The following is a 279,282-nucleotide window of genomic DNA, read 5'->3' as shown; positions in this document are numbered from 1 at the left end:
TTGCAGACAAGCCTGGCCAGGGCTCATCTGCTCCCCTCTCTCCAAGGATGGGCGTGGGGAAGGGGGGACGGGTGGCTGGCCTGGCCACCTCCCTGCCGCTCCTCTGGGGTTTCTGGTTCTCGGGGCAAGGGAAAGCTTTTGGGTCCCTTCAGAGCTTCTCTTTCTCCTGTCCTCCCAGTTCTGCTATTGCTACCTGCATCCTGCCCTGTCTCTGATCTTTGCCGGCTTGTGTGCATTTTTTGCTTGCTTTTCACTTTCCATTGTTACAAATGTTAACACCGTCCTGAATATCCGACGAACCTTTAAGTTGGAATTCTTATTCTTTTCCATATTATATAATTTCAGTCCAATGGAATCCCAGAATTCTGGATTGAGTTTCTGAGGCATATCTGAGTTTGGGAACTCTGTTAAAACCCATTTTACAAGCTTTTTAAGCTGTTTCTTCCCAAACTGAGTATCTTGAATTTCTGACTTATAATTGAAATAAGAATAAAAATCCCGCTCAGCTAAAGACAACCGATTTCCCATGGTGGCACTCACTGAAGTGGTTTTCAAAGTTGTCATCGTTGGTATGAAACTCCCCTGGTCCTGGTTGCAACAATATTTCAGCTTAGCTGAACGGCAGAATCCTCTGAGGCTTGTGATGCGTGCATGCTCCAGTCACAGCCTCTCTCACCTGTGTGAGGCTTTGATTCAAGACTCCCTCTCAATCTCAAATCCCTTCTTCTGAGTTTTCTTTTTTAAAACAACAGAAAACTCAGGTGCAGGTCTGCTCTCCCAAAAACGCAAATACTAAGGAAACAATGTCCTATTTTTGATTGAGGTAATCAAAAAATCCCTAGACTATCTTCCTCAATATGAAAAATACTGTCCAGGTGCCACGTGTTAGGTTTCTTTTTCTCGGGCCAGTTCTCATAAGCCCTCAAAAGGGATCCTAACACACCCAAGGATAGCTCAGCTATTACCTTTTGGGGGCATATAATAAGCAGGATGGCTTCTGCTACAGTGTTCAAAACAGAAAAGGTTTAATAAAAGGCAAAATAACAAACAGAAAAACTCGAGCCAGGTACAGAGGTCTGCTCCTGGTATAAACACCGCACAAAAGCAGTTTAGTTCTTTTGTTCTCTTCTTTTCTACCTTTCCTATGCCCAAAAGCAGGACTTTTTGGTTTCTATCCAATTAGATGACCTCGAGATTTGGTGAAATCTCTGAGGTCTTATGAGGTGGCTTTTCACCTAATCGTTGAAAGAATCTTCTGGGCTTCTCTCCTTTTTTGGGGGACAAAGGCTAGTTTTGCCACTCTGTCATTAGGGGGCCCATTCCTACACACAACCAACCTTTTCCCCCTTTCAGGGCCTCAGGACACCTCAGCCTGCTGTGCTGCTGAGCACAAGCACCCTTTTCACCCTTTCGTGCCTCTTGCCCTGCAGACCCTGGGCAGCAAAGAAAAGCTCCTGGGAGTCTGTGTATTAGAACACATCCTATATTTACAATACAGATAAAAAACGGGAAAAAAGAAAATAAAAATATTAAAGAAATGGAAAATTCCCCCCGGCTCAGGTTGCCCCAGCAATGAGGGCCTCCTGGATCAGCTCTCCTCAGAGCTCCGGCAGTGCAGCCAGCCGAGCCCCGACAGACGAGGCCGAGCCTTCCAAGCCCTGCGCAGCTGATCTTGCAGCCTCTGGAAGATGGAATAGTGCCCACGCTGTCTTGCCCGGAGGACATGCAGTGTTTGATGTGCCAGCTGCGACAGGGCACTGCTCATGTCCTCCGTCAGGTGTTCAAGGGCTGCAAGAGAGAGGAACAGAGCCACGGTCAGAAGCTGGATCTGCGGGGAGCCGAGCAGAGCCCCCTGCCAGGGCCATCCCAGCCGGCTCTTGCCATGGCCAGGAGGGAGCAGGAACCAGGGGGATGAGCCTGAAGCTGCTGGCCACGAATGCCCCACGTGGCCCTGAAATCCCAGTGTGCTCTGCCCACGGGAGCAGAGCCCTCTGCAGCTGGGGTAGAGCTTGCAGCTGCCCCCGCTGTCAGGCCCCTCTGTCAGCCGGCTGCCCTCACTCACCACTGCAGATCAGCTGGAGCTCTTCCTGCTGCCCCCTCAGGTGCCGCCCAGCCACCCCTGTGAACACAGAGCCTGTCAGGGCGGCAGCGGCACAGCTCCCTGCCAGCGGCGCTGCCAGCGCTGCGGCCACACGCCCTGCTGGCCCGGCAGGGCTCAGCCCGGGCCCTTGCCGCACGCTGCTGCCCAAGGGCACAGCTGCCAGAGGGCGGCAGCAGCGCCCAGGCCAGGCGGGGCTCCACGGCGCCGGGCCCGGATGGCGCTGCCGGGGCAGCGGGCGGGGCTGGGGCCGAGCTGCGGCGGGCCGGGGAGGGAGCCCGGCCTCCGGGCTCACCCATGAAGCTGATGGCCGCCTCTCGCAGGGGCTCCTGGGGGCTCTCCAGGTAGCGCAGGGCCCGGCGCAGCTGCTCGGCCGCTCGGCTCGTGTCCTCTGCCAGCTGCAGAGAGCGGCAGCAGGGAAGGCTTGGCGCGGGCTCAGCCCTTGTGGCGGGCGCTCCCTGCGCCCAGCCCTGGCCTCCCCTGCCCGCACAGCCCTGCACACTGAGCACCGTGCTCTGGGGGCCTCTCCAGGCTGAGACTAGGGCTTGCAGGTCGTCCTTACCAGGACCTCAGCGAACTTCCATAGTTTCTCTTTCTTGACATGTTTTTCAAGATCTTGCTTCTTCAGGAACTTGACGGCACAAAGCAGCGTTTCCCGAGAAGCCTGGAGAGTAGCAGAGAGGCAGAGATGGCCCCACAGCACAGGGCACAGGAGCTGCATCCCTGTGCCATGGCCTGGAGGAGGCTGCAGCCTGCCAGGCGCCAGGGAAGGAGGCAGCCGAGTCCCCTCCCAGGGGGACAGCAGCAGCCCACGAGTCCTCACCTCTGCCACCTGCTGATTCTCATCATGGCAGTGGAAGAGGAGTGGGAGCAGGCTCTGACACACTTGTGTCATCAGAGGCTTTTTTGCTTCTTCTGCTACAGCAGATGTCAAGTTTTGAAAGACAATCATGGACAGCTTCTGCACCTGGCTATCACCCTATATAACAGGAAGGAAACAAGACCTCAGCATCAGCTGCTTCTGGCCCACATTGGCGCAGGCCTGCATCTCCACAGGGCACCAAGTGCCCGGGCAGCAGCCAGTGGCCGTGGCTGTGGGCACAGAGCCTTACGTTGTCAAAGAGCGGCAGGAGCGCCTCAGCCAGCTGCAGGGCGACGGGGCTGGGTATCTGGGCACCATTATCTGGGAACAGATAGCTCAGAAGAATGGTGGTCATCCTGAGCCGCAGGAGCTCCACGAGCCTTTCGGTCAGGCTCCACATTCTTTCAGCCTGTGCGGAACGCAAGTTTGTGAAAGGCCACCCTGCTGCAGCAGGGCCTAGAGGCCAAAGCCTGTCCTGAAGCACTCGGGCAGCTGAAGCGGGAGGCAGGAGAGCTGGGAGCAGCTGCCCCAGCGCCCCAAGCCCAGCCAAGGCCAAGCGACTGCGTTGCCCGGCCCCACACTGCCTACAGGGCTTCAGCCACTGCCCCCTTCTCACCAGCGGGGAATCGTCCCTGAGCGGGAGGAGGGCCCTGAGAAGCTGGCTGCCAATGTCTGCACGCTCCCTCCTCAGGTGCCTTGACAAGACCTCCATGACACTGTCCCTGCATTCCCTCAAGTCCAGGCACTCGAGGACCTGAAAGGCACAGGGCAGTGACAGGGCACCCGGCCAGCAGCAGCCCGGAACCGCACAGCGCTGGGCCCAGGCAGCAGCACAGGGCACGGGCACTGTCCCAGGCGGCCGCGGCTACGAGAGGGCAGAGAGCTGGGAGGCAGCTTGGCAAGGTGGTGCTGGTCTTCAGGCTCACCTCCACAAGGAATGCCAAGGCAGGGAAATCCCAGTATGGCATCTCTTTGCTGAGCATGTCAAGGAGGCAGCATAAGATGCTTTTACACAAGTGGCTGGATGCATGGCGCATCTGCCTGGAAGGTGGAAAATGGCACTAAGACCCTGAGCCACGGGGGAAAGTCTGTCCCAGGACTGACTCCCACTGTTCATGTTTCCCCACCACCCTGCGAGCGGACCTGGGCCCTTTGAGACGTGGCTGCTCCTGGGCATCCTCCTCTCCCAGCCTTTTCCAGTCTCCTTGGCTGTCCCTCGTCCCTTTGGCCCACAGCCACGGGGACTATGTGGGACAGCCTGGGCACAGAGCACAAATGCCATGAGCAAAGGGGAGAAGGGGGTCTCACCCAGCCAGCAGACCCACGGCATAGTGGTGGGTGTCAACACAGAGCAGCGTGTCCCAGGCACCCCTGCGTTCCATTGCCACCACCACATCCTCACACTGGAGAAGGCAGAGCAGGGACTTGAGGGTCTGCACTGCAAACCTGTGTGCAGAGCAAAGCCCAGGTCACACTGGGAGCACTGATTCCTTCCCAGGCCACGTGGCAGGGACAGGAGCTCTAGGATGGAGCACCTGTTGGGGCTGGTGGCAAGGCCGTGTTCTTCCTGGCATCCATTCCAGAAGGCATCGACCTCCTCTGGCATCTCTTCTGTGCTGAAGAACACTTGGAAGAGCAGATGCACAAATAGGTGGGGGAAATACGCCGTCACTACACGTGGGACATGGGGTTCCTGGAGGATCTTCCACATCACCACAGTTGCCTGCAAAGGACAAAGCCCCAGAGAGAGCGCTCAGTGCCGAGGTGTCCGTGTGGCAGGGCCCGAGCGTGGCAGGGAGAGGCCCGGAGAGACGCAGGGGGAGCAGGGGGCCTGGTGGCCCTGAAGCTGCCCCTGGGCCAGGTTTCAGGCCAGCGCCTGAGGCAGGGAGATGCAGTGGGGGAAGGAGGATGGAGAGCTGCTGGAGAGGCAGCCTTGGAGCCCACAAAGGCCACTTGCGGAAACTCACAACCAGGGCAAAGACACCCGTTTTGTCCCCATCGGAGGTGCAGGTGCTGTGCTCTGGCCAGCTCCCCAGCACGTCCAGGAGTATCAGCTGCACTGGTTCTGCAGTCCTGAGTGAGCCCATGATGGTCATCCACATGGTGATGGCAGCTCTGAGGGGTTAGAGCTCTTTCTCAGGGGGGTGTCTCAGACACAGCACCATGGCCCAGGCATCCCTGGGGGTCCAGGTTGAGCGCCGGCTCTGCCCCTGCCCACTGCCCCTGGCCAGCAGCAGCCAGGCAGCCCAGCCCTGTGGGGACAGAGCCCTGAGGGGCAGGGAGGGAGCACGGCAGCAGGCTCAGGGGCTGACATGCCAGGGCTGGGAAAGGGAGCAGCCAGAGGGCCCTGGAAGTCTCTGCTGCTCAGACACCTGGGCCAGGCTGTGCAGGGTGATGGGCTGGGGAGCCCTGAGCCCTCTGGGCAGCTGGGCCCTTACCTGTCACAGGACGGGGCCACACGCAAGAGCGTCATGACTGCATCATCCGGGTGTGCTTTGGTGAGATTCAGCAGGGTCTTGTCCAGCCTGTGCTGGGCAGAATCACTGGCCATGAGCCACTGGTGGATGTACCTCACCATAGCAGGCACCTGGAGAAGGCACAGGGAGACTTGGAAAGCTGCCAGAGGGAGCAATGTCCCCAGCGTCCCCAGAGAAGTGCTTCCATTCCCACCGCAATGCCATGGCCTCAAAGGCTCACAGGGACCAGCAGGCGTGGCTTGGGAAGCCACATGATTCATGGGGGAATTGAAGCCTGGCCACAGGCTGCTTACTTGTTCTGGCCTGGAAACACCCTTCTCCAGGAGCAAATCCAGCAGGGCGGCACCGGTCTCATGTTTGAGGACCTCTGAGTATGCTCTGAGTCCAGTGCCCATGGTGCTGGTCTCTTCCTGCCGAATGCTCTTGATGAAGTTGCAAATGAGCTGTAGGAGAAGGGCAAGAAGCCAGGGATGTTCCATGGAGTGCTCCACACATGGTGCTCGGCTGAGCAGGGACAGCAGGCCCAGCCCAGGTGGGCATGGCTGCAGGTACCTGCGCTGTTCTGCGGAAGCGGCCACGGCTGGATTGCTGCTCCTGTGTGCGCTCCACGGCTGCATCTGGCAAAGAGCGAGCGCAGCCAGAGCTGAGGGGCTGCGGGAGAGGCCGGAGAACACAGCCCAGCCCTGCGCTCCCCAGGCAGGGAGAGCCCCGAGATGCCCCAGGGGGATGGAGCACAGCCACTGCGGGGTGTCTGCCTGGGCCCTCTTCCGTCCTGTCCATGGGCATGTCCCCAGGGGATGGGATGGGATAAGAGTGGATGGCATGGCATGGGTTCAAGCTGGCCACAGGCTCCAGCCCTGTGGTTCAGCTCTGCCACTCACCCTCCTGCCGTGGATGGAATGGCAGCACCTCTCCCGTCTCCTGTGCTGGGGCAGCTCCAGGGCCTTCTTCCTCCTCCCCCACCCAGGCCAGCTTGCGCTCTCTTTGGGGTCTCTGCTCCATGTCAGTGACTGGAGTTACTTGCAGGAGTGATGCTTTGGAAAAGGTCCGGGACACCAAGTCCCACGCTCTGCCCTTGAGGGCAGCTGCAGAAGAAAAGCCTCGGAAGGCCACAGGTCACAGAGTCCTGTGCTCTGGCCTGCAGGTCAGCTGCAGGAACAAGGCTGCAGAGAAGCTGCGGGTCAGACGTGAACGAGTGCACTGTGTGAGGGCTCCTCACGGTACCGCTCTGGCCCGTTGTGCCCCGTTGCATGCTCTGAGCATGGAAGCCTGGGCCACATGTCACAAAGGGCCCTTGGACACCGGGTTCCGTTCCATGCCACCATGGTGACCGTGCTGCAGCGTATCACCAACGGCCCTTGCACACACTGCCACCGGCCCTGGGACCTAGGTGGCCCAGGTTGGCAGGAATCCCTGGCCCCAAGTGTCTAAGACAGCCTGACAGGATCTTTAGGAAGGGCTCAGCCCATCAGCAAACGCTGCCCTGCTCTGCGGGCTCAGGGCAGCAGCAGGAGCCCCCAGGGCTGCCGAGGCAGCCGTGCTGGCAAGGGCGCGGGGCCTTCCACGGAAGCTGGCACGGCCTCCTTCGGACACGTCCCGGCTGCTGGCCATCCTAAACCCGCGGCTGTGACAGGCACAGGGAACGTGTGGGCCAGGGCACCAATGCTGCTCTGAGCCCTGGGGCCCGGGCAGCGCTGCCATCAGCAGGTGTGGCAGAGTCCCCGCCCAAGCAGAGCTGCCATCCCCCGAGCCCTGGCAGCGCTGCTGTCCCTCTCCTGCCCCAGAGACCTGCTGGAGGAGACATGGCCCCCCTCGCCATGGTGGCAGCAGCTCTGCGGGCCCAGAGCTCTGTGTCAGGGGGGCCTCGGTCACGGCACCATGACCTGGGCAGCTGCGAGGGCCCAGGCTGGCTGCCAGCTCAGCCTCTGCCCCCTGCCCCTTATTGGCAGCACCCAGTGGCTGTGCTCTGGCAGGGGCCCCCTGCCCTCCCTGTCCCCAGCCAGCCCAGCCTGGGCACCTCAGGGCTGTCCCCACCCTCCTGCTGAGGCCTGGCCTCGAGGGCTTCTGCCGCAGGCCTGGCCGACACTTAGGGGAAGCACCAGAGCAGCCGGGTGCCAGGAGCAAGGCAGGTGCTTTTACTGAAGAGCTCTGGGTGTCAGGGGCCTAGACCCAAATCTGACTCCGACATGCGTTTGGGATGAACGCGTTTTCATACCCTCATTGTTATATAACTACATATGAATTATTAATCTTATATTGTTCTATCCTATACATTGATTTCATCCGAGCATGGATTTTTGTCATTTCCATCAAACCCCCCAAACATCGTTTCTCATGATTCTTGTTACGATTAAACAATAATTCTATCCAATTACCAAACAATCATCGCATTTAACAATCATATCATTTATCATAGTTGTTCAATGATTATACAGGTGCAGTTTGGCATGATCCAGTCAAGCCTAACATTTTCCCAGGGCCTACCAGGCCCAACCTTTCTTTCCAAGCGTTCTGAATATCCCATGCTTCTAGAAACATTTTCTGCCTGTACTATCACCACCGCCCTGGCTCCTCAGGGGCCTCCTGTCCCCTTGTAGCCCCCTGCCACCCACTGCCACACATTGCCCTTGTTCCTTCCCACTGCCTCCTCCCGTCAGGGCATCCGCAGCACCTCATCCCTTCATGGCTCCGTCTCCTCAGGCTCTCCCCCAGCGCGGCCAAGCTGCCCGGCAGCAGCGCCGCAGCCCCACAGGAGCTCCAGAGGAGCCCCAGCCAGAGGCACCTGGGAGCCCTCAGCAATGCAGCCAGCAGCACACGGCCAGGAGGACACAGATGGCGCTTCCTGCCTGCCACAGGCCTTGTAGCCATCTCCAGGCACCGCTCCAGCAGGGATCCGCGCAGCTCCGGCCCTGCCCACCCGGTCTGTCGGCAACACAAAGGCTTCAGAAGAACCACCACAGGCCAAGGGGCTTCTGGCCATTGTCCCTGCAGCACTGCATGCCTGGGCAGCTGGCTGAGTGCAAGCACCATTTTCCCCCTTTCAGGGCCTCAGGACACCTCAGCCTGCTGTGCTGCTGAGCACAAGCTCTCTTTTCACCCTTTCGTCCCTCTTGCCCTGCAGACCCTGGGCAGCAAAGAAAAGCTCCTGGGAGTCTGTGTATTAGAACACATCCTATATTTACAATACAGATAAAAAACGGGAAAAAAGAAAATAAAAATATTAAAGAAATGGAAAATTCCCCCCGGCTCAGGTTGCCCCAGCAATGAGGGCCTCCTGGATCAGCTCTCCTCAGAGCTCCGGCAGTGCAGCCAGCCGAGCCCCGACAGACGAGGCCGAGCCTTCCAAGCCCTGCGCAGCTGATCTTGCAGCCTCTGGAAGATGGAATAGTGCCCACGCTGTCTTGCCCGGAGGACATGCAGTGTTTGATGTGCCAGCTGCGACAGGGCACTGCTCATGTCCTCCGTCAGGTGTTCAAGGGCTTCAAGAGAGAGGAACAGAGCCACGGTCAGAAGCTGGATCTGCGGGGAGCCGAGCAGAGCCCCCTGCCAGGGCCATCCCAGCCGGCTCTTGCCATGGCCAGGAGGGAGCAGGAACCAGGGGGATGAGCCTGAAGCTGCTGGCCACGAATGCCCCATGTGGCCCTGAAATTCCAGTGTGCTCTGCCCACGGGAGCAGAGCCCTCTGCAGCCGGGGTAGAGCTTGCAGCTGCCCCCGCTGTCAGGCCCCTCTGTCAGCCGGCTGCCCTCACTCACCACTGCAGATCAGCTGGAGCTCTTCCTGCTGCCCCCTCAGGTGCCGCCCAGCCACCCCTGTGAACACAGAGCCTGTCAGGGCGGCAGCGGCACAGCTCCCTGCCAGCGGCGCTGCCAGCGCTGCGGCCACACGCCCTGCTGGCCCGGCAGGGCTCAGCCCGGGCCCTTGCCGCACGCTGCCGCCCAAGGGCACGGCTTCCAGAGGGCGGCAGCAGCGCCCGGGCCAGGCGGGGCTCCACGGCGCCGGGCCCGGATGGCGCTGCCGGGGCAGCGGGCGGGGCTGGGGCCGAGCTGCGGCGGGCCGGGGAGGGAGCCCGGCCTCCGGGCTCACCCATGAAGCTGATGGCCGCCTCTCGCAGGGGCTCCTGGGGGCTCTCCAGGTAGCGCAGGGCCCGGCGCAGCTGCTCGGCCGCTCGGCTCGTGTCCTCTGCCAGCTGCAGAGAGCGGCAGCAGGGAAGGCTCAGCGCGGGCTCAGCCCCCAGAATTATTAATCTTATATTGTTCTATCCTATATGTTGATTTCATCCGAGCATGGATTTTTGTCGTTTTTGACACCGGCCATTTATATACAGACACCAACAGAACGGGACTACACCTGCATAGCATCGTTTGCTATTTATTTAAGAAGCATCAGTCTCATTACATGGCTATGGCAATGGATAGATGTGAGCAGCTCGCTATCCAGACAGAAGGCCAAGGAAACTTAATGTTGCAACATATTTTAAGATAGTTTCAGACCTAGTTTCAGCCAATTACATAGAGCAAAACCATATTGACAGTAGTTCTATCCAACCATATGATCCACATGTAGCTTTGGTTAAAACAATAGCAGCTTTTTCTCTCATACAATTGTTAGTTTATAAAAGACAAAGCATAGAGCCCTTTTCACATTTAACGTTCTAAATATTTACTAAAATATACCTTTTTGCAACTTTGAAAGCCAAACTATATAGCTTTATTGTTCTATTTCTCATGTCTTCGCTACTGCCGATATATCTTTTCTGCTGCTTTAGCATTTCACTATCCTTACTGTCACTGAGGCCTTTCTTTTTCCCAGCTTTCCTAAAATCCTCTAATCCCATGGATTCCCACAATTCCCCCTCTCTGTTGACTCAAAAAGAAATCTTCAAAACCGTGTCGTCCACTACTTGTTTTTCATAGCCCTACTATAAACACTTTTGCTTACTATTTGCTTGAGGCCTATTCTTGCGGACACTAATCATTGCTATGTTACAGCACAGCAATTTAATGCCGTGAAAGCCCAGTCAGTGCAAAGATATGAATCACTTCTGACAATAGTTATAAGTCACTGTTCAAAAAACTCTTGTCATTTCCAGGGTCTTAACTCAAAACCCTCCTCCATTTCTATACCTTCATCAGTCATTTCCATCAGATTTTGAACACTCTCTGTGCTTCCACTTCCTTCTTCTCTCTCTTGTATGACAAAAACTTCTCTGACTGTTTTGTTCATCATCCGTCACACACACTGAAGTATGCAGGGGATTACTATCAACATCATTATCAAAACACCCAATATATAAAGACCTATCTTGCAAAGTTGCCGTAGCCAAGGTGCAAAGCTCCATTCTTGGAACAGCTCATCCAACCAGGATTCACCATCCTCTTTAATTTGGGCTGTCAAATCTTTCAGTTTTTGTATGCTTTTTTGAATGGATTCTGAATGATCGGACAGGCTCATACAAGACAGTCCTTCAAATTCCTCACAACCATGCCCTTGTGCCAGTAAAAGAAAGTCAATTGCTGCTCTATTTTGAAGGGTAGCATGTCTAACACTATCAACATCAGTTAACCTATCACTAATGGCAGAGGATGTGGCATTAGTTTGCTTGCTTAGCCAACACCCAACTCGATCTAATTGTTTCAAAGGCACTGCTGAAGCCAATTGGGGTAAAACTATACCCGCTGAAACCCTTCTTGCAGCTTTCCAAGGCATGAAATCATTCTGACAGTTCCATCATAATGATGAGCAGATCTTGTTTTCCTTTGTTTCCATTTCATGACCACTTTAGCAGAGGGCGCGATTACAGTGAGCATCCCAATGCTACAAGGGCCACCTTCAAGGTGTGCTGGAATGCCTTGCCAAGCCCTGTCTCCACAAATGAACCAATATCCCTTAGGCAATTGCCATGGATAAAGCTCAGCCTCAGGAAGCACATCCCAACTGTTTGAAAAATTACACCAAAACCTCAAATTTTTGTATGCAAAATAATGGGGAGTAACATTAAACTTTGGAGAATCACCTTTTCACCAAGCACTAGCTATGAAGGTAAAGCAAAAATCCATTGTTAAAGAACCAAGGATTTCCAATTCTTGGGGTTCAGAAGCTGCCTTAGGAAGTTTTTTTGCTCAAATGTTCCAATTCAATGTGGGGTTGTTTCCATTGTCAATTTCACCTAGCTTACCATTGGATTGTTTTTTGAACAAAGGCAACTCTTTTACTGGCACACCAACCAGACAAGTTGAGAAAGGTTTTTCTGGTTCCAAATTAGACAAACATATGGTATCTGAGCTAGCTGCCTTGGCTGAGGTCACCCAAACATTTGTTTTTGGTTGTTCCACAGGCAAATCTGCACAACAAAAAAGAATTAAAACCCACCAATACCAACATACAACTTGCATTTGCTTCATCTTATCCATGAGCTCAGTTTTGGCAGAATCCTTACATATATATCAATTTTTAAAATTTTCCTTTTAACAAAAACAAAAGCCCAAACTTTTGCCAAAAGTCAGCTCTACAAAACAACATTTGACATACAATTGACACACTTATAAATAACATTAACACAAAATCAGAGTTTGCAGGTTCCACCGATGCACAAGGAACGTCAGACGTGACCTGGGATCTCTCTGCTCAGCTCACGTCTGCGTACTTGCTTCCTCGGTTCTGGACTCGTCAACACGTTCTGGGGTGCCATATGGTTTGACGTTTTTGGCTGGGACCCACCTAATTCCTGCACCTGTAGAGACAGAAGCATACCCTTTGCCCCAGGTAATGAATCAGAAAGGACCTTCAATTTGTCCAGACTCAGGGTTTCTAATTAAAACAGGTGGATTTTCTTTCAGTTTCGCCTGAGTGTTATTTGAAAAATGCTTAAAAATTGGTGGATTAGATTTTGCAAACGAACTGTTTAGGAAATTAAAAACATATAAAACTTTGTTCAGCCTCATCTGACATGTGACCTCCACTCTTTCTCTCTGTTGGTCTAAAATGCGTTTCAATGTTTGATGTGCCCTTTCAATAATTGTTTGGCTGTGGGAGAGTGAGGAATACCAAAGATGTGACGAACACCCCATTCTTTTAGGAATGTGGCCAATTTTTGAGATATGTATATAGGACTATTGTCAGTTTTTACTTTTTGGGGTACACTTAATGAAGCAAAAGCTTGCAGAAAATGATGACAGGCATGATTGCCTGTTTCACCTGTGTGAAGAGAAGCAAACATTGCACCAGAGAACGTGTCTACTGAAACATGAATGTTTTTAACTTTACTAAAGGAAGTGTATTTAGTGATATCTGTTTGCCATAACTGCAGGCTTTGCAAACCTCGTGGACTGACCACTCTTGTGGAAACAGGAGGCTGCATAAGCTGACAGTCAGGGCAAGTATTGATGATAGTTTTAGCTTGACTTTTAGTAATTCGAAACATTCGCACAAGTGCCTGTGTGTTTGGGTGAAAAAAGGCATGACTCAGTTTTGTTTGTTCAAAAATGTTTGGCAAAGTGTTTGAAATGACTATTGTTAGTTTGTCTGCTCTCGCGTTTCTTTCTACTAAAAATCTAGGAAGCAAAGAATGAGCTCTGATATGAGAAACAAAATATGGATTAGTTCTATATTGTAAAGTTATATAAAGACATGAAAGCTAACAATATAAAGTATTATTACTAACATCTTTTAAAATTGACTCTTCTAATCTCTTAACTACATTAGCAACATAAGCAGAATTTGTTGTCAAGTTAAGAGGTTGAGGAAAAAGCTGAAAAGCTCGAACCACAGCAGCAAGCTCAACAATCTGAGGAGACCCTTCTACTATTTGAATGTCTGACTCCCAAGCATTAGTTTTTTGGTTCAACCAAATTATGACCGATTTGTGACTTTTGCTAGAGCCATCAGTGAAGAGAGTGACTGCATTTAAAGGTTCTTCACTTAATTTAGGTTTTTCTCTAAAACTCAATTTTACTTGCAATAGTTTGTGAGATGGGTAGTGAACAGAACAAGCACCTGGGAAGCCCAAGAAAGCATACTGTAAATCATCAGAATTTTGCATTGCCCAATTAAGATAGTCTTTTTTTAATGGCAAATAGATAACTGCAAGTTCTTGGCTTGCTAAAGTTAACAATTTGGTTCTGGCCTTTATTACATTTTGTGCAATCATTTCTAAGACTGTGAAAATTGTCTTTGGAGACTTGTAGGGAAGAAAAATCCATTCTATTATCAACAAAGGATTTGGCTCAGAAGGGTCCCACTGAAAAATGAGACCACAAAGTTGCATTTTTTCTCCTAAAACTGTAAAAAGGAAAGGTTTTTTAGGAATGCAGCAATGAGCTTGTCTTCTTTGGAGAGCTTCTGTGATATTGTTGAGTGCAACACGAGCTTTAGGGGTTAAGGTTCTTGGAGAAGTGATGTCGCAGCTTCCTCTCAGCAAATGGAGAAGTGGATTTAGTTCATCATTGGTGATTCCTAAAACAGGACTGACTTAATTGGTTTCTCCTAAGAGTTGTTGTAAGTGTTGCAGGTTGTTGACACTGATCTGGATCTGTATCTTCTGTGGTGTTATTGTCGCTTCGGTCATCTTCCATCCCAGATACTTCTAGGGTGGAACTTCCTGGATTTTTGTTGTAGAGATTTCAAATCTAGCTTTTTGGATTTCAGCAACAACACAAGCACAGGTTTGCTCCATCTCTTCCTGCACTGAAGCTGTGATGAGCAAATCATCCATGTAGTGTAGAATCATGGATCTTGGAAACTTCTGTCGAGCAGGAGACAAAGCTTGGGCGACGAAATATTGACAAATTATAGGCGAGTTCTTCATCTCTTGTGGCAGTGATTTTTAGTGATATCTTTGCACGGGTTTTGTTAGATTGATGACAGGAACTGAAAAAGCAAATCTTGGAGCATCATCAGGATGAAGTGGAATGTGGAAAAAATAGTCTTTTAAATCAATGACGACGAGAGGCCAGTGTCTTGGGATCATTGGTAAAGAAGGCAGTCCAGGTTGAAGGGGTCCCATGTCTTCGATCACCTCATTGATCTTCCTCAGGTCATGAAGCAACCTCGAGGAGTCTGATGTCTTTTTGTGGATGACGAAGATTGGCAAATTCTAGGGACTGTTTGTTGGGACGATGTCACCCTGCTGTAATTGTTCTTTTACCAATTTATTAAGGATATTTAATTTTTTCTCTGTCAGAGGTTATTGATCAATCCATATAGGATGATCAGTTTTTTAGGTAATTTTTAAAGTGGCAGGTTTCGATGTGGTTGTCATCACAGGCCCACTTCCAGTTTTGCTCCCCATTGGGATAGGACATCTCTCTCCCATACGATGAGAGGCTTCTGAACAACAAAAGGACGCACCGCTGCAGTCTTTCCTTCAGGACCTGTAATGTTAATCATGGATGTACTTTGCAGACACACAGTAGCACCTCCAATCTCGGTGAGGGAACCTGAAGGAGCTACTAAATTCTAATTATTCGGTTAGAACATGGGAGAAATTACAGTGACATTTGCGCCAGTATCTGGCATGCTTGTAACATAAATTGTTTTACTACAGTGAGTTAGGCTACAAGTTAATTGAGGTCGATAACGATCCAAACATTGCACCCAAAAGACCTCTGGACCTGAGGTACTAGAAGGTACAGACACAATTGAATTCTTTGGAAAGTTGTTTTGCTTGTGGGTATTCATAGGAAACAGAAATGCAATAGCAATAGGTGTTTTTGGAGGAATTACCCTAGGAACTTCAAGTGCAAGAGCTAAAATCATTAGTTCTTCATTAGAGTTTACTGAGACAACAGTAGGAAGAACTGAGAGTCTAAGAAATTTGTTATTGATTTTGCCTACAATTAAAAAAATCTTGTCTTTGCTGAAAAAGATTGACAACTCTAGTAGGAATGTTTATTCAGCATAAATTACTTAATAGAGCAATTAGTTTTGAAGAGGCCAATTTAATTCTTGTGCTTGAGGATACTGAGCTGGAACCATTTGAGGATTGGTTGATTGAGGCACAAATGACTGAGGTACCACTACCATTTGAGTGGTACCTGGTTGCCAGGTGGTACCACTACTTGTGTCAGCACGGTGGTAATGCGCACTGTTTTTGAAGTTTAACGACAGAGGCTTGCCATCGATATCAAAAAGAGAGTGACAGTGCTTAGCAAGATGCCTCCCTTTTTGGCATTGAGGGCAGATAAAAAGTTGTTTTGGTGGAAATGTTTTCGCAGGACAATCCTTTTTAACATGACCTGGTTTACCACAAGCAAAGCAAGAAGGCTTTTTATCAGAGTCTAACTGCGCAGTGTTAACAGAATTTTCTTAAAGTTTTTCTTGTTTTTCTAAAAGCTTTTTAAATTTATCTATTTGTTTTGTCAAATTATTTTTTAATGTTTTTTTCAACGCATTGATTTGTAAATTAGTAAGGTGTTGTGGTCTACCTATTTTGCTGTATGCTGTTAACATCTGCACAACAGTTGGAGGCTGATTAGGCAAAGTTAAAATAATTTTTCTACATTCATTATTAGCATTTACAAAAACAAGGTTTTGAACAATATAAGAACGAGCTTGTTCATCTGGACATTGCCTTTCAACTGCTTGGGTTAGTCTATCCAAAAAAGAACCATAGGATTCTGTTTCACCTTGTTTAATCAAGGTATAAGAATTTACATGTGTGCAAGGTGGCTCTACTGAAAATAAGGCTTTCCTAGCAGCATCTTTAATATTAGCTAATACAGACCGAGGCAAATCTACTGCTTGATTTTCTGCTCTGTGGTAAGGTGGATCGCTTGCTAATTGAACAGCATCTAAATCTGCATGATCAGTATTTACATATTTTTCAACCAACTTATTAAGAAGTTTTTTCCATTGTAATTCCCATAGAAGGTATTGTGAATTGGTTAAAATTAAGGAAGCTGTATGTCCTAGGGTGAGGTTATGATGCTTGTATCCCCAGTCGTGTGTTCTGTTAGTGCTGGATATTATGTACTGTGCCTTCAAGACTGGCTCTGAAGAGCAAGGTTTGTTCTGGTTTGTTATCAGCCTGCTCCCCCACGGCTGGCGGGACAGAGAGACGGGGCAGTACATAGTGTAGCTTTTGCTTTTTGCTTTGCTTTTTGCTGCTTGCTTTGCTCTTGCTCCTGCTTTGCTCCTGCTCTGCTTTTGCTTTTTTTGCTTCTGTTAGTTAGTTTATCTAAGCGGTCCAGATTTTTTTTCCCTGGACTGTTTTTTCCCTTCCCTTTTTGGAACCATTAGAACCTGCTCCGGAGTGGGACCAGGGAAACACCAAGAGTTTACATCTGGTGGCTACAGCAGCTATCCCCAGCACCAGAGGGAGCAACAACAGAGCGACCACTCCCAGGACAGACTTTCTGAATTTGTCATCCTTTTCAGATCGGTGAAAGTGTTGTCATCCGGTATTGTTCATTTTGTGTGCTGGGGGTGTTTTGCTTGTTAAATAAACAGGTTCTTTCCACTTCTCTCCGAGGAATCCTTCCTGAACTGGAGTTGGGGAAGGGGCTGTGTGGGTTTGCTTTCTGGGGGGGGCCCTTTTGGAAGTTTTCTCCCAGATTTGCCCTAATCCAGCACAAATTTGGCGCCCAACGTGCGGCTTGAGAGAGAGTGGAAAAACCCTGTTTTGAGTACATTTTGGTTACCATTACTCTGTGTTGTTATAAGCAGTTAATAGCCATGATTTTTGAATTTGTAATGTCTCTTGGGGTGAAGCCTTGCATGCATTTCTGGTCCCTAGGGTTTTTTGAGATCTTAATACCTCTATGGTCCCTAGGTTTATTTTCTTATCCAGAAATAGCTCTAGTATTTTCCCTAATACGTAGTTTCTACAGTAGAGGGGCAGTGACCAGAATAGCTATTTTGCTAGGCTTGGTGGTTATGATTTGTAAGAAGTTGATGAACATGCTGGGGTCTGTTCCAGGTATGAATGGTTCATGGCTATGGTTATGCACCCAGTTTGTTAGAGGAGGAGTGGGGGATGAGGTTTTTCAGCCTTTGCTTTCCTTCTTCTCCTCTGAATCTGTTACCTCCCTATTGGAGAATGTTCAGTTTCCTCTAAATGTTAAAGAGACCAGCTTTCTGATATTTAATCTAGTAAGCTTCTTTTATACAGTCTGCAGTTTCTCTAGAATGAGGGCTGAGATTTCTAGACAGACTGATGAGACCCCTGACCCAGGAGTAGACCCAGGCATGGAAAATCCTGAGTGGTGTGGGAAATGGGAGCGAATGGGCCAAATCCTGAAAGAGTTGTCTGACCCTGTAGTCTGGGACTTTCCCCATGAACAAATTCAGAACCCAGCTGAGGTGGGAAAATACCTGAGAGAGAAGTATCATGATGGCCCTAAGGAGAAAAGGATCATTGCAGTGAGCTGGGCCCTGGCATATGCTTATCGCACACTGCTAGATACTCTAGGGCAGCAGACAGAGGAACGGGGCCAGGGAGATAAATCAAAAGCTATCCTGGTCACTCACGCTGCAGCCAACACCCGAGGCTCGAAGCCAGCAGCTAAACCAGATAGCTCTTCTGGAGCCTTGCTAAGAGGGGTAGAGGTGGGCTCAGCTAAGGACTACGCTCCCTCTGGAGCCCTACTAAGAGGGGTTGGGGAGGAGGCGTGTTCTCTGGATCGGGGAATAAATCCAAAATTTGTCTCAGCTTGGTTACTTGTCTTTGAATTTATATTTCTGATAATTTTTGAAGCTTTACTGCATGTTTTACGCTGTCTTCTTGCCAGTGAGGATTCATCTGGAGTGTTGCTAACATTAGACTGCAAGTTTAAAATGCTATTTTTTCTTTCAGTGACAAATGAGACATTTCAAATTTTTTAAAATCCCAGTCTGTGTTTTTACAGAGACTTTTCGAAAATCTCGTTTTCTTTTTAAGCCTTGCTTTGTTCTCTGAAGGTAGCACCACAGCTACAGCTATTTCATCTTCTGTATCAAAATCTTGGTGAGTCATAGAAAAACTTGGCAGAGATTTAGCAGAACAATTTACTAGAAAAGGATTTTTCGAATGGTAACACACACTGCCTGCTTGAACCGAACTTAAGGGGGTGTCTGCTCGAGAAGAGGAACTAGTGGCAGGAGTGACTGTCACAGCTCTTTGACTAGGCAAAGCAGATTCTAAGTTCATCTCGGCTAACCTTGTTTGTACAGTTTCAGAACACACAATTCTTTTATTACAAAACTTCTGTAAATTATCATCTACTACTTTTGCGCGGCTCACACCCACCCCGAACAGAACTCGCGCACGTTCTCATTCCCGGAACGCAATGAAAATTTTGAACATATTTCCCAACACAGCAAGAGTTGGTTTTTTTCCTAGAGGGAGGGGCAAAGGACTGCTCTCAACTGCAGAAACGCTGACAAGCCCAGAAGAAACAGGGGACGCGACCCGAGATGGAAGCTGTTTTGGTTTGTAGTTTACGGAAGACATGACACCGGATGCTTTGGAAGGGAAGGAACTCTGAGTGAAACCCGAAACTTCCACAGAAAAGGACGGTGACTTGGTATTACTTGGATTTAAAGGATTTGAGCAAGATATTTTGTTCTGTTGTTTGGAAATGTCTGTATTACTGTAAGTTTGTTTAAAACACTCTAACAAAGCCTTGGAAACAGGCACAAGTTTGCTTACAGTCTCGTCCTTTTTGAGAGAGAACAGATTATAGATTTTCTAGATTATTTGATCCCAAAAAACAAAGGTAAAAGCAGACTGCAAGTCTGTATTTTGAGTGTTTGCTTTCACCCAGACTAATAAGTCTTTCAGTTCATTTTTTGTGATATCTGAACGTCTTTTATCCTGTAATATTTTCTTAAGCCGGTAAAAAATATCCCATTCTGTTTTAGATAAATGATTTCCCATTTTCCTCACCCAGGAAGCCCCTAGAAAAAGATTACTTACAAAGACATCAGATGTAGATGACGAGGGGATGATGTATTCCTCCTGTTTAACAACCTGGGTCTCCAGCGCCCAAATTCTTCCCAAGATTTTCTTTTTTATCCTAGTCCGAAGTTATCCTCACAGAGGGGCACCATTTGACGCCGGCAGTTTATATACAGACACAAACGGAATGGGACCACACCTGAATAGCGTTGTGATCTGTTTATTTAAGAAGCATCAGACTCATTACGTGGCTATGGCAATGGATCGATGTGAGCAGCTCGCTATCCAGACAGAAGGCCAAGGAAACTTAATGTTGCAACATATTATAAGACAGTTTCAGACCCAGTTTCAGCCAATTACATAGAGCAAAAGCATATTGACAGTAGTTCTATCCAACCATATGATCCACATGTAGCTTTGGTTAAAACAATAGCAGCTTTTTCTCTCATACAATGGTTCGTTTATAAAAGACAAAGCACAGAGCCCTGTTCATATTTAACGTTCTAAATATTTACTAAAATATACCTTTTTGCAACTTAGAAAGCCAAACTACATAGCTTTATTGTTCTATTTCTCATGTCTTCGCTACTGCTGATATATATTTTCTGCTGCTTAAGCATTTCACTATCCTTACTGTCTCTGAGGCCTTTCTTTTTCCCAGCTTTCCTAAAATCCTCTAATCCCATGGATTCCCACAGTGATCTTGTTGATTCCCTCTGTCCGGATCTGACAACGTCCATCTTGCCACTTGACTCCAATTTCTTGAGCTGGTCCCTTAGCCTTATTTTGCTTCATGGCAAAACCAGCTTTCAGCAGAATCTTGATCATCTTCTTTTCTGAAGACTCCCCCTGCTATGCTCCCCCATACAATGATGTCATCGATATACTGTAGGTGTTTGGCAGCTTTGCCCTTTTCCAGTGCGGCCTGGCTCAATCCATGGCAGATTGTGGGACTGTGCTTCCACCTCCGGGGCAGTTGGTTCCAGGTGTACTGTACTCCCCTCCAGGTGAAGGCAAGCTGAGGCCTGCATTCTGCTGCCAAAGGAATGGAGAAGAAGGTGTTGGTAATATCAGTGGTCGCGTACCATTTTGCTGCCTTGGACTCCAGCTCTAACATGTCTGGCACAGCAGTGCTCAGTGGTGGTCAGGCCAGGGTAATCCACCATCAGTCTCCATTCTCCACTGGACTTAGGCACTGGCCATATAGGGCTGTTGAAAGGTGAACAAGCCTTGCTGAATACCCCTTGGCTCTCCAGTTTAGAAATCATCTCATGGATGGGAATCACAGAGTCTCTGTTGGTACGATATTGCCGACGGTATACTGTTGCTGTGGCAATTGGCACCTATTATTCTTCAACTCTCAGCAGTCCCACAGCTAGAGGGTTTGTCTGAGAGACCAGGCACGGTATTCAGTTTTCCAATGTGTCTACAACAGCTATCCCGAAAGCCCAACGATGTCCTCTTGGGTCATTGAAATATCCATTTCTGAGATGGTCTATGCTGAGGATGTATGTGGCCTCTGGGCTAGTCACAATGGGGTGCTTCTGCCACTCATTCTCTGTTAAACTCCCTTTGGTCTCCAATACAGTCAGCTGCTGGGATCCTCCTTTACCCCAGAAATAGAAATGGATTCTGCTTCTACGTACCTTGATGCCATCAGTGTAGATTGGGCACTGGTGTCAACCAAAGCTGTATATTTTTGTGGGTCAGATGTGCCAGGCCACCGGATCCACACAGTCCAACAGATCAGATTGTCCCCCTCCTCTACCTGGCTAGAGGCAGGGCCCCTCTATTCCTGGTCGTGGCACACGTTGCTCTCTTCCTGTAAATAGGTTTCTGAGGTTCTTTCAAGAGGATCAGTCATATCATCATTCTTATATTGTCTGGAATTCTGTGTGCAAGAGACTAGAGCAGCGTTGACTCTAGGTGAGCTTCTTGTGCTAGGTGTTCCTCTTTTCAGTTTGTGTACCCGGGCTGCTACGGAGGTGGTGGGTTTTCCATCCCCCTTCCTCATGTCTTCTCCATGCTCCTGAAGGAAAAAGCAGAGGTTACCCCATGGAGTGTATCCTCTCTCCTTGGCTGGGGGACACCGGCTCCTAATGGCAGAGACTCTTGTTGGTTCTGGTGAGATGTGGTGGACTTCTTCCTTAAGTTCCTTTTAGTTTCTGATGGCCCTCTTCAATCAAGCTCCAGATGTGCTCAGCCAGCCTTGTTTCCATGGAGGAGACATGGGTACGAAATGGGGTGGTGACAGTGTCCTCATAAATTCTTAGTTTAGTGGCCAAGACGCCCACCCTGTCCTCACCTTTCCTCCATTGCAGTGGTGCCAGGTAATGGGAGTACATCTCAGGTCCAAGGCGTGCAAATCTCAGCCACATTTGCGATCTGCACTGGACACAATCTGGGCTTTTAGGAAATCTCTCGTCTTCTGAGAAAATTATCTGCAGCATAGCCAGTTCCCTCAGGCATCGGATACCTTGTTCCATTGTGCTCCATTTTCCTTGGTGCACCTGGAGGTTTGCTTTACAAAGGTATCTGTCCTTCACACTTGTCAGCAGTTGCTGCCAGAGGCTGAGAATTTCTTGGGCTCTCCCAATCCCCTGGTCAATGACCACATCCCAGGACAGCAATCCCTGTTGCCTGGCCTCACTTCCATCCAGAATGGTGTCATTGGCTGCAGTGTCCAGATGCAGAGCAGCCAGGCAGGGATGTACTCATTCATCTGGCGGGTGAATTCCCTCCGCAGGTCACGCAGCTCACCCAGGGATAGAGAGCGAGTGATGATTTCTGGCTCTGTCTCTTCTCCTGGGTGCAAGGGTCCTGCCGCATCCTTGTCAGTCACTATGAAGACTGATTTGCTCTTTGATTTCTGCTTCTGAACGGGGGCAACTGCTACTTGTTGAGACTGTTCTGGTTTGGTGATGGTCTGTGTAGAGATGCTGACACCCTTTTGGTTCCTTTCTCCTCTGTGACAGTCTGTGTAGACACAGACGCTGTTGCCTTACTTTTGGTTTCTTCCTCCTCTGTGACAGTCAGCGCAGACATGGATGCTGTTGTTTTGTGTTTGGTTCGTTTCTCCTCTGTGGCATTCTGTGTGGACATGGATGCTGTTGCTTTGATTCTCTTCTCTTCCTCAAGAAGATGCTGCTGCATGTAGTGCTTTGTTTCTAAGCATGTTGCAGGCTATGCAGGGAAGAAAAAACAGAACTAACAACAACACTGTGCTGTCCTTGGCATCCAGGGACAAGTCAACATTTTCAAAAACTGCTGTGTCAAGCCTGAAAGCCTGGAAAAAGTAATTATTTATGCCTCCCCCCAGGGGCTGGCTGGGATTGTTGAGGCCTAGACGTAGCAACCTAGATTAGGACAAGCAAACAAAATTGAGTACATATTCTGAATTATGTTCATTCCCCAAAGGTTATTATGCCATAGACATAACAGACCAATTAAGCAATTTTTATACTATATCCTGGTCTACACAAGAGCATAACCGTCAGCAGATAATTCCCCATGTGTGGAAAAATATAGAGAACTAGGTGTAATACCCATATAAGCATGTTGAGCATCATAGCAAATAGGTGGCTTCTATAATATAAAACCGTAATTCTGATTTTTCTCATTACCTCGAATCCCACACTGGACACCAAAATTTATATCCTGGTTTGAAAGCAAAACCAGTGAGAGACTCCAAGTCAGAAATACAATTTATTAGGAAAAGGATAAAAACCAAAATACATGCAATAATACAAAAAAAAACCCCCACTCATAGAGTCAGAACACAACCCTTCACCCTGCTAGTTTGGGTGGTGGTAGCAGTCCAGATGAAATAGTCTTGTTGAAGTGGTGATCCCATAGAAAAGATCTGGTATTCTTGTCCTCTGGAAACCAGTGGGTAAGGGCAGCTTGTTCTGTCCCAAAACCCAGATTATATCTAGGTGGGATACTTAGCTTCTTCTCCCCGGGGGAAGCATCTCACAATGGGCTGATATCATTCTATGAGTCGTGTGGTGGGTCCTTGATTACCCATTAAACAGAAATGGCTCCCAGAGGGAGTTATCTCTGAGCCCATTAACAGGAGATAAGGAAAAATAATGCCCCTCCTGGTTTCAACAGCTCTTGAAGATGGGGATAGAATACATCTTTATATTGTAACCTAGGACAATTCCATTTGTGAATTTAGGAGAAAGAAATAAGTAAGGAACTTAACATAACCAACTGTTGGGTTTGTGGGGGAGCTTTGATGTCCAAAGAATGGCCATGGAAAGGCAGTAGCTTAGGCCCCGTTGAACTCCTTAAGTGGAACCAGGCAAATACAAGGGGGGAAAACCAACTAAAAGGATGGATTTTAAGCTCAGCAGTGATAGGAGAGGAATGTCTCTGGTGCAAAATTTTTCTCTGGGAAAAATTTTCACCATGAAGTAGGAAAAATGCCCTGTAAGAGGTCTAAAGTCAGCAATGGAACTTTTACATGGTGGATCCCAGAGGAATCAACTCAGTATTGGACTCAAGGAGAAATGAAAAAGAGGAATCGTAAATATAATAATGAAATTGGACTCCTTCAATGAAATTATACAGGCAAAAATCCTCATTCTGGGATCGCAGAAATATCCAAATTTTGGGAAAAAATAAACCAACAGAAAAATGATTATTGGAAGGCACCAGGTGGCTTATTTTGGATATATGGAAAAAGAGCATAGCCAAGACGCTTAACAAGACATGTTCTGTTCCTTTTAACTTTAAATGGCTAAAGCTTATCTTGTTTCTTAGGTTTCCACTTAATATTTGTTGACCTTTAATACTTAACTCATATTTACCTGAGTTACCTATTCATCAACTCCTTTCACCGCAAGCTCTGTCCAGGCTCCTGTGGTGCTGAGTTGGGTGCCCGTGGATCCCTGGCTTGGCAGGGCTGTGGGATGGGGCGGCCCCGCGGCTCCCCGGGCAGCAGCCAGCCCTCTGCCTCCTGCGGAGCCCCGCGCCAGCGGCTGCTGGCCGCGCCTCAGGGCTGTGCGGGCAGGGGAGGCCGGGGCTGGGCGCAGGGAGCGCCCGCCACAGGGGCTGAGCCCGCGCCAAGCCTTCCCTGCTGCCGCTCTCTGCAGCTGGCAGAGGACACGAGCCGAGCGGCCGAGCAGCTGCGCCGGGCCCTGCGCTACCTGGAGAGCCCCCAGGAGCCCCTGCGAGAGGCGGCCATCAGGTTCATGGGTGAGCCACGAGGCCGGGCTCCCTGGCCAGCCCCACCCTGCCCGCCCCACCCACCTGCACTTTTCCCTGCCCTACCCAACCTCCTTTTGCCCTGCCCTGCCCAACCCCATCATGCTCCGCCCTGTTCTGCTCCACCCAACCCAGCCCCACCCCACCCCATCCTGCCCCACCCTACCTTGCGCTATCCCACCCTGCCCCACCCTGCTCCACCCCCCTCGGCCCTATCGCTGGCTGGGCCTCTGTGTACAAATCACCAACGGGACGGGACTCCTGGGGAATGCGTCTCGAGCTGTTCATTTTCCAGCATTAGTCTCATTACATGGTTATGACAATGGGAAGATGCCAGCAGCTCACATCCCTGGCAGCAGACAAAGAACTTAATGTTACAACTTACTTTAAAAGTTTTTTGAACAATCACACCAAGCAAAAGCATATTGACAGTAGTTCTGTCCAACCACTAGAAGCACACGCACCTTCGGTTAAACAATACTTGCTTATTTTGGACACAATATCTGCTTGTAAGCTTCAAAATACAATGCACGGAGCTCCATTACTAAGCTTACAACTTCCTAATATCTCAGTAGGTATACTTTTCTGTAGCTTAGGGAGTTATTCTAGCCAAGCCCTAATACACAGACCATTGTTCTATTTGTCCTTACTTTTCTTACACAATTATTCCAGTGACAAATCTTATGGCTACTGCTTAACTCTGATCGCAGTTCTGCTGTTTCTGAGACCTGCCTGAGATTTTTGTGGCACATGGGGCAATAGTGTCCATTAGCTTTGGGCTGATCCCCTGCTCCCTTCTGGCCATGGTCTGAGCCAGCTAGGGTGGCCCTGGCACGGCAGTCTCCTTGGGTCCCTGCAGATCTGGCATCTGACCGTGGCTCTGTTCCTCTCTCTTGCAGCCCTTGAAGATAAGGCAGAGGACATCAGCCCTTCCACCAGAAGACTGGCTCCTGCTCTACCGCCTCACATGCTGCAGCCTCCTCCTGGCCATGATACAGATACATGGGTCCTGTGCCCTTGGCTGTGGTGCCGTCTCCGGGAATCTGCTGCTCTCTGGGCCTCCCGGGAAATGCTGCATTGTTCAGCCAGATTCCTCAACAGGAAGGACCTCCAACAGATGCTGCAGGTGGATCAGACCTGGAGGTTTGGCGCGGTCTGGTAAGGACAGCCTGGAAGCCCCAGCTTCAGCTGGAGAAGCCCACTGACTGCACTGCTCAGAGTGTGCAGCTGGCAGTTGTGGCCCTGCACAGTGCTGCAGCCATGGGCACCAGTGTGGAATCCTCTGACTCCTTCCCCGTCAGGGAAATCCCCACAGCCCTGCCTTGGAGAGAATTACCATAGAGTTCCCCCCACCTGGGCCAACAGAAAGGACTTCCTCCTGGCATTTTGCTTAACAGTGATCCATCCCAGTTCCTTTCCCCATAAATCCCAACTTCCCTGGTTTCTCCTTTTCCTCATTGGTTGTGGTTCCCCTGGTGGCTGGCCCCATCTTCCCTGAAAGACAATCCCCTTTGCCCTGCCCTTTGTACCACCCCCATACCCTCCCCTCCTTAAACCTTGTGCAGAGTACATGGTCTGTCTTTTGTCTCTGGTTCCCCTTTGGCATGTTGAAATAAGCCATGCTGGAACTGACCATATCAAAGGTCCTTCTGCCTCTCTTGGCTGACCTAGCCATGGTGAGTGTGGTGTGTGTGGACTTGACTGTCTTGCCTGAATGCTTACCCAAGAGGCTTTTCCACAGGAGATGCTTATTGGGAAATAGGTAGTAGCAACCACCATCTAAATCCCATGCTACTGCAGGCATTGCTCCCCCTGTGCTCCTGTCCCCTCGGGACAGGTCTAGATGTAGAAAACACTTAAGAGTGGTGCAGAAGTACTACCTGCCTCCTGCCACCTCCAGCCTTCCCCTGTCCCCTTCTCAAGCTCGTACTGGCCATGCCAGCCTGGGCGGTAACCAAATCCCTTTTCCTATACTCCTTTATCCTGAACTTCCATTAACTTCTATGGCACAAGATGGCGCTGGCCATATGGACAGATCTCCTGTTTTGATTGCTGTGGCATGAGATATTCCCACCTTGGCCTCTCAAAAAGGCATCTGGGATGGTCCTCCTCCATTCCCTTCTCCACCCTGACCTCCTAGCCCTGCCCCTGCAGCGGGTGCCGCCTCCGCACTCTCCAGGCCTTCCAGGAATCGCTGCATTATTCAGCCTGACTCCTGCAAAGGAAGGATCTCCAAAAGAAGATGCGGAACCTGGAGGTTTGGCGTGGACCTGGTAAAAATGGCCTGCAAGCCCCAGCCTCAGCCTGGAGAAGGCCCCTGACCATGCGGCTCAGTGTGTGCAGTTGACAGCAGTGCCCCTGCCCAGAACTGCAGCTAGGGGCACTGGCCTGCGCCCCACACGCAGCTCCCTTCCCTGGACTGCACAGGCTCTTCTCCAGGCTGCTGTGGGCCCGAGCCGGGTGCCCATGGAGCCCCGGCGCGGCGGGGCTGCGGGGCGGCCTCGCGGCTCCCCGGGCAGCAGCTGGCCCTCTGCCCCTGCGGAGCCCGGCGCCAGCGGCTGCTGGCCGCACCTCAGGGCTGTGCGGGCAGGGGAGGCCGGGGCTGGGCGCAGGGAGCGCCCGCCACAGGGGCTGAGCCCGCGCCAAGCCTTCCCTGCTGCCGCTCTCTGCAGCTGGCAGAGGACACGAGCCGAGCGGCCGAGCAGCTGCGCCGGGCCCTGCGCTACCTGGAGAGCCCCCAGGAGTCCCTGCGAGAGGCGGCCATCAGCTTCATGGGTGAGCCCGGAGGCCGGGCTCCCTCCCCGGCCCGCCGCAGCTCGGCCCCAGCCCCGCCCGCTGCCCCGGCAGCGCCATCCGGGCCCGGCGCCGTGGAGCCCCGCCTGGCCCGGGCGCTGCTGCCGCCCTCTGGCAGCCGTGCCCTTGGGCGGCAGCGTGCGGCAAGGGCCCGGGCTGAGCCCTGCCGGGCCAGCAGGGCGTGTGGCCGCAGCGCTGGCAGCGCCGCTGGCAGGGAGCTGTGCTGCTGCCACCGTGACAGGCTCTGTGTTCACAGGGGTGGCCGGGCGGCACCTGAAGCCAACAGAGCTTCACGTTCTCAGTCAGAGTGAGTGAGGGCACTGGGCTGACAAAGGGAGCTGGCAGGGAGAGTTGCAATGCCTGGGCAAGGAGCTGCAATCCTTATCCCGGATTAGGTGGACTTTTCTCCCTATGTGGATGAGGGGTGGTATGGGTAGAGCACAGAGAGATTTCAGGGACAGTGGGGAGTTTATGGCCAGCACATTCTGGTTGATCCTGATGGCAACTCCTCCCTGCTGGCCATGGGAAGAGTTGGCTGGGGTGGCCCTGACACGGTGGTTTCCTCAGGTCACAGCACATCCAGGCTCTGATAATGGCTCTCTTGCTCTCTCTTCCAGGCCTTGAAGCCTCAAGGAATAATTCCATCCCATCCTACTCTAACATTGAAATTCAGGCTAAGGTAGCCCTAAGAACTGAAGGGTCACCTTCTGGATCCAGGAAATCAGTGTCCCAAGAACAGCACCAGGAGACATTGAAGAAGACATCACATCTCAGTGCCACTGGAGCTCCAGGCACAGCTGCCACTGACCACAATTCTTGTGGCTTCAGTCCTCTCCCTGCCTGTAGATAGCTCCCTTCCTCCAGCCTTCAGACACTGCCCAACCCCATTTTTTCTCCCCACTATCCCTCTCTTTTAATAGCTCTGTCTCACCAGCCCTCGGACATGAAATAGGGCATGATATACCCTAACAGGATGATTGTGCTCCTGGTTACCCTTCCAACTTGATTGGTTACTATTTCTGATGGCCTGGAATATGCCAAGAATGAAATTCAATTCTCAAAAGCGTATCCTCTATGAGACCTGTTCAATGTACTAAGCGTACAAGAAGGACAAGTTATTACTCTAGTCACACAAGAGCTGCCTGCTGGAAACAATATTTGTTTGGGTTGGATTCCTGGTGGGCTCAATTCCTGTATCTCTGTGTGATGATGGTCCTCCCACCCCACCTGTGCCCCGCAGAAGAAGGGAACTATCTTGTGTTAGCTTGTGGTCTCCCACTGTAATTTGCATAGCACAAAAATCCTGATAGGAATCACAGGAAAATGGATTCACATGCTGCTTGTTAGCAAGGTCACAGATGCGCATGGTCACTATAGAAATCTTATCTAAAAGAGGCTGTGAGTTTCAAATTTACAAGCCATAAAGATCAGGTGGGACAAGAAAGAAAGGCATGGAGTCAGGTTTTCCTCAATCTTCAACTGCTCAGTCATCAATCCTTGATATGGCGTAAAGTGTTTTCACCTTATTAATCCCTTTTAGGCAATTAGGTCCTGAATATTTTTGAGTGTTCCATCTACCAGGATCTCACAGGCCAAGGAGATCATGATGGTAGTGACAGTCACCTACTGTGGCTTGGATTCTGATCAGAAATATTGGGAAGACAATGATGGTGTGAAACACATCTTGGTTTCTTCTGTCCTTTCTGAGGTCCAGTTGTGGACTCCATTTGCTTTTTGCAGAAGTCTTTTAATTCTCGAATAATGTATCCAAGAGGTTAACGCTTTAAGCTTTAAAGGCTGTATAAGTTATTAAAAGTACCAAATAGAGTCCTTTCCATTTTGGGATAAGAGGCTTTCCCTCAGGGGATTTGACGTATACCTGGTCCCCAGGCTGGATTTGTGGAGAGGAGCATCCTCTGGCTCATGTGGTCAAAATGTGTTGATTTATTTGCTGCAGCTGTTGTGTCAGTTGCACAGCATGGTTCTGCAGATACCCCTCCCCAACTTGTACAGTATCTTCCCCTTGATTCTTATGCTTATATGGTCTTCTGTACAGTATTTCAAAGGGATTCAGATTTTATTTTGTTCTTGGTCTTATCAAATCTGTAATAAAACCAAAGGTAGGGCCTGGGGCCAAGGTATGTTGGCCTCTTGTCCAGTTTTGACTATTTGTTGTTTTAGCAGATAATTCATCTTTTCCACTTGGCTGCTGGCCAGGGGCCGATACAGCATGTGTAGGTGCCAGTTGATTTGGAGATTACTGCAAAGTTGCTGTGCAATATTTGCTAGGAAACGTGGTCCTCAATCAGAGGAGATGTCTAAAGACACGCTGAACCAGGGCATTAGACTGTTTAACAAAATCTTGACAACTTCTTTGGCTTTATTTGTTTGGGTTGGGAATTGTAGTAGGCACAAGGCCTGCAAAGCCTTGGCGATCAGAAGCCTGAGCTAGGAAATGCCAAAGTCAGCATGACTAAGGCTTTAGAAGCCCCTCTCTTCCGCCTTTCGGACCCTGTTTATCTCCCTGTATATGCATAGGTCACTTTCCCCTGACCCTTACTATTGGACAGTTTTCAATACCCCTGTAGGGTATAAAACCCCCTAAACTCTGCCCGGTTCGGGAGAGAAGAGCTGTCACTGGACCCTTCGCGGAGACCCCAATAAAAGAACCCTGCGGAACCCATACAGCGCTTCTCCCTCTCTCTCTGCGTCTGCTGCGGCGGCGGTACCTAGGGCACCTGGCAAGCTGAAAGAGCTGAAATCATTAAAGAGCTGAGCTGCAAATCACTATAGCTTGCCTGGGTTGCCTGAGCCCCCCCGCTGAGCTATCCCGGCCCGCCAGCATTCCCCGCTGGGCTTCTGCCCTGAGGGTAATAGCCACCATAGGGAATGCCTTAGGTCAGGCTGAGAAGGTATCAGTAAAAGGTAAAAGGTATTCATAGCCCCCTTTCTTGGCAATTCAGAAAGGTCAGCTTCCCAGTGCTGTCCAGGATATTGTCCCTTGTCTACTGTGCCAAGCTCAACTCTAGTCCTAGTTTGTGGATTGGTTCTAAGACATTATTTCACACCCTTGGGTTCCCTGCTTTCCACTAGAGTACAGGTTGCATCTTACTATTGTCCTTATCAAATAATTATGTAAGGCATCGCCTTCCCTGTGTATACAATTATGTTCATCTTGATTTAATTTTCATAATGCTCTTTCAGACAGAACTGTCTATTCCTGAGGCGTAGCAAAAACAATATGTTTTCATTTTGCTTAAAAATTCCTTGCTAATTCCAGATCTTTCTGATTATACGACATGCATCATTGTCATATTGTTCCTTACCTTTGGAAATTAGTGCCTGAACCTCAGCATGGCTTGTTCTGCTGCTCTTGTTGCAACCTGTTAACCCTTTTGGGATCTGTTTCTCCATTCTGATGTCCTTTGCAGTGTATAACTGCAACCTCTTGAGGTAGTAGTACCTCCTGTGCAATTTTAAGATGTCTTCTGAATGCTTGATCTGCTTTCCTTGAGCTGTCAATATCCTTTTTCTTTCCAAACTGCTTCATGGCACCTATTACTCTGAAGGCATACTTGGAATCTGTTCATATATTGAACCTTTTTCCTCAGGCTGGTCAGAAGGTACGGGTTCAAGTGATTATCTCTGCCTTCTGAGCTGACTTGTCAAGGGCTTCAATCCCCTATTGCTCCGTGCTAATTGTATATGCTGATTTTCACTGATCTGCCCTTACAAAACCACTCCCATCTGTGTACTGAGATTCTGCTCCTGGAATTGGAGTTTCTTTAAGATCTGGGCAGCTGGAATAAAGTGGACTTCATGGTTTTGATACAGTCATGCTACAGAGGTTCCTTGTCTGTCTGGTGAGTGGCCAGGAATACTGCTGGATTAACTATAGAAGAGATTAGTTTGGTAATACCACATTGTTCCACCAAAATTGCCTGATGCTTAAGCAATCTGGAGGGTGAAAGCCAACACCCACCCTTTTGCTCAAGAAGTGCTGCTACCGAATGTGAGATAAATACAATTATTTGTTGTGCTAGAGTGAATTCCCAGGCTTCTGGGATGTTTGAAACAAGAGCAGCAACTGCTCACAGTTGTAGCAGGCACAGGGCCTGCACGGCCTCCCTGGAGATCAGAAGCCTGAACTAGGAAATACCAAAGTCATCATGACTAAGGTTTTAGAAGCCCCTCTCTTCCGCCTTTTGGACACTGTTATCTCCCTGTATATCCATAGGTCACTTTTCCCTTGACCCTTACTATTGGACAGTTTTCAATACCCCTGTAAGGTATAAAAACCCCTAACTCTGCCCGGTTTGGCAGAGGAGAGCTGTCACTGGACCCTTCGCGGAGACCCCAATAAAAGAACCCTGCGGAACCCACACAGCGCTGCTCCCTCTCTCTCCGCGTCTGCTGGGACGGCGGTACCGACGGCACCAGGCGAGCTAAAAGAGCTGAAATCACTAAAGAGCTGAGCTGCAAATCACTATAGCTTGCCTGGGTTGCCTGAGCACCCCCCGCTGAGCTATCCTGGCCCTCCGTTGAGCTATCCTGGCCGGCCGGCATTCCCCGCTGGGCTTCTGCCCTGAGGGTAATAGCCCAGCCATAGCTGGCGCACCGAACATAGCGGACACCCGAACAGCGAGGGACCCCTGGGCCGACATCTGAACCGCTGTGATACCCTGGCCGCGGAACTGAATGCCGGACCTGGCATTTCAGAGGAGCAGCATTTCTTCGTGAAATTGTCACTGCCTCCGCTCGCCAGAAATCCTGGAAGGAGAAGCTCTTCGTTTTAGCAGGACTCTTCTGGACAGGAGGTCAGCCGACCCCCACCCCGACACCTGGGCACGCGAGTGTCCGTGGAGGCTGACGAGCAGACGACCCCCAGCAGAACTTCGACCCACAACTGGCTGAAGAATTGTAAGTTTAACAGCCTCTCTTGCACGCAAAATATTTTTTCCTTGGGTCCTTTTTTTTTTGTTTTTTTCTTTTTTTTCTCTTTTTTCTGCTGGCGGGAACTGAAAAATGGGATCAAAGCTTAGTACGTTTAAGCAATCCCAGAATGAGAGAGATTTATATTCACTAATCCTAGAAATCCTATCTTCTAACAACTTTTCTTTTTCTAAAGGTAACCTTTCAAAAACTAACCTGAAAAAATTTATAAAGTGGATTCTCTGCCACTTCCCACATACTAATACACAGACTATTACCTTAGACTCCTTTTGGGATACAATTGGGACCACGATATATAAGTTTCAAACTAACCAAGACTTTTCTGTAACCCGGTTTTTACCTATGTTTCACGCTATCACTAAAGCTGTAGAAAAAACTAACAAAAAGATAGTAACTTCAGGGCTAACTTCTGTTGGACACAGGAAGCTCTTATCTGACTTAACAGAAGCGCCCATTTCAAATGCTAATCGAGCAGATAACACTCCCTCCACCCTGGATTCCAGTACTCCTCTGGGTCCTAGCGTCCTGCTGCCTGCGCCGCACCCCCCCGACCCCGCCGTGCCCACAGCCCCTGCCCACCCCCTCCTCCCCCCCGCCTGCCCCTCGGGAGCCACACCCTGCGCGCCTCCTTGCTCTGTGTTATCTCCGAGAGCATCTGCGCCAGTTCCCGCCAGGACCGACCCAACCCCACCCCTCCCCCTGCTCCCCCCGACCTTGCTGGGGCCCCCCTCACCCCCTTTGCCGTCCCTCCTGTCCCTGCCGCGCCCGCCCCCACTCCCTCCCCCACCCTCGCCCCCCCCACCACCATCGCGTCTTTCCCTGCCCCCAGCATCATCCCTGCTGCGGCACCGGATCAGCCCGCCTGGGTACCCGTGCCCCCCCCCACCACCGCGCCTCTGCCTGCCGCCAGAATCGTGCCCGCTCGCGTATCGGCCCCAGACCCAAGCCTCCCTGTATCCCCGGCACCCTCCTCCAGTCCCGCCACCTCCTCCATCCCGCACCTCCCCTGCCCCCATGCCCACGCTCCGCAACCACACACCCACCCTCAGGGACCCCCGGTCAGGACCCCCCAGACTTCCTTCAGTTCTGCCCCCCCTCCCCACGCCCCCCAGTCCTGTGCCTGCTGTGCCACGCATTGTACCGCCACTCCAGCCCTGCTGCCTCCCTGTAGCCACGTTCTGCCATGTGCTGCCTTATACCCTGTCCAGTCACATGCACCTCTGCCAAGTGTTGCTCCAACACGCCATAAGAAACATAAGGCAAGGCCTGATAGCTCTCACTTCTCGTCATCTGATGACAGCAGTGACAGCGATTCTGATTTGGAAATAGAGTATGTAGATCCTTGGGCAATAATAAAAATGGAAGCCACACAGGCAGGGGACTGGCAATTAGCTCAGAGAATTACTGCCTTTCCAGTAGATTATAAGAAGGGCAAAAGAGGAGGTGCTACTACTAGAAAGACATGGGAACCTATTACAAATAAAGAACTTGTGCAGTTAAGAAATACAGACAAAGAACATGGTAGAAGTTCACATATTTTTAGAAATTTCCTAGAAGCTACGTTCTCAGCACATGTTCTGGTACCCCACGATATTACAAATATTGCCCAGTGCATCCTTTCTCCCGCCGAGTACATGCTTTGGGAAAGGCATTGGAAAAAGCAATTAAAAACATTATCAGATAACTATGCTGCAGATGCTGATAAGTCAAATTTTACACTTGAACAGCTGGCTGGTGAAGGGGATTTGCAAAAACCCTCTGACCAAGCTGATACTTTACCTAAGGCAACATTACAAGACGTGGCTATAGCAGCAAAAAACTCCTTACTCCTTACCCCTGATGACTCCACCCCTACCCAATACTTCTCTACTATCAAACAAGGAATAGATGAAAGCTTTATCAAATTTGTGGATAGAATTAAGGATGCTCTGGAAAAACAGATAGAGAGCACAGAGGCAAGAAAAGAACTGTTGTGTAAACTTGCCATGAGTAATGCGAATGAAAAATGTAAAGCAATTCTGAGAGCCTTACCCTTAGACACAGAACCTACGATAGAGTCAATGCTGGAAAGCTGCACACGCCACCTGTCCACTGAAGATACAGTGGCCCAAGCAGTAACTAAGGGTATTGCAGAAGGAGTTTCTAGTGCATATGCAGTAATAGCTTCTAAAGATGAGGTCCGCTGCTACCACTGCAGAGATTTTGGACATTTTATAAAGGACTGTCCAGAGAGGTCACCTCCCAGGTACCCTCGCAATTTTCACAAAAGGCCCCAGAATCAGCAGCACTATCAGCCACGTCCAGGAAACTTCCATCAGAGCGTGGTGGGGCCCCACGCAAAGACACCAAATCAAAGGCCAGCCAGACCCAGTCACGCACCATCCCAGGAGATTCCAGACCACATGAGGAGGATCCAACACACGGAGCGATACCAAGGGGAACGCGCCGTCAGCTGGTAACTGCACTGTCTATTGACTTTAAAAATGACAATGTTTATCGTGTTCCCATAGGCAAACGTGGGCCAAAAGGTGGTCCTTCTAACATCCTAATTATAGGTGATTCTCTCCATAGCCCAAAGGAAATATTTGTTGTTCCAGAAGTACAAACAGTGCACCCGGGACAAGAAATCTTTGTCCAGGTGTACTGCACAGACTTACCATATTTTCTTCCAAAGGGTACCCCATTCGCACAGGCCTTTCTACTCCCTAAGAATCACAGGGAACAGCTTCCTCTCAACCCCACAGCAATGTGGGCACAAGTTGTGGGACCGAGTAAGCCTATCATCGAGTGCAGTCTTACCTGCAGAAGAGAGAAGGTCCACCTACCAGGGATGCTGGACACCGGTGCAGACGTGACCATCATCGCCCGCTCTGAATGGCCAGCACACTGGGATGTACAACCTGTGGCAGGCATGATTACAGGGATCGGTGGAGCTACAGTTTCCATGCGGAGCAAGAACAACATCCTCGTCGAAGGGCCTGAAGGCAAGTTGGCAACCATCCGCCCATTTGTGGTAAGGGCCCCCATTACCTTGTATGGACGGGACATTTTATGTCAGTGGGGTGCCTCCCTATGTATTCCCAGTCCGGATTTCTAATTGGGGCCACTGAGGAACGCGCACTGCCAGACACTCCTCGTCTCACCTGGAAATGCCATAACCCGATCTGGATCGAGCAGTGGCCCCTCTCTAAAGTCAAACTGCGCGCACTACATGCCCTTGTGGACGAACAGCTTGCCAAAGGCCACATCGTAGAGACCACCAGCCCTTGGAATCCTCCAGTCTTCGTACTACAAAAGCCTGGAACGGACAGGTGGAGGCTCCTCCACGATCTTCGCAAAATCAACGAGGTCATCGAGGACATGGGTCCCCTCCAGCCTGGCCTGCCCTCACCATCGATACTGCCTAGAGACTGGACACTTGCTATCATTGATATTAAAGACTGTTTCTTCAGCATCCCGCTGCATCCCCAGGACGCTCCACGGTTTGCCTTCTCCGTCCCCTCTCTTAACAGAGAGGCTCCACTCAAAACGTATCACTGGCGTTTCCTTCCTCAAGGACTTAGATGCAATCCCAGTCTATGCCAGTGGTATGTTGCTCACATCCTGTCTCCTGTTCGGAACCTATTCCCAGATGCGATCATCCATCACTATATGGACGATATCCTGGTCTGTGCACCAGAAAAAACGTACTTGGACAAAGCGGTTAAAAGGACTATTGAAACCATAGAAAAGGCAGGATTCGAGATCCGTGAGGACAAAATACAGTACACCAACCCATGGACTTACCTTGGACTCCAGATCCGGGAAAGGACCATCATACCCCAGCAGCTCGCCATCCGAGACGACCCAAAAACCCTGAGAGACTTACACAGTCTGTGTGGATCCATCAACTGGGTACGTCCACTGCTAGGAATTACAACAGAGGACCTCGCTCCATTGTTCAACCTTCTTCGGGGCAAGGAGAATCTGGACTCTCCATGCACTCTAACACCAGAGGCCCAAGATGCCATCACCAAGGTCCAGGAAGCCCTGTCTTCACACAAAGCCCATCGCTTCGAGCCCAGCCTGCCTTTCCAGTTTGTCATTCTCGGAAAAGCACCTAGGTTCCATGGACTGATTTTCCAATGGGACACTCAACTTCGAGACCCTTTACTAATCCTGGAGTGGATCTTTACAAATGACCAACCCACAAAAACAATTACCACCTTCCAAGAAATTATGGCACATTTAATAAAAAAGGCTAGAACTCGCCTCCGCTCTCTTGCAGGGTGTGAGTTCACATGCATATATTTGCCAATGACCACTGGGGACCTGGAACATTTGCTCCAGACCAATGAGAGTCTCCAGTATGCCTTAGATAGCTATACAGGCCAAATTTCAGTACATATCCCAAAACATAAGCTTTTTAATCGTGATGTAACATTTCATCTGACCCCAAAATTAGTCCAAAGTAGGACACCTCTCAAAGCTCTAACCATCTTTACAGATGGCTCAGGGTCATCCCACAAGTCGGTAATGACATGGAGGGACCCTAAAACCCAAAATTGGGAATCTGACATAAAAATAGTGGAGGGATCTCCACAGATTGTGGAGTTAGCAGCTGTTGTCAGAGCCTTTGAGAAATTCAAAGATGAACCTTTTAATCTGATCACAGATTCAGCTTATGTTGCTGGCATAGCTATGAGAGCAGAACATGCTCTTCTCAAAGACGTTGCCAATCCAAAGTTATACCAATTGATTTCTACACTAACACGCTTAATTTCCCACAGAAAACAACCTTACTATATAATGCATGTGAGGTCACACACTGACCTCCCAGGTTTCATTACAGAAGGGAACAGGAAAGCAGACACTTTAGCCATGGCAATAGAGACTGCTAATGTCCCAAACATCTTTGCCCAGGCAAAGTTGTCACACTCATTTTTTCATCAAAATGTGCCTGCCCTTATCAGAATGTTCAAGCTTTCAAAAGATCAGGCAAAAGCTATTGTTGCCACATGCCCAAACTGTCAAAACTACCAGATACCATCTATGGGGACGGGAGTCAATCCCCGAGGTTTAAACAGCTGCCAGCTGTGGCAGACAGATGTAACCCACCTTGCACCTTTTGGAAGGTCAAAGTACGTGCATGTATCGGTTGATACATTCTCAGGAGCAGTATTTGCATCAACACATACCGGAGAAACTGCGCAGCACACCATAAAACATTTTCTCCTCGCCTTTGCAACCCTGGGAGTACCAAAGGAGATCAAAACAGACAATGGACCTGCCTATACCTCTTGTAAGTTAAAAGAGTTCTTCAGTGAGTGGGGAATACAACACAAGACAGGTATACCTGCAAACCCCACAGGACAATCCATCGTGGAAAGGACACATCAAACTCTCAAAAGAGTCCTCAATCAGCAACAGAGAGGAACAAAAATCATTTCTCCAGTTGAAAGACTTTGCAAGGCTCTCTATGTCATCAACTTCCTGAACTGTACAACCTCAGAGCCTGATCCACCAATACTTCGCCACTTTGCAAATACCACCCAGGCAAAGCTCACGGAGAAACCACCTGTGCTGGTGAAGGACCCAGAAACACATAAAGTCTCTGGACCTTTCGAACTCATTACCTGGGGAAGAGGATACACGTGTGTTCTGCTACCATCTGGTCCAAGATGGTACCCAGGGAAAAACATAAAACCATACCTAGGCACTGCAAATACCACTTCCACAAGCAGTGACAAGAATCCTCCTGAGTCAAACACAAGACCTCCTCAAAACCAGACCAGCTCGGCCTGGAGACGAAGACGTCGCCAAACATCCACAAGTGGAGGAGACGACTGTGCCATCACACAGCAGCAGACAAACCAGAAAGCTGAACAACATTCTGTGGCATCAAGCCCTAGGCCAGGCACAGCCTGAAAACAAACTGTTCTCTGAATTAGATGTTATTACCCTTTTTACCCTAAAAACCCTATTATCCCTTTTATAACCCCTTACCAAAAGCCTCTAACCTTTTACCCACTCCCCCACCCTTAGCACCATAGAAAAAAATAAAATAAAATAAAAAAAAACAGTAAAAAACTAAAAATAAAAGGGGGGGTGGAAGGAACAGAGGAAAGGAACAAGAAAGGAACCCTAACCCTCCCCTCCTACCATAAAAATAACAAATTTTGCTTATATTCCCTATCAGAAGCCCCATTCCTGCCCAAAGATGAAAAATATCTCCGTTGGCGCTGTCCTCACTGCTGCCTGGATGTTCCTCACCGTGCCGTGTGCCGTCGGTTGGATTGGCCCACAGCCAAGCCATAATGTCTGGGTAACTTTAGCAAGGACATTAAAACAGGATAACATGTGCTTATCCATGGGGAGCGTTGATAACCCACTTTCCACATGTCTAGTAGGAATTCCTTTTGTAGCCGATGACTGGCCCGCCTATAATTCAGAGCTTCTCCGCACCACAGGTAAGCGACCCCACCAGGTAGAAACTTGGGACGAGTGGACAAAAATACTGGCCAATGCTCTTGAGGAACCTCAAGAATTGGATCTATTGGGGTCCTCTAAGGCCACATTCTGTGTCAAATTTTACTTTAGACGTCCAAAGAATAATTTGCCTGAAATTGACCTGAACAAAAACACATACCGAAAAGACATATCGCCAATTAACAAAGCCTACAACCCTCATGACTGGTGTAATTACACTGCTCGTGTGATCTCTGTGTCCTCTCTCCATCCCAAAGTTCTACCCAAGGGAACGTTTCTCATCTGTGGTGACAGAGTATGGGCTGGGATCCCCTCACGACTCCAGGGAGGTCCCTGTACCCTAGGAAAAATTTCCACCCTTACTCCAAATATCACCTTGTTGCACAATTGGAAAAAAGAGAGCGAATTAAAACGCCACAAAAGGTCCTACACAGCATTTGATGAAAATTGCGATCCCAAATTATACGATTGGAACAAACCTAAAAATATAGCGGACTCTATATTCCTACCATGGGTAGCTGCAGCTAAGGCCCTGGGTGACATAAATCACCTTGGGTGCTGGCTCAGTAAGCAAGCTAATGCTACTTCTGCTGCCCTGAGCGATCTCTTAAAGGAAGAAGAAACCACAAGACGTGCCTCCCTCCAAAATCGAGCAGCGATTGACTTCCTGCTGCTCGCCCACGGACATGGCTGCGAGGACTTCGAAGGGATGTGCTGCTTCAATCTCTCTTCATGCTCGGAATCCATCCACGCCAACATCCAGAAACTGAAGGGACTTGTGAAGGACTTAAAAGTAGAACAGACCCCAGACTGGGTCAATGACCTCTTCGGTCAATGGGGATTAACGGGAGGGGTAGCATCTTTGGTTAGGGGAATCTTGTGGATTTTTCTTGTAATTGTCATCGTGTTACTTATGTTCTCATGCCTTGTCCATTGTTTTAAAAGAACCATAGGGAGCGCCTTTTTTCTAAATACAGAAGGTGGAGTTGTAGCAGGCACAGGGCCTGCACGGCCTCCCTGGAGATCAGAAGCCTGAACTAGGAAATACCAAAGTCATCATGACTAAAGTTTTAGAAGCCCCTCTCTTCCGCCTTTTGGACACTGTTATCTCCCTGTATATCCATAGGTCACTTTTCCCTTGACCCTTACTATTGGACAGTTTTCAATACCCCTGTAAGGTATAAAAAACCCTAACTCTGCCCGGTTCGGCAGAGAGCTGTCACTGGACCCTTCGCAGAGACCCCAATAAAGGAACCCTGCGGAACCCACACAGCGCTGCTCCCTCTCTCTCCGCGTCTGCTGGGACGGCGGTACCGACGGCACCAGGCGAGCTAAAAGAGCTGAAATCACTAAAGAGCTGAGCTGCAAATCACTATAGCTTGCCTGGGTTGCCTGAGCCCCCCCCGCTGAGCTATCCTGGCCCTCCGTTGAGCTATCCTGGCCGGCCGGCATTCCCCGCTGGGCTTCTGCCCTGAGGGTAATAGCCCAGCCATACACAGTCAGGCTGTCCCCTACTCACTTCATCCAGTTGTTTTGAGAAGTAGGCTATTGCTCTCTTCTATGGGCCAATTGTTTGAGCCACTACAAGGACTACAATCTCTACGCCCCCTACACAACAAACAAGGGATCAGAGGGTTAAAGGAGCATAGGGCATCAGTCACTTTGCTTTCCCTGCCACTCCTGTCATCGGAAAGTGGAAATGCAGGTAGAGCTACTGCACTTGGTCCGTGTCAGACTGTAAATCTCATTTGTGTCAGAGTCACTCTGGCCTTTCTCACCATCTACTTCTTCCTTGTCCTTCACCTGCCAAGCCCCTCAGGGTGACAATGCAAATGCAGTTCCACACATTCACACTCTTTCATACAACACAAAAGGGTACTTAGGGGCTTTCCACAAACTGTCTCAGTACTCAAGGTTTTTGGAGCATCCAAAATATATCATCCTATTGTTGGAAAAAATCCCAGCTGGGCTGCCAGTGACCTATGTCCTCCAGAACTTCCTCACAATGTTTTAAGTTTTCTAGACACTTAATTCCAATTTCCAATCTGCAAGATCATACAATGCTGTTTCTCACTGAGACACTGTTTCCACTTCATGCGTTCCTAGAGACGAACCTTTGAACACACACTCAGTTTTCTGACTACTTCTATTCCAATTAACAGCATTCCATACCCAAAGGAAAAGGTAACAGTGTTGAGCACATTCCCTTCCTCACCGTAACATGGCAAAGAATAAACGATGTTGCAGTGACAGACTTAACACATGCACACACACACAATATAATATCAGACTTAATAAAATCTCTAAACCAGCTCCCAATCCAAATTCCAGCAACATTTAATCAATGCCAGTTAGCATACCACTCCCGAACTCTGGGACTCTAACCCACCAAGGGGATGCTAGCCCCTGACCCGGGACCGTGTAGGTGGGACTCCCTGTGCCACCTGTGCAAGGCACCCATCAGACTTGAACCCACTTGGTGTGAATGAGCTGTGTAGGCGGGGGTCTCTGTGTATGACAAACAAGTGAGTATTGCTATATACCACGGGTAACAAAGGAACAGACAGAACAAATGCGAGCGGTTAGTGATAAAGAGTTTTTCCATATGACATACTTCACGTCCATGTCTGTCCCAGCATGGATCCAGGGTCTGTGGAGGCACCAGTTTCTTGCCTGTGGAATGTCCTACTTCCCCCAAGAGAAAAGAGGCAGCTGGAGAAAGAGCTTGCCAGGCTGCTCTCGATCCTTTAGCAGCAGCCCTGGGTGAGTGGAGAAGTCCCAGCCGAGCGCAAATGTGCCAAGGGAACAGCCGTGCACAGGAAGGCTCGGTGGGAAGGATGATCCAGGAACCATGGGCCTGGCAGCCTGAGCTTGCTAATGGGGAAGGCCTTGGAGCAGATCCTCCTGAGGGCCATCCCATTGCATGTGCAGGGAACCAGAGGGTCTGCTGGAGGCTGGGAAAGCTCGGCGGAGGGACAGGGACTGCTGGGAGTGCTGGCGGGGTGTTGAGGGCTCCTGTGTGGGTGTTTGGGGGGGTTGGTGTTGGGGGGCATGTTGGGGAAGGAGTTGTCTGGAAGGTGAGAGGTCTAGGCTGGAATTGGAGTCAGTTTGAAGGCAGCATTTGTGGTTTGGCACACCTTTGTTTATGGAGGGAAGAACGAATACCTGTGACTATTTTTGTTCATGGTCCTGATTCTCCTGCAGGGAAGAAGAGGGGAGAGCTGCACTTTCTTGGCCACTTAGATATCTCTACCAGGGGGAGTTTTGGCCCTTTTGCCATCTCTACCAGGGGGAGGATTGGCACTTTTTCTCTCTACTAGTTTGTTTGGGCTACTTTTGTAACAGTGAGAAGACTTTCATTCCTTGAGAGCTTTTATTCCTTAAGAGAATGAGAGTATTATCCCTTCATTAAAAACCATTAGAAATCAAAGAATGACATTCTGTTGGCCTCTGTGTAGTGTTACATTTTGTAAAGTGACTCCCAATGGTTTACGTTAAGGCAAATGAGTTGCTGCTGTGAGAAGAGAAGCCAATTTCCAACTCTTTCATGTTCTCAGGCCATCACAATTAATTTGGAGACTTTGCAACTTTTTGGTACTACTTGAGTTGAACAATGGGCGATTTTTTAATGCCAGACTCTTCTGTGCCTACACAGTAAAGATGCTTTTGTGCTGAAGGAAATTATTTCAATGAGAAAATTATTTCAGCATGTAGCAAGAACTTCAGACAGAGACCTGTTGCAGCAGTGCTCCAGGTGCTGCTGCCAACAGCCCCTGCAGGGAGAAGCACAGCCCCCAGTGCACGTGGGCTTTGGCTCCCTGTGGCACAGAAGCCCCCCGGGGCACAGGTCTCTGGGGCAGGAGAGGGGCAGCAGCGCTGCCAGGGCTCGGGGGGTGGCAGCTCTGCTTGGGCGGGGACTCTGCCACACCTGCTGATGGCAGCGCTGCCCGGGCCCCAGGGCTCAGAGCAGCATTGGTGCCCTGGCCCACACGTTCCCTGTGCCTGTCACAGCCGCGGGTTTAGGATGGCCAGCAGCTGGGATGTGTCCCAAGGCGGCTGTGCCAGCTTCCGTGGAAGGCCCCGTGCCCTTGCCAGCGCGGCTGCCTCGGCAGCCCTGGGGGCTCCTTCTGCTGCCCTGAGCCCGCAGAGCAGGGCAGCGCTTGCTGATGGGCTGAGCCCTTCCTAAAGATCCTGTCGGGCTGCCTTAGACACTTGGGGCCAGGGATTCCTGCCAACCGGGGCCACTTTGGGTGGGCTGGGCACGGTCCCAGGGCAGGTGGCAGGGTGTGCAAGGGCTGTTGGGGACACGCTGCAGCCTAGTCTCCATGGCATGGAACGGAACCCGGTGTCCAAGGGCCCTTTGTGACATGTGGTGACATAGGAGCTGGCAGTGAAAAGAACACAGCACAGTGCTCGGAGCACGTGACCCAGGACAGAGTGGTGCTGTGAGGAGCCCCCACACAGTGCACTCATTTGTGTCTGATCCGGCACTTTTCCAAGGTGTTGTTCCTGCAGCTGACCTCGAGGCCAGAATACAGGACCTGGTGACCTGTGGCCTTCCCGAGGCTTCTGTTCTGCAGGTGTCCTTGAGGGCAGAGCCCGGGACTTGGTGCCACCCAGTTCTTCTGAGTCATCTGTCAACCCTGCTGCCAGTGCCCTCAAGGCCAGAACAAAATCCTTGGGAGCAGTCCTGGAGATCTGAGTGCCAGACTTGCTGTCCTGCGGCTTCTCTATTGAAGGTGCCTTCCAGGCATGAATGTAGGACTTGATAACTCAGAACGTTTCTGAGGCATATCTCCGGCAAGTAGCCACAAATACAGTCACAGACATGGTGCAGAGACGCTCAAGAGTGCCCAAGCTGACCTGGGTGGGGGAGGAGGAAGAAGGCCCTGGAGCTGCCCCAGCACAGGAGACTGGAGAGGTGGTGCCGTTCCATCCACCACAGGAGGGTGAGTGGCAGAGCTGGGCCTCAGGGCTGGAGCCTGCGGCCTGCATCATCCCATCCAATCACATCCAATAACATCCCATTGCATCCTACTGCACCACATTCCACCACATCCCATTATAGCCCATGCCATCATGTACGCTCACATCCTATGCATGCCATGCCGTGCCATGCCATGCCATGCCATGCCATGCCATGCCATGCCATGCCATGCCATGCCATGCCATCCTGTACCGTCCCATCCCATCCCATCCCATCCCCTGGGGACATGCCCATGGACAGGACGGAAGAGGGCCCCGGCAGACACCCCGCAGTGGCCGTGCTCCATCCCCCTGGGGCATCCCGGGGCTCTCCCTGCCTGGGGAGCGCAGGGCTGGGCTGTGTTCTCCGGCCTCTCCCGCAGCCCCTCAGCTCTGGCTGCGCTCGCTCTTTGCCAGATGCAGCTGTGGAGCGCACACAGGAGCAGCAATCCAGCCGTGGCCGCTTCCGCAGAACAGCGCAGGTACCTGCAGCCATGCCCACCTGGGCTGGGCCTGCTGTCCCTGCTCAGCCGAGCACCGTGTGTGCAGCACTCCATGGAACATCCCTGGCTTCTCGCCCTTCTCCTCCAGCTCGTTTGCAACTTCATCAAGAGCATTCGGCAGGAAGAGACCATCACCAGGGGCGCTGGGTTCAGACCATACTCGCCCATCTTCCACAGCAAGACCAGTGCTGCCCTGCTGCACATGCTTGTAGACGAAGATTGTTACCATTCAAAGCAAGTAAGCAGCTTGTGGCCAGGGCTTGATCCTCCCAGGAACTTCTTGGCCTTCCAAGCCACGCCTGCTGGTCCCTGTGAGCCTTTGAGGCCATGGCATTGCGGTGGGAATGGAAGCACTTCTCTGGGGACGCTGGGGACATTACTTCCTCTGGCAGCTTTCCAAGTCTCTCTGTGCCTTCTCCAGGTGCCTGCCATGGTGAGGTACATCCACCAGTGGCTCACGGCCAGTGATTCTGCCCAGCACAGGCTGGACAAGACCCTGCTGAATCTCACCAAAGCACACCCGGATGATGCAGTCATGACGCTCTTGCGTGTGGCCCCGTCCTGTGACAGGTAAGGGCCCAGCTGCCCAGAGGGCTCAGGGCTCCCCAGCCCATCACCCTGCACAGCCTGGCCCAGGTGTCTGAGCAGCAGAGACTTCCAGGGCCCTCTGGCTGCTCCCTTTCCCAGCCCTGGCATGTCAGCCCCTGAGCCTGCTGCCGTGCTCCCTCCCTGCCCCTCAGGGCTCTGTCCCCACAGGGCTGGGCTGCCTGGCTGCTGCTGGCCAGGGGCAGAGGGCAGAGGCAGAACTGGCAGCCAGCTCAGCTCCCAGCGGTGCTGTGTCTGAGACCCCCCTGAGACAGAGCTCTAACCCTGCAGAGCTGCCGTGGCCATGTGGAAAACCATCATGGGCTCAAGCAGGACTGCAGAGCAGGCACAGCTGGTACTCCTGGATGTGCTGGGGAGCTGGCCCGAGCACAGCACGTGCACCTCCGATGGGGACAAAACGGGTGTCTTTGCCCTGGCTGTGAGTTTCTGCAAGTGGCCTTTGCTGGCCCCAAGGCTGCCTCTCCAGCAGCTCTCCATCCTCCTTCCCCCACTGCATCTCCCTGCCTCAGGCGCTGGCATGAAACCTGGCCCAGGGGCAGCTTCAGGGCCACCAGGCCCCCTGCTCCCCCTGCGTCTCTCCGGGCCTCTCCCTGCCACGCTCGGGCCCTGCCACACGGACACCTCGGCACTGAGCGCTCTCTGGGGCTTTGTCCTTTGCAGGCAACTGTGGTGATGTGGAAGATCCTCCAGGTGCCCTGTGTCCCATGTGTAGTGACAGCGTATTTCCCCCGCCTGTTTGTGCATCTGCTCTTCCAAGTGTTCTTCAGCACAGAAGAGATGCCAGAGGAGGTGGATACCTTCTGGAAGGAATGCCAGGAAGAGCACGGCCTTGCCACCAGCCCCAACAGGTGCTCCATCCCAGTCCTCCTGTCCCTGCCAAGTGGCCTGGGAAGGAGCCAGTGCTCCCAGTGTGACCTGGCCCTTGCTCTGCACACAGGTTTGCAGTGCAGACCCTCAAGTCCCTGCTCTGCCTTCTCCAGTGTGAGGATGTGGTGGTGGCAATGGAATGCAGGTGTGGCTGGGACACGCTGCTCTGTGTTGACACCTGCCACTATGCCGTGGGTCTGCTGGCCAGGTGAGACCCCCTTCTCACTACTGCCTCTGACATTTGTGCTGTGTGCCTATGGTCATGGGCCTGCGGGCTCTGTCTCTGAGAGACAGCCAAGGAGAATGGAAAAGGCTGGGAGAGGAGGGTGCCCAGGAGGAACCTCCCAAATGGCCAGGGGCACTTTCAGGATGCTGAAGAAAGACCAGACCTCTGTGAGTTATTCCTGGGAACCATTTGTCTCCCTGGCTCACAGTCTTGCTGACTTTTTTCTCCTGCCAGGGAGATATCCTCTGTCTCCATACCCTCCTGTTCCCGGATCCTTCGCTACCTGCTCTGGCTGCTGAGCACACAGGAGCCACACTGGGATCTGCCTGCCCTGGCGTTCTTTGTGGAGGTGAGCCTGAAGGCCAGTGCTGCCTCACTGAGCTGCCTCCCAGCTCTCTGCCCTCTCGTAGCCGCAGCTGCCTGGGACGGTGCCTGTGCCCTGTGCTGCTGCCTGGGCCCAGCCCTGTGCAGTTCCGGGCTGCTGCTGGCCGGGTGCCCTGTCACTGCCCTGTGCCTTTCAGGTCCTCGAGTGCCTGGACTTGAGTGAACACGATGCTGAGAGAGTCCTGCAAATCTTCTCAAGGTACCTGCAGAACGAGTGCAAGGAGAGGCGTCGCCTGGTTTTGAAGGCCCTTCTGAAGCTCACTGATGATCCTTTGATGGTGAGAAGGGGACAGTGGCTGAAGTCATGCAGGCAGCATGGGTCTGGAGAACGCAGTCACTTGGGGTTGGCTGGGGAATGCAGTCGCTTGGCCTAGCTAGGCTTGAGGAGCTGGGGCAGCTGCTCCCAGCTCTCCTGCCTCCCGCTTCAGCTGCCTGAGTGCTTCGGGACAGGCCTTTGGCCTCTAGGCCCTGCGGCGCGGCAGGGTGGCATTTCATAGACTTGTGTTCCCCACAGACCAAAAAAATGTGGAGCCTGACTGAAAGTCTTGTGGAGCTCCTGCAGGATGCAGATGGAGAGACAGTTAAGATAACAGTCATGGTACTTAGCTTTATAGTCATGGACAAGGACACACCAATACCCAGCCTGATCTCCCTGCAGCTGGCTGAGGCGCTTGTGCTACTCTTTGACCACGTAAGGCTCTGTGCCCCCAGCCATGGACACTGGGTGCTGCCCAGGCACTTTGTGCTCTGTGAATTTGCAGGCCTGCGCCCAGCTGAGCCCCTCACAGCCCATGCTCAGGTCTTCTTTTCTTCTCTTCATACAGGATAATTGGCAGGTACAGCTGCTGTCCATATGGCTTTTCCGAACATTGATGACTCTTCCACTGGAAAAGAAAAGAAAGGCCCTGAAGACACCAGTGTGCCACAGCCTACTCGCACTTTTCTTCCACTGCCGTGATGGAAATCGGCGTGTGGCAGAGGTGAGGACTTGAGGGCTGCTGCTGTCCCCCTGGGAGGGGGCTCGGCTGCCTCCTGCCCTGGTGCCTGGCCGGCTGCAGCCTCCTCCAGGCCACAGCACAGGGATGCGGCTCCTGTGCCCTGTGCTGTGGGGCCATCTCTGCCTCTCTGCTGCTCTCCAGGCTTCTCAGGAAACGCTGCTTTGTGCCATCAAGTTCCTGAAGAAGCGAGATCTTGAAAAACTGGTGAAGAAGGAGAAACTCTGGATTTTTGCCAACTGCCTGGTAAGGCCAGCCTGCAAGCCCCAGCCTCAGCCTGGAGAGGCCCCCTGAGCGCGGTGCTCAGTGTGCGGGGCTGGCAGCTGTGCCCCTGCCCGCTGCTGCACCCAGAGGCGGCGCGGGCTCTTCTCCAGGCTGCTGTGGGCCCGAGCCGGGTGCCCATGGAGCCCCGGCGCAGCGGGGCTGCGGGGCGGCCCCGCGGCTCCCCGGGCAGCAGCCGGCCCTCTGCCCCCTGCGGAGCCCGGCGCCAGCGGCTGCTGGCCGCGCCTCAGGGCTGTGCGGGCAGGGGAGGCGGGGGCTGGGCGCAGGGAGCGCCCGCCACAGGGGCTGAGCCCGCGCCAAGCCTGCCCTGCTGCCGCTCTCTGCAGCTGAAAAAGGACAAGAGCCGAGTGGCCAAGCACCTGCGCTGGGCCCTGCGCTACCTGGAGAGCCCCCAGGAGTCCCTGCGAGAGGCAGCCATCAGGTTCATGGGTGAGCCACGAGGCCGGGCTCCCTCCCCGGCCCGCCGCAGCTCGGCCCCAGCCCCGCCCGCTGCCCCGGCAGCGCCATCCGGGCCCGGCGCCGTGGAGCCCCGCCTGGCCCGGGCGCTGCTGCCGCCCTCTGGCAGCCGTGCCCTTGGGCGGCAGCGTGCGGCAAGGGCCCGGGCTGAGCCCTGCCGGGCCAGCAGGGCGTGTGGCCGCAGCGCTGGCAGCGCCGCTGGCAGGGAGCTGTGCCGCTGCCGCCATGACAGGCTCTGTGTTCACAGGGATCGCTGGAAAGCACCTGAAGGGGCAGCAGCAAGAGCTCCAGCTTATCTGCCGTGGTGAGTGAGGGCAGCGGGCTGACAGCGAGGCCTGACAGCGGGGGCAGCTGCAAGCCCTGCCCCGGCCGCAGAGGGCTCTGCTCCCGTGGGCAGAGCACACTGGGATTTCAGGGCCACGTGGGGCATTCGTGGCCAGCAGCTTCGGCCTGATCCCCCTGGTCCCTGCTCCCTCCTGACCATTGGTGGTATGGGTTGGGATGGCTCTGGCAGGGGGCTGTTGTCCACTCCCCTCAGGTCCATGATCTGACCATGGCTCTGTTCCTTTCTCTTGCAGCCCTTAAAGAAATGGCATATGACATGAGCCTCTCTGTCAGTTGCCTGGCAAGTCAGACTTTGCATGTTCTCAGTGGAGGAGACAGAGCACGACATTCCACCTTAGAGAACCTGCAAGATCGTCTTCACAGGGTGTGGAAGAGATGGCCTCGTCTCTCGGGGCTCGGCTGGCTGCTCTGCTGGAGCTCTGCAAAGAGCTGATGCCAAAGACTCTGTCTGCAAGGGCCACCTGTGCCAGCAGTGATTTTCAGTTTGTTGAACATTGTTCTTTTCTTCTTTTTGTTTTTCTTTAGTATATAAAGAGTGGATGTGTTATAATCGACAGACTCAGGATCTTTCTTTTGCTGCCCAGCGTCCGCAGGGCATAGGAGAAGAGGAGGAAAATGGTGCTTGTGCTCAGCCAGCTGCCCAGGCATGCAGTGCTGCAGGGACAATGGCCAGAAGCCCCTTGGCCTGTGGTGGTTCTGCTGAAGCCTTTGTGCTGCCGACAGAGCGGGTGGGCAGGGCCGGAGCTGCGGGGATCCCTGCTGGAGCGGTGCCTGGAGATGGCCACAAGGCCTGTGGCAGGCAGGAAGCGCCATCCGTGTCCTCCTGGCCGTGTGCTGCTGGCTGCATTGCTGAGGGCTCCCAGGTGCCTCTGGCTGGGGCTCCTCTGGAGCTCCTGTGGGGCTGCGGCGCTGCTGCCGGGCAGCTTGGCCGGGCTGGGGGAGAGCCTGAGGGGCTGGGGCACTGGGAAGCCCTGAGCAATTGGGTGTCAGAGGCCATGAGCAGCCCCCTGAGAGCCACCTTGTTCCTGACACCCGGCTGCTCTGGTGCTTCTCCACAGCATCTGCCAGGCCTGCGGCAGAAGCCCTTGAGGCCGGGCCTCAGCAGGACGGTGGGGACAGCCCTGAGGTGCCCAGGCTGGGCTGGCTGTGGGCAGGGAGGCCAAAGCTCCCTTGGAATGAGGTAGTGGGAAGTCAGATAACCTCACATTTTACCCCCCAAATGTTCTTTCTTTCCCCTAACATTTCTCTCAGGTTTTGTTACATAATATCTGTATGTGCCCTCTAGACATTACTCAGACTTTTCCTTCAGAAGTAATTTTGTCCCCTAGAAATCACCTCAAATTTTCCTGCTCAAATATCCACTACATGTACTCAAGAGATTACCTCCGATTTCATTATTCTCACAGTCCAGGGATTACCTCAACTTTAACCCCCAAATGTTCATTCCGTGCCCCACAGGGTACATGAGGTAATTCCAGAATTCCTCTGCCATGAAGTTCTCTCTCTCTAAGCCTCTCCAGCGCTACCCCTCACACAGTGAAACGCTCCCTAGTCCTGAGACAGCGCTGCCCCATCCTGCCCCGTGTGTAGCAGCGCAGGGCAGCCCCAGGGCAGCTCCCACACGGCTTCTGCAAGGCCGCCTGGGCCTCGCCCCGAGGCTTGGACACAGCGGGTTCGAGTTCCCGCCCGGGCTGAGGGGAGCGGCGGGGCGGGGCCGCCCGCGCCTGGCCGGGAAATGCTCCCTGCGGCGGGGACCGGGCGGCGGCGGCGCAGCGGGGACCCGCCCGGCCCTGCCGTGTCCCTGAGGGCGCGCCCGCGTCCCCTCAGCGGCCCTGGCTGCCTTCAGCGAGCGGCATGTCCGCTCAGCGACACGCGCCGTGCCTGTGTCCCTCTCCAGCGACGCTCACACTCCCCCAGTGACACCGAGGTACCCTGAGGGACACGACTGACACCCTCAGGTGTGAGAAATTAAACCCTGGAGATGGGAGCTCTTTTTCAGAGTGGTAATTGCTAGCTGATGTTCAGGAAGTTGATGGGGCCTTATTTTCAAGTGGTGGTCTATTGTTGAATATTGAATATTAGAGTTCTGGGACTTGCCTTTGGTTGCCACTATTAAATGTTCCTATCTTACCCTGTATTTGTATCCCTTTCCTTCGGGAACCACTTCCCCTACTCCCAGAAGGACTTGCACCCCGACTGAATTTAATGACGGGCTGTTGGTACTATATGGACCCTCTCAAAAACAACAATCCAGCACACAAACTATGATTTTAACTGGCAGAACCATAGGACATTGTGATGGGAATATGACCTTTTTGTTCACTGAAAACAGGAGAAAACATAAGGTTGTGATGGGAATGTGACCTTCTTGTTCACTAAAAACAGGAGGAAACATAATGTAAATAAGTAACTGCCAACTGCCATGCGATAACATATGAGACTAAACATTGCTGAGCTAATCAAAATACAAGTTGTTCCCAGCCCAGGTTCCCAGAGAGGGGGGCGCCGAGGAAAAGTACCAGAGGCCCTATTCGACGACCACCAGGAGGCAGAAGGAGACCTTCTAACAACCTGGTGGACATGCGCAGAGAAGCACCGGAAATGCGACGGGGCTAGGAGCGCGGGAGGGTACAAAAAGGGGAACGGAACAGTCTTCGGCGCGGTAGTTGGTGGAGCAAGGACTCCCCCGCCGCCCAGCGCTGCGATTTTGCTTTCTCTTTTCTGTATTATTAAATTGGCTATATAATTGACCCGACTGGCCCATTGTGCTCATTTATAACAACTTGGTGCCGTGACTCGGATCGGTGGCCGTCGGAGAGGTCTCTCAATACCGGAGGGGGCGCCCCTCCGATTCGGAGGCCCCGGGACCTGAGGGACCCGCTCCCGGCCCCGACCGACAAACCCCGAAAAGAGGAAAGGAGAAAGCAAACAGAGGTTGCGGGCCCAAGGAGACCCCTTAAAAGATTTGTGCACAAAGTCCGGACGAAGACGCGGGACGCGTAAGTATTACGGGATCCGTCCGGGCGGGGTTGGGATCCCGGAGTCCGGCGAGTGTGTGGTGTGTGAGAGGAAAGCTGGCAGCCAGACTTTCCAAGTGAGTGCGGACCCTCAGTAGTGCGTTTCCCACAGACCCGCGAGGGCTTGGGCCACGAACCAGGGGAAGCGAAAGTTGACTGTGTGAAAGAAGGCACTCCGGAAGAATGGGACAGGGGAAGAGTAAGCCCCCTGCCGAGGTGAAACTCCCTCCAATACCTAGGGAAAGCCCTTTAGGATTTATGATAGAAAACTGGCGACATTTTCCAGGCACACGGGACAAGGATAAGGCTAAAATGATTCACTATTGCATGGAAGTATGGGGAGGGAAAGAAATCTCCAAGAGGGTGTTTTGGCCTGTATTTGGCTCTTCAGAAGATTGGGTAAGGCAAACCTTAAATATCTGGGTAAATAGTAGAGAACCCCCCTGTTCTCAGGAGGAGAGTAATTATGCTAAAGTTTGGGTAGAGAGACCCGAGGTGTTTCTCTTCAAACTTTCTGAAACACCGAAAGGGAATAAGAGTAAGAAAAAGGGGAATAAACCAGAAGACACTTTGGTGCCACCCCCTCCTTATGTACTCCCACCCCAAGCACAGGAAGCGGAGGCTCCTCCGAATGCACCAGCAGGGACAGACTCGGATTCGGATGGGCCTGAATATACAGGGCCAATGACTCGAAGTCGAACCAAGAAAGGTTTATACCCCTTAAGGGAAATGCCCATGGGGGGACCCCAGGCCGGTATAGGGTTTGTGTCGGTGCCCTTAAGCTCAGGAGATGTTAGGGAATTTAAGAAGGAAATGGGACACCTCTTGGAGGACCCGCTTGGAGTGGCCGAGCGGGTAGATCAATTCTTAGGACCCAATATGTACACCTGGGAGGAATTACAATCCATACTGAATATCCTATTCACGGCAGAGGAAAAAAATATGATTAGAAGAGAGGGAATGCGCATCTGGGATGCGCAGCACGCGCAGGGGCCGGCAGCAGATATAAAATGGCCATTACAAAATCCTAATTGGGATCATCAGGACCCGGCCCATAGAGTGCACATGCAAGACCTCAGAACAATAATTGTGCAGGGAATCAGGGAGTCTGTCCCAAGAGGACAGAATATTAATAAAGCCTTTAACGAAAGACAGAAAAAGGATGAGACCCCCACTGAATGGCTAGAAAGATTAAGGAAGAATTTTCAGTTGTATTCAGGAATGGATCCAGATGGACAGATGGGACAGGCAGTGCTAAAGGTACACTTCGTTTCCAAATCCTGGGAGAACATCAGAAGGAAAATACAGAAATTAGAAGATTGGCAAGATAGAGGGTTAGACGAGTTGCTGAGAGAAGCTCAGAGAGTGTATGTGAGGAGAGAGGAAGAGCGAGATAAGAAACAAGCACGACTAATGATGGCGGCAGTACGTGAAAGCCAGGGAACGGATAGGAGACCCGAACAGGACAGAAGGGAATTGAGGCGAAGTGGGCAGAGAAGCCCACGGGATAAACAGGAACTGAAGGTGTGCTTTTACTGCGGACGGAGAGGACACTTTAAGAGGGAATGTCGGACGTGGATTCGGGACGAGAAGGAGTTTAAGGAGGACTAGGGGGGTCAGGGGCTCTATCTCTTGGGGACCCAGAAACATCAAAGGGAGCCCTTGGTAAAATTGAAGGTAGGTCCCCAGGGCCAGGATATTATCTTCCTGGTTGATACTGGAGCTGAAAGGTCCACACTCCAGTCATTACCTAGAGGGTGCAAGTTATCTAGGGAAACTATCACAGTAGTGGGAGCAAAAGGGGAACCGTTCGAAGTTAAAGTTATAAAAGAGGTAGTAGTAGAATCGGACTCCAAGATGGGTATTGGGAATTTTTTATTAGTACCAGAATCAGATTATAACCTATTAGGTAGAGATATGATTGTAGAATTAGGTATTCAAATCAAGGTGGTAGAACAGGAGATTCAGATTAAGTTGTGTCCCCTAAGATTAGAAAATGAGAGAATAATCAACCCTGAAGTATGGTATAATCCGGATAGTGCTGGCAGATTAGAAATTACCCCCTTCAAGGTAACCATTAGAAATCCAGAGATTCCAGTAAGAATAAAACCGATGTCTTTGGAAGGGAGTAAAGGGTTGAAACCGGAAATCGATAGACTAATCAAACAAGGATTATTAGAACCCTGTATGTCCCCTTATAATACCCCAATTTTACCAGTGAAGAAATCAAACGGGTCTTATCGCTTAGTACATGACCTGAGAGAAATAAACAAGAGGACGATAGCTAGGTTCCCCGTGGTGGCTAACCCTTACACATTATTGAGCAAACTAAGCCCGGATAACCACTGGTACAGTGTAATCGACCTGAAGGATGCCTTTTGGGCTTGCCCCTTAGATGAAGCAAGCAGGGATTATTTCGCCTTCGAATGGGAAGACCCAGAGACAGGGAGAAAACAACAGCTTAGATGGACGGTGTTACCCCAGGGCTTTACAGAATCCCCTAATTTATTTGGACAAGCTTTGGAACAAATTTTGGAGGACTACCAAACTGAACCGGGGATAACCCTGATACAATATGTAGACGATCTATTGTTAGCAGGGAAAGATGAGGAGGGAGTACGAAGAGAAAGTATAAAACTTTTGAATTTCCTGGGGCTTAAAGGACTAAAGGTTTCGAAGGCTAAGCTGCAGTTTGTAGAGGAAGAGGTAAAGTACTTAGGACACTATCTAAGACGAGGTGAGAAAAGAATAGATCCGGAAAGGGTGCAGGCTATCCTATCATTGCCAACCCCCAGGAACAAGAGACAAATCAGACAAATCTTAGGTTTAACAGGATACTGTAGACAGTGGATAGAGAATTACAGTAGTAAGGCCAGGTTTTTATACCAAAAATTGACTCAGGATGGGTGGATGAAATGGACTCAGGAAGATACAGAAAACCTGAAAGAATTAAAGGAGAGCTTGGTGCATGCTCCAGTTCTAAGTCTCCCTGACTTAAAAAGACCCTTTTATTTATTCGTTAATATAGAAGGGGGAATTGCCTTTGGAGTACTAACCCAAGAATGGGCAGACAAAAGGAAACCTGTAGCGTACTTATCGAAACTTTTGGACCCCGTGAGCAGGGGATGGCCTACGTGTTTACAAATGTTAGCCGGATGTGCCTTATTAGTTGAAGAAGCTAGGAAAATTACCTTTAACAGTAGTCTTAAGGTTTTCTCCCCCCATAATATCAGGAGCGTAATGCAGCAAAAAGCAGATAAATGGATATCAGATGCTAGGCTCCTGAAATATGAGGGGATTTTACTAGAAGCACCAAATTTTACCTTAGAAACAACTGCTATTCAAAATCCGGCTACCTTTTTGTTCGGGAATGTAGAAGAAGCACCTTTAATACATGATTGCTTAATAACTATCGAAGAACAAACCAAGATTAGGCCTGACCTGGAAGAAGAAGAGCTAGACGAGGGAGAAAAGTTGTTCATAGATGGGTCCTCCCGGGTGGTAGATGGGAAACGCCAATCAGGATATGCTATTATTGGGGGCACAGACTTACAAGTAGTGGAATCAGGGGCTTTAGATAAATCTTGGTCAGCACAAGCCTGTGAACTATACGCTATTCTAAGAGCTTTGAAGCTCTTAAAAGGGAAAGAAGGAACGATATATACCGATTCTAGATATGGGTTTGGGGTGGTACATACCTTTGGAAAATTATGGGAAGAAAGGGGATTAGTAAACTCACAAGGGAAGGGATTAGTTCATCAACAATTGATAACTGAGGTACTGCAAGCCCTGAGGGGACCAAAAAGAATAGCGGTAGTACATTTGAAAGGCCACCAAGTAGGAACAGACCTCAAGACTAGGGGTAATAATGCAGCAGATCAAGAGGCTAAACGAGCAGCGGCTAGAGAAATGCTCTTGAGAGAAAAACCAAGGGAGCAGGATAGTCAGGAAGATCCAGCATTGGTCTTCACCCCCGAAGAGGAGGACAAATTGAAGAAAATGGGACTGTCTAAACTTAATGGGGAATGGGTAACTCGGGATAAGCGGAAAATATTGCCAAAAGCCGTAGCCCAAAGAGTCCTATATAAACTACACCAAGGTACACATTGGGGAGCACAAGGGTTAGCAGACCACTTCGCAACCCAATATATGACTATAGGGCTACATGATATCGCCAAACACATTACCAAGAGTTGCCCAACATGCTTACGGATTAATCGAAGTAACCTGAGGAAGTTGCCCCCAGGGGGTCGGCCGTTGGCAAAAAGACCATTTTCACATATACAAATTGACTTTACTGAACTTCCAAAGGTAGGGCGGACGCAATACCTCTTGGTAGTGGTGGACCACCTTACCCATTATGTAGAAGCATTCCCAACTACTAGAGAAACCGCCCATACTGTAGTAAGAATCCTATTAGAGGAAATAGTGCCAAGATATGGAGTACCTGAAACCATAGACTCAGACAAAGGGCCGCATTTCACCTCAAAGGTAACCCAAGATCTAGCCGACTCCCTAGGAATAAGGTGGGAGCAACATACCCCTTATCATCCCCAGAGTTTGGGAAGGGTGGAAAGAATGAACGGGGAAATAAAGAAACAGCTAACCAAATTAGTATTAGAAACTAAGTTGTCCTGGGTAAAGTGTATACCCCTGGCATTACTAAACATCAGGACACAACCCCGGGCGGACACAGGGCTATCCCCCTTTGAGATGCTATATGGAATGCCCTACCACTTGGAAAAAGTACAGATAAACCCCAATATCAGTAATAAGAGTCTGAACAGTTATTTGGTTACCTTGGAAAAATACAGAAAGAAACTGTGGGAAAAGGGAATGTGGGTTCAACGACCTCCTTTGAATCTTGTATTACACCAAGTTCAGCCAGGAGACTGGGTGTTAATCAAGAGTTGGAAGGAAAATCCTTTAACCCCGAGGTGGGAAGGCCCATATCTTACCCTGCTCACCACAGACACTGCTGTGAGAACTGCCGAAAAAGGGTGGACTCACGCCAGTCGAGTAAAAGGACCAGTGAACCCTTCCGACTTTCCTGAGCATTCACAGAACTGTCAGTGGAGAATAAAAGGACCCCCAGACGGCCTAAGACTGACATTCACCAAAACACCAGAAATGGGCCGTCATCCCGATGACTGAGCAGTGGGAAAGGCTAGGACCAGCGGACCAAAGGAGGGTCCAACAGAAGCTGTCATTAACTTTGCAGCCGTATCTACTAAGTTTAGCACGCTTCAACTCAGCAGCTCGAGAAGCCTTAACGAATCCTCCAGACAATTGGGTCTGGTGGATTGAGACTTTTGGACCCCAAGAGGAACCCTCGTTCCGACCTCTTAAACGCAGTCCCTGCTGTAGCTGTGGAAAAGAACTTTGTGAGGCATGGGTAGCCTTTAAATGCGGTGGTTGTAATAAGGTTTATTGGAAAGAACAAAGGTTAATATATCACTTGTGGTGCGGGAGGTGTGCAGGCGAGGACATTAGGAGGGGAGATTGGGCTCTAGCATTAGAGAAAGAGAACGGAATACCTTATACTCAATTTCGGAGTGTGTATGAGACCCCAGAACAGCTCTTGTTAGCATGGGCAAGGTGGCAAATTAAATGTTGGTTGAAAAAGTGCCGACAGATCGCCAATTCCCGTATTCTAACTGCAAGGTGCCGACATACGGTGCCACACTTAAGGACCTCAATAGTTGGACCCCTAGGAAAAGACACAGACCCAGACACAGCTTTAAATAATTTGATTGCTAAATTTGAACGTCTACATATCAAGAAAAGCCGGGCCAATCCGTCCCTGTCATAAATTTTGTAAAAGGTTGTGGTGAGTCCACTGCCAGAGAGGGAGGGCTCCCAGAAAATACTTACCAACCTCGTCGGGAGGGATAACTAGGGAAAGGAAAGGACTCTAGAGTGTCCTAACCAGTCTCTTGGTCCTTACAAGGGTAAAACTCTCAAGCAAAATAACAGCTATAGGTGCGACTCCCTGTTAACCCTCTTAAGAGGCGAAGGAGGTGCAAACCCCATCCCTCAGAAGATCCTTGCCGCCGAGAAGATAACAGCCCTCGTAGCTAGTCGCAAACTAGTTGACGAGCGAGGCGGAGGGATACTTAGCGGAAGGATGGAATTTTACAAAATGGGAGCACCAATAGAGCTTACAGGCAGGGATCAAAGGGGCCAAGGGACTCAAGTTGAAGAAAGGGTGAAACTGGACAGGCTGATTATTCATACCCATACTGGCAGTGGATGTTACTCAACTTTAATGCGAATATTGATGATATGGTTATTGATTAGGGAAACATTAGGGGACAGCGTAAGCCATGAACCCTTCAAATGGTCACTTATCAGGTGGGAAGATCAACGAGTCATAGCAGCAACTACAACTTCAGGAGTCCCCTCCTTTAGGTGTCAGCTATGTGACATTATCCAGGCTAAACCCTGTTTAAACAGGATAGGGTTTTATATGTGCCCAGCATCGAATCCAGGGAAACCATACTGCAACTATCCTGGACACTTTTATTGTGGATATTGGGGATGTGAAACTATAGCTCATGGCTTTACCCCAGGAGGAGGGAGGGACTCATATATAAGAGTCGGATGGTACCCATGGGGCTGTACCCCTCCCCGATTTGATTTTGCCGGTGGAGTGACAACGGGGGGGAACTGCCAGTCCATTCAGATAAACGTGACCAATGACAAAATTAATGATCCAGTTTGGGTCACAGGAAAAACCTGGGGGGCAAGATTATGGGAACCAGGAAAGGATCGGGGGGGGCATTTTCTAATAAGAAAAGAGCCAGTTCCTCATGACCCGGAACCTGTGGGGCCGAACCCCGTACTTACTGAAGAAGGGAGTAAGAGAGAAAGAGGCAATGATTCATTAGTAGAAAATCTTACAAGGAAGCCGACTCAGTCGGGAGATTGGCCACTAACAGCTCCACCTGCTCGGGAGTATAGTATGCTGTGGAAAGTGATGCAAGCTACATTCAGAGTTCTCAATACTACGAACCCAAATTTAACCAATGAATGCTGGTTGTGCTATACTGTTAACCCGCCTTTTTATGAAGCTTTAGGAACTACAGCAAAACCTAGGAGGATTAACGGAACCAATCCACGGGAGTGCCTTTGGAAGAGAGGCCAGGACAGAACCCCAGGGATATCAATAGTTCAGGTAACAGGGAAAGGGAGATGTGTAGGAAAAATCCCATCAGATAAAAAACATCTGTGTGAAATAGATATGACAACCGTCAAGTCTGAAAAATCGGCTAAGTGGCTTCTCCCTGCAGTAAATGCCAAATGGGTATGCAATACACTGGAAGTCACTCCATGTATATCTATACCTCATTTCAATGAGACATTCGAATATTGCATACAGGTTGTGATAGTTCCCCGAATTATATACCATCCAAAGGAATATATATATGAACATCAGATCACTCCTGAACATCATTTAGTGAAACGAGAACCCTTTACGGCCACAGCTCTCACAGTAGCCGTCCTATTGGGTTTAGGAGGAGCAGGAGTAGGAACAGGGGCAACTGCCCTAATAAATCAGCAAAGGGGTATGAAAGACTTGAGAGCCTCAGTAGATGAAGATCTAAGTAGAATCGAAAAGGCAATAGATGGACTAGTCAAATCAGTAAGATCTTTATCGGAAGTAGTACTCCAGAACAGACGGGGATTGGATATACTGTTTCTACAACAAGGAGGGTTGTGCGTAGCATTACGAGAGGAATGTTGCACATATGCAGACCACACTGGAATAGTGATAGATACCATGGCCGAGCTCAGAAAACAATTGGAGAAGCGAAAAAGGGAAAGGGAAGCACAACAAAACTGGTACGAATCATGGTTCAACCGCTCCCCTTGGCTCACCACACTCCTGTCCACTATAGCGGGACCTCTCATATTGTTCATCCTAACAATCACTTTCGGGCCTTGCATATTTAATAAATTGATTAATGTGGTAAAGGGGAGATTGGAAGCCGCCCACCTCATGCTCATTAAGGCGAGGTATGAACCTCTAAGCGATGGGAACACAGAGGACTACTTAGAGCTCAGCAGAAAGGAGCTTGCCAGATTCAGTGAACAAAAATAGTGACATAGAAAAAAAGGGGGGTTTGTGATGGGAATATGACCTTTTTGTTCACTGAAAACAGGAGAAAACATAAGGTTGTGATGGGAATGTGACCTTCTTGTTCACTAAAAACAGGAGGAAACATAATGTAAATAAGTAACTGCCAACTGCCATGCGATAACATATGAGACTAAACATTGCTGAGCTAATCAAAATACAAGTTGTTCCCAGCCCAGGTTCCCAGAGAGGGGGGCGCCGAGGAAAAGTACCAGAGGCCCTATTCGACGACCACCAGGAGGCAGAAGGAGACCTTCTAACAACCTGGTGGACATGCGCAGAGAAGCACCGGAAATGCGACGGGGCTAGGAGCGCGGGAGGGTACAAAAAGGGGAACGGAACAGTCTTCGGCGCGGTAGTTGGTGGAGCAAGGACTCCCCCGCCGCCCAGCGCTGCGATTTTGCTTTCTCTTTTCTGTATTATTAAATTGGCTATATAATTGACCCGACTGGCCCATTGCGCTCATTTATAACAGACATCACCCACCATTGACCAGAGCCAGATTCTGTCCTGTCACCATAACTTTAATAGTACTCAGTTGCCGAGCTGCTGCCCGAGTTTTTCTCTACTCCCCCGGGCTGGGGAGGAGTCTGCACCGGCTGAGCTGTGGCACAGCAGCTGACAGCCGGGGGGGCACTGCCCAGTTGCGCCGGGGGCGTCCGGGGAGCGCCTAAGCAGGACGCAGCGGCGGGCAGCAGGAAGATGAAGTAGAAAAGAGGGACTCTTCTCGGCGACAAAGTCCAGAGTTTAATGTCTCCAGGGGAAGCCAGCCAAGTCGGGACCACGAGGTGGGGGTTCAGCCGATTATAAAGGGGGCGGAACATACAACACATCAACCAATGAGGGAGAACTTGGGAGGGAACAAACTCGTGAGAAACATGCCGGCTAGCCAATAGGGAATGTGACAGGGAGGGACTCTTGTTCCCGATCCAATCACCCACCGAGGAGGGGAGAACTTTCTGGAAAGAGGGAAGGGGACAGTGTGTGATGGACAGGAACTCAGGGAGGGATTGACAGAGGGTAACCAGGGGAACAGGGGTGGAGACAATAAACTGACACTGTCAAAAGGAGGGGTTGCCAGGGGAGGAGGGGAGGGGAACCCCAGGACCGAACCATTATAACTTTAGGGGGAAACAGAACAAACCAAATGAACCCTGCACCACAACATCTCCCTGTTTTTTGTTTAAAATAAAAATAAAACTGAAATTGTTCTTAAACTGGCGTAGTAACTGAAAACCATAGGGAGGATTGAGGGGCCTGCTCCCAATGCATTTTCTCACAGGAAGGTTCTTCAGGGATGGGAGCAGGGTCAGCAGGAGCCTCAACATGGTTGTTTTGGGGGGTTGCGGCAAACAAAATTCTGGTCAGTAACTTATAGATAATGCAAAAACCAAAAACTAAGCAGAGCAAAATGAAGATAACAACTAAAACGGTGCGAATGATGGAGCCCACCCAGCCTGCCACTCCCATTTTGGATAGCAAGTCCCCCAACCAGTCCGAGGTCTGTTGTCGGATGTTGTCAACGTCCTCGGACATGTGGCGGATGGTGCGTCTGACGTCCTCGGCTCATGACAACAGGTTCATGCAGCAGAGCCCCTCGAACTCCTCACAGTGATGGTTGTGGAGTAACAAAAGGAAATCGATTGCTGCCCTATTTTGGAGGGTTGCTTTCCTTGTTGTTTCTTCATCAGCTAGAAGGTCCGCTAGGGCAGTTGAGGTCAAATTGGCTTGCTTCGCCACCCAGCACTCGAGGTGTCCCAATTCCCCTAGTGCCTTTGCTGCGGCCACCCACAGCAAAAACACCGAAACCACAATGTTTTTGGGTTTAGACCAATGTATAATTTCGGCGTCACACTCCGAGACAAATTTGCGGGTGTCTCTTCTAATTCGGGCCGAATTCTGTGTGACATTTTTATTTTTCCAATCTAAAATTTGGGTGTAGTTGGGGGTAAGCAGCGTCAACCGCCCGAAAGTGCAGGGCCCTCCGGACAGACGAGAGGGAATGCCAGGCCACGCTCGGTCTCCGCACATCAGGAACACGCTCTTAGGGAGGATTCAGGGTTGCCCATAGAATGTGGATGGAGTTCTGATTGCTGCAACGCGGTCACACCAGTTGGCGGCAATATACTTCTTGTTTCCCTGGCGGACCTCTTGAAATGGGCTCTCCCCAGGGTAGGGAACGAACTGAAAGCATAGGGAGGCGCGGGCGGAGCCGAGCAGATCGAATTGTGTGGGTTCTTCGGGGGCGTGTTGGAGTACTGTAAGGACCGCACTCCACAAGATTCTAGGTTCGGGACAGGCATCAGGGGCATACTGGGGGAGTAAGGATTTTAGGGTGGGGAAAAAGGGAGAGGGAAAATCATCAACCCCAAATGGGATCCCCACATGGCAAGTTGAGAGGGGGTCTGCTGTAGAGGTCGTGGACAGGCACAGGTGGTCTTGTCCCATTGCCTGAGCCAAGGTCCGCCAGACGTTCGCCTTCGGCTGGGGAACAATCCACGTGTCAGCTGGGTGGGTCATCAACAGAAGTTGCATTAGGATGAGGGAGAATCCAACTGAAATAAACAGAGAAAATAAGTTAATAAAGAAGGTTCTGGTGAGAGAGGTTCTGTCGGGGGGGGGGGGGGGCGGACAGCGGGACTTTTTTCTTTTCCGTTGCCACGCTGCCTCTTCCACCTGCGTAGTAGTGCCGATGTTATGGGCTTTTCCCGGAAGGTAGGGCTTCACCCATTTTGAAGGTACCCACTTTAACCCTGTGGGGGTGGACACGCAAGCATATCCACGACCCCATGTTACTAGGTCAAAGGGGCCTTCTACCTTCCAGGTTTCCGGATCTTTTACTAACACAGGGGGTTTCACCCTCAGGTGCATGTCCTTGTAGGTGTTAAAGTGCCTTGTGATGGGCGAGTTCAGGCACTCAAAACTGCAATTGAGAAAGTTGATGGTAAACAGAGCCCTGGTTAACCGGATCTGAGGGGACTCCACCTTCATAGCCCCTTTTTGATGTTCTAAAGTCCTTTTGAGGCTCTGGTGGGCCCGCTCTACCACTGCTTGTCCTGTGGGAGAGTAAGGGATGCCTGTTTTGCGGCTTACCCCCCACTCCTGCAGGAAGCTCCGGAATTCCCTGGAAGTATACCCTGGCCCGTTGTCAATTTTGATCACCTTGGGGATGCCCAGCACGGAGAAGGCATGCAACAGATGCCTTCTGACATCTGCAGTCTTCTCCCCTGTGTGGGTGGAGGCGTAGACAGCCCCAGAAAAGGTGTCCACAGAAACATGCACAAACCTGAACTTGCCAAACTCTGGAATATGTGTGATGTCTGATATGTGTGAAATCTGCCAGATTTCACAACTTTTAAGTCCCCGTGGGTTGGTGCCAGCGGTTATGGCTGGTAATTGAAAAGCCTGGCACTGCGGGCACGTGGCCACAATCGCTCTCGCTTGGTCCCTTGTCAGTTGGAATTGACGGACCAGGCCAGGAGCATTCTGATGGAATCATTGGTGGCTGAGCTTTGCCTGTTGAAAGGCATCTGGGAGTGGGGCCATCTCAACTGGGGCGGCTAGGGCATCGGCACGCCGGTTGCCCTCCGCAATGAACCCCGGTAGGTCAGTGTGTGACCTTACATGCATCACATAAAAGGGTTGCTCTCGGTGGGAGACTAGATCTATTAGTCTCGAGAGCAAATTGAACAGAACCACGTTGGAGACGTCTTGAAGAATTGCACTCTCTGCTCTAGAAACGACACCGGCAACATACGCAGAGTCGGTCACTAAATTGAATGGTTGAGAAAACCTTTCAAAAACTCTGACAACCGCGGCCAACTCGGCAATTTGAGGTGAGCCCTCAACCTTTACAATACCTGTCTCCCACTGCCGAGTTTGAGGATCCTGCCAAGTCACCACGGACTTGTGGGATGCTCTGGACGCATCTGTGAAAACAGTCAGAGCTTTCAAAGGCTTCCGACTCTGAATGGTTTTAAGTGAAAGTTTAAATGACATTTCTGAATTAAATAATTTGTGGGCCAGTTTGTGAATAGAAATTTGTCCGGTGAACAAATCTAACGCAAATTGAAGAGCCTCATTCTCCAAGAGTAAATGCTCCAACATGGCCTCTGTTAGTTGGCCCGAGTTCAAATTGATAGGAATGTGAATGCCTGTAAAATCAACTCTAGCCAGTTCCCAGATCCGGAGGCAAGCCTTCCGGATCAACTCAGCTACCAACTCTTGTGGCCGTGTCATCCTCTTGGACCTATGATGGCTGAGGAAAACCCACTCTATAATTAAGAGCGGGTCCCTCGAACCTTGGTCCTTAGATGTTTTTGTGGATGACTCCCACTGGAAAATCAACCCATGCGGGTGTGGCAGCTTTCCCAGGATGATATAACTGAATGTGTCCTGGGTTGACTATATGATGCTTTTATCCCCAATCGTCTTGTTCTGTTTATACTGAATAATAAGTTTTACACCTTTAAGACTCTCTTCCAGACAGTGAGGAGGGGAGGGAAGAAGCGCGCAGTTTGTTTTCAGACTGCTCTCACTCCTCCACATTCCTGCTCCTGGACTGTGTTGTCTGCGGATGGACAGACAGCCGGACAGAGCTCCTTTTTTCCCTTTTTCTTGCTTTTAGTTAGTTTTAGCTAGCTGAGGCAAAGAAGTTCTCTGCATTGTGACTTTTTTCCTTTTTTCTTGGACCTGTTCAAGCCTGCTCTGGACTGAACACCCAGAAGAGCACCGGCAGCTCCACCTGTGGCCCCTGGCCGGGCCTGGGCCACGGCGTTTCCAGCACCAGAGAGACTGATCAGAGACTGAGTGAGCCGAGCTGCAACCTGGGGAGGGGACTGTTCTGAGTTTGCTTTCTTTGGAGCAGTGAGAAGTTTTATTGTTAATATTGTTTGGTTTCTATTGTTTAATAAACAGGTTTCTTTCCACTTTTCTCCAAGGAGATATTTTCTCCCGAACCGGTTGGAGGGGGGAGGGGGGAGGGGCAATTGAATCTGCTTTTGTAGAGAAGCCCCTTTGGGGGTTATCTCCCAAACTTGCCCTAAACCAGGACAAATACAGTTAGTGGCGCCCAACGCGTGGCTTGAGAAAGTGGAAAAAAACCCTTTATTGATTGCAGATTGGTTGTGCTTGCTGTGCAGTAGGTTAAAGTACCCAGTAACCATGTTATTTGAATTTGTAATGTCTCTTGGGGAGGCTTTTATGTGGCTCTGGTCTCTAGACCTTTTTGAGGTTTCAATACCTTTCTGGTCACTAGGATTATTGTCCCTATCACGTAGTTTTTGCGGTAAAGGGGCACGGATTGGATTAGCTATTGTGCTGGCCTTGGTGATAATGATTTATAGGGCGTTTACAAAGATACTGGCCTCTGCTTACGATATGTATGGTTTATGGCTTCTTCGTCCTACCCTGCATCCCAGTTCTAGCAGTATGTTTTGGGAATTTATTAGTAATTACACCCAGCTAGTTAGAGGAGGAGCAGGGAATGAGGCTTTCCAGCCTTTCCTTTCCTTCTTCTCCTTTGAGTCTGTTATGTCACTTTTGGAGAATGTTCAGTTTCCCCTGAATGTTAAAGAGACCATCTTTCTGGTATTTAATCTCGTAAGCTTCCTCTATATGGTCTGCAGCTTCTCTAGAATGAGGGCCGAGATGTCTAGAAGAGCTGATGAGACCCCTGACCCAGAAGTAGACCCACGTGTGGAGAATCCTGAGTGGGGTGGAAAATGGGAAAATATGGGCCAAATCCTGAAAGAATTCTCTGACCCTATAGTCTGGGACTTTCCCCATGAACAAATTCAGAACCCAGCTGAGGTGGGGAAATATCTGAAAGAGAAATATCATGATGACCCTAAGGAGAAAAGGATCATTGCAGTGAGCTGGGCCCTGGCATATGCTTATCGCACACTGCTAGATACTGTAGGGCAGCAGACAGAGGAAGGGGGGCAGGGAGATACATCATCAGCTATCCCAGTCGCTCAGGTTGCAGCCAACACCCCAGGCTCAAAGCCAGCAGCTAAACCACATAGTGAGCCTAAGCCAGCAGTTAAACCAGACAATAAGCCTCAACCAATGGCTGTTGCTACTAGCACTAGAAGTGGGAAGTGCACAGACAAGACCGATCGACCAGTGGATGATGATGATGATGATGATGCAGGAGAAGGACCCTCAACATTTCCTGACATAAAATCAGGAGTCAAGGCAACTGGCACAAGATCAGAAGCCAATATTGAGTCCTTCTCCCTGAAGGACCTGCGTGGCCTAAGGAAGGATTACACCCGACGATCTGATGAATCCATAATTAGCTGGTTAGTTCGTCTTTGGGATGCTGCAGGCGAGGCTACAATTCTGGACGGCACAGAAGCGAGGCATTTGGGATCCCTGTCACATGATCCTGTCATCGACCAAGGCATGATGAGGGGGGCTAACCCTCACAGCCTCTGGGCACGGGTCTTGGACAGTGTAGCACAAAGATACCTGTGTGCCGATGATCTCTACATGCAGCAAACACAGTGGAAAACCATAGAACAAGGGATTCAACGCTTGAGGGAAATGGCAGTGGCGGAGATTATATTCTCAGATGACATAACAACTAGGAACCCAGACTTGGTACCATGCACATCTGTGATGTGGCGAAAACTGGTACGACTTGGGCCACATGAATATGCATCTGCTCTAGCTATTATGAAGCGGGATGACACAGATGAGACCGTGCTTGACATGGCAAGGAAGCTCCGAGCTTATGCAGATGCTGTACATGGCCCAACACATGCCAGAATCGCAGCGGTGGAAACACGTCTGCAGAGATTAGAAGATAAGATAGAGGAGAATCATAAGAAGCTCAGAGAGGAGATTAAAGAAAACCTCCAAATCTCGGCAGTACAGATCAGAGGTTCTGGTACCCAATGCAGACGTTCCCCAGATGGAGAGAGAAGGTACACCCCACGAGCTGAGCTGTGGTTCTTCCTCCGTGATTGTGGAGAAAACATGAGGCTATGGGATGGAAAATCCACCGCTGCTCTGGCCCGAAGGGTGCGTGAATTGAAGGAAGACAGGGCTCAGAGAGGAAGTTCCACCACAAGGAAAGCAGCTCCAGTTGCCCATAGCCGAACTGCCAGGTATGATGATGATGATGACATGTCTAATCCCCTTGAAGGAACCTCTAAGACATATGCCCACGGAAAGAAGGATAACCAGGCTTAGAGGGGCCCTGCCTCTAGCCAGGTAGAGGCTAGGGAAAATCGTGTTTTCTGGACGGTGTGGATTCGTTGGCCTGGCACATCGGAACCACAAGAGTATAAAGCTTTGGTCGACACTGGTGCACAGTGTACCATAATTCCATCAAGACACGTGGGGACAGAATCCGTTTCTATCGCTGGTGTGACAGGGGGATCACAAGACTTCACTTTGGTGGAAGCTGATGTGAGCTTGACTGGGAATGAGTGGAAGAAACATCCTATTGTGACTGGCCCAGAGGCCCCATGTATCCTGGGCATAGATTATCTGCGAAGTGGGTATTTCAAAGACCCAAAAGGACTGAGGTGGGCATTTGGGATAGCAGCTGTAGTGACAGAGGGCATCCAGCAATTGAATACCTTGCCTGGACTGTCTGAGAATCCATCTACAGTAGGGCTTCTGAAGGGAGAAGAGCAACAGGTACCAATTGCCACTTCCACAGTGCATCATCGACAGTATAGAACCACTCGAGATGCTGTGATTCCCATCCATAAGATGATCCGAGAGCTAGAGAGCCAAGGGGTGGTCAGCAAGACCCACTCACCCTTCAACAGCCCCATCTGGCCTGTGCGTAAATCTGAAGGAGAATGGAGACTGACGGTGGACTATCGTGCCTTGAATGAAGTGACTCCACCACTGAGCGCTGCTGTGCCAGACATATTAGAGCTCCAGTATGAGCTTGAGTCCAAGGCAGCGAAGTGGTATGCCACTATCGATATTGCCAATGCATTTTTCTCCATTCCGCTGGCAGCAGAATGCAGGCCTCAGTTTGCCTTCACCTGGAGAGGTGTGCAGTACACTTGGAACCGGCTGCCCCAGGGGTGGAAGCACAGTCCTACCATCTGCCATGGACTGATCCAGAGTACACTAGAAAAGGGTGAAGCTCCAGAACATCTACAATATATTGATGACATCATTGTATGGGGGAAGACAGCAGCAGAAGTGTTTGAGAAAGGAGAGAAAATTATCCAGATTCTCCTGAAAGCCGGCTTTGCCATCAAGAAGAGCAAAGTCAAGGGACCTGCTCAAGAGATCCAGTTTCTGGGAGTGAAGTGGCAAGACGGACGGCATCAGATTCCCACTGATGTCATCAACAAGATAACAGCAATGTCTCCACCATCCAACAAGAAGGAAACACAAGCTTTCCTGGGTGCCATAGGTTTTTGGAGAATGCATATTCCTGAGTACAGCCAGATCGTGAGCCCTCTCTATCTAGTCACCCGTAAGAAGAACACTTTCCACTGGGGCCCTGAACAGCAACAAGCCTTCGTCCAGATTAAGCAGGAGATCGCTCATGCGGTAGCCCTTGGCCCAGTCAGGACAGGACCAGATGTGAAGAACGTGCTCTACTCTGCAGCCGGGAACCATGGTTTGTCCTGGAGCCTGTGGCAGAAGGTGCCTGGGGAGACTCGAGGCCGACCACTGGGATTTTGGAGTCGAAGCTACAGAGGGTCTGAAGCCAACTATACTCCAACAGAGAAGGAAATTTTAGCAGCCTATGAAGGAGTCCAAGCTGCCTCAGAGGTAATAGGCACCGAAGCACAACTCCTCCTGGCACCCCGACTACCAGTACTGGGGTGGATGTTCAAAGCAAAGATTCCCTCTACCCACCATGCCACCAGTGCTACATGGAGTAAGTGGATTGCTCTCATAACACAGCGCGCCCGTATTGGAAAGCTGAATCGCCCTGGGATTCTGGAAATAATTACAAACTGGCCAGAAGGTGAAAACTTCAGTCTCACTGATGAAGAGGAACAAGAAGTGACACGTGCTGAAGAAGCTCCTCCATATAACCAACTGCCAGCGGAAGAAACACAATATGCTCTTTTTACTGATGGTTCCTGTCGCATGGTAGGAATGAATCGGAAGTGGAAAGCAGCCGTATGGAGCCCCACACGACAGGTTGCAGAGGCCACTGAAGGAGAAGGTGGATCAAGCCAACTTGCCGAACTCAAAGCTGTTCAACTGGCCTTGGACATTGCTGAAAGAGAGAGGTGGCCAAAGCTCTACCTCTATACTGATTCATGGATGGTAGCCAATGCTCTGTGGGGATGGCTGGAGAGGTGGAAAGAGGCTAATTGGCAGCGTAGAGGAAAACCAATTTGGGCTGTTGAAGAGTGGAAAGACATCGCTACCAGGGTAGGGAGGCTACCTGTGAAGGTCCGCCATGTAGATGCCCATGTGCCCAAGAGTAGAGCCAATGAGGAGCACCAAAACAATGAGCAGGTAGACCAGGCTGCAAAGATAGGGGTGTCCAAGATAGACCTAGATTGGGAGCACAAGGGAGAGTTATTCCTAGCTCGATGGGCCCATGATGCCTCAGGTCATCAGGGTAGAGATGCCACCTATAAGTGGGCACGAGACCGAGGGGTGGATTTAACCATGGACAGTATTTCTCAGGTTATCCACGACTGTGAGACGTGTGCTGCCATCAAACAGGCCAAGAGGGTGAAGCCCCTATGGTATGGTGGGCGGTGGTCCAAGTACAAGTATGGGGAGGCCTGGCAGATTGACTACATCACACTGCCCCAGACACGCCAAGGCAAGCGCTACGTGCTCACAATGGTAGAAGCCACCACAGGGTGGTTGGAGACCTACCCTGTCCCTCATGCTACTGCCCGTAACACCATCCTGGGCCTTGAAAAGCAAGTCCTGTGGAGACATGGTACCCCGGAGAGGATTGAGTCAGACAACGGGACTCATTTCAAGAACAGCCTTATCAGCACCTGGGCCAGAGAACATGGCATTGAGTGGGTGTACCATATCCCCTACCATGCACCAGCTGCGGGAAAAGTAGAAAGGTACAATGGGCTGCTAAAAAGCACCTTAAAAGCCTTAGGTGGGGGATCTTTCAAAAATTGGGAGCAGCATCTGGCAAAGGCCACCTGGTTAGTTAATACCCGAGGCTCTACTAACCGAGTGGGCCCTGCCCAATCAGAGCCTTTGCATAGAGTAGATGGAGACAAAGTCCCAGTGGTACATGTCAGGGGTTTGTTAGGGAAGACAGTTTGGATCAATCCTGCCTCAAGTACAGACAAACCCATTCGCGGGGTTGTTTTTGCTCAGGGACCAGGTTGCACATGGTGGATAATGCAAAAAGATGGAAGAACACGATGTGTACCTCAGGGAGATCTGATTGTTGGGTGAGAACCATGTATAAATATCACTGTTTGCTGAATGTTGCCACCATTGTCTGTGTATAGCTGTATATTAGATGTATAATGTATGTGTTTGTAGAGTTAGAATATATATATTAGTTTTAGTAGTAAGGTGACGATATGGGGATAAGGGGTGGAATGTCCTGGGTTGACTATATGATGCTTTTATCCCCAATCGTCTTGTTCTGTTTATACTGAATAATAAGTTTTACACCTTTAAGACTCTCTTCCAGACAGTGAGGAGGGGAGGGAAGAAGCGCGCAGTTTGTTTTCAGACTGCTCTCACTCCTCCACATTCCTGCTCCTGGACTGTGTTGTCTGCGGATGGACAGACAGCCGGACAGAGCTCCTTTTTTCCCTTTTTCTTGCTTTTAGTTAGTTTTAGCTAGCTGAGGCAAAGAAGTTCTCTGCATTGTGACTTTTTTCCTTTTTTCTTGGACCTGTTCAAGCCTGCTCTGGACTGAACACCCAGAAGAGCACCGGCAGCTCCACCTGTGGCCCCTGGCCGGGCCTGGGCCACGGCGTTTCCAGCACCAGAGAGACTGATCAGAGACTGAGTGAGCCGAGCTGCAACCTGGGGAGGGGACTGTTCTGAGTTTGCTTTCTTTGGAGCAGTGAGAAGTTTTATTGTTAATATTGTTTGGTTTCTATTGTTTAATAAACAGGTTTCTTTCCACTTTTCTCCAAGGAGATATTTTCTCCCGAACCGGTTGGAGGGGGGAGGGGGGAGGGGCAATTGAATCTGCTTTTGTAGAGAAGCCCCTTTGGGGGTTATCTTCCAAACTTGCCCTAAACCAGGACAGAATGGCAAGTCCGGATTGTAATGGTGTGCCTGCCTCTGTGACAAGATGTTTTGCACCTTTTCCAAGGCTGTGGTGGCCTCCTGGGTAAGGGTCCTGGGAGAACTAAGCTCCTCTCCCCCTTTCAAAAGATTGAAAAGGGGGGCTAGGTCTTCCATAGGAATACCCGGCCAAGGTCTCACCCAATTCAAAGACCCACACAGCTGGTGGACATCGGCCAAGGTTTTAATTTGGGTGTTAAAAGCCAATTTTTGCGGAACAATGGTCCGCTTAGTGATTTCTAGGCCAAGGTACTTCCAGGGTGGCATCCTTTGAATCTTTTCTTCCTGGAGCTCAAGTCCTGCAGAAGTCAATGCTTCAATTGTCAGGACAAGCGAGTGGGTAAGTGCGCTGTCGTCAGGTGCACACACCAAGATGTCATCGATGTAATGTAATATGATAGAATCTTTTGCTGCCTCTCGAACAGGGGACAGCAAGGAAGAGACATACCACTGGCAGATCACAGGGCTGTTTTTCATACCCTGAGGAAGGACCCACCAATGATACCTCTTCCTTGGGGCTTCTCGGTTGATGGTGGGAACTGAGAAGGCAAAGCGCGGGGCATCATCAGGGTGTAAGGGAATTTGAAAAAAGCAATCTTTTATGTCTAGTACGGCCAATTTCCAGTTTTGGGGGAGCATGGTTGGGGACGGCATCCCTGGTTGGAGAGTGCCCATGTCTTCGATAATATTGTTAATTTGGCGAAGGTCGTGCAAGAGCCACCATTTGTCTTTGTTGGGTTTCCTAATGACAAAGACAGGGGACTTCCACGGTGACGTGGACTCTATGATGTTACCCTTATCTAGCTGCTCCTGTACGAGCTCCATGAGTGCCTTTAACTTCTGTTTGTTGAGCGGCCACTGCTCCACCCAGATAGGTGAATTTGATTTCCAAGTCAATTTTTGGGTAGGGCACTCCTCAGTGGCCACTACTGAAAAAGCTGAGGAACCTTAGGCAAGTTAATTGTGGCACCCCATTGGACCATCTCCACCCCACAGGGGTTCCGTATAATACAAAACAAATGGGCGAACAGAAGCCAATTGCCCATCCGGCCCCGTAATTTGTACCACGCTCTTTGATTGTCGGGTCAATTGAATGCCCCCTATACCCTGAACTCGTCCGGCCGCGTTTTGCAATTCCCATTGTGACGGTCATTCCCTGGCGGGAATGATTGTCACATCTGCCCCTGTGTCCAGCATTCCGTTCACCCTAGTGGTTTGGCCATCCCTGCTCATGGTGCATGTCAAACGTGGCTTTTCGTGCCCTACCATCTGCGACCAATTAATGTTGTAAGTTGGTAAACTGCCATGAGGAGGTAGGGGTCTCTCACATTCATAAAATTCAGAGAGACACAGGAATGGCCTGGGTGATCACCTGGCCTTTGGCCAGGGAGACCGGTGGGTGAACGCAGAAAAGCCCAATGGCGAAGTTGTGAATGCTGGACAGCAGCAACCCCGGAATGATAGTAATTTCTGGAAGTGTGAATTTGGTGTCTCCTACGACAACACACTTACTTTGGATCCAGTACCAAGTACCTGGTGCCTGAAGTGCTACCATTACGAGGTGGCACTGGGAGATTGTGATGTTAAGGTCCTCAACCAGGTGCAACCTGAAGGGCGAAACCAAAGAAGAGGTTGTTAGCGATGGAAAAGTTAAGGTTGATTGTGAAGTCAAGTCCGGTTTAGATAGTCGTGAAATCGGGTGGGCAAACTAGGATCCCCTCCCCAAATCCCCCTTTTTTGGTGGTATGTCACCCGCCCTATTTTTGTCATCATGCAGGGAGGGGCTGCGCTCATGTTTTAGTTTTTTGGATTTTGATGGAGTCCCTCCTGGGATGCCGTCTGCTTTCTTCAGAACTCATAGAACTGAGCTCGAAGTGGACAGTCTGGCATCCAATGGTCCAAGTTTCCGCACAGGTGGCATTGTCCGTGAGGTGGAGGTCTTCCCTGGGTGGGAGTACGCTGGGGCTGTGCAGGCATCACATCTGCGAAGGCAAGTGAGTCTGCGAAAGACACTCGGCGGGACGGTAGTTTACTTCTGGCGTCTTCCTTGGTGATAATCGGAACCTTCCTCTGACATACTTCAATCATAGATTGAATTGTCGGAGGAGGGTCCAACAGGAGGCTGAGAATGGCTGCTTTGCAGGCAGTATTTGCATTCGCAGCAGCCATCTCTAGCAGCACCTCGGGTCGAGCGCTCTCACTTTGGACCTGTTGATCGATGGCCCTGCGAAGACGCTCAACAAATATTATGAAAGGTTCCTCACCACCCTGGATAATCTTAGAAAATGTTATAGTGGATGTTACTGTTTTTAGAGAAAGGAAAGCCCTCTCTGCTACCTTAGCACTTTCTCGAAGCGCAGCGCGGGGGATGTCCCTGGCTTGAATCGCCCCATCCTCCCAATTCCCAGTTCCGATTAGGTGTTCCGTGCAGACTGCTTCACCACCAACTATTGTGCTGGTCTTGGCATCTGCCCATCAATCTGGGAGGATGTCCCTGACCCCCTTTTTCCATGCTTCCTCCCACACCAGGAACTCGGTTGGGTTGAGGAGGCATGAAAAAAGCGTCCGCAAATCAGAGGGAACAACATTAGTTTCTAATAAAGATGCCTGAAGGAGTCCCCGGAAATATTCACTCTCCCGGGAGAACTCCTTTTGAGCCTTGCACAGCTCCTTGATGGTGGAGTGGGGGAATGGGGACCACTGTGCTTTAACAGGTCTCTCTCCCTCCCGTTGGTATGTGACAGGGGCTGCAGTGATCACTGGTGCAGGCCCTGTGTTCTGGTTCTCCAACCCTGCCCCCACCCCGGGAACCGGGTCGTGGGAACCAGGAGGTGGGGCGTGGGAACCAGAAGAGGGGAGGGAGGGGCATTGCATGGGAACCTGAGTGGGACTGGGAGCCTGGGCGGAGTTGAGAGCTGGGACATGCTCCGCCTGTGGGCGGTAACTTGGGGGCGAGGAGGGAAGGGTGGGGAAGGGGGTGGAGGAACGAAGGGTGGAGTGAAGCAGGGGTGGGCGGGGTTTTGCAGGGGAGGGGAGGGGACAACAGGCTTGGAGGGAAAAAGATAAGGATTGTGGGAAGAAGACAGGGTTTGGCGGGAAAAGCCATGTGGCCACCTCCATCTTGAGCTCCATGGGAGCCATTTTGGGACAGGGTCTGAGAGTTGTCATCCTCTGGGACTAAGAACTCAACTTTGGGTTTGACAACCGGGGACTTCAGGGTAGGAGAAACAGGGTTCGGGGAAGAATCCCCTGAAGTCTGGCCAGGACTTCGGAGGTGGGGGGTTGGAGGACCCTGAGGAAAACCCAGGGGATGGCAAGAACCTGGCACTGTGCCTGTGTGAACTGTTCCCCTCAGGATACCCTTATTCTGAGGTACAGAGGAGGTGGAACAAGGGTCTAGGGCTTGGGGACAGGGTGAACATGAACCAGGGGGTGATTGTTTCCTCAGTTTCCCTTGTTCTTTTAAAGCTGTAATAATTTGGAAGCTCCAATAAACTAATTTTTTACTCTTTGATTCCCCCTCAGAATCTAATTGAGATAATTTTGTTCCAACCAAATTCCAAAAATCTATCCTATGAACCATTTCGGGGGTAATCTGAGGAAACTGAGTAAACAACCACATTATCAACTGCTTTAACTCCCTCTTAATTAACTTAATATTCCTTCCACCTAAAATAGCCACAACTTGGAGACAAACTCTTTTCTGCTGTGTCGACAGTTTAGCACCCATGCCGACACAGCAAACCCACCCCTTGGAGTGAAAATAAATATAACACAAACAAAAAAAAAACCCCTCAGGCACCAGCCCTAACTCCACTGGGTCTGGGACAAAACCACTGACCCGACCAGACAAAACCGGGGTGGGGGGTGTTAGGGGAAGGGGACCACCCGAAGATGGGGAGCTGGGGGTACTCACCCTCTGACCAGCGCCGACTGGGATAAAACTCCAAGGGAAAAGACTTCGCCGGGGACCGACTCCGGGGTGCAGGAGATGCCGGTCCCGTCCCGATCCGGAGTGCCGCCTCTAAAACGAGGTTTGCTCACAGACAGGGTAGTCTGACGTCCACGGAGCAACCGATGAACCAAGCAAGAAGGGCAAAACCTGCCCGCTGGCCACTGACCTCCTGCCGCGGGGTCCGGGGGTGTCCACTGCCCCCACGGTGGAGCGCCAAGACTGCCGAGTTGCTGTCCGAGTTTTTCTCTACTCCCCCGGGCTGGGGAGGAGTCTGCACCGGCTGAGCTGTGGCACAGCAGCTGACAGCCGGGGGGGCACTGCCCAGTTGCGCCGGGGGCGTCCGGGGAGCGCCTAAGCAGGACGCAGCGGCGGGCAGCAGGAAGATGAAGTAGAAAAGAGGGACTCTTCTCGGCGACAAAGTCCAGAGTTTAATGTCTCCAGGGGAAGCCAGCCGAGTCGGGACCACGAGGTGGGGGTTCAGCCGATTATAAAGGGGGCGGAACATACAACACATCAACCAATGAGGGAGAACTTGGGAGGGAACAAACTCGTGAGAAACATGCCGGCTAGCCAATAGGGAATGTGACAGGGAGGGACTCTTGTTCCCGATCCAATCACCCACCGAGGAGGGGAGAACTTTCTGGAAAGAGGGAAGGGGACAGTGTGTGATGGACAGGAACTCAGGGAGGGATTGACAGAGGGTATAACCAGGGGAACAGGGGTGGAGACAATAAACTGACACTGTCAAAAGGAGGGGTTGCCAGGGGAGGAGGGGAGGGGAACCCCAGGACCGAACCATTGTAACTTTAGGGGGAAACAGAACAAACCAAATGACCCATGGACCACAACACTCAGTCTGGATGACACCCCTAAACTACAAGCCAACATTGTCTTCCTAAGGACTCACCTCAGGACGGAAGCCCCATCTCTGCCGAGGGACAAAGCTGCACTCCTCCTCCTCAGCATCATCCTGTGGGAGCAGCTGTGGTGTGCACGACCCCTTGGTTCCCCACCCAGAGCTAGTTTTAATAAAGGCCTTTTTAAAGGAGCTGGTCTTCTGGCCCTGTCTATTACATCAGAGACTCTTGCATCCCCTCAGTGGCATACAGGGCATCTGCACGCCTTTCAGAGTCAGTCATGACACCTCAGTGACACCTCAGCGACACACGGGACATCTGCCTTCCCTTCAGTGACACATAAGGCACCTGCAGGCAGCTGGGGAAGCCTCAGGTCTGCTCAGTGTCCCACCTGTGTCCTCAGCATTCGGATACCCACCTTTCCTTCAGTGACTCTCACATCCCGGCAGCAAATCAAGAGGCACCAGCCATCCTGTATGGGACTCAGAGTGGGTGTAGTGGGTCATGGTGGTCAGGGGCCAGCAGCAGGCAGAAAGCCACTGGGGCTGGGGAAAAGGCTCTGCTCTGCTGACAGGGTGGGCTGAGGGCCAGGAGAGCTCCAATTCCCCACTAAGATGTCACAGACAGCGCCTTTCACCCTCCTTAACGGGCTGCCCCTCTCTGTAGGCAGCCAAAGAAGCTGCATGGTGGAGCACAATGGCAAAAGTACAATGACAGCAAAGCAAAGACCCAGTCTGGCACACAGGGAGGTGGCCCAGCACAAAGCCAGCATGGCACCCTGAAGGTGACCACCACACTCTTATATGTCCCTGCCCTGGGAATGCCAGGAATGCTCTTTGTCTAGAGGGCCTTTCTGTGGCCCCTCTGGGCTCAAAGCTGAGCAGCTCTTCTGGCTCAGTCCTGCCTAAAGCCAGAGAGCTCAGCCTCCCCCACGGCAACAGGAACAAGACTCGGCAAGCAGGCACTGGGGCTCAATGCCTAAGGCTGAGGGGCTGGAGGCTCCAATCACGAGCACAGGGAGGGCACACGCCCAGCCCCACAACTCCTGGCCTCACAGCTCTGAAAGGAGGGACCAGAGTTCCACTGCTGATGCCAGAGGGTCCCTCCAATCACCCAATGAGGAAGTGCCAGAGCAGCCGGCTGTCAAGAACAAGGCGGCTGCCAGGGGGCTGCTCATGGCCTCTGACACCCAATTGCTCAGGGCTTCCCAGTGCCCCAGCCCCTCAGGCTCTCCCCCAGCCCGGCCAAGCTGCCCAGCAGCAGCGCCGCAGCCCCACAGGAGCTCCAGAGGAGCCCCAGCCAGAGGCACCTGGGAGCCCTCAGCAATGCAGCCAGCAGCACACGGCCAGGAGGACACGGATGGCGCTTCCTGCCTGCCACAGGCCTTGTGGCCATCTCCAGGCACCGCTCCAGCAGGGATCCCTGCAGCGCCGGCCCTGCCCACCCGCTCTGCCGGCAGCACAAAGGCTTCAGCAGAACCACCACAGGCCAAGGGGCTTCTGGCCATTGTCCCTGCAGCACTGCACACCTGGGCAGCTGGCTGAGCACAAGCACCATTTTCCCCCTCTTCCCCTATGCTCGGTGAACGCTGGGCAGCAAAGGAACGATCCTGGAATCTGTGTATTATTGAGTATTCTATATTTATATAGGAAAAGAAAACAAAAAGAAGAACATTGTTGAAGAAAGTTTCCGATGACTCAGGTGGTCCTAGAGAAAAGAGCGTCTGGGATCAGTTGTCCACAGAGTTCCAGCAGCTTAGCCAGCCAATATGTGACAGACAAGGCCATGCTTTCCATGCCCTGTGCAGGTGATTTCGGGGCCACTGGAACATAGTGATCAGAGACTGCTCTACTGACTGGAGGATGCACAATGTTTGAATTGCCAGGCTTCCAATGGTGAGGCTGACAAAATTTGCCCGGTCTTCAAGGGCTACAAGGGAGAAAAAGAGAGCCACTGTCAGATCCCAGATCTGCGGGGATCCGAGGAGAGCCCCCTGCCAGGGCCATCACAGCTGGCTCTTGCCACGGCTGCAGGTACCTGCGCTGTTCTGCGGAAGCGGCCACGGCTGGATTGCTGCTCCTGTGTGCGCTCCACGGCTGCATCTGGCAAAGAGCGAGCACAGCCAGAACTGAGGGGCTGTGGGAGAGGCCGGAGAACACAGCCCAGCCCTGCGCTCCCCAGGCAGGGACAGCCCCGGGATGCCCCAGGGGGATGGAGCACGGCCACTGCGGGGTGTCTGCCTGTCCCCTCTTCTGTCCTGTCCATGGGCATGTCCCCAGGGGATGGGATGGGATGGGATGGGATGGGATGGGATGGGATGGGATGGGATGGGATGGGATGGGATGGGATGGGATGGGATGGGATGGGATGGGATGGGATGGGATGGGACGGGACGGGACGGGATAAGAGTGGATGGCATGGCATGGCATGGGGTCAAGCTGGCCGCAGGCTCCAGCCCTGTGGCCCAGCTCTGCCACTCACCCTCCTGCGGTGGATGGAATGGCAGCACCTCTCCAGTCTCCTGTGCTGGGGCAGCTCCAGGGCCTTCTTCCTCCTCCTCCACCCAGGCCAGCCTGGGCACTCTTGGGGATCTCTGCCCAATGTTGATGACTGTATCTGTGGCTACTTGCAGGAGTGATGCCTTGGAAAAGGTCCGAGTCAGCAAGTCCTGCACTCCTGCCTGGAAGGCATCTTCAATAGAGAAGCCTCAGGACAGCAAGTCCTGCACTTTGGTCTCAAAGGCTCCTGCCCTTGAGGGCACTGGCAGCAGGGATGGGAGATGCCTCAGAAAAACTCCGTGGCACCAAGTCCCACGCTCTGCCCTCGAGGGCACCTGCAGAACAGAAGCCTCGGAAGGCCACAGGTCACCAGCTCCTGTTCTCTGGCCTCGATGTCAGCTGCAGGAGCAACGCCTTGGAAAAGCTCCGGATCGGACACAAATGAGTGCGCTGTGCAGGGGCTCCCCACGGCACTGCTCTGTCCCATTGTGTCCCGTTGTGTGCTCTGCGCACTGTGGTGTACTCTTTTCATCGCCAGCTCCTATGTCACCACGTCAAGACTCATCAAGTTTGTCAGCAAGATTGAGGAAGTGATAAAAAAAAGAAGCAAAGGGTGGCCCAGACGACCACACCAAAGCACATGAAAATCAGATGATCCAATCAGCATTCTATTTTAGACGCGTGAACAGCTAGGATTAACCAAACATGTATTAGCTAGAGATGTGTGAACAGTAGAAACTTATTATAAATGTAGCCTTTTTGGCGGTAAAAAACTTGGCTTCCCTTGATCATATTGATCGTGATGTGATGTCCCATTCCTGATCTTCCGCAGATATTTATCAAAGGGTGTCTACTTAATTAGCCAATGGTGACGGGATGTTGATTAAATGACCAGTCAGGTCCACCTGTGTCAGAACAGTGTATAAAAAGGAATGGCTTTCTAATAAACTCAGCATTAACCTGCTGAAGAGAGTTAATGTGTCACTTCACTTCCGTTCCTGACCCAACGGTGACAGGCTTTGGTCCACATTTTCTTCAGACAGTGAGTGCTAATAGTTGGCATATCTGTAGCAGGTGTCCTCATCACATGTTCATGGGATGGTATCCCATCCAAGCAGGCATTTTAACACAAGCATATTATATCAGCTGTTTCTAAGTTTTAGTTAACAACAGAAATAAAAACAATATCTTTATAGCAAAGTTACTTTAACACTGTAGGAGTATGCCCCCTAATGACAAGAGTGACAAAGCTAGCCTTTGTCCCCAAAAAAAGGAAAGAAGCCCAGAAGTTTCTCTCAATGACTAGGTGAAAAGCCACCTCATAGGACCTCAGAGACTTCACCAAAAACTCAAGGTTATCTAATTGGATAGAAGCCAAAAAGTCCCGCCTGGCCCATCAGGTAGAAAAGAAAAGAACAGAAGAACTAAACTGCTTTTGTGAGGTGTTTATACCAGGAGCAGACCTCTGTACCTGGCTCGAGTTTTTCTGTTTGTTATTTTGCCTTTTATTAAACCTTTTTTGTTTCTAACACTGCAGCAGAAGCCATCCTGCTTATTATATGGCCCCAAAAGGTAACAGATAAGCTATCCTTGGGTGTGTTAGGTTCCTTTTTGAGGGTTTATAAGACCTGGCCCAAGAAAAAGAAACCTAACAATTGTGCTCAGCCAGCTGCCCAGGCGTGCAGTGCTGCAGGGACAATGGCCAGAAGCCCCTTGGCCTGTGGGGGTTCTGCTGAAGCCTTTGTGCTGCCGACAGAGCGGGGGGGCAGGGCCGGAGCTGCGGGGGTCCCTGCTGGAGCGGTGCCTGGAGATGGCCACAAGGCCTGTGGCAGGCAGGAAGCGCCATCCGTGTCCTCCTGGCCGTGTGCTGCTGGCTGCATTGCTGAGGGCTCCCAGGTGCCTCTGGCTGGGGCTCCTCTGGAGCTCCTGTGGGGCTGCGGCGCTGCTGCCGGGCAGCTTGGCCGGGCTGGGGGAGAGCCTGAGGGGCTGGGGCACTGGGAAGCCCTGAGCAATTGGGTGTCAGAGGCCATGAGCAGCCCCCTGGCAGCCGCCTTGTTCCTGACAGCCGGCTGCTCTGGCGCTTCCTCAGTGAGCGCTTGGAGGGAACCCCTGGAATCAGCAGTGGAACTCTGGTCCCGGCCTTTCAGAGCTGTGAGGCCAGGAGTTGTGGGGCTGGGCGTGTGCCCTCCCTGTGTTCGCGACTGGAACCCCTGGCCGATCAGCCTTAGGCACTGAGCTCCAGTGCCTGCTTGCCGAGTCTTGTTCCTGTTGCCGTGGGGGAGGCTGAGCTCTCTGGCTTTAGGCAGCATTGATGCAGAAGAGCAGAAGCTCTGAGCACAGAGGGGCCACAGAACAGTACTCCAACAACGATCCTGAATCCATCCTGGTATGGAGAAGGCCAGGATGAATGTGTTTGAGAACTGCCTGTGACAAGAGTAGATAACATATCCAGTTTTCCAAGCACTCAAAAGTAGGTATTTGTGATTTTACTAACAGAGCAGGATGTAATTTCAACTATTACCTGCCAGAAGCCATGTTACAGAGCCTACACGTCAACTTTTCTCCAACACCAATTGAAAGGAACATTACCATGGTCCAAAACTGCTGCACAAACTCCTACAACAGTGGAAGAAGAAGCGTCAGAAGACACTGATCAGTGTCCACCATAGTACAGAAAACACACATGATGTCCTGCAACAAATGAAGAGGGATGGAGAAAATGACAGGTGGGAAAACTTGCTTTGTTGGTCCCGAACTGCCACAGGCTTTTCCAGTCTAAGCTACATCCTGCAGTTGTGATATTGGCACTAACTGGGATTGGGTCTGCGTCAGTAATTGCAGTGTATGTAAGGGTGTGGTACCTAATCCAGCAATCAAGAAAACAAACTTGTCCAGAAATACAAAGGTTGAAGGCAGGAAAAGCAATGTGTTTGTTTTGCCAGAACCAGATGCTGTGTTTTCGTTCAGAGATACCACTTAGTTTTAACATTTTCAGAAAATACCTGATTGGCTCCAACACTGAGCCAAGAGCCACCACAGAGACTGACTCAGTGACGTGGGTATTTGCTTGATTCGGTGCTGGGTGTGTGGGGGATTGCTCCTCTGTGAGAAAGGGATCTCGCACGCTGCGGTCGCTCGGAGCAAAGGGATGCCGGCTAGCTGCCCCCTGTATGGCCCCAGAGGGCGCTACAAGACTGGCCACTCCCGGGCTCTCGCTGAGACTGCCCAGGTAGCGGTGACAGCTGCGGCGTGGGTGTCGCAGGCTGGTGTGAGGTACGAGGTCCCGAGATAAAGGAGCGAAAGAAGGAACACTTGCATAGGTTCCAAGGAAACTTTATTCCAAGGAGGGTCCAGGAACAAGTGTCAGGGGAGAAGGGTCTGGCTAGCCCTTATAAAGAGAGTGGGCGTGGGGTGTGGAGGCATGAGGGAACCAATAGGTGAAGGCAAAGGAAGGCTTACGTAACACAAAAGGCCCAATAAGAAACACATGGGGGAGGGAGGAAGCCTTGAGGACAAATCAGGAGCTAGACTGGGGAAGAGTGACATGGAAGTCTCTCGAAAAAAAGAGGGGGCATTAGCATGACAGACAGGGACAGGAGGCAGAACCATGGGGATTGACGTAACCATATAAGGGCTTAAGGGGAGGAACAAGGGACTCCTCACTTTGATGGGCAGGCCAGTGGCGGGAAAAATGGGGGAAAAACAACTTTGGAACAAAGCATCATAAGGGGTTTACACGGGGGGGGGAGGAAGGAACAAACCATTTCTTAAACTAACAAAGAATAATTAATTTTCATAACAACTTCAACTTATACTTTTAAAAACACACAACGCCACAGTGTTTTCGTTCAGAGATACCACTTAGTTTTAACATTTTGAGAAAATACCTGATTGGCTCCAACACTGAGCCAAAAGCCACCACAGAGACTGACTCAGTGAGGTGGGTATTTGCTTGATTTGGTGCTGGGTGTGTGGGGGATTGCTCCTCTGTGAGAAAGGGATTGGTAAAGGATTCTCAAAACCTGACTGAAGGATCACACAGCCTTGTACATCTGTTTGCAGCCTCTGAGATAAGGTGTGCAGACTTAGGAAGGCCATGGAATAGAGATAACATTGTTGAGTGAGAGACTGAACTAGAAGCAAGTTTCAAAAGACGGCATTGCAAAAAGACCAGATATTTTGGAGAACTGGAACTATGAAGGATGCATTGTAGCAAGACCATGTGGGGTAAAATAATAGGTCATTGGTGTTAGGAGTATTAGCAGCATTGTGTGGCAAAAGCTAATAGGCTGGAAAACATTAATAAGGTATTGTAACCAGGAAATAGGGTGGCTTCTGATAGAATGGCGTTAAGTTATACATCTCTTATGTCTCACCCTCCTATGAGACTAAGAATAGAATCAAATGTTTTAAAAAGCCTCTCAGTTGCCCCATCTCTGTAGAGCTGGGATTTTCCAACACTCCTCCTAACACACACACTCAGCACTTTGCACAGCACAAAATATGGTTATATTTCATGCATATTTATTACATTCCTTGGTTAGGAGTGCTTATACAAATTCCTTCTTGGAAGTCATTAATATCATTAGCATACATGACGGCAAGTTCAGTGTACTCTGGTGGTCCCACTAAGGAAGGATCCAGGTCTTCCTCAGGGGTCATTCTGATGAAGGCTGACAGTGTTATGCAGGCTGCACTGATCACCTTTCTTTCTGAAGCATGTGCAGACCTTCACTGGCTGGTGCAATGGTATCAACACCTTCTGTTCCTCTTATCTTAAAAGGCACGTTCTGTTCCTCTTAACTTAAAATGGCTGAAGCGCTTCTCATTTCTCAAGCTTCTGCTTAATATTTGCTGACCCTTAATACTTAACTCATGCTAACATGTGTTACCTATTTACCAACTCCTTTCACCGCAGGCTCTTCTCCAGGCTCCTGTGGCTCCTGGAGCCCTGGCCTCGCGGGGCTGTGGGATGGGGCAGCACCGCTGATCCTTGGGCAGCAGCTGGCCCTCTGCCCCCTCCAGAGCCCAGTGCCAGTGGCTGCTGGCTGCCTCGCAGGGCTGTGCAGGCAGGGGAGGCCAGTGATGGTGCAGGGAGAGGTACCTGCCAGAGGGGCTGAGCCTGCACCAACTGCACCCTCCTGCTGCTCTCTGCAGCTGGCAGAGCACAGGACCCAAGCAGCCGAGTGCCTGGACCATGCCCTGCTGTGCCAGGACAGCCCACAGGAATCCATGCCAGAGGTAGCAACCAGGTTCATGGGTGACACATGAGCCCGGGCTCCCCTGCCTGCCCTGCCCTGCTCCGCCCCACCCCTCTCTGCCCCACCCTGCCCTGCCCAACCCTGTCCTGCTCCATCCTGTTCTGCGCCACCCAACCCAGCCTCGCCCTGCCCAGCCCTGCCCTACCTTGCCGAGCTCTGCCCTATACTGCTCCACACAACCTGCCACACCCTGCCCCACCCCACCTTGCCCCGCCCTGCCGCAGCTCGCTGGCTGGGCCTCTGTACAAATCATCAACGGGACGGGACTGCTGGGGAGCGCATCTCGAGCTGTTCATTTCCCAGCATCAGGCTCATTACATGGTTATGACAATGGGAAGATGCCAGCAGCTCACATCCCCGGCAGCAGACAAAGAACTTAATGTTACAACTTACTTTAAAAGTTTTTTGAGCAACAACACAAAGCAAAAGTATTGGTTTTTACCAATATTACTGAACGCGATGTACCTTGGCTTGTCTGGTCCCTGCTGCTCAACCAAATAGCAGCACCTGTGGTCTTTTCTCACCAGAGACACTATCCATGGGTCGCAGCTGGGCACATGGGGACAAGCCCAGGCATGCCTGAACTCCAATGCTAATGGGCTGGAGTTTGTTGGTAAAAGAGGGTCACTCCTCAGGCCTCCCTGTGCTGGAGAAACCTTTTAAGGCGGTGGAGAAGAAGGAGTCGGTCTTCATGGAGGGTTTAATCCAGAGGGTTTTTTTCTCGGGCGCAGTAACAGCTCCATGAGGCCTCCCCCAGGGCGTGGTGTGCCCATCCTTTTACCCAGGGGAGGGGGGGGGGGGGGGAACACAGGGAGCACCAACCAGGCACAGGGGGAGGGGGTCTCAGGTGAGAGGGAGACCTGGATGGGCCAATGGCCCCACAGGGGGTGGAGAGCATCCTTTGAACCTACCAATCACTCGATGCTCCCCTGGAATCTCTGGGTTAATAGACAGGGCCCAGCAGGAGTCAGGGTGGGGGAAAGGAGAAATGATTGATGTTATGAATAAAAAGTTATCTATTTTTTTTAGGTTGCAGAGTTAAAACAAGTCAGACCAGTTGCTGTAAGTTAGTTTCACTGTTAGAGTTCTTCTTCAATTACCTGTTAATAGTTGGTGATTAACCATTGTCCCTCTGATGCTTGCCGCTTGCTAGGGAGGGACACCGGCACTCTCCCAAGTACCAGGAGGATAGGAGTGGCATCAGAGCTAGTATGCAGATGAGAAATGCATTGTGCCCCAAATTTTTACAGTTCTCCCAGGAAAACCCCTAAAATTACGAGCCAACAAGTGACCTAAGTGACGTCTAAGGATGGGAGCGTAGTCCTGTACCTGCTTGGATCCTTTTTGCTTCTCACCCTCACCTGAAAAGATGTTGATTAAAGAGAGGCCCTGGGGTGTTAGACAAAAAAGTCGGAATCTGCTACTCTCCCATGAGGACGGAATCCCCAGCTCTGCCTGCAGACCAGCGGATAAAGCTGCATCATCCTCCTTCTTCGTGCCACGCCTGGGAGCAATGGCAGTGTGGGCACAACCCGTCGATTTCTCCCCACCTGAGCTGATTCTTCTTAATAAAGGCATTAAAAAAGGAGAAAGATCTCCTGCCCATTTATTTCAGCTTGGGGGACTCGTCTGGGATAGCCACGCCTGAAGAGGACACCAGGACTGGGACGGCCGCCCACCCTGGACCTGCAGGACAGCTGGCTATCGGGACCAGAGAAGATCGGCTTGGGACAGTGACACGGAGCAGCGCCAGATTGGTAACAATATCCGGTGGTGGGAGAGGGAGGCGAGCGAATGTGTGTGAGTGAGACGAGGGCCCTCAAAGTGAGGCCCCTCGAAGCGAGTGAGGACCCCTCAGTACCGCGGTTCCGCACCCCCGCGAGGGGGCTGGCCAGGAACAGGGGGAAGCGAGTGGAACTGGTGATTGAGGCGCCTCCAAAGGGGTAAAGAGGACCCCCCTCCGGACGTGCGGAGGAAATACTGTGTGAGTGGCATGCACCCCAAAGGCCCTGATACAGGTCCTAACGAAGGAAGTTAGGCGATTTAGAATATCAGGCAGTTTTGAAGTCCTGACGAAGGAGGTCAGGCACACCTCAGAGGCCAGGTCTCGAGGTTTGGCTGGTTGAGCCTTGGCAAAGGAGGCCAAGGTCTCTCTAAGTCCTGACAAAGTAGGTCAGGCAAACCTCAGAGGCCAGGACCTCGAGGATTTTTTTTGTTTTGTTTGTTTGTTGAGTCTTGGCAAGAGAAGGCCAAGGTCTCAACAAAGTCCTGACGAAATGGGTCAGAGAAATTGGAGTTTTGGCAGGAGGTCAAAGCTTCTTAAATAAGATATATTTCCTTTAGAGAAAAAGGCATCTTTGTGATTTGTTTTGAGGCAGAAAAAATGGGAGGGTGCAATAGTAAGAAAAGTGGCCAAAGACTGAGGAATATACCTCCCCACAGTCCCCTAGGTGAACTATTAGAGAAATGGGACTCTATAGAAGCCACAGAAGGATTAGATAAAGTTAAGATGATTCACTACTGTTCAGAAGTGTGGCCAGAATTAGAGGTGCAAGGAGGATGGCCGTGGTGTGGGACAAAAGACAAGTGGATGTGTCAACAGCTGAGTAACTATCTGACGGCTCGAGAAGATACTGATCCCGAGCAATTATTATATGTAGCTTGTTGGTTGAATGCCAATGAGAATGAAGGAGTGCAAATTTGTAAAGTACAGAGCAAGAAAGAGGGGAATGAAAGAGGGGATGCTGGAATTAAAGAAATTGGTAAAAGGTGGAACCCCCTAGACTACTTGCCTCCTGATGCCCCTCCACCTTATAACCCTCTCCTTCGAGCACCTCAAATAGCAGATCCAGTTCTTCTCCCGGCTGCAATGGGGGCCATTCCCTCACCACCCCCTTCGACTCCTTCAGCTGCTTCTGCACCTCCACTAATATCTACTCCACCTGCTGCATGCTCCACCCCTTCACCAGCTCCACCTAACATGCACCCAAGCTCTTCCCCCCCTCCTACTGCTGTCCCTCCACCTCCTCCTAACTGGGACACAAATGCTTCCTTACTCAGTAACCTCTTATCACCAGGTACAGCCGTTGATCTACAGCAGGTCCAAGGTAATGCTACTACCCCTCAAATGAATAATCTTGTGTCTGAAGATGGGCCATACTGTGGTACCCGATCCAAGACCTCCAAGGTAGAGAGACTTTTTCCACTTAGAGAAGTTCCTATGGGAGGAGTAGCAGGAGGTGTTGGTTTTGTAAATGCTCCTCTAACTATGTCTGAGGTGAGAGGATTCAAGAAGGAGTTAGGGAATCTAGTTGAAGACCCCGTGGGCATTGCTAACCAAGTGGATCAGTTTTTAGGTCCAAATTTCTACACTTGGGGGGAGATGAATTCCATTCTAAATATATTATTTTCCCCAGAAGAGTCCCGGATGATTAGGGCTGCTAGCATAAGAATTTGGGGAAAAGATAACCGTCCAGGGCCCCAAGTGCCATCAGGTGAAGAAAAATGGCCACTAGTGGATCCCAATTGGAACCCTAACCAGGAGGAAGGGAGGAAAGCCATGATGGAGTACAGGTCTTTGATAATTCAGGGGATCAGAGAATCAGTTCCCAAAGGAACTAATACAAAATTGGCATTTGAGGGTGTACAAGAGAGGGATGAAACTCCTGCTACTTGGCTTAATCGCCTAAAGCGGAACTTTCAATTGTATTCTAGAATAGACCCAGACACCAAAGAGGGTGAAGTGCTATTAAAGATCCAGTTTGGTACAAAATCTTGGCCTGATATACGGAGAAAACTAGAAAAGATTGAGGATTGGCCAGAAAAAGACATTAATGAGTTATTGAGAGAAGCATTGAAGGTGTATTTAAGGAGAGAAGAAGAAAAAGCAAAGGCCAAAGCTAGGATCATGGTTGCTATAGCCAGAGAAAGTGTGGGAGCAAACAACTCTTTCCTGCAGTACAAGGCCACAAAAGAGTGGGGGGGTACACCACCAGGAGCAGGCAAGGATACGGCAGTACTGTCAGGGACAGGAGGCATGGAGAGGCCTCGAGTCCCTTTGAGTGAAAGCTGCTGCTATTACTGTGGAGAAACTGGACCCCCCCCGAGACTGTTCAGCCTAAAGTTGTGAAACCTTTGCTAGCTGATCAAGATAGGAAAAGGAAGCAGCTGTAGGACCAGGGGATCTGGTAAAAGTTTTTTTTAAGCAGAAACCACACCCGAGTAGGGAAAAAGAAGAGAAGAACCCATATTTTGTGAAATTTAAAGTTACATCAAGGGCAATGGGGGAGTGGTTAACATCAGACGGATGGGTGTTTCTAAACAAAGCACTTGCTGGGATGGTGCTAACAGAATTACAGAAATTAACCCATTGGGGAGTCCAAGGACTATGTGATTATTTCCTAAGAAATAACCTGTGCATAAGCGTATATGACCTAGCAAAAACAATTATAAAAGAGTGTTTAACTTGCCAAAAAGTAAACCAGAACGGAATGGTGAATACCGTAGACTCCGACCGAGGTCCACATTTTGTGGCCCAAACATTGCAAATTATAATTAAAGCTTTAACAATAAAATGGAGATTGCATGCTCTGTAGCATTAATTGAAGAAACAAAAATGAATTGGCTAAAGTGTTGACCCCTAGCGCTTTTGCGCATTAGAACAAGACCCCGGTCTGATATAGGGATTTCACCCTATGAAAGGATGTTTGGACTGCTATTCTTGTTAGCACCCTATAGCACAGGAGACTATCTGGAAGAAGAAGAAGCTACCAGAAAATATTTAGAACTAATTGGAAGAACCCTAGAAGGACTTAGAAAAAGAAGATACCTCCCCCAAACCTCCCCTCTTGATACAAAAGCTCATGACATCAACTCAGGAGACTGGGTTTTAATAAAATCCTGGAATTATAGACCATTAATGCCTAAATTTGAAGGCCCCTTTCAGGTACTCCTCGTAGCTTATTCTGCTGTGTGAACCAGAGAAAAGGCTTGGACCCACATCACGAGAATTAAAGGACCAGTCCCACCCGCGAGCATTGGACAAGATTCGTCAGTGTCTCCCTTTGGTATTGGACCAGATTCTACACCACCCTCACACTCTAACTCAGGACAGGATTCAACCGCATCAGGAGTTAATTCAGCTGAGTATACTATTATAAAAGGACCAAATGACTTAAAGTTGACATTCAAAAAGACTGATGAACTGCATAAGAAAAAGTTTAGAATCATAACATGTCTTGAAGTGTTTTAAGAAATTTGTAAAAGTTAAAAATAAGTAATTCTGGTTAAGTCCTCCCAACTTAGTACCAAAGACCCCAGGTTAATCTTTTGCAGAGTGCTCCCCTAGGAGAGACCAAATTAGCAGACACAGATCAAGAGAGGTTTAACCAGAGGAGCAAGAGACTCTAAGGAGCTTGGAAACTTCATCTCAGTAAAATCCTCAAGAGGCAAGACCGGGTGGGCAGGCTGTGCAAGATGACCCATACCAGACTCTTGGGAAGGGTAGTAGTGCTGGCTCTGATTGCTGGTGGTGCTCTGGAGAGCCCAGGAGAGCTGTGCAATGAGTACTACCAACCTCTCTATGAGAAAGAAGTAAGCTCCTTGCTGAGAGTCCACACCAATTTAAACTACAATTCTGTTAACCTCTCCCAATTGATCCTTTATCAAGAGAATAAGAAAATATATTGGATGGCCCGGAACACCGCCACCTTTAGGCAGCCACTCCTGGGAGAGCACCCTGTAGGAGAAACCTGGTGGTGCTTTGAACATGATACTACTAAAGCAAACCTGGTAAATCTGGTCAAAGGAAAAGGTATTTCTAAATTTTGGGAGGGTACGACAAAAACGAATATATTTCAGGAAACCCCTAAACACCTGTTTTGGGTCAATGGTACCACAGCATCCACTGAATTGCCAAGAGACTGGTCTAGTGGTGGCATCATTAGAATTATAAAACAAACTGTCTTTATAATACACAAAGAATCTGGATCAAGTTTAAGAGTTCCTATATATGATGATTTAAGAAACACAAAACTGAAGAAGCAATATATGTTAAACAAAATTTTGAAACTACAATCAGAATTAGAAGTAATATCTAATCAGACCGCATTAGCTCTTAATTATATTAATGACCAACTCAACCAAACCAAAACAGTAATTTATCAAATCAAATTAATTGTAACAGTCATTAGAAACACCTTAAACGAAATAAGAAAACTGGCATATGTAAGAAATCAAAGGACTCCTACACTTGATTCCAGTTGGTGGGATAATCTATGGACTTTCAAAAAAAGTTGGAAAACTATAACCTTCACTGTGTGTACACTTGTTAGTTTGTTCTTATTTCCCTGTTTAACTAAAATAGTGACATCTGCTGTACAGAATAACTTAAGGATCTCTAAAGAGATTAACCTGAAAAAACAAAAAAAAGTAATGAAGTTTGGTAAATATGATCAACAGAGTGCTCAGGAAATTTATAATCAATAAAAAAATATAGGAAATTCTATGTCAATGAGCCAAAAATTATAAGTTGATGCAAGCTTAAGCTTAAGCCTGATCAAAGAAAAAGAGGGGGGACTGTTATGAGTAAAAAGTTATCTATTTTTTTTAGGTTGCAGAGTTAAAACAAGTCAGACCAGTTGCTGTAAGTTAGTTTCACTGTTAAAGAGTTCTTCTTCAATTACCTGTTAATGGCTGGTGATTAACCATTGTCCCCCTGTTGCTTGCCGCTTGCCAGGGAGGGACACCGGCACCCTCCTAAGTACCAGGAGGATAGGAGTGGCATCAGAGCTAGTATGCAGATGAGAAATGCATTGTGCCCCAAATTTTTACAGTTCTCCCAGGAAAACCCCTAAAATTACGAGCCAACAAGTGACCTAAGTGACATCTAAGGATGGGAGTGTAGTCCAGTACCTGCTTGGATCCTTTTTGCTTCTCACCGTCACCTGAAAAGATGTTGATTAAAGAGACGGCCCTATGCGTTAGACAAAATATCAGGAACCTTTCCTACGTGGAAAAACTGCAGAGGAGGAGATGTCAGGCCTGGTTCTGGTGTGGAGGGATGAAAAGGACAAAATGCACGCCCTTTTGATGCAGGGAATGCCCTGAAGGTGGGTGGTCTGCCTGCCCCTCCCACTGGAGCACCATGCTGAGATCCCCTGAGAGGAGCCCAGTGCTCCTTGCTCCTCTCTGCTGACACGTGAGCCTTTGTCTGGTTTTGGGGTGGCCCTGGCTGTGTGAGGGGGGCTCCGTGGGCACGAGACAGCCGGTCCTGTCCCGCTGGGTCCCAGCAGTGCCTTGCAGCTGTCCTGCATCCACGTCAGGATGCTGGCCAAGAGCGGTCCTGGAAGCTGAGGCACAGGTCAGGGCCTATGGTGTTCCCTCAGGATACGGCAGTCCCGAGGGGTCTCCCTAATTCAAAGAAATCTGCAGACAAATTAATTGTCCACCAAAAGCCCTTTTATTGAGCTGACGGGAGGGCAGGGGTCTGCACCCCACCAAAATGCTTCTCTGCCATGTATAAATTTCATTTGGTTTATGTAGGAATTGTATCAAAAGCACCATCCATCTTCAGCTTGCTGAGGTGATTTGATAGGCAGGGGTTTAGAAATACATTCTGTCAGATTCCTGTACTTGAAGCTGATGTCCAGGCACTGGCCAGGAAAGATCTTGATACCCTAAAGCAGCACTTCTTCCTCATGGCTTCCCTGCACAGGGCTGATTCCATACTTACCCTTAGTTCTTCTGGTAGAATGTGTCTAAAGCTTTTTGTCAAGTCCCTCTCCTGTCAAGTTAGGCCTGCCAGTTTTTTCTCATGCTAACTGACTCTACTTATGTGTGTCTGTGCTGAGTACTTGTTTACTTACGTGAATTGCTTGTGCTTGTGTCAAACAAAGGCCTTCTTTCATTCTCCCCTTCTCTTTATCCTGATGCAAATTCTTTTTGTGGTATATAGGTAATTTGTGCTGTTATAGAATTTGAAATGTTATAATGTTTAAAAGGGGTCTACAAAAGGGGGTCTGAGGGTTGCCACATACGGTGGGAGAACTGCGTACCATTGAAAAACTGCTGCGGATGGCAGACAGAGATCTAATTTACAACCGAAAAAATCTAGCCTGGGTGGAGACCAACTGCACCTGAAGGATCATGGCTGGTCAAGTGTCTCCGTCTCTCTGGGAGCCTCTCAGGAACCCCAGCCAGCCCCGGGTTGGCAGACAATGTGGCCCAAACCCCAGCCCCAAAGTGGCCGACAGTGGGGGGACACTCTCTGATGCCCCAAGGGTAGTGATGGCAGCTAGGCTAGTTGCCTTTGCATCAGAGGAGACACTGGAGCCATCGGTAGAGGATAAAAGGCCAACTCTCTGCAGGAGTCCAGTCCAAGGTTTATTCAGAGCTCCTCAGGAGGGCCCACACCTCAGTGGTGCCTCTTGTTCACAGTACCTGGGAGCAATGCCAAGGTTACATTTAAAGCGGGGGAGAAAACAGTAGGTAGATACATTTGCTGACCAACAAACACCCTCCAGGGATGCAACCTTAGGGAATAGACATTTGGGATAGTGTATAGAATAATACTTGGGGGTCTGCCCCCCAGGCCTCGGACTAATCACTTGACGACTTAGACCGAAAGTTCTAGATAGAGGGGGTGGGATGCTGAGTGACTGACAGAGAGCCAGAATGATCTCAACAAAGAATGATTACACAGGTAGAGGGAGGGGGTACAATCAGAGGTACACCATTTGGGGAAAATAAGGGGATACAAAAACAAAACGAATAGAAATATTACAAAGCATAAAAGCACGTTACAACAGTCAGGGGCTGAGATCAAGGTAGCAGGAGCTATTGGGGAACTTGCATTTGAATAACGAGTTCCCATAACTTCACTGGCAGCCATCATTGCTTGTCAGGAATTACACTGTCAAATCCAGCTCGGAGGAAGAGGTCAACATGAACATGTTTGACCAGCACTCATCGCTGGCCAGGAACTGTATTCTCCAGTCCAACTCGAAGAAAAGAAACAACATGAATATGATTGACAATGAAAAGAACAAGAGAGACTCTGCCTTGGGCTAGTAAAACAGTATAAAAACAGACTGTACTAGGCCGGATTTGTGAACAGACAGGGGTCCAATGTGATAGAGGTCAGATCACGGTTCACCCAGTGTCAAATCCCGGGGTCGACACTGTCCTTTTTTTTCTAGCTTTTGAGACTGTGTATTGGTCACAAAATAAATTCTCTTTTTGATTTTTATTAAATTGGTTTTATTGATTTTTACCTATAACATTTTGCAAGATCCTCTCCCTAGTCCACAGTACATATGTGTAGGAATATAAAAAGGTGGAAGACATTAGAAAGTGCAAAAAAGGCCTCAGAAAGTAGACACAAAGCTGAGAAAGGCTGGCACATTTCTCAACATGTTCATGGGAAACTAGGAAGTTAAAAACCAAGTGAATACATTTATATTTATCATAAGGAAAAAGAAAGAACAAGAATGTATTGATAGTCAAGATGTGAGAAGTTTTAAATATATGCTTTGCAAAGATAGAAGAAGTTTCAATCTTAAATAATGAATTATTGTGTATTGTTTGAGGTTTATAGAAGTCCTTTTGTTAATGTTAAACCCACGTGGTTCTCTTTCTTATTGGTTAGAGTATAATGACTTTGCACCTTTACTTTTATGCTGTTGGTTCAAAGAATATGTAGAAAAAGGCTTTGCATAAGCTGCCATCTTGTCTCTGATCTGGTTTTGCATGGATATTGTTATTTTCCTGTGTCTCTTGCTTTTTGCTTGTATGATACAGACAGATAATAAATCCTAAGTCTGCAGCCAGTCAGGGTCCCATCCCATTTGTGAGACATGGGCCAATCCAGCAGACACATGTACTGTTATGCTGCTCTTTTAATTTTCTGCCACATCCATAGGTTCATGATGGTTAAGAAGAGGGTTAATTTTTTTAACATTAGAACTGGTTTGCTGAGGAAGCTAAAAATCTGAGGAGCTGTTGGTGATTGCAGATTTGTCCATCACAAGAAGACATCTGACTCATGATGTTCTCTTTATTTCTCTATTTTGGTGATGATTTTGGTAACTTCTTTGATACCAGATTTGAGTGTCCATAAGGCTCTGTGGGATGCATTTTTGACTTCTGCCACTAGCCATTCTATATTAGGCTGGTACAGCATTTGCTTTAGAACATTAATGTTCCTTCCAGTTTGGAATTTGGGTGCTTCATGATACACATCGTACGCATTCTGCATAAGCTCAAGAGAAGTTTTTATGTGGTGCAGCTGAAGTCGCATCCACTTTTGGTTGTGAAATTACAAATAGAGAAGTTGGTATCATTAGTAGTTTCATTAAAAGAATCTGTTGTAATAGTTGTGCAAGCAGATCTCACACAGGCACATCCCCTTCCCACGTAACATACCTGTGATTTTGCATGGATTACTGGGCTCCTTTCAAAAATACAAGGGCTGCCCTCAGTGTGCAGACACTGATCCTCTCTTTCAAGCACTGCATTTTTGCACACAAAATTCAGTGCATCCCTTGGTACACATGCTTTGATACTAAGAGTTTGCCAGTTTCCAGTTTTCTTGTTGAAAATGGTCCAGACATTATGCTGAATGGGACTGAGAGCTACCTGAGTTCTTATAACTCCAAGGGCCAAAACTGGAATTACATGGTATTTTGTTGCATTCTTAATGGTTAATACAAAAGACTGCAGGATTCTGTTCATGCTATGTGAAATTGACCAATTGCCACCAAGTGTGGAAGTCTTTTTCAAATTCCTTTGTGGTTTCATTTTTAGGCATGATTTAGTTAATTCTCATGGCAATTTCCCCAGCTCTCCTTTTTTTAAGTTTTCCTGAGATTACAGACCGTAGCCACAGCTGAGCTTGTCTACATTGAAATGCTAAAGAAATGTTACCCTGTAGTTTTCCCATAAAGCCAACGACTACTGGAAACAATCCTGCTGTGTATTGTTGGCCAGGGTGGTTAATAGGTTAGCTGCCAGGCTTTGGGTCTGGGCAAGTGTTAGCAGGGCTGATCTGAGAGGAGTTTGTGTCTGTCCAATATAAAAACTCACAGTGCTTCATTTATTGACTAAGACTTCTTGATCAACAGATTTTGATATTCCCAGTTCAGACCCAAACCATCCCCTTAAGTTTTTTTTATACCTATGATTTGTGTCTGGGAATGTATCTATGACTCCCATCCTTTTAAGCTTTGCTGTATGAATGAGTAGTATTGCTGTTTAATTTTGGATCTATTAGCCTGTATCTTTACCTCCAGCATTTTCAGAGAGTACTGTGGATTTAGAAGCAACAATTGTTCATATGTTTGTCTTACCACAGAGTGAAAGACTATGTTATTTCACATATGGGTCCCGTGCTATGCAGTTGTTTGCTAATGTAAAGCTGTTTGTTTTGATTTTAATTTTAAATGTCTGTTGTGTGACCCATTCCGTTTCACTCCTTGTCGAGTACCCAAGGCATGGTAACTGGTTTCTTCAGATACATTGCCTGCCTTTAGGCAAGCATTTCAGAAACCTTCAGAAACCTTACACTGGTCCCATGTACTATTACAAAGGATACTTTACTAAAGTTCCCAGTACAAATGGCAGAGTATTCTGAGCACCTCAGCCCATAAGAGGATGTAGTTGTGCTGTCAGGATTCCATGCATATCTGGGTTGCCATCACGCGGTCATGACATTGGGCATGATATACCCTAACAGGATGATTGTGCTCCGAGCTTCCCCTCCAACTTGATTGGTGACTATTTCTGATGGCCTGGAATATGCCAAGAATGAAATTCAATTCTCAAAAGCAGATCCTCTATGAGACCTGTTCCATGTACTAAGCGTACAAGCAGGACGATTTATTACTCTAGACACACAAGAGCTGCCTCCTGGAAACAATATGTGTTGGGCCGCATTCCTGGCGGGCTCAATTCCTGTATCTCTGTGTGATGATGGTCCTCCCACCCCACCTGTGCCCCGCAGAAGAAGGGAACTATCTTGTGCTGGGTTATAGTCTCCCATTTTAATTTGCATAGCACAAAAATCCTGATAGGAATCACAGGAAAATGGATTTGCGCACTGCTTGTTAGAAAGGTCACGGATGCACATGGTCACTGTAGTAATCTTATCTAAAAGAGGTTGTGAGTTTCAAATTTACAAGCCATAAAGATCAGGTGGGACAAGAAAGAAAGGCATGGAGTCAGGTTTTCCTCAATCTTCAACTGCTCAGTCATTATTCCTTGAAATGGTGTAAAGTATTTTTACCTTATTAATCCCTTTTAGCCAATTAGGTCCTGAATATTTTTGAGTGTTCCATCTACCAGGATCTTACAGGCCAAGGAGATCATGATGGTAGTGACAGTCACCTACTGAGGCTTGGATTCTGATCAGAAATATTGGGAAGACAATGATGGTGTGAAACACATCTTGGTTTCTTCTGTCCTTTCTGAGGTCCAGTTGTTCACTCAACTTGCCTTTTGCAGAAGTCTTTTAATTCTGGAATAGTGTAGCCAAGAGGTTAACGCTTTAAGCTTTAAAGGCTGTATAAGTGATTAAAAGTACTAAATAGAGTCCTTTCCATTTTGGGATAAGAGGCTTTCCTTCAGGGGATTTGATATATACCTGGTCCCCAGGCTGGATTTGTGGAGAGGAGCATCCTCTGGCTCATGTGATCAAAATGTGTTGATTTATTTGCTGCAGCTGTTGTGTCAGTTGTACAACATGGTTCTGCAGATACCCCTCCCCAACTTGTACAGTATCTTCCCCTTGATTCTTATGCTTATATGGTCTTCTGTACAGTATTTCAAAGGGATTCAGATTTTCTTTTCTTTTTGGTCTTATTGAATCTGTAATAAAACCAAAGGTAGGGCCTGGGGCCAAGGTATGTTGGCCTCTTGTCCAGTTTTGACTATTTGTTGTTTTAGCAGATAATTCATCTTTTCCTCTTGGCTGCTGGCCAAGGGCCAATACAGCATGTGTAGGTGCCAGTAGATTTGTAGATTATTGCAAGGTTGCTGTGCAATATTTGCTAGGAAACGTGGTCCTCGATCAGAGATGTCTAAAGACACGCTGAACCAGGGCATTAGGCTGTTTAACAAAATCCTGAAAATTTCTTTGGATGGATTTGTTTGGGTTGGGAATGCCTTAGGTCATGCTGAGAAGGTATCAGTGAAAGCTAAAAGGTATTTATAGCCCCCTTTCTTGACAATTCAGAAAGGTCAACTTCCCAGTGCTGTCCAGGATATCGTCCCTTGTCTACTTTGCAAGCTCAACTCTAGTCCTAGTTTGTGGATTGGTTCTAAGACATTATTTCACACCCTTGGGTTCCCTGCTTTCCACTAGAGTACAGGTTGCATCTTACTATTGTCCTTATCAAATAATTATGTAAGGCATCGCCTTCCCAGTGTATACAATTATGTTCATCTTGATTTAATTTTCATAATGCTCTTTCAGACAGAACTGTCTATTCCTGAGGCGTAGCAAAAACAATATGTTTTCATTTTGAGTAAAAATTCCTTGCTAATTCCAGATATTTATGATTATATGACATACATCATTGTCATATTGTTCCTTACCTTTGGAAATTAGTGCCTGAACCTCAGCATGGCTTTCTTCTGCTGCTCTTGTTGCAACCTGTTACCCCTTTTGGGGTCTGTTTCTCCTTTCTGATGTCCTTTGCAGTGTATAACTGCAACCTCTTGAGGTAGTAGTACCTCCTGCAGCAATTTTAAGATTTCTTCTGAATGCTTGATCTGTTTTCCTTGAGCTGTCAATATTCTTTTTCTTTCCAAACTGCTTCATGGCATCTATTACTCTGAAGGCACACTTGGAATCTGTTCATATATTGATCCTTTTTCCTCAGGCTGATCAGAAGGTACAGCTTAAAGTGATTATCTCTGCCTTCTGAGCTGACTTGTCAAGGGCTTCAATCCCCTATTGCTCCGTGCTAATTGTATATGCTGATTTTCACTGATCTGCACTTACAAAACCACTCCCATCTGTGTACTGAGATTCTGCTCCTGGAATTGGAGTTTCTTTAAGATCTGGGCAGCTGGAATAAAGTGGACTTCATGGTTTTGATACAGTCATGCTACAGAGGTTCCTTGTCTGTCTGGTGAGTGGCCAGGAATGCTGCTGGATTAACTACAGAAGAGATTAGTTTGGTAATACCACATTGTTCCACCAAAATTGCCTGATGTTTAAGCAATCTGGAGGGTGAAAGCCAATGCCTACCCTTTTGCTCAAGAAGTGCTGCTACTGAATGTGAGATAAATACAATTATTTGTTGACTCAGCGTGAATTCCCAGGCTTCTTGGATGTTTGAAACAAGAGCAGCAACTGCTCACAGTCAGGCTGTCCCCTACTCACTTCATCCAGTTGTTTTGAGTTGTCTTCTATGGGCCAATTGTTTGAGCCACTACAAGGACTACAATCTCTACACCCCCTACACAACAAACAAGGGATCAGAGGGTTACAAGGAGCATAGGGCATCAGTCACTTTGCTTTCCCTGCCACTCCTGTCATCGGAAAGTGGAAATGCAGGTAGAGCTACTGCACTTGGTCCGTGTCAGACTGTAAGTGTCAGAGTCACTCTGGCCTTTCTCACCATCTACTTCTTCCTTGTCCTTCACCTGCCAAGCCCCTCAGGGTGACAATGCAAATGCAGTTCCACACATTCACACTCTTTCATACAACACAAAAGGGTACTTAGGGGCTTTCCCACAAACTAGAAAATTGTCTTAGCAATCAAGGTTTTTGGAGCATCCAAAATATATCATCCTATTGTTGGAAAAAATCCCAGCTGGGCTGCCAGTGACCTATGTCCTCCAGAACTTCCTCACAATGTTTTAAGTTTTCTAGACACTTAATTCCAATTTCCAATCTGCAAGATCATACAATGCTGTTTCTCACTGAGACACCGTTTCCACTTCATGCGTTCCTAGAGACGAACTTTGGAACACACACTCAAGTTTTCTGACTACTTCTATTCCAATTAACAGCATTCCATACCCAAAGGAAAAGGTAACAGTGTTGAGCACATTCCCTTCCTTACCTTAACATAGGCAAAGAATAAACGATGTTGCAGTGACAGACTTAACACATGCACACACACACAATATAATATCAGACTTAATAAAATCTCTAAACCAGCTCCCAATCCAAATTCCAGCAACATTTAATCAATGCCAGTTAGCATACCACTCCTGAACTCTGGGACTCTAACCCACCAAGGGGACGCTCGCCCCTGACCCGGGACCGTGTAGGTGGGACTCCCTGTGCCACCTGTGCAAGGCACCCATCAGACTTGAACCCACATGGTGTGAATGAGCTGTGTAGGCGGGGGCCTCTGTACATGACAAACGAGTGAGTATTGCTTTATACCACGGGTAACAAAGGAACAGACAGAACAAATGCGAGCGGTTAGTGATAAAGAGTTTTTCCATATGACATACTTCACGTCCATGTCTGTCCCAGCATGGATCCAGGGTCTGTGGAGGCACCAGTTTCTTGCCTGTGGAATGTCCTACTTCCCCCAAGAGAAAAGAGGCAGCTGGAGAAAGAGCTTGCCAGGCTGCTCTCGATCCTTTAGCAGCAGCCCTGGGTGAGTGGAGAAGTCCCAGCCGAGCGCAAATGTGCCAAGGGAACAGCCGTGCACAGGAAGGCTTGGTGGGAAGGATGATCCAGGAACCATGGGCCTGGCAGCCTGAGCTTGCTAATGGGGAAGGCCTTGGAGCAGATCCTCCTGAGTGCCATCCCATTGCATGTGCAGGGAACCAGGGGGTCTGCTGGAGGCTGGGAAAGCTCTGGAGAGGGACAGGGACTGCTGGGAGTGCTGGCGGGGTGTTGAGGGCTCCTGTGCAGGTGTTTGGAGGGGTTGGTGTTGGGGAAGGAGTTGTCTGGAAGGTGAGAGGTCTAGGCTGGAATTGGAGTCAGTTTGAAGGCAGCATTTGTGGTTTGGCACACCTTTGGTTATGGAGGGAAGAAAGAATACCTGTGACTATTTTTGTTCATGGTCCTGATTCTCCTGCAGGGAAGAAGAGGGGAGAGCTGCACTTTCTTGGCCACTTAGATATCTCTACCAGGGGGAGTTTTGGCCCTTTTGCCATATCTACCAGGGGGAGGATTGACCCTTTTGCCAGCTACTCATTTGTTTGGCTGCTTTTGTAACACTGAGTGGACTTTCATTCCTTGAGAGCTTTTATTCCTTAAGAGAATTGGGATACTATCACCCCTTCATCAAAAACCATTAGAAACCAAATGGCCTTCTGTTTGCCTCTGTGTAGTGTTACATTTTGTAAAATTAATCCCAATGGATGGCGTTAAGGCAAATGAGTTGCTGCTGTGAGAAGGGAAGCCAATTTCCAACTCTTTCATGTTCTCAGGCCATCAAAATTAATTTGGAGACTTTGCAACTTTTTGGAACTACTTGACTTGAACAATGGGTGGTAAAGCTTTACTGAATTGATGATTCTTTAATGCCAGCCTCTTCTGTGCCTACACAGTAAAGATGTATTTTGTGCTGCAGGAAATGACTTCAATGAGAAAATAATTTCAGCATGCAGTAAGAGCTCCTGATACCAAGTGTTGCAGCAGTGCTCCAGGTGCTGCTGCCAACAGCCCCTGCAGGGAGGAGCACAGCCCCCAGTGCACGTGGGCTTTGGCTCCCTGTGGCACAGAAGCCCCCCGGGGCACAGGTCTCTGGGGCAGGAGAGGGGCAGCAGCGCTGCCAGGGCTCGGGGGGTGGCAGCTCTGCTTGGGCGGGGACTCTGCCACACCTGCTGATGGCAGCGCTGCCTGGGCCCCAGGGCTCAGAGCAGCATTGGTGCCCTGGCCCACACGTTCCCTGTGCCTGTCACAGCCGCGGGTTTAGGATGGCCAGCAGCCGGGACGTGTCCCAAGGAGGCCATGCCAGCTTCCGTGGAAGGCCCCGTGTCCTTGCCAGCGCGGCTGCCTCGGCAGCCCTGGGGGCTCCTTCTGCTGCCCTGAGCCCGCAGAGCAGGGCAGCGCTTGCTGATGGGCTGAGCCCTTCCTAAAGATCCTGTCAGGCTGCCTTAGACACTTGGGGCCAGGGATTCCTGCCAACCGGGGCCACTTTGGGTGGGCTGGGTGCGGCCCCAGGGCAGGTGGCAGTGTGTGCAAGGTTCCTTTGTGACACGCTGCAGCATGGCATGGAAGGGAACCGGGTGTCCAAGGGCCCTTTGTGACACGTGGTGACATTGAGCTGGTGGTGACAAGAGCAGGGCACAGTGCTCGGAGCACGCGACAGGACAGGACGGGACAAAGCGGTGCCGTGAGGAGCGCTCGTTCGTGTCTGACCTGGAGCTTTCCCGAGGCGTTATTCCTACAGGTGTCCTCGTGGCAAGACTGCGGGTCTTGGTGGCCTGTGGCCTTCCCGAGGCTTCTCTTTTGCAGGTGCCTCCGAGGCCAGACTGAGGGACTTGGTGACTCAGAGCTTTTCTGAGGCATCTCCCATCCTTCTGGTCTGTGCACTCGAGGCAAGACCCTGGCACTTTGTGACCAAAACCATTTACAAGGCGTCTCCTGTCCTTGTGGCAGGAGCCCTCGAGACCAAAGCACAGGACTTGCTATCCTGCAGTCTTCCTGAGGCTCCTCTGCCTCAGGTGTCTTCAAGGCACAACTGAAGACCTGCTGATTCATAACTTTCACAAGGCATCTGTCTTTAAGGTGACCTCAAGGCCAAACTCTGGCATGGCGGGCAGATTTCTCAGCCTATTTAAAGTCTTCAGGGGGAAAAAGAAGAAAGGCCCTGGAGCTGCCCCAGGAAAACGGCTGGAGGAGCCAAATCACTTCCAGCCATTACAGGATGGTGAGTGGCAGAGCTGAGCCACAGAGCTGATGGTGGCAGCCAGCTTGGCCCCGCCCCATCCAATGCCATGCCATGCCATGCCATGCCATGCCATCCCGCCCCATCCCATCCCATCCCATCCCATCCCATCCCCTGGGGACATGCCCATGGACAGGTTGGAAGAGGGCCCAGGCAGACACCCCGCAGTGGCCGTGCTCCATCCCCCTGGGGCATCCCGGGGCTGTCCCTGCCTGGGGAGTGCAGGGCTGGGCTGTGTTCCCCGGCCTCTCCCACAGCCCCTCAGCTCTGGCTGTGCTCGCTCTTTGCCAGATGCATCCCTGGACCGGACACAAGAGAAGGAAGCCGCCCACGGCTGCTTCGGCAGAACCCTGAAGGTACCTGCAGCCATCCCAGCCATGGGCTGGGCCTGCTGTCCCTGCTCAGCCGAGCACTATGCTTGGAGCATGCCATGGAACACCCCTGACTTCCCTGTCCTTGGTTCTGCAGATATTCCCGAAATTTCTGCGCATTCGACGCAGGAAGCCCAGCACCCCAGCAGCTGAGGGCCCAGCTGAGCCTGACTCGGGGCTGACCCAGCTCCAGGCAGAGCCTGATGTCAGCCTGGATTTGGCTGAGTTCTCAGATGACTCTGAGACCTCAGTGACTGAAACCTGGGTGAAGGCTCTTTTGATGTCAATGATCGAGGACATGATAATCACAGCCGCCAACACTGGAGAGACTCAGGGCATCACAAACTCTGACACTAGCACAGATTCAGCAGAGTGCTCTGAAGACTCTGAGGCTGTGATGAATCTCCGGGATCATAGGGCAAAGTCTGACGAGGCAGTGACTGAGGTTGTGGCCATCACACCTGCCAACACTGGAGAGACTCAGAGCATTGCAAATTCTGACACCAGCACAGATTTGGCTGAGTGCCCAGAAGACTCTGAGGCTGTGATGAATCCCAGTGATCCCGAGGGAAAGGCTGATTTGGCAGTGACTCAGGATGTGGCCATCACCACTGCCAACACCGGAGAGACTCAAGAAATACCAAATAGTGACATGATGTCCACTCCCACTCTGATGTGTGCTCCCACTAAGGATTTTTTCGAGGAGAGTGCTGTTCCATCTCAGCAACAGGTAAGCAGCCTGGGGCCAGGGCTGGAGGCCTCCCAGGGCCGTGTGTCCCCTCAAGCCTCAGTCACTGGAACCCCTCAGCCTTTGAGGCCAGCACAGTGAAACGGGAAGGGAGGCACTTCTTGGGAGGAAACTGGGGAAGTTGCTCCCCTGGACAGGGCTCCAGGTCTTCCCCATGCCTCCTCCAGGTGCCAGCCATGGTGAAGAACATCCACCAGAGTCTTGTGTCACGTGTCACTGTGAATGCCAGGCTGCAAAGTGACATTGTGAGGCTGGCTGAGGAACACCCTGCTGACGTGGCGCTGACCCTCCTGCACTGTGCCCCAACGTGTGACAGGTACGGGGCCCACGTGCCGTGAGAGCTCAGGGCTCACCAGCCTTTAGGGCCCGTGGCCCATCACAGCCTGTCCAATGGGCTCTGCCAGACAGGCAGAGAGCTCCAGGACCCTCAGGCCCCTCTGTTTGCTCAGCCTGCTGCCAATGCTCCCTCCCTGCCCCTCAGGGCACCGGGGCTCTGTCACCGTGCCCCCACAGCTGCACAGGGCATGGTACTGTGACTGAGACACCCCTGACACAGAGCTCTGATCCCACAGAGCTGCTGCAATGATGTGGAGAGCTATAGGCTCATCAAGACCAACAATGGAGAAGGTGCTGGCAACACTGCTCTGTGTGATGGAGGATTGGCCTCTGCACAGCACATGCACCTCCGATGGGGACAACAAGGACGTTTTTGCCCTGGCTGTGAGTTTCTGGAACTGGCCTTTGCTTGCCACCCGGTTGCCTTTCCAGCAGTTCTCCATCCTCTCCCTGCCTCAGTCGCTGGGCTGAAACTTGAGCTAGGGCCAGGCTCAGGGGGTACCAAGCCTGCTGCTCCTCCGGCGTCTGCCCTTGGGCCCTGCCCCATGGACACCAGGGCACTGAGCGCTGTCTTGGGCTGCTTCTTTTGCAGGCAACTCTGGTGATCTGGGTCATTGTGCCTAAATGCCGCAAGGCAATGATCCGTTATTCAGCCCGCCTGTTTGCGGCTCTGCTCTTCCACGTTGTCATCACCACGCAGCAGATGCCACCAAAGGAAGTTGAAAGCTTCTGGAGAGCGTGCCAGGAGGAACACCACCTTCCCAGCAAGCCCAGCAGGTCCCAGTCCTCCTGTCCTTCCCCTGCCCTTGTGGCCAGTGCCAGTGCTCTCAGTGTGACCTGGGCTTTGCTCTGCACACAGGTTTGCAGTGCAGGCCATGAAGGCTCTGCTCTGCCGACTGAAGTATGACAAAGAAGTGATGGCTATGGAGCGTAAGTGTGGCTGGGACATGCTGCTGTGTGCTCACACCCAGCACTATGCCGTGGGTCTGCTGGCCAGGTGAGACCCCCTTCTCCTCCACACTGCCCCCAGCATTTGTGCCCTGTGCCCGGGTGCCCCACACAGTCCCTGTGGTCATGGGCCAGAGGGCCTTGTCACCGAGGGACGGCCAAGGAGACTGGAAAAGGCTGGGAGAGGAGGGTGTCCAGAAGGGGCCACCTCCCACAGCGCTCACATCCTCTCCAGGGATGCTGGGCAAAGACCAGACCTCTGTGAGTCAGTCCTGGGCGAGGTTTGGTCCCCCCACCTCAGGCTCTTGGTGTCTTTTTTCCCCTTCCAGAGAAATGCGTCGTGTCTCCCCCTCCTTGTGTTCTGGGATTGCTCTCCGCCTGCTTGGGCTGCTCAGCAGGGAGGAGCCACACTGGGATCTGCCTGCCCTGGCGTTCCTTGTGGAGGTGAGCCTGAAGGCCAGCGCTGCCTTGCTGAGCTGCCTCCCAGCTCTCTGCCCTCTCGTAGCTGCAGCTGCCTGGGACGGTGCCCGTGCCCTGTGCTGCTGCCTGGGCCCAGCCCTGTGCGGTTCCGGGCTGCTGCTGGCCAGGTGCCCTGTCACTGCCCTGTGCCTTTCAGGTCCTCGAGTGCCTGGACTTGAGGGAATGTGCTGACAGCATCCTGGAGATCATGTCAAGGCACCTGAGGAACGAGTGCAGGGAGAGGCGTCGCCTGGCGCTCAGAGGCCTCGTGGTGCTCAGCAAGGATCCCTCGATGGTGAGAAGGGGCAGCGGCTGAAGCTGCGCTGGGGAAAGTAGCCCCATGGGCTGGCAGGGCTGAGGCAGCTGAGGCAGCTGCTCCCAGCTCTCCTGCCTCACCTGCCCCAGTGCTTTGGGGCAGGCCTTTGGCCTGTGGGCCCTGCAGCAGCAGGCTGGGGTTGCAGTGCCAGGCTGGTGCTGGCGCTGCAGCCGTCCATGGCCTCCCAGCACAGCCTTGTGTTCCACACAGGCCAGGAGAATGGGCACTCTGTCTCCAAGCCTTCTGGAGCTGCTGGGTGATGCAGATGGAGAGCTGGTCGGCATGACACTCTCGGTGTTCACAAATGTGCTCCTGCACAAAGACATGCTGGTATCCAGCATCACTGCCCCGAAGCTGGCTGAGGCTCTCCTGCTGCTCTTCGACCACGTAAGGCTTTGTATCCCCAGCCTCGGGCACTGGGTGCTGCCCAGAAACTTTGTGCACTGTGGATTTTTGTACCGTTCAGCTGGGCCTGGAGCAGTTGGTGCTGAGGTTTTTTTCCTTTCATTCAGGACAACAGCCATGTGCAGCTGCTCTCCCTTGACCTCTTCTTCAAGGTGATGGATTTGGTAGTAGAAGAGGGAAAAAAGCCCCTTAAGTCAATTGTGTGCCAGAGCCTTCCTGCACTCTTCTTCCACTGCCACGATGAGAATCAGCACGTGGCAGAGGTGAGGACTCGTGGGCTGCTGCTGTCCCCCTGCGAGGGGGCTGGGCTGCCGGCTGCCCTGGTCACATCCCGAGCTGCAGCCTCCTCCAGGCTGTGGCACAGGGATGTGAGTCCTGTGCACTGGGCTGTGGGGCTATCTCTGGGTGTCTGCTGCTCTCCAGGCCTCCCGGAAAATGCTGCATTGTGCAGCCAGATTCCTGAAGAGGAAGGAACTCAAGCAGCTGGTGGAGACAGGGAAGCTGTTGGCGTTTGCCGAAGTCCTGGTAAGGACGGCCTGGAATCCCCAGCCTCAGCCTGGAGAAGACCCCTGAGCACGGTGCTCAGTGTGCGGGGCTGGCAGCTGTGCCCCTGCCCGCTGCTGCACCCAGAGGCGGCGCGGGCTCTTCTCCAGGCTGCTGTGGGCCCGAGCCGGGTGCCCATGGAGCCCCGGCGCGGCGGGGCTGCGGGGCGGCCCCGCGGCTCTCCGGGCAGCAGCCGGCCCTCTGCCCCCTGCGGAGCCCGGCGCCAGCGGCTGCTGGCCGCGCCTCAGGGCTGTGCGGGCAGGGGAGGCCGGGGCTGGGCGCAGGGAGCGCCCGCCACAGGGGCTGAGCCCGCGCCGAGCCTTCCCTGCTGCCGCTCTCTGCAGCTGGCAGAGGACAGGAGCCGAGCGGCCGAGCACCTGCGCCGGGCCCTGCGCTACCTGGAGAGCCCCCAGGAGCCCCTGCGAGAGGCGGCCATCAGCTTCATGGGTGAGCCCGGAGGCCGGGCTCCCTCCCCGGCCCGCCGCAGCTCGGCCCCAGCCCCGCCCGCTGCCCCGGCAGCGCCATCCGGGCCCGGCGCCGTGGAGCCCCGCCTGGCCCGGGCGCTGCTGCCGCCCTCTGGCAGCCGTGCCCTTGGGCGGCAGCGTGCGGCAAGGGCCCGGGCTGAGCCCTGCCGGGCCAGCAGGGCGTGTGGCCGCAGCGCTGGCAGCGCCGCTGGCAGGGAACTGTGCCGCTGCCGCCGTGACAGGCTCTGTGTTAACAGGGATCGCCGGGGTGCTCCTGAGTGGGCAGCCAGGAGAGCTCCAGCTCCTCACTGAGGGTGAGTGAGGGCAGCCGGCTGACAGCGGGTGCTGGCTGGCAGGGGGAGCTGCCATCCCTGTCCTGGCTGCAGAGGGCTTCGCTCCTTGTGTGGATGATGGGTGGCGTGGGCAGAGCACAGAAAGATTTCAGGGACGCAGCGGGCGGATTCGTGGCCTGCTGATCCAGTTGACACCCCCTCTCTTGTGGCCATGGCCAGAGCTGGGTGGGATGGCCCTGGCAGGACGGTCTCCTAGGATTCCCACAGATCCAGCTTCTGACCATGGCTCTGTTCCTCTCTCTTCCAGCCCTTCAAGCCCTGAAGAGAGATGACAGCCCTTCCCAGACATGCCTAGTTGTTCAACAGATATTCAGTGAAAGAGCTGCAGAACTGGCTCAGAAGGTCCAGTGTTTGTTTACAACCTCCAAATGCCATGGAAGATGAGACTGCCTTGATAACAGAAGAGACCAGCTGGAGCTCCAGCCACAGCTGATGATTGGCACAGCTGAGCCTGTGGGAAATTGCATGCCTTCAGCCCTCTCCCTGCTTATAGATAGCTCCCTCCCTCCAGCCCTCAGACTCTGCCCATCGCCTTTTTTTCCCTCCACTCTCCCTCCCTTTTGACAGCTCTTTCCCTCTAGCCCTCAGATCCTGCCCATCCCCTTTTTCCCCACCCAGCTCATCCCTTTGCTTCACCTTCCACTAATAAACAGTTTGGCTTCTTCACTTTGCCTGCATCCCTGTGGAGCTGCAGCAGAACAAATCCAGGGCCCTGGGACACACAGGCCCCTGCTGCCGTTCTCTGCCACGCCGTGTTTTGTGCACAGACCCAGAGGAATGAGGGCAGCTCAGGCTGGCACGGTCCCTGTGCTGAAGGTGCAGTTCCACAACCCTGTGCAGGTACAGATCTTGCTGAGCATCCTGGAGGCCCTGGATTTTGGAAGAGACAGCCTGAGGATGCTCTGAACCCAGCTGTCAGGGATTCCATGGCAAGCATCCATGGAGGGCAAAGGAGCTTGGAATGCTGGAAGTTTCCAAGAACAGCTTCCTGAAAGCACAGCAGTGCTCCATCCCTTCACAGGATGAGGAGGAGGGCAGAACCAGAGATCATCCTGGCTCAACAGGGAGCTTTGGGTGTGCCTAAGGGCAAATGAAGCAGCAGGACGGTGCCCGAGACTCAGACACGCGACCGTGCCGGTGCCCGGAGCGCTGCCAGGCAGTGCCGGGATCCCGGCTGTGGTTCTGGTCCCCACAAGTGAGGAATGGCAGCTCCAGGCTCAGCCCCAGGCAGAAAGCCAAGCAGGTGAGAGCAGAGGGAGGGCACCCTCCCAGTCTCTCTTGGCCATGGCCGCAAAACAGCCCCTGCTGCTTCTTCCTCCGCCGGTGTTTGGGGTGTGCTGGTGGCAGAGCCAGCCAGCTTGTGCTCTGCGTTCCAAAGCCCCTTGGGAGCGGGCATGAAAAGCGCAGTGTGCACAGCAGAGAGTCCTGGAAGGTGCTGGCAAGAGCATCCTGTGGGAATAGGGCTCTGGTTCCTGGCCGGGAACAGCCTGGTTTTGCTGCCATCTCCAGAGGCAGGAGTTGAGGCAGGTGAAGAGGCAGCGGACAGCTTGTGTTTCTAGAGGATCTGGGGCTGCATGTCTGAACCTCCACCTGGAAACTGACTTGGGGGAATATGAGCTAGAGCTGGAGTGCCTGTCCTGAAAGGACCTGAAGTAATTCAGCCTTGCCAACGTTTCTTGAGGGTGTGTTGGTGTTCCCCAGGAGAGCTGCACATGTAGGGAAACACTTTTGGAGGAAAGGGCTTGCTTCTTAAGGAAGGTGCTTCCCAGGGAGCTCCCAGTGAGGTAGGTGCAAGTGTCCCCCATTGGCTCTCTGTGCTCCTTTCAGTCTTTGAGACCCATTACACTTGGCAGAGGGGCAGGGAGAAGGCTGTGAAGAGCAGGTTTGGCATCTGCCTGGACCTACAGAGACCAACCCAAGCACCTGCAGCAGGGTGTGTTACCCACTTTGGACAGAGGCGTGAGCAGGAGCATCTCTGTCCAGCTGTGAGCCCCAAAGCTCTCTGCGAGAACTGTGAATTAAAAGGTCTTTACACACACACTTTTCACATCTTCCCTGTCTGCTGCGTTTCAACTCTTGGCAGTATGCATTTGCCTCCTGCTTGGTGGGCGCTGCTGTGGCCCAGGGCCAGCACAGAGCTGGGATGTATAGGCCAGGCAGTGTGGAGAGTCTTGGCTGATCTTGGTGTGTTCCTGGCCTCAGAAAGGCTTGGAACGTTTGCCTCCCAAGGCGTCCTGCTTATTGGCTCTCCCTGTGCATCTAGGAGAGGACAAGGTAGGCATTTCTGGCAGCTGGGCATCAGCAGGCCTTAAAATGGGGGCATGTTGTGGAGCAAGCCCAGCTGAGATCCCCTGAGAGGAGCCCAGTGCTCCTTGCTCCTCTCTGCTGACACATGAGTGTTTGTCTGGTTTTGGGGCGGCCCTGGCTGTGTGAGGGGTGCTACATGGACACGAGACAGCCAGTCCTGTCCTGCTGGGTCCCAGCAGTGCCTCGCAGCTGTCCTGAATCCACATCAGGATGCTGGCCAAGAGAGGCCCTAGAACCTGAGGCAGCTGTCATTAAATTTTGCAGGTGCTTACAGGTCAAAGGCACTGGTGTTCCCTCAGGATACAGCAGTCCCAAGGTCTCCCTAATTCAAAGAAACCTGCAGACAAATGCATTATCCACCAAAAGCCCTTTTATTGAGCTGGCAGGAAGACAGGGGCCTGCACCCCACTAAAATGCTTCTCTGCCACGTGTAAATTTCAGTGGGTTTGAATTGTGTAGGAATTGTATGAAAAATAACATCCATCTTTACCCTGCTGAGGTAAATACAGAAATACATGTATGAGAAATACATTCTGTCAGATTCCTGTACTTGAAGCTGATGTCCAGGCGCTGGCCAGAGTGGTCTCCATGCCCTAAAGCAGCACTTCTTCCTCGTGGCTTCCCTGCACAGGGCTGGTTCCATACTTGCCCTTAGTTCTTCTGGTAGAATGTGTCTAAAGCTTTTAGTCAAGTCACTCTCCTGTCAAGTTAGGCCCACCAGGTTTTTCTTATGCTAACTGATGCAAAATGCTTATGTATGTCAGTGCTAAATACTTGTTTACTTATGTGAATTGCTTGTGCTTATGCCAAACAAAGGCCTTGTAGCATTACCAAATGTGCCCAAGGCTGCCCACTCCTTGTGGCACCAGTTGCTTTCCTGTGGAATGTTCTACCTCCCCCAAGAGGAAAGAGGCAGATGGAGAAAGAGCTTGCCAGGCTGCTCTCGATCCTTTAGCAGCAGCCCTGGGTGAGTGGAGAAGTCCGAGTGCAAATGTGCCAAGGGAACAGCCGTGCTCAGGAAGGCTCAGTGGGAAGGATGATCCAGGAACCATGGGCCTGGCAGCCTGAGCTTGCTACCGGGAAAGGCCTTGGAGCAGATCCTCCTGAGTGCCATCCCACAGCACGTGCAGGGAACCAGGGGGTCTGCTGGAGGCTGGGAAAGCTCAGTGAAGGGACAGGGACAGCTGGGGGTGCTGGCGGGGTGTTGAGTGAAAATAAAATGGGCAGGAGATCGTTCTCCTTTTTTAATGCCTTTATTAAGAAGAATGAGCTCAGGTGGGGAGAAGTCGACGGGTTGCGCCCACACTGCTGTTGCTCCCAGGCGTGGCACGAAGAAGGAGGATGATGCAGCTTTGTCCGCTGGTCTGCAGACAGAGCTGGGGACTCTGTCCTCACGGGAGAGTCGTAGAGTCCTGGCTTGTTTGTTTAAAAACCTGGGGTGTCTCTTTAATCAGTATCTTTTGCGGTTAGGGTGAGAAACAAAAAGGTCCAAGCAGGTACGGGACTATGCTCCCATGCTTAGACGTCACTTAAGTCACTTGTTGGCTCGTGATTTTAGGGGTTTTTCTTGTAAAAACTGTAAAACTTTAAAAACCCAGGGTGCAATGCATTTCTCATTTGCATGGTGGCTCTTGTGTCACTCTTATTTTCTTTACCTTGGAGGGTCTTGTCCTGGTGTCTTCTTGGCAAGCGGCCAGCATCAGGGAAACTATAGTTAATCACCGGCCATTAATGGGTAATTAAGGACTTTTTCTTTGGCAGCAAAACCAAAGAAGTCCGACCGGTCTGACTTGTTTTTTTTAACTCTGAAACTTAAAAAAAATACAACTTTCTATTCATAACATTGAGGGCTCCTGTGCGGGTGTTTGGAGGGGTTGGTGTTGGTGGGGTGTTGGGGAAGGAGTTGTCTGGAAGGTGAGAGGTCTAGGGTGGAATTGGAGTCAGTTTGAAGGCAGCATTTGTGGTTTGGCACAGCTTTGGTTGGAGAGGGCAGTTGTGGGGCTGGGCATGTGCCCTCCCTGTGCTTGAGACTGGAGACCCCGGCCCCTCAGCCTAAGGCACTGAGCTCCAGTGCCTGCTTGCTGAGTCTTGTTCCTATTGCTGTGGGGGAGGCTGAGCTCTCTGGCTTTAGGCACCATTGATCCAGAAGAGCTGCTCAGCTTTGAGCCCAGAGGGGCCACAGAAAGACCCTCTGGACAAAGGGCATTCCTGGCATTCCCAGGGCAGGGACACATGAGAGTATGGGGGGCACCTTCAGGATGCCATGCTGGCTTTGTGCTGTGCCACCTCCCTGTGTGCAGAGCTGGCTCTTTGCTGTCCTTGGCCTTTTGCTGTGGTGCTCCTTTGGCTGCTTGCAGAGAGGGGCAGCCCTGTAAGGAGGGTGAAAGGCCCTGTCTCCAAAACCTCAATGGGGAATTGGAGCTCTCCTGGCCCTCGGCCCACCCTGTCAGCAGAGCAGAGCCTTTTCCCCAGCCCCAGCGGCTTTCTGCCTGCTGCTGGCCCCTGGCCACCATGACCCACTGCACTCACTCTGAGTCCCATACAGGATGGCTGGTGCCTCTTGATTTGCTGCCGGGATGTGAGAGTCACTGAGGCAAAGGTGGGTATCTGAATGATGAGGACACAGATGGGACACTGAGCAGACCTGAGGCTTCCCCAGCAGCCTGCAGGTGCCTTATGTGTCACTGAAGGAATGGTAGATGTCCCGTGTGTCGCTGAGGTGTCACTGAGGTGTCATGACTGACTCTGAAAGGCGTGCAGATGCCCTGTATGCCACTGAGGGGACGCGAGAGTCCCTGAGGGGAGCCGGGTGTCAGTCGTGTCCCTCAGGGTACCTCGGTGTCACTGAGGGAGTGTGAGCGTCACTGGAGGGGTACACGGGCACGGCGCTCGCTGAAGGCAGCCAGGGCCGCTGAGGGGACGCGGGCGCGCCCTCAGGGACACGGCAGGGCCGGGCGGGTCCCCGCTGCGCCGCCGCCGCCCGCTCCCCGCCGCAGGGAGCGTTTCCCGGCCAGGCGCGGGCGGCCCCGCCCCGCCGCTCCCCTCAGCCCGGGCGGGAACTCGAACCCGCTGTGTCCAAGCCTCCGGGCGAGGCCCAGGCGGCCTTGCAGAAGCCGTGTGGGAGCTGCCCTGGGGCTGCCCTGCGCTGCTACACACGGGGCAGGATGGGGCAGCGCTGTCTCAGGACTAGGGAGCGTTTCACTGTGTGAGGGGTAACGCTGGAGAGGCTTAGAGAGAGAGAACTTCATAGCATCGCACAGAATGAACATTTGGGGCTTTAAAGTTGAGGTAATCTCTGGACTGTGAGAATAATAAAATCGGAGGTAATCTGTTGAGTACATGTTGCGGATATTTGAGCGGGAAAATTTGAGGTGATCTCTAGGGGGCAAAATTATTTTTGAGGAAGAGTCTGAGTAATGTCATAGAGCCATAATACATAGAGATAATTTTGTGACAAAACCTGAGGTAAATGTTAGGGCAAAGAAAGAATATTTGGGGGTAAAATCTCAGTTTATGTGACTTCCGACTACTTTGTCCTCTTGGATTTGCAAGGTGCTCCTGAGTGGGAAGAATGATGCGCAGAACTCCATGATACCAGAAGGCTACTGAATTACTTTATTATACGATATTATACTATCCTACAAAGAATACTAAAGAATACTAAAAAAACTTTGTGACTGTTGACACGATCCGTCCTAAGGACGTGATTCGTGAAGGTTCTTTTCACTGATCTCCGGGTGCAAAAACTGACACGACAAGTGGGTTTTGCAGTAAAAATCAAAACAAATGTATTTTTATTGAATGACCACAGCAAAATGCATTAGGGAGAAGGGGAATGAAGAGAAGGGAAAGACTAAGGGAAAAAAAAAAGAGACGAAAAGAAAGGAGGTGTATAGCTACCAGTCGTGGGATCCTTCGAAGTCCAGTCGACAGAGCCTGCTGTCTTCATGTCAGGGGAGATCTCAAAAGTCCATGGCTAACCCAGGTGTTTTTATTATTGGAAATTGCAAAGGGGGGGAGAGCAGGTACAATAGTCCATTATCTCAGCAGTGGGCGAGAGCCATTGTCTTCTTGGTCCAGTGGTCACTTGCAAAACTTGCTCTGCTCACCTGGCCTTTCCCCACACACGCCTCCCCCCGCTCTGTGGTAGGGATTTCAGTCTTTTTTAGGGAAGAAGAGGGGGCTTTTTCATATAGGGGTCGCATGTCTCAGTCCTTGATGGGAGAACCTTCTCCCATCTCAGTCCATCTGTCACGGTGGTAGGATGAAGGGGAAGGGTCTTTTTGCGGTGATCACTGAGAAGGTCATTCCAGAGAGAAAGTCCAGCCAAGTCAGGAGGTTGGGGAAATTCCAGGATCATCGTTGCTAAGTGATGCAGGTGTAAAAGGGCACAGTGTCTCTCAGGGTTTTCTCTCTGGTTGAGATGATCCTGAGGTGTGTTAAAAGTGTGTTAAAAGTCTTTTTTCCCCAACCCAGCTGTCCAAGAAAAAATCAGACCTCTTCAGCTGTTGTTCTCAAAGCATTTTTTATTATTTTATTAAATATTATTTCTTTCATTTATTATTTCTTATCTAAAACATTTTCTGTCTGGCCTGCCAAGGTCTGTTCTGCAGGTCGGTCTGAGGCACACCTCCCACCCATGGGGCTGGTGTTGTCTTTTATACTACAAACTACGTATTTGATATTTACAGTTATGTTCCAATACCTATCACCTATGTTAGACAGAGACTTTCTATTCTAAACCAATCCCAAAGTGCTAGCATCACCAAGAAGATGGAGGCTAGGAAGAAGGACAGGACAACGCCCAGATTCCTCCATCTTGTCCCCCTAGACCCCCATAGAAAAATTCTTTAAAATTTCACCTTTCATTATTCATCCCATGGGGTAGCAAACACACCTGTGAAAACACTGGCTTGGCCTGGTGGATGACAATTCAAACAGGACCAGGATCCTAGAACAGGATCTTTTTCCTTGGTGGTCTAGGCTTTCATGATGGTCGTGAGGCAAAAAATTAGGGGAATTTTGGACAGACACTCACAACTGTCTCCTGACAATTAATTAACATATACAATTCCACCAGAATCCAATAAATCAATCACCTTGGGTACACAATCTCCAGAACAAATTCCACATGAGCACAAACACAGGGGCAGCAAATGAGATAAGAATTGTTTTGATCATTCTTTTCTCTGCTTCTTTCACAGCTTCTCTCTGTTCAGAGGACATGTGAATACCACATCGTCCCATGCCCCAACAGGAGAGCTTTGCCCTCCCTGTCCCCAGCCAGCCCAGCCTGGGTGCTCTCCCTCCTGCTGGGCTGGTGTCCTGGCCTCGAGGGCTTCTGCCGCAGGCCTGGCCGATGCTTTGGGGAAGTGCCAGAGCAGCCGAGTGCAAAGTGCCAGAGCAGCCGGGTGCCACGAACAAGGCGGCTGCCTGGGGGCTGCTTGTGGCTTCTGACACCAAATTCCTCACAGCTTCCAACCACCCCAGCTCCTCAGGGGCCTCCTATTGTTCTGCCAATTGACAGAGGCAATTTAAAGGACACACCACTGGAAATAATGTTCTTATTTTACTGTGAACATTAAGGAACCACAATGTAAGATGATACATTCAATAAAAATATGTGCTTGGTTTTAGTGACAAGCAAAAACAAGCAAGGTAGTGCACCTCAATCAGTACTGTAAGAGAGAAAGAAGAGCAATTTAGAAAGATGCACCATCAGTTGCTTGAGCTGTTTATCATCTTGCAGATCCACAGTTGCTGGGGAGCCCTGTTTTGCACCAGGGACCTGGGGAACCATTCCCAGCAATTGGGAAAATCCACCCATAGAGGAGGTCTCCAAATTTGCCCTGAAAGTAGGTCCAGCTTTTATAGACCAAAAAGTCCAAGTCCAAGTGACTTGATTATATTTTTAGCCCAGAAACACCTGGAGCTGATGGCACACTTCACAACCAGCAGGGGACACAGCTCTGCCAAAGGCCAGACCTCTGCTGCGAGGGCTTCCCCTGAACTGCCCTTCAAACAAACCTCTATTTAAGTCAGTTGGGAAAGTTTCTTAAAACGATACATTTCTGGCACACAGGGTTATGTGAAAGTTTCTAAAGCAGCTGGTTTGGAGTCAAATAGCGAGAATTAAGAGTCCTTGTCATCTATTTGTAGCTAAATCACACTTAGGGGGATTTAAAGGAGTTTGGAACGAGTTAGAGACCAGACCTCTGAGTTTTTTATATGATGCCATTTCTTTTTCTTATCTGCTACATAGACAGGAAGGGTGAGTTTGGCTCACATTTCCACCGCATGGCTAACAAGGTCGCAAGACTTCTAGTTACAAGACCTTTGAAGGATTTATTGGCCAATAAAACACTGCCAACAAGGATATTTATGTTTTGGACCCAATCCTTCAATCTTTCATCTTATGGACTCATGCTACAGTGTAATCTTCCTTAGCCATTCATGTTATGACACACAAACCTATAGTTCTGCATTCTAATCTACTTGGTTTATCTTTGTAACTACTTTTTATTTTTTCTATATCTTAAACTCTAAAACTCTAACTTTCCTCCACTTAGCTTAAGGTGTCTCTGCTTCAAACTATAAATCCACATTCTTGCTTTTAGCAACTAAGTTTGGAAGCCCTTTCCAAGGTTGCAGATCAAACCCTGTGTTTAATTCTAACCTTTGCTTAGAAGACCAAAGGTCTGAGAATTCCCTGCATTTCAGTTTCTGACACCACTGATGCTGTTAGTTACAGAGTGCCCAGGATCCGTCTTGTAAGTCAATTCTGTCAAGAAAAAGGCGGCTGCCAGGGGGCTGCTCATGGCCTCCGACACCCAATTGCTCAGGGCTTCCCAGTGCCCCAGCCCCTCAGGCTCTCCCCCAGCCCGGCCAAGCTGCCCGGCAGCAGCGCCGCAGCCCCACAGGAGCTCCAGAGGAGCCCCAGCCAGAGGCACCTGGGAGCCCTCAGCAATGCAGCCAGCAGCACACGGCCAGGAGGACACGGATGGCGCTTCCTGCCTGCCACAGGCCTTGTGGCCATCTCCAGGCACCGCTCCAGCAGGGACCCCCGCAGCTCCGGCCCTGCCCCCCCGCTCTGTCGGCAGCACAAAGGCTTCAGCAGAACCCCCACAGGCCAAGGGGCTTCTGGCCATTGTCCCTGCAGCACTGCACGCCTGGGCAGCTGGCTCAGCGCAAACATCTTTTCCCCCCTTCCCTGATGCCCTGTGGACGCTGGGCAGCAAAAGAAAGATCCTGGACCTCTGTGTATGACAACAGCAATTTCATATTTCCATGCTGAGATGAGGTCTTCTCTGCAGATCAGGTGCACTGAGCAGATGGAGCTCCTGAGATTATTAGTTGCTCATAGGCTTCCACATGCTTCCCCACAGAGGAGGCTTCCTACCCCCCACCCTTCTGCAAGTGGTCTTGCACCTTCTGAAACCTGGAGAACGTGAAGCTCTCTGTGCAGCTTGTTATGAATAGAAAGTTGTAATTTTTTTTAAGTTTCAGAGTTAAAAAAAAAAAAAAACCAACCAAAAAAACCAAGTCAGACTGGTCAGACTCATTTGGTTTTGGTGATTTAACTATTGTTCCCCTGATGCTGGCCGTTTGCCAAGAAGACACCAAGAGAAACCCTCCAGGGTAAAGAGAATGGGCAGTGACACCAGAGCCAACATGCAAATGAGAAATGCATTGCACCCTGGGTTTTTTTACAGTTTTACAGTTTTTACAAGAAAAACCCCTAAAATCATGAGCAAACAAGTGACTTCAGTGACGTCTAAGGATGGGAGCATAGTCCCGTACCTGCTTGGACCTTTTTGTTTCTCACCCTAACCTGAAAAGATACTGATTGAAGAGACCCCCTGGGTTTTTAAACAAACAAGCAAAGGACTCCACAACTCTCCCGTGAGGACAGAGTCCCCAGCTCTGTCTGCAGACCAGCGGACAAAGCTGCATCATCCTCCTTCTTCGTGCCACGCCTGGGAGCAACGGCGGTGTGGGTGCAACCCATCGATTTCTCCCCACCTGAGCTGATTCTTCTTAATAAAGGCATTAAAAAGGAGAACGATCTCCTGCCAATTTATTTCACAGCTCTTAAGAGTTGCAGGGTTTGAGTTGCCAAGCTGGAGACGGCAGGGCTGATGTCACCAGTCAGGTCCTGAAGGGCTGAAACAGAAAGAACAGAGACATCTGCCACCAGGTGTCAGAGCCCAGGTCTGCAGGGACCTGAGGAGACTTCTGCAAGGGCCATCCCAGCCGGATCTTGCCATGGCCAGGAGGGAGCAGGGACCAAGGGGATCAGGCCGAAGCTGCTGGCTACTAAGTCCCCACGTGCCCCTGAAATCCCGGTGTGCTCTGCAGGGAGCAGAGCCCTCTGCAGCTGGGGCAGAGCTTGCAGCTCCCCCTGCCAGCCCCCGCTAACAGCCCTCACCGTTGTAGATGAGTCGGGTCTCTTCCGGCTGCCTCCTCAAGTACCGCCCAGCGATTCCTGTGAACACAGAGCATATTATGGACCCTCCCCCAGATCTTGCTCTGGCCGGAAAGGGAGGGAGCCCGGCCTCGTGGCTCACCCATGAAGCTGATGGCCGCCTCTCGCAGGGGCTCCTGGGGGCTCTCCAGGTAGCGCAGGGCCCGGCGCAGGTGCTCGGCCGCTCGGCTCCTGTCCTCTGCCAGCTGCAGAGAGCGGCAGCAGGGAAGGCTCGGCGCGGGCTCAGCCCCTGTGGCGGGCGCTCCCTGCGCCCAGCCCCGGCCTCCCCTGCCCGCACAGCCCTGAGGCGCGGCCAGCAGCCGCTGGCGCCGGGCTCCGCAGGGGGCAGAGGGCCGGCTGCTGCCCGGGGAGCCGCGGGGCCGCCCCGCAGCCCCGCCGCGCCGGGGCTCCATGGGCACCCGGCTCGGGCCCACAGCAGCCTGGAGAAGAGCCCGCACGGCCTCTGGGTGCAGCAGCGGGCAGGGGCACAGCTGCCAGCCCCGCACACTGAGCACAGCGCTCAGGGGCCTTCTCCAGGCTGGGGCTGGGGTTTGCAAGCCATCCTTACCAAGACCTCGCCAAACCTCCATGGCTGCTCCTTCTTCACCAGCTGCTTCAGACGCCTCCTCTTCAGGAACTTGACGGCACAAAGCAGCGTTTCCCGAGAAGCCTGGAGAGCAGCAGAGAGGCGCAGATGGCCCCACAGCACAGGGCACAGGAGCCGCATCCCTGTGCCGTGGCCTGGAGGAGGCTGCAGCCTGCCAGGCACCAGGGCAGGAGGCAGCCGAGCCCCCTCCCAGGGGGACAGCAGCAGCCCACAAGTCCTCACCTCTGCCACGTGCTGATTCTCATCCTGGCAGTGGAAGAGGAGTGGGAGAAGGCTCATGTTCACATGTTTCTTCAGGGGCTTACTTCCCTTGTCCATTACTAGCTCCATCACCTCTCGGAAGAGGTGAGTGGAGAGCAGCTGCACATGGCTGTTGTCCTATTGGAAAGGAAAAGAACCAGCAATGGTTTCTCTGGGCCCACCTGGGCACAGGCCTGAAAATCCTATGGGCACAAAATTTCAAGGCAGCACCCAGTGGCCATGGCTGGGGGCACAGAGCCTTACATTGTCAATGAGTGGCTGTAGCACCTCAGCCAGTTGCAGGGCAGTGGGATTGGATATTAGGGTAGCTCTATCCTGGAGCTCATTCAGGAATACAGAGAGGATCAATGCAACCACCTCTCCATCTGCATCCTGCAGTAGGTCCATGAGGCTCTGTGTCAGACTCCGCATGGCTTCGGCCTGTGCGGGACACAATGCTGCACTGTGAACCATGAACTGTAGAATCATAGCATATCCTGAGTTGGAAGGGACCCACAAAGATCATCCAGTCCAACCCCTGGCCCTGCACAGACAATCCTAGCCTGTGCCCGAGAGCACTGTCCAAACATTCCGGGAGCTCTGGCAGCCTTGGGGCTGTGCCCATTCCCTGGGGAGCCTGTTTAGTGCCCCACCACCCTCTGGGGGAAGAACCTTTGTCTAATATCCAGCCTCAACCTCTCCTGACACAGCTCCAGCTGTTCCCTTTAGTGCTGTGACTGGTCACCAGAGAGCAGAGATTGGTGCTGCCCTTTCACTTCCCTTGTAGGGAAGCTGCAGACTATAATGAGGTCTCCCCTCAGTCTCCTCCAGGCAGAACAGGTCAAGTGCGCTCAGCCACACTACCTATGGCTTCCCCTGTAGACTCTTCACTATTTTCATATCCTCCTTTGGACAATCTCTAGTAGTTTCATGGGTTTTTTACATTATGGTGCCCAAAATTGCACACACCACTTGAGGAGAGGCCACGCCAGCCCAGAGCAGATCAGGACATTCCTATCTGTTGCTCATCTGGTGATACTGTTCCTGATGCATCCCAGATATCCCTCCTGGCTGCCAGGGCACTGCTGACTCCTACTCAGCATCACAGGATCCCCACAGGTCTCTTTCCACAGCACAGCTCTCTGGTCTCTCATTCCCTGCTCTATCCACACAGCCAGGCTGCCCACACCAGGTGCATCCAGCATCCAGCACCTGCCCTTGTTCAATTTCATATGGTTGGTGATTCTCCAGCCTGCAAATCTGTCTCTACAGGGCCTCCACCCTCAAGGAAGTCAACAGCTCCTCCCAATGTAGTATCGTCAGCAAAATTATTTAGTATTTCTTCAAATGCTGTGTCCAAGTCCCTTATTAATGGCTGAACCACCAATGCCACTCTGATGCTGCAACCCCACCCTGCTGCAGGGCCTAGAGGCCAAAGCCTGTCCTGAAGCACTCGGGCAGCTGAAGCGGGAGGCAGGAGAGCTGGGAGCAGCTGTCCCAGCGCCCCAAGCCCAGCCAAGGCCAAGCGACTGCGTTGCCCAGCCCCACGCTGCCTGCACAGCTTCAGCCACTGCCCCCTTCTCACCACCAAGGGATTCTTGCTGAGAACCACAAGGCCTCTGAGAGCCAAGCAACGCTTTTCCCTGGATTTGCTCTGCAGGCGGCTTGAAATGATCTCCAGGGCACTGTCACTCCATTCCTTCATGTCAGGGCACTCGAGGACCTGAAAGGCACAGGGCAGTGACAGGGCACCCAGCCAGCAGGAGCCCGGAACTGCACAGGGCTGGGCCCAGGGAGCAGCACAGGGCACGGGCACCGTCCCAGGCAGCTGCGGCTACGAGAGGGCAGAGAGCTGGGAGGCAGCTCAGCGAGGCAGCGCTGGCCTTCAGGCTCACCTCCACAAGGAATGCCAAGGCAGGCAGATCCCAGCATGGCTCCCGCCTGCTGAGCAGCCCAAGCAAGCGGAGTGCAATGCAGGAACACAAGGGGTTTGCAGTACGGTGCATCTCCCTGGAAGGCAGAAAAATCCACCAAGACCCTGAGCCAGCAGGAGCAAATGTCTCCCAGGACTGACTCCCACTGTTATTGTCTTTCCCCACCACCCTGCAAGGAGACCTGGGCCCTTTGGGAGGCAGCTGCTCTTGGGCACCCTCCTCTCCCAGCCTTTTCCAGTCTTCTTGGCTGTCTCTGAGTGACAAGGCCTGTGCCCTACGACTACAGGGACTGTGTGGGGCACCCCAGGCACAGGGCACAAATGTCAGAGGCAGCAGGGAGAAGGGAGTCTCACCTGGCCAGCAGACCCATGGCATAGTGGTGGGTGTCAGCACAGAGCAGCGTGTCCCAGGCACGCTTGCGTTCCATTGACACCAGTAAATCCAGATACCGCAGATGGCGGAACAGTGCCCTCACAGTCTGCACTGCAAACCTGTGTGCAGAGCAAATCCTAGGTCACCCTTGGAGTGCTGGTGCCTGCCCTGGGGACATGGGAGAAATGGAATGGAGCACCTGTTGGGGCTGGTGGGAAGTCTGAGTTGCTCCTGGCATTCCTTCCAGAAGGTGTTGACCTCATCTGGCATCTCTTCTGTGCTGACAAAAACTTGGAAGAGCAGAGCCACAAGGAGGCGGGGAGAATATTCCATAAATGGTGCTGGGCACCAGGGCAGGCGAAGAATCTCCCAAACCACCCTGGTTGCCTGCAAAGGACAAATCCCCAGAGAGAGCGCTCAGTGCCGAGGTGTCCGTGTGGCAGGGCCCGAGCGTGGCAGGGAGAGGCCCGGAGAGACGCAGGGGGAGCAGGGGGCCTGGTGGCCCTGAAGCTGCCCCTGGGCCAGGTTTCAGGCCAGCACCTGAGGCGGGGAGATGCAGTGGGGGAAGGAGGATGGAGAGCTGCTGGAGAGGCAGCCTTGGGGCCAGCAAAGGCCAGTAGCAGAAACTCACAGCCAGGGCAAAGACACCCGTTTTGTCCCCATCGGAGGTGGACACTCTGTGCAGTGGCCAGTCCTCCAGCACACAGAGCAGTGTTGGCAGCACCTTGTCCACTGCTATTCCTGATGAGGCTATGTTCCTCCACATGATTTTAGCAGCTCTGTGGGACCAGAGCTGTGTGTCAGGAGGACCTCAGCCACAGCATCATGGACTGGGCAGCTGTGGGGGCCCAGGTGACAGAGCCCTGATGCCCTGAGAGGCAGGGAGGGAGTACGGCAGCAGACTGGGTGGCTGACATGCTACGGTTGGGAAACGGAGAGCCTGGTGAGTTGTGGAACTCTCTACCTGTGTATCAGACCTCACTGGACTGGCTGTACAGGGTGATGGGCCCTAAGGCCCAGTGAGCCCTGAGACCACAAGGAAGGTGGCTTCCATACCTGTCACATGATGGGGCACAGCGCAGGAGGGTGACCGCGACATCAGTGGGGTGTGCCTCAGTCAGCCTCAGGATGTCCATGAACAACTTGTTATCTGGAGATGCACTGGACACAAGTCTCTGGTGCATGTTCCTCACAAAGTCTGGCACCTGCAGGAGGCACAGGGAGTTCTGGAGAGCTGCCAGAAGAACAACTTCCCCAGCTTCCTCTGAGAAGCGCTTCCCTTTCCACCACACTCTGATGGCTTCAAAGGCTGAGGGGGGCCCAGCAGACCCAGCTTGAGGAGCCTCCAGTTCCTGGGGGGATCCAGCCATGGCCACAGGCTCTTACTTCATTTGGGTGGGAAACAACTCTTTCCCCAAAAATATCCAGGTTGGGAGCAGAAGCCTTCATGTTTGCCATGCTCCGAGTGGGTGTGATATCAGTGTTGGACATGTGGTCAGTGTAATGTCAGGATTTGCAACCTCCTGCTTCTTCTGGCCACGCTGGAAAGTCTCTCCCTTGTCCCACCGAGATCTGTCCCTAAGGGCACATGAAAAAAAAAAATTGTAAACCCTGGGGACAACAAGGAACAAGGTGACTGCACAGAGCCTTCCTGCAGCACCACCATTGCCTTCTCTGGACACTGTGGCCACCGGCAGCTGTATTGTGATGTGTTACAAAGGGCCCTGTGACACGCAGCCATGTTCCTTCCCACAGTGCCCACCGTCATAAAGGGCCCTTGTACACAGTGCCATGTGCCCTGGGGCCACGCCCAGCCCAGCCAGCCTGCTGCTGTGGGGCAGCTCTGAAGGAGCTCTACAGGAATAAAAAACACGCTGATGTCTCCTGAGCCCACTGGGACACACGACTGGTGCAGACAGTTTTCTTCCCCTCTATAAGCTGGAGGGACATAAGGGAACGCCAAAGTCAGAGTGTTCTGCCCTAACAGATTCCAAAGGGTGATGATCCTGTACCAAGCAATGAAAAGGATCCACTGCCACTGAGGTTGCCCACAGGCCAATCCATCTTGGTGTTGTGCCTATGACCTAGGCAGATGTAGTGTTGGTTATTACTGCCTGCTTGTTTGTCTAGTTGTTGATTGATATATCTCTTTGTTTCTTTCTTGTGTAGGATGAGAGGCCTGTGTGGAGGTTGCAGTCTGACCCTTTGGGACAAAAATAAAACCCTGAAGAGTAGACTGAGGGGAGACCTCGTCGGGGTCTGCATTCTCTCCTCATGAGGAGCAGTGAAGGGACAGCTCCAATCTCTGCTCTTTGTGACCAGTGACAGCACCCAAGTGAATGCCTGGCGGTGTGCCAGGGGAGGTTTAGGTTGGATATCAAGAAAAGGTTGTTCCCTCAGAGGGTGGTGGGGCACTGAACAGGCTCCCCAGGGAATTTGGCACAGCCCCAAGGCTGCCAGAGCTCCGGGAGTGCTTGGACAGCACTCTCAGACATAGGGTGGGATGGTTGGTGTGTCTGTACAGGGCCATCCTCAAAACAATGCATCCCTACAATCCACATTCCTTTGGATGAACATGATATCTCCATCAATAAACTCATGCTCATGGCCATTGCCTCTCCAGGAGCAGACTCTGGCTTTTCAGTCTTATTAAAATTCACAGAAAGTTTTGCTATGAATATTTTCTCCCCTCCTTTTAAATCAGGAATGGACACTCCTCAGTTCTGGCTCCAGGTGAGCACCGACACTACAGATGCTGCTTGTTAGAGCACGGGCAGCAGGGTGATGATCCCGCTGTGTATTCCGCTGGGGAAAACTCTATTTTACAGTTTAGAGTGGCTTTCAAACAAGCAGGGCATGCTCCGGATCCAGTCCTGACTCCAGACTGTGCTAACGTGGTTGTCTGTGTGAGGATCCCTGGGAAACTCGTCCTTGGAGATGGCCACAAACATTCTCCCAGCCAGGGACTGTCGTCTCTGTCCTGTCTATGTGTTGGAAGATCGGCAGAGGGCAGAGCAATCCCACAGAAGGAGGGATGAGGACAATTCCCAGGAGTCGGTATCCTACTGCAATGCCGTGGGTGGCACATATGATGAACAGGAGGCCAGGGTGCCCAGTTGACCTCCCTCCTGCCCAGGGAGGGTGCAGCCAGTTGGGCAGGGCCCTGGCAGAAGATAGACAGGGTGCCAGTGAAAGTGCTCTTGGAGGTGCCAGAGTTCCTTCTCTTGGCATCTTTTGGGAGACAGGGAGCAAGCTGTCTACCACAGCAGTGTGAGGTCCACACAGGAAGCAGCAGCTGAGATAAGCTACCTGTTGCACAGGTGCAAGGTCCACCTGGAGACAGAGGCATCAATAAACACACCCTCCCAGAGCTCAGCTGGGACTAAGCTCAGGTTCCTGGGGCTGTGACTGAAGGATGTGTGGGTGGTGACCTCAGGTGAGGCCTTAGTGCCCTCAGGGGTCCAGCACTTGGGGCAGCCCAAGGTTTGAGAGGGGAGCAATGAGTGTCTTGAGGGCACAGCTCTGCTTGGGGCTGCTCCTCGGGCTGGGGGCTGAGGGGAACTGCGTGGTGGTGCCCATCCTCATGGCTGGTCGTGACCGGCTCCCTGTAACCTTTTCCTGTGTGGACAGGAGTGTATGGATTGTTTTGGGGGTGACCTGCTGGTTCAGGAAAGGGGAAAGAGCTGGGCACCATGTTTGTAAAGACGTTCTGCCAGAGCCCAGAGTAGCCTCAACACTTGGTACCTTTACTTTTGTGAAATCCCAGGAGCACCTGGGTCATTGAACTTTGGAAAGAATCACTGACTGCCCAAGGCTGACTTGCTCCTGTTCTCCTGGGCACTTGGCTTTCAGGAGTCCTTGGCACTTGGAATGTGAATGTGCACAGAGCGGTCTCATCCCCTGGAGATGCTCTTTGCCCTTCCCAGCAGATGGGCAGCAGAGAAAAGCCCCAACTTTCCTATCCAAGAATTGTAGGCAGAGAAATGAAGCAGATGAGCATCCAGCTGTGCTGCTGCGGTGATGTGCCTGAAGGTCAATTTCTGCCAGGGGCTGGAAGCCAGGCAGGGGTGGAGGAGCTGCCCCTTCTCCAGAGGCCTTGGGGAGGGGGAGTGGAAGACAGAAATATTGTGAACCCACAGCCCAGATCAGCAGCCTCCTTCCTGCAGCAACAGCCATGCTCGTAAATAGCAGGAAGTATGGAGAAGCAATGAAAAAATAAATAAATCACAGGAGGCAACTGCCCAAGAGTCCCCAGCCCTGTGGAGCACATCAACAGCAGAGAGGTGTGCGCTGCCCAACAGGCACTGTGAGGGGAGCACAGGGAGCTGCAAACCCACACCCATGTCTCCTACCTGCGGCATTTGGGGAGAGCTCTGACACCTTGAGTTCTGTCTGGGACAGAACCAGTCCTTTCCCTTCTACATTCAACCCCAGCATGGGAGGGGAGTGGAGAGTGCTCCTTCCTCCCCACCTCCAACAGACAGCAAGGGCAGAAGTGGAAGAGAACAGAAAGCCTCCAGGGGCCAAATTTGCACCTTGTTTCGCTGCGGGGGGCTGGGGGGTGGGAATTTGGCAGCTCTCCTTCTTGGGAAAGGGTCCAGCTGCCTTAGGAGAGAAATTCCTTGCATAGCTTTGCTGTGAAGAAAGTGCTGACCTGCTCGGGGGCGTTTGCTGAGCAAGTGAAGACGAGCCAAAGGAAGCTTGTAAGTGCTGGAAGAAAATGGCCCAATCACCGGGGTTAGGCAGCAGATCAGGCGCTCTGGGGGAAGAGGTGCCTGGGACAGTGGCTTTGTGTGCCATAAGGGAGCCCACAAGTGTGTCCCAATGCTCCCTGGCTTCACACACCTCCAGAGAGATGATTTGACCGCAGCACAGCAGCTGCTGGTGCCACGCCATGTGAGCATCTGAGGTGACCTGGCAGCTACATCCAGACACTGGGGCCCAGGGAAACACCACCATTCCCAAGGGTGAGACTCAGGGGACACCTGGAGAGCTGGAATCTCAGGGTGGGGATGAGACACTGGGTCAGGGAGGGGGTGTTTAGCTATGGTTTGACTCAGAGCACATCTTGGGATGCAAGGGACTCACACAGGACACTGATCACTGCAGTGTCAAAGGGGATTTAAAGCAGCAGCAGGTAGCTGGTGGAGAGGGCATGGAGGGACTGGGGTGGGAAATGCACCTCACATTCACTTCTGAAAATGTCAGCAGGAAAACAGTGTAACTGCAATAAATAGGGGAGGCAAATCCGACCTCTTGCAGTGCCAGGAGAGCAGCCAGTACGTAACTAAAAGAGCACTGATTTGGTTTAGATGTAAGGCAGCATTTTTTTTTAGGATGAGGGTGGTGGAACACTGGCACAACTTGCCCAGGGAGGTGGTGGATGCTCTGTCCCTGGGAACATTTAAGGTCAGGATGGACGGGGCTCTGAGCAACCTGGTCTAGTGAAAGGTGCCCCTGCCCATGAGATGGTGTTTAAATGTCCCTTCCAACACAAACCATTCTGGAATTCTATGATTCCATGACTCCATGTTCCTTTGCCTGGACAACAGAGCAAGGGCAAACCTAAATGTGCTTCCACATCAACACCAGACACCTAAACCAGCTACTCACAGATTTTAGGGGAGGCTGTAATAAGGGGACACTTCAACTTGCAGACTGGATTGAAGTGTTGGGGAATAAGACATAAGGATAAAACTTTTGAATGCAGTACATGGTGCCATTCCCCCAGAAACAGTCTGAGAACCGCCAGGAAAATGTGCTACTCTGGATCTGTTCTGAAAATGAGGAAATATGTTCAAAAATAAACCCCAAAAATCAACAAACCAGGCAAATCCCAGAAAAAAAAATAAAAATTAAGAGTACAAGGAAAAGTGATGCTGAGGAGTAGAAGGTCTCCCAGAAGAACAGGAAAGCTGAAAAAACACATCAAGTCAGATATAAATAGGAAAGCAAGAAAACTAGGAGCAAACTAGAGGCTTGTCCTACTAAATGTGTTCAAACCAGTGATGACCAGCTCAGCCAGTCTTCTGCAGGGACTGAGAGGTGGGAAAGGTGCACAGGGATGGGATGGACACAGTGACAGGGCTTTCCCCTGGGGGTATTCACACTCCCACCCATTTTTTTCTTGCAAGGTGGGAAAGGCTCTTAAATTGGAACAGAAATCCTGGTGGGGTTATCCTGGAGAGACAAGCTAAATATCCGGGACAGTTTGGAAGTGGCCTACACCAGGATGGGCACACTTATGGTCAGCAGGAGCATGGTCAGGTCCTGTCCTAGGAGAGTATGAGGATTCTTCGGCCTGGGGATCCTCACAGGAGCAGTCCTTCCTTGGGGTCACTCCCCCTCCCCAGAAGGGAGCCTGTGCATCCTGGCACAGGGAACTGGGGCAGAACCTCAGGAATCCAGCTGCTGAGGAGCCTGGAGCAATCCAGTCCTCAGTGGGCAGCTGGGAATTTCCTTTTCCCAGGGAGGAAACAGCTCTTATTTTGAGTCTTACTGGAACAAATGGCATTGATTTGATTTCTTTTTCTCTCTCTTTCTCTCTTTCTCTCTCTCTCTCTCTCTTTTTTTTTTTTCCTTTTTGTTTTTTTTTTTCCCCAGATGAGTCAAAATTGACCATTCTTCTGCAGAGGAGATGGCGAGTGCAGCCTGGGAGAGAAGAGGTGACAGCCTCGAGACTGCTGGGACAATCCCCAAGGAAGCAGAGGGAACATGCCAAGATCTTCCATTTTGGGGCTGTTTCCTCTGTATTATCTGCACACAGGAAAAGCCCAGGTGTGTTCCGCTACCCACAGCATCCCTAGGGCACTGTTGCTCCCTTGTGCAGCCACCACCCTCCACTGCAGACTGTATCTTGTCCACATCCAGCTACCTGTAAGGCCAGAGACAGCCACATCAGTGCTGTGCCTGCCAAGGTGACAGGGATGCTTTCAGGGCTGTCCCCCAAGTGATAGCCTGGGCTCAGCCCCGTTACTCTCTCCTGGAGATCCTTGTCTTGCCAGGCTGGATTTCAAAGCTCTCCCTTGTGCAAGCACTTGTGTGGCAAAGTAGGAAGGAGGAGGAACACGTTCTTTTTCTCCATTAAAAATGAACTGCTTTTCAAGTGGTCCCTCTGGAAGGGCTGGTGAGGGGAAGCAGGAATCCAGATGAATTTCCTTGCTTTGTGGCTGCTGGCCTTGGCTCACACCCGGCAGGGAAGGCAGTTGGTGATGATTTGAATTTAATTGAATTGAATCGAATTGAACTGCACTTTGTGGGGAAAACAGGAAGGGGCACAGTACGTGGAAAGGAGGGAGATCCTGGGAAACCTATCCTAGCCAGGTCTGGGAGGCTGTGAATGAGGGGCGGTGGAACACTGACACAACTTGCCCAGGGAGGTGGTGGATGCTCTATCCCTGAGAACATTTAAGGTCAGGGTGGACTGGCCAGCTCCCACTGGCCATAGATAGGATGTGGAGGGGCTGGAGATGGCAGCTGGGGTGTTCTAGTGTGGGAGAAGGACTCCTCCCTTGAATGAGCAATTCAGGCATCACAGAAGGTTTTGGGAGCTCACCCAAACTTCCCGAGTTTGGCAGAGGGGAGGAACAGCTCTTGTTACCAGTGAGCCCCAGCCCTGCAGAGGAATGGGAGTTTTGGGCAGGATGTGCAGTGGGATGGGGGAAAGGAGTGGTCTGTCCATCCTCTCCAATGGATCCCTCAGAAGCTTTGGGGGGACTAAACCTAGACCCTGCACCTGGGGCATGGATGCTCCGAGGTCTGAGGTGGCTGCAGAGATCTGCCCTCCTCCTCTTGCAGTGCTGGCCCACGACTGCAGAACGGGAAGGGAAAGAAGTGTCATTTCCCACAGCCAGCCGAGAGGCAGGGACCCGAGGGCGAGCTGCTGGGATGAGGCATGCGAGAAGCATCCGCCGCGTCCCCTTTCTCATGGAATGCTTCTCCCGGTCCTTTCTCTGATGTGTGCTGAAGTATTGGTTTTCCTCTGGAGTGGATGAGTCACGGAGAAAGTCGGGAGGGAGCGGGGGCTGCACGGACATCCCAGGTGCCCTATTCTCTGGGAAGGCTGTGTGGGAAGGAGTAGGCGCTGCCCAGGGGTGTGGGCAGAGGGCATGAAACATGCGTGTGAACCGGGAAGCTGGGGCTGGCTCTGTCCCTGCAGGCACCACATGGGGCTCCCCAGTTCTGGGAAAGAAAGGGGGGGGGGGTCCCTTCTTTGGTCCCACTCACCCTTCCCCGGGGAGAAGGTCACTGTGCGTAGGGGTGAACTCCCAGCTGTCCCTCTGCTGAGTGAGTGGCTGTGTCTCTGTTGGCTCCGCAGAGCTCTCACTTGCCCTTCTCTCGCAGCAATTTCATTGACAATGTCCAGCTTGGGAACGTGCCAGGCCAGCTCTGTCACGTCAGGATTCCGCCAGATGGGAGCTCTCCACAGCGGCTGCAGGATGTGGCCAGGCCTGGGGTCCTCTGCCCAGCAGCTCTGTGTGCAGGGCTCAGGGCTGTGGACGGTGCCACCTGGAACCTGTCCTGCCTCTGCTCTGCCAGGAGGTGATGGTGCAGGTTCCCCGGCCCCACTCACCTCCCTGCTGAGCCTCAGCAATCTGTGCTGTCCCATCCCATCCTCTTCCCATCTGCGGGTGGGGTGCAGGTGTGCTCCAGATCCTGCAGCATTTCTGCTGCCAGCCAGGTCTGCAGCCGCCCCTAGAACACCTTGTGCCCTCTGCAGCCCCTCGCTAACACACGCACCAGCTCTGGATGCCGGGACCAGATGTGCTGCTGCTGCACTCCCAGCCCCGGCAACCCGGCCTGGCTTAGCTCGTCCCTCGCCTACATGGGCAGGTAACTGTGCTCCTGACTCAGCCAAACCCTTGTGCCTGCCAACTTTCCTCATTGAGGGATTTCCAGTTGTTTCCACTCCCTGCCTGTGCTGCCTGGGTCCTTTCCAAACGCCCACCTTTGATGCCGTGCATGCTTCACCTCTGGAAAGGAGGGATGGTTTTCACACCATCCCTCGCCACATCCTTTCCAGAGGTCTCAGCTGAAGGCAGGGCATGATGCTGCCCTTTCCTGAGGACATCCTGACAAGTCCTCGGCCATCAGCAGACACAGAGTTCTGAGCCAGAGCAACAGATGTGGCAGCAAGACACAAAACCAGCTGCTCCCAGTGGTCCTGAGCACTGACATCCCGAGGCTGCCTGGGGAGGAAGTGGCTTTAACACGGACAAATGGCACATCAAAGTGGCAGCACCAGCCACAGCCTCCCCATGGGGATTGGCCCAGATGGGACAGTCCTGTCTGGCGATGGTTTTCTGCTCTGTCTGTCTGCTTCAGCCTTTGTTTTTCTGCAGGGACACTCGCCAAATGTTGTCCTCTGCGTTCTTGTCCTTTATTGCCCCCCTGACCCAATTCCTTTGTCCCCCACTGCTCCCCAGCCTCCTCACTTGGCGTGGTGGCAGCGGGACTAAGCAGGTCAAAGGAACCTCCGAAGGCAGCCGTGCACAAGCCAAGCACAAGCACCAGGGCCCTGGTGACAGCTCACGGTGCCCGCTGGCAGCCCCGCCGCTCCCACGGCTCCTCGGGCCGCCGGCGCCTGGCGACACGCCGCCCCTCCCAGGGCCGGGCCAGCCGTCCCAGCGAGCCGGGAGGGGGACATGGGCCCTGGTAATGCATGCCAGCCCCAGAGCCACTGCCGGGGGCACGTCTGGGCCACAGCAGACGAGCTTCCAACCCCTCCTTTCTGCCCGAAGGAGGGAAAACAGGCCAGTGTCCTGCAAGGTTGCCAGGGTGACATTTTTTGGCAGTTGTGCTGTCGTGGCCGCTGAGCTGGCAGGGGCTGTGTGCTGGGAGCTGGAGCAGCCCCTCTGTCCCCGCACAGGGGTGCCCCTGCCCAGGGCCACCCAGCAGCGTGGGACCACCGGCCGCAGGATGCAGGTGGGAGCCAGGCGCAGGGGTGGGGGGACAGCGGGACACTGTAGGATCCACACAGAGATGAAAAAATGCCAAAGCTTTGCTGGAGCTGGAAGCCTGCGGGGTAGGAGAGCCTTTTTGGCTGGGGCTTGGGAAGTCTGGGCTGCAAGCTGCAAGAGCCACCATCAGAGCACCGCTGGTTTCCATTTGGTCGGCTTTCGAAAGAGCTGCCTCCACTGGCAGCGTGGGTGTCCCTCCTCCTGCGGCGGGCAGTGTTTGTTTGCTTGGGAAAAGATGAGCCTCATTATCTGTCCTCCGTGGCTCTCGGACTTTAAAGCTCAGCAGGAGGACATTTTGCCATGGGAAACTGCCCTGATGTCAGGCAGGCTTTGCATGGAGGTCTGCTGGGGGGGATCACGACCCCGCTGTGGCATTGGGGACAGCACCAGGGCTGAGGCACAGGCAAGACAGGAGGGTGGCAGAAGGTGATGTGCTCGAACAAACGCAGCTGGGTCAGGTGGAGTACGGGACGTGCAGCGAGGAGGAAGTGTGGGATATAATCCAGCTCCACATTCACCTGCAGCAGTGATAACATCGTTGTGCTCCCTGTGTGGGAAGGTCCGGGCAGGCGGTCAGTGTAGTGTTTGCATCTCCTGGCCCCAGCAGTGCTGACGACATTGGAAGGGCCAGAATTCCCCCATGGACCCAAAGCAGCCTTCCCAGAGCTGCCCACACACTCTTCCACCCCACCCAAGCACTTATCCACCCCCTCTGATCCAGCCCACATACAGCCAGGTCATTCCAAACAGGTCTCTGCTACCAGGCAGGATTTTTCTCCATTTTCAAGGAGACTTTTTTCCAAGCACCATCCTTGTCCCAGGACTCTCCTCCCCCTTGCTCCAGGCCCTGCAGCCCATCCGCCCCTCCAAAATCCCTTAGTGGAAGTGCAGCCCGATGACTCAGGGCTGTCAACATGCTGCCTTTTGTGCAGCTCAGGTACTCCAACCTCTACCTGGAGGGAAGGAATCCAGCTGCGGGAGAAGAAAGGGCTGGTAAATCACTCAGCATCCAGCTGGCAAAGCATAAATTCAAGAGTCCTGACCACGTGAAAACATTCTGCAGCCAAACAAGAGGAAGCTTTGGTGTGTATTCATGGCCCCCAGACCGGGTTGTGCTGAGGGGCTGCCTGTCTTTAGTGCAGCCAAAAGATTTACTGACAAACTTCGGAGAGTGCTAGTGTGCCTCTGTGTGAGCGAAGAGCTGAGCAGCTGGATGTCATGGTTTATCCTGCTAGATCCAAACCCTGCCTCAGACTAAACACGCCTCTGCCATCATTAGTGAATCACTTCTATATCCCCTCGAACCTTCCAGGGCTTGGATTTCAGAAGCTTTTTGCTGCCGCGGGGCACTAAAATGCTGCGGAAGACAAAGCAAGGTGTGGCAGCAGGTTTTGTGGGGATTATCCCACTGGGATAATCCTGGGGCTGGAGGAAGATGAAAGCTGGGGTATGGGGAGGAGTGAAAGTGGCAGCAGCCCCAGGTTTAACTCCTTTCCCGCCACGGGCAGGGTGAGGTGCGGGGCGCTGCTGCCTTGGCTCTGGCATTGCAGCCCGCAGCCAGAGCTGCCCCGGGAGGGCGTCCAGGAACCCCCCGGCTCCACACCCTGCCGAGCTGGGCTGGGCTGGGCTCGCGGCCCGTGAAGGAGGCAGGATCGTGGAGTTCCCGAGCCCCGTGCGCACAGTGAGGGCGGGCGAAGGGCCCGGAAAGGAGAACTGCGGTGCCATGCTGAGAGCGCCCAGCCCTGCTCCGTGCCCCGGGGCTCGGATAAGTGCTGGGAAAGGGAATGAGCTCAGCTCGCTGATTCACTCCCTCCTTCAAGACCAGACCTGGCCTGCGAGCCGAAGCCCAGGGCTTGGTGGAGTAGGAGGTGCCCGGGCAGGTCCTGCGGGCAGTGGGTGCCCTTTGGGGGCGAGGGTACTCTCCGGCGCCCCAGGCAGAGGTGGGATGCTCCTCAGGGAGGGATGTTTCTCGGGAGGGATGCTCCTCAGCGAGAAGAGCTGTGCCTCTCCCACTCACCCATCCCCAGGGAGTGTCCCTGGCCCCGGCAGGAGACCGCCGGCTGTGAGAGTCCCTGTCCCGGGGGCTGGGGGCGGGCTGAGCCCCGGCCCCGGCTCACCCGCCCGGGGCGGGCCGGCCCTGCCGCCCCTCCCCTTCCCGCCCCCCAGGCCGTGCGGATCCCGCCGCTCCGAGCCGAGCTGATCTGAGCCGAGCCGAGCCGAGCCGGCACCATGCGCACGGGGTGAGCGCCGGGGCTGCGGGGGGGCACCGGGCCCTGGAACCGTCGGGGATGGGGGGGCACAGGTAGTGCGGGAAGCACGAAGCCGCCGTGCAGAGGCGGCGCCGGGAATCTGGAGCCGCCGGGGAGGGAGGCACCGGGACCCTGGGGGGCAGCGGGTCGTCGGTGTAACCGTGGCGGGACCCCAGGGGCGCCGGTACCGCGGGGACACCGGGGAAGGCTGGCACTAGGACAGGGAAGCCGCCGGGCTGGGCGCACGGGTAGCGCGGGAAGCCGGTGCCCCGGCACACGAGGGGCTGGGGGGTACCGGGACCCTGAAGCCGCCGGGGCTGGGGGTCCCGGCTGTGACCGTGGGAGGACCTCGGGGCGGGGCTGGGGGCCAGGGAGCGCCCCGCGATCGGCAGGAGGGTGTGTGACCTCTCTCTCCCCTTCCCTTCCCGCAGGTGCCCCCCGCCGCGGCTGCTGCTCGGGCTCTTTGTCCTGCTGGTCCCCGCTGCTTCCCAGGAGCCGGGTAACGTGCACGGGATGCTGCGGGATGCTGGGGAGGGGAGTGCCTGCCGCCGTACTCAGGGTCCCATACCTCCTCCCTGTCCTGAAGTTCCCCATTGCCTGGGAGGCTCTCCCCAGCAGGAATGGGGGCCGGAGTCTACCCTCGAGACAAATGCTGTGCCCAGTCGTGATTCCCGAAGCTGGGGGTGATTTCTTCAATGGCCACATCCCTTGTGGCTCCCGAGCCCGGGGGGTCCTGTGTTCTCCATGCCATCAGCGGCCAGGGATGCTGGGGAAATCCTTGACTGCCGCTCCCTGTGAGGAGAGTGGTTTGTCAAGTCCGTGCTGGCTGTGGGACAGGCGGAATGGCTTTGCCCCAAAGTGGCCGTGCTCCATGTGTTGGCGTTTTCTCCACAAATCCTCCCTGGGGCTGCATGTCCTTGGAAGTGTTGAGAGTGGTTGGGAGCCTCGAGCCTATGCCTTGGGGATGCAACACCTCCCACACCCTTCTGGGCTTTTCCCTGCCTTGGGGACTCCCTGTAACATGCCACTTCTCAAGCTTCTGGTGCGCCGGGAGAGGGGAATTCAGTGCTGACTCAGCTCTCCAGCACTTCTTTCCCCACGAGGCACACGGGCCGGTTCTCCCGCTGCCTGTGTTTCTGGTGAACTTTACCTCCCTGACAGGGAAGCTTCCTGCCGGCTGCCAGGCAGGATGAAAGCCCTCCTCCCCTTGCAGCCCGTCTCTGGATGCGTGCCCAGTGCCCGGAGGCGGGAACAGCCACGGCTGACACGGGGAGCCCCTACTTGGATCCCAGGAACCACAACTGCCAAAGCAGCTGAGCTGCAAGTGACAATCCAAAAACAAGGATACAGTGGATTTTCTCTGGGGTAGTGATCTGGTCTTCGGCTTGTGCCGGCATGGTGTGAAGCATCACTCGTGTCTCTCTCTGCTGTCCCAGGCTGGGCACGATGTTTCTGTTAGTGGCATCCCCAGGTACAGGTGAACTGGAAGTCGGCCGTGAAATTGGTGGATTATTTACTGCAGCAAGGATTTGTGTCATCTAGGAACAGCTCTGGCACTGCTGTGTGGGCAGCGGGGTCAGCTGTGGAGGGAAGGAGGCTGGCTAGGGCAGTGGGGATGCCCAGCACTCCCAGAGCACGTCTGGGAACACTGGGAGAAGCTCTCCAAGTGCCCTGGGCTACATTTATGATGCTGCTTTCAGTGGCGTGGGTGCCTCCGCAGGGACCATGGGAACAAAGCTCCCCTTGGAGATCTGCAGAGATGGGAACATCATTCCCATGTGAAATCCTGAATTGGCTATTTTAGGTCCCTGGAGACTGTCCAGTGCAGCCAAGCTGAGCTGGAGGGCCAGGCACTGCTTTAATAGTGAGTACTCAGAGTTATCCATGCCCTTCCCATCCTCTCCATCAGCGTCCTTGGGCACTCCGGGCTGGCCAGGACCCTCTGCTGAGCTGCAGGTGCATCCTCCAGCTTTGGGCAGCCACGCTGGGGGCCCCCAGGAGGTTCCCCAGGGCATGCAGAGGGGATGAGTGCCGGGGGGAACCGGTCACCACTGGCAGGGAGGTGCCCGTCTCACCCAGCTGACTTGGCCGTCTCCCAAAGACAGGCTGCAGATCGGGTTTTAAAGGAATTCAGTGGGTTGGTGTGGCTTTTTTTCCTTCTTTTCTTTTTTTTCTTCCCCCCCTTCCCTTGGTTCAATGTCCAAGGACTGCAGGGCCTGTTCTGCCAGCCCGCCTTTGTGATGGCTTCTGGGGAATGTTTGCTCCAAAGGCTGTCCTGGCATGGAGATAACCTTTCTGTTTATCTGCCTGCCTTGCAAATTTGGGGGCTTAGCTGCTCCGAGCTGGGCTGGCCTCTTATCATTGGATCTCTGGGATTCCTCAGGAAGGGCATGTAGCCATGAGGAATAGTGTGGGGATGCTGACACAGGTTTGGTCTGGGGAGTGTGGGGGGAATCACAAATAGGGCTATGAGTGACCCCAAGCATGGGCTGGGTCAGATGCTGGGAAAATCCCCATTCCCTGGGGGGCAATTCTGTGCCAGGTCCCTGGTTTGGGGCAATCTGCTGGCCAGGTCACCCCAGTCTGGTGGTAGATGCAACCATGCATTGGAACAGGCTGCCCAGGGAAGTGATGGAATCACCATCCCTGGAAGTGTTTGAAAAATGTGTAGATGTGGCTCTTGGGGACATGGTTTAATGATGGAACTGTCTGTGCTGGGTTAGTGGTTGAATCTGATGATCTTGGAGGTCTTTTCCAACTGTAATACTTCCATGATTCTGTTATCTTCTCTCACACTGGATTTCTGTGCTTCAGTTTGCGGCTGGGAGGAGCCTCAAAAGCAGCCCCAGCTGTTTGCTGTGCTGCTGCTGAGGGTGCAGGCAGCACCTGGGAATTCAAGCTGCCTCCTCCCACTGTTATGGACAACAGGTGCTGGAGCTACAGGTTGAGAGGCTCATTCCTGATAATTTCTATCCCTAGGGGGCTGTGGGTCCTTCTGGTTGGGATTCCTCACAAGGAGTTGCTGTGCAAAGTGATTTACAGCCTGTGACACAACTGCTCTGACATCAGCACCTGGGGGGGTTTGACAGGGGCATCACAGCTTTCCTAGCATTATTTTAGGAATTTCTTAAAAAGACATGGGGTAATTGGCTGTGGGCAGCAGCCAGCATTGTGGGCTTGGCTTGAGCAGGGTTGGCACCTCTCAGCTCTGACAGCATCGTTTGACCACTGAGGTTCCAGCAGGGGCTGGGGAGGATGCTGTGCTCCAGAAGCTCCTCAGGCTCTTCACCTTCTTATCAGCTGGCAGGACTGCTGTTTGCAAAACCTTATCTGTGCAGTGGGAGCTGCTGGGGAGGGGGAGCTGCCCAGGCTGCTGGCAGCTGGAAGGAGACAGTGCTGTAGGCATCTCCCTGCAGCACCTCTGAGTTCCTGGTCCATCATCCTGGCAGGTGGATCCCATCCCTCCTGCCTGTCCCAAGGAGGTGGTGGCAGGGATGAAGTGGCTGTGCTTGGGTGATGCTTTGGAGCTGGAAATGAGGTTTAAAAAGAGACTGAGCATTCCTGCAGAGTGGCTGTTCTCCCTCTCAGGAGTTTGCTTCCATTGAAGCATAGAACCTTTTCAAGCCCTAATCCTAAGGTTTCCATTACTTCCCCAGGTTTGTACCTGAACCTGGTCTATCCACAGCATCCATTCTCCCAGAGCTCGTGCCTTGGTTCTAGGTTTCTGTGTGGTGTCTGCTGGCCCAGTGGCCTGAGTGCCTGGGAGCTCCCTCCCCACTGCTGCGTGTCCCTGGAGGGATGGCGAGCTGCTCTTCCCTGTGGCCACTAGAAAACCCTGTTCATAAACTTCCATGTTCTGGAGAAACAGGGTGGTTGGTTTTTTTTTTGCTCTGAAGAGCAGCCTCTCAGTGACACTGCTCCCTATTTATTTTGGCCTGCAGCTGGACTAACCTCTCCTTCCAGTGTTTATGGTGACAAAACTTGGGTGCTGTTAAGCAGCAAATCCAAGCCCTTGGAGAAAACATTTTGCAATCCTGCTTCAAGCGTCACAGCCTGGCTTAAAAACTCCCTGAGCAGAAAAAACTGTGCTGCTGGGAAACTGGCTTTGCTCCTGGGTGGGATGTCACCACTTCTTTATGAGGAGGCAAGAGCACGCAGAGCCAGGGGCGAGGACTCATCCAAGGCTGCATCCTCTGATAAAAAAGAGGGAGAGAGACTTTTTACATGAGCCTGGAGTGACAGGACAAGGGTAAATGTCTTCACACTGATAGAGGGGAAGGTTGGATGGGATGTTGGGAAGGAATTCTTCCCAGTGAGGCCCTGGCACAGGGTGCCCAGAGAAGCTGTGGCTGCCCCTGGATCCCGGGAAGTGTTCTAGGCTGGGTTGGATGGGCTTGGAGCACCCTGGGAGAGTGAAAGATGTCCCTGTCCATGGCAGGGGTGGAACAAGGTGAGGTTTGGTGTCCCTTCCAACCCACCCCATATTCTGTGACAGGGATACCACGTCTCTTCTCACCACTCTGGCCTGCCATAACTATTAGGGATGATACTCAAAACCCTGGAATAACAATCCCAGCAAGTGGGCTGTCTTTTTTCCCAAACTCTTGATAGTTTACCAAGAAAATAATTAATTCTGGCATTTCAGTAGAGAGTTCAAAGCGCTGAGGGAAACATCTGGGATTAAGTATTGATGTATATCAGCAGCTCAGAGGTATGGGATTAATAAAACACTAATGATTCTTGTGTTGTATCTGATGACATTTGGGAAAGCATTGGAGAGGAGTCCTTTCTGAGAGCATGCTGCAATCTCTCTGAGTGCGCAAGCCTGGAGGCAGTGTCTTGGATGTTACAAAGAAATTCTTCCCTCTGAAGGTGTGTGGCACTTGTAAAGGTTGATGAGAGAAGCTGTGGCTGCCCCTGGATTCCTGGAAGTGTCCAAGGCCGGGTTGGATGGGGCTTGGAGCAGCCTGGGATGGTGGAAGGTGTCCCTGCCCATGGCAGGGGGTGGGACTTTTGAGTTTCTTCCCACCCAAACCACTCAGTGAGGTTCCATGATGGATGAGCTCCCTCTCACCCCACGTCCCAGTTTTGTCTCTGCCAGCTGTGGAGGGGCTCTGCCTGGCTGTCGTTTCCTCCAGCCACATTCCTCATCCTTTTGGTAGCAATGTGTGTGGAGCACCGGTGCTGCTGCCCCTGGCAGGACATGCCCTGTCCTGCTGATGGGTGGGAGGTGGTGCAGGGGAAGCCTGCAATGATTTCAGCTCATGCTAAGTCCCCTTAAATCATGGGGATTGGGAACAAGTCCCTGACTTTGTGGGTGGAGGAAGGCACATGGTAGAAGCAGTGTGTGTGGCTTTTAGGATTGGGCTTGGTTAGCCTGGGGAGCTTGTTGTCAAAGATACCCTTGAAGCACAAGGAGGTAAACGGGGTTAGAAAATGGTTTGGAAATTTGTGCAGCTACCGGGGGCTCTTGTATTCCCTTAATATGGATTTGGAACCACTGGGAGAGACAGAGGCAGAGGCTTGAGGGCAAAAAACCTCCACACCCTCGAGGTGTGAGGGTGGTTAATCAGCCCTTTTGGGGGTGAAGGGGTGGTTCCCACCGCACAAAGGTGGATGGCTTTGACCTCCTAAGGAGTGTTGGAACGAAGCAGGACACTGACACCCCCTGGGCTGTGGGCTGGGGCTACCCCAGGGTCGAGGCTCCAGAGGCTTGCTGTGCTCCTGGCTCTGGCCGGCAGCGCCGTTTGGCAGCAGCAGCCCCGGCACTGGGGCTTTCTCAGCAATCAACATCTGGTCCGGAACATCCCGTGTCTTAAAAAGGTTGCTTTTGCGGAATTTTTATTGCTTTTTTTTGGCATCGCCTCCCAGCCCTTTTCTAAGATGGAAATTGGTCATTAGTGGATTTTATTGTAGTTTTTATTCCCAAGCTCAGTCTGCTGGTTTCCTCCTCCCCTGGGGACTGTAAGATCTGGCTGTTCCTCTGACCCTGTCCCCAGGTTGTGGGAGTCTGCTCAAAGAACACGGGGTGGGAATAGGAGTCAGGCACCTGGAACCCAGCATTACCATCCCCATGCTCTTCCCACTGTCACCACTGGCATAAATCTCTGAGAGCCCAATGGTCCTTGAAGCTACCTCTGAGTTTATAATTCCTAAATTAGCCACTTGCCTTCCCTCTGGAAAACACGATAATCAAACCAAATTATTCTTTTCCACCCTCCTCGTTAGTCTGTAACTTAATTAAGTTGGAGATTGTTGACTTTTGGATAAACAGCAGCTTTTTGATAATCCCCAGATAAGCTGGTGGTGCTCACTTGTGGCTTGGTGGGAAGGCATCTGTACAGTTTATTCCTTCTCCTGGGGTCCCAAAATGCTTTCCAGAGGGGCCAGGACCCTTATCTTAGGGACCCAGGACATGTGGGTGACGTGGAACCCGTGGACACATCGTGTGACCCTATCAGTGATCTCCCCAGGTTCCAAAACTGGAGAAGTGCCCTGTTGTGCTGGGAGCTGGGGCTCAGGGGGTACAGACAGGTGGGAGTATGTGGAGTAGAAACCTGCAATGATTCCAGGTGGCATTTACTCCCCTCGGATATCAGGGTGCAAGAGAAAGTCCCAGCCCCTGGCACTGTGGGCAGAGAGAGGTGTGTGACAGCAGCACGCCTGTGATTTTTGGCTTTTACTGTAGATTCTTTGAATGGTTTGGCTTGGAAGGGACCTCAAAGCCTGTCTCATTCCACCCCCTGTCAGGGCAGGAACACTTTCCACTATCCCAGGTAGCTCAGACTTCAGGATTTGATTAACCAGTTGTTACTTCTGCAGCTGCTCTGGGCACATCTTTTTGGTGGAAAGATGATGATATCAGGCCATGAAGGTGGAGGGTGTGTGGGTGTCCTGGCATCCTCCATGGCTCTGTGTGGTACCCAGTGGGCTGGGCTCTTGATCAGAGTCTAATCCCACGAGGATTCTCCTGGTGCTGGGCTGGATGGAGATATCAGGCCGTTCCCTCCCAGCAAGGATGCAATGGGGTCATGGGCCTGGCTCTCTCTGGGTGCCAGCGGGGTGGGAATCCTCATGGCATCCTTCAAGGCTGGGCTGCCAGCCCGCCTCCAGCCAGCCCTTGGCTGATGGTGACACTGATGGCTCCTTTCCCACATTCTCCTTGGGCTCAGCCGAAAGAGTTAAGGAAACCATTGGAGAGGGGCCCCCAGAGGCAACTGCTGGAGGTAATAATCTTCCTTCGGCTCTTTTTTCTTTTCCCCTGCTAATTGCGGAGTTGACATCGTCCCCTCTCATGAAAGACTCTTTTGTCAGCCGAGCTGCTGGGCAAAGCCGGGGCTTGGCAGCAGGTTTCGAGCCCCGGGCCGTCTCCTGCACATCCCTCTCCGGCGTCAGGTAGTGAAATGACTCTTTCAGCGACAGCGATGTCCCTCCCTCTTTGGCTGCCATCTGAAACAAAACCAAACACCTAAACAGCGACAAAAATCCCTCCTTTTAGCGAACGGGGTCTGATTTTCGGCCGGTTTCACCTCGGCAGCGGAGGGAAAGGTCAGTCCGTCTAGACTCTAATCCGACAAGTGTTGTATTTCTTCGCCCGCGGGTGTCCTAGCAACGGGATTAACCCGCGGTGCGGGCGGACACTGGCGGGATCCCGCTCCATCCCGGCCGGTGCTCTGGGTCTGTGGCTCCGCATGGCTGGGCAAACCCAGAGGCGGGCTGGGCTCCTGCTCCGCTCCCTGCCCCGGGCTCTGACAGCGGCTCCTGGCGCCAAACAGGAGAATACTGGTGATAGAACAGGCTTGTGGATGTTTGACCCACCCCAGGCCACTGGTGAAGCACTTCTGCCCCAAAACGGACACCAGGCCTGGTTTGGGGACCACACTGGAGTGGGATGCTGCACACCAGCACCGTGGGACAGCCTGTGTGGCTGTAAATCTGACTCTCACGGTGGAAATGGGTCTCCCAGTGCATCTCCTGCTTCCAATGCACTGATTTCCCTCCCAGAAGATTCCTTGCCTTCCAGTGCTCTGGTCTCCCACTACACCCCCTGTATCCCAGCACCTGGGTCTCCCAGGACATCCCTCCCTCTGTTCCAGCTGTGCAGGGGTGGCTGTTAACCCCTGACATCCCTCTGGTCTCGGGGTCAGCCTCAGTGGCAGCAACACCAGTAAAAATGCGTCTGTTTGGCTCGGGAGCAAAAGTACTTCCCATTTCCTTCATTAAGCTGTTTAATCTTTTTATTTCTCTGCTGCTGCTCCATCACCTGATGGCCCCAATTTGTCTCCAGATGTTACTGGTGGAGCTTCCCTGCCTGTGTGCAGCCAGTGCCAGAGCTCAGCACCCAAACATCTGATGGGTGGTGCCCAGTGGGTGCTGGGCATCCGGAGCCCCCACATCCGTGGCACAGCTGCCTGATAACATTGTTCCATTTCAGTCTTTTCAGCCTTTCCTCGGCTTTCCCAGTGGCCCCTTTCCGGGCTTTCTTCTGCCTTCTTTCCTTGTGGAGTGGCCAGCCAGGGTTTCTCCGGAGAACCATGCATGCTTTGCTATTCCCCTCATCCCGCTGAGCTCTGATGTCCCCAAGTGCAGGGTGCAAAGGAGCCAAAAGGGGTTTGGAGAGCACAGTCAGGGTTTAATCCTTGCTGTTGTGACAAGAGGAGCCAGGAGCTGGCTCCCAGTGCAGCCGAAGAAGCTCCTGCAGGCTCCAGCATCCTCCAAAGTGAGGTGCTGGTCCCAGGGCAAGGCTGTGTCAGAGCTGCTGGAGCCTCAGCACTCTGGCTCTGTGCCCTGCAAATGGCCCCACGCTTTAATGAGGAGCTGGCTAAAGCTGGCAAGGCTGTGGGCCTGGGAGAAGGGGGGGCTCCTTCCCCCAAATCCCAGCTGGGTGCTCTGGAGACAGGCTGCAGCTTGCCCGGAGTCCCGGAGTGTAGCTCCTGCCTACGTGGGATTTTTTTTTCCCCTGCAGCTGGAGTGGGTTAAGTGGGGTTTTAGAAGCATTTTCTTTTCTCCTGGGTGCTTAAAACAACAATAAATAAAATCCCAGCCCTGTGAGTGACACTGCTGCTGCTGCAAGGAAGGGAAGATTTATGAAGATTTTTTTTTTAGCTTTACAGGTCACTGCTAGTATTTGTGGAATTGGCTTTGCTGCAGGAAAAACTGGTTTCCAGCATTCCCATTAGGAAGAAACTTCTGTGATCCTGTAATTAAAATGCAGAAGAAAATAAAATAGCAATATTTAAGTAGATGCCAGAGGAGCTGGTGCTCATAGCTGGGTCCTTTGGAGGCTGTGTGTGTCCTCTGCCTTGTTCTGACCTTGGCTATGCTGCTTGCAGCCTGTGGCAGGACCAAAAAAGGGCTTTTTTGCCCTTTTTCTGGCCTTTCTGGCTCCTGTACCAGCCTGCAAAAGTATTAAAAAAAAAAAGCCAACATACATTTCGACCATGGGAATGTTTTAATCCATCTTGAGGCAGTTTCCAGAGTTTTTTATCACCTTATCTGAGCTGGGGCTGGCACCAAAATGAACTCCTGTTAGGCTGGGAATGTTGGGACTGTGACTCCTCCATCCTGTAAATGAAAAATTATGGATTTGATTCATCCCCATCCTCTTGCAGTAGGATAGCTGCAGCCCGCAGGGTCTCATTCTGGGGGTCCTGGCTCCTCAGAAATTTTAAGCAGGGAAGGGAAACTCTGCTTCCATAGCATTTTTTGGGAGTTTATTTTTATGTGGCTTTTTGGTTTTTTTTTTATTTGGTTGGTCTGGTGGTTTGTTTTTTTTTTGTTTATTCATTCGTTTTTTTGTTTTGTTTTGGTTTGGTTTTTTTTGTTTCCAGAAAAGATTCACTGCTTAGACTTGGATGCTTAGGATGTGAACATTTTTCCATCTGGGATGGTGATAAGAGAAAAGACCCCCTGACTTTAGGGGCACCTTGTACCCAAAGCATGGCTATTAGGAACAAAACCATCCCAAATCCCAGAATGCCAGGTTTGGGTTGGAAGGGACCTTAAAGTTTGTCCAGTGCCACCCCCTGCCATGGGCAGGGACATCTTCCACTGTCCCAGGCTGTTCCAAGCCTCAGTGTTCAACCTGGCCTTGGGCACTTCCAGGGATCCAGGGGCAGCCACAGCTGCTCTGGGCACCCTGTGCCAGGGCCTGCCCACCCTCACAGGGAACAATTCCTGATTCCCAATATCCCATCCAGCCCTGCCCTCTGGCAGTGGGAGCCATTCCCTGTGTCCTGTCCCTCCATCCCTTGTCCCCAGTCCCTCTCCAGCTCTCCTGGAGCCCCTTTAGGCTCTGAAGGGGCTCTGAGCTCTCCTTCTCTGACAATGCTCAAACCCCACCTGGGCATGGTCCTGTGCACCCAGCAGGTGAGCCTGCTTCAGCAGGGCTTGGATTTGCCGATCTCCAGAGGCGCCTTCCCAGCCCCAGCCCTCCGGGACCCTGTGAATGACGTCCCCCACAAGGCTGCCCAGCCTTCCCAGCCCGCCCCCCCTTTGAACTCTCTGGTATGTGAATTTTTGCTGGTGTCAGAGGGTCGGCGGCTGCAAAATCCCTCCCGGTTAAAGGGTGGGAATACCAGTGTGTGCAGCTTGGGATAATTACCAGTTGTCAGCAAAACAATAGTGACATTGTAGGGCAGGAGTAAAGGGAAAGGGCCCCAGTCTTGAGAGTAATGTTACTTTTCTATTTAGGTTGCCATAGTCTTTGCTGAGAAATGGCCCTATTCTCTCTAATCCTCCCCTTCAGGCATGCCTGCTGAGCTTTTTTGTGTGGTTTGGGTTTTTTTTTAACCCCTTATCATCCCAGGAAAGAGCTTGTGGGTACCCATCTCGCTGGTGCTGTGCTGCAGGGATGCCCTTGGCTCATGGCATTGTGCCCGTGGGCCTGGAAGCTTTGCCTTGGGATGCTGAAGCCTGGGATGGTGCCTGGCTGTGGCATCATCCCTGCGCTCAGGAAGGGGCAAACCTGATCTGGAATCTCTGTCTTCATGCAAGCAGGGACAAAATTTACACTCCTCCTTGTTCTTGGCACCTGTCCTCTTACAAGTGGTGAACTTCAGTGCATTAAAGCTCTTTATTGCATTGTATTTTGCTTTAAAACCAAGTGACTTGTAGAAAAAAGGAGTAATTGGTCAAATACTGGCTCTGGTTGTTGGTTGCAAAGGGATGGTGAGTTCTGGCCTCATCCAGCTCCTGCTGGCTTTCCCCAGCATTTGCATGGAGCAGCAAAGGATCACCCACCTGTTGGACCCCTTTACCATCCATCTCCAAGGTTATTTGGACTTCCTCAAAAGATCTAAGTTTTCCTGCTTAAATACTTGTGGAGACATGGCAGGGAAAGGGGGATTTCAGCCTTGGCTGATGTCAGGTTGTCATCGCTCAACTTGATTTCAAGGCGTTCAATTGATTGATTTCTCACTAAGGCGTTGGGACGTGCGCAGCTGGGGGGGGTTCAAGGCCTGGGTGATGCTTTCCCTTTTCTAGTTGCCCCCCATCCAGGCTGTTCATGACCCCAGCATCCACCCCCAAAGGGCCTGCCAGGCACCTCTCTGTGTCGTGTCCCCAATTTGGGGGCCCAAAAAGTCCAGCACGGAGCACAGTGCTCTGTAGACAGCAGAGAGCCCGGGATGGGATGCAGTGGGATGGGACAACAAAGCACGATGGCCAAGGTCGGCTGCTTGGTGCAGGGGAAACTTTGGAAGGAGCCAAAACTTTGGAAATGCTGCCAAAGTCAGCGGCACAGGCGAACTATTGTCTGAGGAGTGCAGAGAGGTGGAAGGACCACAGAGCGGACATGGAGTCTTATTACGAGCACAGCTGGGGGCTTCCAAGCCAAACAATGTCCCCTGCGCTGCAGGAGGGCAGCGCTGACAAGAGCCAGGCTGGTTGGATGAGCTGGAGATTGCAGCTGAAATCCCAAAACAAACCCCCTCCCCAATCCCCCTTTTCCTGTCCATTCCCTAAGAAAATAGCATTCCTTGCCACCTGGCCCCGCAGCAAGCATGTGAGCTTGGATTCTGTTTGCTGCACGCTGGGTTGAGGATAAAGTTAATGACCTGCCAGGTGGTTTTCCTCCCTGAAAATCCATGTCGAGGCTCTATAAAGCATCCACGAGCTGTGGCAGTTGCCTCCTGCAGCAGCACGGGCCAGCTGGCACCCAGCATCCCTGGCTGGAGCAGGTGCAGGATGGATGCTGTTCCACAGGATGGAGGCTGTGACGCTCCGTTGTAGCTTCAGGTACATCGCTTGGTAGCTCTTCTGTATTTTGTTTGGTGAATTGGGGTTTTTAAGCTGATGGTGTTTTCTTTGCTTCTGAAGTCCTGGAAAACAGCTGGGGATGGGCAACTTCCTGTTTTTGTTGTGTAGGCTTCAAAGCTGGTGCTGGGTTACCCGCTGACAGTGCTTTGTTTCTCTGTCATGTTGGAGGGTTAAAATCCTGGCATGGCTGAGGGACATCATTGCCTTGGAAAGGTTTGTTTGAACTCTGGGGACGTGTACCCACCTGGGTGACCTGTCCTCTGATTCTCTGGTTGGGATGGCATCAAGTTGGATCACAAACCCTCTGTCCCATCCTTCATCTCCCCTCATCCTGCTACAAGAATCTGTCCACAATGCTAACCGGGGTGCCAGGTGCATTGATCTCCCTGTATCCTCGGGGAAAGAAGTGCCTGGTAATGGGAATGCACTTCCTCCCTGTCCCTCAGAGAGACCACAACCAACACCCTCCACCAGATGCCTGTCCCGAGGGTGGTCACGCTGCCGAAGCTGAGGCAGGAATGCCAGGAACTCAATTGAAATTTGGGGCTCCCTGGCTGAGCCAGAACCTTGGTGGGGGTGAGGAGCAGAGTCTTCTCCTGTCCAGGGAGCAATTAGTCTGCAAGATGATTTATTAACGTGGAGGAGGATGATCCAGGGGGTCACATTCCTTCCCTTGTCTTCCGTGCCTTATCTCTGGGCTGTCGGTTGACCCCGCGGGCAGGTGAGTGATTGGAAGCAGAGACTTGGCCCCAGTGGAGGCAGGATGAGGGGGGACTGGGGCTACAGCTCACTGCAAACTCACCTTGAGTTTTATACACCTCCCTTGGGTTTGGCTGTGCCCAAATATTGATGGTCCCTCACGACCATCCATTCTCCCCATTCTCTCTCATCTAAACCTCACAGGGTGGCCAAAGCCACTCCAGCCCCAGTTCTCTGCTGCCTTGTCCGCTTGTCCATGTGGATGGGGTAGAGTAGGACACCAGCACCTCTTGACTGTGCCTTGTCCAGCCCTGCTCAGCTCAAGAGCAGGAGGAGGATGCAGGTAACGACAGGGATGTGGGCATGGCCACCCTTCTTCCCCTCCTGGGGCTATTTGATGGCTCCTGCAGGCAGTCGTGACATTTTCAGGGTTTATCTTATCGAGGAATTTGCTGGGAGGATGTTTCTGGCTCTCCATGAATAAATGTTTAGGAATGCTGCGGTCCCGGGGGCTCCGTGGTGTTACACAGCTAGAGGCAGGGGGGAACTCTGACCCGGAGGCAGAGCCTGGCAGAGTGGTACCTGTGTCATTTTTGGGGCCGGGCTGGCTGCTGTCACTCCCGCCAGCTCGGCACCTGTGCACCTTTGTCTCCCGCTCCCCATCTCCCTGGCTGAGCGCCCACCCAGGGGCTGGGTGCCGCTGTCTCTTTCCAGGGACTGGCAGCAGGGGAGGTCAGCGGCTCGGGATGTGGCAACAACCTCGGCATGCATCTCCAGGAGGGCCTTTCAACTGCTGTGTGGGGCTTTTAGATGGGGAACGGATTAGAATCCCAAATGTCAATAGGATTTATAGATACCTGCTGACAGTCCCTGAATTTTTCTAAATCCGAGAGTGCTCCCACCTCTGGTTTTCTGCCTATGCTCCTATCAGGGTTTTCTTCCGTTCCCCTTCCCCTGGTTCCAGGAGGGCTGTGCCCACCCCTGCTCCCTCCCAGTCTCTGATCTCAGGGCTGTGTCCAGCCAAGTGGGGTCTCCTGAGGAGGTGTCTGCGCTCTGTTCAGCCTGAGGCTCCCTCTGCTGTCCATCCCTTCGTCCCTCTGCTTGTCCGTCCGTCTGCCCGGCTCCTGCCGGGGAGTCCTTGGCTTGTGCAGGACAAATTGGTGAGCTGGGCTGCGGCAGGCTCCCCGTCCTTTCCCAAAATCCTGCGGGGAGAGCAACCCCGGAGAGAAACATCGGTGTACTTTGACCACCGATGAAAGGCTTCAGGTCTGGATGACAGGCTCTTTTTTCCTATTCTTATCTATTTTACCCCTTTCCCCTTGCCTTCTCTCTCTCTCTTTTCCTATTTTTTACTCCCATTTTCTGTTTTCAGTTTCCTTTCTTCTCCTTCTTTTTTTTCCTCTCTTTTTGTCTTTTTTCTTCCTCTTTCCCTCCCTTTCTCCCTTCTTGTCTTATCCTCCTTTCTTTTCCTCCTTTTCATCACCTTCTTCTCTTTTTTCCTGTTCTTTTCTCTGTTCTTTTCTCCCTCTTCTTTTTTCCTCTCTTTTGTCCTTTCTCCCCTCTTTTCTCTTTCCTTCTCTTTCCTTTCCTACTGTCATTTTCCACTTCTTCCACTTCCCCCACACACTTTCTTCCACTTCCCAGTCTTTCCTTGACTTCCCCAATCTCTTTTTTCTCTTTTCTTCTTTCCCTCTTCCTCCCCTCTCATTTTACCTTTCTCTTCTCCCCACTGTCTTTCCCCCCACCGTCTTCCTCCAATCTCTTTTCTTCCCATCTCCAGTCTTTTCCCCCATCTCTGATTTTTTCTCTCTTTTCCCTTTCCCCCCCTTTCCCCCCTTCCACCCCTCCATTTTTCTGGCCCAGGACTGACCCCTCAGTGCCTTAGGGCAACTCAATCCCCCCTTTCCATGAGGAACCATGTTGCAGCACCAGGTTCCAGAAGTTTTGGGAAGATGCAGTCAGCCCCTTTGGGAGGGAACTGGGACCAGGGTGAGGGTCCAATTTTGCTTTTCAAGAAGTCCAAGGTTATGGCAAGCTGGCAGCAGCATCTCATGGAGTGTGCAGAGCGCTTTTTGGAGCCTTTAGCCTGGAGGAGGCCAAACCAAGGGGTTTTCCCTGCTCTGCCAGCAAGCCAGCTGCCATGGCTTCTCCCTGGGGGAATACTTCTCAAAAATATTTCACCAGCTGGTGCCTTTCCAGTCCCTGCCTGGCTGCTTGGTCAGTGGCAGAGCTGGTTGCACTGGACCAAGATGCTCTAGTGCCGCCAATGCCACCAGCCCACCCTCAGGGCACCTAATTTGGAAATCCCTTTTTGGGGGATGCCCCAGCCCTGGCTCCTTCCTGGGGAGCTTCCTGCAAGGAGGTGTGCAGTAAAATGAAGGTCATTGACTTAATGAGGGTGTTCCACGGGAGTGCTACTCGACTCCGTGTCATGAGCTGACTAATTCCAGCAGAAGGGAGAAGTGGGAATTTCTCTGGCTGGGCATCCTGTCTGCACATGCTTGGGCTACCCCAGCAGGGTGCTGCTGCCCAAATCCTCCTGGCAGAGACCAGGCAGCTCATGGGGGCATGTGATGCTGCACGCTCTGGGGGAGCCGCACAGCTCTGGGGCGGGGAGAGGCTCCGGGAACACAAAGGTTTTCCATCCCACCAGTGGGAATGGAAGCAGCAGTCACTCCTATCCCTCTGGATGTGCCAAGAAATCCTGCACCACGCGCGGTGCCACCGCACCCTGGCCCCAGGGCAGCCAAGCCTGTCAGGACACGCCAGAGAAGGTTGGCAGACACCTGGCTCCTTCTCCAGGCTGATGGAAATACTGGAGCTCCAGGAGGGAGCCGTATGGAAGCTCTGCCATCTGGACAAACCCATGTCCCGTGTGGATTGGTGGGGGCTGTTCTGCAGCAGATGCCCCTAACAGTATCGGTCACGGGGAGAGCTGCTGGCAGCAGCAGCCAGCTGCCATTTTCAGGGGAAAACTCGCCTGTTTTTCTTCAAAAGTACTGTGGGAAATGTTGCGTAAAGCAAAATGAACATCTGAGCATTTGTCTTGGTGATTTTCCTGAATATTTTTAAACTGGAGCATCAGCTCCAGCATGTGGAGATCTCTACTCTGTAGGACCATGTTATGGCACACTGTGACCTTCATGGTCACGCACAGCCAAGGGAGGCCCAAATTGCCACCTCCTCATCAAAACCCTGTCTCAGGGACACTTCTTGAGCCATGGAGGTGACTTGCCTGATGTCACCATGGCAGTGTAGACCCTGGGAATGCTCCATCTCTGCTTGGCCATCCCTAGGAATGAGGGACAGCGTCACACGAGCTGGATAAGTGGATTTGGGGGTAACTTTTCTAAGCAGAGGCAAAGAACAATCAAAATTTTTGGGGTGTGGTAGAATGCCAGCACTGCCCAGGGAAAATTTGCATCCCAGGGCTCCAGGAAAACTTGTGATTGGGAAACTTGTGATTGCTCAGACCTGGCTTCAAGGCATTGCTGGCGCGTGATGCTTGCGGGGGCAGGAAAGCTGCAGTGCTCCCCTGGACATCCTGCAACAGCACCTGGGGGGTCCTGGCCCTGTAACTGAGCCGGGCAAGCAGCTTTAAACACTTGGCTTTGGGGACTTGTTGTGTTTTCAGCTGGTGTAAATACTGGAAATGTTTTCTGGGATTTGTTTCTCTCCTCGTTTGGTTTTGCTCTGAGATTATAACCTTTTCCCGAGGCCTGAAGTGGGGCGTCCCACCAAAGCTGGGCATCCACAAGGACCATGTCCATGCACGACCCCACCATGTACAGCTCTGTGTGCTGGTGATTTAACCGGAGCCATAGAGCAGGGAGAGAGGATTTAGGATCTTCCGGGCAGGAAGGAGTTAAACATCTGGCAGCAGCTGCTGGGTCAGGCAGTAGGGTGCGTTTGAAGGCTGGCTTTGCTTCCGGAGGTTTTGGGGGCTCAGGTGAGTCCCCAGGCAGGCGGCGGGGTCCCCGAGGGGCCGTGCCAGGAGCGGGAGGCTGGCGCTGGGGAGAGGAAGGCTTGCCAGGGCCGGCCGTGCGGCCACTCCTCCCCCTGCTCTGCTCCGGTTTGATGGGTCGAGTGCCGGGGCTTGGGAGGAGAGAGCGATGTGAGCGCTCCGAGAGTCTGGCCGGGACGGAGCTCCTGCCTCTTCCCTCCTTTCCTTCCTCCAGCCTCTCCACTCTGCTCTCGAGAGCAACGGAGCTCATTTTCCCTTTCCGATGGCCCCACCTCGCTTGGGGTTTCTGCTCCTTCTGACTTGCTGCTTCTCCTGCTCCAAAACACAGTTCCTGGACTGGGTTTGGGACAGCACGAAGATCACAGGAAGCCCAGCAGTACCCGGTGAGGGAATCCCGGCGTCGCCGTCAACCTCAGCAGCGGCTCCCAGCCCGTCCCCAGGGATGTGGGGTGGCGAGGTGGCAGGAAATGTCACCACCCCACAGCAGCAGGAGCCAGATCCTGCTGCAGCAGCACCTGTGGGTGAGGGAGCTGCAGCCAAAACCACGGAGCAGTGGGACAGGAATGCCACAGGGCTGGTGGAGAGCACGGTGTGGCCAAGCATTGCTCCTCTCCACAGCATGTCACCTGCCCCAGGACAGCAGGTGGCCAGCAGCCCCACTGATGACCCCCAGCTCCTGGGGACAGGGACCCACAAGGACCCCCAGCTGCCGGGGTCAGGGACCACTGAGGACCTGCAGCTCCAGGGGTCAGGGAACACTGAGGACCCTCAGCTCCTGTGGTCAGAGACCTCTAAGGACCCCCAGCTCTTGTGGTCAGGGACGACCGAGGACCTGCAGCTCCGTGAGACAGGGACCACTGAGCACCTGCTACTCCTGAGGATGAGTACCACTGAAGACAGCCAGTTCCTGAGGTCAGTGACCCCCAAGGATCCACAGCTCTTGGGGACAGGGACTACTGAGGACCTGCAGCTGCTGGGGTTGGGCACCACTGAGAACCCACAGCTCCTGAGGATGGGAACCACTGAGAACCCACAGCTCCTGCGGCTGGGCACCACTGAGGACCCACAGCTCCTAGGGATGATGAGTACTGCAGACCTGCATCTCCTGGTGACGGGGCGCACCAAGGACCCACAGCTCCTGGGGACAGGCACCACTGAGGGCCCACAGCCCTTGGGGACAGGGACCACTGAGGACCCACAGCTCTTGGGGACAAGGACCACCAAGGACCCACAGCTCCCAGGCATGAGGACCACTGAGAATCTGCAGTTCCTGGTGATGAGGAACACTGAGCTCCTGAGGACAGCGACCACCGAGAACCCAGAGCTCCTGGAGAACACTGAGAACCCCCTGCTTCTGAGGACGGTGACCACCGAGAACCCAGAGTTCCTGGGGACAGGAACTCCTACAGCAATGGAGACACGGGTGTCCTTGCAGAGACCAGCAGGTCTCCAGCCAGGTAGTGCCCCTTTTCCTTTCTCACCAGGTGACAGTAGCCATGAGCAGGCGGTGCCGTTCCAGGACCCCTTGGCACAACCTCCCCATTACTTCCACACAGCATCACCGACCCCATGGCATGGCGCTGGCCACCCGGGGCTGGCTCTGGCCAGCTGGAATGGAAGCCAGAGCCCCCCTTGGCCTGACCAGAGGGTGGATAAGGGTGTGGATTCTCCTGCTGCCAATAACTCTGTCCCTCTGGAGTTCGATTTACTAACCGCTACCATGCAGCTCTACAGGAGTGACGGCGTGGGGCTCACATCCTTCTTTCCAGGACTGATGCCAGTGGCTGGCCGTTGCCAGCCCATCCCGACCCACCTGCCCTTCTGCAGTGTGCTGGGCACCAGCCATGTCCGATTGCCAAACTACCTTCAGCATGGCAGCGAGGAGGAAATTTGGGCAGCTTTGCATGAGTGGGAGGGGCTGCTTGAGTCGCGGTGCCATCACTACCTGGAGTGGTTTCTCTGCTTGCTGCTGCTCCCCGGCTGTAGCCCCTCAGTCCCCGTAACCCCCCCGCCATGCCAGGGCTTCTGTGAGGCCGTCAGAGACCTGTGTTGGACTCATCTGGCCGGCAGGCACCTGCCTCTGCCTTGCGATGCTCTCCCTGAGGAGGATGAAGGGGTTTCTTGTGTCTTTATTAATGCTTCTTCAGGTAACGTGGCTGGGCAACATCCCTGTGTGTGTCTCCCCTGCACAGACTCCCCCAGGCGCTGGGGGATTCTTCTGCCTTGTACCCATGGGATGCTGCTGAATCCAAAATCACTTTCCATCCAGCCTTGGCTTTTCCAAACAGAACCAGTGAGTTTTGGCTCTCTTCACAAGACTGAGCATCACTCCTGGTAAATCACACTGGCCAGCACAGGGGATGCTGCCCAAGCGCATTGTGCTGGCATTCAGGGCTGGTTTCCAGGTGCCACAGGGCTTTGGGGTGTCCATCCTGGCTGGGATGAGAGCACTTGGAGCACTTCCAGCTCCCTGCAGGAACAGGGCAAGGACCAGACCCTGTGGCCAACCAGCCACAGCACCGTGGTGGCGAGGAGGTTTCAAGGTGACCCTCAGCCGTGCCTGCACGCTCCCCTCTCCCAGAGCGGCCCTTTGGGGTTAATGATTCACCCGATGGCGGCTAATGTTTGATCCCCGCTGCTTGGAAAAGGGAGAGAGGTTACTTCACCCCCAGCTTCATCATTTGGTGGCTGTGACCTTCCCGGGACTCAGACAGGGCAGGGGGGTGAGAGAGGGGAGTGGGGAAGGGGGTGACTGGTGCTTGGAGAAATGCAGTTGGGATGAAAGCTGGAGCTCCCCCCGCCTGCCAAAGCCTCTGAATGAGGCTGTGTTCCCGTGCTGACCCCTGAGCCCTCGGGGGATGGCCTGGAGATGCCAAGGAGGAATGCCGAGACTGGGGGCTGGCAAACCAGGGTCGCACACACGGTTGCCTCAGTGTCAAAGAGGCTCTGTTCATGGGGGGATGCACTGGGATCGTGGGGATGCTTGCAGAGGAGGTGCATTCCCATCTGGGACTGCACTGTGGTTGCTTGGATGGGCAGTGTCAGGAATGAGTGGGGAATGTGGGGGCTGTGGTGCACCCCATGGAGTGACTTGATGTGCTGCTGTGTGCTGGGGGTCCCCTGAATACCATGCTGGCAGCCTGGGCTCAGACCAGCCAGGAAGGTCATGGCAGAGTGTCAAGGTGGCTTGGAGCATTCTGGGGACATTTCCAATGGCAGAATCACTGTGTCCAGACATCCCCACAGCCATCCCATGCCAGCACCAAACTCACTGCAGTCCCCACCATCTCTCCATGTTCCCTGGTGCATCTCCAGTTTGCCACAAGGATGATGGGCTGTGATATTTGGGTTCTGGATGCCCTTTGGAAAAAGCACGTGTGGCCTGAAAGCTCTGGGAATGAGAAGGGGCACTTGGCTTTTGTAGGGGAGCAGACATTTGAAGGGGTCTCCCCTTACCCCTCTGCTCCCCAGTCCCCATCCAGCCTCTGTCACACAGGAAAAAAGTTCATTTGCTTTGGGAAGTGCTAGCACCCAGCTCCCACCCCGGACTCGAGGGCGAGTGGCATGTTTGAGGAGGAGGGAGACTCCCAGAGCCGGCTGCAGTTCCAAGGGGAGAATGGTTGCAAATTGCCCTGCTAACAAAAGCCTCTTTCAGCTGTCCCATCATCCTAAGCCCTGGGGGGGACGCAATGACTTGTCTGGCTGCAGGAATTGCAGCACTGGCTCTTACACTTATGTGGACCCCCAGAAGGAAGGAAGCTCTGGTTTCCTTTTTCCTTTAAACTGCCATGAATTTGGCTTCCTCCAACCCCAGATAAATACAATCCCTGCATCCTGGCATTTGCAGTTGGAATGAGCTTGTGAGGTGCTGAGCATGGGGTGACTCAAGGGTGGGTGACAGGCTGAGAATCTGGGGGAGCCCTGCTCACTCACACCATCAGATTTGGTGTAGGGCTGTGCACATCTGGGAGTGAAAGGGTGCTGGACTCCAGGATCCAGAGCTTCCTAAGCAGACTGGGGGTGCCCCATGGGGAAGCCTGATTCCAGTGCAGGGCAGAGGAAGGGGCTAGAACCGGTGGAAGACTGGGAAGGAGATTTACCTCAGGATACACCTCTGATTTCCCCCACTCGCCATTGCTCACATGAAAATCAGGGATGGAACTGGGGACACTGAATTGTGTCAACTCCTGCTCCTGGCTCAGGATGGGGTCGAAACTCAGCACTGAGCATCCATTCCCAGAGCAGATCCTTCAGCAGTTTTGTAGCCAGGGTGGCTGGGTTTCCTCCCTCCCAGGAAAGGAGAGGTTAAAAAGCCTCTCCTTTGGAGCTGGCACTGGCCCCAAGCAGTTGACATAGGAGAGGAGGAATCCAGCGCCCGGTGTGTGGGCGATGAGGATGTGCTGGCTGCCAGAACAACGGGAGCTGGCGGACACAGCACTGGCTCACCCTCACCAGATGTTCAGCTGCGCTGGGTAGGAGAGGCTGTCTCCAGCAGAACTTCCCCAATTCCCTAATTCTCAATAGGAGTTGAGAAAGGAGGCGACCGCCAAATTGAGAGCATCTGGGAAGCTGAGCTGGCTTGAGCTGCGTTCCCAGGGTGTTGCGAGGGGATGGCTCTGATTTATTCCCAGCTGGGGTGACCGTTGGATCTTGTCCTGGGATGACATGAGGGGTCACTGTGATCCCGGATGAGTATGGATGCAACACACTTCCCTGGGGCTCCATGGTGGATCATCCTGGTGCTCTATGGGCAAGACCCCTTTGGTTTTATCCCATCTCAGGGAATCTGAGCAACCCGGTCTAGTGGATGGTGTCCTTGTTCATGGCAGGGGGATTGGAATGAGATGGTCTTTAAGGTCCCTTTCCATCAAAGCCATGCTATGGTTCTGTGATGTCCCAGCTGTGGTTGGGGGTCAGCACTGGGCATGGGGAGCATCTGGGAGATGTATCTGAATGATGTAGTGGGGCAGCTCAAGGTCACTGCCTTGGCCAACACACACAAGTCTTGGGGCAGGTGAGTGGAGGGAGCCACTGAAGGACAGTGTATTTGGGAGGCACAGGCAGGGGTGTCCTTGCTGAGTGACCGTCCTTGTCTGGACCTGAAGGACCATCCCCTGTCCTTCCTCCTTGCAGAGAGCCTGAGTGCTGAGATCAGCCTGCTGGAGCTGATTGGGGACCCACCGACGGAGGAGATCCACAGAATTTATGGCCCCGACAACAATCCTGGTTACGTCTTTGGTCCCAACGCTAACACGGGCCAGGTGGCCCGGTACCACCTGCCGAGCCCTTTCTACCGGGACTTCTCGCTGCTGTTCCACATCCAGCCCACCACGCCCCGGGCCGGTGTGCTCTTTGCCGTCACGGACTCCTCGCAGAGCATCATCTACGTGGGCGTCAAGCTCTCAGAGCTGCGTGCAGGCCAGCAGCAGATCATCTTCTACTACACGGAGCCGGGCTCACCCAGCTCCTACCCGGCCGCCACCTTCACCGTACCCACTCTGCTCAACCAGTGGACGCGCTTCGCCATCAGCGTGGAGGAGGAGGAAGTTGTCCTCTACCTAGACTGTGAGGAGCATGAGCGCGTCCACTTCGAGCGCTCCCCAGATGAGATGGAGTTGGAAGAGGGCTCCGGGCTCTTTGTCGCTCAGGCTGGAGGGGCTGACCCGGATAAATACCAGGTAAGAGCTTGGGTCACCCCAAGGAGTATCTCTCAGAAGCCTGGAGAGATGTGGTGTTGCCCATGCCCAGAAGACAACCAGGTCCCTGTGTGTCCCTGGGGAAGCAGACACCTGAGATGGAGGTGAAGGTGGCTTGAGATGTCACTGATTTATTGTCTCGGGGCTCACCAAGGCTAAGCTCTCAAGCTGGGCTGGCAGGAGGACATGGGGTTGCCATGCAGCTCCCACCATTGCCTTTTCCCAGCAAACACATGGAGCCTCTTCAGATCTTCCCAGTCCCAAAAATACCCAGCTCCTTTGGTAGAGGAGCTGGTTTGTCTGGGAAAATGTCTCTCTTACATGGAAAAAATGCTTGGACTGGAGCATATCTTTGCTGGCTGACGTTGGGCGGTATCTCCAGAAAGACTTTGGAGAGTGAGGAAGGATGTGATAGCTCAGCCCATGCTTTGAGCAGGACTCGTATTCCAGATAAGGGTTGTGGAAAGTGTGGGGAAAATGCCCATCTGACATGGAAATCCCCTGCAGGACTTGAGGAGAGGAATGTTCAGGTTTATCCTGGGCTGAGCAGGATTTGCCCAGCAACAGAGGCTCTGCTGAGGGGAGCAATGTTTTTCCTGTGGAGTCTGCAAAGCGCATTTCTGAGCTTAAATACCATCCTGACTGTACTGCCACATTCCCCCTGGAATGGCTTTGGGCAGGTAAAGCTCCCCCAGGAAGGGGTTAATCATTGATGGGCTACAAACTGGTTTGCCTGAGATTCCGGTTGCTCCCTTGGAGAGCAACTCTTTGCTCTTGAAGAGCAATTTCTTTGCTCTTGAACGTGCTGGGAGGACCTGTGCAGGTCATGGCTGTGGAGGAGCTCCTCTCCCCAGCTCGAGGGGTTTGGCACGGTATGGAAGGCATGGCCACAGCCTGGAGCAGAGCAGATCCTTTTAGCAGGTGATGCTCCCAGGCTTGCCAACCCCTGATCCCACTGCCCGCCCCCGGTTTTCCCGTGGGGAATAGCTGGCCGAGGAGGGAAAGAGGCCTTGGCTGGGTGAGAGGGGAGCAGCATCTGACTGCCTCGTGGTGTTTCCATCACTGTCCAGCACTGCCTCGCGTTATCTGGAACTAACGGGGCATCAAGTGGATTAAAGCCTGGCCCTGGGTCAAGCCTCTAGACAAACTTGCTGGGAGGCAGCTGGAGGGGTGTCCTGGAACCTCTGCTCCTTCCTGAATCGCCTTTGTGGCTACGGCAGGAAACCTGGAGGGGCAAAGCCTGCAGGTGATGCAGAAGCCCCCAGGACAACAGCTCTCAAAGGGGCAAATGGAGTCTCAGCTAGGGCATGGCAGGAGGGTTTGTTTGCACCTGGATGTGGCACTTGGGGACATGGTTTAATGGGGGAGCTGGCAGTGCTGGGTTAATGGTTGGACTCAATGGTCCTAGAGGGCTTTTCCAGCCTTAATGATTCCATTATTCCATGGATTCACTATAAGATCTTTGGTGCTGCTGCTCTCTTTATCAGAGCAAAGAGACTGCAAAGGTCCCCTATCACCATCATCAGTCCAGGAGTGGGACTGCCTTGCTTCAGGGCTTGGAACTGGCTTGTTTCAACCTTGCAGTCACTGCTCAGCACCATCAGCATGGCTGGACAGGCCATGTGCCAGAGCTGGCACCACATCCGCTGAGCAGAGGTAGCAGCCAGGACCCGGCCAGACACCCAGCAGAGTTGTACAGACATCTCTTGGCTGTGCTCCTTGTTTTTCCTCTCCTGAGGGCTCGCTGGCCACAGCTGACTGCCCTGCCCCACACAAGGACAGCTGGCAGGTTCTGCAGCCCACATGTTGTATTTCCTGGGATAATCTGCACTTCCTTACTATTTATTTGTGTTTTGCAACTACCGTGTGCATCCAGGCCACTTGTTTATACAAGAAACCACCACAAATCCCTTCCTAAGGATGCTGCTTCCAGGCAAACCTCTGTAGCATCCTGGCCTCAGCAGGAGAGCTGATATGGGTACCAGCCTGAACCCCACAGCTTCCACTGCAAGCGGGGTCACCCAGCACATCCCAGAGCCCCGCTTGGGTCCTCGCTGCAGGGTGGGACACTGTCGGGATGGGAGTCTGCCAAGTTGGGATGCTGCCCATCTGTCTGATCCCAGTGGGGAGGAGAAGGGGACCATGCTGGGAAGTGAACTCTGAGAGAGGAGATACCTCCCCCTTGGTGTCTCTTCTTTGGGCAAGACAACTAAAATAATATTTGTGCTGGCCTGAAAGCACAGGGCGCCATGTCCGGGCAAGGAAACATGATGGACTTAGGAAAACAGGGATTGGGGCAGTCGCAGTTTAGCCAGGCTGACTGTGATATAATATTAATGAATTATAAGTAGATTAAGTGACATAATAAATATATTATAAATACATAGTTTATATATAATTAAAAAGTTATGTCATAAGCAAATGCCCCCATTTGGGTGGTGACCTCTTCCAGCTGCTCGCAGTGCAGAGAGCAGATCTCATCCATCCTTTTTCTCCCACTCGAGGACGTGGTGGCCGAGTGGCACAGCAGGTCACATCACAGCTGAGTGGCTTGTCCGTGTCCCCAACCCATCCGTGGTCTCCTTGCAGGGGGTGATTGCAGATTTGAAGCTCCGAGGGGACCCTCGGGCAGCCGAGCGCCAGTGCGAGGAAGAGGAGGATGATGCAGAGGTGAGCACTGGCAGCGCAGCCGCGGAGGGCTTGGGGGGGCCAGTGCTCCCAGCTCAGCTCTCATCCCTTCTCCACGGACAAATGCAGGTCTCTGGGGATTTTGGCAGTGGGATGGAAGGTGGACAGCAGCCCTCAGGCAAGGTTGAGGTGAGTTGCTGCCCGCAGGTGTGGCACTCAGGGCAGAACCCCAAAATTCCTATGACGAGGAGGGCTGAGTGCCTTGCATGGCTGAGATCATGGGATGCTTGATGGTGTCCCAGCACCTGTCCCTTATGGGAAGGCACTGGGAGGTGAACGGTGTCATGGTGTCCCCTCGTTGTTGGCGCAGGGTATCCCAGGGCTGCTGGATGCTGTCCCCGTGACCTCCCCCCCCGTGGTGGGGGGCAGTGGCCCGAGGAGTGGTGGGGGATCCCCGCAGCAAGCCGAGAGGACCAGAGTGGAGGAGACACTGCGGGTCTCCACAGGAGGTAATTCCAGCAGCTTTCCCCTTCCCAGGGTGCACAAGTGGGGACATGGTGGTGGTGTGGCCATCCCCAGCCCTGACTGGGTCCTTTTCCTTTTCCACAGGCACCGGTCGGAAAGGCGAAAAGGGGGAGAAGGGGGAGCGTGGCTTGAAAGGGGACTCAGGGACCAGTGGCATTGTAGGGCCAGACAGTGTCAAGGGTCAAAAGGTGGGTGAGAGCTAGTCCCCAGGGGCTCGAGGGTGCCAGTGGCCTGTCTGTGTTTGACACATACTTCTCCCTGTTTCTGATCCTCAGGGGGAGAAAGGAGACCTGGGTGTCAAGGTGAGCATCACTGGAGTAGCTGGCACAGAGCCATGCCCTACCCAGGCTGCCAGCTCAGAGACCTGCCACCCATTCCTGTCTCCCTCCCCTCCCCAGGGCAGTGCTGGATTTGGCTATCCTGGCTCTAAGGGCCAAAAAGGAGAGCCAGGTGACCCTGGACCCCCTGGGACCCTCTCTCGGCATGCTGATGGCTCGTTGGTGGAGCAGGTCACTGGCCCTCCAGGGACGCCGGGGAAGGACGGAGCCCCTGGCAGGGATGGCGAGCCTGTGAGTCAATTCCCCCGCTACAGGGTGTGCCTGTCCCCCTACCCTACCCACCTGTGCACTGACCTGTCCCCTCTCTGCCATCCCTAGGGAGATCCTGGAGAGGATGGCAAGCCTGTAAGTGGGGTGGAAGGGGTGGCAGGGTGATGGGGGATGGCCACCCCCTTGCCTTGCCACCTGCTGACCCCCCACTGCTCCCCTTTGCAGGGTGAAATGGGGCCCCCGGGGTTCCCTGGGATGCCGGGGGAGCCGGGCCTGAAGGGCGAGAAGGTGAGTGCTGGTGTTGCCCCGCTTCCTCTCATCCCCAGCTCAGCTGCACCCGCAAACCACACTCTCCTCTGTGCCAGGGTGACCCAGGTGTGGGGCCGAGGGGACCCCCTGGACCACCTGGCCCTCCGGGACCACCGGGACCCTCCTCCAAGAACGACAAGCTGGTGGGTGCCGCCTGGGACACAGGGATTTGAGGGATGGGGGGTCTATCAAGCCATAGAGGTGCGGAGTGCTGCCACCCTGACATCCCCCTTGTGTTTCTCCCCCAGACCTTCATTGACATGGAGGGCTCTGGCTTCGCTGGTGACCTGGAGAGCCTGCGGGTGAGTGGGGCTGAGTGCCTGTCTTGCCAGCTGGGAGTGAGGGGACACCCTCAGCCATGGCCCCCCACGTCTCTTCTAGGGTCCACGAGGGCCACCTGGTCCCCCAGGGCCACCTGGCGTGCCCGGTTTGCCAGGGGAGCCAGGACGGTTTGGGATGAACCACACGGACCTGCCGGGACCACCTGGGCTGCCGGGCAGGGATGGGATCCCTGGGCCCCCGGGGCCAGTGGTAGGTCTATGGGGTGGCCAAGAATTCCCATTCCAGGGCCACTCTGTGGCGGTGGGGGGCTTGGTGCCCACCAGCCTTATGGTGTTTTCCTGTGCTGGAACCATCTCCTGGGATCTTACAGGGTCCTCAGGGTCCTCCAGGAAGAGATGGGGAGGTTGGACAGCCAGGGCCCAAAGGAGAGCAGGTGAGTGGCAGGTTGGCCCTGTCCCATGTGCCCCAGGAGCAGGTCACAGCTGTCTCACAGGGCAGCTGGCACCCCTGGCACATCTCTGGGAGGCCTCAGTTCCTGGGCTGGGGAGCTCCATTCTGCTCCTGCCTGGAGCTGGGCAGCTTCTTCACACACTCTTCTCCCTACTCCTTCCCAGGGCGATATGGGTGACCTCGGCCTCCCTGGCCTACCAGGACCCAAGGTACTGTGTCTGGGGTGGGGTTTTTTGGGTTCTCCATTGCAGACTGGAGGCAGGGATGTTGCCTAGGGGAGCCATCTTGCACAGGAATGGGGAGGGGGGTGCTGCTATTTGTGTTCCTCCCAGATCAGGACCACGTCTCAAAGGTGCATGGAACTGCTGACCCCACAAAGGATGCTCATTGGGCTCCTGCCACCCTGCCTTGGCTTTGCTCCAGACACTGCCACTTCAGGAATTGGGCAGGAAAACCAAGGGAGGGGTGTTTCAAGACACAGAAGAGACTTTGCTTGGTGGGGTGCCAACACCCCACTGGAAAACACCCTATCTTCTGTGCATCACTCTCTCCTGCCTGCTTACTCCAGCTTCTTTCCACCCTGCATCCCCAAAGGTGGAAGTAAAGGCTTGCTGGGAGCCCCTGCAGTTGCGATGCTGCCCCTTGTGATGACCATCCACTGCAGCCTGAGCTGGGGGCAAAAATCTCAAAAATTAGGGTTTCTTAACCTTAATTCTAACTTTCTGCACTTCTGCAGCACCCAGAGGGCAGATGGGGTGGCAGCAGGTGTAAGGTCCAAGCCTGTTGCTTCCAGACCCGTTGCAATCCCAGGAATGCCTGTGAGCATTCCTTTATGGCACTGAGCTCTGCTGCAGCACAGGAGCCAGCCCTGCGTGCAGGATATTCCCATTTTATGATTTTAGACGAGCCTCTGGTGGCCACTGTGGACATTACATGGGGAGCTGGTGGGATGAAGGGTGCCCAAGCTGGGCAATGTCCCCTCCCACAAAGCCGCTAGACAAGGGAACATCAGGGAGATCATCTCTGTCCTGTCCCAGAGGGGATTTGTGAGGGCATGCTCTGACTCCTGCTTGCAGGCTCCAGGCAGTGACCACTGCCACCTTGCTTGTCTCCTTTGCAGGGCAACAAAGGAGAAATGGGACCAGCAGGACCCCCAGGAGAAATGGGCTTAGCTGGCCTTCCCGGGCCCATCGGACCCCGAGGGCAGCCAGGGCCCCCCGGCCCCCCGGGACCACCGGGGCTGGGCTACGAGGCTGGATTTGTGAGTGGTCACTGCAGAGATGGGATGGGATGGGATGGGATGGGATGGGATGGGATGGGATGGGATGGGATGGGATGGGATGGGATGGGATGAGCTGGAACCAGGGACAGACACAGCTCAGCCCCTTCTCCCTGCATTTAGGGTGACATGGAGGGCTCGGGGCTGTCATTCACCCCTGGACCACCTGGGCCTGAAGGACCACAGGTAAGGCCATTCCCGCCCTCTCCCTCCTCTCCATCCTGGGCTCCCTGGGGTATTCCTGGCCATCATGTCCCCGGCCATCACCCAGTGCTCATGGTCCCCTTGTTCCTTGCAGGGTGTGCCAGGACTGCCGGGGGTGAAGGTGAGGAGCCCTTCCAACATGCTCCTGGCTTCATCCATGTAGGATGCCTGCAGGCAGCCTGTAGGGATGCTTCTGACTCCTCTTTCCTTGCAGGGAGAGGTCGGCAGCCCTGGACAGCCTGGCTTGCCAGGACCAAAGGTAGGAGCACTGCGAGACTGGGATGGCCTTGTGCCAGCACCTGGGCATGCAGGGCAGTGGGCAGGACCCTGTGCTCCAGGACCTGGGACTGCATCCTGCCCTTTCCCACTCCCATTGCAGGGAGATGCTGGCATGCCTGGCATGGATGGCCGCCCTGGCCTGGAGGGCTTCCCTGGACCACAGGTAAGAGCCTCAGCCCCCCAGCTCCAGAAGACCTTCCCCACTCCAGGCAGGGCATCCTTGATTGCAGCAGCTCCATCCCCAGCAGCCAAAATTCCCCCTCCCTGCTGTGGGACCCAGCACATTGCGTGTCAGGGGTGCCGACACCCCCTAGGATCCTGTCCCCCCAACCTTGTTGCCCCACTGGCCACCACCTCCACCCAAAATCATTGCAGCTTGGCTCATTGCCTGGAGCTGGAAGCAAAGGTGGGGTTGCCTGAAGGATTTTTTGAGCCAGAGGTGGGAGGGGATCTCCACCAGTGAGCCAGAGACCCTCTCCATTTGGTGCTGACTCCCTCCTGCTCCTCTTTCCAGGGACCCAAAGGTGACAAAGGCAGCACTGGTGAGAAGGTAGGTGCCACCAGGCTGGGGAGGGGGACCAGCCACTGGTGGCCCTGGGCTGATGGCTTCTGTTTTCCAGGGAGAGCGAGGCCAAGATGGAGTGGGGCTGCCTGGCCCCCCTGGCCCACCTGGTCCCCCTGGACAGGTTGTCAGTGTCTCCAGTGAAGATGTAAGTGGTGGCACCTGGCTTCAGCACAGTGCATGGGAAGGGGTATTCCAGCAGCCATCATGAGGGAGACCTCACCAGCAGCTCTGACCCCTCAAGATCAGGGAAAAAAACCTCATTTTGTCTCTTTTTGCAGAAGTCCTTGGTGGCTTTTCCTGGTCCAGAGGTAGGTGCCCTCCTGCCACCTGTGCCCAGCCCTCAGCAGTGCCAGGAGGGTTCCCTGTTTTTGGAAAGAGGGGGTTTGTTCTTAGGAGCATCTCTGCTTCTCTCTGCAGGGCAGACCAGGCCGCGCTGGCTTCCCGGTGAGTTGGTGACACATCTGGGGACCATGGGGTGGCCCTGGTGACAGCTGTGGTTGCCAGTCCTGCTGTGCTTTGCTGCAAAATGGTGGTGATGGAGGGGGAGTTTGGGGCCTGCCTTTGATGGGTTGGAATGACATGGACTCTGTGTCCTTTCTGCAGGGCCCGGTGGGAGCAAAAGGCGACCAGGGGCCAACTGGTCCCCAGGGTGCCCCGGGGTTGAAGGTAATTGCTCCAGGCCACCTGCACCCCATGGAGTGGTCACATTCCTGGTCCCCTATTCTACCTGGCCACCAGGTGACACCAGCTCTGTCATGGAAGGGAGCCTGGTCCCACCGTGTCCCCTCCCACCTCCTCTTCTCTTGCAGGGGGAGAAGGGGGAGCCCGGCGTCATCATCAGCCCTGATGGGACCGTGGTCACTGCCAAGGTGAAAGGAGAAAAGGTGGGTTCCTGGCAGGAATGGGGGGCATCCCCATGGGACAGGTGCCAGGTGGTGCTGGTGGTGATGCCCTTTCCCTCTCCATTGTTTGCAGGGGGAGCCAGGGCTGCAGGGCCCAATGGGACCATTGGTAAGTCACCATCACCATCGTCCTCCTTGTGTCCCACAGGGAGGGATGGGAATGATCCTGGGCAGAAGGGCTGCCCCCATACTGAGCATCCCTCACCTTCGTCTTCTCTCCCTTCCAGGGTCCCCCAGGACGAGCAGGGATGAAGGGAGAGATCGGCTTTCCGGGCAGACCCGTAAGACCCGCTCCCGGTTTGTTTGTGTCCATCGCCTCCACCGCGTCCCCCTCCCTGTTTGCACAGCCTGCACCCACTGAGTCCCACACCCCGAGGGATGGGGCGGTGCTGGGCTCTCGGAAGTGACTCTGGTGCACCAGATGTGACACCAGGGGCTGGCAGGGGGACAGGGATGAGGCTCACTGTGCTGCTCATCCGCAGGGACGTCCTGGCATGAACGGGCTGAAGGGCGAGAAGGGTGACCCTGCAGACGTGCTGGGCTTGCGGGTGAGCACTGCTGTGACCCCCCAGCTGCACACACCCTGAGGGTCTCCCCAAGCACCCCATTCCCTTACGCAAAGGGCACGTCTCCTCTCAGGGGCTGGTTGTCCCGCTCCGTGGTGGGAACTGTCTGCTTTCTGACAAATCTTCTTGCCCCCCACAGGGTCCCCCAGGCCCCCCAGGCCCCCCTGGGCCCCCTGGGCCACCTGGCAGCATAGTCTACAACAATGGCAATGTGAGTATCACCACAGCCACTGTGATGGACGTGCTGGTGACTGGGCCCCCAGTATCCCCTGCCTGCCCGGAGGGCACTGAGAATGCTCTGGTGACATCCTGGCTGGGGCTGGCATGTGGGACTGTCACCAGCATTGGGGGGGGGGGTCCCGAGGATGCTGCCATCTCTGCAGCCACTTTCTTTGCATCTCCACAGACCTTCAGTGACTCCAGCCACCCGGCGTTCCCTGGTAAGTGCATGTCCCTCTCCCAGCCCCCTCTGGGCATTTTGGGGAACCTCGGCAAAGCAGGGCTGGGGGAAACCCTCTGTCTCCCTTAGAGCTGCAGCTCTAAGATGGTGTCTCTGCTGCTCCCCACAGGTTTCCACCAGTTCTCAGGACAAAAGGGAGAGAAAGGTGACACTGGACCCCCAGGACCCCCAGGTAGGTGACTGGTCCCTGCTGGCAGGGGCGGGCAGGGGGTGGCTCGTGCCCATCCTGGCTCCTCTCCCCTCCTCTCCCTCTCTCCACAGGCCAGTTCCCCTATGATGTGAGTCACTTTGGTACCAGCCTGCGGGTAAGGCCATTGCACACTGGCAGCTGGAACCCAGTGTCACTTGGGGTACTCAGTGCATCCCAGGTGCTCACCCTAAGGCTGTGCCATCCCACAGGGCGACAAGGGGGATGCAGGTCCCAAGGGTGAGAAGGGCGAGCCAGGCAGCACCCCACTCTACAGTCCTGGAGTCTCTGGACTTCCAGGGCCTCCAGGGCCCCAGGGATACCCTGGGCTGCCAGTGAGTACCTCATAGGGTGGGAATGAAGGGGGGCACATTGGGGGGTGGCATCCCTGGGGGCTTTGTTCCAACAGATCTTCTCTCACACTGCCTAGGGTCCCAAGGGGGACAGTATTGTTGGGCCACCGGGGCCTCCAGGACCTCAGGGTCCCCCTGGTATCGGATACGAGGGGCGGCAGGGCCCCCCTGGCCCTCCAGGTCCACCTGGGCCACCCTCCTTCCCAGGTCCCCACAGACAAGGTGAGTACCTGCTCTACTGCATTCTGCCCTGCACCCCCACATCCCTCCCTGCCACCCCCAGCATTCCTGCTTGTATCCCATGCATCCCTCCTTGCAGCTCTGCATTCCTCCCTGTGCTGCACTCTCTCCATCTCACCCTCTTTCCCCCACAGCTGTCAGCATCCCTGGACCCCCAGGACCACCAGGACCCCCTGGACCACCAGGCACCAACGGGATGTCCTTGGGGGTGAGTCAGGGCTCTGGGCAGGGGTTGCCCATGGCGCAGGCAGCTGATCCCTGAGCCCTGCCCCGGCCTGTGCCCACAGCTCCAGGCCATGTCCACGTACCAGGCGATGCTGAGTGCTGCACACGAGCTGCCCGAGGGCAGCCTCGTCTTCCTGACAGACCGGCAGGAACTCTACGTCCGCCTGCGTGGGGGCTTCCGCAGGGTGCTGGTGAGTTGGGGGGACAGAGGGGCACCCTGGCCGGGGCTGCACTGCCCGGCTTGAGGGGAGTGTGGACAGCACCGCCCCAGGGGCTTGGTGGTGACTCTTGGTGATGCTTGGGGTCCCCCCACCCGTGCGCGAGGAAGAGGAGAGGGGGGCAGCTGGGATCTGATGTGCCATGCCCTTGCAGCTGGAGGAGCACAACCTGATCCCCAGTTCGGCTCTGGTGAGTCCTCTGTTTCCCATGCACATCCTCATCCCTATCCTCCTTCCCAATCCCATCCCTATCCTCCATCCTCATCTATCCTTATCCCATCCACAACCATCTCTATTCATCAACAATCAACTTCATCCCCTTCTCCATTCATCCCCAACCATATCAATCCCCATCCCCAACCATCTCCATTCCCAACCCCCATCTCCATCCAACCCCAACCATCTCCATCCCCATCCCCACCTGGGGCACCACACCCCGCCTCATACTGTGTCCCCTCCCCAGGACAACGAGGTGTATGACAAGCCGCCCACCCTCCACTACGCTGGCCCCCAGCCCCGCGGGCCCCTGCACCCGCTCCGCAACCACGTCCCCTCGGCCACTGCCCGTCCCTGGCGTGGGGATGAAGTGGTGGCCAACCAGCACCGCCTGCCCGAGCAGCCCCTGCTCCACCACCAGCACGAGCTCATCAATGGGTACTACATCCACCGCCGGCCAGATCCTGCCCCTGTGGCCGCCCATGTGCACCAGGACTTCCAGCCTGCTGTGAGTGCCACGTGCCAGCTGAGGGGAGCTGATGGTGGTGGCCAAAGCCAGGTCCCTCAAGCCCCATTGTCCCCTCTTGGCAGCTGCACCTGGTGGCCCTGAACACGCCGCTGAGCGGTGGCATGCGTGGCATCCGGGGTGCCGATTTCCAGTGCTTCCAGCAAGCCCGGCAGGTTGGGCTGGCTGGCACCTTCCGTGCCTTCCTGTCCTCGCGCCTGCAGGATCTCTACAGCATTGTGCGCAGGGCCGACCGCGCCGCCATCCCCATCGTCAACCTCCGGGTACGCATGTCCCCATCCCCTTCCCAACGCTCTCTGAGCTCTGATGGATCACAGAATAGGATCACAGAGTCATTACGGTTGGAAAAGATCTCTTTTAAGATCAGCAACTCCAACTATTAACCCAGTACCACCAAGATCTGGGATGCAGAGCATAGCAAAGCCCCCATCCATCATGAAGCATCCCCTTCCCAGAGGCTGCTGGGTCTTAGAGCTTCTGGGCTGTTCTTGGGGTGAAGGCAGGGCTAAACCCCCACCTCCTCCATTTCCCCACCTTTCCTACAGGATGAAGTGCTCTTCAATAACTGGGAAGCCCTTTTCACGGGCAGTGGGGCCCCACTGAGAACTGGCGCCCGCATCCTCTCCTTTGACGGCCGGGATGTCCTGCGGGATGCGGGATGGTGAGTGCAGGACTGAGCGATGGGGGAATGGGGTTTGGAGCATGGCAGGGCAGCAGCAGCCCCCCACCTTTCACCCTTCCAGGCCACAGAAGAGTGTCTGGCATGGCTCGGATGCCAAGGGTCGGCGCCTGCCTGAGAGCTACTGCGAGACATGGCGGACAGAGGAGCGCGCGGTCACTGGCCAGGCTTCCTCCTTGGCCTCTGGAAAACTGCTGGAGCAGGCAGCCAGCAGCTGCCAGCACACCTTCATTGTCCTCTGCATTGAGAACAGCTTCATGACCGCCACCAAAAAGTGATACCTGCCCTGGCACCCCCGAGTACCCCTATGACCCTGGGGAGGGTTGGGCAAGCCTGCACCCCACCGCCCCTGGGCCCCTCAGCCCCCTCCATGTGCCCACTCTTGCCCCGCAGGGTTTCTTTCTCCTGCAGACCTGAAGCCAAAGAGTATTGCCATGGCCCCTGCCCTGGGTTGGCAGGGGCTCAGGTCCCACCCGGGGCAGGGCAGCCATGGGCTGGTGGCCTTCCTCATCCTCCTCCTCTTCTAACTCTTAATATTTAACCACTTCAGCTTGTTCCCCTCCCTGCTCAGATGCTCTTCTTGGGATGGCTGGGTGGGAGGATGCTCAGCAGGGAGATTTCAGTGCTGCCATGAGGGCTGTTCCCCGCAAAAGCCTGTAGGGCCTCTCTCACCAGCCCCCTGGCCCCATGCTGTCCTCACCAGGAGCCTGGGGTTGGACCCAAATCCCTGCTGCTGAGGCCACAGGGTCTTCTCCAGCCAAGACACCAGCATCCCACCCAAGGGACTCTCCTGTGGTGATGCTGGGGCTCTCCCAGATGGTCTCCATCCTCCCCAGGTAAGGACCATCCCATCACCATGCTCACCTCCACCTCCCAGCCAGCAGAGCTCTGGTGGGGGTCTGGTCTCCCCCATCCCATCCATGCACCCTGGGGACCCGGGTGTGCCCCCACAGCCCAGGTACAGCTACAGCCAGCCCAGCACAGGTACTGGGGTGACAGGGTGGCCCCAAGGAGTGGCCAGCTGTGCCCCAGCACGTGTTTCTCTGTATGTGTGTGTGTGTTGAGCATGTGTGGTACCAAGGGCAGGCACTGCCATGCCCCTCTCCCCATACCACCTTTGCTGGGCTTGGATGGCAAAGGCACAGCAAAGCTGGCTGGAATTGGTGGGGGCAAATCCAAGGTGCTAAAAAATAACCAAAAAAAAAAAAAAAAAAAGAAAAGAAAAAGAGAAATTTGTAAGTAGCTTGTTATTGTATGGAAATTATTACCATAAAAGCTGTGCGAGTCACACGATCTCTATTTCTTACAGTCTACTGTATTTGTGTAATTAATGCAATTTAAAGTGTGTGGATCTTTATATTATTTTTTGTAATCAATTGTGTTCTATAGACCATTTTCTAAAGGCACTGAATAAAGAAACATCCTCTTGTAGCCTGGCTCCGTGCCATGATGGGGATGCAGCGGGATGGGTCCCCATCCATTCCCCTGTGTGACACACGGCAGCGGCACCATGGGAATCCTGCCACCACTCTGTATGTGGGGACAGGGAAGGGGCACAGCCCTGTCCTCACCGAGCAGAAAACATGTCCCAGCGGTTACAGAACAGCACCCAGAACCAGCAGTGGGACAGGACACCAAGCACACGGTGGTGATGACTATGCTCACTTTGGGAGCCAAGAGCCGGCCACAGTGTCGCGGTGCCAGCGCTCAGGCTCGCACGGTGCCTGCCTCCGGGCTTTTCTCCTCTGCTGGAATTTCCACTGGGAGCTGGCACGGCTCCTTGTCCAGGGCCAGCTCCACTGGCTGCCTGCGGTGGCTGTGCTGTACACCCACTCTGATGGCCGCCAGCAGGTAGACCACGGCCAGTAGGGTGAAGTAGCCAAAATATACATAAAACTGCAAAAGAGGAGAGAGGGGAGAAACAGCATTTGGAGCCCTCCCTTCATCCCACACCATTCAGGGACCACCTCCATCCTAGGTGTGACCCCACCCCTACCTGGGGATGCACGGATAAACCCAAGCCCCTCTTGTCAGCCACAATGATGGTGATGATGGTCTTCAGCACTGTGGCAAAGAAGGTGTTGACCCCGAAGACCAAAGCACAGAGCTCTTTGGAGAGAGAGGTAGCAATCTGGAAACTGGGAAAAATGGGAGCACTGGTGAACCCCTGGCATCAACCCGGATGCCGGGGTGGGAGTGGGTCCTCAGGAGCACCACGCACATGGCAATGGGCACCAGGAACTGGTGGGAGCCACGGAAGAGGATGTAGGCAGCATAGCACAGCCAGATGTTGGTGGTGGTGTTCATAAGCAAGAGTAATCCTGCCTGGAATGCCGTAACCACTCCAATCACCAGCTCTGACCACAGCGTCCAGCGGATCTTGACGTAGCCAGCAGCAAAGGAGGCGACAGCTCCTGGGGAGGGATGAAGGATGCTGTGAGCACCTCAAGGATCCCCTGCCCTAACTAGGCTGGGACCCAGCCTGGTGACCATCACATCACCCCCAATGCCAAACCACCAAAAATACTGTAAGGACCACCATTCCCAAGGGGTGCAGCAGGACAGCAGTGACCCCCTGCCTCTCCGGTGTCCCCAGCCATTCCCACAGGAGGCAGCAGGATGTGAGTGTCCCCCCACTCCCCCAGTGTCCCCATCCCATGCGAGTTACCCAGCAGCGTGGAGGCAGCATCCACGCCCCCATTGTACACCCGGCGGTTGTCCGTGGTGGGAGAGATCTCATTCCAGAGGATGTGAGCGTAGTACAGCATCAGGTAGTACCCAGCTGAGTTAAAGACCCACCACAGGGACCAGAGACGGAGCTGGGGCTGCTTGGCCAGCGCTCCCAGCTCCTGCAGCATACGGCACAGCACCATGTCCCGCCAGCCCCGTGCCCCCCCACCGCTGTCCCCCCCGGCCATCCTGTCCAGCTCAGCGGGCACAGCAGCGTCACCGGCCCCCCTGGGCCGGTTGAAGAAGAGGCTGCGCCGGGGCCGCTCGAGAAAGATGGTGAGGATGAGGCCGAAGCTGACGAAGCCCAAGGAGACGTAGTTGAGGGTGAGGAAGGACACACCGCCCAAGGTGACACAGAGCTGGCCCAACACGGAGCTGGTGAAAACCCCCAGGAGCACAGAGGAGCGGGAATAACTGGCCATCCGCTGGTAGCGGGACGGGGCGACCAGGGAGAAGATGTAGGAAGAGTAGGCAATGCGGGCAGCCATGGTGATGCCGTAGAAGAACTCCATCATCTGCATGGCCAGGACGGAAGTTCCCAGCACCAGCAGCAGCCAGATGGAGATGTGGCTCAGGCTCTGCAGCACCAGCACGGGCTTGTAGCGCAGGTAGTCTGTCAGCAGGAAGATGGGCACCAGCACGGCCATGTAGGAGTAGGACAGCACCGGCGTGATCATATTGGTCACCTGCCGTGACGGCAAGGAGGGGCTGAGCGCTGGGCACATCCCTGGGGATGCCCCCCAACCTGCAGATGGTATGGGCACTGGCTGCTGACCCCCGTGGCAGCACTTCCTCAGGGAGGAATGTGACCAGCAGCATGCTCGGCTGGGGGTCTGGCTGAGCCTCGGCCCCTTCCTGTGCCGGGAATGCAGCGTTCCCACAGGCAAAGCAGCCAGCTGGGATCAATGACATTGTGGCCCCTCCTTGCCTAACCCCATCGTTGCCAGCAGCCTGGCAGTGCACTGTGCCATCATGGAAAAGTCTCCCCAGTGGGATGGGGCATGACTTCTCCCAGTCCAGCACCCTTCCACAGGCAGATAAGATGGGCAGGGGTCACACTCAGTTGGCAGCCTGGGCACGAGGTTTTATGCAAGGGCAAGTTGAGCCTGGAACTCAGGGGACAGGGTGACCTCGCAGCCAAGTGAGACAAGGCCCCACAATACCACCTCCCCTGCCTGGAAAGCACCACCGCGAGACACCACATGCTGCCATGCCCAGGACATGACACCCCTGTGCACCCCAGAAGCACTGAGGGACGCTCTGGACAGCCCCAGGATGGTGACCATGGCCATAAAGGGGGCACGAGGGTAGGGGACCGGATGCCACAGCTCACCTCTGCCTTTGTGAAGTTCACTCCCAGCAGATAGGGGGTGATGAAGCTCTCCCCGGGCCGGATCTGTGTCATGAAGCCATAGAAGCAGAGGTAACAGACTTGTATCTTCCAGCGCTGGTCCGGCACCATCTCTGGTGCCGGCTTTTTGGCAGCATCATTCTTGGGCATGGCTCTGCAGCAGGACAGCGGCGTTATCCTGGGAGCCATTAGCTATACAGGCTCTGCTGGACCACACAGCCCCTCTCTGTCCACAGGCACTCTCGGACGCATGGAAACCAGGGCGCTGCAGTTTCTGTGGAAAAAGCGGCATTTGGCACAGGCTCAAAATTCCTCCAGAATCGCAAGGCAAATAAATACCACTACCTTCTCCCCAGGAGATGTTCTGGGAAAAAGAAAAGCAGCTATGCATCTCGCTGTGCAGAAGCGGGGGGGGTCATTTCGGGCGGCATTCATACATCACATGCATCTGGAGCCTGGATGCATGCAGCAGCTGGATCCACAGTGTGGCATCCTCAGCTCCCATCACCTCCTTTTCGTCCTCTTTAAGACTCAGTGGGGTTTTGCTGCTTCCTGGAGCAACACTTCCCTCTGAGCTGCAGAGGCAGAGGAATGCAGACACCCTGCACTGGGGATGCTCCAGAGGGGATGGCACAGGAATGTGCTGGCTGTGGAAATGAGTTAATGTGCGCACCGGGCATGGGGCCACCCGTGTTACTCAGTAGCAGGGTGGCTGGCAGGACTTCAGCTGAGCTGCAGGCAAGCGGCTGCCCCTTGGCTCTTCCCAAGAGCTCTGGGCTCTGGGACACAATGCCCAGCCTGGAGAGAATGCAAAATGCCACGAGGTTCATGGTCCACAGGGGGATTAAAAGCTCAGATCCTGAGGTTTGGCTGCAAGGAAGCTGGCAGTGCCAGGTGACCCGATTAATGGTCATGGGATGAGAGCAGGGACAGGAGGCGGCGTGGACTGGTGTCCTCCCAGCACTTCCCACTCCCACAAGAAGTCACCAAGGTGACTTTTCATGCCACATGATTCCCTGTAGGCCAATACACGCCACGGGAGCAAGGTTTAGAAACCTGATTACCCTGATAACCACAGAACAACTAATCACAGTCATTAAAAAGTAAGTTCATGGTCCTGTGTCCCACTGGATCCTGCATAGTGAAATTGGGGGATTATCCCCCCCTGCTGCCAGATGACACAGGATAAACAGGGACATGAGGCAGCACCGATGGTGGCTGAGGAAAGCTGGTGGTGACCTAAACCTACAGGAAGTCAAGTGTCCATTTGTCCCAGTGAGGACCCACCGCTCCAGCATTCCCATGGGATTTGAGCACTGGTGCCTGAGTGTCACCAAAACACTCATGTGCCAGAGCTCACGGCTGGGCAAACAGCCCCCACCTCCAAAACAGATCCCTGGGGATCAAAGCAGGTGCTCACTCACTCGCTGCCCAACGAGCCTGTCCAGCACTGGCTGGAGCACCGGCCCCTCCTGTGGCAGGAAGGGTAAGGGGCAAGGAGCAAGGGCTAGTCCCTGCCAAACACCCTCCCCAGCACCGTGCTGGGGCCACTGCCAGTTGCAAGTGCCTGGACTCTGCTCCACTGCTTTCTTGTCCCCAGGCTGGGCTGTGGATGTCACCTGCAGCAGCTGCTTGCTGCCATGTGCACCACAACCCCTACGGAATGTTTGCCACCCTCTGCTCCCCACTCCAGCCTGTCCATCCAGGAGGGATACACACATGCATCCCTGGCTCACAGAAAACCTCCCACACTAAATCCAGGATGCAGCTCCATGAAGCTGCTCCATTCCCAGGAGCACTGGCTCCTAACTCCCAGCATGTGTGTCCCCCACACTAAGGGACTCCAGACCAGAACCCATCCGGCCGCACCCAATCCCCCTTCTCCAGAACATCCATGGAGCTCCTCTGCTCGAGGTGAGTGGGCACAAGTCCCAGGGAATGCTCCATCCTTCGTCCCTGGTGCAAGCCAGGGAGTGGAGGGAAGAGGAGGAAGGAGAAGAGAAAGGGAGGGAGAGGGAGCAGAGCCAGTCCGTTATCACCGTGTGAACCTGTTTATCACCGAGTTACCTGGGTGTGACCTTGACATGGATCACTGTCACGCCACACACTGCTGTCAGCCCGGGGTCACAGGTGACACGGGTGGCTGAGCTCAGGCTCAGCTCCCCGCAGAGCCACGGCCACCGTGGTCCAGAGGGGACAACCCTGGGGGTCGTCGGCCCTCTGCCCAGCCGCGTGTCGGTGACAAACAAGCGACACTGCCAAGGCACCACGTGTTCCGTGCGGAGCTGCCACGCCGAATGGGGACCGCGAACCCCTGGGGTATCTTCAGTAAAACAAGGGCTGGGAAGCTCCTGAAAGTGCACCCTCGGCCACCCAGGGGCACCTCTCTGCCTCCCACCGCCCAGCACCAAGGGATGGGCGCTGCGGGGTTGCTGGGGGGTGCACTTGGCACAGAAGGGTTTCGGGGGTACGCGGCACCTGCTCACCCCGAAACAGAGGCGGGGGTAAACAACACAGCACGGGCACACAGCCTCAGCACCCGGGGGAACAGCACTGCCGGCATCCCAGGGACCGTCCCGGCGACACCCGCACCCCGTACCTGGTGGGCGGCGGGCACGGGCACTGCGGGCCGGGCACGGCGGGACCCGGGGCTCCCGCTGCCACCCGAGCCCGATCGGCGGCGAGCCCGGCACAGCGGCAGCAGGAGGAGGAGGGTGTGGGAGTACCTCGGGAAATGTAGTCGCGCTCCACGTTACGGGAGAAGGGGAGACTACAAACCCCAGAGTGCAGCGGGAGGGAGGAAGGGGAGGAGGAGGAGGAGGAACAGGAAGGGCCCGGCCACGCCGGGACAGAGCTGCGCCGGCACTTGTGTCCCATACAGGGACAAACCCCCCTGCGAAAGCATCGAGCCCCTTTTCCATTGCCCTCAGCCGGGGTCAGCTCCTTGCCCATCTGCCGTGGCCTCTGGGCTGCGGGCCCTGCGGGACGCTGCCCCGCCTTGGCTCCCTCCAGGATTTATGGTACCCGTGGCTGCTTGGATTTATTTCTGCACTCCGTTTGTTTCTTGGGCGTGGATTTGAACCAGTCTGCGCTGGGCCGTATCCCAGAGGGTCCCGAGGAGCTCCCCGCTGTGCTCCAAGCAGAGCTCCCGAAACTTCTCATCCCCTCGCCCAACCTGGCAGCAACCCCCGAGAGTTGCTTATGGGGTGGAACCGGCCTGCAGGACCTGGAAGGGCTGAGGCACGGCCGTGCACTTCTCCCGGAGGGAAGAGGATCCCTAGAGGAGGTGGAGCCCCCGAGAATCGGGCCTCGGAGCTGATGCCCCATCTCCCGGGAGATGACGCATCTTCGAGCGCATCTTGCGAGGGCATCTCTCCCCGCCTTTCCTCCCGCTTTCCCAGCGCTCACCCTGCCAGAAGCAAATGCAAGCTGACAGGGCTCGGCTATTCCGCTGAAATATTTATATCTTCCCGCCTGGAAGTGCGGTAGCAGGATCCCAGACGTCTGGGGACTGTCACACACACACACGCCCGTCCCACCCAAGCCAGCCTGCAAGGTCCAGGCAGCCCTGGATATTCCAACTCAGAGGCTTCCAGCCCTCCTGGCAGACGTGTCCGCCAGCTCCCTGTCTCCACCCTGTCCCTCCCTCCTGTCTGTCCATCCCTGATGGCAGGGTTAGGTGCCTCCCTTGAAGGCAGCCGGGTCCGGGTGCAGGAGCTCCGCAGGGTGTGGGTCCGGGGCGGTGTTGGGCGCCCGGGCAATGCCAGCATCCTGCGGTAGAGTCACCCTGGGGCAGAGTCACCGTGGGCGGTGTCACGTGGGACTGCCCCCAGCCACCGCAGGGCAGCGGCAGAGACTGGGCAGGGGCAGAGCTGGTTTAGGGACAGGAGCAGGGGCTGCAGGAGGGCGAGGAGAGTGAAGGGCGGGGAAGGAGTAGGGACTGAGTAGGGGGAAAAGCAGGGGCTGGGACGGCAGGAGTCTGTTTAGGGGCAGGGTCTGCATTAGGGAGAGGGCAATGACGGGGCGGAGGCAGGAGCAGAGACGGAGCAGGGGGAAGAGCAGGAGTTACGGCAGGGGAGGAGCAGATACAGGGGCTGCGGCAGGGGCTGAGTTAGGGAGAGGGCAGTGGAGGGGCTGGGGCAGGAGCAGGGGCTAGAGGAGGAGTTGGGGCAGGGGAGGAGCAGGTTTGGAGACAGGGACTGTGTCTGGGACGGGAAGGGACGGGGCAGGGGCAGGAAGTCGGGGGGCTGGGCAGAGCCGGCGGGTGGCGGGCAGGGCTGGGCGCTCCGCTCGGCTCGGGCTGCCGCCGCCCCCGAGCCCGCCCTGCCGCTGCCCCGCCCTGCCCCAGCCGAGCCTCGGTCCGTCCGGCCGGACGCAGGTAGGACTTTGCCTTCTCTGAGCGCTGTGTTCTGGGCATGGGGGGCCCGGGACCTGGAGCGGGGAAGGAGGGTCCCCGTGCTGGCGGCAGCATCGGGGCTAGGCGGCTCCCGGTGCGCCCTCGCCCCGGGAGCGGAGGGCGTGCGCCCGCCAACCCTGTCCCCGTGTCCCCCCGTGCGCAGGAGGTGCCCCCGTGTGCTGCCACCTTCCCGGCTGGGCGGCTCTGCGAGGCTGCTGGGAGGTGTCGGTCCCTGGCTCCCAGCCTTGGGAGGCTCCCGGGCTCTGCTGAAACCATCCCAAACTGCTGTCTCCGCCTGGGGATAAGTGGGGGTCCCCAAGGGGAACGGCTTTCCGACCCCACCCTGACTTGCTAGTGCAGCGAGAAGTGTGCATAGGGATGGGTGACGGCGGGGATGCAGCGTGACTTTGGGTGGGAATATCCCGAGGGGTCCCACGATGTGTTTCTGAGCCCTGGCTGCTGGTTTTTGGGTGCCAGCACCCATGACAGCTCACAAGTGTCAGGCTGGTGGTCACTTATGAGCCCGTGCTCCAGGTGTGGTGGTCACCAAGTGGTGCAAATGCAGCCTCAGCATCAGTACTGCAGGGAGAAAAGGGGTCCCAGGTCTCAAAACTTCCCCTGCAGCTGGGTAGATATCTCCTGGGAACCAGTTTCCCCAGGCAGAACTTTTCTGTTCTTCCTCCGAAGTCAGAATCATCATAGAATCACAGAATGATTTGGGTCGGAAAGGACCTTAGAGACCATCTAATTTTAACCCCCTGCCACAGGCAGGGCTGTCACCCACTCAGTCACTGTGCTGGGTCTTCAGCATGTGCCTTGAGGGACCTCGAGGGAGCAGTAGGTGCCCTGGGCTGGGTTACTCCCCACTGGAGCCACCACCTCTCATCACATGGAGAGGGCTCAGGAGGGGTCAATTTATTCAGCTCTGGCCCCTGGGGCAGTGTTTATTGCCCACCTCCTTTTAGAAGGTCCTCCTGGGGTCTGGGTGGGGACCCATTCTGGGGAGGAGTCCGTGCAGCGGCCTGGCCAGTGCAGCATCCCCCGGCAGACGCTGCACTGCAGAGATCCCTACCCCGTGCGGATGCTGCATGGCTCCCTGGGAATCACTGCAGGGATTCCCCCAGTCCTGCAGGCAGGCAGGGCAGATCGTGCAGCTTGGGACCATGGTGCCCCTGGTGCTGGGGGTGTGGGGGAGTGCCCACTGCTGTGGCACAGATTGGATGTTCCAGGCTTCCCAGGCCTGGGCGGTTCGTGCTGCCCATCCTTGGGAGACCAGAGAGTGTCAGTGCATCGTGAGGGATGCAGTACAAGGGAGTGGGTGGTCCTGGTGGGAGGCACAGGACACTGCACCTGGGGTCTGGGGTGGGCTGGCAGGGACACAGGGATCCCCCAGGGTTGAGGGGATGGTCAGCAGCCCCCGCTGCAGACTGTAAGGAAGCAAACAGGATGAAGAACCCTGGGGAAGGTGAAGAAGCCACTCAAAATCTCTGTGACCTAATCCATGCTTTCAAGGATCATTTGCATAGCGGCCTGTGGGAGAATTCGAGAGGGAAATCCCTGTCTGAGCTGGCAGTAAAGGAATGCCAAAATAAAAGATACCAATACACTGCCAGACTGCTGGGGTGGGTTGAGTGATGCTTGGGTCCATGGGGCTGTGGCAGGAGACTCCAGCCCAGGTTAGTGGGTACCAATGTAACCCCCAGCACATTCCCCTTCTCTTTTTGATGGCCCTAGGAGAGGCTGGGCATGTTTTGGGGCCCTGTACAGCAAGGCTGCAGTGCAGCAGCCACTCCTGGTGGACCCTTCACTCCCAGCCCTGGGGAAGGAGCATCATCCTCCATCTTCTTGCCCTGTCCCAGCTCAGTGATGCTCGTGCCCACTGCCATGGCCATGGTTTGAAGCTCCCACCTTTCCACACTGCAGGAATAGGTCCATTGTCATCAGGCTGGCAGGAAAGCTAGGTGCTGGCACCTCTCTGCAGGGAGGAAAACCTCCTTTTAACACAGAAATTCCCACTTGTCCCTAAGGGGCTCTTTTCTGTCAAGGAGGGAATATGGGATTCTCCAGGAGGCTAGTTCTCCCTATTTTGGGGAAAGGTCATCAAGTCTTGGCAAACAATGAGGATCCCATCAGAGGTATGGATAGTTGGTGGATTCCTAAGTGAAACAAGGACTCGGGAGTGCAGGAGTCAAGAGCCTTCCCTCCAAAGCAGTGGAAATAAAGAGCTTTAAATTTTCTACCTTCTTTTTTGAGTTCTGTTTTTGCTTTGCTGGACCCCAAACATTGTCCTATTTGCTGGGCAGGCTGTGTTGTGGGACATGTGGAAGAGAAATTATGTATCCCCATTTGGGGAATTTGGTCTGGCAGCAACCCATCATAGGGGTCTCATGGCATGTCCCCCTTCCTGCTCTTGCCAGGGCAGTGTTGGCACTGGGTGGGTGCACACAGTGGGAAAACCCAGCACTGAGCAGAGGAGGAGAAAGGATCTGCATGGCAGGGCAGCCAGCCAGCTTCTGCCAGGAAAGGGTTAATCCTGGAGCTTCAGCTCTGGTATCCTATTGCTAGCTACTTTGGGTAAAAGCTTTTTTGGCTCTGTTTCAAGGGCATCAGGCTGGAGGATGACTCATGCATCCCTGCCACTGAGGAGCAAACCCTCTTGTCCCTACTTTCCCAGCACAAGGTGATGATTTCCTGAAAATCCAAGTGCCCCAGAGGCCTCTGATCATGCCGTATAGGACTCTGCTCAGCTGGGCTGGGAAAAGCTCATGTAGGACTTGCTTGTCCTGAGAGAATTGTGGTGGTGACATCTTTGGCATGGGTTCAAATGCTTGTGTGGGTGTCCTCAGGATGGGGACCTGCTGTGGGGGGCGTATTGTTTGGAGGATGCTTTTGCTCCATAACTGACTCTCATCCCTTTATTCTGCAGGGAAGGAGCCACGCATCCAGCTGCAGCACCACCCTTCCAGCACTGCCAGATGTGCCTCCAGGTTGTGCTGTGCCTACAGCCCACTGCGGAGGTGAGGAGGCAGGAACAGCCCCACCCCAGGCCTGGTGCTGTCCAGGGGACCCTTGGGGTGGTGGTGGCATGTTCCCCCTGGCACAGGTCACGCAGGCTGGTGGCCATCCCAGGCTGGACACTGCTCTGGGCATGGGGTCACAACCATGGGCATGGGGACATCACCACTGTGGGCACCACCATGCAGTGGTCCCCTTTTATCCAGGTGATGATCTGTGATGAGGTCCCTGCTACCCAGTGTGCTCTGAAAAGGACAAAAATGAGGCCTTTTGGCAATGGCACTGGCTGAGGGCGTCCAGGGAACATCTCCTTGTGTGCAGGCAGAAAATGGAGGGCTTGGAAAAAGTTTTGAGGTTTCAGGGTGGAGTAATTTCGTACCAGGCAGCCTAATCTGTCTCTGGAGTGACTCTGCTCGGGGTGGGAGCTGGGCCAGAGACCTCCAGAGATGCTCACTCACTCTGTGCCTCTAAACTTTCCTTAAAATATAGAAACAGTTCCCCATTTAAAGTCTTTTATTGGACTGATACCATGAAGGCAGGGCATGATAACATGAGCCCAGGGTATCTGGGAAATGAAGCCCTTCCCTGGAACATTGTGGCTACATGGGACAGGCAGGCCTGTCCATGGTGGTTTCCTCTGTGACTCAGTTTTCCTACCTGGAAAACATGTTTTTCTGGTGTTTCCTCGAGGAAATGCTTTGATTTTCTGCAAATCTCCCTGCCAAGACATGGGGTGGAGTGGGGGACTTGAAATTGCCTGTTTTGACTGCATAGTTTGAGTGGCCATGATCCCCAGGGACACACCGATGGCTCACCGTCTGTCCCAGCCCATTCCTTTGGATGTGCAGTGGCACCCAGAGAGGTGGCACTGATGCTGTGACACACTTGTGGGTGTCACACCTCATCAGGGCTTCCGCAGGCTCTGCTGGCCATTCGTGATCTGTGGTATTGCATTTTATTTAAATGGTATGCTCTGTCTCACCCCTCCAAAATGTATGGTGTATCCCGAGCCTGTGGTCCTGCCCTGAACCATCATTATCTGTAATCCCATTGGCACAAGTCTGATTCCGTGCCCACTTTGAATTTCCCTCTTAGGCTCTGGGAGGGAAATCAGACTCTCTCTTGGCCCTTCTCCTCCCCTCTTGCCCCTTCCCTCCCCTAGGCTCCTTCTTTCTCCCCCTCCCTCCCCCTTTCTCCCTCAGTAACCATGCTGTTCCCGGGGATGGGACCTCCAATAAACCCTCATTTAATGAGCCCCCTCAGGAGCCGTGTGGAGTCTCCTTGCCTGCCTGCTGCTGCCAGCCAGCACTCAGCCTAGAAGGCCCTCCGGGGACTCCCTGGGGTGCCCCCCCCAAAACAAACTACATCAATGATCCTCCATCTGAGGTGCAGGGTGCAATCCAAACCCAGATGCCACGCATCCCAGCCTGTACCTTTTCCATCCTCTCCCTGGCTGCAGCCTCCTCCTTCCAAGCATTTCTGAGAGCTCTTGTGCCTGTCCTCATCAGCTATCCCGCCTTGTCCTGAGTAGGGCTGACAATATCTGTCAAGGCATTTGTCCCTTGTGAGCACACAGGAGGAGTTTTACAGCCCTTAGGCATGGGAAGAGGAGGCACAAGAAAGAAAAAAGGAGAGGATACAAAAACGCAACCCAGAAGAATGAAGCGTGGCACGAAATTTGCTGACCTTCTCACTTTCCATGGCCTCTGGAGCAGAAGGAAAATGAGCTGGACTGGGTTGGGTGCTGGTGGATGGCCCTGGGAGCAGGACCAGGCTGTGTGTCCTTGGGCTGAAGGGGCAGAAACACCCTTCTGAAAGACATGGGGGGAGGTGATGTCCATGGTGGGATCTGCTGTGGGTCTTTGACATCAGCATGTTGTCATTCCCAGTCCTGGGAATATCTGTGTTTTGGAGAGAGCGTGTTTGGCTCTCCTGATCCCATACTGTGAACCTGGACTAACCCTCTCCAGTGGACTTACAATCTTCCTCCAACAGTGAGGAAGGACCAGGGATTCCACTGTTGGTAATCCGCCTCATCCCAGTGGCTGCTCCTCCGGTTTTCCACACCCACCAAAGACCTCTCAGTCTTGAAGGAGCCTCAGCCTGTCAAGGCTGGAGAGCATTTTGGAAGTTTTCAGAGCTCACCAGATGTGGTTTTCCACACAGAGACACCAGCTGCTGTGCCTCTCTGCACAGGGCAGGTAAGGCTTAGCTCGCTGTGACCTGAATGTCTCCTTGTCCCCAGTCTGGGTCTCCACCAGGTACCCAAACTGCTGGTGCCTCTTCTGCACTCGGGAGTCTGTGATCCCTCTGGGTATGGTGGGTGCTGCTGGGTTTGTTAGAGGAAGGAGGAAAAGGTGGAACGTTGAGCTTCCCCCCCTTGCCATCCAATTTGTCCTCTAGGAGATTAGTTCCTTCCCTGGCTTATGGGGGGATTTGTGGCTGCTCCATCTGCTCAAGCCCAGCAGGTCAGCGGGTGCCAGGGAGGAGCAGCCTGAATCCAGCTGTTCTTTGCACTCCCAGGCATCCCAGGAAAAGGGTTGAACCCTTCTTTTTGGCATTTCTGGCTATATTTGTTGGAAAGGAGCAAAAATTCCTGGAGCCAGGAAGGTGAAAGTCATGCTTGTAATGGGGTTTAGACCTGAGACTGTTTGCTGGTGGAGGTGGTCAAAACCATGTGAAGTAATGTCAGTGTTTTTAAGCTGCTTTTTAGGCTGCCTTGAGGATGCTCCAAGATCTCCCTTTTCAGCCAGGATACTTGCAGGGAGGTGTTTTCTCTGTAAATCCACTTGGCCTTTAGGAAAGCAGGTAGGCAGATGGGGAGAAGAGCATTTCACTGTGTGATTTGGGGGGGAATGGGGCTGTTTGCTGGCTCTTCAAAAAAAAAAAAGTTTTAAAAACTTTTAGACCCAGGTTTTCCTGAGGAGAAAGCTGGGAGGCAATAGGAGTGATACAGGGCTCTCCCTTTTCCTGCTCCATCACTCCTGTCATGTCACCAGTGGAAGGTGGTGGGTTGGGAAGAGGCTGGAGGTGAGTTAGGAAAGAGCTTGTGACAAGTGGGGTTAGGGAAGGCTGGATTTATAGGGACTGACAGAACTAGGTTTGTGGAAGCATGGGGGGGCTGCTGGGCGACGTCAGGGGCTGAGGCATTGCTGAGTGCCATCCTACTCCTGGGATGTGGAGACCACAGGACACAAGGAGCTTTTGCCTGTGCCCAGATCCCAGCCTAGAGCAGGTCTGGTGTGCTGCTAGACCCAGGAATGTGCTCCCTGCCATGCTGCTGCCTTTTCCTGGACAATGGGGCCGCAAGGGCCCCTGCCAGACCTCCCCCCCAGCTCCCACAAAGCACTAGTTTCTCTTTTAAGGTGGCAGAAAAACACAAGCAGGGGAGAATTGGGCAGCATGGATGAGCTGCTGAAATGTCAACCCCGTGGCCATCCAGCTCACCCAACCCTGCGGAGCCGGGGGTGACCGCTGTTCTCCTTCCCCTGATGTGTGGTCAGGAACACCGATGGAGGCTGCCAGGTGTCAGCTCGGAAATCTTTTAACTTTTCCTCATCTCCACAAATGGACAGTGTCTCCGCTCATTAGGTACCCACCCAGGGGGCTGATGTCAGCTCTGCTCATGGCTTTTCTCAGCTCATCTCTGCCCAGGCTCCTGATGGCTCTGGAGCGCTCAGGTTCCATCACGTCAGGGGGCTCTGCCCGTGGGGCTGCCCCTCTGCCAGCTGAGTGGCACCTCCCCTCTGACCCCCGCCCCAGGCTCGCTGCCTCCCCCTCCTCATGGGTAGGGTTTGCAGGGATTTTTAGTTAAAAGGCTGGAAAATCTCAGGCACCGGTGACACAGTGTGTGTGTGTGTGTGTGTGTGTGTGTGTGTGTGTGTGTGCATGTGTGTGTGTGCGTGTGTGTGTGCGCGCGCGAAGCTGGAATCGGTTTTCCTCGCCCAGGCAGCGCATGGGAGGAGAAGGCAGCTCTGAAGGCTGCCCTTTGAGGCTGATGCATCCCGACAGCTTGTTCACTGGGACATCAAAATCATTGCCTCTGTCTGTGTGGAACACCCGGGCAGGCGAATGATGGGAACACAGGTCAGGGGAGGATCCCTCTCTCCCTGCGCAGGGAGCGATGGTGCCCAGAACCCCAGAGCGAAGCAGAGCCTGGCAGTGTGGGAGCTGCTGCATCCTCAGGGGAGGGAAATGGAGTTCCCTCCAGCACACAGGGGGTTGGCAGCCTGGGGGTCAGTGCAGGTGGAGCCATCTCACTGGTATTCCTGTCTTTGGAGTGTACTATGGATCAGGGTCTGGTGGTGTTGTGGGAGAACATCCCCACCCCATCCTCATTCCCATCTCATTCCATCCCATCCTATCCTGCCTCATTCCATCCAACCCATCCTGTCATATCCTGTCTCATCTCCATCCCATCCATCCCATCCCATCCATTCCATCCCAGCCATTTCCATCCCCATCCCATCCCTCCTTCACCACTTCACAGCATGTCTTCCAAAAGACCTTGAATTTTCCCTGGAGAGTCACAGCAAGGCTATAGGACCTCTCCAAGCTCTGCACACTCTCTGCAAAGCTTGGACCTCACACGTGTGCCTCATGGTCCCAAACATCCCAAGGAAGGTTCCTGATGGTCACAAAAAGCCGTGGACTCACCAGTGAGGGGAAGCTGAAGTCCTGAGTTTGCAGGAGAGGCAGGATGGGTGTTGCAACAGGCTTTGGTATTTTTGGGAAAGGGGAGTGGTGTGGAGTAGGGGATGTGGTATTATTTGTGGTAGGATTGCGCTGGCCTGGGCAAAAGCAGGGAGTTTTCACAGCCCTGTGGGACCAGGCACAGGAGCTGCCCCCTCATGGAAGTACCACCAGCTCACCTTGGAAGCTGGGCATGAGCAGAGAGCCACCCTCAGCTCCTTCCCCTTGGCATTCTGCTGATGGCCCCAGGTTTGTCCATGTACTTGTGTTTCCTCCATTCCCATCCCAGGCTAAATTTTGGGGCCCCTGGAATGGGGTGGCCGAGGGCTCCAGTGCAGGTGGGGCCATCAAGCTTCAGGTGCTGCCCAGCCCCTGGGTCCCTGTGGGCTCACTGGGATGAGTTAAGGGCAGTGAAATGCTGTAGTCTCCACAGGCTGATTTTTGGGATTCGTCACATCGGTGCATTGGAATTCCTTGCATCCTCAGGTGCTTTTATGTGGGAGCAGTAGGTGGGATTTTGCTGAGATTTAAGCACTCTGCTGTTCAGAAATGACTCCTTCAGCATTCTGAGTGATCCTTTTGAACGTTGCTGACCTAATTTCCTGACAGAACGTAGTCCATGAGAGCTAGCAGGCGAGCTGGCCATGCAGGGATGGAGCCATGCTCTCCACTGCCATGGGTCAGGAGGTGGAAAGTTTTTGGTGGGAGCAGCCTATTGGTGCTTCTCCTGGCAATGCATGCTTCACTGGGGAGAGCAACCAGGAAAAAAAATTCAAACTGGTTCCTTTGCTTTTACTGTCAGGGCAGCTACAAGGTGCAGGGCCTTTAGCCATGCTGAAGAGAGGATTTGGGAGATGATGGCAAGGGTGATAGTCCCCCAGCTGCCCAAATGTTGCTTATCCATCTCATGATACCTTTTAAGATCATTCCTGAGTGCCTTGGACTGGTCAGTGGTGAGGAAAAACCCACTGTGGTGCTGTGTGGCAGGTGCTGGATGGCTGTGCCCAGCAGAATCTCCTGCTTGAGGTTCACTCTTACCTGTGCTGGAACTGAGGTTATTCCAGCACAGCACCAAACCTCCTGTGTGCCTGGAGGTGACCTGCACAGGGTAATGGCTGGGATCTCACCTGCAGCTTGGTGTGTGGAAGGAGTGGGACATAAGAAGGAGCAGAGCTATTGAAAGATGGACTCATTAATGATTAAGAAAACTGCTAAAAAATTCCTTAATGCTGTGTTCGCTGGATGCTAAGCCTTGCCTTGAGATAAACTCAAACCTAGGACCTGGAAGTGAGTGCAAGTCTCTTCCCCCATGAATTTGTGGGATGTGGGTTGATGATTTGTGCCCATACTGGCTCTGGGAAGAAGGATTGAGGTTTTCTTGCAACCCGTTGTCCTACCAGCATCCCTAAATCCTTGCCTGAGCTCCCTTTTCATGGGTATGTTGATGAGACTAGTACTGTGATGAGGATTTTCCCTTGTTGTTATCAATCCCGGAATCAGTGACCAGCAATTGGTACTGATTTGAATAAAACAATTATCAGGGACTCCTCTCATTTGGCCCTGGGCTTCCCGGTTCCCTGTGTTGCCCTTGGCCACAGCAGCAGGGCTGGGAGGATGCTCTGTGGATTCCACGTTGGGGGGCTGCCTGGGCTCCTCAGGGTGCTGAGATGTGCTGTCTTCCAGATCCTTCCCTGCCTCCTGCACTGCTGACCACCAGCTCCACGGGATCCCGACCTGGCCCTGTGGGTGAGTCACAGTTTGAGATTTCCATCCTTTGCAGGCTTTTAGCTTTGGCCAGAGCCCATGGGACTGGATGTTGCGATTGCAGCAGTTACTGGGATTAAGAATTTATCTGGCTGGTGTAGGCTCAGTGGAGAGCAGGGAAATCCCTCAGAGTCCATCCTGGCACCTGTGCTACTTGCAGGTGACATTGGCTGGGGATGTAGCTGCTACCTTGGAGGACATGGAGAGAATTATTGAGCAAAAAAACCATAGATTCTGAGGACAGCTGGTTGCTGAGAGAGGCTGTGTATGCTCCATCCTTGGAGGTTTTCAGCCCCAAAGGGATAAAGCCCTAGGCAACCCACTCTGACCTTACTGCTGATGCTGCTGTGAGCATCAGCAGGGCTGAAGACTGACCTCAGGAGGTCCCATGGGAGCACTGACAGGCTGACAGGCTCCTTCCCATGGCAGGGAAGTGCCCAGGTCACTGGGGATGAGCACGGAGCTTGCTGAGCCACCGGGAAGAGAAAGGTTTTCCCTGTTGACACATAAGGTGCCCCAGCACACTAAGAGCAGCACCAAGTTCAAGCAAGGGGTCTGCAGCCCACTCACCCTGCTGCCCAGGGAATATTCTGGGCAGTGGAGAGGTTTTCCAGCCCTCTGGCACTCGGTTTATTAGCGGCTGAGGCTGCTCCATTGATTGTATTGACAGCTAGTGCATGCCCCAGTTGACTTATTGGGAGCAGCAGCAAAAATCCAGCTGGCATCTGGAACCCATGGCTCTGGAACGTGCTGGATAATTTCCACCACTGCTGGATTTCTGCAGGAAGCAAGCCCCTGGCTCCACAGCTGGGCATGACCACAGGCAGGTGGCCACAGAGGAGGACTGCTGGTCTGTGATCACCACGGAGTCTTTCTGGTATTCCAGGGGCCTCCTCCTCCACAGGATGATTTCCTGTGGTTGGTGGATGCTGAGGATCTGCCCAAACCTGTTTGCAGTGTAGGAAAAAAAATAATTCTGCTTGTCTATCCAAACACAACCTGGAGGTGATGCTCTTGATCATTCTCCCCTGACCCCCAACCCAGTCTGTGTTTTACTTCTCTCTGAAGTTCACATTAAGCAGCTTTGGTCTTTCCTCTGTGACGTGCCTTAACCGCTGCTGTGTCCTGGTCTGCAGGCTCCTGCCGTGGACTGCTGAGTTCTCCCCCACGCTCAGCATGCCCTTTTCTGGTGCAGCCAGACCTTCCCAGGAATCACTCTGGAGCTCAAGGCCATCCTGTAGGGTAAGGTAAGGTCCTTTCCAAGTCATACAATCCCAGAATGGCTCAGATTGGAAGGGGCCTTAAAGATCATCTTGTTCCACGGGGACACTTTCCACAGGCCCCATCCAACCTGGCCCAGAACACTTCCAGGGATGGGGCAGCAACAGCTTCTGGGCAAATCTTGGGAGGAGGGATCTTTGCAGGTCTCTCAGGCTCTAGAACACCTGCAGGTGGGGGCAGGGCCTCTCTCCTGCATCTGTGCAGGTCTCTCAACTTGCCATCTCTGCCCTCGCCACCTGCTTTCCACCACGCTGGCCATTCCATTAAAACCAGAGAAAGAGCTAAGCTGGGAAGTGCAGAGACGGGGTGATTTTCATCAGCCACTCTGCTTTTGTGACTAAAATAGATCAGGAGTGGCCTTAGGGCATCGTGTTGTCCCAGGCATTGACTGGCACGAATGGATGGTAGGGCAACATTTCCATTAGTGGAGGGGAGGATGCATGTCTCTGAGGGGGAAGACAGCTCCATAAAGCAGAAATGTAGTGACAGACAAACCCATTTCTATTTTCTCCCATTCCTTTTATGAGTGTCACTCATCCCTGTTTTCTGCACAAAAAACATTGGGAGAGACTGGCCAGAGCAAACAGCCTGCACCTGCAGCACAAGGCTGTGTTTGGGTCGGGGTATGGAGGTTTCCCCACAGAGCTGCAGGTGCAGCAAGGATAGAACTTGCAAAAAAAAAAACTGTGAGGAGGTTTATCCGCTGCCTCTGGTGATGTGGTGGGTACTGGTGGTGTCTGGTCTGAGGTTTCTGCCACCACCCGTCCAGTAAGTGTGTTTTATTCTCTGGCTTTAGTGAATACACTTTCCTGCAATATAAGGAAAAATTTTGGTGAGCATCACATCTCATAGCTCCCATCTCCCTCTGGTAAGGCCTCTGACATAATTTTTCTGCCTTCTCATGTTCCTTGTCCACCATCCCATTCCTTCTCTCAGGTGTATGACCCAGCCCCTCTCCCACATCCATGGGAGGGATAGGAGCCTGGTGCCTATCTCTGTCCAAGCCCTCCCCAAGGCTGTGTCTTGGACCTCTTGCCCCATGGGGTTCCATCATCAGAACTCAAGGCTGATCCTGTGTGTGTGTGGTACCATGACGCTTTTATAGCAAAACTACAGCTGGGAGGGACACCTGGAAGAGCACAAGGTGGGATTGTGGGCATCGTCCTGTGCAGGGCCAGGAGTTGGACTCGGTGATTCTTGTGGATCCCTTCAAACTCAGGATATTCTGGGACTTCACACAAAAAACTGCTGCTCCATCTCACATCCAGGTGATGGGATGAGTGGTCACTGCTGATGCTGGAAGATGGAGACTCTACGGGGTTAGCAATGTGCTCAGGTGGGAATGCTGATTCTGGAGATGCTGTGGGGTGGTAATTGCCCATTCCAGCAAGGCAAACAGCTGTGACATGAGGCTGCAGGGACGTGCCCGCCGGTGCCAAACCATTTGCCAGTTTGACCCTTCTGCTCAATCTGAACTTGAAGGTGAATCACCCATCGATCCAAACTGGGCTGATGAGTGCCATGCCCTGCGGAGAGCTCGGCCCCCAGCACCACCTCCCTCTCTCCCCCGTTTTGTTCCTGCCTCCCCTTCACGCCTTTCCAAAGCCATCAGTCAGAGCATAGCACCCCGGGCTGCTGACCTTGCTGGGGGCCAGGGGGACAACATATAGGTCCCTGTAGAGAGCTGTCCCACTGTCTGATGGGCTTCTCCCAGCTGCCACTGCCACCTCTGCACTGCTGGTAAGCCTGGCATCCACCTGCCATCAGCTCGAGGGTGTGGGGAGGCATGGGACAAGGCAAAGGGGTTGGTGCCCATCATGCCAGGAGCCACATTTTTCATAGGCAGTGACGTTATTTGCCAAGCCATGCACTGGTTCTCCTGAATTAAGGACTCTGATGGCTTCATGTGGGCAAAACACAACTTGAAGCATCTCTTAATCTTTAGCTAAAATGTCATGTGAACTGGCAAAATGTATATTTTTTTACTTATTGGGAAGCAAAACCTGATTTGAGGTTGGAAACTTAGAACTTGTCTTAGCTAATATGTAAAAAGGTCAGGTTTTGGGTGGGGGAAAGAAGATGATGCGCCTTTGCTTCGCGTCTTCTGTGCTTTAGCCACAGATTTTTTTCCCGCAGCTGAAAATAACAAACCATTTTAATCTAAGTATTGCTTGTTCTGATCTTTTAATCCAGCTTGCTTTCTATCGGCACAGTGGCCTGAAATTATTTATCTGCCTGCCTCTCTATTATATAATTATTGGGAAGATTACTGGGGAGCCAGCTTTAGCTTTGCTGGGGAGGAAGGAGGGGGCTGAAAGGTGGGGTGGGAGTTCATGGAATCACAGAATCATGGAATGCTTTGGCTTGAAAGGGACCTTAAAGATCATCTCGTTCCAAACCCCTATCTTGGGCAGGAATGCCTTCCACTATCCCAGGGTGCTCAGGTTTCTTTTCTGTGGCCATCAGAAAACGTGGGAGGGGCAAGCGACAAGCTGGGTGCTTTGGGCTGTGGCCATAGCTTGCATTTGAAAGTTTTAGTGTGGGAAGTTTCTCCCTCAGTGTGTCTTTATTGGAATTGAGTGCCCCATGATCTGGCTGGAGCATGACCCTCTGAGCCAGAGAGGATTTGGGTGAAACCCTGCAGTTTTCTACACTGTTTGGGGCCTTTTATGCTGTACTTGTGGTTTCGGGAACAGCATGGTGAGACAGTCTGGCCTCAGGAAGAATCTGGAATTAGGGGCTGTGCTTCTGATGCATCCCATTGCTGTGCAGAGCCATGGAAGGGGAACATCTGCAAGGAAGAACCAGCATTTGGGACATGGTGGTGATGCCAAGAAGGGCTGGAGGTGGCCATGGCTGCTTCACCAAGCTCAGCTGGTCCTCTCAGGAGCCTTAGGTGACATCCCTGGATAAGAAGGTCTTGAGCCCTTGGGTGATGGTGTGGCTGGGGACAGCTGCTCTGCAGAAGGGCTCTACCAAGGGCAGATGCCCAAGGTAGATTTGGCCATAGCTTTCAGGTGAACAGGTGTATCCCTGGCATGGAAAGATGACACAGCCAAGGGTTGGCACAGCCCAGTGGAGACTCAGGTGGCCAGAAAAATGCTGCTTCCGACTGGTCCAGCTGGCTTGAGCTCTGATGGACAAAACATGAGGATATCTGAGGGCTACAAAAATTCCTTTTCCCTGCCCCAAACTGAATATCTGGACACTGAAGGGCTGGTACCTGCCCTGGATAATGAGGGAAGGACAGGAGATGCTTGGCCTGTGGACCATGGCCAGCTGGGATGTGGTGGCAGAGAGCTGAGACAAGGGGACCCCCCAGCACCAGTCAAAATCAGATTCTGGGAGCAGTGGCTTGGCTTTCCTTGCTTCACAGGGTCTTGGGGATCTTTTTGGGATGCTCATAATTGTGCTGCATTTTGGGCTGGATGAGTGTATGTAGGGGGACACTAAAACACCCTTTGGGCCTGATGTGGCCAAGGGCTGGTGGGAGCAGGCAGTGCCCACCTGGAGTGTGCCACGCTCCCTCCACTGCTCTTGGTCCAGCTTCCCAGAAAGCTGTTCCAGCAGCCTCCAAAGAAGGAGATTGTCATCTCTTGGAGCAGTTGTTCGGTGCATCAGCTGGGAAGACAGCAGAGGATGGGAACAGCTGAGGAGGGGTCAGGAGCAACATTGGGGCACAAGATCATCTGGTTTGGGTGATGGAGCAGTTGTAACACCTCCGCTTCCTGCAGGGACCAGCTGAACTCTGGGATGTGCAGGCAGGGCTTCAGCCTGGTGCTTCCCACCATGCTGCTGCCTCTGAGATGGAGGGTTTAGCACAGCCTTCCTATCCCTCCCGGAGGCTCTGGCCCTGCACTGGGTGGGCAGGCACCCTGCAAAACATGCCCAAATTTCCCCCTGCACACAGGCAGAGCACCGGAGCTCATCTCAGGCTGAGATCCTTTCTCCTTCATGTTGGAAGTGTTGGCTGGTTCACCCTCATCGCCTGGAGCCATCCAGATTTGCTCAGTGGCCTTTAAAAAAATAAAAAAAAATCAAAGTCCATGAAATGACAAGAGCATCAGCAGTGGGTGCATCCCCCTTTCCAGCAAACCCAGGGATTTGGGAGAAAATAGGTCACGTGCCCTTCATCCCGTGCCACGTGGTGGTTCTCCCAGGGCCAATGAGGTTGGGAGCCCTTCCGCGCTGAACAGCGGAATAAGAAAAAAAAATCACTGGGATTTTTTTTCTCCCCTGTAGCATTTTTCATCCTTTCCAAACGTGAAAAGACTGGCCATCTGTCTGGATCCCCCTCCCTCCAACGCGGCACGAAAGCGGTTCTTTGAGAAAGGTAAGGAGATTTAAAAGATTGTCTTAGTGGAAGTCCACCCGCTGTGGGCAAATTGTTCCACCAGTGTAAGTCAGGGAAGAGTCCTGAAATGAGCCAGGTCCCAGGCTCCAGTGTGGGTTGGAAGAGCTTTGAATGCTTAGGAGCAGTTTTAAGGGAATCTCTCGTGGAAGAAATTTACGTCTGTGGCGGTGTGAGGTGGGATTATGGGAGGCATCGGCACACGAGCAATGGGATTCCCTTAAGTTAGCGGCTGCTCCCCAAGTCTCTCCTGGGAGAAACTCCCAAAATATTTTTAGGAAATTATTTTGCCAAATATTTTTTTGTTTTGTTTTTGCAAAAAAAAAAAAAATTGCCAGATATTTTTTGCGAGTTAAATTAGACAAATCTTGCTGCGACTTGGTTTTGCAAAATCATCATTCTTGAAGTGCGTTCTTTAGTTAAATTATTTGTTAAATAGTTAAAGTAGTTACTTTAGTTAAATTCCATTTTACCCATACCCAGCAGCCAGTGCTGCCCTGGGTAGGGAGGCATCCATCTCTTGCTTAACCAGAATATCCAGCTGTTCCTAAATTCCATGATTTGCAGCTCAGGCTTTGGACAGCGTCATTTGTGTTTGCACTTGGGCGGGAATGGCACAAATGGAATTACCTTCATGAATGGACACTAAAATAAGAGGAATGTTAATCATGTCTTAGTGTGGCAATATAATAAAACCCCCAACCCTGATTAATTTGATTTTTAACCTTCTTTTATTTTGTTTGGTTTGGTTTTAGGTATTTCTACTTTTTTGTTCCACTTTATTTCCAAATTTTTAATATTTTTATTTTGAATTCCATTCTAGTTCCAGTATTTTTAAAAAAAATATTTCTAATTCCATTCCACATCCATTAATTTTTAATGCTGTAAATATTCTTATTTAATTCCATCCTATTTTCACTCATTTTCTTTCCTTTTGCTGGGGAAATTTGATTCGGAGAGAGGAATCCCTTCTATTATGATGCTTGCTTTGTTTTCTGTTTGCCCTCAGATACCCATTTTCCTCAGGGTGTCAAAATTCTTCCTGATACCCTCATGTTTCTTTTGCATTTTCCTTGGTTTCATGATCACTTTATGAGTGGAAAAGTGAAATATTAGTGGCAAATGTTGTAGAGTACTTAAAAGCTGTTGAAATCAACCTCAAATTATCATCTCCATACTATAAAGGAAAAATATTCTTAGATATGTGTTTCTCGTAATCTGAGATTTCTGGGATAATGTGATTTGAATGTGAGCCATTTTAAAAAATCTGATTTTATTAATTGGAAGTCACATCTAGCTTAAAAATAAACAAGAAACAGTAGCTCAAGGACATTTTGTTTAAGTTTCCATAAAATGATTGACCTTGGTTTTGACAGATGCAAGGACAGATGCTGGGCTGCATTTTGACACAGAAACCCAACCCTGAATTAAAAAAAAAAAAAACAACCAACAGGCATTCTTTCCTCATATCTGGGATTTTGCTCTTAATACAGAATTCTAGAATAATTCGGTAATATTTCCAAAGCTCTTAATCTCAGACTTCCTCCTTTCTTTTAGGGATTCATTTGTATAAATATTTTCAGCATTCTCAGACACAAAAGCAAAATTGTCTTCTTGGGAAATAACTGCAGGAAATGTGCTTTTAATCTTGCTGAATTAAGAAGACCCTTATTCCTTCAAAGAAAAATGGTCATTTTGAGGTGGGGACAAAAGGCTGCTGGGACAAATCTCTTCATAAGTGCCTCCAACATTATTTCAGTGCCTTCAAAATAGCATTGGAGAAGCTGCAGGAATGTAGTGTGGGATATGGGAAGGGGAATGCTGTCAGGATCACTGGCGGATGGAGCAATTCCCTCAGTGGTGGCCAGCTCAGATTTGGGGGTGGACCAAGGGCACAGGGAACTGCTCAACCCCCACCCTGAGGGGTACTCCCCTGGGTACCAGCCGGCCGTACTGCTTTGGTGGTCCCAGGATTGTTTTTCCCAGGGCATCAACTGCTTTTTCCAGGCCTCCTCTTGGAAAATGGGTGTTTGCTGCGCAGCAGGCGGAGAGGGCACCTTGCTGGCGGCGTGGCTCTCCGTGGTGGGGGGAGAACATGCCTGGCACACTCGGATGAGCTCAATCCCAGTGGTGGCGGAGCAGTGGGAGCCCTGACTGCAGGCTGTCTGTGCCTTTGGAGAGCAGGGGATGGTTCCCAAACCCACAAGGTGGCACCTCTGCCCTTGAGCCCCCCAGTCCTGCAGCATGAGGGTGGGTGACAGCCCCTATGACAGGAGTCTGATGGTTCTCTGCAGCTGCTTTATGGCCAGCTGAGTTGTAAAGGGAATTTGAAAGTTTCCCCCGTCGGTGAGGGCTGTCTCCATCTGCTGAGCTTTTTCCCAGCTTTCTGCTGAACGCATCCATCCTGGTGCTGTGATTGCATGCACACACACGGATCTGGTTTAATTTATTTATTTAATTTGGGGCTTGCTAAGTGAGCTGGCAGCGGGCAGTGGGGGCACCCTACTGGCACCAAACCCCCTCCAGTCCATGGATGCAACCTTGAAGCTGGATACCACCCGTGGCAGAGGCAGGTTGTGGTGTTGGTGATATCGGTGGCGCATCCCCCACGGATTTTGGCAGACACCCACAGCCCTGCAGGGATGCAACCATTGCAGTGGCTGTGCCCTCACTGCCAGGGCCAGGTTTGGGGACAGGGGTAGTCCTGACCCCGTCTCCAGCACCCCCAATTCCCAGCGGAGCCAGTCCATGTATTCCCTGGCTGGGGTTTGGCTCAGCGTTGAGACCCGAGGTTACAGAGGACCTACCACAGGGAGAAGGGGAGAGGAGAGGCGGCTCGCCTTGATTGTAATCGGGGTTGAGGTTTAGCTGAAGTGAAAACAGATCGGGAGTGACAGTTTTGGAGCCTGCTGTCAGGGTCTGAGTGCAGCACACTGGCAATCCAGTTCCGGATGCCGAGGGCCCCCATCCTCCTCCTCGTCAGCTGGAGCAGAGAGAGCCAGCACCGTGCAGGATGGGGACATTGCAGCCCAGCACGGCCACCACACGGCACTGTCACACAGCGCCCTGCAGCCCCTTCCTTTGGGCTGGGGACAGTGTTGGGTGGGACACAGCCCTGTGGTGGCCGTCGGTGTGCGATCCCCTGCTCCCGCCTCCTCTGGCCCTGCACCACTGGGGGCTTGGCAAAGGAGGGATGGGGTCAGTCTGCATCCCGACCTATCCCCTCGGGGTGCTGGGTCACTATTCCAGGGAAGGCAGACAAGAGTCCCATTTCGCATGTCTCTGATCAGTCTCCCATTCCCAAAGAGGATCCATGGCCAGGGTCAAACTCATGGGTTTGGAATTGCAGACAAAGAGCCCTGGATCCAACCAGGATTGATGGGACCAGGGTGTTTGTAACAACCCCCATGACCCTTGATTGATCCACACATGTTTTCTGTGCTGCACCTAATCTGTCCCTTACGTCCCCAGCATGGCATCTGGGGGGAGTGGGAAGATGTGTTCCCCCATCCCTGGATCAGGAGGGGCTCGGACCTGCTCCAGGTGCTTTGAGAAGTTGGGTGACATTCATGAGAGTAGCCCCAGTCCCCCATGTTTCTGTCCAGCAGTGCCTGGACAGACTGCTCTGGGGCAGCCCTTGTGCTCCAAACCTCATCCCTGTTTCCAGGGATTAGAGAAATGGAGATGGGATGAGATGAAGCAGTAGATTGCTTCGCACTCAGGATGAAGGGATTTGTGGACTGCCCCTAGATCAGTGGATTGAAAATGGAGGGAACTAGATTGAAAATGGAGGAAATTATCAGGATGATGCTGCCTTTGGGATTAAAACCAGGGCAGCCGGCAGGCTCTGGAGGAGGAGGTGAATGAGGGGGGTTGTGGGTTGGCTGCTGCTGGGCACTGTGGAGAGATGCTCCTGATTGCATCCTTATCTGTTTTGAAGGATGCCCTGGAAGGTGGGCACTTTCTGCTTTTCCAGGTTCATGGAGGGGTTCTCCTCTCAGCTGTCCCCCAGCTGCAAGGATGTTGGGAATGGGGAATGTGCCTGGAGCTTTTTGCAGTGCCGTGCCTCTCATTTTCAGAAAGCTGGGGAACAAGTTGCTTGTCTCTGGAGGTCCACACACCTCCCTGTGGTCTCTCCTTTGCAAGCACCCACCATGGGTCTGTGGCTATGAGCATCCTTTTTGGAGAGTCCTTTGGGTTCCCCTGAAAAGTGACATCTAAAATCTGGCAATTAGGGGGCTGATATTTTACTGTCTCATCCCTTGGGGTGTGTTTCCAACTGTGCTGGCTCCTCTGGGGCAAGGTATGGGTCCTTTGGGGCTGATGCACAACCCTGCCAGAGCATCCCCGGGGCATTGTGGAGGCATCTCCTGCTGCAAGGTGGCACCTCCTAGCTTCAATTCCGTGGCCTTTGGCTGGAAGGAAATAACCCTGAATTGGATGCATTTGGCTTGGTGTCAAGGTTGTAAGTGTGGTTGTTTAACAGAGATGAGCTTTATTTGCCAACACGTGAATGTTTGGAAGATTTAAGGAAGGATAACTGGCAGCATGGTGTGGCTGTGGAGAAGCTCTTTTCCTGGATCTTCTTCAGAGCAGCTTAAGCCCCTTGCTCAAGGCCCTGTGTCCCTCTGCCCTCCTGTGCTGCAGAGCTCAGGTTCCTCCAGCCCTTACCCATGAGTCCGTGTTTGCTGGCCCCTGGGGTCTGGGGTTACTCTCTGCTGCCTGGATCTCCTTTGAAGAGCCAATTCACTGTTCCTGTTTCCTTCTCCTGATCTTGCAAGTCAGCTTGTCACTTCCAGCCACTTTCAGGTGGATGGGAGCATTTGCTCTGTTCCTGTGCACTTAATTGCACACACTTAAGTTGCAAAATTCTATCTTATTTTCTTCACATTGCCAAGCTCATTTTGGCTTTGCTTGCCAAGAGCTTCTCCCACCTGGGTTGTCACCTGGCATTTTAACAGGAGCGTCCCTGACCAATGTTTTGGGGGGTTTTAGAGCATTTCCCAGCCATTTTCCAGTGGTTTCACCTACCCCAGCTCCCTGCACACCACACAGTTACTCCACTCTCTGGCATGCTTGGTCCAGCTGCCCTCTGCAGCACTGCTTGCAGTGCTTCTCAAGTCTCACTGGCGCAGTCAGGGATGTGGATGCAGAGCGTGGCACTGAAGCAGCCACTTTCCTGGTCTCTGCAGTGCCAGGAGATGACGTTGGATGTTTGGGATTCTTTCCCCTGGCTCGGCTTCTGCAGCAGAACCCGCCCCATTCTGCAGTGCCGAGCCCCGCGGCAGGGTCCAGGCTGGGGGGGCAGTGCGGTGCTGCTGGCTCTGCCTCCCGCAGCTCACTGGGACACCTGGCATCAGCCAACATTCAGCCAATGCTTGATCCTTGCTCGACCATCAGCAGCTCCCATGGATGCTCCCAGCAATGGCTTGGGCTTGGAGGGACAGCTGGCATTTCAGGAAAAAACTGTAATTCCTTTTATGTATCCTTTAATCTGCTGGCAGACCAAAGGAGAAAGAGTTGATGTTCCTTATCCCAGGAAATGTTATTTCCTTGGCACTCAGGGTCTTGCCAAAGGCTCACCGACATCTGCAGCTACTTCTGGTCACTGAGTCACAGTGGACCCAGCTGCAATGAGCATTGGCTGTCATCACCTCATAGGAGGAAGTTTCTGATGCACTTAACGCAGTGTGACATTCACTGAAAATTCTGTTTTCATTGGCAAGTTGTTCCAGAAGTTCCCATCCCCTTCCTACTCACCCCAACCTTCCAAAATCAACTTTAATTAAACAAATTAAATGAGGACCCATTATTATTTGAATAACTCTTTAAAATTCTAATAGTCTTGTTGAGGTGGTGGTTAAACAGGTTCAAGCCACTGGTTTTTCTCATGGTCTCACAATGAAAAAGCCCTGAAAACAGCCCAAACAAGTCCTTTCCTAAGGACTTCTAACATCCTGCTGCTACTACATTGCATTTCCCTCACTTGTCAGTCTCTGACCTCTGCTTGCAGCACTGCAGCAGCTCGTGTGAATGAATGGAAATCCTGCATGCTATAGATCTCTGCAGATATATCTCTCAAGTTTCTGAATGTCTTCCAAACCTGCAATTAATACAAACCTCAAGGTTTTGTCTCCCACAAATGTATCGGGGCACAGAGATAGGTACTCTCATCCTGCTGTCCTATTGCGGTGGGGAAAGCGATGTTCCAGACCATCATCCTGGGGAGGTTGGCAGGGAAAGGCTACAGTTTCATCCAGTAATCTTCACACAAAAGATTGCAATAATGGTTCTGCCATCACAACAAAATGAGCTTGCTTTGGTGGAGGCTAATGCCTGAGCCCATAAGTGGGGTTCACCAGATAAAGGAGAAAACCAGGAAATCAGCTGGGAATTTCCTGGAAGGGAGGGAAAGTGTTTGGCTGGGATGTGGCCGTGCCCACTGCAGTGTAACTGCGCTGGAGCTCTGAGTCATTGTATCAGCGCAGACATTCAGAACAAGAGGAGATGGCCTCAGAATGTGCCCCATGAGGTTTAGATTGGATATTAGGAAAAATTTCTTAATGGAAAGGGTGGTCAGGCACTGGCACAGGCTATCCAGGGAAGTGGTGGAGTGCCCATCCCAGGAACTGCTAGAAAGGCACGTGGATATGGCACTTGGGGACAGAGTTTACTTTGACAGTGCTGGGGAAACACTTGGACTCGGTGTTCATAGAGGTCTTTTCCAACCTAAATGATTCTGTAAGGCCATGATCTCAGCTGGAGGGGAGCAGGGAAATGGGAGCAGGCAACTGAGAAAGAAGCCTCCAGAGGTGCCTGCTGTGAGGGCCAGAGCAGGACGTTCGTCTCCTGTGCTGCTTTCAATGATCATGGGCAGGGGAGAAGGAGGAATATCCTGCTGGCTGACGTGCTGGGAGGGCACAGGGCATCTTTTTGGTAAAATGTTTCCACTGAAGATGGGGAGTGGAGAGGGGAAAAGGTCAACCAAAATAACTACAGCTATGGAAAATGGCGGCAGCTGGAATTGCAGTTTTGTTCCCGAATGGCTTTTGGTGTCACTCGTGTAGATGGTGCTACTACCCTCTCACAGCTTCGTCTCCCAACAGCCGAAGCTCGTTGGTGGCTGATGCATTTCCACGTGGTTTAAGGTTTTTCCTCCTTCCAGCCCTGTCTTGACCTGGCCAGACTGTGCCATCGTCATAATCCTGGGCTGGCTGCATTGCTGAGCTTCCCAGCCACTAAAACACCACGCTGGAAATCGCCGGATTAGGTCTTAATGGCAAGATCAAGTCAGTGGGAGATGAGTGGGGAGAAAGCTCCTGCTTATGCAGATGGACAGGCATGGACATTTTCTCTTCCTTGAGAAAATGGTCTAGAAAGCCTAAAATGTCAGAAAAACATCCTCTTTCCTGGACTCTCTGGCTTTTCTCTGCTTTCCATCGTTTTCCAAGGGTCAGAAAACAGTGGTCTGAGTTTTATGAAGACACCCTCACAGAAGAAAATGCTGTCTTGAGTGTTGGATGTTCTGTCCCAGATGTTAATTCCCAATACTAAATTCTGCTACCCCTGTTTGAAATCCTGGCTGTGGGACATTGCAGTGTGCTGGAGGATGCCAAGGGTTTGTGGCTGTCTTTAACATCTGTGCTGGTGGGGTTCCTGGAACACCAGAGAGTTTGGGAAGTGTGGTGGATGTTTTCCAGGATGTCATTACCACTGACCAACCAAGATGCTCCAGGGTGGGGTTTTGGGTGTGGTCCTTCAGGAAGGTGGCAAAGCAGAGATTGCACAGACCAAGGCCCTGCCTACCCTGCTCTTTTCCTGCACAGGCCATCAAGGGCTCATGGTCAGCAGGGCTCTGAGGTGCTGGATTTTATCAGCCTGCAGTGACCAGGAGAAGCTGTGGCTGCCCCATCCCTGGAAGTGTCCAAGGCCAGGTTGGATGGGGTTTGGAGCAACGTGGGAGAGTGGAAGGTGTCCCTGCCCATGGCAGGGGGGTGGAACAAGATGAGCATTAAGGTCCCTTCCAACCCAAACCATTTTGTGATTCTGTGATACACCTGCAAGAAAGTGGGATTTTCTGGAGGCCCTGTGATAGGTGTGGGGGGTGATGGAGACTTTCTCCTTTGCACTGGCTTGGTGGTGCCTGTGAACTTCCTACTCAAACATTTCAGGAAGGGGGTGAGTTATACCAGAGTCGCACAGAGTTGTCCTCTCTGTTTTTGGACAGCTTGAACAAAACACTGTTATACCCCCCAGAAAGAACTCTGGGAAGCAAAGCTTGCTTGCATGTGGCTTGTGCACCCAGTGAGCCCCAGGAATGCATGTCAGGAGGAGGAGGAAGAGGAGGACAAGGGCTGGCTTCTGCAAGCACAGAGCCAGCAATGTTCCCCAGCCCTTTCAGGGATTTGGGCTCTGCTCAAGCTCAGCTGAGCCTCCTGCCATCAGGGATAGCACCCCTGATAGGATATCAGAGACATGATTCCCTGGATCCCAACACCTGCTTTTCCAGCTCTTGTATGGAAGCTAGACTGAAGAGCAACATCCAGCCCAGAGCTCCATTTCCCTCCTGTTCTGCTTCGTGTGCCTCCTCCTGTATGGGAGATGATTGTGTTACTAAATTAATTCAATACACAGTGTTCAGATTTTCCCTAATTGGAATGGAATTGCTCAAATTTTAGGGATGTGTTGGTATTTGTGAGGTATCAGCAAGCATAAATACAAGAGCGCCAGCTGAGGCAATTGCTCCAACCTCTAAAAAATGGGAAAAGAGAAAAATTGGAGTGCATACATTTGCATGTGGGTAAGAGGAGTTTTCCTGCTGTTCTGGGCTTTCATTTTCCTTCCTATTCCTTGATCGCTGATTTCTGAGTTGTTTTTTCAGACATAGGGGATTCCTGATAGATTAAGAAAATTGCACAGAATTTAATATATTTGAACCAAGAAAGAACCATATTGCTCCGAGAACTGATGATGTCTCCTCCAGGCACTTTTGCAAAGGCAGCTGCAATTAACAGGCCTCTTTATTGTAGAATGGGATCTTCCTTTGGAAGGGCATTGTCCAGCTTTGGGGCAGATCTCCCCTTGCTGTGGTGCAAAAGCTTTTGGCTGCTCCTAATGCATGGAAGCAGGATGCTGCGGTCCTCCACCTGTGGTTGCCCAGGTGTGATGCTTGGCAGAGCCTGGCTTGACTCACTGTGCAACTTCCCTTTTGGGGCCTAGCTTGACACTTTTGTCTCCTAATTCCATGTCTTTGACCTCTGTGGGGCTGCACCTGCTTCACACTGGGCTGGAGCTGGGCTCTGTATCTACTCTGTCCATTGGGCTGCATGTAATGCTGTCCTCAGGGCTTTCAAGGGGGTGGACAAAGGAGCCATTTCAAATCTGTGGTGTACAAGGCAGAACAATATGCTGAAGAGGAAGGGGCTGAGATTGTTCTCTCTCCAGGCAGGGAATGCTCTGAAATGCTCAAAATGGCATTCTGGGGGATAATTTTTCTCAGCCCTTTGTCCGTGGAGAATGAGGGCTGTTGGAGGAGGCCTGTGCCCAGAGTAAATGCTTCGGATCTATTGTTGCCATGCCTTCCATTCAGCTCATGAGCCCTCTATAAAACACTTACCTTTCACTATTATGATTAAGAAAAGGCCAATATAGCTTTCCCGCTCACTGGAGCATGAAGCGTGTTTAATTTAATAATGCTGATAAATCTTAAAGCCAGGAGCATTTGGCTAACACATGACCCACTTTTTCAATCAATTGGAAGCATTTACGTAATGGCCTGATGCAGGGTTCCTCCTGCAAGGCATGTGGAGCTGGGGATGGCAAACACCCTCCCTGCCACAGGACTGCGGGAATGGCTTTAGACTGAAAAAGGGGAGGATTAGATGAGATTTTAGGAAGAAATTTTTCCTTGTGAGGGTGGGGAGGCCCTGGCACAGGGTGCCCAGAGAAGCTGGATCCCTGGAAGTGTTCAAGGCCAGGTTGAACTCCAGGGCTTGGAGCAGCCTGGGGTAGTAGAAAATGTCACTGCCCATGGCAGGGGGATGGACTGGGATATCTTAAGTTCCCTTCCAACTCAAACCATTTGATGATTCTGTGATGTCTCTGGTGCAGGAGTTTGTCTCCTGGCACATTGTGAGCACTGGAAATGCTGAGCTTCACCTATCTGCTTATTGACCCTTTCTGACACTGCCTCCCATGCATAGGAGTCAGCATGGGGTTAGCCAACACAGCTAGTTACTCTTTTCCTTCATTGTACACGTTACAGTAGGCTCAGTCTTGAAAATTCCTGATCTTGCCTGTTTTGTTACAGTCTCTCAGCCCATTCATGTTACTTTAGTCTCCAATGTTGTCGCCTTTTTCCTTGGAAATATTCTCCTTCTCCCCACCCTTAAAAGCACCTTTTGGCTTGACATAGAACCAGATGGTTTGGGTTGGAAGGGACCTTAAAGCTCATCTCATTTCACCCCCTGCTATGGGCAGGGACACCTTCCACTATTCCAGTTGCTCCAAGCCCCATCCAGCCTGGCCTTGGACACTCTCATGGATGGGGAGCCCACAACCTCTCTGGGCACCCTGTGCCAGTGAATCTGTTTTGGTATTCAGCACATTTCATTTCTTATCCTTGTGAGGAAGATTCCATCCTTTTTTTTTTTTATTTGTAACATGCAGCAGCCTCAAGCCCCATGTTTGCATGTAGGTCATAAGCAGTCTCATTCCCAGTGAGCCAGTGTCCTTTAGCTTTAGGGAATTCTATCCCCCTGCAAACCACGTGGGTTTATCCATTTTGGGTTTCATAATAACCTCTGGGATGAGGTTTTGCATCAAACCCATATCCCAGCCATGGTCTGTGCATTGCTGCTGTTTATTCATCCTGACTTGCATTAAAGCAGTACTTGAGAACTTGTTTATCTCCTGCTTTTTTTGCTCACATAAGTCCCTGTCTGAGCAAAGGGAAATGCCAGATGCTTGTGAGCAGGATGAAAAATCTCCCATCTGATACAGACTGAGGGATTAAATAACGTGCGGGAGAATTGCTCTGTATCCCTCAGCATTGCACGTAGAAGGATGCTGGCACCTCCCTCTGGGACGGGACTGCTCTCCCCATGCAATGGGCTGCAGGGACATTTCATATGCCACGTCCTCATGCAGAGATGCTCCTAAAGAGACATCAGGAGTGAAAAATTAAGGATTTGTTGCCATTCTGTGGTTTTTATTTATTCCCCGCCCTTGACTTCAAAACATCAGTGACCCTCTAGAGAGCAGAGGAGGAAAGAGAGAGAATGGAAAAGGAAAACAGCATGCTTTCCTTAGATATTTATGACTTAAGTGGCTGGAAGTGGGGAGGTCTCAGGTCAGGATGTGTGACAACCAGGATGCCAGTTCTGTCCTTCCCATTCAGTGCTCCTGGAGTCAGATAGACAATTCCTGACCACTGAAAAAGTGGCTTGTGGTTTTCTTTATGCTGGAAATGGTGAACTTTGGTTTGCTAGTTAGGTGCTGTGGGTGCTTGAAAGCCCCACTGCAGGCACCGGCCCTTGGCCAGGCTGCTCCTCTGATGCCCTGGTCCAGAGCTGTTTTTAGCTGCTCTGTGGGGTCTGTCCCACCCCGAGGAACTTGTTCTGAGAGCAAACCTTCCCCGCTGTGTCCCCAGGTGATCCTGCCACCGTGCTGCCTGTGCCGGGGCTGCTCTCCCAGCTAGCGCACGTCTCCTGTCCCGGTAGGAAATGGAGTCCAAGGTCTCCGAAGGCGGCCTCAACGTCACCCTCACCATCCGGCTGCTGATGCACGGCAAGGTAAGGGGGTGTCCTCACAGGTCTCTCTTCCACCTGCCCAACCCCACACACAGCTCTGTCCAGCTGCCCCAGCCCCAGGAATAGCTGTCCTGCTGGCGGGGAGGGTGGCGTGGTGCTCCTGCTCCCTCTCATTCCTGCCCCTCAACCCTGTCCATCTGCTGGGGACAATGTCCAACAGGTCTTCACTTCAGTATGAGGGTGGGTTGGATTCTCGTCACATTTTCTAATGTCTGTTCCTCTGGTTTTTGCTTTTTCTCTGTGTAGGAAGTTGGAAGCATCATTGGGAAGGTAAGGATGCCTTTTAATGTCCCTTTGATGCTGTTCCTGTACCTGTGGTGTGGCATATGCCATAGTTACCTCTTCCCTGTGATGTCCTGAAAAGTGTTGGGTGCCTGAGCTAGTTGCTGCATTTGTGAGCCAGAAATTAGGAGAGACCCACAAAGGGGTCAAAAGACCACTCCCCTAAAAACCTCACCAACCACCAGACTGTTTCCAGCTGCTTCATTGGGTGATGGCTGGGAGTTTAGAGTCACGTTGCTCTGGTGTTTTTATCAAATAACTTCATTAAGAGATACTAAAAATGTCACACAGATACATTTAAATTATATTTTAAGTAATTCTATAGCCCCTGTCTCTGAGGCCAAAGGACAACATTTACCTTGTCCAAAAAAGCTTCCTGAGTTGCTCTGGTGTTTCCAGTGTTTTGGATTAGGGGTTTTTTGGGTGGTTTTAAAATAAAGGTTTGTGGTGGCAAAGATTTTCAGCATAAACACATTTTCCCTGTAGGCTTGTGCCTTATTTTTCCATAAGTATGTCCAACTCCGGGAAGATTCACAGTTGTGAATTTGTGTATATATATTTGATGATTTAAATGCTCAGCTCTTCAGCTGCCCATCATGTGGGGATGCCGGGCTAGGCTTCACAGCTCCCACGTTTTTGGCTACACATTGGCGTGTATTAGGGAGATGCATTTTCGGTAGGATTGTTTTAAAGGTAGAAGTTGTGAATTATCAGTAATGGCTTGGTTTTCCCTCTTGTTTCAGAAAGGAGAGACTGTGAAGAAGATGCGTGAGGAGGTGAGCAGCCTGCTCTGTGGATGATTTGTAGGAGGAAGGGAGTGCAGAGTGGCCAGAGCTGCACATTGCCCTGTGTGACATGTGCAGTAATTCTCAGGGTCAGGATAAGCAAGCTTGAGCTCCCCAGAGCTCTTTGGAGCAGTTTTTCCCTTCACACTTAAACTCCTGTCGCATTTTCCAGAGTCAAGTATTTAATGAAACATTGAAATTAAGTCACTTGTAAGATGCTTTGAGTTTGTCCAGGGTCTTTGTGCCTGCAGCTCCCGGGGAGTTGTCAGGACAGTGAGTAAAACTCTTCACAGGCAATGACCCCATGAGCTACTCTTACCCCGATTCTATGGGTTTGCTTTGCAATAAAATATTGGAAACCCTTTCTAAGGGTTGGGATAAGGCAGGGCTGAAGTCACTGCAGAGGAGGAGTGGGAGTTTGGAAGCTTAGCTGGAATGCTGTGAGGCTGGCACAGGTATCAGGCTGAGAGAGGACCCAACCTGACTGCTTGGCTGTGGCTATTCCAGGACTCCTCTTCTCTTTCCAGAGCGGGGCAAGGATCAACATCTCGGAGGGGAACTGTCCTGAGCGGATTGTGACCATCACTGGCCCCACCGATGCCATCTTCAAGGCTTTTGCCATGATCGCCTACAAATTTGAGGAGGTGAGAAATGTGAGCCAGCCCATGGCTGGGGACAGCAGTGCCTGGTTGGATTTGCCTAACTGGGACATGGCCTTAGCACAGAACATTTCACACATCTCTAAGTAGGATGGGTCTGGAGCACAAGTCTGATGGGGAACGGCTCAGGGAGCTGGGAGACTCAGCCTGGAGAGAAGGAGGCTCAGGGGGGACCTTCTCACTCTCTACAACTGCTTGAAAGGAGAGTGTAGCCATTTAGGGGTTGGTCTTTTCTCCCAGGTAACAAGTGACAGGACCAGAGGAAATGACCTGAGGTTTGGGTTGGATATTATGGAAGATTTCTTCACTGGAAGGTCGGTCAGGCCTAGGAACAGGCTGCCCAGGGCAGTAGTGGTCACCATCCCTGGAATTGTTCAAGAGGGAACACTTTAGTCATCTGACCACAGTGTGTGTGGCTGGGCACTGGAGGTGGCTCTGGTCAGGTACCAAGGGCTGATGTGCTGCACTTTTCCTTCCCAAGGACATAACCAACTCCATGAGCAACAGCACCGCTACCAGCAAACCTCCGGTGACACTGCGGCTGGTGGTGCCAGCGAGTCAGTGCGGCTCCCTCATTGGCAAGGGGGGCTCCAAGATCAAGGAAATCCGAGAGGTAAGGCAGATTCCATTTCATTATTGCACTTCAGTGCAGCTTCTCGGAGCTGATCTGCAGCCAAGGGGGAGCTGCCTTGGAAAAGGGGATCTCTGTGCTGCATCATGCATCACGTTGCTTCCCGGGATGGTGTGGCTGATGTAGGAGCAGCATCCCACGGGATGCCATGTGCCGGGCCCCCGGGAGGTGCACGGTGTCGGGGCTGGAGCTGGCTCTGAGTAAGGTGTGGGATTTCTCCTTCCTCTCTCTTTCTGTCTCCAGTCCACAGGTGCTCAGGTCCAAGTGGCGGGGGACATGCTGCCCAATTCCACGGAGCGGGCAGTGACAATCTCGGGCACACCCGACGCAATTATCCAGTGTGTCAAACAGATCTGTGTGGTGATGCTGGAGGTACAGTCTGTAACAAAGGGGGTAAAGTACACATGGAAAAAAAATCCCAGCTGGGAGCTGTAGAGCGTGTCTCTCTCGTCCCCTTCACCATGCGCTGTTTCACCACTCTCATTTCCTGGTACCTCCGCTGGAAATACACCCTGTGTCTTTTCCCCACCATTGTCTGTAGTTTCTAGAGTCCCACACTGGAAGCCTGTCTGTTTGGGTGCCCCAAAGGAGGTGGTTTGTGTCAGAGCAGAGGGTGGCTTCAGGGCAGAGGGGTGCCAGCAAGCTGGGACAGCCTGGTCTGGCATCCCAGCAGCACCCAGGGTGCTATGAGAAGGACATGGGAGCTACAGCCACTGCTCCAGGAGCCTGATCTCTGCCTCACAAGGACCACAACCAAGAGGAGGAGGAGGCCACAGCATCCCCTGCACTGGTGGGGCTGGAACTGGGAGCACAAGGCTGTGTTCCAGTGAGGCACAGTGGGAATGGTAGTGAGGAAGGCTGGTGGAGAGCAGGGACTGTTGGGCACATGGATATATGTCCAAGGTGCCCTTTCCTGGGATAAATACTGACAAGCAGAGCTGGAAGATCTCTGCCATGGAGAAATGCTGCTGTACCAATTGCTGGAGATGACCTCAGCCACATGCCTTGTGTCCACACCTGCCACCTCAGATGGGAGAAGCTCCAGGAGAAAAGCGCCTGGGACACAGGATGGTGACACATTCCACTCCTGGTGCATACCAGAGAAAGACAAAGCAGGGACCAATGTAAGGCCCTCTGCCTATCTGCACAGCCCTTTCACAGCAGGAAGAAGCATGTTTCCCACTGGAAAAGCTTCAGATAACAAGGCTTGGTGAAGGTGATGGAAAGCTAGGTGGAAGCATCTTTAGCTTGGCAGCAGCACATCTCAGGAGGGATAGCCAGGAGCCACATTACCCATCCCTGCTGGCTGGGATGTTCAGACAGCTGCACTGCTGCCAGAGGAAGTTTGGATGGCAGGTCACGGACTGTAACACCCAATGACTCCAGGTCATAGACTGCAGCAGAGATGAGCCTGAGGTGATGCTTGCCAGGTGTATTAAAAAGTTTTTCTCACAAAGCAAGATGTGCTGCTCCTCTGTACAGCTCAGCCATGGGAAAGAGAAAAATCCACAAGTCTTCTTGCAGTCTGAAATCTGGAAAGTGCCCCGGCTTTAATGGCTCACAGAGATGTTCCTTATCACCTTTCAGTCTTAAACAGATAATCCCAGCTCGTCCCCTTCAAGATTGTAATGTAATAAAAGAACAAGTGGGTTTGTGATGCTGGAGATGTACTTTGATCAGCTTTCCCACAGACAGGTGCTTAGCAGCAGGATTTAGATAATGCTGCTTGCCTACAAGTAGATATCCAAAGAATGTACAGGAAAAAAAAGAATTTTCCATGAGATAGTGTAATTTCTATTGCCTGTCCTTATATAGTAGTCACTGAGTTGTTTAATTTTGGGTAGAAAGCAGGAAGAGAGCTGAAATCCCTCCTGATCCCTAGAAATCTCGTATAGCCTGTAAGTTGTTCAGGAGAAAACCAGGAGGGAGAACCTGGAGAACCTGGGTGAGCAGCGCCTACACATCACACCAGCAGCTGATTCACTGCAGCTTTGCTGAGACCTACCCAGGGACCTGACAGAGAGCAGCAAGACCACAGAATCATGGAATCACAGAATGTGTGGGTTGGAAGGACTTTAAAGGCCATCTAATTCCAGCCCCCTGCCATGTGCAGGGACACCTCTCAGCTGACCACAGGTGCCTTGCAGCACCCACATCACAGCTCTGACAGCGATGGACTGCACCAAGGCCTGAAGGGGACCCTGTTCCAGCAGTGTGGAAGATGAGGGCAGCCAAAGAGCTTGAGCACGGTGCCTGGTTGCTCAGATGGGCTGTACCTCCCCATCTTGCTGCTTGAGGCTCTCCTCAGGGCGTTCTGAGGAGGGTTCCCAGTGCCTAGAGCAGGCGATGTGGCTTGCGCAGAGCAGAGCAAAGCTGAGGGAGGCAGCGGAGGTCCAGGAGGCCATTTAGGGGCCCGTGCCTTGGCAGGGGATCTCCCGTGCCCCAGGTTGTCCTTGTTGCCCATGAAACCCCTCTTTCCCCCATGTGCTCCTGTCCAGAAACGCGGTGTTGCCTGGTGCGGGTGTTGCTGTGGCGGCCCCGGGGGCCGTGCTCCATTAGGTGCTTTCTAACACTCTTTTTGCCGCCGTTTCAGGAAAGCTGTTCTAATGTTCTCTCTCCCTCTCCTTATCCCTTTTCCTAGTCCCCACCGAAAGGTGCCACCATTCCCTACCGCCCAAAGCCCGCCTCCACCCCTGTCATTTTTGCAGGTGGTCAGGTAAGAGCCGACCCGCTTGCAGCCTCCACTGCCAACCTCAGCCTTTTACTGCAGCACCAGCCGCTGCCCGTTAGTGCACTCAGGTTTCTTGCCTTCTGACTTGCATGGTGTCATCCCATCCGTTGTGTGCCATGGCAGCTGGACTGAAAGCTCTCGGCTTAGCTCCTGTGATGGGTGCTGGACAATGAACAGAAGGGAAGAGCCAGGCTGGGGAGACAGGGTGTCATCTCCATGTCAGGGTGTCACACAAAGGAAAGGCTGGAATTTACTTCACTAGACCCAAGTTCAGTATTTGTCAGTGGTTGAGAAGGAGAGGATTAGAAAAGCATTGTTGAACAAGAGGCTGTCACTGCTCTCTGGCACCTCCAGCTCAATTAAAAATACCTTTGTGTAGCTGTAATTGATCCAAGATAGGAAGGGTTTGTTGCAGCTACTCCTCTGCTCGGGGCAGCCACCATAGAAGAGCTGTGTCCCGCTCCCTGGAGCTCAGCTGGTTTGGGGTACTGCTTCCCCCTGTGGCAGAGCCTGCACTGTGTCACCCCCAGTGCAACTGCAGCTTTGCAGATATCATGTGCTATTTCCAGCAGTGAGCTTTGGGGTGGTTTTTCCTTTGTGGAATAAACATGACATGGATGAGCTGGAGGTTATTCTGAAAACAAAAATCTGCAGAAGCAAGAGCAACTGAGCACATGGCTGTTTCTAAAGAGGGAACTTGCACTGTTGCTTTCTCCACCTCATCTCCTCACCTCACCTGGTGACTGAGGGTCTGCCTTTAGATGCCACCCTGCTGAGGTGCATGACATCCAGTAGGGGATGTACCTTCTCAAGAGCTCCAGCATCCAGGTAGGGCCAGCACCACAAAACCATAGCTTATGCCACCCAGAGCAGCTCCACACAAGTTATTTAATTTCTCTCCAACCCTAATAAATAGAAGGACAAACTAAGAACAGGAGCAAAGCCCAGAGCACAGGCTATTTCAGGCTGAATTAGTCAATCATTGGGATCAGGAGTGTGTCACTTCATCTGAGCAGCCTTTCTGGAAAAGAACTTCAAGTCCAGCTGCCTGGTCTGTTCAAAAGGGAGAGTGAGATGGAGGCAGCAATTCTTCTGCTGTGAATGGCTGGTTTCTTGGACAGAAGTAACATCATGGGAAGAAGCAACTGTCTCTGAAGTGAGAGCTATTCCCAATGTTGGGAGCCCTTTGGCTCTGCCTGAGGGCTGGCACAGGGCCGAGGACAGCTGGTGACAGTGGTGACAGGTGTTTGGGGTGGGATGAGCCTCCAGGAGCTCAGCAGGCTGAGTGATGTAGCAGCCAACAGCAGCTGCCAAAGGGACCAGCCCTCAAAGGTCAGAGTTGAGTTGCTTCTGTCCAAGACACCTTCCTGCCTTTGATTACCTTTTTTGACTCAGTTTTTCTGATCAAAAACCAATGGCCAAATTAAACCACCAGGATAGGCAACTTTTCAGCCTCTGTTGTGTCCCCGTTTTGCTGGGATGCTGGTGGGCACTGGGACAGCCATTTTCCCTTTTCCTCCTGCATGATTTTGGGGGTTTCCTTCACACAAAGCATTTTGCTCTTTGCAAACAATGCAGCAAATTTGCAGGTGGTTCCAAGGCTTTTTCCTTTCATTTTTCTTGGCAATCTTTACTCTCCCTTTTCAAAGTGTTCTCCATCTCTTTTGCCATTTCTTTCAGAATCATCTGAATAATGTGTCAACAAGGGAGATATATTTTGCTAGCTGGTTAAGGCTCTTTAGCATCACATTGGTGCTTATTTTGGGGTTATTTACAAACAAAAAGAGAAAGGATTGCTACAAAGGATGGGAAAAACACACAAATCCATTTGCCTGGCAGATACTTGCATGGATTTATCAATTACAGCTGGTGAAAGGCATCACAGTGCAGGCAGCCCTCGCCTCCATGCCTTTCTAATGCCCCAGCAGAGCACTGGAATATACTGGGTGAATGTAAAGCATCCACTGGGACTTGTGCACCTGGAACAGGGAGAGGCTCACAGAGCTGGTTTGCTCTTTGGGATCACGCTTGGTCTGTGATGTCAGTGTGCACCTGCTACACAGGTTCTGGTTATCAGAGGAGCACTAAAGATCATCCACTTTCAACCTCCATGCAACTGATCCTTATTTTCTCTACAGCAAAGACCAGCCACAGCCTGATAGTTCTGCTCCATGTGATGCTGTCACCTGTAAAGAGGTGTTTCTTTCCTTCTGAAAAAGCCAAACTGAGCCTGAGCCCTTGAAGTCAGGTAGCTCAGCATGCTCTAGGTTGAATGGGAGGTGGAACATCTCCCTCCTGCCCAAGGATTTGGTGCCCCAGGGAATTTAATGTGGTACAGAGGGTCCCAACAGAGGGGTGGAGTTCTCTTCTCAGGTCCTGCCAGCCCTGGTAACATCTTTGTTTTTCCTTTACAGGCCTATACAATTCAGGGACAATACGCTATTCCACACCCAGATGTGAGTTTTACACTAATTTTTCTTATACCCTTTTCTGTCACCTGCATGCTACTGTCAATTCACATAATATTAATATTAGCCAGTAATATTAATAGCATATTTTCAAAGTAACTGGCCGTGTGTAGTATCTGTAATACCTCGAATAGCCTTTTAACCTGTTAGCACTAAACTTTTATTACTTCTGAGGACTTGGCCTGATGCTAAATTGTTTGCATTATTCAGTGCTATCCCTTTATTCTGAGAGAAACCTGTGCATTTTGTGCCTCAAAATGATCAAAACAGAAAAAAAAAAAACACCACAACTTTCCCTTCTATTTCCCCCTTGTCTTTAAAATGTTGGTAAGCCAAAGGCATATTTAGCTGCTGAGTGTCTTGGTGGGGTGGGAAGAAACCAGAGCTCTGGAGGTTTTGTGCTTGAAGCCTGGGCAGGGATGTGCCTTTCTGAAGGGGTGCTCCTTTGGGTGACATGGAAACTGGACAAATCCCCCACTGTGTCTCCCAGAGGGATGGGGAAGGTGTTCATGCTGAATCTCACCTTGCTGAGGGCCCCCAGACCAAGGTGGTCACCCTGGGTTTGGTGGCTGTCTCACTGCTGTGGGTGGCAGGGCAGCATGGGGACACCCCCCATTCACCTGGGGCTCCTTGGTGCAGAGACAGGAGCTGCTCTGAGCTGCTCTCACTGAGGCTTGCTGATGCTGGCATCCCCTGGGCTCCCACGCCTGTGGAGGGTCAGGAAGCACTTTTGTGGGGGGACATGTAGGGATCAACAGCTGGAATGTGTGCATCTGAAATTACCAAGGGAAATAGAAAATCAGGCTGTTTGAAGGATTTCCTTGAGGAAAGCAGTGAAGATCAGCTTCTGAGATGGTCATGGCTCTTAGAAAAGGCAGGCACTTTCTAGATGTGTTTCCAAGGGGATAAAATACCCATTGGGTCCCATTGCAGAGGGTCCCTCCTGCTGTGAGGCAGGGGTCTGCAGTGGGACTGAGGATGTGACAGTGGGTGGAAAGCCTTCTCCAGTCATCCCACCCATGGGAAGGGGTTGATGCAGCTCAGTGTTCCCTTTTCCAGTAAGTGCATTGGGTACTAAATCATGGAATTACATTTTCCATGGTTAAGAAGGTGGCAAGGCTGTTTGATTCCATGAATGCCTGCCCCATATGGGAACATTTGGGAGCTGTAGGCTGGATTTTCATCCTAGGAGAAATGGTTTCACTGGAATTAGAGGAATCCAGGCTTTGGCTTTCCATGTCACACCAGTATGTGTGTACTCTGAACAGCCTGTGGTGATGGTTGATAAGAAATATTCCTAATTATTTACTCTTTGCTTTTGCTCCATAAGCAGAATACAACTAAATAACTTGTATAGTTAGGAGAGATCAATGCAGTCTTTATCCCAGTTTTTCTTTGCAAGTGATGTCAACACCTTAGTGTTTTCCTTGTTCCTGTATTCCTCTGATTGTCAGGATTAAAACACATTTTCTGACTGCACTCTGCCTCACTCCCAGCAAATTTCCTGAATTAAGCTGTTGGTACAGGTCTACTCACTCCATCCTTACTCTCAGGGTGTTCTTTCAATGACTGGTCATTTTAAACAATGTTCAGTGCAGAATCCAGTCTAGAATGTGCTTTTAGGGCATTTTAAACATGTTTTAGGTGTCTGAGTTTAGTGCCTGTCTTTTGCAAAGCAGGCAGAATTTTGAATGCCCAGCATGTTCTCCTGCAGTGATTTTGTCCCTGGACAAACACTCTGGGGCAGGGGAAGCTTTGGTTCAGTGGGGGCTTCAGCAATGCCTGGGTGTTTTTGGCTGTTTGGGATGTGATGGGTAGCTGCCTGCCATCAAAGCTGTGGGATCATAGAGTCAGAGACTGGGTTGGGTTGGAAGGACCCTTAAAACTCATCTCATTCCAAACCCCTGCCATGGGCAGGGACACCTTCCACTATCCCAGGCTGTTCCAAGCCCCAATGTCCAACCTGGCCTTGGACACTTGCAGGGATCCAAGAGCAGCCACAGCTTCTCTGGGCACCCTGTGCCAGGGGCCTCAGCACCCTCATAGGGAACAATTCCTCCCCAATATACCATCTAATCCTGCCCTCTGTCAATATGAAGCCATTCCCCCCTGTCCTGTAACTCCAGGCCCTTGTCCAAAGTCCCTCTCCAGCTCTCTTGGACCCCCTTTAGTCCCCTGGAGCATCTCCGTGACCTCCTCTGGACTTGCTCCAAGAGATCCATGTCCTTCCTGTGCTGGAGACCCCAGAGCTGGATGCAGTACCTCAGGTACATCTCACCAGAGCAGAGGGGGACAATCCCCTCCCTTGACCGGGGAAGATGAGCTGGAAGAGATGATGTAGCAGCTTTTTCTATGACACCTGGATGCAGCCATCTTCTCCTCTCCTAGCCTTGTTTATTGCTCTAATTGCAGGGGCTGCATAAATACCACTATCCAAACTACGTCTGGAAAGTCTACTAGGTCAGTGTTAGAAAAGATTTTGGTCTCCCCCACTTGGCAAAGCAGAACCCGTGTCCCAGGGCACAGCTGGAGCCCACTGGGCAAAGAGATTTCATCTGGAGTCCTGCCAGTGGGACCAGGTGTCACATGGAATTCCAGAAACTGGGTGCAGCTCCAGAAAACAGGATAGTTCTGGAGTTAAAAAGCAGTAGATGCTGATGTCCCTGCTCCCTACAGGAGCAGTGGCATGCCCACTGTTATCTGTGTTGTGGCAGAAACCCATCATATCACACCTTTGGCTAAAGTAAGCCAATGACAGCCAAAATAGGCACAGAGATGTGCAGACACCTCTTTTTGTGGAGTGGTGAGACCTCTCCCCTGAGGCAGCAGAGGCTGGGTGTCCTCATGCTTCTCCAGACAGGACAGGGATCCCATGGATAAGCTGTCCAGGGATTTTCAGGTCTTTCACTCCTTCCTGCTGCTTCCCTCCAGCCTCCCCCAGTGTGCGCAGGCCCCCAGGTCAGCTCTTCCCAGCATTTCCCCCTCTCTGCTGCCAGCCAGACCTCCCCACTCTCCCTCCCCAGCCCTGCTGCAGCAGCAAGGAGGTGTTTGAGTCTTGTTGTCCCTCAAAACATCGAAACTATAACTCCTGCCTCCCCATTGCCAGGGATGATGGGCAAAAGAAGCAGTTTAAATTTGGGGGGTGATGCTATGCTGACAACTCCCAGAGCACCTGTGAAAGTGGGAGGTGATAAAGAGTCTCCCTCCTGCTCACTGCCAGTCTTCAGCCCAGTTTGGTTTGTTTTCTTTCCTTTTCCTGTCTTTTTGGTTTTTTGGTTTGTTTTTGGTTTTTTGTTTGTTTGGGGGTTTTTTAAATTTTTTTGTTTGTTTGTTTGTTTTGGTTTTTTTTGTTTGGTTTGGTTTGGTTTTTGTTGATGTTTTTGTTTTTGTTTTTTAAATTTGGAGCAGTAAAACTGAGCACAAAATGTATTCCAAACAAGCACCTCTCTATAAAACTTCCTGAGCAGGCAGCAAAACCTCTTCAGTACAACAAGGGATACAAGGATCTGAAATACCTACTGGTCATGACTGAAGCCCATAATTCCCCATATTTCTAATGACCTGGCATATAGAAATGCTGTTTATCCATCTCCCAGAGGCACTTCCCAGTGGAGGCACAGCACAAGAACATGTGCTGTGGGGACAAGTGGTGACAATGTGGCCCTGGGGGGACAAAGAGGGTTCCTGGGTGCTGGCTGTGACGCCCACCAGCTGGCTCTGCACTGAGGCAGAGGAGTTGAACTGACACTAAGAATGGGCTTCCTGCTGGTATCGTACTTCAGACCCTGACCAAGCACTTCTGCCAAAGATTTGGGCTTTATTGCACTATACCCAGGCCAAGTCCTTTCTGCTAATGTTTTTGCCATGTCTCACCATGGCTTCCTGGTTTTTTTTTGGTTTTTTTTTAGGTTTTTTTTCTTATATTTTTTGATTTGTTTTCCTTCTCCTCCCCCCCCGCCCCATTATAATTTTGTTCTTGCTTTTCGGTGTGACTTGTTGTACTCTATGACAATAACCTTCTTAGCTCTAATGTCCCTCCTACCCCTCAGCAGTTGACCAAGCTCCACCAGTTGGCTATGCAGCAAACCCCCTTTACTCCCCTTGGACAGACCACCCCCGCTTTCCCTGGTACGTACCCACACGCCCTTTCAAGATATCCTTCTCTTACCTGTAGAGTTTCTCTCTCTTTCTAAACTCTTGTTGTTTAATGGAAATGAGCAGGGCGAGTAAAAAGTGGCAATATCCATGGGGAGAGGTTAAGGAGAGGCTTAATGGATGTTGTGGGGGTTATGGTGCTCAAGGGCAAGCTCTCAGCCTGGGCTTTCCTGGCAGAAGCCGTGAGCACCGTCCCTTCCTCCACGGAGGAGGCAGCATCCTCTGCCCCGCGCCGCTCCAGATTCTGGCGGGACATCCGCGCTCTCCCCGCGGGACATCCGCGCCTTCCCGGCGGAAGCGGCTCGGGGCCGGCCGGGGGTGCTGCCTCGGGGAGCAGTGCTGAGCCAGGCAGGACGGCACTCCCGCAGTGGCAAGGAGTCATGGCCGGAGGGGCTGCGCTGACGGGAGGACAGCCAGGCCTGGCGTGGCCCGAGCCTTGTTCTCAAGGCTGGCATGTTCCCGGTGACCTGGGAAGCAGATAGAGCACAGGGTATGGAGGTACTTAAAGTACTGCTTGGAAATTACTTTTCTGATGGTATGTTCATCATATTTTGAGCTTCCTAGATGAAGTGACATTGCTTATCTCCTCGAAGGGAAAAGCATTAAACCTGTTTCTTCTTTGCTCTTCAGGAGAAAAGCTGCCCTTACATTCCTCCGAAGAAGCTCAAAATCTGATGGGCCAGTCATCAGGTAAAACACAAAGCTAGAGGGAAGTAAGCAGGCTTTGGTTGAAATGTGTTCCGTAAATAGGACTGTGCCATTGTTGTGTTCTGAGAGGAATCATGGTATTCATGGAGAAGACAGCAGATTGTCTTGGTGAGCAGGGCAGCACTCTTCTTGGTGCAGCATGTCAAAGGAAAAGTGCCTGGGCTTTATTACCTGGCTCTGTGATCAAAGGAAAAGTGCCTGGGCTTTATTACCTGGCTCTGTGATGTTTGTGCGTAACTGCCATAGAACCACAGAATATCTTGAGTTGGGAGGAGGGACGCACAAGGATCATCCAGTCCAGCCCCTGGCCTTGCACAGACACCCCAACAATCCCACCCTGTGCATCCCTGAGAGCATTGTTCAAATGCTCCTTGGGCTCTGGCAGCCTTGGTGCCGTGCCCATGCCCTGGGGAGCCTGGGCAGTGCCTGACACCCTCTGGGGGAAGAACCTTTTCCTGATCTCCAGCCTGACCCTCTCCTGACACAGCTTCATGCTGTTCCCTTAAGTTCTGTCCCTAGCCACAGAGAGCAGAGATCTGTGCTGCCCCTCAGGTGTGGTGAGGTCTCCCTCAATTCTGTCTGTGTAGCAGAAAGATACCATAGTCACTACCCTTATTCCTGCCTTTAATTTTGCATAAACTTTGCTCAGAAACAACAGAACAGTGCTGATGGGAACAGCCATGACATGCAGCTCCGAGCCATTCAGGATGAGTTGCAATTTTAGTGGGACAGGACCCTGAGGAGCCAATGTGTGGCTGCAGCCTTGGAGAAATTTTGCTGTCAGATGTCCCACATTCATCCGTGAGGAAGAGATTTGTCCTTTTTTCCTACCATTGCATAGAGGAGCTATCCAGAGACCTGGAGGCTCACAGGCAGGATGAACCAGACCTGCAGCACACAGCCATCCTTTGCATGCCTCAAAGGTTTGGTGACAGCACCTAATTATGAAAGCAAGCATAGCCTGTGCAAATAGACCCCACAAGACTGCAGAAATACAGATTTCATGACACTGACCTATGCAGCCATGTTTTCTCCATGCCCCCTTTGCCCTTTGCAGTCAACCAAGGCATTAATCCTGCCCTGACACCTGTTACAGGCTCAAGAACAGCTTGTACATATCAGAGAAGCAGAATCTGGAGTAAGGAAATAAATAGTTTCCATGTCATGGAGAAGAATGTGGCCATTCCTCAAAGGCTGTGTGATGCAGGGGTGGTGCAGTACCATGGCACCAGATGTTGCAAGGGCTTTCAGCATCATCCCTGTCATCTGAGTGTGGGATGGAGGATGCTGCCTAGGAGTCAGAGGAGCTTAGTTTCTATTCCCTAAGATCCCTGGATGCCTCAGTGCTGCTCAGAGCCCTCACTGGCACTCTGCTCCCTTCAGAAGACATTTTCTGCCACACCCAGGCTGTTGCTGATCTGAACCTTGTAACACATGGCCGAGGGAAAGACACCCTCACCAGAGGGATATGTCTGTGATAGGTGCAGTTCACCTTGCCCCAAACTGTGAGGAGGCTCAGTGTACTGGCCAGTCCAGGTGAAGTGTGTGCTGTAAAGCCAGCATGGAGCATGGAGCATTGACTGTGGTGTAATACCTGGGCAGGAGATGTTTTGTGCAGGTTTTGGCATTAGTACCCCTGGCAGGGGTGAATGACAGCAGAGGGCTGCCAGCTGGAGAATCTGTATCCTCACTCCCTGCAATTCATCTTCTCTCTGTGCTCCCAAGTGAAAAATCTGGTGAAGAAGCCTCCTGCAGGAAAATGTCAGTGATGTGTGTCTGGGAAGATGCATTCAGGGAAGCACAGGAAGTACATTGCCCCATAATCATGGAATGGTTTGGGTTGGAAGGGCCCTTACAGCCCATCTTGTTCTACCCCCCTGCCATGGGCAGGGACACCTTCCACTAAACCAGGTTGTTCTAAATCCCATCTACCCTGGCTGTGAACACTTCCAGGGATGGGACAGCCACAGCTTCTCTGGACAACTGGTGGCAGGGCCTCCTCACCCTCACTTCCTAACATCCTAAGATCATGCATGAGCACATCAGAGATAACCAGAGCTCCTCTTCCTCTGTGCTGAGGCCCTCCATGGAAATATGTCAGGAATTGGATGCTGCTGCTCTCTTGTTTTGCAGGAGCCCTGCAGTCTCTTTGTCTCTTCATTCTGCACCTCCTTAACCACCCTCTTTCCATGGATACAGATCTGGCAGTCTCTTCTGTTCTTACAAGCTTTCATAAGTGTTTTGTATCATAAGGATAAGGGTTTTTTTTTTCCAGTTACTGCAAATTCCTGACAGGCACCAGACAGCTTCTTTCTTGCAGATTTCACATAGTATGATCCCTGCTTTGGCACTGAGGTGATTTAATATGGGAAGCCATGGGAGAGGCAGGAGAGGAGAGGCAGGCTTTGACCTAGGAGCACTATGGCATGGTGTCCTCTTACTTCTGGAGCTGCACTCACAGGATATCCTGCTGGCTCCAGCCATTTCCACCATGGAGGAGAGAGCTCTCCCTGACCCAGGGGAGGGTGGGAGGAAACACACCACTGCCTTCGCTCCTCACTGTGTGATTTTGGAGGGAGGCAGGATCTAGATCTCCATACTGTTCATCTTGCTTTCCCTTGGGAATAAGAGGGACAGCTGGTCCTGGGTCCAGCTAGGTCGCATGTCTTAGCAATCTGCCTCAAATTCAGCATGAGAGTCTGTGAGGCTTAACTTGCAGAGGACTTGTGCCAGCGGATCCCACGGGGATACTGGTTTTGGGGCACTGAGCTTCTGTCACATGCCAGCAGCTCAATGCTGCTGCATCCAGAGAGGGCTGGAGGGTGCATGGACAGCATTCCTGTGGGGCTGGTGGGTGTCCCAGGCGGCATGCTCTTTGTTGCTGTGTGGGAAGTTGTTTCACCCACCTCTCTTTGCTGCTGCTGGAACCTTGCACTCTCCTCTGAAGCCATTCCCAGTGGAAAGGATGAAGGGTGGGAAGTGAAGCACTCATGGGATGCAGGGAAGGTGACACCCAGCTCCACCAGAGTCAGGTAGCAACTGTCTTCCTCCTCCTTGTCCCGGAGTGTGTGATCCCCTTCCCCTCCCAGCCCGGAGCAGGACGCAGCCTTGGCAGTGTTGCGGGAAAGCAGCGGAGCTCTGTCGCACTGCCTCTGCCGGCTCTAACCATGTTCCTTTGCATCTGCCCAGGTTTGGATGCCAGTCCCCCGGCCAGTACTCATGAACTCACCATTCCCAATGATGTAAGTAAATCCAAGTGCTTCTTGGCATGTCCGTGCGCGCGTGTGTATATACACATACATGTTTACATATATATACATATATCTACGTATAGTGTGCAGCCATTTGGCTTTGTTAAATATATTTAGAGATGCCCCTTCCCCATGTTCCTTCATCCATGTGCAATCCGTTGGGGATCAACCTGCAGCACAAAGCACCCATTGGACTTTACTCCGTCTGTAGCTTGCCTAGGTACAATCCTTAGTGCTCCATTTTCCTTTCTAAGTGAACTCAGTGCTCATGAAACATGCCCAGTTAACAGCACTGGGAAAGGGAGAGCTCCCATGCCAGCCCTGATTAATTGCTTAATCAGGCCATGGCAGGTCTGAGATGATGTTCCAGCTCAAGGGTGGTGATGGGGTGGGATGGTGGGGAAGAGGAGGTAAGTGACGTTTCTGATGCCACAAAGTGCCACACAAGTGTCTGAAGGACAGTGCGTCTCATCTTAGTACTGCTGGCAGGCAGATGTGGGGTCTGATAGGTGGAAGCTTTGTGGTAACCTGGGTGCTGGACTGGGATATTTGCTGGGAGGAGGCTGGAGCCATGCTGGGCAGGGAGGAGGTGGGATGGAGAGCACGACACAGCCAGCACCTGGATCCATGAGCCTCACTTGCTTCTGGACTGGTTTCCATGGATTAAGATCCAGTCTGTGCTCAAATCAGGATGAGGGCAACTGGAGGGATGACATCCAATCTCTGCTCCCACCTCCATCACTAACAAGCACCTTCAGCCCATCCCTCATCAGGAGTCTCTGGATGGGGCCTGGCAGCTGCTGCTCCTTCTTCCTGCTGTTCATCACCAGCCGGCAGTGCCCTGGCAGGGCAACAATCCCGGCTGCAGCTGACGGGCACCTCTGCCAAGACTTGTGTCCACCCAAGAGACATGGCAGTGCAAGAGCCTGTGAGCACCTGCTGACTGAAACCCTTGGAGGTGCTTTGCCCTAGGCCAAATCACCACGGAAGGGATCTGCAGAGGAGACAGTGGGAGCCTGATCCCAGATCTGCTCCACCCAGCAAGGACCCCTCTCCAGGAGGCTGGAGGGAGCTCTGCAAGCGCTCCTGAGTCTCCAGCAGCCACGTCTGCTGAGCAATGAAGACATCTTCAGAAACAAAGAGCCCCCTTGCAAAAGAACTCACATGGGAGGAAAGGATGCCAGGAGACGTTTGGAAGTTCAGGAGCATTCAGAGCATTCACTCACCAGAGACCCAGCTCTCACCAGACCTGGGAAATACTAGATGTTATCACCTGCATCTTGAAAAACTCCTCCTTAGCTCCCCCCATTGTTGTTTCAAAACCTTTTAAACACCCACTGCCACCCTCTCAGGAAGCAGAGAACATGTTTGGGTTCCTTTAAGAGTCACCAGGTGTGTTTTAGTGGTGTAGCTTGGAGTTGTGCTACAGTGGAACAAAATCGGATGATACCCAACTTGGGCGTAACTGAGCATCTGACTAAATAGTTTGGCTCCTCAGGTCTCTCCAGCAGATTTTCATTTGCTGAAGCATTTCAGAGTTATTTCTGTGCTGTGAAGACCAGAATGGGCTGAACATTCCCCCACAGACCCTGGGACAGTGGATACCCTTCTGGTGTATATTCAAGTCCATATGGGATAAACCACCATTGCAGCCCCATGGTCTGATCAAAGGATCAGGGAGTATTTGGAGAAGTAATCGTCTTTACTTATACTGTGCAGAAATCCAGCAGCTGCCAAGATGAAGATCCCATGTATAAAATGCCCTTGGAAAAGAGCTTAAATGGCCAAGAAGGGCGTGCAGAGCACTTCATGCCCGTGTTGGTCAAGCTGGATATCCCCGTATGTGTTACCAAGCTTTGGTGATGATTTGAGGGAGATAGACAAATGAGCAAAGACCATTGAAGAAATTCAATGCCACTGAGGATCATTGAGGAAATTCAAGGGATGAACATTTGAGGAAATTCAAGTCTCCACCCGGCTCTGATTTTTTCAAAAGAGTACTCAAGACGTGCTTTTACGTGGGATCCACTTTTTCTGAGGGTGCCACAGCTGTGTGGTGCTCTCTTGTGCCCGCTGGCAAGCCACTGGATTGCACCAGAAGAGCTAGAGGGGGTAGCAGAGGCACTGAGGGTGTCCCAGTGGGATAGAAGAAATGTGAGATGGGGTCACTGCACCAGCTGATGAGGGGACTCCTGGGGTTGGTCTGTCACCAGGGAAGGCAGCAGGCTTGTTTCCTTATAGTAATGTGTCCAAACCACCTTTGGGTTTGCTGTGCCTGGCAAGAGGATAAGTACTTGCAAAACATTGACCATTCATTAAACCATGAAAATTATTATTACTGAAATGAGTCCTCCTTGAAGCCCTTTGAGGTGCTGGGCACCATGTGCAGATAATGGAGATTCTTCCTCACAAGGAGCAGAGCGGGGCTGGTCTCTGGATGTGTCCTTGGAGGACCATGCTCACGTGCTGGTAGGAATCACCCCAGGCTGTCCCTCTCCTGTTTTCATGAGCATTAAGGTCACTCTTGTCCCAGGTGTGCTCACGTCCTGCTGGTGACTGCCAGAGCTGCCGCTTCTCAGACATTCCCTCCGTGCTTTCTTTCCTAGCTAATAGGCTGCATAATCGGACGCCAAGGGACCAAAATCAATGAAATTCGTCAGATGTCGGGAGCGCAGATCAAAATCGCGAATGCCACGGAAGGGTCATCGGAGCGCCAAATTACCATCACAGGAACCCCTGCAAACATCAGCCTTGCGCAGTACCTCATCAATGCCAGGTGAGACCCCCTGCCGACCTCCACCGCCTCCCACCACAGCCGATCCCATCCCACCATGGCCGAGCCTGTCCTGCCGGCACTCAGGGAGCAACACGCGCTCCTGGTGCCAGGGGCCAGCAGGGGCTTCCCAAGGGCAGCTGGGATGGTCTTGCTAAGACCTCTGAGCAGGGACCAGACATTGCCAGCAGGACGTCTGGCCTCAGCTGGCACTTTGGCTGAGGACCAGGAGCCACCATGCTGCTGGCGGAGTGGCCGCAGGTCACACCAGGCGCCTGCCTTCCCTCCACCCTCGCTCAAGGATTTTGCTCGTGGGTAGGCCAAGTTGCCGCTGTCTGTCCTGTGGATGAGGCAGGGGATGGGGACAGGAATGGAGCTGAGCCACTTGCAGGGAGGCATCACTTGGGACCTGCTTGCAGGGATCCCAGCATCACTCACTGCGTCTTCCACGTGCTTCCAGGCCTCCAAAAGGCGTTCCTCCATTCAGTGAAAACAATCAGTCCAATAAACGCAAGACTTGGGAATGGCCTGACTGCTTCCTTTTCATCATGAAAAGCTTGGCACTGCAGGACTTCACAGGGGCCAAGGTTTCCCAGCACTGCTGCCATCCGGGGAGAGACGCAGCCTGGGGGCCGGCAAGGGCCTGCCAGGGCAGCGTGCAGGGGAGGCGTAGCTGCAGAGATGAGCTGGGGCCCTGCTCCATGCAGGCAGTGAGCTGCGTCCAGGGGGCTCACTCAGACCTGTTTGCCTGTGTCTGTGGACTCGTGGGGAGTGCGTTTAAGGGGATACAGGACCTTTTTGGTATCTTTGCACCCACCTGGCAGAGTCACTCAAACGGGCCCATTCGCCTGGGCAGGATTGATGCTGTGCCAACCCATCGCCAGCCCCGGATGCGTGCAGGACGCAGGCTGCTGGCAGGGCCCCGAGGACGGGGGTCTGCTGGCAGTGATGGACACTTGTTGGGGTGTGGGCTGGGAGCACCGGTGAGGTCTGTATGTGCTTTGTCCTCCTTGCATCCAACCCACTCGAGCCCCGACCTGTAGTAGACCCCTGCCATCCCATCCTACCCCGCTGCCCATGCTCGTGGCACCTCTCCCACTGCTTGGGTGAGGGACAGGGCTAGCCCCCCACCCATGGGCATGGCTGAGTGACTTCCCTGCAGATCCTTGCCAATCCCCCCACCCCCGCCAGACAGGAGAGAGAAAGAAAAGAAAAAGAAGTGGCTCTTAGTTGCTGTAAAGGGCTGGCTGAGCTGCCCCTGTGCAGAGGTGAGGCGGCTGGATGGGGCTCAGTCTCTCCCATAGTTTCCAAACCAGAGCAAAACAAAGCAGCCAGGGGAGCTGGCACAGCTGCCTGTCCCCTGTGGAGGGATGCTGCTGGAAAAGAAGCTGTGCTCTGGGATGACTCCTGCCAGCACCTCTGGTGGGTGACACCCCAACCTGGCCACAGTGAGGAGAGGGGAATGCAGCCAGCCATTGCACTGGCTCTGTGCTTCAGCCCCCCATGCCCTCCCCGGGGGAACGCCAGGCCACCCAGTGATGCTCTGCCCACTCCATCTAGGCGGGATCTGGGCAAGAGGAAGAGCACTGCCCCGCAGGGTCTTCGTTTTCTTTTCTGCTCTGGTGATTAAGCACTTGTTTTTTGTCTCCCCCCCACCCCTCTCTCTGCCCCTGTCTATTCTAGGCTGACGTCTGAGGTCACTGGAATGGGCGCACTCTAATTTCCACCCACCATCCTCCACTCCGCACCACCCGACCCTCTCCAGCCACCGGCACTCCACCCAGCCTGTTCTGCCTGTACATTTACTGTCTTCCCTTTGCCTCCACAGATACTCTTTTCTTTACTAACATATATATATATATGTATATAAACACATGGGCGCATATGCACACATTGGAACGTTTCTTTACAAGCTCTTTGCTCTGTGCTCCCGAAGCTGCTCCCAAACTCTTTGGTTATGGTCCTTGTTTTCAGCGTTAGGGTGTTCATTCTTCATCTGCTTTTTGGGGACAAGGGAGGGGGGAGGAGGGGCATTGTTTTTTTCTCTCACTGGCAAGACTTCAGGAGCTGGCGGGGTCTCTAGTATCAGTCTAGCATAGCTACCTATATGTTTGAGTTGACATTGGCGGTACTTTCTGTAGCATATGGACATAATGATGCCACCCAGAGCTGTGCATATTTCAGATTACTTACTTTTTCTCACCCTCCTTCCTTTGGTGCTCTCCCTTGCTTGTCCTGGCTCACCTTTGCAGCCTCACGCCCCTGCCCTTAGGCTAAGGGCATATTTTTCATCCTGTGTCATTTGGGAAGCAGAAGCCAAGTATGGGTTCAACCCACAGGCTTCTCTCTTGGAACATGGCATGGTCCAGACAAGCCCATTTTCCTACTAAACTAAGGGAATCACACACACAGAGATACACACAAATGCTCTTTTTTTTAACTAACAAGCACCTGGAAGTGGGAAGAACTCAGCTGTATGGGATTCACACCCCCAGGGGCCTCTGAAAGCACTCTTTTGGCAATCCCCCACAAGCAAAACCTCAGGAAGCTCTGTGAGCCAGCTGTGTTTGTCGTTGTTTGTGTTCAATAAATGTCTGTGCAGCTCTGGTACTGATGGGCTCCGATTGTTCTTCTCCTGGGTCTCCCCAACAATGCCAGCCCCGTCCTTCCCTCTGCATCCTTCCACACCTTTTTAGCTACTTGGAGGGAAGGTGGGAGTTGTATGCAAGAGTTCTCAATTTTTTATTATTATCATTATTATTACTATTATTACTACTATTATTTATCATTGGCATAATAATTTTTTTTTGTTTCATTTTTTTAGAGAAATGACCAATGCACTTCCTGAGTGGTTCCATGCTTTCTGGTTTTTGTTTGGTTTTTTTTTTTTTTCCAAAGGGAGAGTATTTGGCTTGCATAATCTTTTGGTTTTCCCTGAGATTAATTTATAGGTTATGGTGTGACAACCATCATGTCTCACTGCCCCCTTGTCTGGACGGATCTACCATGTGTGTCTCCCATACCCTTCCCCAAGACCCTCTGTGCCCAGCCCTGCCTTCTGCTTCCGGGCTTGTCTTCTCTCTCCTGCCTCTCCAGCAGGGAAATGTACATTTTTCATCTGTTAATTCCTGATTGTCCCTTTTCCCGGATTGCATATGAGGGGACCATGATACACTGTGTCCCCAGAGAGCTGAAGCAGCCACACGGTACATTTTTGCACTGTACCACATGGGAAATGCGTTGTTTTTTGAGGTGAGCCCCAAGACTTTCTGGGCCTTTCCCTCTCTTCAACCCTCACTACCAGCAGGCACCACTGGCAGTTTCCCACCCTTCTCCTGCCAGGATGCTGGCCCACTTCTCCTCCTGTCTCCAGTAGTGCTTGCTCAGCACTCACACAGGCTGTGTCAGGGATCCCAGGCGATGCCACTGCATCAGTGGAGCCAAGGATGGGCAGGGGGCTGTGGACTCCAGCAGGGAGCTGCTGGGGGTGAGAGCACAGCCCAGGAGCCCAGAAGGGTGAAGGTGGTGCCACTGAGCATCAGGGTTTGCTCTGCCCAGGTATCCTGAAACCTGTGCATGCTCAGCTGTCTGAAGCATTCCAAGCTTTTGTGGCTGAAAGGTGCTCCCAGATCCTCCATAAGGTGCATTGCTGCTGTCTTCAACCCCTTGCCCTGCTCTCCCCACTTTGGGTTCAGCTGTGCCTTTTGGGTTCAGCTGTACCTTTTGGGTGGCCCAGCGCCACACAGGCTCAAGAGCATCCTGTGGTTCCCCATCCAGAGGAGCACAGTTGCTGTGGGGAGTGCTGAGGGGCTCAGGGGGGGCCAGCAGCCCTTGCTGTCACCTCCCCCACGTATTTGTGCTGATGCTGAGGATGGAGGGAGGCAGGCACCAAACAGGGCATCCTCCAAGTCGCCAACTGGCCAGCAAAGCACAGACCCACCTGCCAAGGTGGTGAGTCAGCTGTTGGCAAGGAGCACTCCTGATCTTCTCCTGTTCCTCATTCTGCTTTAGAATAAGTGTTTTATCTGTTGGAAGAATGAAATATCTGTGTGTGAGACTCAGTGAAAATAACCACCCTGGTGGCCTGGGTGGTGAGCCACAGCAAAAGCTTCACCTCCCACTGCCACCACGCTCCATGGCAGCCTGGGGTGCTGTCCCCTCGGAGTGGGATGGTGTATGGAGGAAGCCAGCCCATCCTGCCGTTCTTAGCTCCTCTGTGGGGCTGTAGGACAAGCTGGAGCATGAGGAGAGCTTCATGAGAAGATGGAGGCACAGCAGCAGCAGAATCACGTTGACCAAGACTGAGAAATCCATCCCAGGCCAACAAGGTTGTGGGATTTAGACACCTGGGGAAGGCCAGGTAGTGTGACAGCATCCTGGACACGGAAGTGGCTTTGCACAGTGCCTGCAGATCATGGCTGCTCTGAATTCCTCTGCTCTGTGTTTGTGCTCCCTGTGCCATTCCCCACCTCCACTGAGACAGTGCTGCTGAAAATAGCAAATGCCAGGTTGGGGCTGCCAGACGCAGCTGAGCTCAGAGGCTGCTGGAGTGGGGGAGCAGACTGCAGCAAAACCTCTGCAGCCATCCCCACACCAGCAAACCCACCGATAACACCCCCTCTGGGCACCATCCCCATCCCAGCCTACTGCCAGGCATCCATCACCCAGCCAGGCTGCAGGAAAGTCACCCCAGGAATCAGTGGTGAGGCAGAAGAGGCTGGATTTGAGTGTTGCTTGTTGTGTCAAGGCTTGTGCCCCCACAAGGATCTGTGCTGATGGGAGTGCTCCAGGGAATGCTGGATGCATCCACAGGGGGACAAGGGACAGTCCAAGCAGTAGCATTCACCTGGGTCACCTCACAGGAGCACTGCACAGTCATAGAATCCTAGAATATCCTCAGCTGGAAGGATTCTGCAAGGATCATTGAGTCCAGCTCCTGATACTGCACAGGACAACCTGAAGCATCCCTCCTCCTGGCATTCCCTTTGACTTCACAACTTTTCTTTGGGGGTCACATTGCCAAGCTTATTTTGCAAATTTATAAAGGAAAAAAAAAAGATGAAACTGCAGTGTTATGTGGGAATCAGATTATCCATCATCATCTGGGCTTGTGTGAGGTTTGGAGAAAGGTGTTGAAACCATTGCAGCATCTCCTGGGAGCATCTTGATCTCAACAAGGATAACAACAAAATTACAAGGAATGTATCAAACTCAGCTTTGATTTCCTTGGGATGACTCAAAAGGAGATTTGCTATTTTCTTTGGAAGGAGCCTCAGTGTTTTGCTTTGATCTGTGATAGGTCTTGCATTTCCATTTTAGATGAACTTGAAATACTGTGATGATGCTTCCACAGCCATGCCACTGGGAAAAATCTCTAATACTACTGTGAATAGTCAGTACAAGGTGAATGTCCCAGTTAATAAACAGAATAGCTTTAGTACATTGCTTTTCTCTCCCAAAACAATGCAATGTTATCCAGCCAGAATGATTTAAAATTTCTGGAAGCAACCAACTCAGTCAAACTCTTTAGGAATGAATTATTTAAGGGGATATTTTGATTTTGACTGGAAAGTATTGGTCCAGTGCCTCCTCCTGCCCCTGGACTGTGGGGATCTCCATCAGAGAGGGGCCAGTTGAGGTCTGTGCTCAGCCCTGTGGCCTCAGCAGAAGGTCCCCACTCCCCCTGCATATCCTTGTTGTGCTCCCAAAATTGTTTGGAGTATTGTTTTGTGCATTTTTCTCCCCCTAGATGGTATTTGCAAATCTAGTACAGAATAAGGCTGAAAAAAAATAGACTGTTTCCCCTAAGGGAAAGTGACTTTCACAGGGGAGACTCTTTAAATTTCATCCTCTCTTTGAGCTGTTACTCCAGCATTTGTTATTGTGTCCATGCTGGTCACTTTTAATTATATTAATTCCCAGTTTATGCTCCATTACCATGGGTAATCTCTTGTCTCCTGTACGGGCAGAGGTAGAGTTTCTGGGGGATCTCTGCGTGGTGTGGCAGGGATGAATGCTTAATCCCATTTTCTCCTTGGCCACAGGGATGGAAGGCATCTTCCCCTAGCCCTGCCGGGCTGCAGCCCCCGCCCCGGGAGCGTAGCCGGTCCCCGGCTCTGAGCGCCTCCGGCTGGTCACTAGATGTCCCCATTGCCCAGCTTTTCATGGATCATGGACAGCCACGCCGGGATGTGGGCGGCACTGGGATGTCCGGCGCTTCCAGCCGCTGCGCCGGTGCGTGCAGAGGACATCCCGCGCTGCTGGAAAGGGAGCGGGCTTCTGTGTGTGTGTGTCCGTGACACTGGTGACGGGCAGTGGCATCCCGCGAGCGGGACACTGGCACCGTCCCCCGATGTAGGAATGGTCCTGTCAGTGCTGGGACCTTCGTGGAGCCAGCCCACATGGGCAAGGAAGTGTGTCGAGCACAAGCCATCCCCTTATGTTGGCCGGAGCCCCCTCTGGCTGGCAGAAGGACAAGGTTTTGCTGGGGAGGTGCAACGACTCTCCATGCCCGTGGTCCCCAGGGACGCATTCCCAAGCTGCCTGCTCTGTGCCTTTGCTGGCAGCAGGAGCCTCTGCAGCTGCCGGAATGACTTGGTCATGGTAGAAAGGTCATGGTCTCCCATATAGTCCCCCTGCTCCCATGCTGGATGTTACAGGGAGCTGGGACTCTGCGGAGAGGGATATTTTTGCTTTCCCTTCAAAAGGAATACAGCTGCAGATCCTGATCTGCTGTGCTATGCAGAGAGCTCCAGGCCCCCGTCCAAAGGGTAACGTGGCAGTGACTTTTAGGAAGTACTGAATGTACCAGATGTGCAACTCCCTCCACCCAGATGTGCAGCCCTCCTCCCACTCTGCCCCAGCACCCTTGTCCTGCAAAGAGGAAGAGGACACTCTAGATCGCTCCAAAAACATCCCAGAGATCAAACACAGCCAAGTTCAAAGCCAGGCTGGCTCTGGATTCCCACACTTGTGTTTAGGCAGTTTAACCGCAGCGATGTCTCTTCCTAGAAATGATGATCAAGTCCACTCTGCACAAGGAGAAGAAAACCAGACGGGAGATGGGGATGAGGATGGAGCAGCGGGAGGGGGCTTTGGGTGTGAGCCCCATGCTGAACCACAGAACTGTGGCTGATTTAGGACACGTGTTGTTTCCAGAAGGAACTGCTTTGATCCCGAAAGGATAGGCTGGAATGTGCATGAGGACTGGAATATTTGAAGCACACTTGGAGTGCTGTGTCCTGGTTCCCTGCAGGCAGTGTCACTGTTTGTCCCTGGGGAAAGCCTGTGTCTGAGAGAATTTGTGTCTGGATCAATTGGGATGAGTGGTGCTTGTCTCTGGAGCTTCTCTGGATTTTGTTGTGTCCAATGGGATTGGGTGGCACAGGATGCCCCACGGGAGGGTGGGCACATTGAGGGCATGAGATGCTCTGTGCAAGCATGGGCACAGTGGTGATGGGCCAGCAGCCAGCTGGCGGTGTGGCCAGGCACACGGAACACCGAGGGATGGGGTAGCATTGCTCCGGAACTGAGGAGCACATGCACAACTTGGGATCAAACCACAGCAGATATCCAACAGGATTTCCCAGTACAAAGAGGAGCAGGCCATAATGTACTCATCCAAAAGCAGTCAGTTAGCAGTGTGGAGGGTTTTTTGGTGGGAAGACATTGAAGTGATGTAACCTGACACTGCTGCTGCAGCTGGTGATGTGGTTTTCCCAAGGGATGCTGCTCTGTGTTGCCAAGCACGCAGTCATGCTCCCAAATCTCTTTCAGGAGCACTGCAGAGGAACTGTCAGTAAAAAGCCAGTTAAAAAAATGCAAACCCAGAGAAACTGCCATCTCTATGCTTAAAACAAATTTTCAGTTGAAGACTAAAATTTATTCTTGTCGCAAGTAAAAGTCCCCTCGACATATTTTGGGCTGAAGTGTGATTTCCAGAGGCAGGGAGGTGCAGTGCAGTGCCAGGCAGAGGTTGTAGGGAATGTGTGCCCTTCCCCAGTGCTCCTCTCTCAGCTGCCCATCACCCCCAGCACAGCTGTGCCCTTGCTCATCACCCCCAAATCTTGCTGATGGGGTCGAGCAGAACCAGCTCTCCACAGTCACCATCCCTGCAGCCATGGGATTGTAGGGCAGAGAAAGGGCAGATCCTCAGCCCAGCAACAGCCGCAGTGTGTTCAGATGGCTTCTCTGAAGCTCCCAAAAGGCTGCTCTCAGCACTCAGTGAGAGCCCATGAGGCAAATGCAGCATGCCGAGCAACCACCTGGGCTCACCTGGCAGCCCAGCTCATGCTGGATGTGTTTGGTGTGAGCTCCCAAAAAGGGAAATTTGTTGTCGTGTAGCAGAGCTCTGTGTGGGCATGGCTTCTCCACCTTGGCATTGTGGGGTGTGGGTGATTTCAGCATCACACTGGAAGGTTGCTCAGGGTGTTGAAGCAGCTTCACATTCGTGTAGCCTGAGAGGCCAGGAGGCACCGGTACCGGAGCCTTGACTGATCCCTGACCATCTCCTTGCTTGCCCTTCCAGCTCTGCAGACCCTGACCCCCACGGGAGGAACACCTTCACCCCCTGACCGGTGCCAGTGGCTGATGCCTGAGCCCCCTCCGAAGATGCTGCCGGCTTCCTGTGAGCTTCTCCCTCTCCTTCGTGGCACCCTTGGGGCCACTGCCTGAACCCCCCACCCACGGCTGTCCAGACCCTGCTCCCTCGGCCGGGGCAAGGGGCAACAGCGGGCTCGGGGGGCTGGGGCAGCAGGTCTCAGGAGGACAGCAGCTTGCAGTCAGCGTGCAGCGGTACCCACTGCGAGCCAGTGCTTCTCACCAACCTTGTCTGCGCTTCCTCACGCCCCTGATGCTTCGCAATGTATTTCGTGGCTTATCTGTGTCAGCGTAATAAAGCTTTTGTTGCTTGAGGTGCCCTCCATTGTGAATGGAATGAGGCTGGGGAGCCGTGGCTTGGGCAGTGGGGCACCCACAGGGAGAGAGGTGGTTGCTGGGGTGCCCCCATAGTACAAAAGCCTCAATGCCCCCAGAATGGTTAATGGGGAAACTGAGCTCATGAAGCAAACTGTGGCTGGGGAAATGGGCCTCAGAGCCCTGGCTCCACTCAGCATAGGGAAATGATCCCACATGGGAGCAGGGCTGCCAGGAGGGAGGTGGGAACAGGACAGGGGGAGCACTGCAAAGAGAATCTAGAGCATTCCCGAAAGGCACTGACGAGTGGGATACATTATCCAGCAGGAGACGTGTTTATAGCAAGCGTGAGTCACTGCCAGGCCTTGGGAGCAGCCCAGCAATCCAGGGGCTGCTAGGGATCCAGATGGTGTACAGGCTCACCATCCAGCCTCACACAATGGCAGCTCTCAAATACCCCCCACCAGCCCACCACGTACCAAGCCTGCTGGACCTTGGAGCAGCCCTGGTGCTATTTTTGGACACATTGGGGCATGGTTTTCCTCTGGGATGCTTCCTTTCTACTCGAGAACAGGAGCCAGAGCGCTGCTCGTGCTCTGCATATTGCCCTGGTGCAGGGAGGGTCTCCGTCTCCAGCCTGCTCAGCCCTGGGCTTGACACACATCCAGGAGAGGCCAGCACTGCCTGCCCAGACCTCTGCCTTATGTGGAAACAAAGGCAAAGAAAAGCTGTATTAACCTTTTTTCTTCATCTGGAATTATATTTTCCGAGTGCACATCATCCCTTCTCCCGTTTGGCACTGCAAAGGGGCTGTGGCAGGCAGGCAGGGCAGTTCACCCTTCTCTACAGCCTTGCTCAACCCTAGGGAGCAGCAGCCCCAAATCTCTGTGGAAGCTGGAAGTCATCCTCCCCTTGTTTGTGCCACCTCTGACATGCTCTTGCCTGGGGTGCCCAGCCCTGCTCCCTGACAAGCCAACCACAACGTACAGCTCCAGGCCTGGCACCCACTTTTGACTAAAAACCAGGTTTTCTGGGCTCCTGCTGCCCAGGAATTGGTTGTATGCTTTCACATGGAGAAAAACCCCCGTTGTTGTTCCCATCCCCTTCCCAGAGCAGCAGCGCCATGGAGACCACCCCAAAGCAGGGTGTCACCACCTGAGAGCAATGCTTTGGGAAACATGGCTCAGGGCTCCTTTCCCCCCTCCCTGCAAGCCCTGGGCCATCCATGAAGCACCTTCTGTGGCCTTTGCTGAGCTGGGAGATTTTCCCAGAGTCAGAGCTAGCCCTGGGTGGGAGCAGCCCTGGGGAAGGACTCAGTGGGGCTGTGTGCGCAAACAACCCCAAAAGTTATTGTGTCCACCCACCCCAGCACATGGCTTGAATCCCTGCCCAGGCTGGAGAGGTGTGATGCAGAGGGATGTGAACCACCTGCATGCACTGGCTTAACCTCTGCAGGACTCATCAGCTGCAAGAGAAAGCTTCTGTGCCCCACTGAAGGCATTTAAGGGTGCAGAGGCCCCACAGCCCCATTCATTGCATCCAGCCCTGTGTGCTGGCTGCAGCTCCATGGCTTCCTGCTGAGAGGGTGAGTGTTTGGAGATTAAAACAGTCTGTTTACCTTTGGCTGTGCCTCTAAAAAATAATAAACTTGGGGGAGGGAGATGCTTATCTTTACACCCTGCTGGGATTCCCCTGGCTGCAGCTTGTGCTGGAATCTGCTGCATGGAGCAGAGGAAATAGGCTTGAGGAGAGCAAACCTAGAACCACGGGGTGTTTGGGTTAAAAGGGACCTTAAAGCCTATCTCATTCCACCCGCCTGCCATGGGCAGGGACACCTCCCACTGTCCCAGGTTGCTCCAAGTTCCATCCTGCCCGGCCTTGAACACTTCCAGGGATCCAGGAGCAGCCACAGCTTCTCTGGGCACCGGTGCCAGGGCCTCAGCACCCTCACAGGGAAGGATTTCTTTCCATATATCCAACACAAACCTACTTTCAGTGTAAAGTCATTCCCCCTTCTCCATGGCTGGATGGTTTGCATTTGCTTCTCATTGCCTGTGAGAGATACAAGGAAGATGCTCGGCACTGCTTAGAGTGGGCTGGGAAGGCATTCTTGCCAGGAAGGATGGCTGACTTGTTTCATCCTTCTAGGAAAAGGCTGCAGCTGGATGTAGCTCTGGGGTGGAGGGAGCTGGGCTGCATGCCTTCCTGCATCACAGCACTGCTCTGGAAGGGCACAAACACATCCAGAGCCTGGAAAGCTGCTGGGGTGGTAAAAATAATGAGTATGAACATGCACACTTAATGAAAATGGGAGCAGAAACAGCCTGGGAATGGGCTGCTGGTAACTTCTGGGAGTTTGTTAGACACGTGCAAGCTCCTGGGCTGGGCTGGACCATCCCTGTGGAAAATATGGAAAGGATCCGGCTGGCTCTGCGCTGCACTGTGCCAGGAAGCCAGCTGAGATATGCAGAGAGGGCAGCCAACAAGGAGGATGCTTTTTCTGTTCCCTCCCAAGGCTTTGAGATTGATGCTTTGATTTGATGCCTGCATCCACACGGATGCAGAGGGGGGATGCAATCCACAGCAGAGGAAAATCAAGTTCTCAACCTGTGTAGCTTGTCCCTTTGCAGTTCAGGGATGCAGGCCGGGCTCTGAGAGTGTGGGGCTGGGTGGAACCTGCATTTGCAGTCCCCCAGCTGGAAGCAGGACTGTGTCTGGCAGCTGCTCCACTGTTCCTCAAGCGCCTGGGACCTGCCTTCCCCAGGGAACACGTGCCCAGCCCGGCAGGCATGCTCTGCTTCTTGAGAATCACCCAAGCCACGCCTTTTATCGCAGAAGAGTGGAAAATATTCCCTGCTCAGCTGCTGATAGGGTTAGTGCGTGGTTTTCCACCCATTTTTCCTGGATGTACTCCACAAGAGGGGGCTCCTCTGTCCTCTGTCCCTCCAGTGATGTCCCCAGGGCTGAAGGTGGCATGTCCCAGCGTGCTGCTTTTTCTCCAAGAACAGGAAGACAGTGCAGGTGCTGCTGATCTTTCTGGTTTGAGCCAGTTTTGTTCCCAAACAATGACGCTCCCAACTCCCGAAACCCCAGGCTTTGGGCTGTTTCTATTTTCTGAGTGTAAAATGGAGGTGGGGTGAAAGTCCTGGAAGTGAATCTTGCTGCCCACCTTCATGCCTTCCCTGTACGACAGAGGAAGAGAGTGTGACTCTCAAACTGTGAGGCACCCCAAATGTGTGACATCCTGGCATCCTGTGGCTCCCCCGTGAGTCGAGAATCCCTGCAAGCACGGGGGTGGCCCAGGAAAAGGATCTTGAAAGCATTATCTCCTCTCCTCCAGCTCCCACGCCATATCCACAACCTCCCTCTCATTCGACCCTCTCATCTTCCCTAAGAAGCTGAGCCAAGCTTTCCCACAGACCCAGACAGCTATTAGGGAAATATTATTACCAGATGGTTTGGTTTTTTCCATAAGAACGGAGGCCAGAGTGAAGTAATGGGGAAAACATTAACCCAGCACTCACCATCCTGGGTGTGGGGACGTGGATTTGTTGCTGGAGCAGTGCTGTGTCTGGCTGTGCCAGCATGGAAGGGGTCTCCAGAGTGGGCTGGAGGGGGACGCTCACACCCTGTGTGTGCTGGATGGATGTGAGCTGGAAATCCCCACTGGAGTGGTGGTCACCCCGTGAGGTGGCTTGGGAAGGGAAGAGTGCATCCCCAAACAGCACTGGAAGGGAGGGAACGGTCCCCCCAGCCAGCTCGGATGCAGCTGGCAAACAGCACAGCAGGGAAGTTCGTGCCGGGTCAGCGGTTTGGAGAAGCACCATGTCCCAGCTGGGCTGCGTCTTCTGGGGCGGCTTCGAGCCCTTAGCAAGGAAAGGGTGCCAAGGGGCCGCTTCGCAGGACTGTCTTCATTTTGAAAGATGGGTTGTCTCTTCCACGGGGTGTTTTTGCAGGTGGGTGGATGCCAGACCCCACTCTGGCGCTGTCTAGGCCTGTTCTGCCATGGTGAGATTCTCCCAAGGCACCTGTGGGAGAGGTGATGTTTTCCTGCTCGAAGGGGTTTCTCTGTTGCCTCCTTCTACAGAGATCCACTGTGGAAAGCTGAATTATCATGAGCAGAAGCATCACAAGCCACGTTCTTTCCAGGGGGGTTTGTGGTTGGTGCAGCATGGTTGCTTCTGTGGCGCAGGACTGAGCACAGAGATGGGGAGGACACTGGGATAGGCGCTGGGACAGACAGCTTGGAGTCCTACAGCCAGTCTGGGGAGGTGCAGCCCCTGGTAACCAGACACATGGAAACATCCATCATCCCAAACATTTCCATCACTGGGTGCCCACGTCCCCAGGAGTTGGGGGGAAGGTGAAAAAGATGACTCAGGCAGTTGGCAGGACACTGGTGTTCTTTGTGTGTGGCTACAACCAGGGAAATTTCGGTGTTCCCTAACTGGGCCATCTCCCAGCACCATCTGACGGGACAAAGTAGCCCCAGCTGCAGCCTGGAACTCAGTCCAGGAACTCAGCCTGGAACTCAGTCTCTGCTTTCCAGAGCACCTTTTGGTTCTGTATGTACTGTTGGGTTCAATCCAGGCTTTTCCCATGGGAATTAATTTCAGCTCCTTTCCATGTTTCCTGTGGAAGCACTATTTTCCATTTCCAAGTGGATTTGATTAAAGGGAAGAAAGGGTTATATGGAAGAGTTAATATCAGAAAAACAGAGCAAACTCACTCTTTTCTCAATCTCTGGGAGGAGAAAAAGCAAAAATTCTGTCCCAAGTGCATTTTTTTCCCCAGCAGCCAGTTTGGTCTGGAATTGGACTGAAAGTTTAGTGCAGTGCTGTGGTCCGGGACTGGGGAAGGAGAACACCCATTCTCTGGGGCACTTAGGCACCCTGGAGGACCTTCCCTCATGCATCTTCTTGGCACTCCAGAGGGAGGAGGATAGATGGAGGAGGTTCCCTGCTCTTGTCAAGAGAGACAGAGCCATAGCGTTCAGTTTCTCTGGCCTTATCTGGACAGGAAGGGGATGGGGACATCCTTCACAGGCATGTATTTTTGGATTTCAAGACAGGGTGGCTTGCTGCTAGTTCCACTGACTTGGGAGTGGATTTGTTTCCTGCAAAACTAGCTCACACTCGTCTAAAAAAATAGCTATTCATTGTCCTGAGGACACTGCTGGCTGTTGTCTGTGGTTTAGCACCACAGACCCGAAAAGAAAATGATTTAAAATGCTTTGGAAGCTGGACACTGCTCCAGTCCAGAGATCTGGTGAGATGCTCCTGGAACATCCTGCCTGATGACAGTCCTGGGGGGGCCAGGCCTAGGTTCCAGGCAGGGACTAGGGTCCCCAGGGGAGTGGGAGGAGCTCCCCAGGGCATATGGGGTCTGACAGGCTGCAGCTACTTGGGGGCCTTGTACGGTCAGCCTTGCACAGGCCATACCATGATCATTAAATCTTTGCTGACACAGCCAGCTGGCCTCCAGCTTTCTCCAGCTCTGCAGAGCTGCTCCCAAGAGGGGCTTGCTTGTCCCTGCCCGCAGGGAGGGAGAGGTCAGCTCTTCTGCTTGGGATAATCCCCTGTGAGGGAAGAGGAGAGAGGAAGGGAGAATGCTAAGAGGAAATTACTCTGCTGAGCTGATCCGTGAAGACAGATCCCTTCCCTGCCAGCCCTTTCAGGGAGCTGCTGGCTGGTTTTCAAAATCCCAGGAGAGTTCCCTTTTGGAAGCCTGAGGAGGTGTGTTGGAAAGCCAGATCAAGTCTGATCCCCATGAATTGTCAGGCAGCAGGACTTGTCCCTGGGTGTGCTCGCTCTCTGGAAGAGCATCATCAGTAGATTTGAGATATTGTGAAAATTTGCCTTGCAGTGCCCTCATCTCCTGGTGCCATGTGTGCAGCCCTGAAAAGCTCACACACCTCAGTGCCCTGAAAAGCCCACACACTAGGTAGTTGGTTGGACTTGATGATCCTTGATGGTCCCTTCCAAATTCAGCTTATTCTGTGATTCTGTAAATTCATGTTGGAGTGAAAAAAGAGTGCCTGAAGGTTTTTTTTGATTCATGAAGTTTCTATTCAGCACAGTCTGCAAATTATTTTCCACTGTTTCTAGATGCTACTTATCCAAAGAGTCATTATTTGATGTATCTGCCTGTGTAGAGTGGACAGGGTCCTCCACTGCTTTAACTTGTAATCAGTGGAACATCTGGGCTCTTCTGAGTTATCTCAATTTGCGACACCTCCAACAGCCAAATCTGCGATGTTTTCACCTGACCATCCCCACAGAGATGCTGTCAGAGGACAGGCAGGGTGACAGAGGTGGCGGCAGCCCTGCATGGTCCCCCAGTGTGGCAAGTCTCCCACTGCCTTCATGCCACCAGCCTGGGTGCAAACTTTGTTTGCCAGCTGGGTTTGTGCTGTTGACTGTTTGCTGTTTGGAGCCATCAATGTTTTATTTAATGCTTTATTTTTATTTTATTTAATGCTTTAAAATGTTTTATTTAAAGCTTTTGGTGCCCTCCTATACTTTTGGGAGCAAGTTACAGCTGCAGCTGTACCAGGGTCAGCCCTCAGTATTTCACCTCTCCCCCTACCCCTCCATAGCAATTAATGCTCCCACCCATGTGGGGTTTGGCAGGACCTGGGACCTCTCCAGGACTGTCTCCAGCTCTGGCCATAAAGAGCAGATGGTCAATACCACCTTGGGGTGCCTTGCTGTAGAGGTCCTCAGGCTCTCCTGCCATCTTACCGAGCAAGAAGATGCTCATCTGCAGATACCCCTAAGGACTTGTGCTTGTGCTTCTACCTCCTGGCCTTGACAGATTTGACCCTGTTCCCAGCTCCTTGCCCTGAGCATGGCCCTGAGGAGAAGGGTTTTTTGCAGTCTTGGGTAACCCTGTGGGTTTCTCCTCAGGAACAAGCCTCTCCCATTCCTGACTGGCTTGAGCAGAAAACCCTGAAACTGAAGAAGATGAAGAAAGTGCTTCTCCAAAAATGTTCTGCGTCCATGGTGCCCCCCTGCCCCCAGCTTCAGCTGTGCCACGTGGTGGGGACTCCCCTAGGAGAACCCAGACCAGATGTCCTGCAGGTTGGGATGTGATGGGAATTCCTGTCCCCATGGTGCAGCTTTCTTGGCCCGGGAGCTGAGAGAAAAGTGCTGGCAGATGTCCCAAGACCCCTGCCCCAGCAAGAAGGCTGAGCCCCAACACTGGGCACTGCCTGTTCCAGGGCTCCCTGCAAGGCTTGTGGGGGTCCCAGGCACCAGTGGCTGGGCTGCCATTGCCAGTACAGCGACATCTGTAAAAAGGGTAAGGAGAAATGCTTCCTAAGTTTGACTCACAGCTGACACCTCCTGATCCCTCCCTCCGTCCTCAGGCTGGAGAAGTCTCCTCCTCACCCTTACCCTCCTTCCTTCTCTTCCTCCCACAGAAACCAAGGGGAAAACAGTTAAAAAAAAAATCTTTAGCGACTCCTGCCTCCGGACCGTGGCCTCGCTCAGTTTCTGAGTTTTCCTTCCCTGCTTATTTCCTTGGATCCAGCTCGATGGTAATCTGAACCGAGAAACATGAGGCTGCGAGACTTTCTGCTCACTCTGCTGCTCCCGGCCGGCTTCCTGTGGGGGGGCTCATGTGCTCAGCGCCCAGAAATCATCACCCAAGTCTCAAGCACAGAAGGTAAGCCTGGAATGCTTTCCAGGGTGGTTTTCCTTCCCTGGATCAGCAGAGAAGCCTGACTGCTGTTTCCCTCTGGGACAGATGCCTCTGCTGCAGACACACAGCAGATTTGTTGGGACGTTTGGGCTTGCTGAGGACAGCAGTGTAGGATTAGAGAGGATCTGCAAGAAGTACCCACTTTTGTGATTTTGGCTCTTTTTCCTTGGTTCTGTCTGGTCAGGAGTTACCTGTCCAGTGGGATGCAGGAGAGGGGGATAACAGTGGATACCCTAGCTTTCTGAACTATTTCTAGCTTTCTTAACTATTCTGGGCTGGATGCTGGCTCTAAAGGGAAGTTTATGTTATTGCTCTTTTTTAAAATTGTATTTTTGGCAGGACGTGTCAGAAATTTTTTACTTTCTTATTGTATTGATTGCTAAAATGGTGAGTGGTGGTTTTGAGTGGTTCCTGCAGCTGCATGTTATTTGGTATAAAAAGTAGTATAGGTCTTGCAAAGATATCTTTTGAACGAAAACCGGGAAGAAAGTATAGTAAAGTGTTAAATGCCACGAAATTATGTTTTCTGAAAAAGCAATCTTGCTTGTTCTTGATGCCAAGGGGGTAAGGATGTGAAAGCATTCCCCTTAGCCTAGATCCCGGGAGCCTACTAGGAGGAAAATGGGGTGGGCAGTGCGGGAAGCCTGGGAGGGGCAGGCGTGCAGCAGGACTGCTGGCCAATTCCTGCCTCTCCGCTTCTTCCCAGACTGCCCTGTGGACCTGTTCTTCGTCTTGGACACCTCAGAGAGTGTTGCCCTGAGGGTGAAACCCTTTGGGGACCTGGTTACCCAAGTGAAAGATTTCACGAACCGTTTCATTGATAAGCTCACCCAGAGGTACATTCCCTGGGGGGTTTAACCAGACTGCTTTGGGGATGGAGACTGCTGCTGGGTGAGATGCTGAGATCCTCCTGCATGTCTGTCCACAGAAAGAAAGAGGAAAAGCAGGGATGCTGGGGAGGGGGATGGGAGCCTCTACCCCCTCTCCCAATCCTCAGCTGCTCGGTTTTTTCTCTGTCTGTGCTGACAGCAGCTGTGCGGCTTTAGCAGGGCTGCTTGCACCCACTCTCAGGAAAGGCAGGAATTGCTGGAGCAGCAGACATGGCAGCCCAACCCCACCACCTCCGGGTGGCTGTGTGGTTATTGTGCAGTGCCAAAGCCGTGCTGGTCCCTGTGCTCAGGCCCAGAACCACCCGTGTTCATGGGTGGCAGCAGGACCCCTCTGGGGTTAAACTCAGAACTCACAGGGTGAGCTGCAGAGCAAACCCTCCCTTGCCACTGGTGCGCCCCAGCTTTTGATGCCCCTTTCCCCAGCTCTTTATCTGCCTCGTCCTCACACACCTCTGCAGCCACTAACCAAGGTCGGACCCTGGCTTTCCCAAGGGAATGCCCAGGCATGTCCAGGAGCACCAAAGCTCTTGGATCCCGGAGGCGGTGCTGCTGGGCTTGACTGCAGGCAGAAGATCCATGGATGCACAGGAGCACCACAAGTGCTGGAGGCACTTGGGTCTTGCTGAGCTCCTCAGTGCAGCAGGAGATGTGTGCTGGTGCCCAGAGGGGCACTGTGGGGATGTCCCTCTGCTGCACCTGCTGGAAGGGTAATGCTCTGTCTCAGGAGGGTTAGGAGGGGGTTAGCAGCTCACCTGTCCATTGCCCAGGTAGAAGAGTTGTCTCACAAGGCTTTGAGTGACCAGGAGCCTTGTGCTTGGGAACAACCTGCCAGGCCTCCATCAGTGCAGCATCACTCTCCCCTGTGCAAGGCCCTGGGCTCAGTTCTGCAGTGGGATAGAGGGAACAGCAGTGCACAAGGTCCAGGTGGCTTTGGGACAGGTCCTGATGGGAAGATGTGCAACACTACTCCTTTGGGACTGGCCCCTGCTTACTGAAGAAGAAATCACATCCCTTTGGGATTGGTCCCCATATCCTGAAAAGACCTTTTTTTGGGCAGTGGCCAAAGCACAGGTGGTGCTTCTTTCCCAGGGAGTCACAAGTGCTGGATATGTCAGTGCACAGGACAGGGCTGCAACACACACACACTCATCCTTCCCCAAGTCAGAGCATCCTTCCAAGGGAGGCTCTCTGATTTTAACACATCTGGCAGTAGGAAACCTCTTTGCAGGGTGTTTCAGTGATTGCCTGCCTTGCACACACACACACACACCCACCCCTGGCTGTCTGGCTCAGCCCCTCCTGCCCAGCTCCAGCCCCTGGCACCTCTTCCAGAAGCCTCTCTTGCCAAGCTGTTTGATCCCTGCAGACGCCCACCCACTGCATCGCTTTGCCCTTCCGCCCACGGGACAAGCTACCCCAGGGCCCAGTGCTGTGCTTTGCATGGGAAGCATGTCTCAGCTTTGCAGGAGAGCAGGGAACCCTGGCAAATCCTTGTTCTGCAGAGGATTTGCATTTTCTGTGCTGGTGCAAGTGAAGCGAACCCTGTGTCCTGGTGCATCCGTGCAGGTACTACCGCTGCGACCGCAACCTGGTGTGGAACGCGGGAGCGCTGCACTACAGCGACGAGGTGGTGCTCATCAAGAGCCTCACACCGATGCCCAGCGGGCAGAGTGAGCTGAAGAACCGTGTGTCATCTATCAACTATATCGGGAAGGGCACCTACACGGACTGCGCCATAAAGCGCGGCATCGAGGAGCTGCTCATCGGGTCAGGCAGCGATGCCACAGCAGGCACAGCGGGGGGGGTTGTGTGTGGCTCTGGTGGGTGGGAACTTCTGGGTTGGGACAGCCCTGTGCATTGTGCAGAGCTGTCCCCAGGCTGGGAAAAGAGATCACAGCATGGCAAGTTGCTCCAGCTTTGCTAGGATAAGGCACACCCTGACCACAGGCTGGGGCACTGTGTGGAGTGAGTGTCCCCAGGTGTTCAAACCACTCCTCTCCAGATAAATTCTTTCAACATTAAATCCTGTGTTTAAACCCTTCCAGTGGTTCCCATCACAAGGAGAATAAATACCTGATTGTGGTGACTGATGGACATCCCTTGGAAGGTTACAAGGAGCCCTGTGGAGGCCTGGATGATGCTGCCAATGAAGCCAAACTCCTGGGGATCAAAGTGTTCTCTGTTGCCATCTCCCCCAACCACTTGGTAGGGACCACACAGCAGGGATGCTTCTGGCAGGTGGTCCCCAGTGGGGCCATGGGACCCCCAGTGTGACAAAGAAGGGGCACTCAGAGCGTGCACAGGTGCCCACAGGTCTCACTCTGCCCTCCCCACCCCCAGGACCAGCGGCTGAACATCATTGCCACAGATCACGCCTACCGCCGCAATTTCACTGCCACCAGCCTGAAGCCCACCCGGGAGATCGATGTGGAGGAGACCATCAACACCATCATTGACATGATTGTGAGCACTGCCCACCCCGTCCCCAACCCGCCCCCTCCCCAGGCTCCCCTGTCCCTCTTAAATCCCTTCTCTTTGCTTTCTTGTCTTGCAGAAACTTAACACGGAGCAATCGGTGAGTGTGCCCCTGTGACTGAGCCTGTCCCCTGTGGGTCACCATGGCTAGGGTGTTGGTGGCACAGCCACCAACATCCCTTATAAGCCTGGGAAGCACCCCCAAGGCTGACCCTGCTACTGCCACCTCTTCTAATGCTGTTTCCTCCTTTCTTCTGTACAGTGCTGCTCCTTTGAGTGCCAGGTGAGTCAGGCTTTTGAGAACCCTGTCCCCTTCCCTCTTATCCCTCTGGTCTCAGGCAGTGCCTCAGGCTGGTCTAACCCACACATCTTTCCTGCAGCCTCCCAGAGGGCCCCCTGGACCTCCTGGAGACCCTGGCCATGAGGTGAGGGACTGGTTGTGGCTGTGCTGTGGGACTGGGACAGTGGGATGGATTCACTGGGGATGCTCAGAGACCTGGAATCATTCTAGTAGAACCAAGAAGGTTGGAAAAGGCCCCCAAGGTCACCTGTGGGGCATGAACCCACACCATGCTCCCATATGGCCAACACCATCTGCTCCTTGTATGTGTGGAGCATTTCTGCTCCCATCCTCCCTGCTCTTCTTTCAACAGGTCATTGTTCTATTCCTGGGGATGATAAACTAACTGTGTTTCTCTCCTGTACTGCAGGGAGAACGAGGCAAGCCAGGTCTTCCCGGCCAGAAAGGAGAGGCTGGAGACCCAGTAAGTGAAGGACCAGCCCTGGTGGCTCTGCATAGGGGCTGTTTTTTGGCTGCTTCTGGCCAGACCTCTCAGACACATCCTCACCAGCATCACCCTGTTTCCATGGGATGTGCAGTCATGCATGCTGTGTAGTAGGGTGGCTCCTCCTCTTGCTACAAGGCTTCCTTGTTCCTCACCCAAAATAGCTGTCCCTCCTGCAGGACATGTCTCTGACTCATGTGTGCCAGCCCAGGGGTGGACTCTGGGCTCCCTCTTGCATCCTCTGACACAACAAGCACAGCAGTGTTACAGGGAAACCTTTGGTAAATAACCTGAGAGCATGAGGAAACTATTTCTCTCCTCCTCCCTCTTTTATTTTACTAGGCACACTTATTTTTGGGAGGCACATTTCTTCCACACACCTAAGCATGCAGTTACGAATCTTGCGTGCTCCCAGACTGGAAACCCCATGCCATGCACTTTTTCTTCCCAAGGGTTTTCTGCCCTTCCCTTTCCTCCCAAATGATGTGTCCCCAAGCACCCAGTTTCCCTCACCTCAATGAAGAGCTGGAGATGGTGGAGGTGAAGGCAGCTCCTCTTGGCCCTCCTCAATGATCCCGTGCTCCCAGCCCAGGAAAACAAGGAGCAGAGTTATGGGAGAGGTTCCTGTGTGAGAGAATGGCAGCTGAGCCCCATATCACGAGTCTGGAGGGATGCTGTCCAGCGGTGGTGACTGTATCTGTCCCTGTAACACAGTGTTTCTGTCCCCTAGGGCAGGCCAGGAGACATGGGACCTGTTGGCTACCAAGGAATGAAGGTATGTGGGGCTGCAGGCTCACAGAGGTGGTTCAGAGGTGGGCCATGGGCTTTGTGCTGCAAGTGTTCTCATTCTCCCATTTCCCTTTCTCCCTTCCTCTCTAGGGTGACAAAGGAAGCCGAGGAGAAAAGGTGAGGACAGCAGAGATGTTTGGGAGAGATCCCTATGCCCCCATGAGTGATTATCCTGTGCTGGCCCTGCAGCTGTGTGGTGTTGGGGTGTGTTATATGCCTGCACATCCACCCCTCCTGCTGGCACTGCGTGAGCCAGGAGCAGGGATCCAGCAGGATCCAGTGGGATCCAGTGGTGTGCAGAGGAGTCGTGAATGCCTGCATGCTCAGACTGAGCTGGTGTGGGGACTGCACTGCAGTGGGGGGATGGATCTGCTTTGCATAGACATCTGACACCTCTGTCCTTCCCTCTGCAGGGCTCAAGAGGAGCCAAAGGAGCCAAGGTCAGACACTGCTTTTGCACCATTTTTCTCAGTTTGAGGTTTGGGAGGCATTGGGAATTTGGGAATCAATTCATGGTCCTGGTACTCTGTTTCAGGGTGAGAAAGGCAGACGTGGAATCGATGGCATTGATGGCAGGAAGGTAAATCTCTGCTCCAGGGCACTTTGCTTGGCCTGAGCACCCTGGCTTTTGCCCCTCCAAAACCATTCTTGGGTCTGGGGATGAAGCCTATGGGGCAGTGGAGTCCCTCCCTGCAGGGCCATCCATCTGCCAGCCAGGGATGGGGCTGGAATTTCCCTTCCAGGGGTCTGGGATGATGGACGGGGTCTTTCCATGAGTGTCACTCATTGGGAACCCCTGCTTTGGCTGCCTGACAGGGTGAAGCTGGATACCCTGGATTACCTGGCTGCAAAGGCTCACCTGGATTCGACGTAAGTACCCTGTGGGTGCTCCTTGCATGCAAATGAACAGCTCTGCCATGATGGTGTGTAGAAATAGGGAATTGCTTGGAAGTGTGTGATGCTTATATCCCAGGCATGGCACCTCGGGGCTGACCCTGCAGCAGTCTGCCTCATCCTTGTCTGGAAGCTGTCCTCAGTTGCCCTGGGGCTGCCTGACATTTCATTTTCCCAGTTTCCCTGCTTTTTCCATGCTCCCGGGATGACACATTTGTGGTGGCACCAGTGTCACTGCAGTCCAGCTACAGCAGCCCAAAACCACCTTTTGCTGTCATTTTCCTCTGAGCTTCAGAAGTGTTTCAGCAATGTGGGTGCAGCATTGCTTGCACAGCTCCATGGTGAAGGAGTCTCTTCTGGCCATGTCCCTTCTGTCCATCCCACCAGGGAGCCACCTGCCAGATGCTCAGTCCATGGCCAGTTTCCTGCAAATGGTGTCACCAGTTCAGGTTCAGTGACACTGCCTTTAATTTTAACAGGGAGCTCAAGGCCCACCTGGACCAAAGGGAGATCCTGGTGCTTTTGGACCCAAGGGAGCAAAGGTGAGTTGCTCTGCCCAGCCTCACACAGAGGAGGGATGCTGGGGAGGAGCAGGAGGGAGAAGTGGAAATTTCTTGCACTGACTGGGGCAAGCCTATCACAGAATCAGAACAGTTTGGATGGGAAGGGACCTTAAAGTCCACCTCATTCCATTCCCTGCCATGGGGGGTGGAACATTCTACTAGAACAGGTTGTTCCAAGCCCTGTCCAACCTGGCCCCTTCACTAGAGGACGGCCTCCATCACCCACAGTGTGGCCACGGTTCGAAGATGCCCACCAGCCTGGCACAAAGCATCCCTAAGATATCAGGGGAATGCTGTGAAAAGGTGGCTTTCACTGGGAGTGGAGTAGGGAGGGATCTGTTGGCATGGGGAGACCAAAACCCTGAAAGAGGCTTGGGGGTGCACTGTGGCTCCTGACAGCCTCTGTGCTGTGGGAGCTGAAATCCACTGCTGGGTGCAGTCTTGATGGTGCCTTGTGTTCTTGTGAAGGGGGAGCCTGGGAATGACGGAAAGCCTGGACGACAGGGGATTCCTGGCAACCCTGGAGAGAAGGTGCGTGAAGAAGCACCCTTGTGTGAACATCCTCTTGCTCTCTGTGAGAGGACCCCTGCTACAGTCTGGGCTTTGAAGCAGAGCTTGCCCAGAGCTCTCCAAGTGTGCAGGGCTTTGATCCAGGACTGTCTGACTTCTTGTTTGCATCCCTATGCCTTGCAGGGACTTCCTGGGAACCGGGGTGAGCCTGGACCAGCAGGAGAGACTGGTGACGAGGTGAATTCCCTACATGTGATGCCCCTGTGTATGCTTTCTGGCCATCCCCACCCCCTGACCACCTCTCTTGTTTCTCCACAGGGTGCTCTAGGTGAGGATGGTCCTCCTGGAGAACGGGTAAGTGAGAGCACCTCTGCCCAGGGCAGGGGCTGGTACCCTCTGGAAGAGGAGGATGGGGCCTGGAGCTGAGCCTGCTCAGAGGTGGGCAGTGAGGGAGGGGTTTGCCCTGCTGGGAGCAGGCCTTGATTTTGTGATGCCACCCTCTCTTTGCAGGGCAGCAATGGAGAGAGAGGACCCCCAGGCTCGCCGGGTGACCGTGGGCCGAGAGGACAGCCGGTAACTACACCCGCAGGGCAGCCTTCCACATCTACTTGCAAGAGGGGTGATGCTTGGAATCCAGGGGCTGGGAATAGGTGTCCAGTGGCTAATTCCACCAGTTTGTGGGCCAGCAGGCAAGCTCAGTGCGTTGACTTGCCAGTTTGTAAGGGATCTGCTGTTTCCCCTTTATGCTGGCAGGTGATCACCAAACAGCCAAAATCCAGAGGAGAGCATGCCCAGCAAGGCAAGAGCAAGTGAACACTGTCAATTCCTTCCTCACAACTGAAAAACTAGTTAATGAAGAGGAAAGAGTCAAGGTGTCCTCCTCTGGGTGCTCAGGGGCTGCATGAGCTACCAGTGGCTCAGGCAGGAGGGCACAGGTACAGTCAGCAGCAGGGCAGCATGAGTGGGTATGGATGGAAGGGGGAATGCTCTTCCCTCCCCTTTTGAGTGGGAGTCACTAGGAAAGTATGTTTCCAGCCTGCTTGGGTGAGTCATCAAGCGTGAGCGTGGGAGGGACAGGAGGAACCCTCAGCAGGCCAGGACAAACATGTGGCAAGCGACAGCCATGCCACACGTCACAGGGAGGGGCAAGGGGTGCTCTGTGCCGGGTGGGGGTGGTGGGAGCCAGGACATTCCACAGCAGCATCTCATAATCCCATCCACCATTGCACCACTCATTTCCTGCCCCTGCAGCGAGGACAGCCAGGACCCAGCACCAGCTTGGAGGGGGGCAAAAGTCTGCCTTGGGGAGGGGGCAGCTCTGGCAGGGGGCTTCTGGCAGCCTCCCCCTTCCTGTTTACTGCTCAGGGAGCACCGGTGCTGCTGCGCGGCGTGTGCGGGGCAGATGTGCAGGACACAAAGGCACGCCAGTGTCCTGCAGTTAAATTGTTCAGCAGACGATGAGCTGCTTCCTTCCAACTTTGAGTCCAAGCACGAGGCTGTGTAACCTTGCCAGAAACGTCTCAGGGCCATTTGGAAATTGGGTTTTATATTTGCTGTTTGGCTTATGCATCTGGATGCCTCTAGGTTGCAAACAACAGTTTTAGGTCACCAACTTCTCAACTGCTTCCCATAAATTCCCCTCTCCTCTGCCTCCCCGACTTGCTCGTTTCTGGCTATGTGTCTGGATGGGGAAGGTGCTGCAGAGCCAGCCTCGGTTTGGCAGTCACACTGCCCTGTTGGGGTGCAGCTCTGCTGGATTTGTGGAAGGCTGTTCAGTAAAAGGGAGCTGAGCCATATCCATGGGGTATTTCCTTCTGCTGGAACTGTTGGGGTGCAAAACCACCGAGACTCAGGATTTCTGCGCCCTACTGGCCTGTCAGTTCTCTGCAAACAGCCTTGGCTCAGGCTTCTGGGTGTTAACAAAAGAGAGGGGAGAACATTGGCAGTGAGGAGTGAGGGTGTCTCTCTTCGTCTGAGGCTCATTCCCATGGAAATCCCCTTAGCTCCATAGGGATGGCAGGCTGGAGGAAAGATGCTGTGCTTCTTTCCTTGCAGACTGCCCAGGGCAGGAGCTGCTCTAGAAGAGCAGCCATGGGCGCAGTGTGTGGCTAGTTTGGGTCCAGGGCGTGTATCGGCAAAAGATGAATCTCTCCACACTTTTGCTTTTGTAGCACAAAATGGGTGGAAAAATGTCCCCTAGATGCAAGCTTCACAAGGCCTTCACATTGAATCCTCTTCTTGGATTCAATGTGGCCACACTAGCCTTCCTCCATCTCTGACAGCTCCCTACTCAATTCCTGAATCTGACTGAAATCCTTGCCTGTTTGGATGACTGCATTTCCATCCCACTGTGGGTGCTGCACTCCTGCTCCCCATGGCACACAGGTCCCTTTGCACTCACACCTGCTCCTCTGTGTGTGTTTTCAGGGACAGCCAGGACCACCTGGTGACCAAGGGCGGGAAGGACCCCTCGGTCCACCTGGCGACCAGGTAAGAGCTTGGTTCAACCTTCTGGATCTCAGATGGAAGTGGTTGGGACATCAAGGAGAGTAGGATGGGAGGTTTAACTGATGCCACAGCATTCTGGGGCAACTTCTCAGCATCTTCCAGACCAGGAAGGAAAGCTGGTGAAGAAGGGCAGGGATTTTTATGGGAACCCAGAATATGAACAGGGCCAAAAAAAATGGAGACTTGGCTGCTGGACTGTGGGCAGAACAACCTGCACACCATTTCCCAATCACATGGGAACAGATGTTAACACATCTGACAGAACTGGAAACTGGCAAGTGCAAGATGCAGCCACACACAAAATGTTCAGGCCTTGGGCCAGAAGCTGCTCACTTCAATCAGGGGTGTCAGTGAGATATCTTCTGTCAGTGAGGATATCCTGACGTGGCCTCAGTGGTGTCCCTGACACTCTTGGCATCCTGCAGAGACAGCCTCTCCCAGAGCCAGTGTTCCTCAAGTGTGCTGACTGCAAGGTGTGACCCTCCTGCTCTGGGGTCTGCTTGTGCCTTGTGTGCCTCAAGAAACAGATCTCAGACTGCATGGGGTTGCTGGAGAGCAGGGTTGACCACCTCCAGCCTGAGGAATGCTTCTATCCCCTGCACAGTTGAAGGCTCCTTCCTCCCAGCTGATAACTTGAGGTCTGGAGGTGTTGCTGGGTCACTCCTTCATGGCCATAGCACTGATTGCAATGGCCAACAAGATCTTTGCACCTGAGCAAGCACAATTTGACATCACCCTTGGACTGGGCTCTGTAGGAGAACTCCCCTTCTACCCACACCATTGGAGTTTTAATGGATCCCAAGATAGAGGAATGTATCAAGATAAACACTCCCACACTGGCAGAGCAGGACTCCCACAAGAGGTGAAGCATGGAGGCCAGCATGTAGACAAATGTGAGACAGCTTTTAAACTCCTTTCTGCTTGGCCAGGTGTTAGAGAGCCCTTGGAGAAGATATGGAGTGCAGAACATGAAGGGGGGGCTGTTGCATTCGTATTGTCCCCAGCATGGGTGACCCCCATGTCAGACCTGCACTGTGCAGAGAGAGTTTGGCAGTATCCAGCTTGCTCAGGTGTCTTTTTGGGAGGCGGCCCTGGTGGGAAAGCAACTTTTCAGATATGTGCATGTAATGATCCACTGATCAGTGCTGCAGGCTCGTGCCAGTAAAGGAGGCTGGGGCTGGACCTCCAGCTGCCTCTACCTCTGTATGGTAGAGGCACATTCCAGGTTCAAGGCAGGAGAAAGACCACATAGAAGACAAAAATTTGGTGCAAGTGTGGTGGGGAGCCAGGCTGGGACAGATCATGCTTCCAGCCAGCCTTTCCTGTTGGGGAGGAAGAGGAGAAGGAATGGTCTTTCCTGTGGGCCACCAGTTTTCCCTCCCCACCACTGAACTTGAGTCAAACCCCTGTCAGAGAGGGAAGCATTACAAAAGCAGCTCCAGTACCTCCTCAGGCCAGAGGCTGCCCCAGTGCTCCCACCACTCCAGGGAGATTTGAAAAATAGTTGCAAAGTGAGGATGATTTTTCCATGAGCTGAGGAAAAATTCTTGTGTTTGGCCAAATTAAAAAGAAATGTGTAATTAGGTTTGGGTAAGAGTGGGACCTTGGCAAACACAAGTATTTTTCAAGCCATGTTATCTGCAAGCTCTGGACCTTGGAGTGTGTTTCTCTTGGCAAGGGGAAAGTGCTCCCGCTAACCTGTGACTCCCTTTCATCCTGTTTCTATTTGAGGGAAGCTAAAGGCCAGCACGCTCTTTCCCTGAGCCTTGTGGGACAGGTTTGGTGGCCCTTCTCTATTCCTGGCTATGGTGCCTATCCCTCCTGTCAGATGCTTGTTGCACCCAGAGAAGTAGTGGACAACATTTACTCACCTCAAATTCTGTGTCATTTATCATAAACTCCTCCAAGGCCATGAGGGATTTGCGCTGTGCAGCTGCAGTGAGGACGAGACTGGAGTGTGAGCCAAGGGTGCCATGGCTCCAGCCTTGGCTGGTGTGAAGGATCACAAGTTCCTGTCGTTCCTTCCAAGATTTCCCTCTTCTGGGCTTTTGCGCAGAAGTAAGGTCACATACCTCAAAGCAGTTCAGTGTTCTGGACTGTGCTATTTTAAGTTTTCTGCGCCCACAAGGACACCTTTCCTTGGAGGAAGGGCGTGTATGGATGTTCAGCACCAGCTCTCTACATCTCTCCGTCCTCTCCATTGCTTGGGGACTGGCTGCTCAGGCAGCTCCATATAAAATACTGCCTGAATATTTGATGTGATGCCAGAGCATAACTACCCACTCATTGTCCACTATTATATCCCACCTCCTGGAAAGCAAACCCTGCAAAGGGCTGTGGGGACTGAGCAGAAGGTGGAGGGGGTCCCTTGGGCACCTGTGGAACTCTCAGAGAAAAGAACCCTCCTCCTGCCTCCTCTCCTCTCTCGTGGTGTCTCTGGCCAGCCCTGCAGCTGGCGGAGCAAGCAGCGGCTGCCCAGATGGAATGTGGCAGCTTTGGTCTGTTCCAGCACATGCTGCCAGGGCTCTGCAGCCTTCTGAGAAAAGAAACTCCCCAGAGCCACCCTGGCTGTGACCCAAGACTTGTCCAAGCCATAAGGCACATGGAGGTTTGTGTCACCTTCAGGGTGATGTGCTTGCACCAAGGACCATCCTCCAGGGGCACCTGTGTCGCAGCTGATGAGGTACCACTGTGCCACACAGCTGTGCTTTGATGCCAGAAAGCATCAGCCTGTCCTCCCTGCTCCTCTTCCCACCAGGTCCTCTGTTACTGGGGTGAGCTCTGAAGGAGAGGGATGGCTTTGAGTGCCTTGGCTGCCATTAAAAGCACATGATGTGTGGCCTATACCTGTGTTGTCACAGCTTAGCCCAGAAAGCTTTTGGGTTTGGTTCATGCTCAGCAGGGATCTACCTCCCACAAGGTTTTGCAGAGAAAATGGTGTTAAGGGAGGAAGGAGAAAAAGAAGCCAGACACGGCTCCTGAAGCACCTCTCCATCAGTATTCACCCACATCTAGAGGTCCATTTTAGGGCTTTCCAAGGTGGAGCTAACTTGCAGGTGGGCACCTCTACCCATCAAATCACAAAACAAAGGAACTAGCCCTTCAGGGCAGGAGTGGCAGCAAGAGAATGCTCCATTGAGAGAGTTTTCTGTGTTTCCCTAGGGTGAGCCTGGACCTCCAGGACCCAAAGGCTACAGGGGAGATGATGGCCCCCCCGGCAGTGAGGTCAGTGCTGCTTCATCATTGCTTCTTCTGCAGGGAGGGGATGCAGGGCAGATGCTGCCCGTTAGGGCTTTCCCCAAATCCTGTGGATACTGGAACGCTATTGAACCTATTGGTACAGGCTGCAGTACTGGCTTCCTGGCAGACACATCCAGATGTTTCCATGGGTCCTTAAGGCCACAGCTGCCTTTTCCCCCACCTCCCACAGGTCATTTCTTGGAAAGGTTATAGCTACACCACAGGAGCTTCCCATCATGGGAGCTGGGCAAGATGCTGTCTGGGGCAGCCACCTGAATCTGCCAACTGGTTTGATCCCCAGGGTGGGGAGCAAATGGAAGCCAAGCACAGCTGTTGGCTTACATAAAAATCCTAGAACATTTGATCCTAGTTTGAATTCTAGTTTGGGTTCAGACAGACCTTAAAGCTCATCCTGTTACCTCCCCCCTGCCATGGGCAGGAACACCTTCCACTATCCGAGGTTGCTCCAAGTCCCATCCAGCCTGGCCTGGAACACCTCCAGGAGTGGGGCAGCGTGTGCCAGGGCCTCCCCAGCCTCTGAGTAAAGAACTTCTTTCTGACATTCAGTCTAAATCCTCACATTGCTCTTGTATAAGCAGAACACCTCCATGGTGGGCTCGTGTTGGTAGCTTGATGTCTCAGAAGTCGTCTTCCCAGCTCAGATGATGTTGTGCAATGCTTGACTCCTTCTTCTGCCCCTTCCAGGGCCCAAAGGGATTGCCTGGAGCACCTGGGCTGCCTGGGGACCCTGGGCTGATGGGAGAAAGGGTGAGTAGTACTGCTAGGCAGATACACTGTCCGAGGAGACCAGAATCCTGCTGCCATGCTATCTGAGGGGTCTGCATTTCTTTATCTCATCTGTGTCTACCTTCCTTTCCAGGGGGAGGATGGTCCTCCTGGGAATGGCACAATTGGATTCACAGGTGCCCCAGTAAGTTTTTTGTGCTGCCTTGAAACTGTAATACCATTATGTCTACTTGTCCAACCTAACACACTTCCTTTTTTCCATTCCCAGGGGCAGCCAGGAGACAGAGGCAACCCTGGCATTAATGTAAGTGTGCTGCTTCCTCAGCCACACAGGATTTACCTTTGGTGGTGGTTTGGCACTTGGAACTTCTCTGTCAGCTGCATGTTGGAATGGGCTCCCTGAAGCAACCCTCTATTCCCTCTGCCCACCTCTCCCTGCAGTGGATGCTTCCAGTGGAAGTGTCCTGCTGTGGCTGTAACACACAAGAGCAGCAGCTTGCACTGGGTGCTTTCTGAAGCAGTCCCAGAGCCAGAGTTTGGGAATGTCACCCAGGTGAGCTGGATAATGCTATGCTGAGGGATTGATTTGTGTTGGGTCAGTGGTTGGACTCGATCTTGGAGGTTTTTTTCAACCTAAACGATTCCATGATTCTGTAGCAGTGAAAGCCACCAAAACATTGTTGCCACCAAGAGCACTGAAATCTGGTGCTGGGAGCCTGTGTGCTGCTCTCCACCCCTGTCCCAAGCCACCTCACAAGGTTACCACACACCAGCACCAACTTCACCATGCTAGCAACAGCTAGTCACACAGCAGTCTCATCCATACTGTTTTTCAGGGAACAAAAGGCTATGTTGGACCTAAAGGTGATGAAGGGGAAGCTGGCGACCCTGGCAATGATGTGAGTAATCATGCTGAATCCTCTTTTCCTGTGAGCGAAGTGCAGGAGCCTTGTGCAGTGATGGGCCAGAGCCCATCAGACTTTGTAAGTCTTCAGCCTTTTGCCTCTGAGCAGTGACTGATGGATAGCAATGGGAGCTCCCTCCAGGTATTCATTCTGCATCTGACGCTGGCAAACCTTAACCTTTGTTAAGCTGAGATGGGCATCACCTCTGCAAGGTTTTGTATGCTTCCAGATGGCACTAATGATGATGGCACTGGTGATCTGAGCTTTATCACTGCCCCATGGAGGGAGATTTCCCCAGTGCCCCTTCCAAGTCCTCATTTAATTTGGTATAGCAACCTCAGATAACACTATAGTGGTGAAGCAGGGCTCATGAGACATCTGGAGGGAAAGGTGCTGTGTAGGAATCCTTAAAATCAGAGGGTTTTGGTAAAGCTGCAAAAGGCAGGCCCTAGAGACAGCAGAACTGTGATTAGAGCTAAGCAGTAGCCATAAGATTTGTCAGCAGAAAAATTATAAAAGAAGTAGAAAAGTAAGAGCAAATAGAACAATGATCTGCATATTAACACTTGTCTAGCTACAGGTAAGTATATCTAGTGAGATATTAGGAAGTTTTAAGCTTAATAATGGAGCTTTGTGCATTGTATTTTAAGGTTTACAAGTAGGTATTGTATCCAAAATAAGCAAGCATTGTTTAACCGAAGGTACATGTGCTTATAGTGGCTGGATGGAACTACTGTCAATATGCTTTTGCTTTGTGTGATTTGTCAAAAAACTTTTAAAGTTGTAACATTGACTTCTTTGTCTGCTGCCTGGGATGTGAGCTGCTGGCATCTTCCCATTGTCGTAACCATGTAATGATACTGATGCTGGAAAATGAACAGCTTGAGACACATTCCCCAGCAGTCCCATCCCATTGGTGATTTGTACACAGACCCCCAGCCAGTGATAGTGCTGCCACCTGACACATACAAATTTATGAGTTTTGGTTTTGTTTTCATTCCAGAACTTGACCCCTGGGCCCAGTGGCATCAAAGGAGCAAAGGGCCACAGGGGACGTGAAGGTCCCCCGGTAAGTAAGAACCCTGGCAGGGTTGGCCCCAGTGGCATGGCACCATTCCTCCATCCATCCATCCATCCCTCCATCCATCCATCCATCCATCCATCCATCCATCCATCCATCCATCCATCCATCCATCCATCCATCCATCCATCCATCCATCTCTTCATGCTCTGGGTGCTCTGGGAGCAACACCAAGCCATGCACGCATTGTGTGTCCTCACTGCCTTCCCACCTGGGTGTACGTGGCACATATGGAAGTGGATCTTCTCCTTCCACCTCCGTGCAGCAGCAGAGAATCATGCAAACAAGCAGATATTCCTTCTCCAAGTGCAGGGACCAGCAAGTGGGAAGCCAAGAGGCTTTTCACAACTCTGCATTGCTTGGCAAAGTATAATTAGAATACACCACAGATAGGACTGACTGCTCCTGTAACTCCTCTGTGCTTCTGTCTGACAGGGACCACCAGGACCCGTGGGGCCTCCAGGACCAGATGTGAGTGGGACAGGATTGGGGTGCTGCCTGCTGGCCTGCTCTGTGCGTTGCTTTTGCTGTTAATCAAACATTTCTATTCCTCTGTTTTCAGGAATGTGAAATCTTGGACATCATCATGAAGATGTGCTGTGAGTATCCCTGTACCTCTCCTCCCACCCTGCTCAGTGCCTTGCTAAGCAAGAGGCAGCTGACTTTTCCCTGTCCTCAGGCAGTGGAATGCCATCCATGGGCATTTCTCCACTTTCATGCCCACAATTAAGTCCCCTTGATCCACACACCTCCAACTCCATATATAGAGTAGCTCATAAAACTGTGTCTCGCTTATATGTGGCATAGACTGGTTTTTCTGTGGTTCTGTACAGGGAAAACATAAGCAATGTTGTATAAAATGCTTGAGTGGCCCATTTTGCAATGTTTTTTTTTTTTTTTCCTAAATATCATGGTCTATCCCCCCTGGGAAGGGGGGGCCTGGTTTGGGGTGTCCTGCCGTGGGGAGAAGTAGCACATATGTCCTGCAGAGGACTTCTGGCCCATGGCCAGTAATGAAGTGCTGGAAGGACACAGGGTACTTGGAGAACTGACTGTGAGCTCTATACACTGGTGATTTATTTAGCTGTTATTTTTTTTAAATAATAATGGATCAGCATGTGCAGACACAGAGCTGCGTGTGTGTGTGGTGCTCCAGGTCAGGGCATCACAATCTGAAATGGGAAAGAATCTGGGTATTTCAAATGGGAGAGAAATATCCATGAGCTTGGATTGTTCAGGCCATGTGTCTGTGGGTTTGCAGAGACACAAACCTGCAGTCTGCATTAGGGTGTGAAAAATCCTTTTGTCAAGCATTTTAATGTTGTCTCTTTCTCTCCCTTTTCCTCTAGCTTGCTGCGGTGAGTATTACTAGGCAAAGTTGCTCTGCAAACATGTGCTAGTCCTTCTCCTTCCTTGCACCCCTCCCTTCCCCTGCTCCTTGCCTTCTGCTATGGAGATGTAGCGAGAGCCTGTGAGGGAAAACCAGGCATGAGCCAGTTAAGGGAGGGCAGGAAGCACTCTCTGAGAGTGCCACACAGATTAGAGGCTGATGTGGATGGGTTCTGCAACTGGAAAATGGCTGTCAAGGGTGCCCTGTGCCAGCAGGGTGGATTTTCTCCTCCCATTTTATAGTTGGGATGTCTGTTCTGGGCACACTGTGGATCTAGCTCTGTCCTCTTCTTTCCAAATCTTGTGCTGGTCAGCAGAGGAATGTGCTGGGCTTTACTCCCTCATGCTGCCCTGATAGGTTGGGTTTGCAGTCCAAAACCTTGAAGGGAGAGCCAAGGGCACATTATGTTCTTCAGCTATGAGAAAGAGGTGAGCAAACTGAGTCAGCTTCCTCCTGTCCACCAGTGCCACCTCTGTCCTGCTGGGCTGGATGAATGGAAGAAGTGAGAAGGCTTATGAGGAAATGAGTTATGGAATAATTACTGGGTGGTTTGAGGGTACTCACAGACTGAAAATGCTACATGTCTTATTAGGGAGCAAATGCACATAGAAAAATTTGTAAACTGGCTCTCAAGTCTCCCATGCAGCTATTCTCCTGCATTGTTTTACATCGTGTTTTGGGGCATAGGCACCCAGCTGGGCAGGGCTGCAGGAGGCATCAGCTACTTCCTTTAGAAATGCTTCCCTACAAAACATGTCCCTCTGCTCCTGTGCCTTGCTCCAGAGTGCACCTGTGGTCCTGTCGACCTCCTGTTTGTGTTGGACAGCTCAGAGAGCATCGGCCTGCAGAACTTCCAGATTGCCAAGGACTTCATCATCAAAGTCATCGACCGCCTGAGCAAGGATGAGCGGGTCAAGGTGAGATATCCACTGAGTGCTGTGAAATCCTTGTGTGAACTCACTTATTTTTCATTGCAAGCAGGAAAATGGGGAGGTGCCCTCCCTCCAAAAAGCCTCCACCAGGCTTGGCTTCAAGCTGGGGGTGGATCTTCCCAAAATCATAAAGTGATGGAGATTAGACAGCAGATCATTGTCCCAAAATAGACATTTCACTCTTTTTGGGCAAAGCGACTCTGTTTCCTCCATGTCCCAGAGCAGATGGTGCATCGAGCATTCAAACAGCCTGATCAACCAGTGTCTCAGTCTCTCCCTTGTTCTGATGAGCATTTCAGGTGTTTGGAGTGTGTTGGAAGCTTTTGATGTCCAACTCCCACACTTGGATTTAGGTCACCAGTTAAGCACTCTACTAAAAATTACCCTTGCAGCCCAAACCCAGCAATACTGTCCCCATAGTGAGTCTTTCAGTCTGAAGAGGGACACAAATGCTTGCTCTCCTTCCTAGCTCCCCTCTGGTAACCTGCTGCATGTTTTATTTGCCTCTGTGATTTGAAGGGCTGTTGGGAATCCAGACCTTCCTGAAGGTATAACCAGCCACATTTACAGCACATAATCTGCTGTTGAATACTAGTGTGGTGGGCATACGTGGGGTTTTTGGTTGGCAAAGAGCCAGTAATAAACAGAAAAGGTAGACCTGGGTAGCAAAACCACTGTGTTGGAAGAAAACCAGGAGTCTTGAAAAGATATCTTCTCATGCAACCATAGAATCTCCTGAGTTGAAGGGGACCCAAGGATCGAATCCAGCTCCTGACTCTTCACACAGAACAATCCCAAGAATTCCACCATATACCTGACAGTCCAGTGGCTGCTGTTGAGATCAGTGAGCTGTGAGATCTAGGTTTGAGTCTCCTTTTCACTTACTGTCTCGCCAAACTGGTCCCAATGTGCATCCACTCCTGATGGGGCTCTGACTGGCCAAAATAAGGCAGAAGAGAAACATCAGAGCCTGCCATGAAGGCATTCAGGAGAAACCATCAGCAGGATTCTGAGCTTCTGGATTCCCCTGAGGTATCTGCCCCTAAGTGGTTTCTGATGTGTCCCACAGTTTGAAGCTGGGGAGTCCCGTGTTGGTGTTGTGCAGTACAGCCATGACAACACACAGGAGCTGGTGGCCATGGGGGATGCCAACATCGACAACATTGGAGCGCTCAAGCAGTGAGTCTGTGGGGTCTGGCCCAGGGGAACCTACTTACCCCCCATCCTCCATATCTAGGCCAGCAGCTCCTGCAGCTGCAATGATCTAGATGTCCTTTAGTGGAAGGTAGTGGTTGGTGGCATCCTAAGTGGTTCTAAGGCTAAACTAAGAAGCATGCCAGTTTTCCACCCAAATCCCCATGCAGGGTTGTCTCTCTGGTCACAAGCTCTGTTCTTGCTCCTCCAGTACCCATGGGCAGGGCTGGCAGGCTCACTGGTGTCTGTCCTTGCAGGGCAGTCAAGAACCTGCAGTGGATCGCTGGGGGCACCTACACTGGGGAGGCCCTGCAGTTCACCAAGGACAACCTGCTGCGGAGGTTCACATCCGACAAGCGTGTGGCCATCGTCATCACAGATGGGCGCTCCGACACCCTGCGGGACCCCACCCCGCTCAACTCCCTGTGCGATGTCACCCCGGTAAGGGCATGGGACACCTGCCGTGCGGCAGCTGTGCGTCACAGTGCAGGCTCTTTGGGCGTCTCCATGTCCTTGCTACACAAGGCTAGGGCAGGGGCACAGGTGCCACTAGAAGCACTTTCACAAAGTGGCAGGTATACACAGTTATGAATGCATTAGATGATGAATGCATCCAGTGATGGACTCGAACTTCCCCGCAGGTGGTTTCCCTTGGGATCGGTGACATTTTCCGGAACCCTCCAAATCCAGATCACCTGAATGACATTGCTTGTTTAAGCAGACCAACCAGGCCAGGACTGTCCATTCAAAGGGACAACTATGCCGAGCTCCTGGATGACACCTTCTTGCAGAACATCACCTCATACATCTGCCAAGGTGAATGAAAGGCGGTGGCTGGAGGCAATGGGAAAGGTGATGAGGGATGCAGGATGCCCTCCCTTGTGTCCCCCCAGTCATGCTCTTAAGCAGGGACAAGGGTATCTCACGTCTCAGAATACTTTGTCAGGTCCACATCCTCACCTGCTGCAGGACATGTCTGTCCACACCATTTTTCATGCTTGTTCATAGCCTTTGCACAGGTGGCAAAGGTGGGTGTTCACCTTCTGCAGGTAAACTTCTGTCCCTTCTGTGCCTCTGTGGGACAAGTGGTTTTCCTGGGCCAGCTGGTGACATTAATCTCTCTTATATTCTTAACAGAGAAAAAATGTCCTGACTACACCTGCCCAAGTGAGTATTGACTCCTCATGCCATGCTGAAGGGCTGTGGGTGGTGTGATGGGGGAAGTGGAGCTTTTGTTTGTGGAAATGCAGGGCTTGGGCACCTCTTGCAATGGGGATGCTCCTGGTCTGGAGAGATGAGCAAGATCTGTTAGACACTCTCAGGGTCTCTCACACACGCACACACCAGCCCAAAGCAGCTGGGGAAAAGAGTAGGTGGTTGCTTCTCTGGCATCTCAAACCTAGAGAGGAGGCTGTGAAAGTTCACAACCCTCCCAGGTTTTAGCAACTGACCTCATTACCTGTTTCCACTATCTAGTGGTGGAAGCATGAGCAAAATCAGTTCCGTGGCAGGGATATTGGAGAAAGGTGCTTGAAAAGTGAGAACAGAGAGGGTTTAATGAAGTACACCTCCAAGTCAGAAACGTAATCAGTCCTCAGAATTTCCATGGAAAGAAGGGAAGTAAGGAGGATGAAGTGGTTCCCCAGACACGCAAGGAGAGCCACTGTGTTTAAACAAGAGTCACTAGACTAGACTCAGACAAATAAACATCTACAGCCTATCCTAAACCAAATAAAATAAGGAATGAATGGGTAAAAGGACAAGTGTAGGACAGCACTGGGGGAGGGGAAAGAAAGCTAGCATGAGTGGATATTTCCCGAGTCTGACAAGGCAGGAAACCTGTGAGACAAACCAGTGACTTTCCATGGAAGAGCCAAAGTGTAACAAGCCCTGGACCTTTCCCCTTGCAGTCACCTTCACCGGGCCAGCAGATATCACTCTGCTGGTGGACAGCTCCACCAGCGTGGGGAGCAAGAACTTTGAGACCACCAAGAAGTTTGTGAAGCGGCTGGCGGGGCGGTTCCTGGACGCCAGCAAGCCCACTGACGACTCTGTGCGCATCTCGGTGGTGCAGTACAGCGGCCGGAACCAGCAGAAAGTGGAAGCTCAGTTCTTGTACAACTACACGGTCATTGCCAAGGCCATTGACAACATGGAGTTCATGAATGAAGCCACGGACGTGAACTCCGCTCTGCAGTTCATCACAGAGCTGTACCGGCGCTCTGCCCGCACCGCGGCCAAGAAGAGGGTGCTGGTGTTTTCTGATGGACACTCCCAAGGGATCACCGCCAGGGCCATTGAGAGGGCTGTGCAGGACGCACAGAAGGCTGACATTGAGATCTACGTGCTGGCAGTGGGAAGCCAAGCCAATGAGCCCAACATCCGTGTCCTGGTCACGGGGAAGAGTGCAGATTACGATGTGGCCTACGGGGAGCGGCATCTTTTCCGTGTGCCTGACTACACCTCTCTGCTGCGTGGTGTCTTCTACCAAACTGTGTCCAGGAAGATAGCTGTTGACTGAGCATCTGGGTGGGTTTCTGCCAAGGCCATAGCTGTTTCTGTCTCACCTAAAAAATTGTAATGGTATTCTTGACCAACCTGAGGAATTTACATCTATGCAGATAACATAGTGCCACAGCCTGGCTGTACATAGTCCCCTCCCTTCTCTCTCTGCTTCATCATCTGTGTCTCTACTCTGTTAGCCTCAAATTCCCTCACTGCCTATGACTGCCCTCCCTCCCTCCCCACAGCAGGAAAACTCAAGCACACCTAGCAATAAGCCATCAGAACACAAATACCAACCTCATCCCACTGTGTTTTTGCCAAGAATCAGGATGAGGGCTTTTGTACCACTACAATCCAGCCTGGTCTCTTAAGGCTGATTATGCTCTTTTTAGCTACTTTTTTTTTCCATTTTCTTCTCTCTTTCACACATCAGTTGAGCACTTGCCCAGCTCATCATGATCCTAACCTAATGCTGTGCTTCAAGTGAAATATTCACACTTCAGTAAGCTTTGAGAGAGGATCATTGTCACAGCTGGCAAGTTTGGTTCGTATCTCCCATGCCTGGGGAGGAGGGAGGGCTGGATGGCACTACCCAAACTGTGTGCAAGCATCTCTGGCCTCCAGAGCCAGGGGATGGACACTCACTTCCCAGGGCTGGGGTAGAGGTGGGTGGTGGAGCATCCCTTGGAACTGATGCTCCCATTCAGGGCAGAGAGGATGGACACCAACTAAAGGAAAGATGGGCAGCAGCCTTTGGGGAGGGGGGAAACCCTAAAAAGAAGCAACATAACTGCACACCTTCACTTACTGATCTCATGGTCCTACAGTGAAACCAAGAACCTCATGAATAACCTGATAACTTGTTTTATGGTTCAAGCTCCATTCTGGAAAATCTCTCTGAGCCCAGTTAGTGGGATTTTTTTTAATTTTTTTATTTTTTTTTTATTATTTTAAAAGAGCAAGCTGACTTATTCCCAGTGAGCTCTCTTGGAGTACTGTTTCTATATGACCACCAAGGAGTTAGGCACCTGGGCCCTAGGGAAACCCACTAACTGCACTATAGATTGAATTAAGGCCTCATCCTCAGTCCAGAGAAGTCAAGTGAAAGGCTGTCATCATCTCCCAGGGTCTCTGACTCACACTCTAAGATATATTGACAAAGGTGCTATCACTTATGTGGGTGATGTGGGTCCTTGGTGTTTACACAGCTGTTTCTGGACCACACTGAAAATGTGGTTTGGCTGGGTGAGATTTTGTTTCAGCGCTTCCACTGGTGCTCTTGCTATGAATTCATGCACTTCAGAGAAATCAACAGCAACTGCCAGGTATTGGCACCCTAAACTCTTTACTTTGTATCCAAAACTCCATTGTACCAGTTAGGTTTATTTTATGCCTGTGTCTTACTAAAATTGTCCACTTTGGAAATTTGTCAAATAAATTGTTTTCCACAGTCTCTTTGGGTGTTTGTCTGACTTTCTCCCTCCTAGATCTTGATTTTACATGCTAAGAGATCTCTAAAAGGTCCTTGGGGACCTCACACCTCTGTGTCCCAGGGCTTGTCACAGCTTTTCACTGTGGATTCCTGCAAAGTGACTTGTTCCCCAGGCAGTGGGGACATTCAACAGGACATGGTCTCATGTGCTCCTCTTAGTCATGCTGCCTCCATGTCTGTGGAGATGCTTGTTGGGCTCCCTGGAGCTGGGGACACCTCACTCACAGCTGGAAAGTCTGAGGAGCAGCTGTGAGGTGGCTCTGCGGGTGGCAGCTGTTTGTGTCAGATCTCCCGCTCTCCTCTCCAGGGGAAGTCAGGAAAAAATGCCTTCACATTTGCCCTAAGAAAGGCAGGTTTTGTTACAGCTCAAGAAGTACCTATTAATGGTTTGCCACAGTCCTTGGCATGAGTCAGGCATGGAGGAACATGACAGGAACGAGCCCTTAGGCTACACATTTGTGGCTACACTTTTGTTTCTGCTGGCAGTTGCCCATCCTATGTCCAGCCCATAGTATGGGCAACTGCCAGCAGAAAGGGGTGGGAAAATGGGGCTTCTGCCCACCCCCTGCTGTATGTTCCTGCTCACATCCCACCTGGGCCATATTCAATGCAGGGATGCAAAAGGCACCTGGGGAAAGACCTCCTTGTCATTGGGCTGGTTTAGAGCTTTTTGCTAAAAAAGTTTGGTGGCAGGAGGGATCTTTCCTGTTTCTGTTCATTTTCCTCCTCCACTCCTAACCCTGCCCTAGCATTTTCCCTCTGCAGAAAGGAAAAGAAGATCCCAAACCAGTGAAAAATGTCAGATTCTGAGCCTCAGTTCTGGAGTGTTTGTCAGTTTTCCCCATCATTTCACCATGCGATTCAGAGAAAAATCTAAATGTTCCCTTTAAATTCTAATTTGCCCAGAAGAATCAGTTTTAACCAGAACCGGGTGGCAAGCTGGCTTTCCAAGGAGACAGGGACCAGCAGGAATTTTTCACAAGTGCCCAGCACTTTGTGTTTAAAAGTGTTGCCTTGTCTCTCCCCACTGTTGTGCACTGCTCAGGTAGGACTACAAAAACCCTGTCGGGTGTCTGGGACAAAGCTGGCCCCGATATGCTGGACTTAATTTGTGTTCCTTTTCTGGTGATATTCACTCCCCTCTTTTCAGTCTCAATTTTTGTGCTTCCATTACAGGGAAGGTCAGAATGCCTCTGTCTGCAGGCCTGCTTTATTAAACTTCAGATGCTCTCCAGATGTTCAGCGAGGGGGTTTATGTAACAACAACAGAATTTGGGCCACATTTCTGTGCTTTCCTCTGACTAAATGCTCTTCATTTGAGGCAATGCTGATTCACAGCCCTTCATGGGAAGGTGATGGCTGGGGAAGGACTGGATTGCTGAGACCACTTTACCAGTGTGGTAGGACTCCTAAAACACATACCCAGCTGCTCTGGGATGATTTTGAACTGTATATTTAAGAGCCTTTCCTGTGCCTACGACTTTCCCAAGGAGGAGAGATCTGTTGTCTCTCCTAGCTGTGACAGCCAAAAAACTGAGTGTTCAAATGCCTCCTGCTCCTCTGTGGTTTGGGGCTTGCTTTAGCTCATATTCCCAAGCATGCTTTAGTTTAAGGTATGCATTATTTAGTCCAATTGCATGGCTTTTCCCCTTAAAATAAGCAACATTTTATAAGAAAGAATCATGGACAAACAGTAAAGACTGTAACCTATTAAGAAATACGGAAATACGGGGTTGACACACAGAATTCATTCTCAGCAAACTCAAGGCTGTGGAGGAAAACCATTCCCTCCCTGCCTCCAGCACACACTGCCATCATCATCATCATCCTCCCTCTCCAGGTAAAGGATTTAGGAAGCTGATGGCCATCCCAATGTTGCATGAGATGAAAACATGTCACCAAAGCATGGTGCAGCTTTGGGAGACTTGCATGTAACAATTTTAGTTTTCGCTAATTCCTATCCATAATTAGGTCACTTAGATTTTAGAGACTGATGTAATAAAGGGACTAAATAAGTTGTTATGGTCTGGCTAGGCTGACAAGACTTTAATTTGACAAACAATTCATTTTATATAACTACACTTAACAGTGCCTTCCCTGGTTGTCCCACAGGCAAACATAGATGCGCTATCAGGGTCTTGTCCCTCAAAATTTCTCCTCATTGTTTATAGGGAGTTCAGGCCGGATCCACAGTGTCTGTTTTCTATGCTTTTCCACAGAAAATATATATTGCATTAACAAAGATTCTGGAAGACATATGGCAAGAAGGGGACTGCAGCCACATGGGCCTTACCAGAAAGGTGAGATGTACTTCTGAGCACAGTAAGGGGCACTGTTTAATTTCTATTTCCTTATTTTTCTTGTTTCTTTTAGTTTCCCCCAGGTGTGGGCATCCCTGTCACACATGGAAACTACAGAGGTGCTCCCAGGAGCACTCTGTGGCAGTGACATGGCCCTTCCACTGAGGGCTGGGAATGCATGGAATCACTTACTCCCCCCAAAGTGTTGCTCAGCCCTTCCACCTGCTCATGGCCTCAGCAGAGCAGTGCTCCTGGTCCCATTCATCTCTGCAGACACCAGCAGGAAACATTTCTCAGCTTTGTCATCCCTGTGAAAATGTTGGCGTTTAATATCCAAGCTGCTGAACCAGACAAGAATGCAGCTGGGGTGTCTCTTCTTGATGGTAATATATTAAAAGGGGAAAATTGAAAGAAATAGCAGAAGTTGGAGGAAAAGCAGACCCTTCCTACCCTTTACCACGTACATCTGGAGAATTTTTTATATTTTTTTCTTCATTTTTGGTTATGGCACTTTATAGAATCATAGAATCAAAGGACAGTTTGGGTTGGAAGGGACCCTGGAAATTATTTGTTACAAACCCCTGCTGTAGGCAAGGACACCTCCTACCAGATCAGGTTGCTCCAAGCTCTGTCCAACACGTCCAGGGATGGAGTGTAAATAACTCTTCTTTGTTCTGGATGCCTCTGAAGGTCTTGAGAGATAAACTGTTTCTGGAGATGAATTTTCTAGAGGGGAAAAACCATGCAAGAAACTTTGAGGGCCATCTGTTGTTACAACATCATCTGACTTAACTGCACAAAGCTGAAGCAGTATTAGTACAGCCACAAATTTCATCCTCTGTCTAAGAACTTTTTTCCACATTATCTAGTGGCCACATAAAAGATGCTGCCTCATCAAACTCAGGTTTCTTTAGTCACCAAGAATAAGGCATGAGGAGGTCATTAAGCCCATTTTCTACCTTTATGGTATGTTTTACCCCACACAGAGGTCATGTTCCTCCTTCCCTTGTGAAGTTATTTATAATCTGAGGTCCCTTACTTGTGGGTTTGCTGGTTTTGGTTTTTTTTTTTTTCTGTCATGACCTGACACTCAGTTCTTGTTTTAGGTGTCAGAAGTCTTCAGGAGCACAACAAGGTCAGGCTGTGGCAGAAAGTCCAAAGGCTTGTTCCTTGACATTAAGTCCTCTACCCATCATAAAGCTGGTGTTGGGACATGGCAAAGCCATTCCATGGAGCAGATTAAAAACCCAAACTAGACTTCTGGCAAGAAAAACCTCAAGACAATTTGTTTTGCACAGTTGTCCTGGAGACTTGGAAGGGATTAAGTCACAAATTGTCTATGCACAGCCAGCTTTGAAATAACTTTGAGGAAGGCAACCTCTATTTTATATGTGGATCAGTAGAACGCAGCTGGAATTATCCTCAAGCTTCTGCCAGCCAGCAGCAAATAATTTTTGAAGCTGAAATCAGATCCATTATCCTAGAAAATATGAGCCTCAGAGAGCTCCCAGTCACAGAGGTGAGCCTGGGAGAGGCTTGACAAGAGGAAATAAATAGCATCCTTCCACAGAATCAAGCTGAGGAGGAGAGACAGCCTGCCAGACCTCATGGTGCCCACATCCCTCAGATGTGCCCTTCCTGGAAGAGGTTGGATGGGCCTCGGAGCAAACTGGTCTAGTGGAATGTGTCCCTGCTTATGTCACAGGGGGTTGGAACAAGATGAGCTTTAAGGTCCCTTCCAATCCAAACCTTGGAGCTGGTCCTTTCTTAAGATCATCCCTGCATCTGCTTCATTTTTTCCTTTCATTTTTCCTTTAATTTCCTTTTCATTTAATTTCCTTTCATTTTTCCTTTCATCAGGGAGGATGCTCCCTGCTGTTTGCCATGCCAAAAACAACTAGAAGTTGGTAGTTTCATTGCTAATCTCTCCTTGCCCTTTGCATGAGGGGTGATGCTCTTCAGCATTCTTCCTGCTTTCCAGAAACAAGCTTTTCTTGTGTTAGTAGTAGGGGGATTAACTCCTACTGGCACATTAAACCTCAGATGCTGGTGCACACCAGAAGGGGAATTCTGCCATGTAAGAAATGCCTCTCCTGCAGTCAGACCAAACCAAACCAAACCAGCCCATCTGCATGACTCATGCTGCAATCTAGGCATCTCAAGGCCACCCCTGGCAGCCAAAGTCTTTGCCACAGAGGTACACCAAAGTTCCAAGATATGTCCTGCATATAAAAACATATTTGCATTCTATAGACGCTCCCTTCGCGTCTGCTGCCACCGCCCTGGGCCTGGCCTGAGGCAGGGGCAGCACAGGCTGCAGACAGTGTGGGCCTGAGGCCACCATTTTGGAAGCAGGCTTCTCTTCACGGCACAAGCCTGGTGTAACGAGACCCTAAAGATCATTAAATGCGATTCTGTGGTTGCCCCCTTCCATTTTTCTCTTTCTTTTCTTCTGTCCTCACAAACAAATCCCATTTCCCCCAACTAGTATTTTTCGTGGCTTAAGAGAAAGCAAGCAGGGCAGGAATCAGCAGGAATAACTTAGGTCCCCACAGTTTTCAGTGCTCCCAAAATAGGGGAGAGTGTCAGAGCCTGATTGTTGTCTAATTCCTGGCTTAGCTTCAGAAAGCAATACGAACCTTCATAAATATGGAAGTGCTTGTCTATAACTTCTGAAAGCCTTGCAAATCCCACTCTTGCCCCGCAAAGAATCCAAACCCTCAGGAGCCACATGTTTACTCTTTCACCTGAGTCATACTTACTTCTGCATAAATGGGAAGTTTGGCCTGGATTACTTCTCTGGATTTCTGATAGCACCACCAGTATTAAAATTGTCCTGCACGCAGCATTATGTTTTGGTTAACATGAGAGCTGAACAGTTACATGTAGTATTTTCCATGGGGCTTGAAGTTCTTGAGATTTTTCAAGGCAGCTTGTAAACCCAGCATGCTGCATTACTGAAGTAAGCCTGTCCCAGAGAAATCCTGGGCCATGAGCTGCACACTGCAGTTTTTCCTGGCTCTAAGAGCCGGAAGCACTGGGCACATATTTAACAGGACACAGCCAAGGGCGGCTGGATAAGCCCCATCTAGAGCTCCACAGCTCTTTTGAAAAGTGTGTCAAAAGGGGTCTGGCATGCAGGGGAAATGAGAACATGTGGCAGATTACTGTGCCTGAAACCAGCCGCTCCCACAGCAGCCTGGGACGTGCCTCAAGGCACCACAGGGTCCTGCTGGGAGTACCATTTACTGCTAGGCAGGAACAGGCTCGCCTTGCACAGGTTTCCCTCTGCAGCAGCTCTGGGCCTCACAGCTGCTGGGGAATGTTCAAAGAAGGGACTCCAACATGAGGAAGGAGAAGCTGACTGAGGAGTACCTGAGGTCACTTGGTTTGTTCAGCTGGAGGAGACTGAGGGAACACCTTGTTGGGATCTGCAGCTTCCTCTTGAGGGGCAGTGGAGGGGCAGCATCCATCTCTGCGATCAGTGACAGGACTGAGGGAACAGCTAGAGCTGTGTCTGCAGAGGTTTAGATTGGATATCAGGAAAAGGTTCCTCTCCCAGAGGGTTCTGGGGCACTGACCAAGCTCCCCAGGAAATGACCACAGCCCCAAGGCTGATAGACCCCAAGGAGTGTTTGGACAATGCTCTCAGGCACATGATGGGATTGTTGGGGTGTCTGTGCAGGGCCAGGCGTTGAACTCAATCATCCTTGTGGGTCCCTTCCACTCAGGATATTCTGTGGTTCTGTATCTCTGTGATTCTATCAAACACAAATTAAGTGGATCCACTCCTCATCGTCACAAGGGGATTTGGGATTTCCTGTGAATTCAGGGTTCCTTGGTTTCACATTGTACGGGTTTTTTTGCAGGGCCTGGGAAGGCCCTTATTGATGTGGCAAGACATGGCCAAAAACCACTCTGATGGTAGATGCTCCATGACTGAATGGTGAGTCAGCCATGGCATAATCCAGACATTGCCACATCCCAGGACCTGTCTCACTTTAAAAAAGAGGCAAAAGACAAAGATATTTGAGTAATACTTTTTGTGATGTCTGGTGGGTTATTAGGTAAAGACAAGAGATAGAAAAATATTTTGGGAGATATTTTTTTTGGTGGGGTGCTGCAAACCAAAGAAATTAGCAGCTTGCCCAAGATCAAGACTGTGGGAGACATGGGAACAGAACCTATCTCCTTGGATTCCTGTATGCAACAGATTCTGTAAAAGCAGGGTCAAGAAGTAAACATGTCAGGACTAAAACTGTCCAGAGCTGTATCAGACAGGTCAGAGGGTGACAAACTGATCCATAGAAGTCACCAGTTGTAAAGGGGGCCCTGGTGGCTGTTTCTGAAGTGAATGGTTCCTTAGGATCCCAAGAGTTCACACCACCCTTCAACTCTTGCAAAGTGTTATGTATTAGGGAAAAATATTAAGAAGAAATTCTTTACTCAGAGGGTGCAGAGGCCCTGGCACAGGGTGCCCCAAGAAGCTGTGGCTGACCCTGGATTCCTGTAAGTGTTCAGGGCGAGGTTGGATGGGTCTTGGAGCAGCCTGGGATAGTGGAAGGTGTCCCTGCCAATGTCAGGGGCTGAGAATGAGATGGGCTTCCAAGTCCCTCCCAACACAAACCATTCTGAGATTCTCTGATTCTATGATTTTCATGCTATTTTTCATAAGCTTGCATAGTTGAATCAAGCCTGTGACCATTTTGTCTCGTTTGAGTCCCATGACTTTGATAGCTAGATTAGAAACACGTGTTCATTGTGCAGTTGTGAAATTGAAACTGAAGTGCTCAGTTGACCCCCAAACACTGTTTTTGTTGTGTTAATGACAGCTTGTTCAACACTAAATAGGACATGTGCTGCATCAGTAAAAACAGATTTATTGCAATGCACATTTTTTCCCATGAAATTTGCATCAAAACCCTCCAAAGAGACCCTTGAGTTCTATTAAAATGTTTCAAATGTAGTCTTAAATGTTAATCATTCAATGAGTCAGAGGCTGATACCTTTTATTGATACCTTAAGAGAAATTAATTAATCAAGTGATTTTAACAGGACCAGAGGTAACAGGCACAAACTGAAGCACAGGAAATTCAACCTGAACGCAAGTAAACGCTTTTTTTTTAGAGTAAGGGTGGTCAGACACTGGACCTGTTTGCCCAGAGATGTTGCATGCTCTCCATCTGTGGAGACTCTCAAAACCCTGGACACTGTTCTGGGCGTCCTGCTATGGCTGGCCCTGCTCAAGCCAGGACTTTGGACTGAATGGTGCCTGCCAGCCTCAGCCATTTAGCTGTGACTCTGCTGGTCCCCATTGTCACCAGAGAAAACAGAAAGTCCTCCCTGCAGAGTCCTGGCTTAGTCAGGGTTTAAGGGTTTCACTCTGCAGTCCCAAAGCACTACACAAGGCAAAGGAAAATTATAGAGGGATCTTCTCCCCTCTTGAGTGGATCACCTTGACTCAGAAAGGACTTGGAAAGTGTGGGTTAATCTTTGTGAATTTAGAAATGGTTCCTGACTTCTTATCTCAAGCTAATCCTGCTGGATTTGGGACCACTCCTGCTTCAGAGCACTCAGAGCCAGGCTTCAGGAGCTAGTCACCCCCTTGCTTACTATTTCTCAGTGTCTTTGTGTTTCTGATCACTAAGCTCTATCTGGGAATAGTGGAGGAGTGGCAGGGAGCATCTGCATGGTTTTTGTCTGTGTGAAAGAGCAGCAGTTACAGAAAATGCAGGATCTTGTGCCGACTTTGCTGCTTAGTCATCCTGCAGTAACTGGCAGCTGATCTGACCCCGTCCCTTACAAACATTTCCATTTATGGCTGGGATTTTTTATTTCCCTTTGCCTCCAATGGCCACATAGCTGGAAAGCCTCCAAAAGGGAGAAGCCATGGGTTTACATCAGGGGAAACCAGCTGTGTATATTCATACCTTAAATTTGAAGCCTCGCTCACAGAAACATGCCACCTAGGATGCTCCAGGGAGGGATCCCTTCCTGAAGGGATCGTTTTGCCCAGAAATGGGTGCTGTGCCTGTCTGGTGGCAAGAGAACAGATGTCATTGTGGTTGTCAATATTTTCCTTGCCTGGGGCTCAGATAAACTGGGAAGAAGAAAGCTGCAGCCATGTGACCTGGTTGTTCCTGTGAGAAGCTGGGTGTCATGCCTGCTCCTGCAAGGGGCTGAGGAGAAGGGGTGGCCATGAGAGCAGATGCTGGAGATCCTCGGGGCTGTGCTCATCCTGAATAGCTCCTGAGTGCTCCTTGCTGGCTTCTGGGAAGAGCGGATGTGGTCACAGAGTCTCAACATGTGGGATCCAGGTTCCCTCCAGGCGTTACAGATGTGCAGGTTTATGCTGCACTCTGCTCTGCCAAGCTGATGGAAAAAAGCATTCCTGGTTTATGAAGAGTTTTAGGGCAGATGAAGCAGAGTCATGACCCAAGCTGGAAAAGAGATGTGCCTGCTGCGAGCTTATTGCCTTGTCTAGAGCTGAAGCCTCTGGGGGAACCGCACTGGGATGCTGCACCCCATCTTGTGACTTGTCTTGGTGCCAATTCCCCATGTCCTGCCCACATGGAGAACATGGATGCCTCATAACAACTGAGAAAAAAACCCAAAAATTTTTCTCACCCAGGGCACCACATAGGAAAAATAACTTATTTTTCATTTAAGGCCAGATTCCAGCAAGGCACTGAAAATCCTGTACTTTTTGCTCCTGCTCCATGCATTTTTGTGGAAATTGAGTGTGTGAAAGAGGTGGCTGCGGGGTTGGGGGGGGGGGGGCACTCCCCTCCCAGCCCTTCTTTCTTAACAGAAAGGGTGCTAAGATGGGAGCACTGACCTGACAACCTCCTCATGTTACGATTAACCTTACCATGTCTGAATTTTTACCTTTCAAACCTTTTGGCTGGGTTTGGGATATTCTATGGAAACATGGGAATTCTGGAGAAACCTTCTGCAAACTGAGCATCAATTTTTGCAGCCAAAAAGGCCTAATCTCTGCCAGAGCTGATTCCTCCACAATCAAAGCATTCAGCTCTTCTGAATAGGGAGTTGTGGGAAATAGTAAAGATAAGATGATTTTCAGAAATCTGGAAATGTAGGCCTTAGAAAGAGAAAGAGAAGAAAAAATTAGAACTAGCTGCAGCTGCAGAGTCTGAAGGCAGAAAAAGCTACAATAGTACAGCAAGCAAGGACATGAAACAGCTGCTTCAGTTTTAGGCTTGTATAAGATAGACCTTAAGACTGCAGGAAAATATGCTTAGCAAAATAGTAGAAAGTTTTAAGCTTAATAATGGTGTATTATGTATTGTTAATAGAAAGCATACAAGCAAGCATTTTGTGAAACAGGTGTATGTATGCTTTTAGTAATTGGCTAGAACAACTGTCTGTAAGCTTTAGCAATATGCTATTGGCTAGAAAGTTTTTTAAATGTCCTGTAACACAGAAATCTTTAGCTGCTGCTGGCTGTACACAAGCTTTCGTCATCTATCTATTGTCTCAACCATGTAATGAGGCTGATGTTACAATAAAAGCTCAAGAAATGTACCTCAGCAGTCCTGTGCATGAAAAAACCTCCCCAACACAGGAGTCACCATGGGAAGAACAATCTCAGTGTTATTGCTGGAACCTGCTGAGGGAAGTCCTGTCTACAGCTCTTGTTAGGACAAGGATTCAATAAAAGAAGATCAGAGCTACGTAAAACCATCCTGTCACAGTGCAGAATCCCTCACTCTCATCCCTAGTCACCAAGTCATCCCTTTCCCAAGATCTTGAGTCTCACCCAGTCCTTTCTCCACCTAAATAGGGAGAAGAACAGGAGAGAAGCTCAGAAAGGAGTGAGACCCCAGAGCACTTCCCTCAGATCAGAAGCTGCTCTGGCATGGGTCCTGTGCCAAATGCTTTCCTGAGGGCCTGGATCTAGGACTTTCACCTGACAGGGATGGAAAGTCCAACTGGAGATTTAGGGGGTCCAAGGAGCTGCTGATGGGGTACTAGTGAGGAATCCTGATTGGGAGGCAGCACTGAAACTGCCCCCAGAGGGAGAAGAGTGACCACACCACCACCCAGAGGGGAACCCCAGCACTTAGCACAGGGAAATGGGGAGCTGCAACGGGAGCTGGCACATGCAGCTGATGGCTTGTGAGAACAGGCTGCTGGGACACAGAGTGTCCTGTGCAGGGCAAAAAATCTTTTGGAGGGACAAGTGGAGGGATATGTGGAGCAGTGGGTCAGTTCTGCTGTTCTAAGGGACAGCCCCATGGAGTGACAAGGCATGGAGACTGTAATAGGTGAATATTCAGGAGGTGGATGTATTTTGGGATGTCTGTTCTGCACAGGGAAAGGATGGAGGTAATTATAAGACCTTCACAGGGGCACAGAGTGGAGATTGTCTCCTATGTGTGTTTAAACTTGTAACACCTTCTTAATTTTTGGTGTTTTGTAGGAGGAGGGTGTTATTATGTAGGGTGAGGGAGTTTGAGTCGCATTCAAACTGTCCATATGGAAAGGTAGCACCTGTGGCCTGTATCTGTTAAGGGTGTGATAATGAATGACTTTGTCATGTAGGAATGATACAAACACATACCCAAATGGCAGCTCTTAAATACATATTCTCCTGAAATGTGGACTTTGGTCTGTATGAAAGCAGCTCCCAGTTCTGGCAAAGGACCTTTAAGTCACACAATGATGTTGAAACTATGGCTAGGGCTGCTCATGGGTGTCAGCAGCTCCAAGGCAGCAAACCCAGGCTGTAATCTTTGCTGGAACTTCTGGTGTGCTCCAGCCATGGATTTTCTTGGTGGTTGCAGCATCTATTCCCAAAGCTGCTGAGGGGCAAAGATAGACTTAGCACCTCCTGTGCTCCCACACCTCTTCCCAAAGATTTCAAGAGCAAAACCCTGTACTGAAGGCAAGCTTGCTGTTTGCTCCCAGAGGCAAATCAGGACAGAGGCTTTGCCAAACCCAGCTGCTGTGTCCTGCTGCCAGCCCTTGGTCCTCCTCCAAGGAGGTGTCTGTCCACTGTGGTCTCTCAATGGGATCCATGTGTTCTTGATATGAGGCCTGGAGAGCTTAATCATCCCTGGTCTGGAGTTTTCTATCAAGCACTCCTACAGCCTTCAATTATCTGGATTCCCCAGAAGGGATATGAGACTGATTTCCCCACAGGGCTTCCAGTGGCTCCTTCCTTCCCCCATCCCTGCTCCAGCATCCTGTCTCACTGTGCTTGTCCTCCTGCCTCCCTGAGAGTGGAGTATACTGGATGGTATCTCAGTCACAGACTCACCTTTTCTCTCAGTGCCTGACGGAAATGTGATGAGCAGAAAGTCATGGGCTCTGCCTTGGAGGCAGGAGGCAGTGAGGTGTGCAAAGGCAAACCTGGGCTGGTCTTGAGGATACTCACATTGGCCTGAGCTCACACAAGTTCAGCTTGTTAAACCTGTGAGCAGGTGAACCTGCCACAACCACTACCACATGTTTAGGGGAGGTGCAAATTATTTACTTCATGACTTCATGGCAGAGAACATTTTTAATTCACTGACAGTAGTTTTGCTGCTGTCTGAAGAGGCACTCAGGTGGGTAATGCCAACCCTTTTGGGACTCCTTAGAGTGATGCAAGGGAAATCTCAATGCAAAATGAAACTCTGGCTTCTATGCCCAAGAAGATAATTATTTTAAAAATGAGTAATGCATTATTGCTTCTTCATTTCTGTGTGTCTCTTTGCATTTTCATATTTGTAGATAGAGGCTGCCAGAGCCTGGATGGAAAAGGGACACAAGGGAGGGTGAAGAAGTGTAGGTAGAACAACTCTAGGTAAAAAGAAGAACTGCAGATAAAAGAAGAATAATAGGTAAAAGAAAGACTGTTTGCAAAAAAATTGTGTGTAAAGGAAATGTATGTAGAAGCCGGTGAATACATGCCTGCACTTTTTTCATTCTGTTTATCACACACTGAAGCTGGAAAATCTCAAGCCTCTTTGGACTGCAGATAAGCATTCCAGTTCCACTGGCAGCCTTAAGTAAAACAAGTATAAACATAAGATGTTATTTATTGTGTGCGTGATCCAAATTATTTCATTTAATGTTGGAGATTGAACTCACGTTAATGCTCCAATTAAATGCACAGAATTTCAATTACCCTGGTAAAAGGGGATGTTGCATCTCCAGCAAAAATATTTTAACTTCCTTGCGACCCTGAACTCTTGGCTTGATTTAAGGTACCATCAGAAAGGAATCCAAGGAAGAATGGAATATAGCTCTCCTAACTCACTCTGTAGAATACTTGCTTTGTCTCAGGGGAATACCTATTTAATAACAAACCTTTTTTTGTTTTGTTTTGCTTTGGGGTTTTTGTTGGTATTGTTTTTTGTTTGTTTGTTTTTTGTTTTTTTATTGTTACTTTGTAGTAACACCTTTGAAACCAGCTCAGATAAGAATCTTTGTCTTAACACTGATTATGTATCTAATTATATTACATTTCTTACATTCCTGAAACTCCAGTTCAAACTTTTAACACATTTGGTGCAAATACTGTTTTCCTTCCCGGTTCATGTGATGGTAGAAGGGAATTTTTTATTGCCATGTTGTATGTGGCCAGGAGGACAATTTGTTACGGAATTCTAAATTTCTTTAGCATAAAGAGAGGTACAAATGGAAAAAGGGCCTTGTTTTGTGTTAAAGCAAGAATTCCAGCATGTGTGTAAGGGAAGGGGAGGTGTTAAGCATTGTGCCAAAAGCACAAGCAACACCCTGCTGTACGTGACCCGGGAGCTGAGCCGAAGGGCTGCACAGGGTTCCCTGGATCCACACCAAATACGTGAGGAACAGCAGCCATGGAGGAGTGGAAAAGCTCAGCAACCCCAGGAACAGCAGCTGGGAGGCTGCTCGTCACCCTCCCCAAACAAGGATGTCTGCAGAGCGGGGCAGCTTCCCACAGCCTAGGCCTTGATGGAGGGAAGCAAGTCCTGAAGGGCTCAGCACATAAAGTCAGGCCAAGGAGGGCTGGAGACAAGCTGAGATTTGCTTCCTGAGTGGATGGTTGAGATGGACACAGATTTCAGGGGTCTCACCACACTTCTGTGGTGCCTCTGTGTGTGTGCCTCTGGCATACACTGTTAGCAAGACTTGAATCAGCTGCAACATTTTGGGGTTTAAAGTTATTTTTCAAATTATTATGATTGCAAATTTAACCTTGAAAACTTTAGCCCCACACTGAGGTCATGAAAGGGGTAACAATGGGATCCATTTCTCCAGGACTGCACTGGTCTTCCAGAGAATTTGGGGAAATGGAAGTGAATAGCCAGACACAGATCCCTCCCACTGCAGCCTCCCAGAGGATTCTGGGTTTTCAAAAACCTCAGTTTAATGCTGTCTCTTGATGAACACCTTTAATAGCAAGTTGCAAGCTTGAAGTCACAGATTTTCTTCTAGGACCTGAATAACAGGTCCCTAAAGCCAACAAAACCTCTCTCATTGGTTTCAGGGATAGATTTTTTTTTCACATTTCCTTTCTAATTCCTCTTTACAAGTCCCATTGAAATGGGAATTAGACATAATCTGCCTCAAAGATTCAGCTCCATGCAAAGGCTAATGTTGGAAACACTTTTTTGTTTAAGAACTGAGGGCAGAATATCGTGGTTGCAGAGACAAAACTGGAATTGAAGACACGATTAGCATTTCAAATTAATCAGCTTAATTACAGATTCCACCCCCCACCCTCCACCAGAGGCCTTGCCAGACTACCCAGCCTCCTGAGGGAAGTTACTGTAACCAGGGCCAGCCCCCTTCCAGAGCAGCAGCCCACACTGATATACCCTCCAGATTCAGAAAAAAAAGCCTTTTTCCCCCTATCTGTTCCATTTCAGCCCCCTCTTTTCCCAGAATAAGGCAATAATTAATTCCTTTCCTTTCTATTTATATCCATTAGTCATTGCAAAAGTGCCCCCCATAGATTTATGGTTCAATATAATGAGTATGTCTTGAGGGAATATTATTCATGCAATTAGATGAAATTTGAAATAGAAAGTCTCTATTTTAGTTGTAACTTTAGCCAGAGTAGTAATTTCACGGCGAAAGGGGAGGGGCAGGGGTAGCCTGTAGTCTGCACATCCAGGCTCCAGCAAATGTTTAGATAGGAAGAAAAATGAAATTTCTTTCCTAGCTCTGTACATGGTGCTAAGGACCGGGCGGGGGGGGAGGGGGGGGGGGGCTAGATGGGATGTGACTGAGTTTAAAAAATGTACTATTTTTTCAAACCATCACCAGTAAAAGGCTAGGGAGGAGGATGAGGTTTCCTCTATAAACTATGTGGGTTTTTTTCCCTTAATTTCATGGAAACAGGACTGCAATTTTTCCTTCTCGTTTCTCTGGTGACAAGAAAACAAAACAAATGCAGCTGGGTCATTCTGCTCTTACTGTATTACACCATGAAGCCCCAAAGACACACACTGTGAGTTTCAACTCTTTTCCCTCCCTTCCCAGGGCTTCAAAACTACAAATGGCCTGAAATGGCCACAGAGATATCTTGGGATTATCCAGGATGCGCTCCAGGCCACGGAGGCATCAGCCATCACTCTATGGTCCTGCCCTGAGAGGGAGCAGGAATGCAGTTGCTTCACAGTGCAAAGGCTCTCAGTGAGTCAACAAGTTTTGGGACTCAACCATCCAGGCTGGCTGCCTGGAAAAAATGTGCTGCAAGAGGGGAAAGCATCAAAAAGCACAGATTGGGAAACTGGTAAAAGGGGAAGTATTCTGGGAGAAAGGGTTTCAGTTTGTCCTTTCCCCACTCTCTCTGTTGTCTGTCCACCTATTTTTCATAGAGTTGAAGAATCCCCTGAGCAGGAAGGGCCCCACCCAGTTCAGCTCCTGGCCCTGCCCAGGACACCCCAACAATCCCACCCTGTGCATCCCTGAGACCATTGTCCAAATGCTCCTGGAGCTTGGGCAGCCTTGGCGCCATTTCCCTGGTGAGCCTGGGCAGTGCCCCAGCACCCTCTGAAGGTAGAGCCTTTTCCTGATATCCAACCTAAACCTAAATAACTTGCTTGTTGTGTTCACATAATGATATTGTGTTGGTTCTGCCTGGCACTTCTGGGAGAACCCTGGGCACCCTCTCTTTTCTCTGGCATTGAAATGCCTGAGATGGCACTACCACCCCCTCCATGATAGTGAGTAGACCCAGAAATGCTCTGGGACTTTGCCCTTCCAGAAGGGATCAGCTCCAGAAGATGCTGAGCCACCATGAAAAAGCTGTCTCTAGAGAATAAGCTTGGACTGAGGAACTAAAGGCACAATATTTTATGAGGTCATAATTATGGCCTTAATTACTCCAAAGATCAAAATAAATTGTGCACCTTGGCACAGGAGCATCCCTGCTGTTTCTTCCAACTCTTCCCTTCTCAGAATGTGTCCTCGAACACATTCTGAGAAGGGAAATCTTAAGCAGACAGGAGATAAATATTGGACCAAGGGCCTCCACACTAGTGGCATGTAAACAACCATTTCAGGAAGATTATTAAAACTCATAGAGAATCAGGCTTTTTCACGGCTATATCTACACAGTGTAGAGACCCTGGGATATCTTCATCCCCCTCAGGATCTGGAGCTCTAGCTTAGTCTGGTCTAGAAAAAACACAAGACTATAGATATAGGCCTGTGCCTGGCAGAGCTTCAAAATGCTGTAGGTTGGGAAAACCTTGGGGTTGTTTAAAATAAAATTCTAGAAACTCCAAACAGTCCTTCCTTATGTGTTAGCAAGCAACAATTTTCAAGCACACAAAGCTGTGTGTAAAAACTGGGTGCTAAGTAAATAAGAGCTGCAAAAGCACAGGGACTGAAAAATTAATACTGAGATATTAAAATAGGAAAAATTATGCAAAGCCTCAGATTGTACTGGTGTGTTCATGAGCACTCTCTAAACATCCTGGAGCAGTTGGCTTTAATGTCCTAAATCCCAGTAAATGCTGCTAAATATGGTATAAAATGAATATTTGCTTTTTTCATCAGAAAGATTCTCCTTTGCACCTCATCTTACCACAATTTGAGAATAGCAGGCTCAGTGGGAGCTGTTGCTCACATGCATGAACTGCGTTCATCCAGAAAAAAAAGTTTATTATCTTTTATTTATTTATTTATTTATTTATTTATTTATTTATTTATATATTTATGTATGTACATGTGTGTGTGTGTGTGTGTGTGTGTGTGTGTGTGTGTGTGTGTGTTCCTTTAATAAAAGTCTTCTCCTGGGCAAGATTGGCCAGAGATGCCTTGGAGTCAGCCAAGTCTGTTTTGGGAAGATGGTCCAGCACAGGGGATGTTGTAGTAGGATTCTTCTGGAGACCACCTGATGAAGAAGAAGAGGTGGATGAAGTGTACTTCAGGCTCTTGGAGAAATCCTTAGAGCCACAGGATGGGCACAAGCACCACAAAAGGTTTCTGGAATGGTTTGAAGGCAGGTTCCTGGTGGAGCTGATGAATGAACCAACCACGAGAGATTACATTTTGGACCCACTACACAAACACAGGGAAGAACTGGCTAAAAATGACAGGGCTGGAGGCAGCTCTGTCTGAAGGGACTGGGGCACTTCAGGGGGGGAGGGAAGTCAGCAAGGCAAAGAGCAGAATTACAGCCCTGAGCCTCAGAGGGGCAGGGATTTGCCTGTGGGGGTAAAGGGATACTAACACATTGTATGAATTAAACTCACAACAACAATTGAAAGTCACAGCTCTGGACGTGTCCAAGACCAGCCTGGACAAGGCTTGGAGTGACCTTATCTAATGGAAGGTGTCCCTGGCTAAGGCCGGGAGTGGAACTGGATGAGCTTTAAGGTCCCTTCCAACCCAAAGCATTGCTTGGTTCTGTGAATAGGAAGCAAAACTTTCAGAAAATGGCAAATACAAAAGAGCAAAAAAATCCATCCTTCTGTTTGTCATCAGTGAAACTGCTGAGAATATCAGCTGCATACTTAGGAAGAGTCGAAAACCAGCATGCATTGTTCTCAGTAAACACTTAACAATTTTGGCCTAGTTTTCTGTTCTTTTCTCACAGTTAGAAAACAAGACCCTTGGAGATCACTGTGTAACATCAGAATGGCGTGAAGGGTGGTTGTAATTGCAGACAGACAAAAAGGCACTAGTAGCTGCTTTCCAGAGAACCCATAAACCACGTGTACAACCAAGTTTGAAACAGGGTGTTCACATGTTATTGGGGGCTACAAGTCAGATAAAAAAGGGGAGGAAAAAAGGAGCAGATACACAGTTTATAAGGAACAACTAAACAAACCATAAAACACATTTCAGTTTACAATGGGATGTAAATGAAATAGCAACCATCTGTGCCTTACTTCCAATTTTATAGAGTCAGTTGTAGAGGAGAGCAGATAATCAAGCTTTTGTCTTTCTTTCACCTTCCTCATTTCCTCTCTCCATTTTAAATATAGTGGAATACTCAGTATCTGTTCAATTCAGTCTGTTCTGTGAGGTACAATAATAATTTGCAGGTCAGATAGAATCATAAAATCATTAAGACTGGAAAAGAATACCAAGGTCACCAAGTCCAACATAGAAGGTTAGTAATCCATATCCATGCACATTCTCTGCAAAATATCTTTCCATGAAATCTGCAGTTCCACTGAAAGGAGGAAAAAAGAAATTAAACATATTTGAGGATTAGGAAAAGGAACTCAAGAGAGCACACCCATTTTCCTTCAGATCTTCCTATGTCTTCAACCCATTCTTAAGGAAAAAACCCTTAATTACAGAAAACTAGCTCAGGCCTTTAACATCAGTTCTAACAGAAGATGTAAAAAAACCCCCAAAAAACAAAACAAAAGACAAACAAAAAACCAAACCAACAAACAAAACAAACGAACAAAAAAAAAAACCCCAAACCAACAAAAGGGAAAAAAAAACCACACACACAAAATAACCACACACACACACACACAAAAAAGTCAGCAGAGTGTTTTGAGGTTATTTTGTCCCATTTTCCATCACTTTAATGTGCCTGTGTGTCAGACTGCCCCAACTTAAGACAAGAACTTGCCAGGTGTGCCCATCTAAGACAGAGGTGTGAAGATGAAAATATTCCTACAAATGTCATGCAAATGAATATCTAGGCAGGTGAAAAATACCAAGATTGCCTTTTTCATTGAGGGAAAGTGTACAGCAGGGGTCTGTTCTGTAAAATATACAGGAATCCTCTCAGGGACCAGGCATTTCATCATATCAAGTTGCAAGGAATGGTATTGATTTGACATGAAAAAGTTCAAGAAGCACACATAGAAAACTAAAAGTAGGTCCTTTCCAGTTCAGGAAACTGCAGAGAAAAGACAAGACTTGCCAGTCTGGGAGGAGGAAGAGAAGATGTGGAGGTGTGGGTCTGTGGTCTGCTCCCCTCCAAGCACTCAGCAGCACTGCAAGGGACAGATGTGCTGTCCAGCTGTTTGTGATAAGGCTTCTTGCTGGGGAAACAGTTTCTGCAGGGGCAAGTTCATCTAGAAACAGCTACATTGAATGGATTAGAAGCAGCATTGACAGGTACCCATGGACATAACAGAGCCTGGACACAGCAGCAAAGCAGGAAAACAAATGGCCTGGAATGTGATGTATGCACTGGATCACTGACAGGTGGATGATTTGCTCAGATATCTCAGGTGCTGTCTGGTAAATCACTGTCAGCAAAAGCTGGACCCCTCCTCTCCACTGAAGAAGATCCAGAAGAGAAGGGACCAACCCATTCAGAGATTCAGGAGGGTCCCTGGAAAGCAACAGCCTCAGAAAATCCTTCTTTTGCTCTTCAAAACAGAGTTATAGCTCAAGGAACAACAGGCTGTGTTCCTGAAAGTTATTGCTGTTCTCCATAATTTTTGTTCGGACATTTACCCCTATTTTGCATTTAGCAGAATTAAAAATACCTTGTGAATTTAAAAGTAGTTTAAAAAATACTACAACAGCAAAGTTCTTGAGCTCAAGGAGTGTTTGGACAATGCTTTCAGGCACATCGTGTGATTTTTGGTGCTGTTCTGTGTAGGGCCAGGTGCTGGACTCGATCCTTGTGAGCCCCTTCCAACTCAGGATACTCCCTGATTCCATGATTCTATAAACCCAAATCCAGAAA

The 279,282-nt window shown here is 52.1% G+C and overlaps 7 protein-coding genes and 3 long non-coding RNA genes across 40 annotated transcripts; 5 read left to right on the top strand and 5 right to left on the bottom strand.

Annotated features, from left to right (window-relative positions):
• Window positions 1-1,467: 1,467 nt before the first annotated feature.
• On the bottom strand, window positions 1,468-2,227 carry LOC135309375 (uncharacterized). Its single transcript, XR_010369648.1, has 2 exons — window positions 2,063-2,227; window positions 1,468-1,788 (listed from the first exon to the last, which is right to left on the bottom strand). It is a non-coding gene; the product is annotated as an uncharacterized LOC135309375 (long non-coding RNA).
• Window positions 2,228-8,595: 6,368 nt separating this feature from the next.
• LOC135309374 (uncharacterized) lies at window positions 8,596-9,406 on the bottom strand. Its single transcript, XR_010369647.1, has 2 exons — window positions 9,191-9,406; window positions 8,596-8,916 (listed from the first exon to the last, which is right to left on the bottom strand). It is a non-coding gene; the product is annotated as an uncharacterized LOC135309374 (long non-coding RNA).
• Window positions 9,407-45,124: 35,718 nt separating this feature from the next.
• LOC135309373 (uncharacterized) lies at window positions 45,125-48,900 on the top strand. Its single transcript, XM_064435522.1, has 11 exons — window positions 45,125-45,228; window positions 45,471-45,658; window positions 45,748-45,885; window positions 46,138-46,252; window positions 46,425-46,565; window positions 46,802-46,978; window positions 47,112-47,267; window positions 47,427-47,528; window positions 47,891-47,993; window positions 48,268-48,324; window positions 48,599-48,900. Exons 2-11 carry the CDS (start codon window positions 45,483-45,485, stop codon window positions 48,796-48,798), a joined length of 1,365 nt encoding a protein of 454 aa, XP_064291592.1. The 5' UTR covers window positions 45,125-45,228; window positions 45,471-45,482; the 3' UTR covers window positions 48,799-48,900.
• Window positions 48,901-60,082: 11,182 nt separating this feature from the next.
• Window positions 60,083-75,489, bottom strand: LOC135308454 (uncharacterized). 2 transcript variants are annotated; one of them, XR_010368874.1, is made up of 3 exons: window positions 74,671-75,489; window positions 72,267-72,736; window positions 60,083-62,077 (listed from the first exon to the last, which is right to left on the bottom strand). It is a non-coding gene; the product is annotated as an uncharacterized LOC135308454 (long non-coding RNA). The 2 variants fall into 2 exon arrangements; XR_010368875.1 differs by having other exon boundaries at window positions 72,267-72,361.
• A 25,109-nt stretch (window positions 75,490-100,598) lies between these two features.
• On the top strand, window positions 100,599-106,795 carry LOC135309337 (maestro heat-like repeat-containing protein family member 1). The gene is made up of 15 exons (XM_064435487.1): window positions 100,599-101,168; window positions 101,478-101,542; window positions 101,655-102,287; window positions 102,473-102,621; window positions 102,878-103,025; window positions 103,234-103,418; window positions 103,501-103,638; window positions 103,919-104,033; window positions 104,206-104,343; window positions 104,575-104,751; window positions 104,877-105,032; window positions 105,193-105,294; window positions 105,657-105,759; window positions 106,034-106,090; window positions 106,377-106,795. The coding sequence occupies exons 1-15, from the start codon at window positions 101,051-101,053 to the stop codon at window positions 106,511-106,513; spliced, it is 2,421 nt and encodes an 806-aa protein (XP_064291557.1). The 5' UTR covers window positions 100,599-101,050; the 3' UTR covers window positions 106,514-106,795.
• A 10,105-nt stretch (window positions 106,796-116,900) lies between these two features.
• Window positions 116,901-121,774, bottom strand: LOC135309336 (uncharacterized). The gene is made up of 11 exons (XM_064435486.1): window positions 121,440-121,774; window positions 121,110-121,258; window positions 120,685-120,832; window positions 120,253-120,440; window positions 120,035-120,172; window positions 119,643-119,757; window positions 119,333-119,470; window positions 118,012-118,188; window positions 117,730-117,885; window positions 117,469-117,570; window positions 116,901-116,921 (listed from the first exon to the last, which is right to left on the bottom strand). Exons 1-11 carry the CDS (start codon window positions 121,542-121,544, stop codon window positions 116,901-116,903), a joined length of 1,437 nt encoding a protein of 478 aa, XP_064291556.1. The 5' UTR covers window positions 121,545-121,774.
• Window positions 121,775-129,868: 8,094 nt separating this feature from the next.
• Window positions 129,869-167,745, top strand: COL18A1 (collagen type XVIII alpha 1 chain). 4 transcript variants are annotated; one of them, XM_064433383.1, is made up of 44 exons: window positions 129,869-129,977; window positions 132,179-132,252; window positions 132,693-132,760; window positions 154,316-154,860; window positions 157,468-157,548; window positions 157,636-157,695; window positions 157,877-158,015; window positions 158,116-158,219; window positions 158,307-158,333; window positions 158,430-158,600; window positions 158,688-158,714; window positions 158,805-158,867; window positions 158,945-159,031; window positions 159,137-159,190; window positions 159,270-159,419; window positions 159,541-159,603; window positions 159,785-159,829; window positions 160,741-160,881; window positions 161,023-161,085; window positions 161,198-161,224; window positions 161,318-161,362; window positions 161,483-161,545; window positions 161,897-161,932; window positions 162,003-162,092; window positions 162,226-162,255; window positions 162,365-162,391; window positions 162,551-162,613; window positions 162,757-162,831; window positions 162,923-162,958; window positions 163,077-163,130; window positions 163,332-163,397; window positions 163,555-163,626; window positions 163,822-163,855; window positions 163,985-164,047; window positions 164,137-164,180; window positions 164,275-164,397; window positions 164,493-164,637; window positions 164,790-164,863; window positions 164,943-165,071; window positions 165,253-165,288; window positions 165,562-165,822; window positions 165,906-166,103; window positions 166,386-166,501; window positions 166,584-167,745. In XM_064433383.1, the coding sequence occupies exons 2-44, from the start codon at window positions 132,242-132,244 to the stop codon at window positions 166,795-166,797; spliced, it is 4,020 nt and encodes a 1,339-aa protein (XP_064289453.1). In that variant the 5' UTR covers window positions 129,869-129,977; window positions 132,179-132,241; the 3' UTR covers window positions 166,798-167,745. The 4 variants fall into 4 exon arrangements, with proteins under 4 accessions (XP_064289453.1, XP_064289454.1, XP_064289451.1 ...); XM_064433381.1 differs by lacking the exons at window positions 129,869-129,977; window positions 132,179-132,252; window positions 132,693-132,760 and adding an exon at window positions 149,331-150,639; XM_064433382.1 differs by lacking the exons at window positions 129,869-129,977; window positions 132,179-132,252; window positions 132,693-132,760 and adding an exon at window positions 150,888-151,329.
• A 6-nt stretch (window positions 167,746-167,751) lies between these two features.
• Window positions 167,752-173,337, bottom strand: SLC19A1 (solute carrier family 19 member 1). Its single transcript, XM_064433385.1, has 6 exons — window positions 173,200-173,337; window positions 170,583-170,874; window positions 169,188-169,935; window positions 168,741-168,933; window positions 168,516-168,657; window positions 167,752-168,415 (listed from the first exon to the last, which is right to left on the bottom strand). Exons 2-6 carry the CDS (start codon window positions 170,787-170,789, stop codon window positions 168,227-168,229), a joined length of 1,479 nt encoding a protein of 492 aa, XP_064289455.1. The 5' UTR covers window positions 170,790-170,874; window positions 173,200-173,337; the 3' UTR covers window positions 167,752-168,226.
• Window positions 173,338-174,991: 1,654 nt separating this feature from the next.
• On the top strand, window positions 174,992-229,228 carry PCBP3 (poly(rC) binding protein 3). Of its 27 annotated transcripts, none has more exons than XM_064433354.1 (15): window positions 174,994-178,013; window positions 189,991-190,081; window positions 201,750-201,891; window positions 202,156-202,179; window positions 202,935-202,967; window positions 203,504-203,620; window positions 204,117-204,248; window positions 204,510-204,638; window positions 206,908-207,051; window positions 209,412-209,453; window positions 213,518-213,593; window positions 214,251-214,310; window positions 217,518-217,570; window positions 220,186-220,355; window positions 220,813-222,020. In XM_064433354.1, exons 3-15 carry the CDS (start codon window positions 201,823-201,825, stop codon window positions 221,393-221,395), a joined length of 1,632 nt encoding a protein of 543 aa, XP_064289424.1. In that variant the 5' UTR covers window positions 174,994-178,013; window positions 189,991-190,081; window positions 201,750-201,822; the 3' UTR covers window positions 221,396-222,020. The 27 variants fall into 27 exon arrangements, with proteins under 27 accessions (XP_064289432.1, XP_064289431.1, XP_064289424.1 ...); XM_064433353.1 differs by having other exon boundaries at window positions 213,515-213,593; XM_064433356.1 differs by having other exon boundaries at window positions 206,908-206,982; window positions 220,813-222,019.
• Window positions 229,229-236,659: 7,431 nt separating this feature from the next.
• On the top strand, window positions 236,660-259,830 carry COL6A1 (collagen type VI alpha 1 chain). The gene is made up of 35 exons (XM_064433352.1): window positions 236,660-236,933; window positions 237,676-237,805; window positions 239,426-239,626; window positions 239,905-240,064; window positions 240,200-240,322; window positions 240,414-240,434; window positions 240,597-240,617; window positions 240,715-240,759; window positions 241,045-241,098; window positions 241,850-241,894; window positions 241,999-242,025; window positions 242,322-242,348; window positions 242,444-242,488; window positions 242,725-242,778; window positions 243,282-243,344; window positions 243,834-243,896; window positions 244,059-244,112; window positions 244,194-244,229; window positions 244,386-244,448; window positions 246,303-246,365; window positions 249,546-249,608; window positions 250,329-250,391; window positions 250,504-250,554; window positions 250,639-250,674; window positions 251,207-251,269; window positions 252,279-252,344; window positions 252,792-252,827; window positions 252,919-252,955; window positions 253,706-253,714; window positions 254,530-254,663; window positions 255,748-255,857; window positions 256,130-256,313; window positions 256,514-256,688; window positions 257,010-257,039; window positions 257,783-259,830. The coding sequence occupies exons 1-35, from the start codon at window positions 236,825-236,827 to the stop codon at window positions 258,391-258,393; spliced, it is 3,072 nt and encodes a 1,023-aa protein (XP_064289422.1). The 5' UTR covers window positions 236,660-236,824; the 3' UTR covers window positions 258,394-259,830.
• Window positions 259,831-279,282: the final 19,452 nt, after the last annotated feature.

The sequence above is a fragment of the Passer domesticus genome, chromosome 10 (genome assembly GCF_036417665.1).
Source record: "Passer domesticus isolate bPasDom1 chromosome 10, bPasDom1.hap1, whole genome shotgun sequence".
In the NCBI taxonomy this organism is placed as follows: Eukaryota; Metazoa; Chordata; class Aves; order Passeriformes; family Passeridae; genus Passer; species Passer domesticus.
This window is presented reverse-complemented; position numbering and strand designations above follow the sequence as displayed.

Bases quoted from the DNA above. Each gene is read 5' to 3' on its own strand.
- PCBP3 (XM_064433353.1), top strand. From the start codon at position 201,823: ATGGAGTCCAAGGTCTCCGAAGGCGGCCTCAACGTCACCCTCACCATC. The intron at 202,968-203,503 runs GTGAGCAGCCTG...TTCTCTTTCCAG, and splicing joins TGAAGAAGATGCGTGAGGAG to AGCGGGGCAAGGATCAACAT. The intron at 203,621-204,116 runs GTGAGAAATGTG...TTCCTTCCCAAG, and splicing joins TCGCCTACAAATTTGAGGAG to GACATAACCAACTCCATGAG.
- COL18A1 (XM_064433381.1), top strand. From the start codon at position 149,445: ATGGCCCCACCTCGCTTGGGGTTTCTGCTCCTTCTGACTTGCTGCTTC. The intron at 158,016-158,115 runs GTAATTCCAGCA...CCTTTTCCACAG, and splicing joins ACTGCGGGTCTCCACAGGAG to GCACCGGTCGGAAAGGCGAA. The intron at 161,363-161,482 runs GTAGGAGCACTG...CTCCCATTGCAG, and splicing joins CTGGCTTGCCAGGACCAAAG to GGAGATGCTGGCATGCCTGG.
- COL6A1 (XM_064433352.1), top strand. From the start codon at position 236,825: ATGAGGCTGCGAGACTTTCTGCTCACTCTGCTGCTCCCGGCCGGCTTC. The intron at 242,779-243,281 runs GTAAGTACCCTG...TAATTTTAACAG, and splicing joins AAGGCTCACCTGGATTCGAC to GGAGCTCAAGGCCCACCTGG. The intron at 243,345-243,833 runs GTGAGTTGCTCT...GTTCTTGTGAAG, and splicing joins TTGGACCCAAGGGAGCAAAG to GGGGAGCCTGGGAATGACGG.
- LOC135309336 (XM_064435486.1), bottom strand. From the start codon at position 121,544: ATGTCCAACACTGATATCACACCCACTCGGAGCATGGCAAACATGAAG. The intron at 120,173-120,252 runs GTGCTCCATTCC...CTCTGCACACAG, and splicing joins CTTCCCACCAGCCCCAACAG to GTTTGCAGTGCAGACTGTGA. The intron at 118,189-119,332 runs GTGAGAAGGGGG...TGTCCCGCACAG, and splicing joins TCAGCAAGAATCCCTTGGTG to GCCGAAGCCATGCGGAGTCT.
- SLC19A1 (XM_064433385.1), bottom strand. From the start codon at position 170,789: ATGGCTCCCAGGATAACGCCGCTGTCCTGCTGCAGAGCCATGCCCAAG. The intron at 169,936-170,582 runs GTGAGCTGTGGC...CCGTCACGGCAG, and splicing joins TGAACTTCACAAAGGCAGAG to GTGACCAATATGATCACGCC. The intron at 168,416-168,515 runs GTAGGGGTGGGG...CCTCTTTTGCAG, and splicing joins GTTTATCCGTGCATCCCCAG to TTTTATGTATATTTTGGCTA.
- LOC135309373 (XM_064435522.1), top strand. From the start codon at position 45,483: ATGTGGAAGATCCTCCAGGTGCCCTGTGTCCCATGTGTAGTGACAGCG. The intron at 46,566-46,801 runs GTGAGAAGGGGA...TGTTCCCCACAG, and splicing joins TCACTGATGATCCTTTGATG to ACCAAAAAAATGTGGAGCCT. The intron at 47,994-48,267 runs GTGAGCCACGAG...CTGTGTTCACAG, and splicing joins GGCAGCCATCAGGTTCATGG to GGATCGCTGGAAAGCACCTG.
- LOC135309337 (XM_064435487.1), top strand. From the start codon at position 101,051: ATGGCGGGCAGATTTCTCAGCCTATTTAAAGTCTTCAGGGGGAAAAAG. The intron at 103,026-103,233 runs GTGAGTTTCTGG...CTTCTTTTGCAG, and splicing joins AGGACGTTTTTGCCCTGGCT to GCAACTCTGGTGATCTGGGT. The intron at 105,295-105,656 runs GTAAGGACGGCC...CGCTCTCTGCAG, and splicing joins TGGCGTTTGCCGAAGTCCTG to CTGGCAGAGGACAGGAGCCG.